This window comes from Taudactylus pleione, unplaced genomic scaffold (assembly GCF_031769625.1).
Source record: "Taudactylus pleione unplaced genomic scaffold, aTauple2 ptg000274l, whole genome shotgun sequence".
NCBI classification, from domain to species: domain Eukaryota; kingdom Metazoa; phylum Chordata; class Amphibia; order Anura; family Myobatrachidae; genus Taudactylus; species Taudactylus pleione.
Window position 1 is genome coordinate 3,313,647 of NW_028284676.1, and position 288,358 is coordinate 3,602,004.

The 288,358-nt window shown below is 45.7% G+C and overlaps 3 protein-coding genes across 4 annotated transcripts; all 3 read left to right on the forward strand.

Annotated features, from left to right (window-relative positions):
• The first annotated feature begins 13,601 nt into the window (after positions 1–13,601).
• On the forward strand, positions 13,602–24,583 carry NFKBIL1 (NFKB inhibitor like 1). 2 transcript variants are annotated; one of them, XM_088481558.1, is made up of 5 exons: positions 13,602–13,770; positions 15,629–15,904; positions 19,892–20,004; positions 21,512–21,638; positions 21,746–24,583. In XM_088481558.1, exons 2-5 carry the CDS (start codon positions 15,634–15,636, stop codon positions 22,378–22,380), a joined length of 1,146 nt encoding a protein of 381 aa, XP_088337684.1. In that variant the 5' UTR covers positions 13,602–13,770; positions 15,629–15,633; the 3' UTR covers positions 22,381–24,583. The 2 variants fall into 2 exon arrangements, with proteins under 2 accessions (XP_088337684.1, XP_088337685.1); XM_088481559.1 differs by having other exon boundaries at positions 15,634–15,904.
• Positions 24,584–66,164: 41,581 nt separating this feature from the next.
• Positions 66,165–187,120, forward strand: LOC148513691 (uncharacterized). Its single transcript, XM_088481560.1, has 21 exons — positions 66,165–66,275; positions 83,101–83,231; positions 112,412–112,500; positions 118,856–118,951; positions 120,148–120,252; positions 130,878–130,930; positions 132,631–132,770; positions 134,527–134,579; positions 139,766–139,855; positions 140,801–140,914; positions 148,359–148,414; positions 150,020–150,156; positions 154,266–154,339; positions 154,503–154,598; positions 156,206–156,304; positions 165,850–165,902; positions 168,232–168,356; positions 172,839–172,888; positions 172,972–173,076; positions 179,345–179,438; positions 187,041–187,120. Exons 1-20 carry the CDS (start codon positions 66,165–66,167, stop codon positions 179,434–179,436), a joined length of 1,869 nt encoding a protein of 622 aa, XP_088337686.1. The 3' UTR covers positions 179,437–179,438; positions 187,041–187,120.
• An 82,556-nt stretch (positions 187,121–269,676) lies between these two features.
• Positions 269,677–276,889, forward strand: LOC148513692 (lymphotoxin-alpha-like). The gene is made up of 4 exons (XM_088481561.1): positions 269,677–269,799; positions 271,818–271,857; positions 273,438–273,482; positions 276,456–276,889. The coding sequence occupies exons 1-4, from the start codon at positions 269,677–269,679 to the stop codon at positions 276,887–276,889; spliced, it is 642 nt and encodes a 213-aa protein (XP_088337687.1).
• The last annotated feature ends 11,469 nt before the right edge of the window (positions 276,890–288,358 follow it).

Sequence of the window (288,358 nt, forward strand, 5' to 3'; positions counted from 1 at the left end):
AATTATTTTTTTAAGACATCCCAGTTATCTCATGCTAATAATTAGGGTGGGGGCCCAACACAGAGGCAGGGGGGCGGTATTCTCACGCTGTTTGCAGGGGATTATCCCTGTCCCTCAGGCCTGGCCTCTCCACCTCTGTCGTCACTTAAGCCCTAGTAGGAATACTCAGCCATATGGCCAGAACTAGGGGTGAGCGAGCAGTGGCACAACCCAGGGCCGTCACTGCCCAACGGCACCTGCAATGGCACCCTTCAGCCAGAGAAGCTGGTGTAGAGATAAAGTAAGTGTTCTCTTCCTGGTGCCAGAGGCCCTGTCCCCTCAGCGTGACGTTGCAAGTTTGGAGGGGGGCAGGCGCATGGCAGAAATTCTCCCTCTTATGGCGATGTGCTCAGCCATGGCCTAAGCACTCTCATTGGGTCACAGAACTGCTACCAGCCTGAAAGCTAGCAGTCTCTCTATGACATGATGAGAGTGCTCCGGTATAAGTATCCAGAGCAGTCTGTGCCACCAGGGAATTGGCTCTGCTGAACACTGGACTACACTGGAGTGGGGCCTATTGTACACTACACCAGCAGGAAAGAGGCTCTACTGTATAATGAGCTACCACAGGATAAGCTTCTGTATGCTATAAGGGGCCACCAAACAATGGCCATTGTGCAGTATTGTATACTGAGTAGCCACGGAATGAGCTCTACAGTATATTGGACTCGATTCAGAGTTGTACGCTAATGTCGCCTCTACCCCGTCTTTGCATGCAAATGCTATGAGAAAATATGCAAATGTCGCAGACGCTGGGAGATGTATTGGGACGACCACCTGCGACTATGCAGATCCAAGCATCTGCGTAAAAAGCCGCAGCGAATCTATTCGGCTAATCTGCATGATTCTACCCTAGTGTCTAAAATTTAGGACGAGGCATCACTTCCGTGTCTTACCCCTTTACAACAAGAGGCGTTAGAAAGTAATATAACTGAAGAGGAAATTACTAATGCTATTGCCTCCATGCATCTTAACAAATCCTGATGGCTACTAAAATAGAATATTACAAAATTCTACAACATAATATGATACCTACACTTTGTTCTCTTTATGGTAAAATACAAACAGAAATGCCACACTACCCTAATTTCAATCAGGCACTCACCTCCGCAATCCCAAAACCAAATAAAGATCTGACTCTTCCCTCATCGTATCGCCCTATTACTCTGCTAAATGTTGATTTTAAAATATTGGCCAAAATATTAGCAGATCGCTCGCAGAAATTTTTTGCCTCCTTACTTATGAAACATCAACTAGGTTTCACTAAAGGCAGACACTCGGTAAAAGGCATCCGCACAGCCATTGCGGCTGTCATGGCGGCTAATCTTCATCCTGAATCCTCGACCATTCTCTTAAGCCTAGACGCTACCAAAGCATTTGACATGGTCTCCTGGTCTTATCTTTATGAAATACTAGATAGAAGAGGATTCGGATCGACTTTCCAATCCCTTATTACATTTTTTTATACCCTCCCAGCTACTTAGTTTTTGGTAAATGGGACAGTGGGAGAGAGACTTACACTGACCAGGGGAACAAGACAGGGTTGCCCGCTCTCCCCTTTGCTCTTTAATTTGATATTGGACCCCATGCTTAGAATTTTGCAAAATTGGACACGGTTTAAGGGGATTGGGATTGGAACAGAAACTGTAAAGATACTGGCCTTTGCAGACGATGTTCTTTTATTTATCTCGGACCCGAGGAGGACCCTTGGACCGCTGATGACTCGTTTCAAAGAAATAGAATCAGTATCAGGATTTGAAGTCAATTTTGAAAAATCAAAAGCTCTTTATTTAATAAAGGTTTTGCACGCCCAGCCTGGTTCAGGGAGATCCCCATTGAGTTGACGACTAAATCAATCACATACCTAGGGATACAAGTGCCCAAATATCTAAATAATCTATATACTCTCAATATAAAAAATATTTTGCACAGTATTAAAGTAGATACTGAGAGATGGCGACACCTTAGTCTTTCAAATCCAGGCCGAGCAAACTTGGTTAAAATGATTTTATTCCCAAGACTTCTCTACCCTCTCCAGTCACTTCCCATTTTACTGATTAAACATGACACAACGGAGATTGAGCGGATGATACGCACATTTATTTGTAATGGTAGGAGAGCGAGAATTGGACTTATAATACTCCAGCAGCACAGATCTAATGGTGGCATCAATTTATCCAACATTAGTGCCTACAGCCACGCTGCTCACCTACGGTACTTAAGGGATTGGACGCACACAAAAAACCAATATGCGAACACTAAGTTGGAAACAGCTTTCTTAGATAACATTGGGATCATTCCCTTTCTACATTTACATGATAATGAAATACCTGAATCAATTCGAGCTAATCCATTATGGAGGACCACTCGAATAACATGGCGATATATTACGCCACAAACACTCACTGAACCAATATACTGTATATCCTTACATCTCCCATTTATACACAATTCAAACTTTCATAGTGGAGCCACAAGACAACCTTTCACCTCATGGCACAGACGAGGAATTACTATGATCCGCCATTTTAAGGACAGTAACACAAAGAAACCGCTGACGTTTGTACAGGCGGTAGAAAAATATCCAATACTGGGCTCTTCACCTCTGGCTTATTTGCAGGCCCAACACTATGTGGCCAATCTTTCTAGAAAACTTTCGCCAGATGATTATAATAATAGACTGGACGATTTATTACAGGAGAGAATCCCACTTATAAAGCTATTTCAAATTACATTACTCATTCCTACACCCCCCCACTACAATACGATAAGCAGAAAACAGTTCTAGCACAATGGAGGGAATATTTTCCAGCTTTAGATACAAACAGATTGCTACGATCATTTGAATTATCTGTCAAATTGGTACCTGCGACTTCATATACGGAATTGTTTTTGAATATATTGCACAGGACATATCTGTCTCCCCATCGCAGATATGTAATGGGGTTGTTAGAGGACTCCTCATGTCTTAGATGTGGCGCACACAGGGAGGAATTAATGCACTGTCTTCGGGGTTGTCCAATAATAAGGAGATTCTGGGCCCTGATAGAGAATTATGTTAATAGACATTTGGTAAGTGGTTTACCTCTAACGCCCGAATGGGCAATATTCGGTATTACACCAATAGGTTCCAAAATAGCACAAGGGGTTCGAAAATTATTAATAATTGTATCGGCTGTGGCCAAAAAATGTATTTTACAAGTTTGGCTGCAGCCAACGGCTCCCACACTCGCTTTATTTTTGGGAAAACTTTTTCGCATCTTTCGAATGGAATGGTTGGAAGCATCACTGCAGAAAGAAAGATTTACAGACAAGTTCTTTGAGACTTGGGAAAGCTACATAGACACATTGGACCTCATTCAGAGTCAGTCGTAAGCGGCCGCTCGGTCGTACGCATCCGATTTTTCCAAACCACGCATGCGTACGGTTAGTTGTGCGCATGTGCGTACAAGACCTTGCGATCCAAAATGCTGTCGATCGTACGGCTGACGAGCAGGAAGTGGCTTCCGAGAGTTGATTGACATGAAAGGCCGTTTGTGGGTGTTGACGGGGGTGGTGGTCTGAAAACGCAGGCGTTCCTCACCGTTTTCAGGGTGTTTTAGGGGCGTACATAAATTACCTGCTACGACCGACATAGAAGGCCGGAAGTAGTAAAACGTCACTCTGTGAGCAGGTTAGAGGCCTGGCTGATGGTACAGCTTGAGGTTGGGTATGTGCTCTCTCAAGCCCCAGAGTACAATCGATACTATTGAATGTTACTGATGTTCGGAGTGATGTTTCTATTTTGAGCCACACAATGCAAGCAGCTAATAATCGTTTGTTGTAGCTAATAACATTGCTAATTGGCATGTAATTGATTCAGCTGCGTTTGCATTAGCGAATAATAAGAATAAATATATTTCAGGGGGATGGCTTATTCTATGCGGTTTTTTTGTTAATTTTTGGAGTAATTTGTACACAACACAAGCGGCCGCAACCATCAGAAGAAAATTAACATACAGCGACTGACAATGACTGACAACGATTGACTCGATCGCTAGCTGCTATCACTCGCTAGCTAGAGGAGGTGCATTGTTCACGTATGGGCGTCACTTTGGTTGCGACCGACCGGCCGTGCGATCGCTTCCTTTTTCAGTTTTGCGGTCGCTAGGCGTACGACCGAGCGGCCGCTTACGACCGACTCTGAATGAGGTCCTTTGTCTCAGACGCATCATGGCCGGTGGTTTAAATCCCGGCAGCCGTAGCCCGACAGAGGAGGAAATCCCGATCGTCCTAAAGGTAAGTATAAACTAGGGGTGTGCACCAGCCACTTATCGTGTTTTGTGTTTTGGTTTTGGATCTGGATTGGTTTTGCCAAAACCACCCTTCCGTGTTTTGGGTTCTGGGTTTTGTGTTTTGGATCTGGATTTTTTCTTAAAAAATAAAAAAAAATGCTAAAATCACATAAAATGGGCCTTTTTTTGTTCCTACGCTATTAATAACCCCAATAACATTAATTTCCGCTAATTTCCACTCTATTCTGAACACCTCACACCTCACAATATTGTTTTTAGGCCAAAAGGTTGCACCGAGGTAGCTGGATGACTATGCTAAGCGACACAAGTGGGCGGCACAAACACGTGGCCCATCTAGGAGTGGCACTGCAGTGGCAGACAGGAAGCCAATCAGCGTTATGGTGCCCATTTGCATGTAGCACGGACCCGGGAGATCCGTGCTACATGCATCTGTGTGATTGGCACAGAGCAATGACAGGTCCGTGAGACCCGTCTGTGCTGCTGTGGTAAAAAAAAAAAAAAAAAAACCTGTGTAAAAAAAGAAAAAAATGGCGTGCACCCCCCCAAAAAAGAGCAACCAGCCCCGGGCATTAGTAACCCAGTGCTGGGTGTGCTTAAATACAGGGGACAAACGACGTAGGGGTCCCCTGTACTTAAGCACAACCAGCACCGGGCTAGTCAGAACCAGCGCTGGTTGCCCAAATACAGGGGACAAACGACGTAGGGGTCCCCCGTATTCTGCGCAACCAGCTCTGGGCTCTGATCCGGTCCTGGTTCTGGAAATACAGGGGAAAAAAATTAGTAGGGTTCCCCTGTATGTTCCAGAACCAGCACTGGACTTTTTCTAGCGGGGGGGTTATGCCACAGCCAGGGGAGCCCTTTCACCGGGCCCCCCAGCCGCAGCATCAGCCCTGACCGCTAGTCAGCCCAGGCCGGGGATCCCTGGAGAGCTGGGGACCCCCCCAATAAAGGGGTCACCCTCTCCAGGGTACCCCAGGCCCAGGCTGATAGCCCGGGGCTATCCCCGGTGGCGGGTTGATTGTGTGGTGTGGTGTAAATAAAGAATATCAAACATTGTCTTTACAAGTAGAACTGCAAGTCCCAGCTAGCCTGCCCCGCATGCTGGTACTTGGAGAACCAGCATGCAGGGCATTAAGGGCCCACTAGTACCTGTAGTTCACCTGTAAAAAAATTTTTAAAAAATACACAGGACACACACACCGTGCCAGTATAAGTTTATTAAACATACATACACACACATGTACACATACTCACCTATGTAACCTGTAGCATCGGTCCACTTGTCCGGTAAAGTATCCCTAGGGGACCTGTGAAAAAAAACATACTCACCATCTCCTATGCGAGGTTCTGTCCTCTCCGTTCCAAAGTAGGCATCCCCGGACTTGGCAAAAAAAAAAAACGAAAACCCGATCCATGAACTTAGTACCGTTCTATAGAACGGTACTTCCCGAATGAGAGCTCTCTCATCCAATGAACGGCTCCCTCCATTGTAGTCAATGGTGGGAGCCGCAAGGTTATTAAAGTTTACCCTGCGGTTCCCACCATTGACTACAATGGAGGGAGCCGTTCATTGGCTGAGAGACGGGAGATGACCTCTCTCAGCCAATGAACGCTTAGCAGCAGGGTTTCCATGGTGATACCCCGCCGCTAAGCTCTCATTCGGGAAGTACCGTTCTATAGAACGGTACTAAGTTCGTGGATCGGGTTTTCGTTTTTTTTTTTTGCCAAGTCCGGGGATGCCTACTTTGGAACGAAGAGGACAGAACCTCGCATAGGAGATGGTGAGTATGTTTTTTTTCACAGGTCCCCTATGGATACTTTACCGGACAAGTGGACCGATGCTACAGGGTTACATAGGTGAGTATGTGTACATGTGTGTGTATGTATGTTTAATAAACTTATACTGTCACGGTGTGTGTGTCCTGTGTTTTTTTTAAACATTTTTTTACGGGTGAACTACAGGTACTAGTGGGCCCTTAATGTCCTGCATGCTGGTACTTCTGGTTCTCCAAGTACCAGCATGCGGGGCAGGCTTGCTGGGACTTGCAGTTCTACTTGTAAAGACAATGTTTGATATTCTTTATTTACACCACACCACACAATCAACCCGCCACCCACCACCACCAGGAGTGGCGGGGATAGCCCCGGGCTATCAGCCTGGGCCTGGGGTACCCTGGAGAGGGTGACCCCTTTATTGGGGGGGTCCCCAGCTCTCCAGGGATCCCCGGCCTGGGCTGACTAGCGGTCAGGGCTGATGCTGCGGCTGGGGAACCAGGACCGGATCAGAGCCCAGAGCTGGTTGCGCAGAATACGGGGGACCCCTACGTCGTTTGTCCCCTGTATTTTGGCAACCAGCGCTGGTTCTGACTAGCCCGGTGCTGGTTGTGCTTAAGTACAGGGGACCCCTACGTCGTTTGTCCCCTGTATTTAAGCACACCCAGCACTGGGTCACTAATGCCCGAGGCTGGTTGCTCTTTTTTGGGGAGGTGCACGCCATTTTTTTCTTTTTTTACACAGGTTTTTTTTTTTTTTTTACCACAGCAGCACAGACGGGTCTCACGGACCCGTCAGTGCTCTGTGTCAATGACACAGATGCAAGTAGCACGGATCTCCTGGTCCGTGCGTGCATCTGTGTCATTGAAATACACAGCAGCACAGACGGGTCTCACTGACCCATCTGTGCTCTGTGTCACTGTCAATCACACAGATGCATGTAGCACGGATCTCACGAGTCCGTGCTACATGCAAATGAGCACCATAATGCTGATTGGCTGAGAGCCATGACAGACGGCTCTGTCAGCCAATCAGCACTTTGCCCATTAAAGGCAAAAGCATTTTTTTAAAATGCCGCTCGAGGCAAAACCTCGAGATCCGACAGCAGATCTCGAGGTTTTGCCTCGGGAGAGGGATCTGGGGCAGACTCACCATCTCCTATGCGAGGTTCTGTCCTCTTCGTTCCAAAGTAGGCATCCCCGGACTTGGCAAAAAAAACAAACGAAAACCCGATCCACGAACTTAGTACCGTTCTATAGAACGGTACTTCCCGAATGAGAGCTTGGGCTCGGATCGCCCCGGATCCCCGAAGTTCGGGTGGGTTCGGTTCTCAGGGAACCGAACCCGCTCATCCCTACCCCTAGCTTTGTATATAGATATTAAGAAAAGTTCAATAGAGGACTTTTTTCTAATTTGACATTTTTATATTCAATTAGACGCAAAAAGCTGTTTTCCACAAAAAAGTATTGCGGATGACGTCATTTCGCCAGGCGGAAACTTATCTCCATATTAAATTCCAAATAGTTTTTACGTACGCGAAAACGCAATGCAATGTAATAGGCGAAAAAGATTCACCTATGAATAGGTGGTGAGAAAAAGTGCAGAATTGTGGTTTTGGTGTGCAAACTTTGGGAAACCACTCAGCACCCTTGGGACAGCCCCCCAAAGCATAAATAAAAAAAACTAAAAAAAATGAGGAACACCCCAAAAAATTACTTTGAAAATGGGGGCGAAAAAGTGCGAAGTGGGGGTACAAACTTTTAAACTAGTGAAATAGACTTTTTACGTTATTTAAAACTTCACTTTTGCTATTTTAAACCATGCTTGCACCCATTTTCATGTACCCCAAATTTACTGGGACTAGTTATTCTCTCCAAAAATAACTGCTTAATGCTATTCTTCACCACTTGTGCAAAGACGCTAATTAGAGGCAATTGATAGCACTTAAGTACCCCAAATAACTTCAGTAGGGCTATTCGGGGACATCTATATTGATCCCCAATGTTAGTGCATCTTTTGGGGGGGGTCAGGCTGATTTCCCCATTTTTGACAGCACGTTTCGCCTGTTTGAGTTTCGCCGGGTTGCGCTTTTGCCTCTTTCGCAATTGAGTAGGGCGAATAGCGGGGGCGCGTCCGACAACATTCCGCGGCCAAAACATGCGGTGTAGGCGAAACCTTTCCAACTTTTCGCGACTAATTGAAAGCGGCCCTTTTATGCATGTCTTGTGCGATTGGTTTCTCTTGTATCCTTAACTGTAATGTGTGTGGTAACAGCTGGGTGTAATGTGCGAGGTAACAGCTGGGTGTAATGTGTGTGGTAACAGCAGGAGTAATGTGTGTGATAACAGCAGGTGTAATGTGTGTGGTAACGCAGGTGTAATGTGTGTGGTAACAGCTGGTTGTAATGTGCGAGGTAACAGCTGGGTTTAATGTGTGTGGTAACAGCAGGAGTAATGTGTGTGGTAACAGTAGGGGTAATGTGTGTGGTAACAGTAGGGGTAATGTGTGTGGTAACAGCTGGTTGTAATGTGCGAGGTAACAGCTGGGTTTAATGTGTGTGGTAACAGCAGGAGTAATGTGTGTGGTAACAGTAGGGGTAATGTGTGTGGTAACAGTAGGGGTAATGTGTGTGGTAACAGCTGGGTGTAATGTGTGCGGAAACAGCAGGTGTAATGTGTGTTTTTAACAGCTGGGTGCAATGTGTGAGGTAACAGCAGGGTGTAATGTGTGTGGTAACAGCAGGTGTAATATGTGAGGTAACAGCAGGTGTAATGTGTGTTTTTAACAGCTGGGTGCAATGTGTGAGGTAACAGCTGGGTGCAATGTGTGAGGTAACAGCAGGTGTAATGTGTGAGGTAACAGCAGGTGTAATGTGTGAAGTAACAACTGGGTGTAATGTGCATGGTAACAGTAGGTGTAATATGTGAGGTAACAGCAGATGTAATGTGCGACGTAACAGCTGGGTGTAATGTGTGTGGTAACAGCAGGTGTAATGTGTGAGGTAACAGCAGGTGTAATGTGTGTTTTTAACAGCTGGGTGCAATGTGTGAGGTAACAGCTGGGTGCAATGTGTGAGGTAACAGCAGGTGTAATGTGTGTGGTAACAGCAGGTGTAATGTGTGAGGTAACAGCAGGTGTAATGTGTGAAGTAACAACTGGGTGTAATGTGCATGGTAACAGTAGGTGTAATATGTGAGGTAACAGCAGATGTAATGTGCGACGTAACAGCTGGGTGTAATGTGTGTGGTAACAGCAGGTGTAATGTGTGAGGTAACAGCAGGTGTAATGTGTGTGGTAACCATAGGTGTAAAGTGTGTGGTAACAGCAGGTGTAATGTATGTGGTAACATCTGGGTGTAATGTATGAGGTAACAGCAGGTGTAATGTGTGAAGTAACAACTGGGTGTAATGTGTGTGATAACAGCAGGTGTAATGTGTGAGGTAACAGCAGGTGTAATGTGTGTGGTAACAGCAGGTGTAATGTGTGTGGTAACAGCTGGGTGTAATGTGTGTGATAACAGCAGGTGTAATGTGTGAGAATAATGTGTAAAGCTGGCCACACACTAGACCAACTTTCATCCAACCATCCAACAAGTTGGCTGGTTGGAATGAAAATCTGGTAAGGTATGGGAGTAAATGATGATCAGCAATTTATTCTTAAATGCCAGAAAACAGATGAAAATGGCCGTCAGACAAGTTTGTTAAATGTTTGATCTAAACAGTTTGTTCAAACAACAGTTTTTGTCCATTTTCTGGCATTTGGGAGCAAATTGCTGATTGTCATTTGCTTTCATACCTTACCAGATTTTCATTCCAACCACTCAACTAGTTGGATGGTTGGACAGATAATCTTTAGATGTATGGCCAGCTTAAGGTAACAGCAGGTGTACTGTGTGAGGTAACAGTAGGTGTAATTTGCGAGGTAACAACAGGTGTACTGTGTGAGGTAACAGTAGGTGCAATGTGCGAGGTAACAACTGGGTGTAATGTGCATGGTACCAGCAGCAGACCCTCCAACATGACCCATTCCATTAGGTACAAAATGCTCTGCTCCTGGACCATATTCAATATGGGAGCGAAAAGTCCGTGCTGGACTTTTCGCTCCACATCGGAGGTTAGATTGGGGATAAAGTAGCGGGCGCGTGCCCGCTTATCCCCGTATTCAATTCAAAAGGAGCGAAAACGGGACCCGGGGAAATTGGATCTACGAAAAAAAATGGGAATTTTCGGGAAATGTGCCTGGGACCCCCCTAAAGATGTCCAGACATGGGGGATCATTATGGGTGCCCCCATTTTTGCCTGCTGAAGGAAGTGGAGGTTTGTAATAGCCGCGGCAGGTGCATATTGCGGCTATGAAGAAGTGGTGAAGAATAGCACTTACATTTTTTTGGGGGGAAAAATAACGTCCTATCAAATTTGGGTTACATGAAAATGGGAGTAAGTATTTTTTTAAATCCCTAAAGTTATTTTTAAAAATTCTGCAGCTATACCCGCATTCTTTTAAACACCTGCCGCATACTTGGGAACCCCCCCTGAATTAATTTTGTTATTTAAAAACGTGTTCCCCATTTTTTTTTTTTTACCTCAAAACAACATTTATTTTTTTGGGGTGTCCCTATTTTTTTTTTAAAACTCTTTTTGACAGTTCATTTTTAGGGGGTATTCCCAGTGGTGCAGGCTATTTTTTTTAAGCCTGTACCCCTAACCCCCAATTCTGCACTTTTTTTCGCCATGTAAAACATGGTGAAAACTTGTCCCCATTTTTTTTCAAAGACTTTTCGCACAGGCGAAGTCTTTGAAATTGAATACAGGGATAATTCAAACATGCGAAAATGACGAAAACTGACTTTTCGCAGCCAAATTGAATATGGCCCTTAATGTTATATGTTTTGTGTCTTACATTGTCTCCGACTGTTTGTTTCTTTTTATATATTTAATATATTAAGACCATATGAATGTTTTTAAGATAAGTGGTTTGTGATAATCCCTCCCTCTTAATCACACATGAATCTAGTTAAGATGAGGAAGGGTATATATATTTTTACCTGTGGGAGATATTATCATTACCTCTGAGGAAGTCATCCAAAGACAGAGAAACGCGTTAGCCTACTACAAGCGATGATTTTTATGGACATTGATCTGCCATTCACCATTTGCCGTTTGGATCTTGGAACGCTGTTGGAATTTATTAATCTGCAGACCGGATTGTTCCTGTGTCCATTATTGAAAAACATCACAAAGGGATTTTATCCACTGCAGTAAGGAACCACAATACGGATCGTTTAGTGCCCCACACCTGCTGGTTCATTACATCAATATTGGTTGCACAAATCCAGTACCACAAAGTAATTTAATCGCCAGTGTGGGACCTTTACTACAGCACTAAAGATACCTTATGGTTGTTACGGCATCATCCTATTGTAGGTAACTTCTCATCCCTTAAGGACACTTTTGGACACCGGTAATTATATTTGCAAACAGCATTGACTCTATTTGGCAATAATTAGATACACGTTTCTTTCAGCACAAGTCTGGTGAACTATTTTTTCCTCCATCAGGTTTTTTTCATGTGTACATTTTGTATATGTATGTATTTTAGCTACCATTGTTTTTCTATGTTTTATTGTGGCTCTATCGCTCTAGATTAAATAACAGTGTATATTAACATTTCATATGGTCTTTTGGTATTTATATTTTTCTATTTATACCGTTTAGTGCCATCCCTACTTTTTCTAGGTTTTGTATGGGTGCAGAGAGTGGTATACTATTGATTGATTGATTTTTTTTTTTCATTTTTTATTTTAGTCTAATTTTTATTCTTATTTTCATTTTTATAATTACTAATCATTTTCTATTCTTTATATTTCTTCGTATGGGGTGACATTTGACAGCGTCTTTTCTCTGTATATAATCACACTGCAGGAGCGCCCAGCGCTTCCTGAGCTGCCTCCAGCCTCTCTGATTTGATTAGATGCTGCGTGCATGCTATGCAGAGCACTAGTGAGTGACCTCCCAAACCTTTGCCCACCTTTGGTGGGGTATGCAGTCGGGAAGCTGGCGGACCTCCCGACAGCCGGCTTCCCGACTGCTTAATCCCTGCGAGGGTTAAATGACAGGCATCTAAATCTAGACGCTTGTCATTTTACCGGTGCCGGGAGACCAGTGCCCGGCAACCCGATCGAAGGTACGCCCGGCGCGGATAGCTGCGGGGGGGGTTAGGTTTAGGGTTCCCGGGGGGGACTTAGGGAGGCACCCCCCCGGGAGGTTAAGTTTAGGCTATGGGAAGGGGGGATTAGAGTTAGGCACCCCCCGGGGGGGACTTAGGGTTAGGCTAGGGGAAGGGAGGATTAGCGTTAGGCACCCCCCGGGGGGAGGTTAGGGTTAGGCACCCCCCCCCCGAGGGACTTAGGTTCAGGCGGCGGGGAAGAGGGGGTTAGGTTTAGGCACTTAGAGGGTGGATTAGGGTTAGGCACTGGGGGGGAGGTTAGGGTTAGGCACCCCTAAGGGAGGGTTAGGGGGTAGAATTAGGTTAGAGAATACTTACCTTGGACGATCAGGATATCCTCCTCTGCCGGGATTCCAACCGCCGGGCATGGGTCCGGCGGTAAATCATACTGATTCCTTGGTGGGACACTGCGGACTGCAAGTAGGATGGCGGAACAATGCCCGAAAAGTGGGACTGACCCACCGAAATCGGGAGGGTTAAGAGGTATGCAGGTGACTGCAATGGTTAGTAAAGTACATACCCTCCAACATGACCCCTTCCACCAGGTACAAAATGCTCTGCTCCTGGACTTTCCACCTAATTTATGATTACAGCCAGCTGTGCTTAAAGTTAAACAGAATTCTCATCAATTACCTAATTCAATATAGGTGGCTGCAATCATACATTTGGGGCCATATGCAATTAGAGGCAAAAAGCTGCGATCGGCGAAAAAGCCTTCACCGATGCAATGTTTTCGCCATGTTCCAAGGTATCGCCCTATTCAAATCCAGCACGTTTCCATATGTGCGAAAACTCCGTAGGCAAAAACAGGCGAAAAAGTTTATCCACCCAAAAGCAGGAGAAAAGATGTGCAAAATCCCTACTTTTGCCTAAAAATTTGGGGACTTGATACAGAACCCCATGGACCACCCCCCCCCCCAAAAAAAAGGATTGCAGGTGGCTGAAGCAGGTGTATTTTTAAAACTTTTGTATACTGCACTTTATAGACACAAAAATATACTAGTGCCCATTTAAAGGTACCCCCAATTTGACTACAATTAATTTTCACAAAATAAATGGCATTTTATCATTTATTCACACTTATGCAAGTATGCAAATAACATATCCAATGGCTGTAATACAGAGGTACCATGCAATGCACAGTGATGCTGATTACAGCCCTGCTGCATCTAAACTGCTGTCTGCTGCATATCACTATAGGAGGAGATGACATATTAGGCAGCCTGCAGTGCAAAACTGCTTCATTTACATCCGGCCGGGAAGATGCATGTCTCGTGTTTCTGGGGGGAGATTTATCGACAGAACAGGAAATGGGCAGCTGACTCCTCCCAGTACACCCGGAACTCTCGCACATCCGAATCAGCAGCAGCAGCAGTAGTAATCTGTGTGTATACTATGGCATCAGTGATATGCTGAACTCCACTACGCCTGAAGTCCGGTGAGTACACGGGGTGGGGGAGACACTAGTAGCCAGTTACCCACTTTGTCACTAATCAGAATAAATAGCTCAGTAAACATTACAGTCATCAATGTTGGTACATATGCTCCAGACCAAATGATCAGGACACCTACCAGAGCTTCCAGGGTTGCCGGTAGCAAGAACAGCAGCCAGGAGACGTTATCATACATTTAAGGCTTGAAACCTTTGACTATGTTACAGAGGGGGAGATGTAAGGAACGCCGAAGCGGCATCAGCGCACGTTATGTGCGCTGTTACCGCTTCTCCCCCATGCATGATTGGGGGACTGGGTGGTAATAGCGTCCCCTGTCATTATCAGCGCTGCTATCTACAAGATAGCAGTGCCGATAGGCAGGGCTATGTATGAACGGCCAGTTTGCCTGGAGCTGCCGCTATCGACAGTAACTGTCTGGCGATGCCCTATCACTACAGCGCTGTCCCTGCTGTGGGGGCTGCCGGCTCCAGGGCTGCACACGGGATCTCGGGAAGGCGCATGCTCAGTGGAGCGGGCCGGGACTGTGACACAGCGCATCAGCACTAGGCTGATGCGCTGTGCTCTCTAGCGGGTAACGCCAGTGGGGGGGAGCTATCGCTCCCCTGCTCTGGCCGATGAGATGTTCATACATCTCATCGTTAGTGCTTCCTGCTTTGTCTCGGTAAAGAGGCGAAGCAGGCTGCGATATAGCGGCACATAAAGTGCCGCTATAATACATCTGCCCCAGTGTCTTATCTTTTTCTGCTCATTTGTCTGAAAACTGTAATTATTTATATCCAGTATTTATGGAAATGATCACCATATACACTGAGTTGTAAATCTATTGCGGAGATGTATCAAGCCTTCTGAAGAGTGGATAAGTTGCCCATAGCAGTAAATCAGATACTACCTATCATTTTATAGAGAATATCGGACCTCATTCAGAGGCGGTCGCAAGAAGCGACCAGTCGTTCTGAATGAGGGCGGCCGCTTGTATTTTTTAGTGCGGCCTCCTGGTCGCTAGCTAAGCTGTGGGTTACCACCCACAGCTTTAGCGACCGACCAGGGTGATGGTCGCGATGGTTAAGACCATCGCGACCATCGGGGCTTGCGACGAGACCCTAAAGTTGGGTCTCTGATCGAGCAGGAAGCTCCCCACTGACATCACTGATGATGTCAGTGCGGCCGCCCACAAAACGGCAGGTGTTCCGTCAGGAACGCCTCCGTTTGTGTAGCCACCCACCTGCCCCGCCTGCAAAACGGGGCGAGCTGTCGATCAACATCGACAGCCGTCCCTTTTGAGTGAGCACCGGATCAAGAGAATTTCTCTCTCGCACTGGGGCTTGCACATGCGTAGTGCGGCAGTTGCGTGTGCGCAGGGCCTTAACATCGATCCAGTTGCGAGCGCTCAGTGCTTGCGACCGGGTCTGAATGAGGGCCATAGTTAGTTTGCTGACGGACGGGATGGCGGCCGTTGGAATCCCGACCTGGGACTAAACATAGACGTCCAAATTCCGACGCAAGTTTAGATACCGACGCAGTCCAGATAGCCGCTATCCCGAACATAAGCATAGCAGGGTGGCTTAGGTGTTAGCCACGGTGGGGGGGGGAGGCTTAGGTTTAGGAACCACAGGGAAGGGGGGGGGGTTAGGGTATGGACAGAGGGGTTCAGGCACCAAGGGTTAGGTTTAGGCACTAACGGGGAGGGTTAGGGTGTAAGAGGGGAGGGATAAGGTTAGAGGCAGAAGGGGGGAGGGTTAGGATACTTACAGTCACATTCAGCCTCCACTGTGTAAGTTTGGAAGACTTTGTTGATGAATCATTATAATGTATGGTATAATAATCTGTCTCTCTCCAATGTAGTGCAGATGTCTTTCCAGCGAGAGCTGCGCGCCCTGCGCTATGTCCAGCGTGGGGACGTACTCCGTCTGAAGTCTTACATCCGTCGCCACCGGCACCTGCAGCTGGATCAGCCGCTCCCAGACAGACAGAGCCTCCTGCACGCTGCCTGCTCGCTCTGCGATGACGCCTGCGTTCTTCTACTGCTCCGCAAAGGAGCTGACCCCATGAAGACCGATGCTGCTGGCAATAATGCTCTGCATATAGTAGCCAGGGAGGTGGAGAAAGGGGCATGGAGAGGTGAGCAGGGCATGTATATACAGTGAGCAGGGCATGTATATACAGTGAGCAGGGCATGTATATACAGTGAGCAGGGCATGTATATACAGTGAGCAGGGCATGTATATACAGTGAGCAGGGCATGTATATGCAGAGATCAGGCCATAGCATTATACTGTATGCTTCATATCACAATAGAACAGCCTGGAGTCGGGGTGAAATTTGATTAAATTATAATTTTTTTTTAAGTGGTAAAAGCTAAGAATTTGCTCTAAAATAATATCTTAACCTTAAATATTCATTAAATAATAACACAAACTAAGCATTTTAACAAGAAGACTGTCTTTGGAATATATGTAATAATCCCTTATGGGATATAATGACTGCTCCCCATTACTAAATTACAATATGCTTGTTACGTGCTGTTTTACTTTTTTTTTTTTTATCATGTGAGCCGTAGCCAAAAGTTCTGAGAATGACACAAGTATTGGTCTTCACAAAGTTTGCTGCTTCAGTGTTATTAGACCTTTTTGTCAGATGTTACTATGTATACTGAAGTAACACTACAAGCATTTCATAAGTGTCAAAGGCTTTTGGTCTCAGGATGCTTTACTGTTGGCATGACACAGGACTGATGGTAGCGCTCACTTTTCCTTCTCCGGACAAGCGTTTTTCCAAATGCCCCAAACAATCTGAAAGGGGATTTATCAGAGAAAATAACTTTACCCCAGTCCTCAGCAGTCCAATCCCTGTACCTATTGCAGAAAATCAGTCTGTCCCTGAAGTTTTTCCTGGAGAGAAGTGGCTTCTTTGCTGCCCTTCTTGACACCAGGTCATCCTCCAAAAGTCTTCGTCCTGTGTCATGTCAACAGTAAAGCATCCTGAAACCATTCATGTGTGGGGTTGCATCTCAGCCAAGGAGTGGGCTCAAGGCCTAATTCAGACCCGCTCACGAGCGCTGAGCGCTCGCAAGCGGGTCGATGTTGGCCAAGTGCGCACGGCGGAGGCGGCTCCGTCGTGCGCATGCGCGAGACCCGAATAACGACGGCCAAGCCGTCGTTATGGGTCTCGCACCAAAGGGGGCGTGCTGTCGATGGTGAGTGACAGCACGCCCCCTTTGGTGGGCGTGCTGGGGGCGTGTCTGTCCAGATGGAGGCGTTCCCATGGGAACGCCTACCATCTGGGCCGGCCCCACTGACATCACAAGTGATGTCAGTGGGAGTGCTTTTGGCTCTGATAGAGCCAAAAGCACTCCAGGGCTTACGGCAACGAGACCCTACCGCAAGGGTCTCGTCGCAAGCTGATGGTCTTGACCATCGCGACCATCATTTTGGCCGCTCACTATAGCTGTGGGTGGTCACCCACAGCTATGCGAGCGGCCAGGAGGCCGCTCTTAAATTCAGAGGGACGGCCCTGATTCAGAGCGAGCGCTCTGTCAGAGCGTCCGGCTCTGAATCGTGGCCTCAGTTACAATTTTGCCTAAGAACACAGCCATGAATAAAGAATGGTACCAAAACGTCCTCCAAGAGCAACTTCTCCCAACCATCCAAGAACTGTTTGGTGATGAACAATGCCTTTTCCAGCATGATGGTGCACCTTGCCATAAGGCAAAAGTGATAACTTAGTGGCTTGGGGAACAAAACATCAACATTTTTATCCATGGCCAGGAAACTCCCCAGACCTTAATCCCATTGAGAACTTGTGGTCAATGGGACCTTAATCCCATTGAGAACTTGTGGTCAATCCTCAAGAGGTGGGTGGACAAACAAAAACCCACAAATTCTGACAAACCCCAAGCATTGATTAGGCAAGAATGGGCGGCCATCAGTCAGCATATGGCCCAGAAGTTGATTGACAGCATGCCAGGGGGCGAATTGCAGAGGTCTTGAAAAAGATGGGTCAACACTGCAAATATTGACTCTTTGCATAAACTTAATGTAATTATCAATAAAAGCCTTTGACACTTATGAACTTATGAAATGCTTGTAATGTTACTTCAGTATACCATAGTAACATCTGACAAAAAGGTCTAATAACACTGAAGCAGCAAACTTTGTGAAAACCAATACCTGTGTCGTTCTCAAAACTTTTGGCCACGGCTATATTGTATCGCTCTGTTACATTGAATTAGTCTCACAATGTTGCACTAGATTTTGTTTATTTTCTCCCTGACATGTGGAATGCATCCTAAATTATTATTATTATTATTATTATTATCCTTTATTTATATGGCGCCACAAAGGTTCCGCAGCGCCTTACACAGTACATAAATGAGCACACAAGAAAAACAGTTAATAGTAATACAAAACAATGCAGGACAAGGACAAGGTTATAAACTCAGCTGCAAAACACAAGCAGCAGGACATGAGCAACCAGGTGGTAGGTGCCATTGTAGGGAGTTAGGAGTAAATTATACTATAAGTAGGGGGAGGAGAAGCACGTGAGGATGAGGGCCCTGCTCGTAAGAGCTTACATTCTAAAGGGGAAGGGCAGACAGACAGGGGCGACACAGAGGGGTAGATAGTGAAGAAGGAGCATGGAGCAGTGGGTTAGGATATGTGCTGCAGAATGTGTGTGTATAAGATGACCTGATGTTATGTAAAAATTAAGTCATTCATACATCTATCTCTATGATAGAAAATAGATTGTTTGTGTTATTTACATGAGAGATGTACAAAGTAAAGTAGAAGCACTTTAATTTGTGTGTTACATTTTAGCATCTATATACAGCCTGACAAGAAATGCAGCTATTATGGGACTGTCCCGCCATCCTAATACAGTAGTGACTACTTTAGTTCCAGCTGCTGGGTGCTATGCCATGCTCCTGTGAGTGGGTGCATCTCACATGCTAGACCCACTCACAAATGGGTGCAGCCATACATGATGTGGTCCCACAGGATGTTGCAGTACCCGGGCCCAGAATTTCTCTTGGCAGCCCTGGAGGTGACAGACAGAACGAGGAGGGAATGGGGCTTAGTAGTGGGGTAACAAGACCATGGAGGGAGGTGGTTGAGAGTGGAGGTATAGGAGAGGTGGGGGAAAGAAGCAGAGGGTTGGAAGCAGACTGATGAGAGAAAAAAAAGGAAGAACAGCAAGTGGAGGAAACAGGAGGGGGAAGAGAGGGATGGATAAAGTAGAGGATTATGTGGACATAGAATATGGGGGTTGTGTGAAGTAAGGGTGTTCATGCTGTGGACAAGGTAATAATTGAGATGTAAACTGGAGTGGAGGCTGTGAGATATAGAGTCAGTGTGGATTAAAGTTGTTAAATGTTCAAAAATACATGTAAAGAACAGTGCTGCTAATGTATGAGCGCAGCTCCAAAAGTGATATATAATGGAGAGGTATGTGAGTAGTGGGTGCAGGAATTAGTTTATAAACAAATTATTAAAGTGGATAGATGTGACACAATTGGAAAAGGCAATACAAAATGAATGAGGACAAAATTACAATGTACCCGAGCTGATCCAGTCTGAAGTGTTCTGATCAACAAAGATCAATCAACAAGAGCAGCACACAGACAGGGGAGCACTTGCAGTGTCCAAGCAGTGAGTGCAGTAAGTAGTTGCCTGGATATGCATACAGCAGAAGATGTTGATTGTGTTCATTCACATAAGTAAGTTGCTTCTTGTTGTTCAGAAAGTGTTCTGGTTTTGAGTTTCTTTTCCCTCAGTTTTCCTCCAGTTTAACTCCAGCGTAACTCCGACTAAATTAGAGAATATTCTGAATCCAATATATGAGATCCAAAGAAAGGTCCTGCTTTAAAGACCCTAAGATATACCTTCATAAGTAAGAGTTCAATATTAAGGGGGGCTCCGAGGATTTGGTGTTCATCTGGGAGCATAAAAGGACCTGGAAATGCACAGTAACTACTGTACTGTGTGACAGCACAAAGGGTGTTCAAAATTATGCCAGTATCAGGCTGCTTATAGGGCCAGGTGCCAGTCGTCTGTTTATGCCTAGTATCGTATTCAGCCTGTCTTTTTTTTTATTTATTTATTTTTTTAGTCTACACAGACTTGGTTGTCCCAATACTGAAGCGCTGCCCACAGTCTATGGATGCTCCGAATCATCAGGGAATAACGCCCCGCAACATCCTGAGACTGGCCGAAGACTACATGGTAACCTGTCTCTTCGTATAGTATGCGTTTATACCCGTGGTTTATCAGTAGAAATTATATCACCCTGCCGACTCCTGGTGTGTGCACATTACTATGGCAATATCTCTCTGTATAAACCTGGGAGAGGGTGCACATTTGCCGGGAACTTTTTGGAAACTAGCTTAAAACAAAATCTCTCCATGTGACCATGACATAGACTTGAGGTGGCGCTGTTTGCACAGCCCTAAATTTCATTGCGTTATTCGACTGAACGCTTATTTGAGGATGCAGCCTATTAGTCCCCTGGGAACCGGAGCCTCGCACATATTAGTCATGAACTGTCTCAGTGATGGTTCCAAGTGATCATCTAGTCTGCATTAGCGGGAATATTCCACCAGCTTATGCTACGGCTGTCTGCGCGGTATCTGAGTGGCAGCTGCAATGTGACACCTTTGCTGTCGGGGGTGCTTGTAAGACAGAAAAAGAGAATGGCTCCCTCTGGAGGCACCAGCCCTTCATGACTTTTTGCGCTGTTTTGGTTTTACCAGGGATAACTTATTCCATTTACTGCCTGGGGGAGACAGTTGTTGCGCTCGTCTGGTACTATTGTTGAGTAAATATCTTTCAGCTCATGGACATCATGCAGCGTGAATGCTTCTTTTGATAATAATATAAATAACCTAATTGCTCTGGATATGAATATTAAATGCATCTGTCAGAGGGGCACCGCAAAATCACCTAAAATCTGCATCGCAGTATTTCCTACTAATCGTAGCTCAGTGTTTCCTACTGATCGTAGCTCAGTGTTTCCTACTAATCGTAGCTCAGTGTTTCCTACTAATCGTAGCTCAGTGTTTCCTACTAATCGTAGCTCAGTGTTTCCTACTAATCGTAGCTCAGTGTTTCCTACTAATCGTAGCTCAGTGTTTCCTACTAATCGTAGCTCAGTGTTTCCTACTAATCGTAGCTCAGTGTTTCCTACTAATCGTAGCTCAGTGTTTCCTACTAAATGCTTTTTAGCTGCTTTGAAGTAAGGAATTCATTCTTTGAAATACAGTATACCAATTTTATCATTTCAATGAATATTATATCATTCCAATGTTTACAGGGACACATAATATATTCCGTGAATGTTTTGGGCCAATATAAAATGTTTTTTTTAAATGTTTTACATGTTTTGACTTCTTCATTATTCTTTTGTTAGTTTTTAGTTGGCACTTTAGTATACCATGTGTTAACATGTAGAACCATAAGCTGTGATGTCGTAGTAACATGGCTTAACCCTATGAACGCCACAGTCAGGGTGATATGTGATTTTACTAAATCCAGATTATCATGACTTCCCCTCTGAGAACACTTTCCCTGCATCTTTGAAGCTGTTGGACGTCCTTTACGCTCACTCCCTCGCTCTTTGCATGCGACTTCCCTTCTTAGGATATACACTGATAGATGGAAACCCTACGATAATAACAAATAATTACCACTAATGTTCTCCGCTTATTGCTGTTGTTTTCGGATTATTTTACAGGAAAGAAATTCTCAACATAACTCACCTCCTTCTAAGACTCAGACAGAAGCCGCCTCTACAGAATGGAGGGATAAACTTTTGGCGGAGAGCATGGATGAACACCAAGAAATGTATGGACAGTATGAAGGTAAGTGACATGTTACTGTGCTAGACCCACACAGTGTAGTATTGTACTGCAGATTGCCTCCATGCTTTCCGATATCTATAATAAACAGTTCTGTTTCTCACTTTCAGACGACTATTCAGATCCAGTCATTGAGACGGAGACCTTTGAGTCCTGGGCTGATCGGATCTACAGAGAGCACCAGGCTAGAAAGTGCCAGTCTGAGCGTCCTCGTGCCAAGACAAAAAGGGTCTTCACAGAGGAAACATCCCGAGCAGAAGACGAACAAAGGCATCTAGAAAGGCGACAGCGGATGGAGAAAGAACTGCGCCTGGCGCAGAATGAGCGATACCAGAAGAAATGCCAGGAGTTTTTTCAGGGAGCGGGTATGACCATGGACAATGGCATGAACCGTGGCAACAAGATAACACCGAAAGACGCTGCGCCAGAGAGTGAAGCTGGCGATACCAGTGCGGAAAGCAGGGACGTAGGGACGGGTGTGCGTTTATTGGGTTATAGTGACATCCCATGGCCTGTCCCGGGTGGCTCTGCTAAACAGATGGCACAGGCCATAGCAGCTGGTGCTGACTCATCAGATGTAACCTCATATAAACGCTACCTACGGGCACAGAGGGTGACGTGGCACCCGGACCGCTTCATGCAGAGATGTGGGACTCGTCTGCTTGCCAAGGACCGGGAACGCGTGCTGGGAACTGTTACAGCCCTGTCGCAGGAGCTAAACAAGCTGGCAGAGCTGGCACAGTAATATACAAGGAGCCGCCAATGGCCAAACCATAGTGTTCCTACCTCTGAGCATATTTTCATTTGTCTAGTCCAGGTTATTACTATTATAACTCCTTAGTCGCAGAGTAACAGTGCTTTATGAAGTAATAAAAAAGACTGAGTAATAAACTAAACAGATAAGTGCTATGTTCACAATGTAAAGGATTAGTATATATCAGTAGATACAATAGGTCTTAGTTGGCCACGGATTGCAGCTTGTATGGGCTTAGAAAGCTGCAGGTCACAGTCAAAGTGTGGTCGGGGTCCATCAGGACAGATGGCAATTTGTTTGGCAGTGACTGGCCGTGAGTATCTATGCGCTCATCACTCCTGCGTGCTAATGGTGCTATTTGGTATATGGCTTCTGTTTTGGTTACACACATACATACATGTGTACAGATGTGTCCTGTACATCTAGCCATAGTATGCCATCTGGCGCGAGTGTGCCACCACATCCTGTGCGACTCTGCTAGCGCCGTGCGTCTTTTTTGCCGTAAATGTGTCCTAGTTGCAATACGATGATGTACTAGGACGCTCCAGGAGACTGTGCTGCTTAATTTGATATGCGCACACTGGTATATCTGTGTGCGACTGAGTCTGTATACAGGTCTGCGTGTGCAAAGAACACTGCTATCCCCATCCACTCACAGCTGAGTCACATGACCGGCAACACACACGTGACCAGGAAGTAACAGAATCGGAGAAGGGAGAACGGAACAGGACAACGCTGACGGGCGCCCGCCTCCGCCATCGCCGAACGGAAGACAGGACACTCGAGCAGAAGGAGGAGGGATCCGGCCACACGGGAGGACAGTAAGACAGGTAAGTCTCTGACATAGGAGGGGGAAGCCGGATAAGGTCAGGAGTGATCGCGTCCGACGATTCCCCCCCCCTAGACAGGGGAGTGACAGGTAACAAGTTGAAGTGCAGGATACAGTCTTTAATTAGACGTATCACTCACTTCACTGTACCCTGCATGACCCAGGTCCGGAGATCCTGCACTGCCACCCAGGTGGTTCTCCTCTCTTCTGCAAGAAGAAAGCCCGGGCCACCATCAATTGAAACACACCATTTGGACAACTGTATCTGGACGCCGCTAGCCCTATACACATCCACCCCAAGGACTGCATCATCCCCCTATTTCCTACCAAGAGTTCACAGACAGTGTACTCTATCACAACCAATCATTATTTACAAATCAACCACACAGCAGTTCCTTTGCATTGCAGACCATTGTGACTGTATATGTATTATTCACATGTTATTTAACAATTAACTAACAAGATCTATTTTGATTAGGTCATATTGTCATTTCCACTTTGTATCACCAATTGCAGCATCAAGTCACGTGAGTTAGGCATTGGCCTGAACCCAGCAGTATATAAGAGTTCAAAAAGGGATAGCGCTGTTACTCAATTCTTTATATATTGTATACAGAGTACAATGGGACTTGGCGTGGAAAAAAAGCCACGAACGCTGCATCCTAGCACTTCATTATACAGAGTCAGTCGCACACAGATATACAAATGTGGCATTTCAACTTAAGCAGCGCAGTCTGCTGGTGCTTCCTACTGCATTGCGGCTAAGATGCGTTTTTGGCAAAAAAAAGACACTGGGCCCTGGCAGGGTAGCACGGAATCTGGTGCGCCGTGAGGGTCTGTTTGGCGTGACTACAGCAAAGATGTGTGAGGACACATCTGTATGACCAAAAGTAACAAAGATCTGGAGGGGAGGCAGAGCAGCGGGATCAGCCTGTATATACCCAGTTGCATCATCAATGTGGATCTTTTTTACACTTTTTGGATATTTTTTTTTAAATTTAATATACCCAGTGTGTATGAAGGGGATGCAGTCAGGAAGCCGACAGTCGAAATGCCGACCCCCGGCTTCCCGACTGTCAAATCCCAGCAGGGTACTAATGACAGGCGTCAAAATCCAGACGCCTGTCATTAGACCTATGCCGGGAGCATACCGAACAAAGTTAAGCCTGACACGGACAGGGTTAGGTTTTAGTGCTCCCGGGGGGACTTAGGGTTAGGCACCCCCCCCGGGAGAGTTAGGGTTAGGCTAGGGAAAGGGGGGGTTAGGGTTAGGCACCCTTGGGGGGAGGTTAGGTTTAGGTACCCTTCCTGGGAGACTTGGGTTTAGGCTGCAGGGACGGGGCTGGTTAGGCACTGTGGGGAGAGGTTAGGGTTAGGCACCCCTAAGGGAGGGTTGGGGGGAGGGGGTAGGATTGGGGTTACTTACCTTAATCCGCTGTTGGGATCTTCACCCCTGCTGGGCTTCCACTGTCGGGATTTGCTGTCGGTGGTATAACATACTGATTCCGTATGAAGAATGTGTGCTTTCTTCAGTTAATCAAACGTAGGGATATGTTATTTTGTAACCTGATTTGTTTATTTATTTTTTTTGTTCTAATATTAAAGTTATTAATATGTTCTACTGTTTTTGTCTATGTTGGATAACACTGGGGAAGATGTATGAGGCTCTGGAAAGTGATAAAGAGTAGAGTGATAAACGATCAACCAATCACCTCCTAACTGTCATGTTACAGGCTGTGTTTGAAAAATGACAGTTGGGAGCTGATTGGTTGGTAATTTTTAACACTCCACTTTATCACTTTCCAGAGTTTAGTACATCTTCCGCAGTGTGTAATCTGGATTCACTAAAGAAAGTGCGCCCCCTAGTGGATATTGGCAGTGCATCAGGCTCGATGCTTTCTTCATCAAAATCATTAGGATGGGAACATCTCTTTGTTGATATGAGAAAGAGATGGATAGAGGTCTTGCCATATAAACCTTGTAAAGGAAGACACGTGTCCCCTGGTCTCAGCACCGGAGAACTAAAAAGATATACAGTATAGGTAGAAGTATTTGTGATGTTTAGTATCTGAGCGCATAGAAATACTGACTCTCAATCTGTGGGGGTGATGCAGTTCTGGACGGTATTACATAGCACCTGTGCCATTCTGTATAAGCTAATATGGTAATGCAGCAGGAGGCGTCAATGCCTCCTGCATGCATTAATGACCCAAGCTGCGTCCACGGACGCAGCATTGGATCGTCTGCGTGATCCTTGGCCGGCTGACTGACCATGGGGTCACGCAGGCCGGCCATCGCAGATATCCAAAAAAGGCCTCTTCCCTTTCCCCCAATGGCAGCAACACGCCTCTGTTTTGGAAAACGGAGGCCGTCGTCGCCCCCAAATGGAAGCAGACTGTTAATCACTGACACTATGCAGCCGCTCTGCGTCCGATCACGCAGGACCCGTTCTGCACATTCCCAGAACGGGTCCTGCGCACGCGCTGATTCCTGACTATCGGACATCTGCGTTCAGCATTGCACTCACCCCCTATGCTCTAATGCTATTTGTGTGGTAGTGTTATGTGACTGGTTAGTTACAGTGGATGGTTTGTCTCCTTTTAGCCTTACTTGACCCTACCTAAATGGCTGCTATGTATGGGTTTAGCACATGTCCTACATCCAAGCATCCATTGTTCCAGAAGTTTCACTGATGGGATCTAATAAGGTAGAAGCAGCTGTAGGCAGGTTAGACTCTTGGCTCTACAATTAAAGTTGTAGCCTTGAATGTATACTAAAAAAAACAAAAATAGCGAGCACAGGGCTCGATTCAGACCCGCTCGCTAGATGCGTAAGCAAATCCGGCTAACTAACAGCAAGGCAGGCGATCGCACGGCGAGGCATTAGAACGCCCACTATGTCTTGGCGGGCGATCGCTCTGTGTATGCAGATGCCCACTCATGCACGTCATCTCCAGGATGTGTATGCAACCATCGTATACATCGAGTAACATCGGAAGCGAACGCAGCGCTTGTGGTCGACCATACCTACCGCAAGCACTGCGAGCACTTTAGTGTAAAATTCAGCCAGGTGACGTGTACTATGACGCTGCGTCTTAATTATGCACACCTCTGAAATGGCGTTAAGAGGCTCGGGCACGCCTGCGTTCGCATCTCCACTCCCCCGTTTTCATTGGCCAACCCCTGTCGCCAGCCACAAACGGCTTATCTTGTCACTCACTCAGCTGGGCAATCTATTTGCATCGAGCGAACGCTTTTCGATCGCTCGCACTGGTTCGCGCACTGCGATGCATGTGCTGATTGCAAAAAACGTCTGGCTGCGTGCGAACGCAGCCTAGCGAGCGGGTCTGAATCGGGCCCACAGCGATGTGCTGGTATCCACACACTCATGCTTATTATAGGAGGATTAATGGGGGCTCTCTCCAAAAATAAAATCTAAGTACATATTGTATTTGCACACAGCTGATTCATTCTTATTGGAATCCATCATTGCCGCTATTTCATTACGTACGGGCCACTGGTAGTACATCATTTAATTCTTTTTTTTTTTTTTTTATTTTTTTTATCGGGAGTACCCCCTTTTCTGATTTTTGTTTGTTTATGTAATAGACATATAAGATAACGCTTGCGTTGAGAAGATTTAATGTCACTATAGAGGGCAGATTGTCACCTTTTAAAATCCCACAATCTTAATGGGGGCTCTGGGAATAGTTATAAGCTGCTGCTGGTTACGGTGAAGCGGCTGCCGGAAAGGGACTGTATGTACGCAGAGCAGTGACGTATACGTGCTCCTTCTATGCATACTAGACGCTGATTGTTCCTCCAGTACCCAAGGATGTGTCCAAATGCCTTTATCACTGTTACACTGTTACAATAAATACCACGTCCAGTGTGGAGCTGCATCTGTTATCTCTGTAGCTTTCATCCATTACTCTCCGGGGTGCTGCAAATAATTGTCACACGTTCTTAGATTAGAATGTGACCCTACTTCATCTGGGATATTTTTTCTGCTTCGGTATGTAGCCGCTGACATGGGCCCAGTCTATCGAACTTTGTAACCATCCTAATTCCATTAGGTAGTAGAACCTAAGTTAATTGAGAAATTGAGTGGTAAATATGGGCAGATAAGTGGTGACTATGAGCATCTCCTATGTAAAACAACTCATGGTGATTCCTGCTCTTCATCAAATAAGATTATATGAATATATACCTTAAGGAGGGTGATGCAGGTTAATGGATATAATTAAGCATGGTAGGCTCTTTTTGATTGTGTTTAGTTTAAGCCGTTGACTGCTAAGGACCAGTGGGACTTGTTCTAGGTTCTGCAAAAGGGCTGAGAAACTTACCTAAAACTTCCCCCTATAATTGCTGCCGCTTGGACTTGGGAGAGGGCAGGAGTTGCTGATGTAATTGTGCCGGAACATGATGATGTCATTACGCCCGCATCCCTTTGAGTTATAACACTGCATATGTTTTTAAAAACACCGGAAACGATGGGGAAAGCATTAATTGCTCTTGATCGCCCCAAAACATGCACTTACACGTGGGTACCATTGTTTCAAAAAGGAGAGTTCCCTGAGCTGGGGATCACCCTAGTGCTGCAAAAATCATTATGAAGGCCAAGAATTTTCTCTATCCTGGCTTTAATAAACCATGGGGTACTCTTATTTGAAAGATTAATTTCCTCCAGCCTGGCAAACAATGTGCCACCTTAGTAGGTACTTTCTGGTGCTCACCAGATAAAAACACCTGATTCCACAGAAAGCGTTAAGAAATCCAGAAACAGGCAGACTCAAATGCCCAGATACCGGCATATTATTCATACACATTTTATGTGTTTCATTCATGCACATGGGGGAAAAAAGCGTTATTTTTAAGCACATATTTTATTATGAAAACCTGTGTGTGTAATCCAGATTTTTGCTGTTTTGGAAAGGCGGATTAATGCTGAGGCAAAAAGCACAAATTCACTTTTGCCGGTAATTAGGGAAAAATAAAAAACCCATTTGATTTTAATTCTCTTACAATTTCATTTTTTTGGCCAATTTCGGTAGACTGGTTGTGCCGTGATAGGAAAAAGCCACAGCATGTCAATCATTTGCGGAACAGGGGGCGTGGCTGGCCACAGTACCGGGCGTGATGCCCTCCCGTTACCCTGGAGGGACGAGGCCTGGGTCTGCGTTGGTGCATGCAGATTTCCTTGCCTCGCAGCTGCCAGGACCATGCCAGGCTGTGGTATGCTTCAGCTACCGCAGCCTGGCCAAAGCAACCTGGTCGTGATGGTGATCTCCGGCTGCGACTTCAGTTGCAGCGCTGGCATTGCAGATGCAGCAAGGAGGGATCTGTTTCCTACAGACACCTCCTGCTGTATTTGCATTTTAAATGGACGGTATTGCACAGCCGCCTGTCCATCTCTGAAATAGGCCCACAGAGCGGAATGGATGCTGTACAAATAGGTGAGAGCAACACTAGTTAAGTAGGGAGTGGTCACAATGGTTCTTATGCACTTGATGCATAGTTGTCCAAACAAGAGCTGTAATAAGTGTGTCCTTGCACATAGGACCTCATGCGCTCGCTCGTTAGGAGCAATTTTTGCACGTCTACGCATGCATCTAAGTCGCAGTGCGTTTGCGCAAACTAGCGTCTGCGATGTACAATTGAGCGCTCATAGTACACAGACAGGATGCTACTTTGAGTGACAGATTGCGCCGTTTGTGGGTGTTGTAACGGGAAGGTGCTTGTGAACGGGGGAATGGTTGTGCGAACGCAGGCATGTCAGAGCGGCGTTTAATGAGCGTGCATAATTAGCAAAGTAGCGTCATTGCACACGTGACTTGGTTGTTTTTTAGCCTGAACTGCTCGCAGTGCTTGGGGTAGGTTAGGTCAACCCCAAGCGCTGCAAGCAGCTCCGATGGCCCTCGATGTTCACGGTTGTTTCCCGGAGATGACGTGTGCTGCGAGTGACAGGTGGGAGGTTTTATAGTCCAGCATACGCTAACTGCCGTCGTTCACTAAGACATAGAGGGTGTCCTTACAGCGCAAAGAGCGAACACTTGATTTGCATACCCGGCCCCTTTTTCAAAGCGAGCAATCGCATATTGCGAGCGGCTCTGAATGAGGTCCATAGCCCGAAGGGAATCTATATAACATACCGTCGGACATAAGCCGAGTGGATATAATACCGACGGCAGAAGACTGAAGGTCCCGACAGGGTAAGTATTTTAACTATCCCTAACCCTCTCCCCCCCCCCAACCCTCCTTTAGGGGTGCCTAACCCCCCCACCCCAGTGCCTAACCCTATCCTCCCCTCAGCGGTGCCTAAACCTAGCCCTCCCCGCACCCTAACCCTCCCAGGGGGTTGCCTAACCCTAGCCTCCCCCCAGGGGTTCCTAACCGCCCCTTCCTCTAGCCTAACCCTCCTGGGGGGGTACCTAACCCTCCCCTGCACTGTCCGCTTGTGACGCCCGGCTTGCCTTCGTTTGGGATTTCGGCGGGTGGATATTAAGTGTTGGGGATTTCGATGCCTCTCATTAGTACCATGCCGGGATTTCACAGTCGGGAAGCCAGCGGTTGGCATTTCGACCGCCGGCTTCCTAACCGCATACCGCCCGAAGCTGCCAGTAGCATATGTGCCAGGGTTACATCTCGTGTAAATCATAAACTTTTTTTTTAACATTCTGATAGTGAATAACGCATTCACTACTAGGTTTGAGCAACTCTAAAATACAGCCGGTGTAATCTTCTTCCTCACATACAAGTGACCGTACAAAAGAATTCTAATTGTCCAGAAAATTATATAATCTAATAATCTAGGTGATCCGGCCAGTGCCAGACATATGTTTATCTCCATACGTGTGTGCCTCCGTCTGCAGACACAGCCTTATTGTAATGCTCCTTTCCTCCCCATTCCACCTCTCCAAATGCCAAGAGGCACAGGTGGCATACAGACGTAGGAATACGCCTAGGTTGTGGCATCGCAGTAACAATGTGCGCATTACACAGTAAGCAAACTGGTGAATAGCCAACTCCTCATAAGCCCCAATGTAACCGTATAAATGCTACATTATCTAAGCTAAGTATGAGTGTCCGTCTAGTAGGATCGTAGTAAATGGAAAATAAATAGCAAAAATAAATGGCCAAATAATACACTCTAAAATAAAAATTGTAATTAGTCCTCACTTTAATTTACTAAGTATCACTTCTTTATCAAAGCTCACATGTACCAAATACATTGACTACATTTCCTCAGGCCTGTATAATACGCCATAGTGTTACAAGCTGAGAAACCAGGCTCTAGAAATATTCTGACATACAATAAAAGACGATGCAATAATATACATCTGTGTTCTCCACAGTAATTTTTTCCAGCCAGGTGGTGTAGATTGGAAATCAGTAGGAAATACTGGCAGCTGTTCAAATCCCGACGCCGGCTGGTAAGTACCTTAACCCTCCCCTCTCTCCCCCCCCCCCCCAACCCTTCCTGAGTCCCTTAGGGTTGCCTAACCCTAAGTCCTCCCCCCCGGGGGTGCCTAAATCTAATCCCCCCCCCTTCCCGCACCCTAAACCTAACCCTCCCGGGGGGTGCCTAGCCCTAACCCCTCCCCCAAAACCTAATCCTAACCCCGCTACACTCCCCAAACCTAACCTCCCCCAAGGACACCCCGGACTTACCTCGTTCGGACTGTTGAGATTAAGATAGGCGTCGGTATTTCAACGCTTATCTTAAATCCCCTGACTGGCTTCTCCTGTCGGGATATAGACCGGCGGCATTTAGTCCGCCAGTCTATAAACTGCATCCCCCCCACTTGCTGGCTGGACACAGATATAATTTTATAGACTTGCGGATATATCCCACTTAACAGGTGAATAGCCAACTCCAGATAAGCCCCAATGTAACCGTATAAAAGTTACATTATCTAAGGGAGATGTGAGTGTCCATCTAGTAGGATCGTAGTAAATGGAAAATAAATAGCAAAAACAAATGACCAAATAATAAACTCTAAAATAAAATTGTAATTAGCTAAGTATCACTTGCAGATATATCCCACTTGCTGGCTGGATACAGATATAATTTTTATCCCACTTGTGTCCAGCAATGCACGCTGAGGCACCGTGCACATCGTCACTACCTTCTCCACAATGGGCCTGATTCAGAGATGTACGCTAATGCGACCGCAACTGTGTCTCCGTGCAATGCAGTTGCAAACATATGCTAATGTTAGCAAAGATCACCCGAGCATAAAGACACCCACTACTGGCTTCTCACCTGCATGCGACTACGCATACCTACTAAAACATCGGTACCATCGAAGTACATTGGCGGCCATTTTACCCTTGCGGCAGGTCTGACCACACGCAGGCCAGGGAGCTCTTCTGTCATGCAGAACTGCGTATGCCATTGTAGTGGCTAATTTATGCACGCCCACGTAACTGCGTTCAAATGGCCAGGCACGCCTGCGTTTCGCGTCTCCACCCCCAAATGGTCACAGTCAATCAATCTGCAATGGGGCTCCGTGGTCTTCGTGAACGCACAGCGGACGCACTGCTGCCTATGCGCACTGCGATGCAAGCGCAATGGCAAATAATCTCTCGATCTGCGTGCAAATTGCAGTTGCGTTTACAGCCAGGTGAAACATACATGACACAGGACTAGTAAAGTAGTGCAAGGTTATGCTATTTTGCCACTGCACATTCGAGAAAATCCCTGGAAACTCCTACGGCGTATGCGTTACGCAGAGTGTACGCACAAAGGCAATGTTGCGATTGAGACGCATGATCAGATGTCTGAGTAAAACCTCCACTACTGAATGGCAAGCAGGGTCTTTCTGGGCCCTTGGGACAATGCCCAAACCAGTCCTGTGACAAAGGCGGATTATTGTTACCTACTGATCTAGGCACCTGCAAATCACCATTGGTGACTCCTCGCGCTGCCTCCGCCTGACATGACGGTTCTTATCGCTGCCTGACTGCTCAGTCCCAGAGATCTCAGCCCAAGCTCCTGAGAGGGGAGACTTACAGCCAGTGGCGTAACTAGGGCAGGGCACGTGCCCTGGGCGCCGTGGGACCGGCGGCCATGGTACCGGCCCGCCTTAGTTAGCCAGTGTAGCGCCGACCGCAGTGAGTGCGGTCAGCACTACACATTTACACAGGACCGGCGCTAGGCTTCCAGCGACGATCCTGTGCTGCACAGCCGAGCCCCTTCCCTCCCCCTGAGCACTTGCCAAATAGCGCCAGGAGGAGGGTGGCTGTGCATAACACACACATCTCCGCCAATGCTGGCGGCGATGTGTGTGTTAACCAGCAGCCAATGAGAGTCAGACGACTCTCATTGGCTGCTGCTGCTGCACACATCTCCGCCAGCGCTGGCGGCGATATGTGTGTTAAACAGCAGCCAATGAGAGTCAGACAGACTCTCATTGACTGCTGCAGGCCCACTGCAAGAGCCGGCTCCCTTCCGGCTCCTGCAGTGGGTAATGGGAGAGACGTCTCGGGGGAAGATACTACTACTACTGGGGGCACAATTATTGAGGGGGGGGGATACTACTACTACGGGCACCATTATTGGGAGGGGAGATACTACTACTAGGGGCACTATTACTGGGGGGGTCCTCTACTGGGGTTGGGGCACTACTGGGGACTACAACTGGGGGGGTACTACTGGGGGCACTGCATCGGGAGGGGAAACCTCTACTGGGGACTACTACTGGGGACACTATATAAGGGGCTTTCTACTAGGGGACCCACTACTGGGGGCACTAAATAGGGAGGACCACTACAGGGGGCACTGTATAAGGACACTGCATAAGGGGGATCACTACTGAGGGCACTGCATAAGGGGGATCACTACTGGGGTCACTGCATGAGGCGGGGACTAATGCTGGGGGCACTATATAAGGGACTAGGGGCACTGCAATGGGGGGACCACTACTGGGGGCGCTAAATAGGGAGGACCACTACAGGGGGCACTGTATAAGGGGCACTGGATAGGGGGGATCACTGCTGGGGGCCTGCATAAGGGGGAGCACTACTGGGGTCACTGCATGGGGGGGACTACTGCTGAGGGCACTATATAAAGGGCACTGCATTGGGGGTACTACTACTGGGGGCACTGCATAGGGGGGACTACTACTGGGGGCACTGCATTGGGGAGACTGCTACAGGGGGCACTGTATAAGGTGGACACTACATGGGGCACTGCATAAGGGGGACCACTAGTGGGGGCACTGAATAAGGGGAACTAATGAGGGGCTGCATAAGGGGGACCACTACTGGGGGCACTGAATAAGGGGAACTAATGGGGGGCTGCATAAGGGGGACCACTACTGGGGGCACTGAATAAGGGGAACTACTGTGGGCCTGCATAAGGGGGACCACTACTGGGGGTACTGTATAAGGAGCACTACTGGGGTTAAGGTGCATATGGAAAGGAATGTTCAGTGACAATAAAGGGGTGTGTGTCACGTTGACACGCCCCATATTTAAGTGACCACGCCCATTTTGTTTGCCTCGCGCGCACATAGAGGGAGGGGGCTCCATTTTAAATTTGCCCTGGGCTCCAAATACCCTAGTTACGCCACTGCTTACAGCAGGAGGCATCTAAGCTTGGCTTTCTGGCAAGGTAATACCATATGATAAAAGGCTGGGTAAGATCATGAATGTTTTACTGAACAAAAGCATGTCCTATTTATTTCAGCAAAATTAATGTTATTTTGGGTGGGAGCTTTTAAAGCAAGAACTATAAAGTTTTCCAAGGGTATGCAATCGGGAAGCCGACTGCCTAAATACCGGCAGCCGGCTTCCCGACTATCATATCCCGGCAAGGGTGTAATGCCGGGCGTCTAGATGTAGACGCCCGGCATTTCCCCGACGCCGGGAGACCGGCGCCCGGCATCCCGATCGTAGAGATGCCGGGCGCCGCGAGCGGACAGCCGCGGGGGGGAGGGTTAGGTTTAGGGCTCCCGGGGGGGGACTTAGGGTTAGGCACCCCCCCGGGAGGGTTAGGGTTAGGCTAGGGGGAGGGAGGGTTAGGGTTAGGCACCCCCCCGAGGGACTTAGGTTTAGGCAGCGGGGAAGGGGGTGGTTAGGGTTAGGCACTTAGAGGGGGGATTAGGGTTAGGCACTTGGGGGGGAGGTAATGGTTAGGCACCCCTAAGGAGGGTTAGGGTTAGGGGGGTTAGGTTAGGTTAGTAGATACTCACCTATCCACGATCGGGATTTCTAGCGCTGTCGGGCTTCCGCTGCCGGGATCTCTGCTGATGTCGGGCTGCCGTGGCCGGCGGTATTTCATACCAATTCCTTTCCAAGTTCTCCTGCCTAATTTTATAGGTATTTTTTATTGACTTGGGAAGAGCTCAGCTTTACTGCGGCTCACAGCTGACAAGGATTGCTTCTGTCGCTGAACAATTGACCGTTTCCTGCTTCATATGAACTATGTAGGAGCCATTGATGTCAATGAGATTTTAGTCCTGCACCGACTGCATGACAACGTTAAGAGATATGGGGGTCTATTTACTAAGCTTTGTTAGGAGATAAAGTGAACGGAGATAAGGTAACAGCCAATCGGCTCCTAGCTGACATCTCACATGTGTTTGAAAAATGACAGGAGTTGATTGGCTGGTACCTTTACCTTCACTTTATCTCCTAACAAAGCTTGGTAAATAGACCCCCTGATTCTTAAGGGCAATCCTAGGTCACTTAACTGGCTAACAACCTACTGGGGTCTTGATTTTCAGCTCATCAAGGAGATCTTTCATTTTAAACCCAGGACGGATAGAACAACTTTCAGCCAATCAGATCATAACAACGGGATACATCCCGGCACATGGGATTCCGGCGGTCAGAATGCTAGCACCAAAATCTCAACACCTGTCAGAATCCTGATGCCGGCATTCCAATCGCCGGAATCCCGAAGGTAAGTAGCGGGGTAAGCGGCTCTAGGCACTAGGGTGGAGGTGCGAAATACGTCATCATGGCCCAACCTCCACTCTCCAATGCCATGAATAGCTGCACCCCCCCCCCCCCCCTAAGGGAGGTTGGCAGGATGTAGGAGTGTAGGCAATGTGATATTATGTAACATATAGTACTGGAATCCAATGGTGATGTCGGTGCTGGTCAATAGGCATTGCTAATGGGAATCAATAATTAATCCCAGATGAGGATGAACCACAGGCAGGAGAACCTTGCTGGGTGCAGGCTACAAATGTAAAATGATTATATGTTTTCCATGTCTAAAAGGGAGTCGATGCTTGTGCTTTGCCAACAAACAATGGCAGAGACGCCTGAGCCATTCCTACAGCACTAATAGGACACAAGTCAGAGAAACAATCAGTGTTCACAGCAGGGTCATGTCAGTGATAATGAATATGATAGGGAAACTTAGGCGTCGAGATTTCAACGCCTATCTTTAGTCCCATGTCGGGATATTGGCGGGCGGGATAGTGCCCGCCGCTATCCTAACTACATCCCATTGTAACCAATGAAAGATAAATGACTGTTATTTTAATGGTAATAAGGAAAGAGGTACCGATAGGTATTTAATTGATAAACCACACCTTGAATGTATCTATTTGTTTGTATTTTAAATACAGGCATATTGATAAATGCATTATTCTCAGTAATTATCACACAGATATGAGCATATCTCACTTCCTCTGTATGGTCAGTTATTCCCAAAACGTCAGCAGCAAATTCTAAGCAAACAAGACACAAAGCAAAGCATTGCACCCGTGACCTCCTTCTCTGCAAATATACAGTACAGTGCATTGGGGGAGGTGTATCAAATATTGCAGAGCGATACTAAGTACTAACCAATCAGCTCCTAACTTTCATTTACATACTGTGGGCCGTATTCAATTAGCAGCGAAAACACTATTTTTTTTCACCATTGGTGAAAACGCCCGTTTTGACGAAATTCTCGACAAAAACAGGTGTAGACGGCAAACAGGCGAAAATGGAGGTGTCATTCTTATTAATACAATAGGGGAGATTAATCAAACCTTGGAGAGAGAGAAAGTGGAAAGAGATAAAGTACCAACCAATCAGCTTCTAACTGTCAACTGTCCAAAGGGTTCTGAAAAAAATCCATACATTTGTAGCCAAAAATAGGGATTTTGCATTTTTTTTCTCCTGGTCTGGGATGAGGAAGACTTTTCTCCTGTTTTTTTTCTCAATTTTCACCTGTTTTTTGGCGAAAATTTTGCCCTTTTTTTGGTGACAAATGGCCATGCGAAAAAAACTGCCATTTTCGCCGCTAATTGAATATGGACCTGTGTTTGAAAAATGACAGAAGCTGAATGGTTGGTACTTTATCTCTCTCCACTTCATCTCTCTTCAGTGTTTGATTACTCTCCCCTATTGTATTAATAAGAATGGCATCTGCTCATTTTTGTTAATATTGTATTATGTATTAAATTGTATCATAAATGCAAAAATGAATCACAGACAATTGCAAAGTGCAACGGTGTAAGCTAGCGCTATATAAAAAAAATAGTAGTAATAATAATAATGTCTAAATTTGTAGCTCCTGCACAAGATATATGTAAGTACTAGAGATGAGCGGGTTCAGATCTCAGAGATCTGAACCTACCCGAATTTCGGGCTTCCGGGGCGATCCGAGCACAGCTCGGATCTCCCTGCCTGCCCGGATCCCTGACCCTTTTGTTTAATTGTATGGCAAGTGTGCCTTCCAAATGCAAGCTAAGATTAATGGCCTGATTCAGCACGGATCGCAAGATTGCAAACGCACGGACGGCTGCTGTGCGAGGATATGCAAATTAATTTGATCGCAATGCGAACGCAGCTACTTATACAGACGCCCAGCACTACATAAATCGGCCCACTTCCCTTAACTCACATCTGCAATACCTTGCAAGACAGCGAAAACATCGGTACAATCAAGTATCATCGGACCCATACGCACAGCTGTAGTTGATCTGACCTGACTCAGAAATTGCTAAACTTCCTGTGTGCATCTAGAGCTCCGGCTGCGTATGCCGTCGTTGCGGCTTGATTGTGCACGCCCCTGTAATGGCGTCCAAACGCACAAACGCGCCTGCTTTTCTCTGACCACCCCCGAACGGCACTTCCTATCAATCAGTTCACGATGGCACTGCATACTCACTGCGATTCCTTACCCGGTCGCAGTGACTAGTTCTCGCACGCGCAATGCGATGCATGCTATTAAACGCAACCATCGACTGGGTGTGTGCGTTTGCAAGCTGAATCAGGCCCTAAGTCCATTCTACATCTACAGTAAATCCTGCATGTATACTGGCACAAGTATATTTCCTGTGCCCACGGTCCCCCACCTCTTGCCCGTGCCCTTCCTTTCACCAACCACAGCCCATCTTACAGTCTCTGAAGACGTGGCGGTTGTGACCACAGTGCGCGAGAGCTAGAGAGAGGGGGCTTTCGGCTGCTTGTTCCTGGAAACAGGTTTGTGGTACTAAGCTGGTAAGTCTGTTGTTTTTTTTTGTTTCTTCTTTTAAAAACAACCTTATGTAAACCTTTCTTTTATAGTATATATACAGAATATGCTTCTGTGGGTGGCAGGATCACACTTATGCTGAGAGACATTTTATCTGACAGCCTGCAGATATCTGAGGCATACACTGTCAGATATCTCACAGTGTATGGACCCCGATATCTGAGCTCTGTCCCTGCGTTGGAGACATTTCCTTGTTCCTTCCCTGTGAAGGAACAGGGGAAATGTCTGTCAGTCGGCCGCGGCTGGGCATACACTGGCCGATGCTGCCGACAATTAACTTACAAAATATTGCATTGGACGGGCATCCTAGACGATACGGCAAACCCGACCAATCGATATTTTAGCATCGGTTGGCCGCACACACAGTATAATTATGGTGGTGATCCGTCGATATCGGGCAGATTGACCCGATACTTGTATAGTGTATGCCCAGCATTAAAGTAACCAAGACCATACACATACATGCCATAAAAAGAAGTTTGGAAACTCTGCAATATTGCTAAGCTACTGTAAGTAACGCTCTTCCAACAAATTGCTTTTTAAAAACTTGATCAAAGTATTAAAAACTCATATGCAACTGCAGTGCTGACCAATTGCACCAAAGTCTTCCCATCTGGCCAGTACCATACTGTCCCTCATAGAACAGGACAATACTCTGCTTCCTACCGCACAGGGTTGAGGCCTTTCTGCCCACAGACATAAGCAGGAACGTAAATAAAGTTCATCTGTACAGTTGCCCACACTAGACTCTTTAACAGGAACTACCAGGAGCAGCAGAGGCAGCAGTACAGTACGTCTACCCTCACAGTGTGAGGCGACTGAGGTGGTAGTAGAAAAAGACAGTGGGAGGAACCGCAGTACAGGACAGCAGACGGACAGGATCCTATCTTACATGGGTCTATTTAGTGATATAACTAATACATTCTACCACAGACAATATGAGGAAGGGAACGTGGCGAAAGCAGCCACCTATACATGTGCAAGGCGGTTCCTGACCTTCTGTGTCCCTGGTTGTGCTGCACAGATTGGCAGAGCACCAGTATTGGAGCCCAAAGGCTCAGGTGGTAAATTATTCCGGGTCAGTGATGTGCTTGCATTTGTTTTGTTTGAAAATATGTTTGAATATCTTTGCCCAAAAGACACCCTTTCATAAAAGAGACAGCAGACAGTCTCTATGCCCTGTAGCTACACAGGGTTGGAACTCAGTATGTCTGCTAATTTGCCCTACCCTCACATATGTATCCTGCTGCCCAGGTGTAGGCTGGGTGATACAGAATTTGCTGGCATCAGGCAGCATATACATTGCCTTCATCAGAGGTGCTTTCCCTTCTGCTCTGAGCTTCACTGTCACAGTCATCACTGCCATAACGAGCAGTACGTATCCCAATACCAGCTGGAATCTCTGCAGACACCACCAAACCTGTGCATGCTCCAATGGTGGAGAAGGGTGGAGGTCACACAACACAGCCCATTGTCTGTACCATGCACACAATGGAGATGAGAGCATTGCAGGTAACCGTCATCAAGATCTACTGTACATAGGGCCTTCTCTGGGCAATTTCAAATACCAGAGCCTGACGGCCATATTTATCAATGAGTTTTATCACTCACAACGAGTGATAAAACTCACTGGTTATGATAAATGGTGCTCCAGCCAATCAGCTCCCAACTGTCATTTTTCCAACAAATGACAGTTGGGAGCTGATTGGCTGGAGCACCATTATCATATGCAACGAGTTTTATCATTTGTTGTGAGTGATAAAACTGGTTGATAAATGAGGCTATGAATATCCATGCTCACCTGGGCCTTCTGGGAGAATCTTCTACCTAAAAGTTTTTAGAATGACTTGGCAGAACAAATGCAGTCACATAAACTAGACCCTGGACTAGGTTAAGCCAGGATCTGTATTTTTCTAATGAGCATTTCGGGGACCTGACCTCTTCAACAAACAGTCTTGGTGATGCAATAGCAGTGGAAATAGCAGAGCGCAGGGGATTCCTCCAATGGAGTGGCCTAAACTAGAGGAGCACCACTAATCAGGCTAGCAGAGGTACGAGTAAGATCTGCGGCCACTGACACATCAACTTCTATAACAGACAATGCCTGTATTGTAGTTTGAAGGAAATGATTAAATTTTATTTATGATGCCACTAGTGTCCGGGAGGACCGTACATAACGGTAACATAGACCAGTTTTCAAAATAGTGCAGACAGAAACATAACTTACATAAATACATAATGACTCAATTACAGTGCTTAAATTACATCATTAACCTGGGGGATATAGGAGGAAGAGGGCCCTGCTCAGTAGAGCTTACAATCTAGGAGATTGCAGTTCAGTTGTCATCACAAGCAAGAGCGGCAGTGATCTCTCCACATTGGTCCAGGCGCACACGGCACTCCCTGCTGAAACAGTCATATTATCTAGAGATACATCATTTATGTCACAGGAAAATGGAGGCAATGTAACCTATATTGAACTTTCCCAGTAGGTCCTCTCCTAATTAGATGGATTCCACAAACATAATTTCACTACACTAAATTGTCAACTGTCAGTAAAGGTCAGCAAAGGTCAGTAAAGGTAGGGACAGTCAGAAAATTCTGACACACATGAAAGTTATGACAAACTCTGCTAGTACTAAATATAACCTAGCATTCCATGTATCAATAGTTTGGGTCTGTTGAGGTCTGAATTAGGTACATATCACCAAATGTAAACCTTTTTCATCTATATACTGCTATATTATGCTACTAATATCCCTTTTTGATACATTTTTAGAGTTAATGAGTTAATACAAATGTTGATCATTTAAGTAAGGAATATCTTCATGGATCGATGACCCTACATCGCCCACTTCTTTCCCCAGGATCCAATCAAGTGCAAAACAAGTAGATTGTATTGGGCACTAGTATTTCAAAAGACTGATGCAGAGATACAAATAAAGTTAATATCGTACCATTAGAAGAATATTCATAATGTATACCAATTTATAGTGCTATGTCCTTCTTCTTGAGCCTAGTAGTAACCTTTTAACCCATATATCTTTGGGATTTCAAGAGGCTACACATTAAAAATAGATTCTTAATGCAAAGGAGCAATTTTTAAATACATTATAAAATATTCACATGAAAGGTTATATTTTATAGTGTGATTAAAAATTGCTAAATCTGAATGTGACCAAATCGAGAACAAATTCTAACAGGATTTCTTAATGACTATGGCGAGAAGGATGATCAGTACGGTGAGGGAGGTTAATCGTAGAATTTCCATGACGTACAAGAGAGGGTCTGTCCTGCAGTAACAATCTGTTGATGAGAAAAGAATAGATATTTTACTTTGGCAATGAGAAGACTTCAGTATTTATTCTTAGACTATACAGTGAGAGACAATAACAATTAACAAACATTATTAACTTCTACCTCAATAACTTAAAATATTAAAGCAGTTTTAAGAGTGTGTTGAGGTCCTTCTAATTACAGGTCATACGGATAAGTTACCCCCATTGTTCAAAAAGTTGCTGGCATAACTACACAGTGACTCATTGATAAACAAAGTTTCGGACAATGGTGTCTAAATGTTTCAGCTACTGTACCAATAGAAGGGAAATAATTTTTAATACACAAAGCACAAGGTTGTTTCATGGCGGTTGAACAATATTCCATAAATGAAAAAAGTACACTGCGATTATAGCATACTGTAACTATAACGTATTTATAGCATAATGTAAATATTCCATAAATGTAAAAAGTACACTGCGATTATAGCATGCTGTAATCATACCGTAATTATAGCATAATGTAAATATTCCATAAATGTAAAAAATACACTGCGATTATAGCATACTGTAATTATACTGTAATTATAGCATAATGTAAATATTCCATAAAAGTAAAAAGTACACTGCGATTATAGCGTACTGTAATTATACCGTAATGATAGCATAATGTAAATATGCCATAAATGTAAAAAGCACACTGCGATTATAGCTTACTGTAATTATACCGTAATTATAGCATAATGTAAATATGCCATAAATGTAAAAAGCACACTGCGATTATAGCGTACTGTAATTATACCGTAATTATAGCATAATGTAAATATTCCATAAATGTAAAAAGCACACTGCGATTATAGCATACTCTAATTATACCGTAATTATAGCATAATGTAAATATTCCATAAATGTAAAAAGCACACTGCGATTATAGCATACTCTAATTATACCGTAATTATAGCATAATGTAAATATTCCATAAATGTAAAAAGCACACTGCGATTATAGCATACTCTAATTATACCGTAATTATAGCATAATGTAAATATTCCATAAATGACAAAAGTACACTGCGATTATAGCATACTGTAATTATACCGTAATTATAGCATAATGTAAATATTCCATAAATGACAAAAGTACACTGCGATTGTAGCATACTGTAATTATACCGTAATTATAGCATAATGTAAATATTCCATAAATTTAAAAAGTACACTGCGATTATAGCATACCTGTAATTATAATGTAATTATAGCATAATGTAAATATTCCATTAATGTAAAAAGTACACTGTGATTATAGCATACTGTAATTATAGCATAATGTAAATATTCCATAAATGAAAAAAGTACCCTGCGATGATAGCATACTCTAATTATACCCTAATTATAGCATAATGTAAATATGCCATAAATGTAAAAAGCACACTGCGATTATAGCGTACTGTAATTATACCATAATTAGAGCATAATGTAAATATGCCATAAATGTAAAAAGCACACTGCTATTATAGCGTACTGTAATTATACCGTAATTATTGCATAATGTAAATATTCCATAAAAGTAAAAAGTACACTGCGATTATAGCGTACTGTAATTATACTGTAATTATAGCATAATGTAAATATTCCATAAATGTAAAAAGTACACTGCGATTAAAGCATACTGTAATTATACCGTAATTATAGCATAATGTATATATGCCATAAATGTAAAAAGTACACTGCGATTATAGCATACTGTAATTATACCATAATTATAGCATAATGTAAATATTCCATTAATTTAAAAAGTACACTGCGATTATAGCATACTGTAATTATACCGTAATTATAGCATAATGTAAATATTCCATAAATGACAAAAGTACACTGCGATTATATAATACTGTAATTATACCGTAATTATAGCATAATGTAAATATTCCATAAATGTAAAAAGTACACTGCGATTATAGCATACTGTAATTATACCGTAATTATAGCATAATGTAAATATTCCATAAATGTAAAAAGTACACTGCGATTATAGCATACTGTAATTATACTGTAATTATAGCATAATGTAAATATTCCATTAATGTAAAAAGTACACTGTGATTATAGCATACTGTAATTATAGCATAATGTAAATATTCCATAAATGAAAAAAGTACCCTGCGATGATAGCATACTCTAATTATACCCTAATTATAGCATAATGTAAATATGCCATAAATGTAAAAAGCACACTGCGATTATAGCGTACTGTAATTATACCGTAATTATTGCATAATGTAAATATTCCATAAAAGTAAAAAGTACACTGCGATTATAGCGTACTGTAATTATAATGTAATTATAGCATAATGTAAATATTCCATAAATGTAAAAAGTACACTGCGATTATAGCATACTGTAATTATACCGTAATTATAGCATAATGTAAATATGCCATAAATGTAAAAAGTACACTGCGATTATAGCATACTGTAATTATACCATAATTATAGCATAATGTAAATATTCCATTAATTTAAAAAGTACACTGCGATTATAGCGTACTGTAATTATACCATAATTATAGCATAATGTAAATATTCCATAAATGAAAAAAGTACACTGCGATTATAGCATACTGTAATTATACCGTGATTATAGCTTAATGTAAATATTCCATAAATGTAAAAAGTACACTGCGATTATAGCATACTGTAATTATACTGTAATTATAGCATAATATAAATATTCCATAAATGTAAAAAGTACACTGCGATTATAGCATACTGTAATTATACCGTAATTATAGCATAATGTAAATATTCCATAAATGTAAAAAGTACACTGCGATTATAACATACTGTAATTATACTGTAATTATAGCATAATATAAATATTCCATAAATGTAAAATGTACACTGCGATTATAGCATACTGTAATTATACCATAATTATAGCATAATTAAATATTCCATAAATGTAAAAAGTACACTGCGATTATAGCATACTGTAATTATACTGTAATTATAGCATAATGTAAATATTCCATAAATGTAAAATGTACACTGCGATTATAGCATACTGTAATTATACCATAATTATAGCATAATGCAAATATTCCATTAATGTAAAAAGTACACTGCGATTATAGCGTACTGTAATTATACTGTAATTATAGCATAATGCAAATATTCCATTAATGTAAAAAGTACACTGCGATTATAACATACTGTAATTATACTGTAATTATAGCATAATGTAAATATTCCATTAATGTAAAAAGTACACTGCGATTATAGCATACTGTAATTATACTGTAATTATAGCATAATATAAATATTCCATAAATGTAAAAAGTACACTGCGATTATAGCATACTGTAATTATACCGTAATTATAGCATAATGTAAATATTCCATAAATGTAAAAAGTACACTGCGATTATAACATACTGTAATTATACTGTAATTATAGCATAATGTAAATATTCCATTAATGTAAAAAGTACACTGCGATTATAGCGTACTGTAATTATACTGTAATTATAGCATAATGTAAATATTCCATAAATGTAAAATGTACACTGCGATTATAGCATACTGTAATTATACCATAATTATAGCATAATTAAATATTCCATAAATGTAAAAAGTACACTGCGATTATAGCATACTGTAATTATACTGTAATTATAGCATAATGTAAATATTCCATAAATGTAAAATGTACACTGCGATTATAGCATACTGTAATTATACCGTAATTATAGCATAATGTAAATATTCCATAAATGTAAAAAGTACACTGCGATTATAACATACTGTAATTATACTGTAATTATAGCATAATGTAAATATTCCATTAATGTAAAAAGTACACTGCGATTATAGCGTACTGTAATTATACTGTAATTATAGCATAATGTAAATATTCCATAAATGTAAAATGTACACTGCGATTATAGCATACTGTAATTATACCATAATTATAGCATAATTAAATATTCCATAAATGTAAAAAGTACACTGCGATTATAGCATACTGTAATTATACTGTAATTATAGCATAATGTAAATATTCCATAAATGTAAAATGTACACTGCGATTATAGCATACTGTAATTATACCATAATTATAGCATAATGCAAATATTCCATTAATGTAAAAAGTACACTGCGATTATAGCGTACTGTAATTATACTGTAATTATAGCATAATGCAAATATTCCATTAATGTAAAAAGTACACTGCGATTATAGTATACTGTATTTCTTCCACATTATACCATGTGAGTCATATAAGGAAGCATAGTAATGGGGAATTTGATAAATGAACCAACCATCGCGTTTCACTGGGAACCAAAATTTCACAGGTTGGTTCATTTGCTGCTTCTATTTCATCACAGCCTTTGGGGATCTATGTACTAATCCTTGGAGAAAGGAAAAGTGGATGGAGATAATTTTCCACCCATACAGTTCCTAACTGTCATTTTTCAAACACTGCTTTTAAAGAGACAGCTTGGAGCTGATTGGTTGGTACTTTATCTCCATCCACTTAATCTCTCTCCAAGGCTCAATACATCTGCCCCTGCCTGGGGGCCCTACCCCCTCCTCTAGGGGGTCAGGTTCCAGCCTGGGCATATGTTACATTATACTGCAGTCTCTTGCCCAATGAAACGTCATAAAATGTGTACGCCCCAGTCTGCCTAATAACAGTGAGGCTGTGGTGTATTAAAAAGGCCTTGGCTGAAAAGTTTTGCTAGCACAAGCTGCTCAGTGATTACTTCATACTGTGCCGGCCTACTGTACTGGAATACCTGAGAGGCTCACAATATTTCGGGGAGCTTTCCTGGACTCAAAAGAGAAGACCCCCCTTCCGTATTCCAGGGCTTGCTGACACAAGTCGTGGTGAATTACGGTGTTGTGGATCCGCCCACCATTGCTCAATGGCACAACCGTGGTACTGGGCAGCGGTGGCGTGGCTGCGACGACATGATTCATGGCACCACGCGCTCTACACATCCCATCCAAAATGTGGGTGATTAATGCTTGCTTGTCACTACTATACATAGGAGTACCCATGGTACATAGTAGGGGTGAGCGGGTTCGGATTTCTGAAATCCGAACCCCTCCGAGCCCCCCCGATCCGAGGCAGATCCGAGTCAGGCTCGACTTTTCCCGCCTGACTCGGATCTGAAATCGAGGCAAAACGTCATCATCCCGCCTTCCGAGTCTCGCGGGTTTTGGATCCTATATAAGGTACCTGCGTCGGCGCCATTTTCTCACTCGGCTGTGGACAGTGAAGAGGGAGGGTGGGAGTTAGGGCTGGCTGGGCTGTGTAGTGTAGTGTAGTGTAGTGTAGTGCAGAGTAGTGTTGTGCTGTGCTGTGCTGCGCTGTGCTGCTGTTGTCCACTACTTCAAAGTCCATAGGGGCTGGCTGTGTTGTGCTGTGCTGCTGTTGTTAATAGGGGCTGTGTCCACTACTTCAAAGTGCATAGGGGCTGGCTGGACTGTGTTGTGCAGTCAGTTCTCCATAAGGGCTGTGTCCACTCCAAAGTCCTGTGCAGTGTCCCAGTCCTAAAGGGGTGCTGTAGTGTTGTCCAGGGGGTGCTCTGTCCATCAGGGGTGCTCCCCCCAAGTGTTAAAAAAAAAATATTTTTTCTGTGTTTGTGAATTGTGTGCGCAGTAGCTGAACGTGCATCAACAAAGTAGTGCCAAGCGTGCGCCTGTGTCATAAGTAAAGGGCCGGATGGCTTGACCATTAAAGGGTGCTGTAACCCCCAAAGTACACTCCAGTCCAAACCAAAAAAAAAATATTTTCTGTGTTTGTGAATTGTGTGCGCAGTAGCCGCACGTGCATCAACAAAGTAGTGCCAAGCGTGCGCCTGTGTCATAAGTAAAGGGCCGGCTGGCTTGACCGTTAAAGGGTGCTGTAACCCCCAAAGTACACTCCAGTCCAAACCAAAAATAAAATATTTTCTGTGTTTGTGAATTGTGTGCGCAGTAGCCGCACGTGCATCAACAAAGTAGTGCCAAGCGTGCGCCTGTGTCATAAGTAAAGGGCCGGCTGGCTTGACCGTTAAAGGGTGCTGTAACCCCCAAAGTACACTCCAGTCCAAACCAAAAAAAAAATTATTTTCTGTGTTAGTGAATTGTGTGCGCAGTAGCCGCACGTGTATCAACAAAGTAGTGCCAAGCGTGCGCCTGTGTCATAAGTAAAGGGCCGGCTGGCTTGACCGTTAAAGGGTGCTGTAACCCCCAAAGTACACTCCAGTCCAAACCAAAAAAAAAATTATTTTCTGTGTTTGTGAATTGTGTGCGCAGTAGCCGCACGTGCATCAACAAAGTAGTGCCAAGCGTGCACCTGTGTCATAAGTAAAGGGCCGGCTGGCTTGACCGTTAAAGGGTGCTGTAACCCCCAAAGTACACTCCTGTCCAAACCAAAAAAAAAAATATTTTCTGTGTTTGTGAATTGTGTGCGCAGTAGCCACACGTGCATCAACAAAGTAGTGCCAAGCGTGCGCCTGTGTCATAAGTAAAGGGCCGGCTGGCTTGACCGTTAAAGGGTGCTGTAACCCCCAAAGTACACTCCAGTCCAAACCCAAAAAAAAATTATTTTCTGTGTTTGTGAATTGTGTGCGCAGTAGCCGCACGTGCATCAACAAAGTAGTGCCAAGCGTGCGCCTGTGTCATAAGTAAAGGGCCGGCTGGCTTGACCGTTAAAGGGTGCTGTAACCCCCAAAGTACACTCCAAACCAAAAAAAAAAATATTTTCTGTGTTTGTGACTTGTGTGCACTGTGGCTGCACGTGCATCAACAAAGGAGCAGCGCCAAGCGTGCGCCTGTGTCCCATAAGTAAAGAGCCGGCTGGCTCATTTCCTAAAGGGTGGTGTAACCCACAAAGTGCACTACTCTCCAGCAAAAATAAAAAAATATTTTCTGTGTTTGTGTGCGCTTTAGCCGCATGTATATATCAATATAACATAAATGGAGGACCAAACTTTCTCCGATAAAAAGAAAATAGGGAAAGATCAAGAACCACTTCCTCCTAGTGCTGTTGCTGCTGCTGGGAGATGTTCATCATCCCAGAGAGGAAGTAGGAACATCACTACTTTTACTAAACAATTGACCCTCCAACAGTCCCTAGCAATGAGGATGAAGTACGACAGCAGTCATCCTGAAGCAAAACGTATAACTGAGGCCTTGACTGCTATGTTGGTGTTAGAACTGCGTCCGGTATCCGCCATTAGTGCAGTGGGATTTAGACAATTGATGGAGGTAGTGTGTCCCCGGTTCCAAATTCCGTCTAGATTCCACCTGCATCCTCAAAGCAGCAGCGACAAGCGTGCATCTGTCTGTTAAAGGGTGGTGACACCCTCAAAGTGTGCTACACAAACAATAAAAATATTGTTCTTTTTTTTTCGGTCTTTGTGAAATGTGTGGGCTGTAGCCGCACCTGCATCCTTAAAGCAGCAGCGACAAGCGTGCGTCTGTCTGTTAAAGGGTGGTGACACCCTCAAAGTGTGCTACACAAACAATAAAAATATTGTTCTTTTTTTTTCTATCTTTGTGAATTGTGTGGGCTGTAGCCGCACTTGCATCCTCAAAGCAGCAGCGACAAGCGTGCGTCTGTCTGTTAAAGGGTGGTGACACCCTCAAAGTGTGCTACACAAACAATAAAAATATTGTTCTTTTTTTTCTGTCTTTGTGAATTGTGTGGGCTGTAGCCGCACTTGCATCCTCAAAGCAGCAGCGACAAGCATGCGTCTGTCTGTTAAAGGGTGGTGACACCCTCAAAGTGTGCTACACAAACAATAAAAATATTGTTCTTTTTTTTTCTGTCTTTGTGAATTGTGTGGGCTGTAGCCACACTTGCATCCTCAAAGCAGCAGCGACAAGCGTGCGTCTGTCTGTTAAAGGGATGTGTAACCCTCAAAGTGCTCCAAAAAATAAAAAACTATTTTTTTAATGTGTTTGTGACTTGTGTGCGATGTAGCCGCATGTGCATCAACATAGTAGCAGCGCCAAGCGTGCGCCTGTGTCATAAGTCAAGGGCTGGTTTGGACATCTGGTCCGGACTGAAGGACGTGCCAACAATTTCTGACAAGTCTACTGTCACTGCATATGATACTGTCCTCAAAGCAGCAGCGACAAGCGTGCGTCTGTCTGTTAAAGGGTGGTGACACCCTCAAAGTGTGCTACACAAACAATAAAAATATTGTTCTTTTTTTTCTGTCTTTGTGAATTGTGTGGGCTGTAGCCGAACTTGCATCCTCAAAGCAGCAGCGACAAGCGTGCGTCTGTCTGTTAAAGGGTGGTGTAACTCTCAAAGTGCTCCAAAAAATAAAAAACTATTTTTTTAATGTGTTTGTGACTTGTGTGCGATGTAGCCGCACTTGCATCCTCAAAGCAGCAGCGACAAGCGTGCGTCTGTCTGTTAAAGGGTGGTGACACCTTCAAAGTGTGCTACACAAACAATAAAAATATTCTTCTTCTTTTTTCTGTCTTTGTGAATTGTGTGGGCTGTAGCCGCACCTGCATCATTAAAGCAGCAGCGACAAGCGTGCGTCTGTCTGTTAAAGGGTGGTGACACCCTCAAAGTGTGCTACACAAACAATAAAAATATTCTTCTTCTTTTTTCTGTCTTTGTGAATTGTGTGGGCTGTAGCCGCACTTGCATCCTCAAAGCAGCAGCGACAAGCATGCGTCTGTCTGTTAAAGGGTGGTGTAACCCTCAAAGTGCGCTCCACAAACAATAAAAATATTCTTTTTTTTTTTCTGTCTTTGTGAATTGTGTGGGCTGTAGCCGCACTTGCATCCTCAAAGCAGCAGCGACAAGCGTGCGTCTGTCTGTTAAAGGATTACATCGGTGACAGCATCCAAGTAGGCATGTCAGACAGTCCGTACCTGTACTGGCAGGAAAAAGAAGCAATTTGGAGGTCCCTGTACAAACTGGCTCTATTTTACCTGAGTTGCCCCCCCTCCAGTGTGTACTCCGAAAGAGTGTTTAGTGCAGCCGGGAACCTTGTCAGCGAAAGGCGTAGGAGGTGGCTTCCACAAAATGTGGAGAAGATGATGTTCATAAAATGAATTATCAACTCTTCCAGGGAGACCAGCCTCCAGAATGTACAGAGGGACCTGTGGTTCCAGCGGGGACGAATTAATACTCTGTGAGGATGAGGATGTACACACTGAAGAGGGTGAGGAATCGGTGGATGAGGAGGATGAGGATGACATCTTGCCTCCGTAGAGCCAGTTTGTGCAGGGACACATTAATTGCCAGCTTGTTTTGTGGGGGCCCAAACGAACCAATCATTTCAGCCACAGTTGTGTGGCAGACCCTGGCGCTGAAATGATTGTTTTGTTAAAGTGTGCATGTCCTGTTTATACAACATAAGGGTGGATGGGAGGGCCCAAGGACAATTCCATCTTGCACCTCTTTATTTTCTTTGCATTATGTACAGTTTGGGGCCTAGTTTTTCAAACTGCCATCCTGTCTGCCACTGCAGTGTCACTCCTAGATGGGCCACGTGTTTGTGCCGCCCACTCGTGTCGCTTAGCATAGTCATCCAGCTACCTCGGTGCAACCTTTTGGACATAAAAACACTATTGTGAGGTGTGAGGTGTTCAGAATAGACTGAAAATGAGTGGAAATTAAGGTTATTGAGGTTAATAATAGCATAGGAGCAGAAAAACCTACAAATTCTGTGATTTTAGCTGTTTTTATGCTTTTTTTCAAAAAAATACAGATCCAAAACACAAAACCCAGAACCCAAAACACGGAAGGGTGGTTTTGGCAAAACCAATCCAGATCCAAAACACGAAGAAAGATCCAGATCCAAAACCAAAACACAAAACACGAAAAGTGGCCGGTGCACACCCCTAGTACATAGAGGAAGAGGGAAATTATTGAAATGTAAGGCTAAATTATGTCTTCCTGCTCGTATGTTTTCTCTTTCTGAAACAATTTTAACCTACCCTCTTATAGAAAAAAGTTAAATAAAAATTAGCAAGGAACCACATTGGTCACAATTGACTGTACCGTTGGGGAAACCGTTGTTGTTAAGCCTGGGACGACCTGTCATTGGTCTTTTTTTAATGCAAATAATGATAGTACTGGTTAAATACAAATTTAAATGCTACAAACAAAAATTATAGTTTTGTTCGGAAGATGCCCTGCGCATACGTCAAGCTCCATTACCGTAGTCACACGCTGCAAGTCTTTACTCACAGTGTGAGTGATAGACAGGGAGCATTTGGGGGAGGCAACAGGGAGTGTCAGATAAAAACACAGGAGTGTCTCGACCATTTCGGGGGCGTGTCACATCCTGCATCTACGATTGCAGGAAACATGGCTCTGGTGTCTCAGTTATGACTATAGATTTACCCAGGATGTCGGAAGTTTGCCTGATCTGCGTCCGATGTGTACGCACTTGCAGACAGCTGCAATGGCTCAGGTGATCATCTCAGTACAAGTCCCGCCCACTGTTGCATTAGCATAATTTCGCATTTCCACAGCTGTAAAAATCGCAACTGCGGCAGCAATAGCGAAACAACTCTGAATCAGTCACATAGCTGATGAAAACAAAGTTTATACAAAAAAAAAAGTGGTCCTTTTAACAGCAAAGGACCCAATTGCTGTATTGGACATGTTCTAAAGTCATAAATTTCACAACATGTTTACTTTATATACAATAGTACTATTTAGACTACTAAATTTACTGTATATGATATGACTAAAGAAGGCCGATCATTGGTATTGTTATATTATACAGATTTAGTAGTACCTTTCTTTGTCACCTCCAGTCTGGTTCCATTTCCAGCTATTCTCCCCTCTGCAGTCTCCGCATGACAACAGTATGTCCCAGAATTGTGCTCTGTCAGGTTAACGATTGTAATGATGCTTTAAGAAGACAGGTAGGTGACTCTGCCCCGGTAAGATCGGTGTTCACTGGGAGGTGTTGGGTCCTCGCAGCCCAAAGTCCAAGAGACAGAGAAAGATGACGTTGCAAAATTCAATGTGCAGTTGATGGTCACCGAGCACCCTGCCTTGGTTCTGATGAATGCCGGCTGCCGCACCATGTCCTGGGGATCACCGTCTGCTTTTAGAATTGAGAATGTCAGAAAATGAGACAAATAATTTCTATATCTACATGTAGTAAAATACAATTAAACAGTAATCATTCTTTTCATTCTTGTAATTAGACATGCTGAAAAAAACATGCAACTAGTAATACGAATTATATATTGGTTCTCATAGAGCTAAAGGGCACGAGGACTTTCGGATGTAATAGAAAGTATGCCCATTACCATTTGCTTGTTGAATGTTACTGGGTTTGGGCAACTCAGATCTTTAGTGACCTCCTATCCATATGACGTAGCACAAGTGAGTGGAAGCTTTTGAGGTTGCTCAGAAGATAACATTTAGGGGTTATTTTATGTCAATGTATTAAACAGATGCAAATATATTTGGAAAACCCAGAACAGTAACAACATCATCTACACCACCCTTATCATCAGCAAGAACAACAATGGTAGATGTATTCCTAATATATTAATTTCCCTTTTTTGGATAGGCCATCTGGTTGGTCAAGTCTTGCATCCTTCTCCCAAACGATGCTTTTCCATATGGTGGATCAGGACTGATGCTCCGAGTCTTGCTCCCTGGTGACTTTTTATGGACATTTTTATGGACATTTGACCATCATCATGATGTCCATGATCCTCAGCTTGCAATGATAACTGACCATTTTCCTAATGTGTGGCTCTTATTTCTTAACATAGAAACTTTCTTATGACTACATATGTAAGGTGGACGTTGGGACAAATTAACAGCCATGGCATTATGTGGTGTTATCGGTTTCACTTAGCCTATGATACAGTGCATGCCAAAATATTTTTCTAGGAGGATGTCATGGTGGAGTTGTGGTCAATGGGACAGGCAATTTCTTTTATGCTTTTTTCGGTGCCTGCTGAACAGCAGGGCCAACTAGCTGTGCACCACCACTTTGCACAACTTCAAAAGTACTTTAAAAATGTATGGTCTCATTTAATTTAACTCTGTGACATAATGGGGGAGATTCTATGAAGCATTCAAACCCCCTCCCCATCCCCCCTGTTAAACTGTTTTTGAATATTATAGGTATGACAATGAAAGCTTTCAATTATGTTGTGTAAAAGACAACAGCTGAGGTATCAGGAATATTTCACTAGGCTTCAAAGCTCCAAATTAATGTCAATTAAATTCTGCAGTGAATGGAAATTAAGAGATTTAGAGTCATATTAATAGCATTAGAAGTCTATTCTGGAAAGGTTTTTGTTTATTTATACAAATGTGTCCAAGAGGATTTTTAAGTAGAACTTTTATCCCTGTTATACTGTGGCTGGCTGCACCAGAGCTTTGCACTGTCGGATATTGCTTGTATGGTCTTTTGTTGACACTGATACAAATCGATAATGCAAAAAGTTGGAATTGCTATCTGAAATTTCAAATAGGCCATCCACTTATTTAATGTAAAATGTTACTTTAAAAAAAAAAAAAAAAATGCTTGTTTGACATTGGAGCCCTAAATCATTGTTTTGTACATTTTACAATTATTTATGTTTTAATTTTTATAATCTAGACATTTTGTAATGTTGTGACACTTTTCAGAATGCTTCAACCCAACTATAGCAGTAGTAATTAAATTATATCTTTCAGGGATAATTATGTTTGTTTTTTTCGGAATCATTGACCGCAATTATGAACTATACAATTATGAACTATTTATAAATGTGGGATTTTTTCAATTAATATGTAGGCTTAATTGATGATAAAATTATATTATTAGGATATCCCTCACTAAATTTTAATGTTTATAGATACTTTCAAATTAATTGTATCTTTTGGATACAATTAGGTTTTTCTTCTTATGTATTGAATAAACCACAGATCTTATTTTTATTAACCATGGTGGTTCCATTACAGTTTTATATAGTTTTATAATTATATATTTGTTATTTATGTAGTTACAGTATGTGTGGATGTGAATTAACTATCTAAATAAAATTAACCTAGAATGAATGGGAGCTATCCACTTACTGCCACCCTGTAAAGTACAAATTTATACATTTTACCCAGCTAAAAAGCCTCTTTAAACCAAAGTGCAAACATATACAATCTACATCCTTTGCAGTTCAGTACAATATATTGGCATCCAAAATAACATTTCAGACATCCTGTCAGCACCAGAGATGCACTGACAATGAAGACGGGTTGCATAATATAATAATATATTTTCTATGAAAAAATATACCGGTAGAACAACAAAAAAATGTACCAGTATTGATTTAATTTACTGACTGTCCCGTGGCCAGGTTAAGGTTTCCCTGGTCTATAGAGTACCTGCAAAGGTAGAGTCTGGTGATACAAGTTCCAGCATGAGTGCTAAAATATACCAACAATGATTATGGAACTTGCTGTTTCTGGAAGAAGGTGTCTACAGATGCAAAAATGCCTGTAAATTATATAACATACAGTAGAAACAATGAGTTCTGACATCATTGCATATAACTGGTGCATTCTGAAGTCATCACTGCTCATTAAGGAGTCATGTGCATTATAAAGATTAATACATGTCCTAAAGTAAATGATTACGGATATTAGAAGCCGTGTTTCTGTTTCCTGTACAAAATAATTTGCTGCGCCTTTATAGGCCCACAGAACTCTTTGGAAACTTCTAGTAACCCTATAAATGACAGTAGGGTGTACATTATACTATATATTTTCTCTCATAGGAGGAGATGCATCAATTATAGCAAATAAATTGGAGCATTTTCTTCTCAATTCGCCTGCATACCGGCACTTTACATCACTGATATGCAGGTTTATCTACTTGCCGGGAAAGCTTTCCACTAAAGAACTATCCTGGAGTTGTATAAACATCCGGGCACCGTACTCGCCACCTGAAATGCATATGTACGGTCATTGGCAAGCGCCTGTACAAGCCACAAGTAAAGGATCTTTCAGATCCCTATCGGGGGAATCTTGCAAAAAGTAGCCTATGGGCTCCTATAGGCAATGTGATCTATTGCTGTCGTTGGTTAGCGCATAGGCAACCGCAGGGGGGGGGTCCGTTTGTCTGGAAACCCCCCTCCCCAGCCCACACCATAACCACAATAGCAATAATAATATAATAGAATTTTACTAGTGCTGCATGGTCTTATCAGTATCACAAATTAAATAATCAGCACCACCAGTGGATCTTTTAACGCATGTCAGCAATTACAAATACATCTGTGTACCAACTAGGAGATCTGGAAAACATGCACTGTTAGTGGTGTACTGCTATATACCATCAATAGGGTTAATTATTAATACTATTTAATAATACACTATCCAGTGCATAAGGAGACCAATATGTACATATATGTCCAGGGCAGTTGCCATGTCTGCTGCTTCCCCAGACCCCAGGACTTGCTCAATGCTCTGGAATGGTCCCCACATCTGAAATAAAACATTCAGCTTAGGCAGGATGGCCTTACTGATGCATTTAGGCCCTCATTCAGAGCCGTACGCTCTGAGCAGATCGCACGCTCTGAATGAGGGCCGTCCTCCATAACTATGGAGCGTCCTCCTGGACGCTCGTATAGCTGTGGGTCACCACCCACAGCCTATACGAGCGTGCAGTTTGATGGCCGCGATGGTCTTGACCATCGCGACCATCGAAACTGCGAGCCGGAGCCTGCGGTTGAGGTTTTCAACTGCAAGACCCGGAGTGATTTTGGCTCTATCAGAGCCAAAATCACTCCCACTGACATCACTAGTGATGTCAGTGGGCCGGCTTCTGACGGTAGGCGTTCCCTTAGGAACGCCCCCATCAGGGAGGCACGCCCCCGGCACACCCACCAAAGGGGGTGTGCTGTCAATCAACATCGACAGCACGCCCCCTTTGATCAGACACAACGAGCGAAGGAAAGTCCTTCGCTCGTCGCGTCTGGCGCATGCGCACGACGGAGCTCCCTCCGTCGTGCGCATGCTCAGTGCAGAACATCGACCCACTTGCGAGCGGACAGCCGCTCGCGAGTGGGTCTGAATCAGGCCCTTAATGGCTTACTGCGATCACTGGTCCTGTGTATGCTGGAATTATGACATATAATACACTTTGTATGACGCATATTAAAGATGAATAAGTGCTAATTATGCCCGCTTCATGGGCTGGCCTCAATCTCTCTAAAATCAAGCATTTGTAAAAAACCCCTCTAGAAATTCTGCGTTTGCCAGTGTGCAAGCTCCGGGAAAGTTACACTTTGTATGCAGGCCCAATGCGACCCCAAATAATCTTATAGGTTTTACTGTGCCTTGAGACAACAGCAGATATCTCCAATATCCATTGCAGACCTTATTAACACTAAAGGTGCATACACACACAATTTTTTGAACGATTATCGTTTAACGATAATCGTTTGAAATAATCGTTCACTTTCTGAGTCAAACGATGAACGATTATCGTTCATGCGCGTTCACGTTTGTAGTTTGTAGTTCAGTCAGACTTGTCAACTCAACGATTTTCATTAAGGGAATATGCAAAAATCATTTGTAGTTCAAAAAAATAGTTCATTACACTTTAAAAAATCTGACAGATAATCTGACAGAAAATCGTTCATAAAATCGTTCATAAAATCGTTGGTAACAAAATCGTTGTGTGTGTATGCAGCTTAAAGCTGCATACACACGTAAAGATTTTCTGTCCAACCATCCAACTAGTTGGTTGAAATGAAAATCTGGTAACGTATGGGAGTAAATGATGATCAACAATTTGCTCCTAAATGCCAGAAAACAGATGAAAATGGTCGTTCAGACAAGTTTGTTAAATGTTTGATCTAAACAATTTGTTCAAACAACAGTTTTTGTCCATTTTCCGGCGTTTGGGAGCAAATTGCTGATTGTCATTTGCTTTCATACCTTACCAGATTTTCATTCCAACCAATCAACTAGTTGGATGGTTGGACAGAAAATCTTTACGTGTGTATGCAGCTTTACAGTTATCCATAGGAATTGAGGTAAACTACCAAAAACTGCAGTTTTCTGAGATTTACAGCGTTTTACATTTTGATACATCCCGTCCTTAATCACCAACAGATTATGAACATATCAGTTCCATTAAAAACACATTTTCAAAAATGTTAATTAGAAATGTTATAATTTATTTTGTTTTGGTGTGTGGTAATAAAATTAAATAATTATTTAATAATTTAATATCTCAATTTTAGACAAGATTTTTTTCTGTCTCACTCTGGGCCTGATTCAGACCCGCTCGCGAGCAGGTCGATGTTGGGCCAGTGCGTATGCGCATGACGGACCCGGCTCCGTCGTGCGCATGCGCGAGACCCGGATAGCGACGGGCACTCCGTCGCTATGGGTCTCGCTACAAAGGGGGCGTGCTGTCGATGGTGAGTGACAGCACACCCCCTTTGGTGGGCGTGTTGGGAGCGTGGCTGCCCAGACGGAGGCGTTCCCATGGGAACGCCTACCGTCTGGGGCCGGCCCCACTGACATCACAAGAGCCGAAAGCACTCCTGGGCTTGCGGCAGACAAAACCCTACCGCAAGGGTCTCGTCGCAAGCCCGATGGTCTTGACCATCGCGACCATCATCATGGACGCTCGCCTAAGCTGTGGGTGGTAACCCACAGCTATGAGAGCGGCCAAGAGGCCGCAACATTAAAAAAAAAAACGCCCTGATTCAGAGCGGGCGCTCGTTCAGAGCATCCGGCTCTGAATCAGGCCCTCTGTTTCTCCTACTCTCAGGCTCTTTCCTCCCTCACAATCTTTCTACATTCTAACAGATCAAACATTAGGGCTTTAAAAATATCAATACAAAGTTACAAAATAGAATGTATTGCAGACCACGCACTGAGAAAAGCCAAAGTGATATTTGTTGCAGGAATCGAGAGCATGTTTTACATGAAAGAGACAGAAACACCCGAAGAAAGTTTGTTCAATGTGGGAAATCAGAACAGAAATCTTATAACTAGCCGGTCAGATCTTACCATCACATGGCTGAAATACAAGGTGATGAATGATAATTAACAAAAGTGACATCTTCATTTTCTCCAGCTTTTGATTTTTTTTTTAAATGTAGAACAGAGGTCAGAGCTTTAACCTAGTTTCAGCAGTTTGATTTCCGGCCCTAATGTGTGACATTATGGAAAGTGTGAGAGTAACTGCTATATGATCTCCGCATCATAGTCACAGAGTATTAGGGGTAAATTCACTAAAGTGAGAGTTTTTAGAAGAGGAGATGTTGCCCATAGCAACCAATCATATATTAGCTATTATCCAGGCTAGCCTACCCTCCCGATTTGGCCGGGAGCCTACCGAATATTGGGTGCCGCTCCCGCCCCCCCCCCTGGAAAGGCAGGCAAGCCCCCCCGGCGGCCACTGTGCCATCCAGCCCCCCACCCCCCGCAGTAATGATAGAAACCCTGGCAAGAGGGGAGGGTGGTGACGTGATTCGCCATACTTGCCTACCCTCTCGATTTGGTCAGGAGCCTCACGAAAATCCATTGCCGCTCCCGACCTCATGGGAAGGCAGGCAATCCTCCCGGCTTCCGCCCACCCCTCCTACCACCCCACGCAATTACCTTTGAAATCCCACAGCAGGGGGGGGCCAGTGACGCAATTCTCGCTGAATCGCGTCATTTTGGCCCTGTCCCCTGCTTCACAATGCCTGTAATATCGGCAATGTGTAGCGGGGGCAGGGCCAACATGATGCAATCGTGTGGCCCCCCCCAGCCCGCCCACAAATACTCGTAGTCTGGCCGGCCCTGCCTCCTTGTGCTGGCCATGCCCCCTGTCATGCTGATCTGGCTGCTCCCTCCTGGAAGGAGCAGCCAGAAAGTCGGCAAGCCTGGATTCGCGCTGCATTGCGTCATTGTGGCCCCGCCCACTGCTTCACAATGCCGTTAATCTTGGCATTGTGAAGAGGGGACAGGGCCATGATGATGTGAACGCACGGTCACACCCCGGACCCTGCCCCAAAAACGTTATCATCGCCCGGCCACGCACACCGCTGTATGCGGACATTCAGCTCCCTCCCGGAAGGAGGGAGCTGAATGTCGGCAAGTATGCTCTTATCTTCTAGAATGTGCTAGTTTAACTCTCACTTTAGTAAACATGCCCCTTAGCATTCGTGCTAATAGGTTTATTTGTCTCTGTAAAGAGGAAATTTCATATTAACACATGATCACTGTCTATCTTGTTAGAGTCAGCTGGGCTATAACTTGTGAGCAAAACAAGTAACTTTGTACCTTGGCAAAACCATGCTGCACTGCAAGTGGGGAGGGGGAGGTGGAGGCAGGTGCGTGTGTCCAACCTCAAATCTAAACTGTAGTGGAAAAATAAAGCTGTCCAGTATTTAGTGGGCTACACTATTACCTCCATTCATAATAAGTTAATGAATGTAATTGCACCCCTTGCATTGCAACATGATTTGTTCCATGTACAAAGTTACTTACTTGTTTTTGCTAAGAGCCAGCCCTGGAGTCTTTTACCCACCAGCATGCTGGTCAGCTTATTCATTAAATAGAGGGCCTGATTCAGAGTTGGGAATAGAGCAAGTATCTGTGTAGATGTGTGGCAAGATTGGAGCGCTCGTAATTAAATATATAAATAAATAAAAATAAAATAAAATAAAGCTGATACACTTAAACAAAAAACAATAAAATATAAAAGATGTAATGGGTACAAAGTTAAAACTTAAAAGGCATATGTTTAAAGCTCTTTTAAGTACAAGTGAGGGAGCAGGGCGGCGGGGTTCCAGGTGAGGTATGGAGAGCCCTGCTGATTGCACGATGTTGAAGACTCGGGCAGTAACTATCTAGCTGTCCCTATCCCTAACTCAGTCTTCTGTCGATGCTTTGCTTTATGTTATTTTATTTTTATTTATATATTTAATTACAAGCGCTCCATTCTTGCCACATATCTACACATATTATTGGAGCTGCTACAACTTATCGTGGTACACATACCCTTTTTCTATATTCCCTTCAATGAAAAGCAGGATGTTACGGCTACAAAGGGAAAAAATGCACTTTGCCAACCATGGCCCTAATTCAGAGCCGTACGCTCTGAGCAGAGCGCACGCTCTGAATGAGGGCCGGCCTCCATGAAAATGGAGCGTCCTTCTGGACGCTCGTATAGCTGTGGGTCACCACCCACAGGCTATACGAGCGTGCATTTTGATGGCCGCGATGGTCGAGACCATTGCGACCATCGAAATTGCGAGTCGGAGCCTGCGGTTGAGGTTTTCAACCGCAAGCTCCGGAGTGATTTTGGCTCTATCAGAGCCAAAATCACTCCCACTGACATCACTAGTGATGTCAGTGGGAGGCTTTTGACATCGACAGCACGCCCCCTTTGATCGGACACAACGAGCGAAGGACTTTCCTTCGCTCGTCGCGTCTGGCGCATGCGCACGATGGAGCTCCCTCCGTCGTGCGCATGCTCAGTCCAGAACATCGACCCACTTGCAAGCGGACAGCCGCTCGCGAGTGGGTCTGAATCAGGCCCCATGTCTGTTATAACCATTTTATGTAGCAAAACAGGACTACTTTATAAACACCCTAGCGGCTGTTGACAGCTTCTGTTACAAGCGCATAATAATAACCATTAAAACTAGACTCTGGGCCTGGGCGCTCCGTCGCTACGGGTCTCGCACCAAAGCGGGGCAGCTGTCGATGGTGATTGACAGCTTGCCCCGTTTTGGGGCGGGCAGGGGGGGTGGCTGGGCAAACAGAGGCGTTCCTGCAGGAACGCCTGCTGTTTGTGGGCGGGCCTACTGACAACACTCGTGATGTCAGTAGGTGGACTTCCTGCTCTATTAGAGCAGGAAGTCCACTGGGGTCTTGACCATCACGACCATCACCTGGCCACTCGCATAAGCTGCCCTGATTCAGAGCGAGCGCTCTCAAAGAGCGTCCGGCTCTGAATCAGGCCCTCTATACACAGTATATATATATATATAAAAAGACACGATACATAACATAAGTGGTGTAAAATTGGTCTGCTTTATTATTTAAATAATATAGTATGGTGGCAAAAGAAAGACCGGCCAGCTATGCATTGGAACCAGTTGACTTAACACAAGTTCACTCTCGAACAACATCTGTATGGACCAGTTGCCCTAACAACATCGGCAGAGAAGTGAGAGGTCTCTGACTCCCATACTAATAACATACACAAAGCCCACCCGGCCTTATAGGTCTGCTGATCCCAGTAGGATGAAATCAGTCTACACAGTGTATTGAAAGGGAACGCACCAATCACAAAGCCAACAAATGTCATACAACAAAAAGGGGAAGGAGGGAAATTTAGGAAATAAAGAGGCAAGTAGGAAACTAAACAATCGCTATAAGCCAGAAGGCACCCTAAGCTCCACCGCCGCACAGCTATAGGCACACAACCTGTCCAGCTTTGGGGCATTTAGTGTCTGTCGCACTCACATCAGCTCTCCGTTAATTAACTGTCAGCTCTGTCCTATTGTTAGGACAATCCTACCAATTTTGCAGACTGGGGGGAGGTCATCTCTAATGCTGACCCATGGCACATCTGACACAAAAATGTCATTATAACATTGCAAAATTGCATTTATAAGATAAACTTGCTATATATATACATGTGTGTGCCGAGATTCTGTTCATTGTGTGTAAAACAGGCAAGTTGGACGTCCCTTGGCAGGAGGTATGGCATTGCTGTTACCGGTTATGCTCATGATATGTAAAAATAGGAATTGGTATGAAATACCGCCGGCCGCATGGCCGGCAGTTCGATTCCCGGCAGTGGCACCCCGACATCAGCAGAGTTCCGAGCAGTGGAAGCCCGACAGCGCTGGAAATCCCGATCGTCCCTAAGGTAAGCATCTACTAACCTAACCTAACCCCCCTAACCCTAACCCTCCTTAGGGGTGCCTAACCCTAACTTCCCCCCAAGTGCCTAACCCTAATCCCCCCTCTAAGTGCCTAACCCTAACCACCCCCTTCTCCGCTGCCTAAACCTAAGTCCCCCAGGGGGGTTAACCCTAACCCTCTCTCCCCCTAGCCTAACCCTAACCCTCCCGGGGGGGTGCCTAACCCTAACCCTCCCGGGGGGGTGCCTAACCCTAAGTCCCCCCCGGGAGCCCTAAACCTAACCCCCCCCCCGCGGCTGTCCGCTCGCGGAGCCCGGCATCCCTACGATCGGGATGCCGGGGACCGGTCTCCCGGCGTCGGGGAAATGCCGGGCGTCTACATCTAGATGCCCGGCATTTCACCCTTGCGGGATATGACAGTGGGGAAGTCGGCTGCCGGTATTTAGGCAGTTGGCTTCCCGATTGCATACCGTAAAAATAATGCCATAGCTAGGAACCACACAAATGAGTAGTTTTGTGTAAGTCCTGATATTATCCAGAACAAAAATGTCAATGTGTACCTGAGACCAAATATAATAGCATGTGGGTACATGCATGACTTCACCAATACAGTCACTAGATTAAAAGGGGTGTAGTAGGTATTACCACATGTCCGGCGGTTCAAATCCCGACAGCGGCAGCCCGGCAAGGGTGAAAATCCAGATCGTCCTAAGGTAAGTATCGATAACCTAATCCCCCCCCCTAACCCTCCCTTAGGGGTGCCTAACCCTAACCTCCCCCCCAAGTGCCTAACCCTAATCCCCCCTCTAAGTGCCTAAACCTAACCCCCCCTTCCCCGCCTCCTAAACATAAGTCCCCCGAGGGGGTGCCTAACCCTAACCTCCCCCCGGGAATGCCTAACCCTAACCCTCCCTTCCCCTAGCCAACCCTAACCTCCCAGGGGGGTACCTAACCCTAAATTCCCCCCGGGAGCCCTAAACCTAACCCTCCCCCCCCGCGGCTGTCCGCGCCCAGCACCCGGCATCACTTCGATCGGGATGCCGGGCGTCGGTCTTCCAGCGTCTGGTTAATGACAGGCGTCTAGATTTAGACGCCTGTCATTAGTACCACGCCGGGATTAGAACGTCTGGAAGCCGACGGTTGGGATTTAGACCATCGGCTTCCAAACTGCATCCCATTAAAAGCAGCATTTAGTTGCTACTTGCTACTTTAAATCATACATACCACTTTCCTTGAACATCCTGGAGTCTTACAAATTTTTAGGGGAGTCCCCTGGTCTCCCGGAATCAAGGCTGGATTAAGCCCTCAGGTGTCCACATGCATTTAAACCCCCCCTGTTTTAAATGCATCTAGACACCTGAGGGCTTAATCCGGACACCTTTGGGCTTACTCTTGTCAGCACTGCCCCCTGACTGTGCGTGGTCTGTGCTTCCTCCCCCCACACCTCCATGAGGCAGCAGCAGCAGCAACGCAGATCCTACCTGTTATACTACACTACCTGCACTCCTGCAGTGGGGGCAGACTACAGTGTCTCCTCTCAGACAGATTGGGGACCGTTTCAGCTTGTCTCCATCCCCCACAACCAGCAGCAGCTCTCCGGCACCCAGTATCATCGGCGTGGCACAACATTGGCTTACCACCCTGTCTGTCTCCCTTTTCCACGCCTCACGCCTCTTTTCTGTCTCCCACCACCTCCCTGCATAACCCTTCCCATAGGTTCTTATTCAGACCCTTCCACTGCTCTATTGGTCACTATCACCGTGCTGAGGGTCTGATTCAGCAAGGATCGCAAGTAAGAATTCGTTCGCAGTTGGCCAAGCATAGAGTAAAGGGAGGTGGGCTGGCTTCATGTAGTGCTGGGCGTCTGCATCTTGTGTTGTGATTGCCGTGCGTAAGCATTCATTAGCATATTCTCGCAGCGGCCAGGTACGTGCAATCTCTTACTTGCGAATCCTTGCTGAATCAGGCCCTGAATACTGATTGGTTCATAACAGAGCTGTGGAAAGTAGCTGATTGGGCAGAGCGACAGTGGCTGGAGACAAACAGAATTGTCACCTGACAGCAGTGCCTGAGCTGGGTCATAACAGCTCCAGCCAGGGGGACCCACTGACAGTGGGGGGTCCAGTGGAACTCGCACTATGTGTCCCCCTTAATCCGGCTCTGCCTGGAAGAGTAGGTGGTCCTCGCGCATCCTGCCCACTTCCTAGAGAAATTGACGAAGAGCATCATGCCGATATTGGCGGGTCTATTGGAAGGGGTTGGTGGACAATATGGCGTGATTCTATGAAAATCATGTCAGTTTGGCCTTGCCCCCTATTCATAGATCTGTGATTCGTGGCATTATGCTCCCTGCCCGTTCTGTCCATTTCACTGGTGAGTAGGCAGAATGGCCCACTTACTCTGCTGGGAAATCGGCCGCCCCTCCAATTAGTGGTCCAGGCTTCTTCCAGAGGGGACAAATAAAAAGTAGACAAGCATGCTTTAAATCTAGCCGCTATATTGGCAAAATCCTGCCAGTGCCCGAAAATTGCCGGCTGTTACATTTCAGCCCAGGACATAATTTATACAGGCGTTTTATAACTGACATATACAGTACTGTCATAGAGTAAGCCCTTATGTCCACTTCCTTTCATAAGGTAAAAACAGCCAGAATTAGGCAGGGTAAAACAGTAAAATGAAGGATGGAGTGGGGCCCAAAGTGAAATCAGGCAGCACTGTTTCATGTTGCCCGGGTGATGCCCATACTTTGGGTCTTGTGACACATTTTGCAGACTGCGATTATTTACTCTGTGACGCACATATGTTAAAAATATTTTACATATAAAACCAAAATTCTGAATGAATCACACTTGCCTGCTTTTGAGGAAGATTGTGAAAGCAACACCTATGAGCGCGGCGGTAAAGTGGGCGGGCACTACTACATCTGAGAGGCGTGTCATATAATTGCATTACATACAGAGGTGTCACCTACCTTGGTGACACCTGGTGTGGACGCTCAGTCCTCCTACCGCTCCAGGAAGGGGGCGTGGCTTTGCGGGAAGGGGCAATTCCTCGCCCACGAAGCCACACCCATTATGTGTGCCGATCTTTGGGGTGTTACCGCCTCCCGTTCTCGGCGCACAGTGGGCTTCCCCAGCGCTCCTGCAGCTGCTGGGGCACCCCACAGTCTCTCCCTGCCTCTCTCAGCGTCATGGTGACACCATCCGACGGGGTGACACCAAAATAGCAGAGTAGCAGAGCAGCTCTGCTATTTTGGTGTCACTCCTTTTCGGATGGTGTCACCCAGTGTGGCCCACCCCCCTTGTGATGCCACTGCTTACATACAAATGTAAATGAGCCCCAAAGCAATTAGTAAGATCTATTTGTTGATGAAAACACACTGATACTTTTCAGGACTTGCTCGTGTATTGTGTTTTACAATAGGTTCAATGCCAGTGGCCACAAGAAACCTTATATAAAAATACATGTAGCCATAGGGATCATTGTGCCTTATAACCAATGCAGGGAAATGACACTGATTGTACCATTTGTATGTATATATCTCTGATTTATTTTATTTTCTTTTTTTTGGGGGGGGGGGAGAGTTGCAATCAGGGAGAGCTGGCAAGTATGGAATAAATGTATGTATCTATGCTAGTAGCCAATGTGACTTATAGTGCGTACACACGGTACGATCGGCCAGCGATAACGATAACACTGAACGATCTCTCTGCACCTTCCCGGTGTGCTGGATGATCGATATCGATCATCCAGCACACCATCAACCCACCAACGACAGGCCAGCGACCCATGATCGCCTATGTAACCTGCTCTATATCGACCAGGTTGGCCTGCATGCACAGCCGATGGACGATACCGATATCGTCCATATGTGCCCGCGCATTGCTGGTCGTTTGAGGGTTAGAAGGCACCAAAAAATGAATGATCTGAACGATAACGATGTGAACGATATTGTAATCGTTCATATCGTACATTTTTATCGTACCAATGTGTACGGTCCATTGTTGTTAATTCATTTTGCAATTGAAATACAGTACAGTTCCCATATTAGAGACGAAACGTATTAGCCGACAGACGTGCAAAACGTTCTCCTTTGTGGAGAATCTGTGAACTGTAGGGGTTAAATATTCTGCTGTCCCCGATTGCAACATTAACCTTTAGTTTGGTTGTATTTGCTCTCTGTTGCCTTGTCCCCCTGGGACCTTTGCTCTGTGACTCCTGGAAGGGGCCCTGTGTCACTGTACATTCAGTGCTGACCATCGGATATTATCATAGACTGTTTCAGGTAGTCAGATCTCCATTGTCGCTGTCACATTAAGCCATGATGGGACTCCTCAGTCTCTGCCTGTCTCTGATCTGCCTCCTACATGTCACCTGGGAGAGTCCGGTGGACTCCTGTACAGAGAGAAGAACGCCAACTGATTTTACACAGGTAAGTGCTAAAGCTATAGAACATGTGTAATATAAAGGGGCAGAAAGTGTGAGGAGATAAAAGTGAGGAACCAGAAGCCTTTCTACACAACGAGCTGGATGCATAGTCATGGCTACGTCAGTGTGCGCAACATAAATTGTGTAGATTCACTCTGCGTATGCCCAAAAATGTACAAGCGCTCATATTTGTATATGCCCGTACAGGTGTTTGCGTTTCCGGCTACTTTCACCCGCTTGCGCTTGGATAAGTCGAACAGGTGGGACATGGGCAACCTACATAGGCAGGGACGTATTTAAAATGGGTGCAGGGTGTGCGGTAAGAAATCACCGGGAAAACGGCTGCTGCGCCATTTCTTGGTGACCTGCGCATACGCAGTAGACTCCGGGCACAGACTAGTGCCCCGGAGTCTAATGGTTTAGTCAGTTGGCTGGCGGCAGCTGGGAAGAGAGGAGGGGGCCCCAGACGGGGAAGGAACACGGGCCCCCTCCTCTCTTAATATGCCCCTGAATATAGGGGTTTATTTACTAAGCCTTGGCTTGAAAACGGAGATAACGCACAAGCCAATCAGCTCCTGTCACTTTTCAAACAGCCTGTGTCATGGTAGTTAGGAGCTGATTGGTTGGTACTTTATCTTCGTTCACTTTATCTCCATCCAAGGTTTAGTAAATAGACCCCACAATCTGTGGATGGTGAGGGTGTGTTCACAAATGAGTGTGAAAAGTAAGTATATAAAGCAGTGATTCCCAACCTCGGTCCTCAAGGTACACTAACAGTCCTGGTTTTAGTGATATCCAGGCTTGAGCGCAGATGTTAAAACAAAATAACTGAGGTACTAATTAAGTCACCTGTGCTCAAGTATGGCTATCCTTAAAACCTGGGGCCTGATTCAGAGCCGTTCGCTATTTGCGGTCGTTCGTTCAAAAACAAGGGGTGGCTATTCAAATGATCCGTTCGCAAATTGCAGTCTGTTCACACCTCTAAGTCTGAACGAGCGAGCAAAACATACGCTCGTTTATTTGTTAAAAACGCCCGCTGGCCGCTCGCACCATACGTCATGTCCGCTATTTATTAGATTAATCGAGTACATCGACCAGCGTATGAACTGCTCGCTATTCTTGTGGTTGGTTTTTGCTACCACAATCTTGCGAGCAGTTCTGGCTATAAAATAACCCAGTGACGTGGTCAATGACGCTGCTGTATTAATTATGCACACCCATAAAACGCCCGTTTTGACCTTTAAGCACGCCTGCGTTCTGATCTCCACTCCCCGTTTTCAAGCACCTTCCCCTGTTACCACCCACATACGCCTCATTCTGTCACTCAAAATAGCAGGCATTCGCTATATTGCGAGCACATGAATTTCGGCCGCACTGACTGGTTCGCGCATGCGTATAACGATCCGTACGCATGCGCAGATGTGCGAACATCGCTCGGAACGAGCGTACTGCCGCTAGCGAGTGGCTCTGAATGAGGGCCCTGGACTGTTAAGGGGCCTATCCAGTAGCAGATCTTTCTCTATGATGAAAGACAAAAGATTTATCCCTTGAAGATTCCTGGGGCTGCGATGACAGCTGTCATGTACATGAAAGATTTTGCAAACGACGAACGATATTGCACGACATCATTCAGGGAGTGGATTTTTTTTATATGTTTCTATTAATTTTCATTAAAAATATCGTTCGTCGTTTACCGCTTATAAACTGACAGATATTTCTAATATCTGTCAGCGATAAGCGATAATTGACCAACATGTTGGAGAGACGAAAGACACAATTTGTCGGCCGCGGGAGTGCGCATCTGTCATCGTTCAGAGCCTATCCATGACAGATAAATTAAACGACTGAACGATATATCGTTCATCGTTCAAATTTATCTGCTAATGGATAGGCCCCTTTAGTGTGCCTTGAGGACCGTGGTTGGGAACCCCTGATAAAAAGTATTGATATCTGTTATGGTTCTTATATTAAAAATCATTGCTGTTCATGGATACTGGGGGGGTCGGGGGGGTTATATTTTAAATAGATGTCTATGGTTTATTTTTCACAATTGAAAGATCTACTGTTTTATTTCATTTTTATTTGTTAGACTCATTGAGAGCTATGAATGAACTTCATTGATATAGTATATTGCAGTTTAAAAACTTTAAAACTGGTTATATCGTATTATTTCTTCCCTTCACTATGACATTTGCTTCAAGTTTACATTTTATATTTTGAAAGGTTTTTCTTGGACCTCGATGTTTAGTTGTTTTTTTTTATTTATGAGTTTGCTCAATATTTACATTGTGAGTTGTTTTGATTGTTAAAAATGTTACAGTCATTTCACCATTTCTATTACTGCCACAAAACCAGGGCCGGATCTATGGGGGCGACATGGGCGGCAGCCCCGTGGCTCCCACACACAGAGGGCCCCCCACACAGGGTCCGTGTGACCCTGCCGGGAACAGGTGCCCAGAGGCACCTGTTACCGCGTGGGGGCTCAGCAGCCGCGGTTGTGTTCTACTACATGCAGCAGCACAGTCAGTGCTGTTACATACAGCGCAGAGCGGCTCCCGACTGACTGAGGAGTCTATGTACTAAGGCTACGGGGTCTATTCATGAAGCAGTGAAAGAGTGTGCCAGTGGAGAATTGCCCATTGGCAACCAATCAGCTCCAACCTCAAAGCTGATTGGTTGCCATGGGCAACTTATCCACTGGCACACTCCTCCAGTCTTTTCACTGCTTTATGACTAGACCCCTTGGAGACAGATAAAGTGGTTGAAGATAAAGTACCAACTAATCAGCTCCTAACTGTCACTTTACAGTCTGTGGGGTCTATTTGCTAAGCAGTGATAAGAGACAGAGTGAAAAGTGATAAGAAAGTGATAAGGTGCCAGCCAATCAGCTCCCAACTGTCATTTTTCAAACACAGCCTATGAGATGACAGTTGGGAGCTGATTGGCTGGCACCTTATCACTTACTTATCACTTTTCACTCTGACACTTATCACTGCTTAGTAAATAGACCCCTGTGCTTGAAAAATGACAGTTAGGAGCTGATTAGTTTGCACTTTATTTTCAACCACTTTATCTCTCTCCAAGGCTTAGTACATAGACCGCAGAGTCTCCTCATCGGTGTCATGTGACACGTACTGTACATAGACCTGGTGTTTCTGATGTTTAGTGTATATAAGAGAACAGGTAAATAGGGAGGTTATCATAGCACGAGAAAAATGCATCTTACATTATTGCAATTGTAGGAAACTTGCTTGCAAAGGAGCGACTCTCACACCATCCGGTTACCACAGACGGCTTTAACTCCTCACAAATGTTATACATCACATTAGTACATCTGCGATGGCTCCCTGACACTAGCTGTGCTCCACCAGCTCTAACTGCATACTTAGCGACATTTATTATCTGCTCCACGGGTGATGCCCGGGGAGCAGACACAGTTGGCCACTTCACTTCATTTGTGCGGGGCCGGTTTACTATGTCATTAGGCCCTGCTCCAGTCACGCCAATCTGCCATGAATCACAGGAGTGCGAAGAGGGGACGGTTAAATTTAGCCCCGTCCCCTCCATACGGAGCCGGGATTCCAGGCAATTATCTCCTCATTCTGCCCACTTCCCTAGGAGGTACTCTATCTATGGGATCAACGGGCAGTTGTTATAGGCAGAAGACCTCCCTAGAGTGACTCTAGGGGACTTATGCAAATACAGGGGAGGTTCATCATACTGTGAAGGGCCATTAAGTTGATTTGAACAGCCACTATATTACATTACTCCACTGCAAAATGATGTGGATTTCATGGAAATTGGAACAAACACACAGGGCCTGATGCAGAGCCGGTCGCTCTGACAGAGCGCTCACTCTGAATCAAGGCCGGTCTTTTTTGTTTTTAGAACGGCCTCCTGGCCGCTCGCATAGCTGTGGGTGACCACCCACAGCTATAGCGAGCGGCCAGGAAGATGGTCGCGATGGTCAAGGCCATCGCGACCATCGGGCTTGCGACGAGACCCTTGTGGTAGGGTCTCGTTGCCGCAAGCCCCAGAGAGATTTCGGCTCTAACAGAGCCGAAATCTCTCCCACTAGGAACGCGTCCGTTTGGGCAGCCACTCCCCCGAGCCGCCCACCAAAGGGGGCGTGCTGTCACTCAGCATCGACAGCATGCCCCCTTTGTTGCGAGACCCAGAGCGACGGAGTACCTGTCGCTATCTGGGTCTCACGCATGCGCACGACGGAGCCGGCTCCATCGTGCACATGCGCACTGGCCCACCATCGACCCGGTTGCGAGCGCACAGCGCTTGCGACCGGGTCTGAATCAGGTCCACAGACACAACATTCTTAGTATATAAGTATATATATATGACATGCTACTAACATGATATTCATTGTGCCAAGAGCTCCTACATGCAATCCACTGTGCTAGTTACACTCCATATGGTATATTTTGTGCCAGGTGCCCCTCCACATGGGATGCAGTCAGGAAGCTGACGGTCGAAATGCCGACCGCCAGCTTCCTGACTGTCTAATCCTGGCAGGATTAATTTTACCTGCGCCCGGAGCCCGACGTAGGTAAGCCGGGCGCGGACAGCCGCGGGGGGGAGGGTTAGGTTAGGGCTCCCGGCGGGGGGCTATGGTAAGGGGGGGTTAGGGTTAGGCACCCCCGTGGGGGGGAATCGGTATCATTTACCGCCGGACGCATTTTGGAATCCCGACACCAGCATCCCGGCAGCAGTGTAAATCCCGATCGTCCCTAAGGTAAGTACAATTAGCCTAATTCTACCCCCTAACCCTTACCCTCCCTTAGGGGTGCCTAACCCTAATCCCCCCTCTAAGTGCCTAAACCTAAGTCCCCCGGGGGTAGGTTAGGGTCCCCCGGGGGTGTCTAACCCTAACCCCCCTTCCCCTAGCCTAACCCTACCCTCCCGGGGGGGTGCCTAACCCTAAGTCCCCCCCCGGGAGTCCTAAACCTAACCCTCCCCCCCCCCGCGGCTATCCGCGCTCGGCGCCGGGCGTCCCTTTGATCGGGATGCCGGGCGTCGGTCTCCCAGGGTATGTCTAAAGACAGGCGTCGGCATATCGACGCCTGTCTTTAGACCCTTGCCGGGATATGACAGTCGGGAAGCCGGCTGTCAGGATCAGGTCCGCCGGCTTCCCGACTACATACCCAGGGGGGCGGGGGGGTTAGGGTTAGGCACCCCCCCAGGAGACTTAGGTTTAGGCTACGGGGAAGGGGGGTTAGGTTTAGGCACTTATAGGGGGGTTAGGGTTAGGCACTTGGGGGGAAGGATGGGGGTTAGGATTAGGGGGGGTTAGGTTAGTAATAGTTAAAATACTTACCTGTCGAGAACTTCACTGCCGGTCTTCCGCCGTCGGGATTTGAACATGCATCCAGCGGTATTTCATACCGATCCCCTCCACATGGCCCCTACAATACTGATCCCCTCCACATGACAGTCTCTGTACCATAGGCCATATGGCAAAGTTCACCTTTATCTGACTCATCTGGGACACTAACTTGTGCTGCTGAGTGGTAAGTCTGGGCAGTGGGCACTGTGCTGACGTTCTCCTGTGTCCACAGTGCTCACACCTCTGTGAGGGTGGCTGTGGGTCCTTTTGACAATAGAGCTACTCATTCTCACTACCATTAAGAGGTAAGGAGATGATGATGTGTAGGCAATGGCTGTCAGTCACTGTCAAGTGAGCGCAGGCAGCAGGTAACTGGGAGCCTTACTCTAATAGTCTGTGACAAGGATCGTAGCCCGGAAGCACTTAGTCCAAAAATCGGAGCTTGTGCCCCAAAGCCCACGGCTTAGGACATCCCTAGCAATTAATTTTTTTTTAACATATAGTTAATTTAATGATGAATGGTATACTATCATTGTTTATTGTTGACTATAGGGGGTACATTTACTAAGATGAGCGCTCTAATAAAAAGTGATGTTGCCCATTGCAACCAATCAGATTCCAGGTATTATCTTCTAGAAGGTGCTAGATAAATGATAAGTAGAATCTGATTGGTTGCTATGGGCAACATCACTTCGAAAACAAAACTCCTATTCTTAGTAGATTTACCCCTAGCACTGTCTCTCTCTTACCTGTCCAGCAATAGTAAATTGTATTTGAGGATACATATTAATATATTCAGTTGTAAAATAAGAGGGGTATGCTCAATATAAATTGTTAAAGCAATATAAAGGCTTACACAGCTGCTTGTAAGGTGGAGTTTTATCTAGTCTATAAAAAGAAAAACACAAAAAGATCCCCCCCCTGCAGCGCATTTCAAAAAGATTGTAAAATAAGAGGGATAAAGAGGGTATGAGTGACTTTATTTTCAGGCACAAACTGGGGTTTAGAAGATTTGTCTCTGGAATTTTTTGGCCCTGGAATTTTTTGGCCCTTGACATGTGCACATTTTCACCAACCGGACACATTTACCATCAGTGCGCACCTGCACCTGCGCAAGTCTTGCTTGTGTGCAGCTCTGGGCTGTGTCAGGCTGTTTCTTAAAAAATAATCCCAGTGTTTCCTCTCTATAACATCGCCCTCGCTAATCGCTAGGTATATTCTCAGCACAGAAGAGCAGTAAAATGCACAAATTCTATTATGCACACTGTTTAAAATTCCAAAGAAATGACAGTATAACCATGTTCAGGGAACACATCACTTATACTAGTTGTATCTGACCAGCAGCAAAGCTTCCCTGGAGGTTGGGTACGGGATCCCGGTGGTCAGGATCCCAATGATCAGAATACAGAACCAATTAGGTAAATGTCCTAACTAGAGAGATGAGCGAGTCCGGTCCTCCGAGAACCGGACCCACCCACACATTGCAATTCCGAGTTGGAACTGAGTCTGACTCGGGTTCTCCCATCTAACTCGGAATCCAAAACGAGACAAACGTCATCATCCTGCTGTTGGATTCTTGCGGGTTTTGGATTCTATAAAGGTCCCGATGATTGGCGCCATTTTCACTCTGGTTGTGGAGAGTGTACAGAAGAGAAGGGCTCTGGGCCTGATTCAGACCTGCTCGCGAGCGCTGAGCGCTCGCAAGCGGGTCGATGGTGCCCTAGTGCGCATGTGCACGATGGAGGGAGCTCCGTCGTGCGCATGCGCGAGACCCGAATAACGACGGGGTAGCCGTCGTTATGGGTCTCGCACCAAAGGGGGCGTGCTGTCGATGTTGATTGACAGCACGCTCCCTTTGGTGAGCGTGCCGGGGGCGTGGCTACCAGACGGAGGCGTTCCCATGGGAACGCCTACCGTCTGGGTCCGGCCCCACTGACATCACTAGTGATGTCAGTGGGAGTGATTTTGGCTCTGATAGAGCCAAAATCACTCCAGGGCTTGCGGTCACCGAGACCCTACCGCAGGGTCTCGTCGCAAGCCCGATGGTCGCGATGGTCTTGACCATCACGACCATCTTTTTGGCCGCTCGCATATGCTGTGGGTGGTCACCCACAGCTATGCGAGCGGCCAGGAGGCCGCACCAAGTTTAGGTAGGAGGGCCCTGATTCAGAGCGAGCGCTCTGGTCAGAGCGTCCGGCTCTGAATCATGCCCTCTGTTCTTCTGTTTTGATTTAACTAGGGGTGAGCGGGTTCGGATTTCTGAAATCCGAACCCCCCCGAGCCCCCCCGATCCGAGGCCGATCCGAGTCAGGCTCGACTTTTCCCGCCTGACTCGGATCTGAAATCAAGGCAAAACGTCATCATCCCGCCTTCCGAGTCTCGCGGGTTTTGGATCCTATATAAGGTACCCGCGTCGGCGCCATTTTCTCACTTGGCTGTGGACAGTGAAGAGGGAGGGTGGGAGTTAGGGCTGGCTGGGCTGTGTAGTGTAGTGTAGTGTAGTGCAGAGTAGTGTTGTGCTGTGCTGTGCTGCGCTGTGCTGCTGTTGTCCACTACTTCAAAGTCCATAGGGGCTGGCTGTGTTGTGCTGTGCTGCTGTTGTTAATAGGGGCTGTGTCCACTACTTCAAAGTCCATAGGGGCTGGCTGGACTGTGTTGTGCAGTCAGTTCTCCATAGGGGCTGTGTCCACTCCAAAGTCCTGTGCAGTGTCCCAGTCCTAAAGGGGTGCTGTAGTGTTGTCCAGGGGGTGCTCTGTCCATCAGGGGTGCTCCCCCCAAGTGCTAAAAAAATAATATTTTTTGTGTGTTTGTGAATTGTGTGCGCAGTAGCCGCACGTGCATCAATAAAGTAGTGCCAAGCGTGCGCCTGTGTCATAAGTAAAGGGCCGGCTGGCTTGACCGTTAAAGGGTGCTGTAACCCCCAAAGTACACTCCAGTCCAAACCAAAAAAATATATATTTTCTGTGTTTGTGAATTGTGTGCGCAGTAGCCGCACGTGCATCAACAAAGTAGTGCCAAGCGTGCGCCTGTGTCATAAGTAAAGGGCCGGCTGGCTTGACCGTTAAAGGGTGCTGTAACCCCCAAAGTACACTCCAGTCCAAACCAAAAAAAAATTATTTTCTGTGTTTGTGAATTGTGTGCCCAGTAGCCGCACGTGCATCAACAAAGTAGTGCCAAGCGTGCGCCTGTGTCATAAGTAAAGGGCCGGCTGGCTTGACCGTTAAAGGGTGCTGTAACCCCCAAAGTACACTCCAGTCCAAACCAAAAAAAAAATTATTTTCTGTGTTTGTGAATTGTGTGCGCAGTAGCCGCACGTGCATCAACAAAGGAGCAGCGCCAAGCGTGCGCCTGTGTCCCATAAGTAAAGGGCCGGCTGGCTCATTTCTTAAAGGCTGGTGTAACCCACAAAGTGCACTACTCTCCAGCAAAAATAAACTAATATTTTCTGTGTTTAGCCGCACGTATATATCAAATCGATATAACATAAATGGAGGACCAAACTTTCTCCGATAAAAATAAAATAGAGAAAGATCAAGAACCACTTCCTCCTAGTGCTGAAGCTGCTGCCACTAGTCATGACATAGACGATAACATGCCATCAACGTCGTCTGCCAAGGCCGATGCCCATTGTCATAATAGAGGGCACATACAATCCCAAATGACAAAGTTCGGGAAAATGACCTTGAAAAAAACATTTAAATCAGCTGAAGAGAAACGTAAACTTGCCAATATGCCATTTACGACACGGAGTGGCAAGGAACGGCTAAGGTCGATCCCTAGTATGTTCATGACTAGTGGTTCAGCTTCACATGACGATGGAAGCCCTCCTCCCACTAAAAAAATCAAAAGAGTTAAGCTGGCAAAAGCACAGCGAAGAACTGTGCTTTCTAAGAAGATATCACAAATCCCCAAGGAGAGTCCAAGTGTGGTGGTGGTTGCGATGCCTGACCTTCCCAGCACTGGACGGGAAGAGGTGGCTCTTTCCACCATTTGCACGCCCCCTGCAAGTGCTGAAAGGAGCACCCACAGTCCACTTGCTGATATGCAAATTGAAGATGTCACTGTTGAAGTACAACAGGATGAGGATACTGGTGTAGCTGGCGCTGAGGAGGAAGTTGGCGAGGAGGATTCTGATGGTGATGTGGTTTGTTTAAATCAGGCTCCGGGGGAGACAGTTGTTGTCCGTGGGATGAAAAAGCCCATCACGGTCATGCCTGGGCAGAAGACCAAACATTCCACCTCTTTGGTCTGGCAATATTTCTATCCAAATCCGGACAACAACTGTCTTGCCATATGTACCTTATGTAAAGGTGGAATAAGTAGGGGTAGGGACGTTAACCACCTAGGAACATCCTCCCTTATACGGCACCTGCAGCGCGTTCATAATAAGTTACTGTCAAGTTCAGAAACTTTGGCTAAGACCGTAAGCAGTCCAGGGACACCTAAATCCCGTTGTCCTGTTGTATCCAAGCGCCTGCAAACCACACCGTCAACTCCCTCCTCGTCAATTTCCTCCTTAGTCAGGATCGGAAGTAGTCCTGCAGGCCATGTCACTGGCATGACTGACTCTCCTATCCCGGATTCCTCCGGAGGATCCTGCATTGCTACGCCTCCTGCTGCCGCTGCTGCTGTTGCTGCTGCTGGGAGTCATTCATCATCCCAGAGAGGAAGTAGGAACACCACTACTTTTACTAAACAATTGACCCTCCAACAGTCCTTAGCGAGGAGGATGAAGTACGACAGCAGTCATCCTGAAGCAAAACGTATAACTGAGGCCTTGACTGCTATGTTGGTGTTAGACGTGCGTCCGGTATCCGCCATTAGTGCAGTGGGATTTAGACAATTGCTGGAGGTAGTGTGTCCCCGGTTCCAAATCCCGTCTAGATTCCACTTCACTAGGCAGGCGATACCGAGACTGTACAGAGGCGTCAGAAAAAGTGTCCTCAGTGTCCTGAAAAATGCCGTTGTACCCAATGTCCACTTAACCACGGACATGTGGACAAGTGGAACAGGGCAGACTAAGGACTATATGACTGTGACAGCCCACTGGGTAGATGTATCACCTTACGCAGCAACAGCAGCAGCGTCACCAGTCGCAGCATCTCAGAAATGCCAGCTCGTTCCAAGGCAGGCTACGCTGTGTATCACCGGTTTCAGTAAGAGGCACACCGCCGACAACCTCTTAGAGAAACTGAGGGAAATCATCGCCCAGTGGCTTACCCCACTTAGACTCTCCTGGGGATTTGTGATATCTGACAACGCCACCAATATTGTGCGGGCATTACATCTGGGCAAATTCCAGCACGTCCCATGTTTTGCTCACACAATAAACTTGGTGGTGCAGAATTTTCTGAAAAGCGACAGGGGCGTGCAGGAGACGCTTTGGGTGGCCCGAAAAATTTCAGGCCACTTTCGCAATTCAGCGACTGCGTGCTGTGTGTACTCCGAAAGAGTGTTTAGTGCAGCCGGGAACCTTGTCAGCGAAAGGCGTAGGAGGTTGCTTCCACAGAATGTGGAGAAGATGATGTTCATCAAAATGAATTATCAGCTCTTCCAGGGAGACCAGCCTCCAGAACGTACAGAGGGACCTGTGGTGGTGGATTCAAGTGGGGACAAGTTAATACTTTGTGAGGATGAGGATGTACACACTGAAGAGGGTGAGGAATCGGTGGATGAGGAGGATGAGGATGACATCTTGCCTCCGTAGAGCCAGTTTGTGCAGGGACACATTAATTGCCAGCTTGTTTTGTGGGGGCCCAAACGAACCAATAATTTCAGCCACAGTTGTGTGGCAGACCCTGGCGCTGAAATGATTGGTTTGTTAAAGTGTGCATGTCCTGTTTATACAACATAAGGGTGGGTGGGAGGGCCCAAGGACAATTCCATCTTGCACCTCTTTTTTTTCTTTGCATTATGTACAGTTTGGGGCCTAGTTTTTCAAACTGCCATCCTGTCTGCCACTGCAGTATCACGCCTAGATGGGTCACGTGTTTGTGCCGCCCACTCGTGTCGCTTAGCATAGTCATCCAGCTACCTCGGTGCAACCTTTTGGACATAAAAACACTATTGTGAGGTGTGAGGTGTTCAGAATAGACTGGAAATGAGTGGAAATTAAGGTTATTGAGGTTAATAATAGCATAGGAGCAGAAAAACCTACAAATTCTGTGATTTTAGCTGTTTTTATGCTTTTTTTCAAAAAAATACAGATCCAAAACACAAAACCCAGAACCCAAAACACGGAAGGGTGGTTTAGGCAAAACCAATCCAGATCCAAAACACGAAGAAAGATCCAGATCCAAAACCAAAACTCAAAACACGAAAAGTGGCCGGTGCACACCCCTAGATTTAACAGTGCAGTGTTGTGGTTGTTCAAGGGTGCAGCGTTGTCGGGCTGGGGCTGCAGTACATAAAGTGTGGGGTGCTGCTGTGTCACTGTTGTCCTGTCAATCAAGGGGCTCTGTTCTTCTCTGTTGCTCAAGGTTGCAGTGTTATAGTTGTTCGAGGGAGCAGCGTTTTCAGGCTGGTCCTGCAGTAGATAAAGTGGGGAATGCTGCTGTGTCACTGTTGTGCTGTCAATCAAGGAGCTAGGGCTGCAGATCATAATGGGGTGCTGTGTCATCCAGGAGTGCTCTGTCAATCCAGGGGTTCTCTTCCCCAGTGTAAAAAAAATAAAAGTTAAAATGAATAATTATCATTCCACAAAAAAAAAAGATCTTTTTTTTTTCTTCTTTTTTTTTCTTCTGTTTTTTTAATGTGTGCTAGCTACGCTATTATTGTGACTCTGCAGGTGGTCCGTCCACTCCGCAGGGGTGCTTTGTTGTCCCTAAAGGGGTGATGTGTTGTTCATCAATGGGCTGCTGCCTCATCCAGGGGTGCTCTTCCCCAGTGTAAAAAAAATAAAAGTTAAATAGAATTAGCATTCCACAAAAAATAAAATAAAATATTTTTTTTCAGATTTTTTTTGTGTGTGCTAGCTATTCTATTATTGTTCAGTGACACTGCCGGCCAGACTGCAGTTTATCATCCACGTATTGTGACACTATAAGTTGTAGCGCAGTATTTTATTCTTATTCATAAAAAATCTTGTGACACTGTAAGTGGTAGCGCAGTGTTATTCTTTTCTTATTTATAAAAAAAATCTTGTGACACTAAGTGTTATCGCAGTGTTTTACTCATAAAAAATCTTATGACACTAAGTGTTATCGCAGTGTTTTACTCATAAAAAATCTTGTGACACTAAAGCTGGCCACACACTAGACCAACTTACATCCAACCAGCCAACTTGTTGATTGGCTGGAATGAAAATCTGGTAACGTATGGGAGTAAATGATGATCAGCAATCTGCTCCTAAATGCCAGAAAACAGATGAAAATGGTCGTTCAGACAAGTTTGTTAAATGTTTGATCTAAGCTATTTTTTCGAACAACAGTTTTTGTCCATTTTCCGGCGTTTGGGAGCAAATTGCTGATTGTCATTTGCTTTCATACCTTACCAGGTTTTCATTCCAACCAATCAACTAGTTGGCTGGTTGGACAGATAATCTTTAGATGTGTGGCCAGCTTAAGTGTTATCGCAGTGTTTTACTCATAAAAAATCTTGTGACACTAAGTGTTATCGCAGTGTTTTACTCATAAAAAATCTTATGACACTAAGTGTTATCGCAGTGTTTTACTCATAAAAAATCTTATGACACTAAGTGTTATCGCAGTGTTTTACTCATAAAAAATCTTGTGACACTAAAGCTGGCCACACACTAGACCAACTTACATCCAACCAGCCAACTTGTTGATTGGCTGGAATGAAAATCTGGTAACGTATGGGAGTAAATGATGATCAGCAATCTGCTCCTAAATGCCAGAAAACAGATGAAAATGGTTGTCAGACAAGTTTGTTAAATGTTTGATCTAAGCTATTTTTTCGAACAACAGTTTTTGTCCATTTTCCGGCGTTTGGGAGCAAATTGCTGATTGTCATTTGCTTTCATACCTTACCAGGTTTTCATTCCAACCAATCAACTAGTTGGCTGGTTGGACAGATAATCTTTAGATGTGTGGCCAGCTTAAGTGTTATCGCAGTGTTTTACTCATAAAAAATCTTGTGACACTAAGTGTTATCGCAGTGTTTTACTCATAAAAAATCTTGTGACACTAAGCAGTAGCGCGGAGTGTTATTCTTTTCTTATTCATAAAAAATATTGTGACACTAAGTGGTAGCACACTGTGGCCCTGATTCAGAACCGCTCGCTATTTGCGGTCGTTCGTTCTAAAACAAGGGGTGGCTATTCAAATGAACCGTTCGCTCTTTGCGGTCTGTTGCCGCCTCTAAGTCTGAACGAGCGAGCAAAACTTGCGGTTGTAATTTTGAAAAATACGCCCCCTGGCCGCTCGCACCATACATCATGTCCGCTATTTATTAGATTAATCGAGTACATCGAACAGCGTATAAACTGCTCGCTATTCTTGTGGCTGGTTTTTTCAACCGCTATTTTGCGAGCAGTTCTGAGTAAAAAAAAACCAAGTGACGTGGTCAATGACGCTGCTGTATTAATTATGCACTCCCTTAAAACGCCCGTTTTGACCTTTAAGCACGCCTGCGTTCGAATTCCACACCCCCGTTTTCAAGCACCTTCCCGTTACCACCCACATACGCCTCCTTCTGTCACTCAAAATAGCAGGCATTCGCTATATAGCGAACAAACGATTTTCGGCCGCACTGACTGGTTCGCGCATGCGTATTAAAATCCGTACGCATGCGCAGATGTGCAAACATCGGTCAGAACGAACGATCGGCCGCTTACGAGCGGCTTTGAATCAGGGCCTGTGTTATTCTTATTCATGAGAAATATTGTGACAATGTAAGTGGTAGCATAGTGTGTTATTCTTATTCATTAAAAATCTGACACTGTAAGGGGTAAATTTATTAAAGTGAGAGTTTTTAGAAGTGAGTTTTAAAAGTGATGTTGCCCATAGCAACCAAACAAATTCTACTTAACATTTAAGTAGAATTTGATTGGTTGCTATGGGCAACATCACTTTTAATACTCACTTCTAAAAACTATCACTTTAGTAAATTTCGCCCTTAGTGTTAGCGCAGTGTATTACTCATAAAAAAAAATTGTGACACTGTAAGTGGTAGCGCAGTGTGTTATTCTTATTCATAAAAAATATTGTGACACTAAGTGGTAGCACAGTGTGTTATTTTTTTCTTATTCATAAAAAATATTGTGACACTAAGTGGTAGCACAGTGTGTTATTTTTTTTATTATTCATAAAAAATATTGTGACACTGTAAGTATTAGCGCAGTGTTTTACTCATAAAAAATCTTGTGACACTGTAAGTCGTAACGCAGTGTTATTCTTTTCTTATTCATAAAAAATCTTGTGACACTGTATGTGGTAGCGCAGTGTGTTATTATTTTATTATTAATAAAAAATCTTATGACACAAAGTGGTAGCGCAGTGTTATTCTTCTCTTATTCATAAAAAATATTGTGGCACTGTAGGTCATTGATACCGTAGTGTAATATTTAAAATTGGTACAAATTGACGTGTGTGCTGTATCCCACTTCATTCATGTTTGTTGATATGGAGAATGATCAATTGAGAGGAGAGCAGGAACCACACACTAGGGCTGGAGCTTCTGCCAGTACCACCAGTCATGACAATACTAGTCCGTCTACGTCATCTACTAAAGCCGAGGCCCAAGGGCATATGGGGCTTAAGTCAGGGCATCTAAAATCAAATAACCAATCTTTTATATTGGTAAAGAAAAAAACATCAAAGGGAAAGATAGCTGCAGAAAGACATAAAATTGGCAATATGCCTTTCACCACACGAAGTGGGAAGGAAAGGCTGAGGCCTTTATTTATGACTGGTGGTTCTGCCTCTTATGTTGATGTAAGCCCTTCTCTCTGTAGATGTTTCAAAAAAATTAAAATCATTAAGGCACAGAACTGCATGCTCAGAAATGTCACAAATCCCGAAGGATAGTCTAATTGTGTCGGCGGGTGCAATGTGTGAGCCTGACCTTTCCAAAACTGTACTTGAAGAGGAGCCTCCTTCCATAACTTGTGCGTCCTCTGCAAATGTGGGGATGAGCAGTACAAGTCAACATGCTGACATAGAATTTGAGGATGCTTCTGTAGAAGTGCACCAGGATGAGGAATGAGGAGGATAATTGTGTAGCTGATGCTAATAAGGATTTTGATGATGAGGATGCTGAGGATGTTGTTGATGAGGATGTTGTTTGTGTAAATCAGGCACCAGTGGAAACAGTTGTTGCCCATGATAAGGAAAAGCCCATTGTCATACCTGGGCATAAAACAAAAAAATCCACTTCTTATGTGTGGATTCATTTCTTCCCAAATCCGGACAACAATTGTCAAGCCATCTGTACCCGTTGTCATGCCAGAGTAAGTAGAGGTAGGGACCCTCGCCATCCTGTTATATCATCTGCAGTGCATCCATCAAAATTGTTTGCAAAATTCAGAAACTTTGGCTAAAAAGTAACAACAAGCAGTCCAGCATCAGCTAGCTCCCTTCTCTCTGCTAGATCCAAGAACCTGGCATCTTCACCACCAACACCTTCATCAACAATATCTTCAATCATGATCGGAAAGTAGTTCTGCAATCAATTTATTGAAGGCTAACTCAGTCCTCCCTTATCCTGGATTCCTTACAAGAATCCTTGAGCTCTATGTCTGCTGCTGCTGCTGGGCGTGGATCTTCATCCCAGAAGGAGACCAGGAAGACTACTAGCAGTAGTTCTAAAAAACAATTGACTGTTAAAAAATCCTTTGCAAGAGGGAGCAAGTATGACAGCAGTCATCCAGATGCACAGCGGATCACTGACGCCATCACATCTATGGGCCGTATTCAATTAGCGGTGAAAACTGACTTTTTTGCCAAAAAACTGCAATATTTTTTGCCAAAAAACAGGCGAATACGCAATTGGCAAAAACAAAATGGAGATAAGTTTTCTCCATCCCAGACCAGGCGAGAAAAAATGCAAAATCAAATCCTTCCCGGAGCCTAACTTTCCCCCCTGCAGCCTCACCCTAACCCTCCTCCCCCGATGCAGCCTAACCCTAACCCTCCTCCTAGCCTACCTTTCCTGGAGCCTAACCTTTCCCCCTGCATCCTCTTCCTAACCCTCCTCCTCCGCCGCAGCCTAACCCTTCTCCTAACCTACCTTTCCCGTAGCCTAACCTTTCCCCCCTGCAGCCTCACCCTAACCCTCCTCCCCGGCCGCAGCATAACCCTCCCCTAGTACCTAAACCTAAACCTCCCCCTAACACTTATGGTCAGGATGCCGGCAGTCGGTATTCTGGGATTCCGGCACCAGTATTCTGAACGTCTGCATCCTGACCGCCGGGATGGCAACTGCATCCTCTCCCGGGAATTTAGCGTTGTCAGCAATGCATGATACTGGGATATGGTGGGAACAGATGTAAAGAAGTTATTGACTGTGTTTGTTTGACATCTCTCAATAGATAAATGGCCTATGGAACCTGAAAGCAGCAGCCACATCTGAAGTCCTACCAATTTTAAATGAAATGTCTTATTCTTTCATAAGAATATCAGCAACAGAGGAAGAGGCAAATATAACGGGTTTCTTCAATCCGTGAGTTTCTGATTTACAAACATTGATTTATTCATTATCTTAATAATTGTGTTATCCTATTCTTGCACCAAAAGTAACCTACTGATTACTGCACAGGGATGCAGTGATGAGACCAGCGGCCGCGATGCCACCGGTCTCAATCCCGGCAGTTGAAGCCCAGCACGGGACTTAAGATAGGTGTCGAAATACCGACGCCTACAGTATCTTAATCCCGACGCCGGAATGCCGAAGGAAGTCAGACCGAACGAGGCAAGTCCGGGGCGCTCTTAGCGTTAGCCGTGGGGGGGGGGAGGAGGTTAGTATTAGGAAGTGTAGCGGGGCTAGGGTTCGGTTTTGGGTTAGGCACCCCTAGGGTGGAGGGTTAGGTACCACTGGGGGGGTCAGGGTTAGGAACTAAGGTGGTAGGGTTAGGTGTAGGCATGAAAGGGGGGAGGGTTAGGTTTAGGCACGAAAGGGGGGGAGGGTTAGGTTTAGGAACTAACGGGGAGGGTTAGGGTGCGGGGTGGGGAGGGTTAGGCTACAAGAAGAGAGAGTTAGGGATGGAAGGGAGGAGGGTAAATATACCTATCTGACCCCTGTTGGGATTCCAACCGTCGGGATGCCGCTCTTGGTATTCTGACAGGAGGCGTCCCGACAACCGGCATTAGATACCCATTCCACTTCACACATCGAAGTTGAACCTGTGCACAATGCACCAGTGTAATGTTGTACATAAATTATTTGACGTTTTTGCTGTCAGGGGTCTATATTGCCACAGTAACACAGATCTGCAGCCTGAGTAGTGAATCAGGGGTTAAACTGCCACATTGCCGCCTGAGCACTGCAGCCACTGGACTAAAAGTCTATGTACTGAGCCTTGGGTGGAGTTAAAGTGAACGGAGATAAAGTTCTAACCAATCAGCTCCTAACTCATTTTTCAAACACAGCCTGTGACATGACAGTTAGGAGCTAATTGGTTGGGACTTTATCTCCGTTCACTTTATCTCCATCCAAGGCTCAGTACATAGACCCCTCAGTCCGGGCTGCGCACACTTCATGCTTTCCCCTAATGTGCTGTGTACTGGGAACCATTTCTCCTGATTTCCCAGCATGCAGCTACTCATGCTGGGGTCTCGGGGCTAAGCTCCCAGTCCCTAGCATTCTGAGGCTCACAGCCCTTCAGCCTGGGGCTAAACTCCCAGCTGCAGCACCTCCCCCTGTGTCTCTGCAGTCTCCGGACATTGTCCAGACTGAGATGCACCCGGTCCCCCTCTCCGCACTGGCAGAGCCGGCACTAGCCAAATTAGTGCCCTAGGCAAGATTTTGGGTGGTGCCTCTCCATGGGATCCTGAAAAAGCGTGTGTCCTCACAGACGGGGTGTGGCCCCTTTCCCCATTGCATTGCACGATTAGCACTCCTCAACCATCACAGATCATAACACAGCACCCTTCACAGTACCCTTCTCCCAGCACAGATCACAGCACAGTACCCCTCATCCAGCACCCCTGTCCCAGCACACCACAGAGCACAGCACCCATCACCCAGCACAGCACCCCTCACTCAGCACAGCACCCTTCTCCCAGCACAACACCCTTCACCCCTCTCCCAGTATAGCACCCAAGCTAACCACTAGCCGTCATCCAGGTGCCCCATCCCCTCAACCTGCCACAGGCTGTTCCGTCGCAGCCCGCTCACTGTTTGCTGCTGCCAGGCCCGATCGGAGTTGTCAGCTAAGCTCCAATCATGGACGCTGCACAGTGACAATAGCAGCAGCCAGAGTCTCTGCCCAGCCAGCAGCAGGTGCCCCGGCTGTGCCTGCCACAAACCTCTGCTGGCCCTAGGCGGCCTTGGGTGCCCCTAGGCATTCTAAATGCCCTAGGCATTTGCTTAGATTGTCTATGCCCAGGGCCGGCTCTGCGCACTGGGGTAGTGAGAGCCTGCACTCTTGAATCCCAGCATGTGGTTATTCATAGCTCTGCAGCCCGAGACAGTTGTCCCTACTGGAGCGGCTCACAGCCGCCTTGTAGTGCTGTTGTGCCAGGAGCTAAACTCACAGTCCCCCGTGGCCGACTACACAGCAGCATAGCATCGGGGGTTAATAGTATAATACGCTACAGTGTACACACTAAAGAAAATACATTGGTCCATGTCTCTGCACTTTGCGGACTTTCCTCAGTGCTGGGACTTTAACCATTACAGTGGACACATTACATACATTGATAAATACTAGAGATGAGAGGGTCCGGTTCTCCGAGAACCGGACACACCCTAACTTCGTGTTACGAGGCGAGATCCGAGTCCAGCTCGGGGTTTCCCACATGACTTGGATCTGAAACGAGGCAAAACGTCATCCTCCTGCTATCGGATTCTCGCGGGTTTTGGATTGTATAAAGGTCCCGTGATCGGCGCCATTTTCACTCCGGCTGTGGAGAGTGTACAGAGCAGACGTGCTCTGTGTTAGACGTACTCTGTTTTCCTAGGGTGCAGTTAGTGCTGTGTGTTGTTGTCAGTGACTTGTTACAATTTGTTCAAGGGTGCAGGGTTGTCAGGCTGGTGCTGCAGTACATAAAGTGAGGGATGCTGCTGTGTCACTCATTGTTGTCCTGTCAATCAAGGGGCAGGGGCAGGGCTGGATTATAGGCGGGGCGAACGGGGCAGTCATCCAGGGGCCCCCACACTTTGGGGGCCCCCACAGTGTCGCTAACATTAGCCGGAACCTGGCCACTCTAAAAATTCACTGGCTGGCTCCCGCGTCCCGCCTCCCGGCAGCATCACGCAGCACACAGGAGCCACAGTCAGTGCTGCAGCACCCTTGATGACCGTGGCTGACTGTAAAAGCCTCGCCCCCTTTGATGAACTAATGCCGCAATTCGCGGGTGGGAAGGGGGCGGGGCCTAATTCCACGAAGTGCCCACCCCTTTTAGAAAAGCTGGTAGTGTGGACTGCTGGTACTACAACAGGTAAGAGTTTGGTACTGAGAGAGCGTGCACACACTCCTTTACTCCCTCTCAATCTCTCTCTCTTCCTCACTACCTCCACTGCTCTCTCTGGGCCTGATTCAGAGCCGGACGCTATTTGCGGACGCTCGTTCAGAAAAAGGGGCTGGCTATTTAAATTGAGCACTCGCTCTTTGCGGTCTGTTGACGCCTCTATGTCTGAGCGAGCGAACGAAACATGCGCTCGCTATTTTGTAAAGACGCCCCCTGGCCGCTCGCATCATACGTCATCTCCGCTATTTATTAGATTAATCGAGTACATCGAAAGGCGTCTGAACTGCTCGCAGTGCTTGTGGTTGGATTTTCCTACCGCAATCATGCGAACAGTTCAGGCTAAGAAACAACCAAGTGACGTGGTCGATGACGCTGCTTTATTAATTATGCACACCCATAAAACTCCTGTTTTGACCGTTTGGCACGCCTGCGTTCGGATCTCCACTCCCCGTTTTCAAGCACCTTCCCCTGTTACCACCCACAAACGCCTCATCCTGTCACTCAAATTAGCAGGCACTCGCTATTTTGCGAACACACGTTTTCCGACCGCACTGATTGGTTGGCGCATGCGCATTACGACCCAAATGCATGCGCAGATGTGCGAACATCGCTCGGAGCGAACGAGTGGCTGCTTACGAGCGGCTCTGAATCAGGCCCACTGTCCCCTAATCCTGTCCACCTCCCTCTCTCTTCCTTTATCTCACTCTCTGTCTATCTCGATCTCTCTCTCTCCTATTCTCCCCCTTCGCCCTCCCTGTCCCTTCCTCCCTCTCTCCCCTCTTTCCCTCTCTATCCCTCTCTTAGGGGTCTATTCACGATGTTAATTATCAGGGTCCAGATGGACCCCGATAATTAGCATTCTAACTCTACGCGAGCGCCGGAGCAATTCATCATTGCTCCAATGCGGAGACAGCTGATCCAAAAATCAGCTGGCTCCCCAAAGTGTTTCACAAGTGCGCATGCATGACTTACGGGTCACGTATGCACACTAGAGCCCCAAAGTCCGGTGGAAGGAGACGGACAGGGGGCCTGATTCAGACCCGCTCACAAGTGCACAGTGCTCGCAAGCGGGTCGATGGTTCCTCACTGTGCATGCGCCGCCTCCGGCGTACGCATGTGCGAGACCCACCGAGCGACTGAACAGTTGCTGCGGGTATCGCTACAAGACGGGGCGGCTGTCAATGGTGAGTGACAGCTCACCCCGTTTTGTAGGCGGGGAGGGGGCGTAGCTGCACAAACGCAGGCGTTCCCTTAGGAATGCCTGGCATTTGTGGGTGGCCCTACTGACATCACTTGTGATGTCAGTAGTGAACTTCCTGCTCTATTAGAGCAGGGAGTCCACTTAGGCTTGCGAGAGCCGAGACCCTACCACGGTCTCCTCGCAAGCCCGATGGCAGCAATAATTGCGACGGGCTCCAGGCCGCTCGCAAAAGCTGTAGGTGGTTTCCCACAGCTTAGCCAGCGGCCTGAAGAAAAAAATAAATCCACCCTGATTCACAACCCGGGACTCCTCTCATAGGGAAGGAGCATGTTGTAAGCCCCAAGTGGGAACAATCACCATCTGAAAATATTGTATTTTCGGAGCTTGATGATTTCTGCCCCCATACTAGTGTATGGGGACAGCGGGCCATTCCGCGAGAGGAAGGTAAGCAGGAGATATCTGTGAAACTAGTGTATGGGGACAGCGGGCCATTCCGGGAGAGAAAGGTAAGCAGGAGATATCTGTGATACTAGTGTATGGGGACAGAGGGCCATTCCGGGAGAGAAAGGTAAGCAGGAGATATATGTGATACTAGTGTATGGGGACAGCGGGCCATTCCGCGAGAGGAAGGTAAGCAGGAGATATCTGTGATACTAGTGTATGGGGACAGCGGGCCATTCCGGGAGAGAAAGGTAAGCAGGAGATATCTGTGATACTAGTGTATGGGGACAGAGGGCCATTCCGGGAGAGAAAGGTAAGCAGGAGATATATGTGATACTAGTGTATGGGGACAGCGGGCCATTCCGCGAGAGGAAGGTAAGCAGGAGATATCTGTGATATCTCCTGTTTTACCTTCTTGATGAATGGCCCGGTAACTTAATTTCTACAATTCCAGGTGAAAATGTTAATTTTCCTCTGCTTTTGTTGAATAGACCCCTATATATCTCACTCCATCCCTCTCTCTCTCTACCTCCCTGTCCCTCCCTCTCTTTCTCTCTCCCTCCCTGTCTGTCTCTCTCTCCCTTCCCCTAATCCCCCTGGCAATTTTATTGATGGGGCCCCCACAACTCAGTTACCTCGGGGCCTCCACAAGTCTTAATCCAGCCCTGGGCAGGGGCTGCAGTACATAAAGGGCTGCTGCTGTGTTGTCCATAAAGGGGCTTGTGCTGCAGTACATAAAGGGCTGCTGCTGTGTTGTCCATAAAGGGGCTAGGGCTGCAGTTCATAAAGGGGTGCTGTGTCATCCAGGGGTGCTCTGTCAATCCAGGGGTGCTCTTCCCCTGTGTAAAAAAAAATAAAAGTTACAATTAAAACATGACATGCTGCTGTGTTTGGGAGGTGGAGTGGGGGCATTCCTGGGCAGCGTTCCTGGTAAAGGGGGTGTTTTGCTCCCATTTTCCTTGAGAGACGAGGTCAGGGTCTGCGTTTGTGGACACAGATTTACTGGCCTCTCAAGCTGCCAGGACCCGGCCATGCTGCGGTAAGCTTCAGCTACTGCAACCTGGCCAAATGGGCAACCTTTTGGTTGCCCAAGATCCCCGAGCGATCTTGTTCGCAGTGCTGGGATCGCAGATGCAGCAAGGAGGGGTCAGTTCCTACACACACCTCCTGCTGCATGTGCATTTTAGATGGACGGAACTGCACAGCCGCTTGTGTGTGTCTCTGTAATTCCATCCATTGCTGGTCCTATGTGTGGGTACAGAGGGCCCAATTCAGACCCGCTAGCTAGATGCGTTTGCACACACAGCCGTCAGCTGCCAAAGTATGCAAATCCCGCGATCGCACACCAAGGCATTAGCACGCCCACTATGTATTGGCGTGCAATCGCGGTGTGTATTTAGACGCCCACCAGCCTGTCTTAAGATGCCCACTTTCCCTTAGTGATACACATCATCTCCAGGAAGTGTATGCAACAATCGGTAACACAGAGTATAATCGGAACTGTACGCACCACTGGCTGACCATACCCTACCGCAAGCACTGCCAGTGCTTCAGTGTGTAATTCAGCCATGTGACGTGTACTATGACACTACGTCTTAATTATGCACAGGGGCGCCGAGAGGGGTGGGGCGGGTACAAATTACCCGAACCCAGGCTTCCCGAGGGGCCCGGTGGGGGCCCGGGTCCGGCGCCACCCCCCCCAGCTCCCTCACAGCAGCCCAGCACACAGCCTATGCCTGTGGAGAGGAGCGATCACACTGATCGCGCCCCCTCCCCCTGGCTTTGCACCGGGCTGAGGGGACTCAGAGCGCCTCCCCTCGCCAGCTCGCAGCTCTGCTTCGTGGCACAGCAAAACTTGTTGTTGTTTTTCAAGAAGGGGGCGTGGCTATGCCTCCCGCAATTAGGCCGCGCCCCCTTTACCTGGTCCCGCCGCGGCTCTTGGCGGGCCTGATTATGCACGCCTCTGAAATGGCGTTAAGACGCTCAGACACACCCGTTCGCATCACCACTCCCCCGTTTCCATCGACCAATCCCTGTCACCACCCACAAACGGCTCATCCTGTCACTCAGGCTAGCAAGGCATCTATGTAGAAGGGGTGACCACTTTGCGATCGCATGGACTGGTTTGCGCACACGCACTGCGTTGCTTATGCATGCGCACATTGCAAGCATCGGCAGGCTACGTGCGAACGCATCCTAGCGAACGGGTCTGAATCAGGCCCAGAGATCCATCTGTTTTTGCACCAGGGGTTGAGATGGTGCAAGTTTGCACTGATAATGAAGGCGGCTATTACAGTAAGCATGTGGATAGGGGCACATATACATATGGGGGAGTTTAGTCCAATGCACGCAATGCGGATGTAATGACGGCTGACTTAGGGCCTGATTCAGATATAGACGGATTTGCAGAGCTGCACAAAAGCGGCTGTACTATTCCGTCCATCTCTGATGCAAATGCAGAAGGAAGTGTCAGACACCTACTTGCTGCACTTGCGATCCCAGCACTGCAACCGACGTTGTAGGCTTGGATCACCATCGCAACCGATGGTCGCGATGGTTGCTCCTTCGGTCAGACTGTGGGAGTTGATGCTTCCCGCAGCCTGGCCATTGCCAACGCAGACCATGGCCTCATCCCTGACAGAAATTATAGGCAACCAAGCACGCCCTCGCTCCGGCCCCAACCACCACAGCATGTCAATCATAACCTGCTGGGCACACAGCCAGCCATAAATTAAAATTTTCTCATAAAATGAATACATTTTTCTACTTTTACAGTACATATTAAGAGAGATATTGGATTTGACAGTGTGAGATGTGTACACGCCCACATGGAACTGGCCACACCCCCACAGCACTGGTCACACCTCCTCCGCTACTCACTATAGGCTCTTGAACATTTTCAGCCTCAGGCACATGTAGCCCCTAATCTGGCCCTGTTTAGGTGCACAAAAAGATGGTGCTAAACGCTGGACAATAAACAAAGACAAGGGCCCTCATTCAGAGCCGTTCGCTATTTGCGGTCATTCGTTCAAAAACAAGGGGTGGCTATTCAAATGATCCGTTCGCAAATTGCAGTCTGTTCACACCTCTAAGTCTGAACGAGCGAGCAAAACATACGCTCGTTTATTTGTTAAAAACGCCCCCTGGCCGCTCGCACCATACGTCATGTCCGCTATTTATTAGATTAATCGAGTACATCGTACAGCGTATGAACTGCTCGCTATTCTTGTGGTTGGTGTTTGCTACCACAAATTTGCGAGCAGTTCTGGCTATAAAATAACCCAGTGACGTGGTCAATGACGCTGCTGTATTAATTATGCACACCCATAATACGCCCGTTTTGACCTTTAAGCACGCCTGCGTTCGGATCTCCACTCCCCATTTTCAAGCACCTTCCCCTGTTACCACCCACATACGCCTCATTCTGTCACTCAAAATAGCAGGCACTCGCTATATAGCGTACAAACGATTTTTGGCCGCACTGACTGGTTCGCGCATGCGTACTAAAAACCGTATGCATGCGCAGATGTGCAAACATCGCTCGGAACGAGCGTACTGCCGCTAACGAGCGGCTCTGAATGAGGGCCAAGGATCCTACAGACGCATAGTGACATAATAAAAATAAAGACTTGCAATTACGACTAATAATAAAAGACTACAATAATGTTAATAATATTATTATAATACTATAATTAATATATATTAAGTTAACACTACATGGGGACATCATGAGGGCCTTGGGGTTGTCAATTTGAAATGCTTTGTGGTAATCTTAGGTACGTACAGAGCCTTCTGAATGAGTTGAGTTTGCCTGCTGAAAAAGTTATAGGGGTCTATTTACTAAGCAGTGTTAGGAGACAGAGTGAAAAGTGATAAGAAAGTGATAAGGTGCCAGCCAATCAGCTCCCAACTGTCATCTCACAGGCTGTTTGAAAAATTACAGTTGGGAGCTGTTTGGCTGGCACCTTATCACTTTCTTATCACTTTTCACTCTGTCTCCTAACACTGCTTAGTAAATAGATCCCTTACTCTGTTATGTTTTATATGTGGTTACTTAATCAATACAGATAGACTTATTTGTATGCACAAAACTGTTAGGAAAGCTGAAAGTCTCACGTTTTGTTACAATGGCAAACTTGTTAAAGTTCTTCTCTTCTTTTGTGCTTATTACGTTTTTTATTCATCTGTCTTTTTTCAATTTGAATATGAAAAAGATCAAACTAGACAAAGAGTTTCAAAAAGTGATAAACAAGCATCAGAATTGTGCTGTATTTTATTTTGTTCTTTTTTTTTAGAATTCAGTTTTCGGCACCAGTAAAGTTTCTATAATACCGCTAGGTAGCGTAATAACCATAATACTAATGATACTTCCTTTGAACCTCTATACACCCCTGCATATACCTTCTGATTTCCTGCCTATAAACCTCTAAGGATGATGCTATTTTGCGTACGCAGTCATACAGTAAATAAAGACTCCAGACCTAGAACCTGTGGTTCCAAAGCACAAAGTATTATTCAAGTAAAAGTACAGTCAGTTACATGCTAGTTATAAGTACAATTTAGCGTAAAGGAATTATACAGACCCAAGTACAGTTATACATACGCAGCGCTTTCTGGACCAGATGTAGGCATCAGCAAGAAACCCCCATCAATCAGCATTCAGCACGAAGACTAGAAACCCAGGGTCAGAGCACACATATTTATACCCCCCAGAGATAGACAACACATTAGAGAAGTTTGTTGCTAATACCATTGGTCCTAAAGGAGAGGGCATATGTTACAAGGCATCTAACAGGTTGGTTCAAATAGACACAGTCCAGCCTCTAACAACTGGTGGTCTCTGGTTTCCCGCCTCATGCAAATCCTAACAGTTGGTCATATAATGTACATTTTGTTGCTTGAAGTCTTTGCGGTCAATAAGTTGAGAATGCATGTTGCGATCTCTACATCGATGTTACTGGAATACTGTTGAGAGAGTACGCATCAGTACAATACCAAACATGGCTTACTTATCACGTATAAAACCTTAGTTACAAAATAATCTTTATTTCACAGCAATTATAGTAAATGTGCATACTTGAATCTTATACCTTAAAGCTTATAGAACCTTGTATGTGAATATGTTGTGTGTGAATATGTGGGGTTTGATGTAAAGACGCTAGTTAACTTGGGGCAGATGCATGTGCATGAAGCTAATATTCGGCATTTTCATACAGGACCTTATGCATTCGCTAATATGCGACTAGTTAACAGCGCAATTGCGCATATTAATGTGTGTATGAGAAATGGTGTAAGATGCAATCGCATGATGCTAATAGTAATATCGCCACATGTAATAAAGTGTGAGTTTATCTAAAATGGCGCTTGGGCGGCCATTCGCAAAATGGTGTCTTGCAATCTCATTTCCAAGATGGCGTCTTGCAGCCAGTTGTAAGATGGCATCGCTGCGATCCAATATTAAACTGATCTTGTCTCAGCCAATTATCCAGCTTCGACAGTCCACTCTTTGATAGCGAACAACATGCTATCACAATCTGATTTTAAAATATAATTTAGGCTTACATTTATATACTATTTTAGTGCTATTATGGGATGGACAAGGTGGTGCTTAATCCATCAATAATGTGTTTCTGAGTGGGGACATAAAACTACTATTATATGCACACCGGGGATCTCGGAAGATCATGTGAAAGGTATGGGGATACACCAGTCCTATAAAGGCAGTCTTGAAGGGGAAATTTGAGACTTTAAATTATCTGAGGTGTTTTAAAAAATAACATTTCAATAAAACATTCTATGCAGGTCTAAATATAATACATTAAATGATGGTATTTCCTAGTTCAGGGTTGTAATGCAGTTCTGTATTTACCTTTGTATTCATACTGACCACCATCATAATTTCATTCTTTTGTTTTACTCTATTTTTACATTTTCCACACTTCAACACAATAGGAACACACCGGACACATATTCCAATTATTATGATGACAATCAGTATAAGGATTAAGAATTTGCCTATGCTGGCGATCACTTCCTGGACCCATTCCCCTAGACCTGAGAACCATTTCACTGGGATCAGCCACTGGGTTCTCCCCTACTTCAGCCACTGAAGCATTATGGTTCTTATGAAATTCCCATTTTAGCTGCAGAATTTCATCCATCTTTCGGTCTATCACCTCCTTGGGGTCGCTGGTATCATTGGTGACATAGGTGCAACATTTTACTCCAAATTGGGTGGCCAACATTACACAATACTTTCCAGTAACAGCAGTTAAATAATTCAACACTAGCCTGTGTTGCACCAGTTCTTTCTTGTACGCTTGCAATTCCCTACCTGTATACCTGAATGTGTCATCATACATCTCGGTGATATTATCTATTAATTTAGCAAGTTCCTGAATATATCTAAAGTTTAATGTACACCGAGCGATCCTGGTGGGATCCAATGCGACTAAAACTTGGAAGCCAGGTGTATCACTAATTAACTGAGTTGCTTTATGCACGTCACCAGGTATCATATTTCGTTTGCCTCTGTGTTCATATTGTGTGTGAAGATATGGTGATGGTGTGTTTTTATGTATACAAAGCATTTCAACATGTGTGAGGGTCATAACTTCTGGGACTACTCTTCCCAGGTAACACAAACCTTCGGAACTCAGGGAGAGCCACTTATATGCTGTTCTTCCACATATAAAATATACATTGAAAAAAAGGGGGAAAGAAGAAAGTACTCCTCTTTTGTGGGGCACACCTCTTATATTAATATTTAACTTTTATTGTATTTCATTTAAAAGTATATGATATAATCACAGTATTGTGAAAGCATACAAGTTCAGTAAACAAAATATCATTTGGCAGTGAGATATGATTTCTGTCCAAAAAAGGTGTTATAACAGTTAGTAAATCTAAACTTGATCTATTGAGTGAAATCTGTCAATTATTGATATACACGTCCTCAACTGTATAAGGGACATGAAAAGGCATATATCAAATAGGAAAAACAGTACTTAATTGAAAAAAGAAAAAACATGTTGGTAAGTGATTTATATATGCCAAAGAAAGGGGCATATATCGGCGAACATATAGGTGTAAATAGGAAAATATATAAGTGAAAAAAACACACAATTTAAAAATTAGCACCTTGAACCAGACCTGTTGTCCTAAATTCATTCATTGGGTGAGGCGTCCCTCGTTAGACTGGGAGATTGGTTTTTCAGGTAAGTATTGCTGTAATAATGTGTCTAATACAGAGTGAAAAGCAGTATCCGTGCATTTAGATACACTAGGATCTGCTTTCTCCAGTCTTATGAAAATATCAGACTGGAGATGAGAGTCCCTGTGTAATGGCACAGTTAAGAAACATAAGACTGCTTCTGCTGCTAGCTCTGGTTCACAGCTTTGCCCTGTTGCTAAGCATTGCAGGGTATTAGCATGGATCCTAAGCTAGTGAGAGAGCAGTGAAAATAAGAACAAAGTTCCTGATAGTTGTATGTTGTAAGTCCCAGTGGACACAGGTCTGGTGGTGCGGGGGTCCTCTGTGCGCACAGAGGTACCCGTGGAGCAGTGCCTGACGCGCGTTTCGCCGGGGGCTTTCTCACAGGAAGCTCACAATGCATTCATTATGGCTGGGTTTAATACTCATAACCAGCATTTCATTGGTCCTGTTGGTTTGATTGATTGGTAAACTCCCAATCCGTTTGTTGGTGGGAGGTTCTTCCATTAGTTTTTGATCGTCTGTTCTCTATGTCATATTCATCATGCGACTGACTAGGCCTGTGGCCTCATGGGAGATGTAGTTTTAATCTAACTCCATTGTCAGTCTAGTATATGCATTTATGTGTATAATCTATTGCTACATAAAGCATTTCTGTTTTTATCCTGTCTATTATTGTTCATGCTTGAGCTATCAGAGATTTATAGTGGTAATCTTAAAGACTATATATGTATATGGGTGTGTAGTCTATTTTCTATGTGGTCCCGGTCATGTGACTGTGTAGCTGCTTGGGAAATGTAGTTTTAGTATTAACAATACTCTTTCTATATATGTTGCACAAACCATACGTTCGTCTATTGCTACATAGGAAAGAGCCTAACTTTTTTAACCCTACATGATACTGGTCATCTGTTCACTTTCATGATCAAAAGAGTTCAATGACATGCAGCTGTCTGTCACATATGACAGGTAGTTCTGTCAGGCTGACTTAATGAAGGTATGTCTGTCACATATGACAAGTAGTTCTGTCAAGCTGACTTGGTGAAAGTATAGCACCGCAATTCGTAGCTGCATACGGAGCGTGATTGACATCAAATTACTCCCTAAGCTATGCCGATCATGTAGTATATGTTGACATTATCCCTCATAAAGATTATATGTAGCTCTCAGTCACATGACCGTTTTTTGCATAAGAAAACTTCAATCTCCATATATCCTATTCTATCTACCATATACACCATGTGACCCTTCATTGCCCCATGGGAAATGTAGTTTTTGGCAAACGTATTTTTGGCATGATATTTAATCATGATTTAGTATATTTGGTTTATCTTGTCCTGATTTCAATGACTGATATTTAAAAATGAATAATAAGTGAAGGTGGGAAGGAAATGAGAATCTACAGCATAGTTTGTTGTATTAACATCTTCCCCTTGTGAATCGGTGATGATGATTACATGAGTACAGAAAAATGGAGAACTGGAAAAGTATATACCCTATCATTACAATGTATATATGTGTACCTCTATGTGTCCACACATACAGACGTCCCTGTACACAGGTATGCATACCGGCACATATAGGACTCTGTCCAAGAGGCTATTCAATGTACAAATAATTAGTTAAGTGTTTTTAATGCTATACCCATTATGACTAAAGAATTACATATAAAAAAGGAAATATATATGACAGATAATGTGTATAGATATTTAGCAGGTGCCATGTGAGAAGTGATTTTCTTTGCAGATGATGAAATGAGTGATTAATCAATGGCTCTAACAGAATAAAGTGTAGATTTAATATATAGTGTATAATGTGTGATAAGGTGTGTAGTTTGACATAAAAAAATATAAGGTATAGATCAATATATTGTTATATTACTCGTGTTCAGTGATTGATGTTATAATCAAGTGTTATGGTTGATAATGGGTAAGTTGGATGTGCCTAAAAAGATTGTGTTAAAATAATTTGTTGGATGTGACAAAACATGAATCTAAAAAGTGAAGGTGTATAATGTGCAATAAAAGGACCTTCCTTTATTACCCTTATATACTTATAGTGGATAAAATTAGAAAAAGGTTATTATTGAAAAATATCAAAATATCTTACTAATAATTTATTTATGCTAATTACATGAATATGAGCAAACTATTATAGATCGCAAGAAACAAAAATTCACACGAGATAAAAGAGATTTTGCCAGTGGAAAGATCTTTAAATGGCATCGTAAAACGAATAAGGAACAGACTAAACCATACAACTACCAATACACCTCATCAGATGCGGAATCCTCCGGAACAGAGGACATAATAGAATCAACTTCCAGAGGAACAGGGTATCTATCCTCCTCTTTTTTAGGGAGTCCCCCAGGAGCAAGAGGGAGGTATCGAACGCCCAGAGGAAACACACGAGGAGGGGGAAGAAGAGAAAGAGAAGAGAGATCATGGGAGGCTCCACAACCACAACGTCAATCCCAACGGACCAGCAGGAGAAAATAAACATGACAAACAACCTGCAGATTATTAACCTCTCCAATATAGTACTCTCCAAGGATCATATCAATGTGTTAACAAAAGGGCTAACATTCTCTCCTACTAATACATTCAATCGCTTCAAGTGGGAAAAAGACCTTAATCTGTTTGGAAGAAAATTGCTCCTCACCAAATTCTTCTCCAATACATCAAAAGAAGCCAACTACAAACAACTAAATAATGACAATGCACAGGAGGTCACAAATAGTGTGGAATCCCCAAATTATCCCTCTGAACCACTGTTAATGGATAGATGGCTATCCAAAGACATCAACAAAAGGGAGGAGAATTTAGAATTAACTACAGCACTCACGATGGAAGAACAAGAAGCCCTGGAAATGTTAGAAGAACTTTGTGAGGATTCCCAAGAATATGATGACTCAATAAGAAAATCCAGACCTCTCTGCAAACGTAAGTTATCTTTTTATCCCCAAGAAAATATTTGCCCAGAGGTCAGAATATTTATGAACCTTGTGTCCAGAGACTTGGATGAATTGATCAGTAGAAACAAGGGAAAATACAGACAATCCAGTCACCAGAATCTAAGTAAGGAAGATCAAAAAGCTTTAAAAGAAATTCAAGAATGGCCAGATGTCATCATAAAGCCATCAGACAAGGGTGGAAATGTAGTCATTTGGCCTCTAGAATTATATCTAAAGGAGGCATACAGACAACTTGGGGATAAACATTGTTACCATCAGATCATTTTCAACCCAACAGACAACTTTATGATCTTATATAATAGGATCATTAATCAAGCAAAAGCAGAGGGTATTATCAACAAACATGAGTATGAATTTCTCCAAGTGTTACATCCCAAAATACCAACCTTTTATCTTGTACCTAAGGTACATAAAAATCAAATAGAACCTCCAGGAAGGCCAATAGTGTCGGGTATAGGGGGGCTTCTGGAACAAGCCAGTAAATTTGTAGACACACATTTAAGGCACCATGTGACCAACCTACCCTCCTATGTCCAAGACACATCAGATGTCCTGAGAAAAATCAATGATTTAAAACTTGACGATAATGCCATGCTAGCTAGTGTAGATGTAGAATCTCTCTACACCAGCATAAAACATGAACAAGGAATGGAAGCCATTAAATTCTATTTAGACATGGAGGGAAGGTCAGAATTCCAAGACTTTATCTTGGAACTTCTCAACTTTGTGCTCAATAAAAATTATTTTGTGTTTAATGACAAATTTTACCTCCAAGTTAGAGGAATGGCCATGGGAGCCGCTTGCGCTCCCACATATGCCAACCTCTTTTTGGGCTGGTGGGAGCGCACACATGTCTTCAATGATGAGAATGAAGAATATACCATGCTGGCCCCCCTGTGGATCCGCTATATTGATGACATTCTAATAATATGGAATGGAACCACAGGCAAATTTCAGGAATTTATGGAGAAACTTAACAACAATCATCTAAATCTTAAGTTCACCTATGAGATTGATGCCAAAACTATCACCTTCTTGGATCTAAGAATAAGTGTGGATGATCAGAGAAATATAACATCGGATCTCCACAGAAAACCTACAGCCACTAACAGTCTCCTTCATCAAGAAAGTCATCACTTTCCTCCAACTATCCAGAATATCCCTAAAGGGGAATTCCTTAGGTTACGAAGGAACTGTTCTGACAATGTCACATATAGAACTCAATGTGAAGATTTAACAATTCGGTTACAACAAAGAGGTTACAGCAAGAGGTGCATTAAGAAAGCCAGGCATACCGTATCAAGAATGAATAGGGATGGATTGATCTTTCCCCAAAATCAACAAAAGGAGGATAATAAACAGGAAAAGATACGGTTCATTGGGAACTTTTGTAATGAATGGAAAGAAATAAAATCCATACTCCAAGAACATTGGCACATCCTACTTTTGGACATAGATTTGCAAAACAACTAAATTCCAAAGTGGACATGAGCTGGAGAAGAGCCCGCAACTTGAAGGATATGATTGTACACAGCCATTACTCTACAAAAAACAGGAAGAATCCAACAATAAGTGGATCTTTTCCATGCAGCCATTGCAAAGCATGTGCCAACATGAAGAAATGCATGATGATAACAGATCGTTTTGGCAAAAAACATTCAATTCGACAATTTATTAATTGCAGCACAGTAGGAGTAGTATATTGTCTAGAATGCACATGCCTTAAAAGATATGTGGGCATTACCATATGCCCTATGAAACAACGCATTCTAGAACATATAGGAAACATCAAGCATGCAGCCGAAGATCTGCAAAAAATGAAAAAAATAACCACTGTGGCCAAACACTTTCATCAATATCACAATGGCTCATGGAAGGAACTTCGAGCCTTTGGCTTAGAAAAGGTCCAATTGAACATCAGAGGAGGAGATCTTATGAAAGAGCTCCTCAAAAAAGAATGCGAGTGGACCTTCAAATTGGGCAGCATGAGCCCATATGGTCTCAATGAGATCATAAATTATAGTCCCTTCCTGAACAGATAGACTCAATATGACTACAAAAGAAATAGTTATACCTACCTTAGCATAAATAAATTATTAGTAAGATATTTTGATATTTTTCAATAATAACCTTTTTCTAATTTTATCCACTATAAGTATATAAGGGTATTAAAGGAAGGTCCTTTTATTGCACATTATACACCTTCACTTTTTATATTCATGTTATGTCACATCCAACAAATTATTTTAACACAATCTTTTTAGGCACATCCAACTTACCCATTATCAACCATAACACTTGATTATAACATCAATCACTGAACACGAGTAATATAACAATATATTGATCTATACCTTATATTTTTTTATGTCAAACTACACACCTTATCACACATTATACACTATATATTAAATCTACACTTTATTCTGTTAGAGCCATTGATTAATCACTCATTTCATCATCTGCAAAGAAAATCACTTCTCACATGGCACCTGCTAAATATCTATACACATTATCTGTCATATATATTTCCTTTTTTATATGTAATTCTTTAGTCATAATGGGTATAGCATTAAAAACACTTAACTAATTATTTGTACATTGAATAGCCTCTTGGACAGAGTCCTATATGTGCCGGTATGCATACCTGTGTACAGGGACGTCTGTATGTGTGGACACATAGAGGTACACATATATACATTGTAATGATAGGGTATATACTTTTCCAGTTCTCCATTTTTCTGTACTCATGTAATCATCATCACCGATTCACAAGGGGAAGATGTTAATACAACAAACTATGCTGTAGATTCTCATTTCCTTCCCACCTTCACTTATTATTCATTTTTAAATATCAGTCATTGAAATCAGGACAAGATAAACCAAATATACTAAATCATGATTAAATATCATGCCAAAAATACGTTTGCCAAAAACTACATTTCCCATGGGGCCATGAAGGGTCACATGGTGTATATGGTAGATAGAATAGGATATATGGAGATTGAAGTTTTCTTATGCAAAAAACGGTCATGTGACTGAGAGCTACATATAATCTTTATGAGGGATAATGTCAACATATACTACATGATCGGCATAGCTTAGGGAGTAATTTGATGTCAATCACGCTCCGTATGCAGCTACGAATTGCGGTGCTATACTTTCACCAAGTCAGCTTGACAGAACTACTTGTCATATGTGACAGACATACCTTCATTAAGTCAGCCTGACAGAACTACCTGTCATATGTGACAGACAGCTGCATGTCATTGAACTCTTTTGATCATGAAAGTGAACAGATGACCAGTATCATGTAGGGTTAAAAAAGTTAGGCTCTTTCCTATGTAGCAATAGACGAACGTATGGTTTGTGCAACATAGATAGAAAGAGTATTGTTAATACTAAAACTACATTTCCCAAGCAGCTACACAGTCACATGACTGGGACCACATAGAAAATAGACTACACACCCATATACATATATAGTCTTTAAGATTACCACTATAAATCTCTGATAGCTCAAGCATGAACAATAATAGACAGGATAAAAACAGAAACGCTTTATGTGGCAATAGATTATACACATAAATGCGTATACTAGACTGACAATGGAGTTAGATTAAAACTACATCTCCCATGAGGCCACAGGCCTAGTCAGTCGCATGATGAATATGACATAGAGAACAGACGATCAAAAACTAATGGAAGAACCTCCCACCAACAAACGGATTGGGAGTTTACCAATCAATCAAACCAACAGGACCAATGAAATGCTGTTATGAGTATTAAACCCAGCCATAATGAATGCATTGTGAGCTTCCTGTGAGAAAGCCCCCGGCGAAACGCGCGTCAGGCACTGCTCCACGGGTACCTCTGTGCGCACAGAGGACCCCCGCACCACCAGACCTGTGTCCACTGGGACTTACAACATACAACTATCAGGAACTTTGTTCTTATTTTCACTGCTCTCTCACTAGCTTAGGATCCATGCTAATACCCTGCAATGCTTAGCAACAGGGCAAAGCTGTGAACCAGAGCTAGCAGCAGAAGCAGTCTTATGATTCTTAACTGTGCCATTACACAGGGACTCTCATCTCCAGTCTGGTATTTTCATAAGACTGGAGAAAGCAGATCCTAGTGTATCTAAATGCACGGATACTGCTTTTCACTCTGTATTAGACACATTATTACAGCAATACTTACCTGAAAAACCAATCTCCCAGTCTAACGAGGGACGCCTCACCCAATGAATGAATTTAGGACAACAGGTCTGGTTCAAGGTGCTAATTTTGAAATTGTGTGTTTTTTTCACTTATATATTTTCCTATTTACACCTATATGTTCGCCGATATATGCCCCTTTCTTTGGCATATATAAATCACTTACCAACATGTTTTTTCTTTTTTCAATTAAGTACTGTTTTTCCTATTTGATATATGCCTTTTCATGTCCCTTATACAGTTGAGGATGTGTATATCAATAATTGACAGATTTCACTCAATAGATCAAGTTTAGATTTACTAACTGTTATAACACCTTTTTTGGACAGAAATCATATCTCACTGTCAATTTACTATATCTCATTTCTCTGGTACATCACTGGAGGATATTTGTTCTAACGTCTAAATATAGTCAATTTGTCAATATTCAATATCTTTAATATATATATGAGTTATTAATTATTTTTCTAGCCATTATAATTTTTATTTAATTAATTCATTTTTGTCTTATGTTTTTTTGAGGTGTTTTGATTATATTCAATGTGAGATATCAATAATACCTACATTGAATACCAACACTATCTCACCAAATGATATTTTGTTTACTGAACTTGTATGCTTTCACAATACTGTGATTATATCATATACTTTTAAATGAAATACAATAAAAGTTAAATATTAATATAAGAGGTGTGCCCCACAAAAGAGGAGTACTTTCTTCTTTCCCCCTTTTTTTCTATGATTAACAGCTCCTAGGGAGCACCCTCTTTCAGTACATCGGCTATACATCAATTGCTTTTTTCTAATAATAATATACCATCTCTCTGTGCGGTGTCTTACCCCTTACCTATTTTTCCTTTTTTTTTCCCCATCTTCCCTGACTTCTCCCTTGTCCCTCAACCGAACATAACATAAAATATACATTATCAGGGAGAACATAAGGAATGGTATGCATCATTATCATTAAGCACATTTCCCTTGCAAACAATCCTATTTCTGGGTCTTCCATCTAGTACATGCAAGTCTCTGGCTGTATTATTTTAGCACAATAACCATCTGGCACCTTACCAATAATTTCTTTGGTGGAAATCAATGTATACCGGTACCTAAAATGTCTCCCACTAGATTTAATTGAGCATCAGATCATGGTTTATGGACTCATTATCAGCTCTTTGCGAGAAGGTCATCGTCTGATTATTCCCTGCCACTTCCCAACTCCCGGGTTTATTGGGGTTGGTTATGTTTAAACACAAAAGTGATCTATCTACTTGGAATTGATAGAGTTTGAAATGAGGTGGTTTGGATGAGTGGAATTTTCCATCCAATGTCTTCCCTTTCTGTAATTCTAAAATATCTGTGATATTCAGCGGAAGTGGCACCAACCCTACATTATGCTGTTCCTGTGGCACATGTGAACACACCCAGCAATCAGTTTGATTTAACACATTGCCTATCATGCTATGATAATCCTCTAAAGGATACCCACCCCAGTATGGGTTATATTTAGGCTGGCACCATTGGATACAATTCTCATCAACTAGGGACCCACAAAGCTCACAAATACAGGAATCTTCAGACGATAAACCTCCACACCATCACCGAGTATCCGGAATAACAGCTCTCTTAACAATAACAGTACTAAGATTGGTCAGACACTCCCCTAATTGGCATTGCACTCCTTCTGACTCCACTCCATCAGCACTGCCATCAACTCCACTCTCCACAATCGGTCCCCCTTCACAGAAACCGGACATTCCCGAACTGACCAGGATGGTGAACACTCTAAAAGAGAACATGAAATGAACACAGCAGGCCCGTCCATTGCCACAACAAGACCTGCAGATTTCTTTTAGTTCAGGCATCTCACTACGACCTTTTCAATCCTCCCGGAACAAGCTCACGAGCGACAGGTCCACGCTATCAGCCTTGTCTCCGACTCGTTTCTCCACCGGTTGGTTGACCTTTTTGCAGTGAGTGGAATGGACCCAGGTATCTCTCTCAGCCACCTTCAAAGATGTAGTACTTGTCAGCAGCACCTGGTACGGACCTTCCCACCGATCAGTCAAACAACCTGAACGCAAGAAATTTCTGATCATAACATATTCTCCTGGTTCAACATCATGACAGTTAGTTTCAGGCATATCATTGGACAACAATTTCAGTTTCTGCTGCTGTTGTTTTAACTGCTTACTCATTGATATAAGATACTTTACAGTTACCTAATTTTTACCTTTCAAGTCTTCCTGTGGACTTATAATCAAATGAGGTTGTCTTCTGAAACAGTATTTCAAATGGGGACAGATTTAGAGGGGGTCTAGGAGTGGTCCTTATGCTATGTAGGACCAAAGGTAACGCTTCTGGCCATCCTAGTCCAGTCTCTGCCGTGATTTTACTTAACTTATTTTTAATAGTCCCGTTTATCCTCTCTACCTTGGCACTGGCTTGCGGTCGGTAGGGGGTGTGAAGTCGACTATTAATACCCATCAGCTTACACATATTTTGAAAAACATCACCTGTGAAATGAGTACCGCTGTCACTCTCAATGATTTTAGGGATACTGTACCTGCATACAAATTCCTGAACTATTTTCTTGGCAGTAAACGCAGCAGTATTAGTGGCCGCTGGGTAGGCCTCAACCCAATTAGAAAATACGTCAGTGCACACTAATACATACTTAAGATTCCTGCAGGGTGGTAATTGGATGAAATCAATTTGTATCACCTGGAAAGGTCCATCAGTCAGTGGAATGTGGGACGGTTCAGTAGGGATCGCTTTCCCTATGTTCTTCCTCAAGCAGGTCAGACAGGACATTGCTATCGTTTCTGCTTGTGAAGAAAAACCTGGTGCGCACCAGTATGCTCTCACCAACTTGCACATACCTTGCTTTCCCGGATGAGTCAGACCGTGTGCTGCCTCAGCCAGGCTGGGGTAATATGCCTTGGGGGCTAGTGGCTTACCTTGTCCGTCCCTCCAGAGCCCGGAGGACTCTTGCCCACATCCCTTGGACTTCCATATGGACTTTTCCTGAATTGAACACAAATTTTGCATTTCAATTAATTTCAGCATATCAATTGTTTGGAAAGACATAATTTTTTCAGTTGGAGAAAACATTTTTAACTCTGCTGCCCATTTTGCAGCTTCATCGGCTCTGTTATTGCCCAGTGACACCGGATCATCCTCACATGTATGGGCTTTACACTTGATTACTGCCACCGCTTTGGGCAGTTGGATTGCTTCTAAAAGATGTTTTATGTGTCGGGAATGTGCAACTGGTGTGCCTGCTGCTGTCATAAAATTTCTCAGACGCCATAGAGCCCCGAAATTGTGCACCACCCCGAATGCGTACCTCGAGTCAGTGTAAATGTTGGCAGATTTGCCTGCTGCCAGTTCACACGCTCTAGTTAGTGCTACTAACTCTGCCACCTGGGCTGAGTGAGGAGGACCAAGAGGTTTATCTTCTATGATGTCTGTGTCATTTACAACAGCATAACCTGTACATAATTCACCTGTGTCTGTTTGTCTATGACAACTCCCATCTGTGTAAATAGTCACATCTACATTCTCTAAAGGTGTGTCGTGTATGTCAGGTCTAGCAGCAAAGGTCAGATTCAGATATTCCATACAATCGTGTGTATCATTATGTCCGCTGAACTCACCCACCGCCAGTAAATCGTCTCCTTCCACCCTTTGTACATCATGTTGTACATATGGTAAATACATTGCTGTATTCAGCGTGCTGCAATGTTTAACAGTGATGTTTGCAGGTGCGATTAGAGCTAGTTCCCATTTTGTAAACCTAGCTGAAGAGACGTGTCTGGTTTGAGCAGAATTCAGCAGAGCAGATACAGCGTTGGGAGTGTATACAATCATATCATGACCCAATACTACATCCTCACTTTTACTCACCAATAGAGTGGTAGCTGCTACACTTCTCAAACAGGTGGGGAGTGATCTCGCCACAGTGTCCAATTGGGCACAGTAGTATGCTACTGCCTACTGGCATCACCATGTTTTTGTGTAAGGACACCTGCAGCACAACCATCGGCTTCTGTACAATACAAATCAAAAGGTTTTTCATAATCAGGTATTCCCAATGCAGGTGCTTTTGTCAGACTATCCTTAAGATTAAGGAAAGCCTGCTCTGATTCCTCCGTGTGTATGACACGATCGGGCTTTGAGAAACAAATTAAGGCCTTCATTCAGAGGCGGCCATACGGTCTACGACCGCATGGCCGCCTCAATGTTTGTCAAGTGCGCATGTTCACGAGGGAGCCGGCTCCTTCGTGCGCATGCGTGAGACCCGCTACGACCGACAGCACCGGTCGTAGCGGGTCTCTTTCCAAAGGGGGCGAGCTGTTGATGTTGATTGACAGCTCGCCCTGTTTGGAAGGTGGGCCGGGGGGGTGGCAGCCAAAATGGAGGCGTTCCCATGGGAACGCCTACCTTTTGGGGGAGGCCCCACTGACATCACTAGTGATGTCAGTGGAGAGCTTCCGGCTCTGACAGAGCCAGGAGCTCTCCGGGGCTTACGACAAGTGAGACCCTACCCTAGGGTCTCGTCGTAAGAGACCATCGCGACCATCAGCCTAGTGGTCGTTAGAGCCTAATGACCGAAATAGAGGTGGGCGGTCAGGATGCAAGCGGCCGCCCAGTTTCTGAGCGACCGCTTGCATCCTCCGACCGCCTCTAAATGAGGCCCTAAGTCCTGTAAAGGCAAGGCCAAAATAGAAAAACCTGGGATCCACATTCTACAATATCCACACATTCCCAAGAAGGTACGAATTTGCTGTTGATTCTGTGGCAGTGTCATATTCTGTATGGCCTGGATTCTATCATTTGTGAGATGTCTTAACCCCTGGGTTAGGCAGTGTCCCAAATATTTTACTCTGGATTGGCATGGCTGTAGTTTGTCCTTAGCCACCTTGTGTCCTATATGCGAGAGATGAAGCAACAAAAGTTTAGTATCATTCAAACATGACATAAACGAATCAGAACACAGCAATAAATCATCCACATATTGAATTAGAACAGATCCATTGGCAGGTTGAAAAGATTGTAAACAGTCGTGCAATGCCTGGGAAAAGATACTGGGGCTGTCTATGAAACCTTGGGGCAACCGTGTCCATGTATATTGTTCACTTCTGTATGTAAATGCAAATAGGTACTGACAGTCAGGGTGGAGAGGCACAGAGAAGAAAGCAGAACAGAGGTCAATGACAGTGAAATGGGTTGCATTTGGTGGGATCTGCATCAGGATAACAGCTGGATTGGGCACTATGGGGAATTGGCTCTCTACGACCTTATTAACACCTCTAAGGTCTGGTACCAGCCTATAACCCCTCCCACCACTCTTTTTCAGTGGAAAGATGGGACTGTTGGCTACACTAGCTGTACGGACTAAAATTCCCTGTTGCAATAGTCGCTCAATTATTGGAAAAACCCCTAATTCTACCTCCTGTTTTAGTGGATACTGGGGAATTTTATAGCTTACCTACCGTGTTTTAAATTTACCGTTACGGGGCTTACGTTTGCCATTAATCCAGTGTCCTGTCCATCCTTAGTCCAAAGGGAATCTGGAATTTGGGACAACATTTGATCTACCTGGGATGGATTTTCATTTAAACTGGTAGAGTGATACATTATCCTTTGGGGAGTGTCCAACATATCCCGCACCTCGTGCGCAACTCTCTCAGGGATATCTAAAAATACACCTTCAGGGGTGCAATATATAACACATCCCATCTTACATAACAAGTCTCTGCCCAGCAGGTTAGTAGGAGCCACAGCAGCCAAAAGAAAAGAATGCTTGGTATGCAACGGCCCAATAGTAACCTCTGTGGACTTTGTTAAAGGATAATGTTCCACTTTACCTGTTACACCCATTGTTGGTACTGTCTCATTGGTCACCGGTAAATTAACGGGAGATTTTATCACTGACCTGGTCGCCCCTGTGTCTACAAGAAAAGGATATTCAGTACCAGCTACATCAACCATCATGACCGGTTCTTCCCTAGTACTTCCCGTTAACCTGACTATCTGTAGACTACAGGTATGACCTGATCCCTAGCGTTGGCTACCATTCTCCAATAAAGCATTAACGGCCACAATTGAAGCTGGTGCCTGCTGGACATTTGCTGTTCTCTGTGCATATCCCTTGTGGGGATATCCAGGTACTCTCTGGTTTGGGGGTCCTACCCTTTTTACTCTGCAGTTTTCAATTAAATGTCCTGGCTGGTTACAATTAAAACATGTTTGTGGATCGGATGAAGACACGGGTTGTTGTGAGGTTTGAGCAGGGGGAAAAGGTGGTGGATATGGGTAGGGATATGGAGGATAAGGGTATTGTGGGGGATATGAAGTTTGTGAGTAGTGTGAGACCTGTGGTTGTGTAGGGTTAGTAGAATAGAGCTTTGTTTGCTGTTGTGTGGGATTAGTGAGGACCTGTTCAGGTGTAGGTGTGTGTGTAGATGCAAGTGTGTCTGTTGGCTGTGATGTTACCGTCATTCCTTCCAGAGCTTGAATACTGACAGCCATTAGTTTTTCGCTCTGGGTCTTTCTCTTCTTTGAGATGTTCTTATCATGTTCTATGGCAGATTCTATGAGTGTATCTATTGTGACTCCAGCCAGGTTGTGAGGTCTGAACCCGAGTCTTTAATTTTTACTTAAGACCGTCCATGAGTACCGTGACTATCATTCCCCTGTGGTGAGTGCTATCTTTAATATCTTCTATCCCAGTGTACTGGGTCATAGCCTGCAGAGCCCGGTCGAAATACTCTTCTGCAGATTCACTCTCCTTTTGCTTTATGGTGAAAATTTTGTTCCAGTTAACTACTACCGGAAAATATATACCCAATTGAGTTACAATGCGGGAAATGTTACCTTAGCTTACTTGGTCTGTTAAGGGAACGTCACCATCCAAAACACAATCCGTGATAAATTTTGTCACGTCGGTATTGCGTGGTTAACAGGCCCTTAACACCACCCGCCAATCTTTATTAGTTGGCTCATGAGAACTACCCAAATTCCTCAAAAATCTTTGACATTTGGCTAATTCCTTTTTGGGATCAGGGGAAATCATTTATGATGGAATTTAGTTCTGCTCTTGTCCAAGGACAATGCATTACCACTTCCCTCGTGGGCACTACAACGTTCGCATCTGCATTTCCATTCGGAACAGTTATTGTCCGAATGGGATGCAGACTGGCAGCGCTGCTACTTTGACCGTATTACCTGGCTGGGGGTTTAATCTGTTGCTGCTATGTATGGTATTAACAACTTCCTCTACGGGTGCAGAGGGTGTTAGCACTTCCCTTGCTGTTACTGAAGGAGATGCGGCACCACTCGTGATAGTCGGGGCGTAGCATCTATCATTTGTACAGCATGGGAAATGGCAGACATTACAATAGGCTCATCATCCACATCATGAACATTTTCTTTATAGTTGCTTAAGAGAGGGTACAAATTGCTTGTTACATTTTATGGGTATTTTTGATAACTGTACTTGCACCTCCATCCACGTAAGGTGGGGGTGGTGCGCGTGAACTGCTGCCAATACCTTCCGCAACGCTACCTTGCTGCACGTGCACGCCATTTTGCGGCTCGCCCGCATTGCAATTCAGCGTCGCGGATGTATTCTCTGGCAATGCGCTCACAACGCTAGTTTGCGTCGCTTGCACATTTTTAAGCCACGCATCCCCTTCATGCTGCCACAACTTTAAACATTCATAATATTTGACCTTTTTCTCTCTGGAGCGCATCAGACTGATGTGATCCCGGACATTATCTAATACATCTTTATCAAAACTACCAATCCTGGGAAACGGTCTAACACTCTTCATCGTCATTTTAAACCATACATCGCAATACCTTATTGCATAAGTACCGTACTTAGTATGCATAATATGACGGGCCGATCCAAGCGGAGCTTCCATTAGCAGTACATCATTGTCTAACATCTCTATTGTTTGTGTGGCTCCCATTCTGAGACAACTCCTACGTTTTTCAATAAAGATTTAAACTGGTGAAAGACAATTAAGATACTTTCACTTACCTGTGAACGTCTTGGAAAAAAGGCGTATTCGCAAACCTTATGGAGGACCTCTAGACGCTTCCACTCACCTATGGACATAAAGGCCGCTTCCGCTCAGCAATCCCTTTTTGACTACTTTTCAACTGCTAGGGGGCACCAATGTACCCTTTGTGTTCCAGTTGATTTCGTCCACTCTCCCACCAGCTAACAATCACAATCTAGCCAAGATTATGCGGTTCAATTATAGTGTTCAAATAAGCCTAACAGATCACACACATTGATTACTGAACGCTATAATCACGCTGGGGGCCGAACCCTAACAAAAATAACAACCCATACACCTGCTTTGTGTAAAGTAAATGGTAAGCTGCTACCGAGTCACTAGGCCAACTCCTGCGCCTAGCACTTAAGGGTCCTATGATACCCTTAACATTTAGGTCCCGTGTTACACCCTAAACAAACACTCAGAGTTACACACTTTTTTCCTGCGCAGAAAAAATACACGTTAACCCAGATATTTAGCAACAATTGATAATGTAAACTCAATGGCTTTGTTTAAACACGTGGCAGCACAACCGGAAGTACGTATACGCTATTGTGCGACCAGTCGCATACACAATAATACGACTACCACAAAACCATATGACAACCTTTAGCTGCATACACAAAAGTGCGTCTTTACTGTGCGCAAAACTGCGACTCAGCCGCGTGTTCAATACTGCGGCACCCCTTTAAATATTAGGTTCTATCAACAAAGGAAAACAAACTTTTTCCTCTCTTGTCCCTGGATTCTAGTCAGTGTCCCTGGCTCACACGAAAACGGGTAGCGATCTCTCAGCATCGAGCGGTTGCAGGTAAACACTGCATGTGGCCACTCCACCCTTTGCTGAGATATCGATAACCGTATGTGCTGTGTGAGTGGGTAAGTGACTTCACTACGAGCCCCCAACTAACAATACTGCCTTCGAACCTCTATACACCCCTGCCTATACCTTCTGATATCCTGCCTATAAACCTCTAAGGATGACACTATTTTGCGTACGCAGTCATACAGTAAATAAAGACTCCAGACCTAGAACCTGTGGTTCCAAAGCACAAAGTATTATTCAAGTAAAAGTACAGTCAGTTACACGCTATGATCTTAAGTACAATTTAGCGCAATGGAATTATACAAGTACAAGTCATACATACGCAGCGCTTTCTGGACCAGATGTAGGCATCAGCAAGAAACCCCTCGTCAATCAGCATTCAGCACGAAGACTAGAAACCCAGGGTCAGAGCACACATATTTATACCCCCCAGAGATAGACAACACAATAGAGAAGTTTGTTGCTAATACCATTGGTCCTAAAGGAGAGGGCATATGTTACAAGGCATCTAACAGGTTGGTTCAAATAGACACAGTCCAGCCTCTAACAACTGGTGGTCTCTGGTTTCCCGCCTCATGCAAATCCTAACAGTTGGTCATATAATGTACATTTTGTTGCTTGAAGTCTCTGCGGTCCATAAGTTGAGAATGCATGCTGCGATCTCTACATCGATGTTACCGGAATACTGTTGAGAGAGTACGCATCAGTACAATACCAAACATGGCTTACTTATCATGTATAAAACCTTAGTTACGAAATAATCTTTATTTCATAGCAATTATAGTAAATGTGCATACTTGAATCTTATACCTTAAAGCTTATGGAACCTTGTATGTGAATATGTAGTGTGTGAGTATGTGGGGTTCATGTAAAGATGCTAGTTAACTTGGGGCAGATGCGTGTGCATGAAGCTAATATTCGGCGTTTTCATACAGGACCTTATGCATTCGCTAATATGCGACTAGTTAACAGCGCAATTGTGCGTATTAATGTGTGTATGAGAAATGGTGTAAGATGCAATCGCATGATGCTAATAGTAATATCGCCACATGTACTAAAGTGTGAGTTTATCTAAACTGGCACTTGGGCGGCCATTCGCAAAATGGCATCTTGCGATCTCATTTCCAAGATGGCGTCTTGCGGCCAGTCACAAGATGGCGTCGCTGCGATCCAATTTTAAACTGATCTTGTCTCAGCCAATTATCCAGCTTCGACAATACTGACTGCAGCACGCAGATTAATGACTTTGCCTTATGAATTGCAGCATGCTTGGAATCGATTCTGGACACCTTCCACTTGAGAGACGGCTTAGTGAGGAAGATACTCTGACCTACAACTTTACAGTAAAACAAGGTAAGACAGCGCCATTTGTGTGACACGTTACAATAATGCAACCTGCACATGTAGTAACAAAGCATTGAGCAGGTGTAGTGCAATTGCAGTGACCACTATTTCCATCAATATTACATTCATCAATCAATCAAATCAATCAAATCAAATCAATTTTATTGTCACATCCACATAAATGCGTCAGTGAAAATGATATGCAAGATACATAAAAATTACATAAAACAGTTTAAAATGTTTAAACTAACTATAGTAGCAGGGAAGAAACTATTCCGCATCGTACTAGTACGACACCTGAGACATCTAAAACGCTTTCCTGAAGGCAAAAGGGAGAACAGAGAATGGCAAGGATGGCTATGATCGGCAACCACCCTATTTGCTTTAGAAACACACCTTTTAATATAAATGTCTTCTAGCCTAGGTAAAGGCTGACCAAAAATTATTTCCATCAATATTACATTAATTTTAATTTATCTCTGCATTAAGAAGTTCAGGTGAAGCATCACGGGGAGGTGAGCTCTCCTTAACATCCGTAGTCCATACTAGGAGAACCCCACAGTGCTGTTGGTTGGGCGGAAGGGGTTTGATGACTACAAAGGCCCTATTTATCAAATCATCTTGAAAATAAGTTTTTCCTATCCGATTAATCAAAACAAACCACCCAGCTGGGCAATGCTCCCTGGTGTCACTGCTTGGCAATGGGGAGAGCACTCTGACAGTTTGCCAGGCCAGTAACTTGTGTACCAATGCACAAATGACTGGCTTGCTGGGTCTCACATGTGCGCTGCACCTGGAAGCCCAGATTCAGACGTCCACTTCAAGATTCCCCAAAAATATAACAACAGAGTTTGGTAAACAACAACAAAAAAATAGAAGGAAAATTAAAAAGTATATTGTAAACAAAACTGAAAAAAAATGTTTACTTTAATAACAAAACAATTGTTTTCCTAAGGACACTTCTGGTAGAGGGCAGCAGCCCTCCTCTGTCCCGGGATTTAGGGCTTTTTGTCATTTAAAAAATAGACCCGCAAAAATTAACTTTTTGGACATATGTACTGTACTAACAATTTTGGGTTTCCTGAAATTATACCTACTGTAGGTATATAGAATTTGCTCTAAGGTCTGAAAATAGGGAGTATTCTGTTCCCCTTCGATGCGTCAGTAAAGTTTTGTTTATAAAGTTATGTTGCTAGTGATTGACACTGATCCTACTACCGACAACAGCTGTACATCATTCATCACCAGTGATCTCTTCATATAGTTCCTCTAACAAACCTAACCTGGTCTTTGTCTGGAGTCAGATAACTGTAGGAAGAACTCTAGGGATAAAAGGGTTCGGTACGCAATCCCGGCGCAGATAATGCCAGCGTTCAGAATCCTGACAGCGAATACCGACAGTGTAAATCCCTATGCATGCAGGTAAGTATTCTAACCCTAACTGGCCCCTCCCGCTGCATAACCTTTCACTTTGGAAGCCGATCCCTAACCCCCCCCCCCCCGCAGCCAAACCCTTACTCTCCACTATCGCTGCCTAACCCTCTCCCTAACCCTATGCCTAAGCCTAGCGCTGACCTTAATACTCACCGTCGGGATCGCAGCCATTGGGATTCTGACTACTGTCGGGATCCCAGCACCAAGATTCTCTCCGCCAGCATTGTGTATGTCAATACATACACAATATGCAATATATAGCACCTATCCTTGTGTATCAACACCTATTTCCCTATAGATTGTAAGCTTGCGAGCAGGGCCCTCTTACCTTTATGTATGTCCTTTACGTACGTCTTTTATGTATGTATGTATGTATGTATGTATGTATGTCTGTCTTTTACAACCCAGTAAAATGTTAATGTTGATTCAAATGGTAAAGCGCAACGGAATTTGCTGCGCTATATAAGAAACTGTTAATAAATATATAAATTTGTCGTGATGCCAACTACATCCTGAATAAAATTAGATTGATGGGTTTATAGTCATCTATAGTGTTATTGTGCAGAGCCACTAAATAACTAGCTGTTGCAGCAGCCATCTAGATAGATCCAGTGGATTCCCTGTCTTAGTCATGGTTACACCAAAAAATTCTATAGCGTTTTTTATACCTAAAGAATACTTTGAATTTACGTTGCTTAAGGATTACTTACTAGTACCCTCTTGAAGGGGGATCCCCACATTTCTAGATAGGTATTTAAAAAAAAAAAAATACTGTTAAATCATTTACTTGATGTGATAATTACTGTACTGTATGTGTTTTGTACTTTTGTTAAGTTGTTACATTTGTTTCTAAAGGATAAAATGCAGAAAATTGGAGCTGTACAATTTGGTCGTGACCTGTGTTGGTGCTGTAGTGTAGGAAGCTGCTCGTAAGATTTGATTTGAATAAAAACATTTTAAGTCACATCACACCAGGTCTATAGATACTCAAACCGACCACAAATTGCTTCTCGGTTTATCGAGTTGGTTCAAAAATACCAATATTTGCCAGAATTATTGAAAATCAAGCTAAAGTCTAGCAAGTCAAACAAGTTTTGCCAAGATCAAGCCAGTTTACACATAGTTCAGTAGGTTTGTACTTGTTCCAGCTTCAGTTTATTAATTTGAAATGTTTTATTATTATTACTATTATTATTATTATTACTATTATTATTATCCTTATTTATATGGCGCCACAAGTGTTCCGCAGCGTCTTACAGAGTACATAAACTAATAAGTGACCAAGAAACAAGTAACTTACAGTACATTACAGTGCAGGACAAGGACATGGTTTATATACATTGCTGCAATAGCGATTAAAGCACTCACAATAAACAGCAGGACGTTAGCAGTCACGTGTTAGGTGCCCTTATGGGGAGTAAGGAGTAGAAGAAAATGTAAAGAGAAGCACATGAGGGAAGAGGTCCCTGCTCGTGAGAGCTTACACTATAAAGGGGTTTTAAAATGTGAACTGGAGACCTCGTGAAAGCTTGAATGTGAAAATCTTAATTGGAACTTCGAAACTCAGTAGTTTTCACCATTCAAATAAAAAAAAAGAAGAAAAAAAAGAAAATTAAAAACTATTTAAAAATATTATTTAAAAAAATATATTGTCTAAATAGTATTTTAAATTAATAATATAAATAAATACATAAATAAATAAACAAATGAAGGCATATTGTGAAAGGAAAACCTCCTGTGCAAACGACTAACCTGAATTGCAAATAATCGAATCCACATCTATTGTAGATTGTACAGCCAACATATTCTTGGCCATTAAACTGGTAAAATGCTATGAAATGTCAAACTGGTTTGAAATGTTGAAGGATCTCTAGCCAGGACAATATGCTAGAGTTCTGCATCTAGTTGTTTGGAAATACATATGATGGCACTACTCAATTGTTTGTTCTAGGAAAACAAAATAGATCAAATCACAGCCACCAGTAAACATAGCCTACAATTTAAATGCATTTAAATGTTGCCATTTAGATTCACAATTATGTTTTCTATTTGCAAAATATTCTAGCATCAGTTTCACACATACAAACAAATTATTCCCTAAGTGCACTGTTTACAGATATGCTGGGGATGATTCTTGGAGCAAAGCATAAAAAGCATTACAGTAACTGTGCACCTGGAACAAACCGTGCTTCAATACAAGGGGTACAAATGCACATATTTATTTTGCATACAAGGCAAACGCTGGCTGCTTTTGCATGTACTGTAACCCACAAATCATACTTGTCTTCTCTCCCGGAATACCCGGGAGGCTCCGGACCGCCTGGAAGAGAAGTCAAGTCTCCCAGAGTAAGCCACCATCCGCCCGCAGCCGCCTGGTTACTGAGTGAAGTGGGCGGTAAGATGACACGATTAACGCTGAATCGCGCCATCTTGGCCTCATCACCGCTCCACAATGCTGGTAATCATCACACCCATCGGCCCACCCGCTTTGCCACAGCACGCCTCCCCTCCCTCCCCACTGTGTCGACCTGGCTGCCCCCTCCCTGAGTAAGCCCATGAGTATGCCACAAATGGTGGACAGCTTTATTCTTAAACTGACCAACTAGACACTTACATCCATCACACTAGACCAACTTACATCCAACCAGCCAACTAGTTGATTGGTTGGAATGAATATCTGGTAAGGGATGAAAGCAAATGATGGTACACTCTGGGTACATGGGGCCTGATTCAGAGCCGCTCGTAAGCGGCCGCTCGCTCCGAGCGATGTTCGCACATCTGCACATGCGTATGAGTTGTAATACACATGCGCGAACCAGTCAGTGCGGCCGGAATTCGTGTGTCACAAAATAGCGAATGCCTGCTAATTTGAGTGACAGTGGCGTTTGTGGGTGGTAACAGCGGAAGGTGCTTGAAACCGGGGAGTGGAGATCCGAACGCAGGCGTGCCAAATGGTCAAAACGGGCGTGTTTTAAGGGTGTGCATAATTAACAAAGAAGCGTCATTGACCACGTCACTTGGTTGTCTTTTAGCCTGAACTGCTCGCATGATTGCGGTAGGAAAATGCTACCACAAGAATAGCGAGCAGTTCAGACGCCGTTCGATGTACTCGATTAATCTAATAAATAGCAGAGATGACGTATGGTGTGAGCGGCCGGGGGCGTTTTTTTCAAAATAGCGACCGCATGTTTTGTTCACTCGTTCAGACATAGAGGCGTCAACAGACCGCAAAGAGCAAGCGCTTAATTTAAATATCCGGCCCCTTTATCAGAACGACCGTCCGCAAATAGCGTCCGGCTCTGAATCAGACCCATAGTTACAGCCCAAAGTGGAGTGTATATGTTGTGGACAATGGAGGAGGTGCTGGAGCCCGGAGGCAGGCACTTCCATTGTCTCCCATAGTTCTGCCCCTGCCACAATCCAGCTCTAGGGTTTTAAACTACAGTCAAGTTCAACTGTCCTTTAAGCAATAATCTATATAATAATTTCAGAATGTCTGTCCCATCTCCTAAATGTGCATTCAGTGGTAGCCTGGGCGCATGGCCCAATGCTCTCACTGCAAGGAATATGACAAAGACCTAGGAGAGGAGGTTCTGCAGCTGGGAATGTAGTAACTATGTGAGCATGGGCTGGAGGGAAGATGTTCTGGATGGGGTGGGGAGGAGGTCAAAGTGGAAGGAGGGGGGCGAGACACAGGATGATCAGCTGCAGGTGCAGCAACAAAAAAATGGGGGCAGAGAGAAGGGGCATAAAGAGGTAACCCGGTATATGCTGGGTCCAATATGCTAGTATAAAATAAGTAGATCAATATCACAATGTAATAATAAGGTACAGTTATCTCCCAGGTAACACCTTCCTTTGTAGCCCCCAATTAAAAAACAATGTAAAACTGGTTTTGGCTGTTATGCTGGACCCAAAATAGCAGCTATCTAGTTTCCCTAGAACCAAGTAAAAATAATGTATGCCAATTTACTTTGCATGACTCTTATGATAACATTTTTTTTCCGATTATTTATTACGAGATTTTGGGGTTTGATATATATTCTCACCTGTACTGGCTAAGCGTCTTTGAACTTTATTGGGCTCAGCATGTTTAGAGGGAGTAGGTGAAGGATGAACCATTGGGGTCTACTCATATAGAACATGAAGTGGCTACTAAAAACATATCGCTATATATCGCGTCACATCAATGTGATATATAGTGAAGTTTAGTAGTCATTCATGTACACTTACCTGTTCGACATCTTCGGGCGCCGTCCATCCCCTCCGCGATCTCTGTAGTGCAGCGAGAAGACAGACCTGCTCCTCACTGCGCATGCCCCAGTGTCTGAGAGCAGTAGGTCACGTCAGACCTGCTGCTATGGACGCTGGGAAAATGGGGCGGAGCCAGTGCCAGGCAGACAGCAGGTAAGATTGGTACTTCTCTGCTCTGTCCACCTTGCGGTATAGATAACGCCATCCTCAGATACAGGATACCGCAGGAGAGGAACGGAAAGCTGAGCTTTCCATTCCTTCATGAATTGCGCTCACCATAAAATAGTATAGTGATGTGATGCAGGCATGGAGCAGGGGGTGCCACTGGAGAAGTAATACATTTCTCCACGGTAAACTAGCTCCATGAATAGCATGAACCAGAGCTGAGCCCTGATTTCAGCTAAACAGGGCTCTTCTCTGCTTCATGAATAGACCCCATTATGTCATGGGGTTGTGAACCACATTTTAGGCGCGCTAGGCGTTGTGATAAGTCCATGCAAAACACTTTTAAAATGGAATGTAGCAAATATAATATACAGGACGCTTGCGGTAGCAAGAGACAATCATGTCACTCTTCCACAAAAATACAATACAATAAACATACAATGTTACTCGTGGCTGCCAGATGCTGTAAACATACAGCTATTTACTAAAAACCTTATCTTCATATTTACAGTTGTTAAAGGTACTATGATGTATAATCAACCTCATCCTGACAGCTTATTCGTACAGCAAAGAATACAAGGAAGCATGATGGCATCTCTTTTATACAGTAAGTATGGTTATGGCAGACATCAAGAGCCTGATTCTGAGTCACGGGCACAATCAGAATCCTTTTTCAGTATCTGCCCATATTGTGAGATCACATCCCTCTGGTCGCCTAAGCAGCCATCATCATTAGTAACAGCACTAACTCCTACCCCATGCTGGGTGACTGAAAATGGTGTGCACTCTGCACATGCCCAACTCCGATGAGGTGAAGACTCTGACTACACGCCAGTGACACACCCTCGGGAAGCTTCTCCTCCCTACTGCCACCCAGCAATGCCAATGCAGCTGTAGGTGAGAAGCAACTGAGATGCGTCTGACTAGGGATTGAAGGTAGCTACTCGACTTTCCACATGTCATGTGTAGGGCATGCACAGTTTATGTGGCCGTATTCAGACTGGTGTGTAACTCAGAATCAGGCCCAAATAATGGGTTTTCCTACATTAAGTAGCACTTATGCACGCAGCTAGCAACATGTAATAACCCACAACAACCAATCAGACATTGCCTTCATTGTCTAACTTGCGTTAGGGACTATAGCTAATTGCTGAACAGTTGACATTTGTTAAGGCATAGCTGTCCTTTGTTAAATTATACCCTTAGCTTTGTAATCATAATGACATCACAGAGGGTCCACCCCGTCCCCAGCACTTAGGGTACAAGACAGAAACAGTCCAGGGTTAGTGATAGAGGTGAGATCTCAGAATGTCCTTCCGAACTTGGGGGTCTATTTACTAAGCAGTGTTAAGAGACAGAGTGAAAAGTGATAAGGTGCCAGCCAATCAGCTCCCGACTGCCATCTCACAGGCTGTGTTTAAAAAAATGACAGTTGGGAGCTGATTGGCTGGCACTTTATCACTTTTCACTCTGTCTCCTAACACTGCTTAGTAAATAGACCCTTTGAATAGATAAGTGATCTAAAAATCGCCAATTCACAAGTCATAGGCTAGAAAGTCATATTTTTTTCTTAGAAGATAGCAAAAAGTTATTAGGTATACTTTATCTTAATATCAGAATAGGACAGGATGATTCATATAAACCTATTATGCTCTTCGTTGAAAGTATTGAATTTGCCATTAAATAGCATCCTAATAACTAATACTGGAGGTCAGAGCTTATCATACAGTTTAGGAATTGGGTTTGCTGTTGGATGATTGTAGTCTAAATCTCATCTAACTTTTACCTTCCTTCTCTTCCTAGTCAGATCAACTTCAGTTCCAGAATCCGATTTACAGTATTTTAAACAATGGAATGAATGCAAAAACTTAACCCATTCCAAGGAGTTTCCCGTCCTCAATGATTTTGGTACAGAACTAATTTCTTTCCAGTTTTCAGGAAATGACAAAACCAGTGGTTGATTTGTACAAGGGTCAGATCAATCTGCCATGCAATAGTTAAATAAACTTGATTTAAAAAAAAATATATTAGAGCCTTGTCCGGTCTAGGGTATGAAGAAATGACTTAAATAACAGACAGAGAAAGTGCTCGGTGGAACCGCAAAATGCGTGGTTTTTTTGCACTTTCTCAGCCAACTTTTTATTAGTGCAGTGGGTGATGAAATCAACACCCCAGCTAGTATGTAACACTATAGCAATTGCCAAATAAAGTTTACCATTGAAAATATGCAGGATGACCTCTTTTTTTATATATATAGCTCACAGGTAGTGAGTAAGAAAGATAACCCTTTGTTATATAACAGATTGGCCTATAATCTTTTAGGACTTAAAAGCTCCAGGTCTGAGTCTAATTGGTACAATGTATAATGATAGTAGATATCATGGCCACTTACCATAGTGGCAAATATAACATGCAGTAGAGGACCTAATTTCCAGTGCTGAAGAAATATATATTTTTTCATGTATGCCCATTGTAACTTTTTGGGTAGTTCTATTTCTACTAGGCTGCACTTTAGACCACCCTAAATAATAATAAATAAAATGGTTAATAAGATATGCTGGTGATGTTATCAGAAAGTATATAATGTGTAAATACTGCTATACGGATGAAAAAATGACACTGAATAGATCAACAGTCAATAGGTCGAAACCAGATGGTCGACATGCAATAGGTCAACAGGAGCAAAAGGTCGGCTGAGAAAAGATTAAAAGTGTAAAAGGTCCACAGGGTTAAAAAGTCGACTTGTTCCAATGATCAACACATGAATGTTTGATGCAAAAATGGTTAAAGCATGTTTTTTCAACCGTTTTAAGCTTAGGGTTAGGGTAAGGGGTTAGGGTTAGGTACCTGGGGGGGATTAGGGTAGGCTGCCGGTGGATAGGTTTAGACACTAGGGAGAGGGTTAGGTTAGGCCCCAGAGAGAGGGTTAGGTCAGACACCAGGGGGAGGGTTAGGCACCAGGGGGAGGGTTAGGCACTTGTGGGAGGGTTAGGCACCAGGGGAAGGGTTCGGTTAGGCACCAGAGAGAGGGTTAGGTTAGGCACCAGGGGAGGGTTAGACACTTGTGGGAGGGTTAGGTTAGGCACCATGGGGAGGGATAGGTCAGGCACCAGGGGAAGGGTTCGGTTAGGCACCAGAGGGTAAGGTCAGGCAGCAGGGGGAGGGTTAGGTTAGGCACGAGGGGGAGGGTTATGGTTAGGCACTAGGGGGAGGTTTAGGTTAAGCACCAGGCGGATGGTTAGGGTTAGGCACCGGGTGGAGTGTTAGGCACTAGGGGGAAGGTTAGGGCTAGGATTAGGATAAAATATTTAAAAAAAGGGGGCTGACCATTTAAACCTGTTAATCTTTTCATCTGGTGTCGACCTATTCACTGTCAACCTTAGTTCTGTCGATATTTTATACCACACCCGTAAATACTCCCAGTACCACAAATGTGTTAAACACACTGCAGTGCCCCCAGTTCCCATTATGCCACAGTGCCACCCACAATGGTGATGTAGCTATGTGTGGGTGCTCCCCAGTGTGTGTTTGTGTGTGCCATTGTTTTGGTTGCCCTGTTATTAATCTGGTTCTGCCTAGAGATTCTTTTTAAATGTTACAATCTATACCTCCAGTGGGGGACATACAGGTGGAACTGTCTGCCTTAGTCCTCTGCTTAGGCTAAAATTGTAAATGGTCAGACAGGGAAGAGTTAATATTGGTACAGACTGAAGTATATTTAATCACATTCAGCAGATGCTCTGCAACTTTCCTATTACAAATCACATTACGGGATATTTTACTGGGTACAGTTAAAGATACCACACATGTTACATTTATAATCTAGAATGGGTATCACACTGTAGTCAGGAACCAGACAGGCACTATTGGGAGTCAATGGATGAGTGTAACCATACAGTTTTATTGGCCGCAGTTTTGATGAACAAGACAATGCAGATAACAGTGCACCACCGCTAAACATTGGATAGAGTATCCACTATGTAAAATCTCTGGCTAATATGGGAATTTTTGCAGACAATTAGTGCTACCTAAAGGTAACCAAAGTGATTGAGTGCAGCTGCCAATATAGAAGATGGTGCCAATCAGGGCTGCCACCAGAAATTATGCGGCCCAGGACTGACAAAATAGGCAGCCCCCCCCCCTCCTTCCATGTTCTGCAACTCTGGCCCTGCAGTGTCTCCCCTGCCAACACCCCTTCTGTCCCCTAGAGCCCAAATACATTTACCTTCTCCTGTGCCTTCTGGCTGCTCCTCATTGCGCTGTGGCGGCTCCTCTGTCAGTGGTGCGGCGCACATGATGTAATGACGTCACGCATGCCTTGCCTCAATAAAAAATAAATAACAACTTTATTGTACTGGGCAGACGTAATCCCCCACATTTCTCTCTCAGCATTCCCCCCATTTACCTCTCTCTCAGCAATCCCCCCACATTCCTCCCTGTCTCAGTGACACACCCATACATTCCCCCCTCTCTTTCTCAGCGATTCTCCCACATTCCCTTCTGTCTGTCAGTGCCACCCCCCACACACTCACACATGTCAGTAACATCCCCCACCTTCTGTCTGTCGGTGCCACCCCCCACACACTCACACATGTCAGTAACATCCCCCCCTTCTGTCTATCAGTGCCACCACCCACACACTCACACATGTCAGTAACATCCCCCCTTCTGTCTGTCAGTGCCACCCCCCACACACGTCAGTAACACCCCCTTCTGTCTGTCAGTGCCACCCCCCACACACTCACACATGTCAGTAACATCCCCCCCTTCTGTCTGTCAGTGCCACCCCCCACACACTCACACATGTCAGTAACACCCCCTTCTGTCTGTCAGTGCCACCCCCCACACACTCACACATGTCAGTAACACCCCCTTCTGTCTGTCAGTGCCACCCCCCACACACTCACACATGTCAGTAACACCCCCTTCTGTCTGTCAGTGCCACCCCCACACACTCACACATGTCAGTAACACCCCCTTCTGTCTGTCAGTGCCACCCCCCACACACTCACACATGTCAGTAACACCCCCTTCTGTCTGTCAGTGCCACCCCCCACACACTCACACATGTCAGTAACACCCCCCTTCTGTCTGTCAGTGCCACCCCCACACACTCACACATATGTCAGTAACACCCCCTTCTGTCTGTCAGTGCCACCCACCCACACTCACACATGTCAGTAACACCCCCCTTCTGTCTGTCAGTGCCACCCCACCACACTCACACATGTCAGTAACCCCCCCTTCTGTCTGTCAGTGGTGCCTCCTGCCCCCCACCCCATTTCCAAAAGTGCGCTGCTGTGGGGCACTCACTGCCGCCTGTTGCCGCCTGAGGAGGAGTCAGCGCTGCTGTAAACAGGAGTGTGCTGTTCAGCATATGCTGGGCTGATCTCTCTGCTCTGTGCTCTCTTCTCTTTGTCAGGTGGCTGGACCGGGGGGAGGGGCCAGCCGCCAGCCAACAGGAAGCAATGCAGCTACACAGTCACTTTCTGTGTGACGGCTGCCTGACGCTGCAGGGCGCATCCATTCCGCAGATATAATAATCCTCTATGCACTGGATACCTGCTGGCCAGGGCCAGTTCTCCCGTTACGCATGGCACGCAGCTGCGTAAGGCGCCACATAGTGAAGGGCGCCTCAGCTGCGTACCATGCGGGCCGTGGGCAGACTGTGTCTCTGTGACACAGCTGCACCGCGTGTGTAGCGCTGACCGGACAGAGTTCGGTCAGCGCTACACAGCACAAACACACAGCCGCCGGCGCCGGCAGCTGTGTGTTTGCTTTAGCAGCTGATGAGAGTTAGACAGACTCTCATTGGCTGCTGCTCCCACTGCCAGAGTCGGACATCCACCGGCTCCCGCAGTGGGTAATGGGAGTGACGTCATGACGTCACTCCCATGATGCAAAGCGGCGGACGGAGGAGCTGATATCGGCGGCGGGACCAGGAGCAGGAGTGGGTTTCAGGTAAGTGTTTTTTGTTTTTTAATACGTCTCTCCTGCTGCCGGGGGGATGTGGATGGGGGCACCACAAGGGGGGATTACTCCTGGGGGCACTACAAGGGGGGATTACTACTGGGGGCACTCCAAGGGGGGGAATACTACTGGGGGCACTATATAAAGGGCACTGCATAGGGGGTACCACTACTGGGGGCACTGCATAGGGGGGGAGTACTACTGGGGCACTATATCAGGGGAATACTACTGGGGGCACTGCACAGGGGGGACCACTACCGGTGGCACTGTAAAAGGGGCACTGCATAGGGGGCGTCAAAAAATATACTCGCTTACCAAAAAATTTGGGCTAGAGCCAGCCCTGCAGCTGGCCCATTATTTTCAAGGGGCCCCTGCTATAATACTGGTAGGTCCATCCCTGGACTGGCCCCCTTCCTGCCCGGGACTCCAGACCCAGCAGTCCCCCCCTGATGGCGGCCCTGGTGCCAATTCTTCAAAATAATGCAAAGAAAGAATGTCCGCGCGCTCTGAATCACACACAATCCCACAGTTATATATATATATATCATAGACAAAAAAAACCTTCCAAGTTCACATGTCCCATTAAGGCTTCTAATGGTGAATACACACGTAGCAATAAAAATGAACGATTTGAATGATAACAATATTGTTCATAGAGTTATCGGTCAAATCATTAATTTTTTGGTCCCTACCAACCCACCAACGACCAGCGAGGCGCGGGCATGTATGGATGATAGTGATATCATCCATAGGCTGTGCATGCAGGTCAACCTGCTTGATATCAAGCAGGTTACTCGCGGGTTTGCTATGGTTGTTGGTGGTGTGCTGGATGATCGATATCAATCATCCAGCACACCAGGGAGGGTGCAGGACGATCAGACACCGATACCGTTATCGCTATCTGATCGCTCCGTGTGTACACACCATAAGACATTACCTAAAATCTCACAAAACATATTGAATTTCTGCCTCTCAAACTTAAAAAGCAATGAAATTCTGATCATTAAGGCTGATGCCTTAATGGACATGTTCCTTGTGCAATACAGCTATGGTAGGCCATCACACCCTGTGGTTTACTGCAGATTCAGCACTGTCACAGAGTGAGATTGCTGTCACTCACAAAATGGTGGAACTGCTAATTCACAGAATTGTGTGCTCATTGGAATACACACATGCAGTCTATGCAACTACACACAGAATGATGTGCTCACAATGCGATTTCCCTTGAAACTCCCTGGTACTCCAGGACACGATATGGTGCTTAAATAGCAAAATTTTGACTTGGAAACTATCGTGCAAGATCTATGGATAGCTGACTACATACACTGATCAGTGAGATCCGTGATGCAGGCATCTGTGTAAAATAAATGATTCAGAGATACACGCACGGATCAGTGCGATCCGTGCGGCTTGCATCTGAAAAAAACAAATCAATAAGACAAAGATGCATGGATGGATCAGTGAGATCCGTCCATGCATCTGTGTTAACAAAATAAATAGAAGTGTATTAAAAAGCATGCCCCGCCCCCGAGGTACAACCAGCCCCGGGCTCTGGAGACCCAGTACTGGTTGTGCTAAATACAGGGGACAACCGACGCTGGGGTCCCCCTGTATGAGACACAACCAGCATCGGGCTTTCAGAACCAGTCCTGGTTGCCAAAATACAGGGGACAAACAACGTAGGGGTCTCCTGTATTAAGAGCAACCAGCACTGGGCTCTGAGCCAGTCCTGGTTCTAAAAATACTGGGGGAAAAATGTATTAACCATAACCAGCTCCAGACTTTTTCTAGTGGGGGGGATGTAATGCCACAGCCAAGGGAGCCAATTCACTGGGTCCCCCAGCCGAAGCATCACCCCTGACCGCTAGTCAACCCAGGCCAGGGATCCCTGGGGAGTTGGGGACCCCCCAATAAAGAGGTCCCCATCACCAGGACACCCCAGGCCTGGACTGATAGCACGGGGCCATCCCCGGCACCCCTGGCCAGAGGGTGCCGGGATGATAGTGTAGTGTGGTGCATATGAAAGTTAAAATACTGTCTTTTGCAGTAGGACTACAGGTCCCAGCAGGCCTCCCCTGCATGCTGGTACTTGTAGAACCACAAGTACCAGCAAGCGGGTGATTAAGGGCCTTCTGGTATCTATAGTACCCCCGTAAAAGAAATATTAAAATAAAACAAGGACACCGATTTTTTTAATTTTTAATTTTCCAGCACCTTCACCTGGGGGGCGGCAGCCTTTAAGCTCTTTTACATGGCTGCCGGCCGTCCCCCAGGACTTCCACGGCGTCTTCACCCAGGACTTCCCTGGCGTCTTCTTTCTTCGGCAGCTCTGCTCTGCTGCCTTCCGGCCAACAGACTGCTGTGCCGTGTCCTTGCACTGGCTTATATTAGCTAGCCGAGGTGCCATTTTTGAAATGGGCACAAGGTTCTCCTCTCTCAGCCAATGAGCGCTCCGCACTGGGATTTATATAGTTCCCGCTGCGAAGCCGTCATTTGGGTAGTACTTTTTTTTGCCAAGACCGGGGATGCCTACATGGAATGAAGAGGACTTAGGGCCTGATTCAGAGCCGCTCGTAAGCGGCAGTACGCTCGTTCCGAGCGATGTTCGCCCATCTGCGCATGCGTACGGTTTTTAATACGCCTGCGCGAACCAGTCAGTGCGGCCGAAAATCGTTTGTTCGCTATATAGCGAATGCCTGCTATTTTGAGTGACAGAATGAGGCGTATGTGGGTGGTAACAGGGGAAGGTGCTTGAAAACGGGGAGTGGAGATCAGAACGCAGGCGTGCTTAAAGGTCAAAACGGGCGTTTTATGGGTGTGCATAATTAAAACAGCAGCATCATTGACCACGTCACTTGGTTGTTTTATAGTCAGAACTGCTCGCAATATAGTGGTAGGAAAAACCAACCACAAGAATAGCGAGCAGTTCATACGCTGTTCATACGCTGTTCGATGTACTCGATTAATCTAATAAATAGCGGACATGACGTATGATGCGAGTGGCCAGGGGGCGTATTTTTCAAATAAACGTCCGCATGTTTTGTTCGCTCGTTCAGACATGGAGGCGTCAACAGACCGCAAGGAGCGAACGGTTCATTTGAATAGCCACCCCTGAACGAGCGAGCACTAATTGCGTCCGGCTCTGAATCAGGCCCTTAATCCCTGCATACGAGGAGGTGAGTATGGATTTTTTTATTACAGGTACCCTATGGATTATCTACTTGGACAAGTGGACGTGATTGGCTTCAGGGATACTAGGTGAGTATGTGAGATAGTGTGTGTGTGCATGTGTGTGTACATGTGTGTGTGTGCATGTGTGTGTACATGTATGTTTTAATAAAATTTTACTTTCAATGGTGTGTGTGTCTTGTGTTTAATATTTTTAATATTTCTTTTGCTGTGGAACTACAGGTACCAGCGGGCCCGTAATGCCCCACATGCTGGTACTTGGGGTTCTCCAAGTACCAGCATGCGGTGGAGGCTTGCTGGGAACTGTAGTTCCACAGCAAAAGACAATGTTTTTAACTCTTTACTTGCACCGCACTTTACATAACCAACCCTGCACCTACTGGTCAGGGGTGCTGGGGATAGCCCCGTCTATCAGCCTGCGGTGCCCTGGAGAGGGGGACCCCTTTATTGGGGGGGATCCCCAGCTCACCAGGGATCCCTGGCCTGGGCTGACTAATGGTCAGGGGTGATGCTTCGGTTGGGGGACCCGCTGCTAGGGCTCCCCTGGCTGTGGCATTACCCCCCCACACACTAGAAAGGGTCCGGTGCTGGGGGTACGCCATTTTTTTTTATTTTTTTTAAACACAACAGCACAGACAGATCTCACTGATACGTCTGTGCATCTATGTTTATTTTTATCACACACAGAAGCAGGCATCATGGATCTTCCAGATCCGTGCATGCTGCATCTGTCTGGCACCACCTGGCCACACCACCACCGGGTCCTGCAACCCTCACCACCGACCACACCTCCGCTGCTAATGTCCGCTACCCCCCTCCACCTCCCCGATCCGTGCTGCAGCTAACGGACACTTCTTTCACCCGGGTCCCACCGCCACTACCACCTGCTCTGGCCAGACATCTTCATGCACCCAAGTGAAGCCACAGTAAGTACACCTGCTGAAGGCACCTACTAAGGCTGTGCAACGAATTGAAGCTTCCTATCTCTATAATGGTGCAATTTTGGGGTAATAGTTTAAAAACTGTAACTTTCTCAATTACTTGAACCCCAAAAGACCCTACCCTAGAACAAGAGCTACCTAATAAAACAGTCCCCAAGTCTAAATTCGCCCCCTACCCTGAGTTCCTGAGTTATGCCTTCCCAAAAATCCCCCATAGATAATAGCAGAAAAGTGGTCCTAACTGAGAGTGTCAGAAAAAAGTGACAGTTGAAACTTTGGATTGTTCCCAAATCCTAATTTTTTTGCCATGAAATTTGGTATGCAGCACCGAGCGACAGTTCTACCTGTTCATGCCAAATTTCAGCTCAGTACTACCTATAGCTTTTGAGGTGTAGCCCCTTAAACACCATGAACCCCCACTCCATTTTTTTCGAACAACTTTAATATAAGGGCACGACTGTGATATCTCCTACTTACCTTTCTCTCCCGGAATGGCCCGCTGTCCCCATACACTAGTATCACAGATATCTCCTATTTACCTTTCTCACCCAGAATGGCCCGCTGTCCCCATACACTAGTATCACAGATATCTCCTACTTACCTTTCTATCCCGGAATGGCCCGCTGTCCCCATACACTAGTATCACAGATATCTCCTACTTACCTTTCTCTCCCGGAATGGCCCGCTGTCCCCATACACTAGTATCACAGATATCTCCTGCTTACCTTTCTCTCCCGGAATGGCCCGCTGTCCCCATACACTAGTATCACAGATATCTCCTGCTTACCTTTCTCTCCCGGAATGGCCCGCTGTCCCCATACACTAGTATCACAGATATCTCCTGCTTACCTTCCTCTCCCGGAATGGCCCGCTGTCCCCATACACTAGTATCACAGATATCTCTTACTTACCTTTCTCTCCCGGAATGGCCCGCTGTCCCCATACACTAGTATCACAGATATCTCCTGCTTACCTTTCTCTCCCGGAATGGCCCGCTGTCCCCATACACTAGTATCACAGATATCTCCTGCTTACCTTCTGTTTGCGGAATGGCCCGCTGTCCCCATACACTAGTATCACAGATATCTCCTGCTTACCTTTCTCTCCCGGAATGGCCCGCTGTCCCCATACACTAGTATCACAGATATCTCCTGCTTACCTTCTGTTTGCGGAATGGCCCGCTGTCCCCATACACTAGTATCACAGATATCTCCTGCTTACCTTTCTCTCCCGGAATGGCCCGCTGTCCCCATACACTAGTATCACAGATATCTCCTGCTTACCTTCTGTTTGCGGAATGGCCCGCTGTCCCCATACACTAGTATCACAGATATCTCCTGCTTACCTTTCTCTCCCGGAATGGCCCGCTGTCCCCATACACTAGTATCACAGATATCTCCTGCTTACCTTCTGTTTGCGGAATGGCCCGCTGTCCCCATACACTAGTATCACAGATATCTCCTGCTTACCTTTCTCTCCCGGAATGGCCCGCTGTCCCCATACACTAGTATCACAGATATCTCCTGCTTACCTTCTGTTTGCGGAATGGCCCGCTGTCCCCATACACTAGTATCACAGATATCTCCTGCTTACCTTTCTCTCCCGGAATGGCCCGCTGTCCCCATACACTAGTATCACAGATATCTCCTGCTTACCTTCTGTTTGCGGAATGGCCCGCTGTCCCCATACACTAGTATCACAGATATCTCCTGCTTACCTTCCTCTCCCGGAATGGCCCGCTGTCCCCATACACTAGTATCACAGATATCTCCTGCTTACCTTTCTCTCCCGGAATGGCCCGCTGTCCCCATACACTACTATAACAGATATCTCCTGCTTACCTTTCTCTCCCGGAATGGCCCGCTGTCCCCATACACTAGTATCACAGATATCTCCTGCTTACCTTTCTCTCCCGGAATGGCCCGCTGTCCCCATACACTAGTATCACAGATATCTCCTGCTTACCTTCCTCTCCCGGAATGGCCCGCTGTCCCCATACACTAGTATCACAGATATCTCCTGCTTACCTTTCTCTCCCAGAATGTATGGGGACAGAATTAATCAAGCTCCCAAAACACAATATTTTCGGAGCTTGAGTGCGGGAGCATTCGCCATCTTCAGATGGTGAGTGCTTCCACTCCAGGCTCGCAGCACACTCCTTCCCTATGTCCCTGTCCGGCTCTTTCCGCTGGACGCCAGGGCTCTTGTGCTCCATTCGGAGCAGTGAAATACTTCGGGGAGACAGCTGATTTTCGGGTCAGCTGTTTCCACAGCGGAGAAATTATTAATTGCTCCGGCGCTCAAATCAAGTTAGAATGTTAATTATCGGGGTGCGAACCAGATAATTAACATCATGAATAGGCCCCTAAGCCACAACCACTGCAGAGACTGTAAAGTATGTCACACTTAATACATGTTTTATCTTATATATAGCACAGAAATGTCTTGGACTCTTCGAAAAGCCTAAATATCTGGAGGAAATTCAGGTTTGTGTCTTTTTATGCCCTGTTTAGTGCCCCTGTGTATTATGTTTTATTACTTAGCTTCTTTATTCACAACAATGTAAAGGTCATTTAAGCACAATTGTAATATTATCAGCCTGTAGTTTAGGCATGGGCTAAGGGATGGTACCATAAATGTTATTTTGTCATGCAAAATATCACAATCTGAGACACTGACATTTAGAGCCGTAGCAGAGCAATAACCCGCCCTGTTCTGTCTATGTCACCATGAAGTCATACTGAGGGGGCGGGGCCAGCAAGGAGCTCTATGACCGCTCTCTGGGCTGCAGGGTGCCATACAAATTACCCTCCAAGCAAAATGCTGGTGCTACTGGGGAGCAGATCCTGCGCCCTGGACTTCAGCACCTCTCACCCATCCCTAGTTATGACCCTGCTGACGTTTTTGGCAAATATTCTGCAACTTCTACTTATTGGTGGCTACTAGCTTTGGACAGTTGCTACAATTTCCTAAGGAGCAGTATTCATAAATATTCACCGATATGTTTTATGTGCACTAATATGTGTGATTTGCCATGTGGAGGGCTGATAACATCAGTTTACAAACCAACGTCCCCTCACCCTCCCCTCCATATCATTGGAACAAGTCAAATAAATGTCATTATTGTATTTAAGAAATTAGCATTATGGGTCTCATTGATTCTGAGTTATTGTAGGAGCGAGGGCAAAAAGAGCAATTACCTTCATACTTTCGTAAAACCATGATGTACTGCAGGTGAGGAGGAAATAAGTACAGTGAATAGAGAGATATAGATATGGAAGGAGTGAGCCCTAACTCAAATCTAAATGGCACATGCAAAAGCAGCCAGTATTTACCCTGCATGCAATATATATATATATATATATATATATATATATACACACACACCCCTTGCATTGCAAAATGGTTTGCTCCTGGTGCGAAGTTGCTTGCTATCATATTTACCTATGCAATGCAGGTACTCAGAGGTGACTCATGGAGCACAGGAGCTCGTAAGCGGCCGCTCGTTCGGTCCGAGCGATGTTCGCACATCTGCGCATGCGTATGGGTTGTAATACGCATGCGCGAACCAGTCAGTGCGGTCAGAAATCGTGTGCTCGCAAAATAGCGAATGCCTGCTAATTTGAGTGGCAGGATGAGGCGTTTGTGGGTGGTAACAGGGGAAGGTGCTTGAAAACGGGGAGTGGAGATCAGAACGCAGGCGTGCCAAACGGTCAAAACGGGCGTTTTAAGGGTGTGCATAATTAACAAAGCAGCGTCATCGACCACGTCACTTGGTTGTCTTTTAGCCAGAACTGCTCACATGATTGCGGTAGGAAAATGCAACCACAAGAATAGCGAGCAGTTCATACGCCATTCGATGTACTCGATTAATCTAATAAATAGTGGAGATGACGTATGATGCGAGCGGCCAGGGGGCGTTCTTTTCCAAATAACGACCGCATGTTTTGTTCGCTCGTTCAGACATGGAGGCGTCAACAGACCGCAAAGAGCGAACGGTCAATTTAAATAGCCAGCCCCTTTTTCTGAACGAGCGAGCGCAAATAGCGTCCGGCTCTGAATCAGACCCACAGTACATAGACATTCCTACCGTTTTTAGTATGTAACTTTCCCCATCACTGCATGGATATAGATAGATGTAGATTGTGGAACCTCACATTTTTCTCTCTTCCCCTATCTGCTGTAGGATAATTTCATCTCTTTGCATCTTGTGGCAAAGTCTTCCAGTGCTGCCGACCTGCATTACAACCTTAGAATCCTGTATACAGCAAGGCTGGAGATCAGTAATGAACTAGGAAAATATACTATACGGGAAATAATCACGGCGTGAGTTCTTTATATCTGTCTAATCCTTCAGTGACCATATTGCATCCACTTGTGACAGTACCACAGTTATGGTCAGATTGCCACATCGGCCCATTAGATTCAACAGCCTTTGTCTCTGGACCTGGCTAGAGATGAGACATTCTTCAAATTTGAGGCTGAATCACCAGAACATTGTAACTCTCCAAGATATCTAGTTCCACCGCAAATATGAAATTGAGCATCTGCGGAGCTTAGAGTACCCTACTGTAGTATCAAGTGTCTATGTGTGTTCACATTTCATGGAACTTTGCTGAATGTTTTAGTTCAAAAATTTTCCTCATGTTATAATAATGCATCTTTTTGCAACCAATGTTCCACAAAGAATCCAATACCCAAAGCGTCCCCAAAGTATTACCCAATGTAATGGCCTTAGCTCTTCCCTAATTGTTTCTTCAATCTTTGCTGTAATCTAATGGGACATTTTTCTGGTTTTGTAAATTCCCATTGTAATCCAATGGAAGGATGTTTTTTAAGACCGACATAACTACTTGCTGCTAATGGTCACCACTGAATGACTTTGACCTGAATTTGCATTGGCTTTACTTAGTCGCTATCCAATCCCAAGTGGCCAGAATGTTAACAAGTCTCTGATTGTTTGAGCGGCTAATGGGACTCTCGATCACTCAAAGTTATAGTCATTCACATGTGGGGGATTGTAGTTAGCTGCTTTGTTGGAAGGTATGGGTGAATTTTCCCATTGGATTGCAAATAAGAAGACTTCCCCATTGGATTGCAAACAGAAGAAATTCCCATTGGAATACCAACCAAATCATTTTCTATTGAAATACAAACACAGAAGAATTTCCCATTGGATAATGGCAGATCAAAATTTTATTTTATAATAAATTAGTGAACTAAGGGTTACATTTTACAATATTTGTATGTGTTTTATCTTTTATGTACTTTTGATCTAATGGGCAAAGATTTTACAGACTCTGGTCCATTATACTGGGAACACTGAAATTTGCCTTTTCCACGGGTCCCAAGCTGTTTCCTTACCCTGGCCCTCATAGTCCAAGGCTTTGGATTCTGTGAGTTTTACAACACCTTCCACTTTCCTATAGAGGCAACATGGCTACCATGATGAGTCTGGCGTAATCCTTATGACCATGTTACAGTGAAACCAGTCCGGGCCATCTGGCACTGGGGTGGTTGAGAATTTCAGGTAGAGGGTGACTACGCGACCCAATTATTTACGTATTCCAATTTAAAGGCCAGATTATCAAATGATTCAAAGTCCTACCATGGTGAACACAGGGTTGTTTTTCTGGTGATAGAGCTTAGTTTTGCTTTGGTACAACCAGTAAAAAGCCATTATTACCACTGAACCCTCAACAGAATTAAACACAGTAAGCCCATAACAGCACAGGTACCCATCTGATTACAAAGATTAGGTAACTTTTTTATTGTGTAGGAATAAGATAACATGATATAATTTTTTTAGGTATGACAGCTTTAAAAAAATAATAATTTAATTTTCATAAAGCAATCTAACTCACAGCTCTTCACATGCGATCTCCATGAATGAATCTGTAATGTAGACACATTTGCTTATACTGGCCGAGACCTTATTATACCAGAACCTCACCATAGAACAGACTGAATTCATCCCATCATCCCATCTATTTAGAGACTATAAAATCAGTTGATTTGCGCAATATGTTATCGGAACTTTTGTTCATCTCTAATACTCTTCTCCTCCCTTGTTTCCTGTCAGGCCGATTGATACCACCCTGCTAGAGCTGCAGTATGTGAACAGAACCAGTCCAGGTACAGCAATATAACCTTTAGGGGTCTATTTACTAAGCAGTGTTAGGAGACAGAGTGAAAAGTGATAAGACAGTGATAAGGTGCCAGCCAATCAGCTCCCAACTGTCATTTTTCAAACACAGCCTGTGAGATGACAGTTGGGAGCTGATTGGCTGGCACCTTATCACTTTCTTATCACTTTTCACTCTGTCCCCTAACACTGCTTAGTAAATAGACCCCTTAGTGTAGTAAGGCATGGAAAGAATGCACCAGAGGAATTTTTAGCCTTTAAACACACAGTAGTTATGTAATTGAGGAAGGTGCCATTTTGCAGCCCATGTAAAAATTCCCTTAGAGGCCTGTTCCGAAGCACAAAGTGGATTTTCTGTTTTGTTTTACTTTCATTGTTGTTTGCACCTATAACTACCAAACACATTTCACCTATTTTAGAAGTGTCAATATGTCATTTGTAACACCCACAATGGTGTAAAATCTCTCACCCAGAGGTATATAGAGTCATATATAACGTAAATAGCCACCTTCAGAATGATTTTTGTTCATTTCTAGAGCTTCCAAGGAAATATCCCATATTTCCCATTTCACATATTTAAAATATTTAATTTGTTATGGCTGAAATTGGTGCAAAGCTGCTATCAGCCATATATAGTGACCTGCTACATACCAAGCTCTGTAGGGTGGAAGTGGCTTTCTCTCTGGGGTAAAACAATGGTGGATCCCTTTGACCAGAGGGCAGAGATAATATATTTGAAGCTCTCCCTTCATTTGCAATAGCAGAGAGTGATACAATAATTGGGGGCTGTTGGGATGACACAGACTACAGGGGACACTAGTGACTGAATGGAGCCTCTGTTTTAATTTCTCCTCGTTTGGTCTATAATTATGTGATATCATAAATGTCAAGGAAGACTGGATCCCATTTCCCTAGTGATGCCGAAACATCACAACAGTCTTTCACAAACGGGTCCTTTAATATTACATTTTGCTTCCACCTCAAGAAAAATTGAATTTGTACCTTGGTACACATTAAGCACCCACATTCTCCATCAATGTTGACATAGATGTTACGTCAATATTTAACAAATTGACGGACATAAAGGTCAACATGTTATTAATTATTATTATTATTATTATTATAATTAATAATAATAATAATAATATTATTAACAGTTTCTTATATAGCTCAACATATTCTGTTTCACTTTACAATTGGAAACAACAATTATAGAACAAGGCTGGATTATAACAGATAGACATAGAGGTATGAGGGCCCTGCTCGCAAGCTTACAGTGTATAGGGAAATAGGCATTGATACACAAGGACAGGTGCTGCAAATTGCATAATGGTTCAGCCAGATTGAGAGGTTCTAAATGATATAGTCACACAGGAATGTCGGCCAAGAGTCAGGAGGAAATGAAAGTGAAAAAAGAGAAAATATGTAAAGTTATGTGTGTGCTGTATAGTGGGATGTAATTGGGTAGGATAGCTTATGAAGGTTATGTGTCTCGGAATAGTGGGGATATAATTCGGTAGGATAGCTATGAAGGATATGTGTGTGCTGTATAGAGGGGATATAATTGGGTAGGATGGCTTATGGAGGTTAAGTGTGGGCTGTATAGTGGGGATGTAATTGGGTAGGATAGCTTACGGAGGTAATGTGTGTGCTGTATAGTGGGGATGTAATTGGGTAGGATAGCTTATGGAGGTTATGTGCGGGCTGTATAGTGGGATGTAATTGGGTAGGATGGCTTATGGAGGTTATGTGCGGGCTGTATAGTGGGGATGTAATTGGGTAGGATAGCTTATGGAGGTTATGTGTGGGCTGTATAGTTGGATGTAATTGGGTAGGATAGCTTATGAAGGTTATGTGTGTGCTGTATAGTGAGGATATAATTGGGTAGGATAGTTATGAAGGATACGTGTGGGCTGTATAGTGGAGATGTAATTGGTTAGGATAGGTTATGGAGGTTATGTGTGTGCTGTATAGCGGGGATGTAATTGGGTATGATAGCTTATGGAGGTTATGTGTGGGCTGTATAGTGGGGATGTAATTGGGTAGGATAGCTTATGGAGGTTATGTGTGGGCTGTATAGTGGGATGTAATTGGGTAGGATAGCTTATGAAGGTTATGTGTGTGCTGTATAGTGAGGATATAATTGGGTAGGATAGCTATGAAGGATATGTGTGGGCTGTACAGTTGGGATTTAATTGGTTAGGATAGGTTATGGAGGTTATGTGTGTGCTGTATAGTGGGGATGTAATTGGGTAGGATAGCTTATGGAGGTTATGTGTGGGCTGTATAGAGGGGATGTAATTAGGTAGGATAGCTTATGGAGGATATGTGTGGGCTGTATAGAGTGGATGTAATTGGGTAGGATAGTTTATGGAGGTTATGTGTGGGCTGTATAGTGGGGATGTAATTGGGTAGGATGGCTTATGGAGGTTATGTGCGGGCTGTATAGAGGGGATGTAATTGGGTAGGATAGCTTATGGAGGATATGTGTGGGCTGTATAGAGGGGATGTAATTGGGTAGGATAGCTTATGGAGGTTATGTGTGGACTGTATAGTGGGGATGTAATTGGGTAGGATAGCTTATGGAGGTTATGTGTGTGCTGTATAGAGGGGATGTAATTGGGTTGGATAGCTTATGGAGGTTATGTGTGGACTGTATAGAGGGGATGTAATTGGGTAGGATAGCTTATGGAGGTTATGTGTGGGCTTTATAGTGGGGATGTAATTGGGTAGGATAGCTTATGGAGGTTATGTGTGGGCTGTATAGTGGGGATGTAATTGGGTAGGATAGCTTATGGAGGATATGTGTGTGTGCTGTATAGTGGGGATGTAATTGGGTAGGATAGCTTATGGAGGTTATGTGTGGACTGTATAGAGGGGATGTAATTGGGTAGGATAGCTTATGGAGGATATGTGTGTGCTGTATAGTGGGGATGTAATTCGGTAGGATGGCTTATGGAGGTTATGTGTGGGCTGTATAGAGGGGATGTAATTAGGTAGGATAGCTTATGGAGGATATGTGTGTGCTGTATAGAGGGGATGTAATTGGGTAGGATAGCTTATGGAGGGTATGTGTGGGCTGTGTAGTGGGGATGTAATTGGGTAGGATAGCTTATGGAGGTTATGTGTGGGCTGTATAGTGGGATGTAATTGGGTAGGATAGCTTATGGAGGTTATGTGTGGACTGTATAGAGGGGATGTAATTGGGTAGGATAGCTTATGGAGGTTATGTGTGGGCTGTATAGTGGGATGTAATTGGGTAGGATGGCTTATGGAGGTTATGTGCAGGCTGTATAGTGGGGATGTAATTGGGTAGGATAGCTTATGGAGGTTATGTGTGTGCTGTATAGTGGGGATGTAATTGGATAGGATAGCTTATGGAGGTTATGTGTGGGCTGTATAGTGGCATGTAATTGGGTAGGATAGCTTATGAAGGTTATGTGTGGGCTGTATAGTGGGGATGTAATTGGGTCGGATAGCTTATGGAGGTTATGTGTGGGCTGTAAAGAAGGGATGTAATTGGGTAGGATAGCTTATGGAGGTTATGTGTGGGCTGTATAGTAGGGATGTAATTGGGTCGGATAGTTTATGGAGGTTATGTGCGGGCTGTATAGTGGGGATGTAATTGGGTAGGATGGCTTATGGAGGTTATATGTGAACTGTATAGAGGGGATGTAATTGGGTAGGTTAGTTTACGGAGGTTATGTGTGGGCTGTATAGAGGGAATGTAATTGGGTAGGATAGCTTATGGAGGTTATGTGTGGGCTGTATAGAGGGGATATAATTGGTTAGGATAGGTTACGGAGGTTATGTGTGGACTGTATAGAGGGGATGTAATTGGGTAGGATAGCTTATGGAGATTATGTGTGGGCTGTATAGAGGGGATGTAATTGGTTAGGATGGCTTATGGAGGATATGTGTGGGCTGTATAGAGGGGATGTAATTGGGTAGGATAGCTTATGGAGGATATGTGTGGGCTGTATAGTGGGGATGTAATTGGGTAGGATAGCTTATGGAGGTTATGTGTGGACTGTATAGAGGGGATGTAATTGGGTAGGATAGCTTATGGAGGTTATGTGTGGGCTGTATAGTGGGGATGTAATTGGGTAGGATAGCTTATGGAGGTTATGTATGGACTGTATAGAGGGGATGTAATTGGGTAGGATAGCTTATGGAGGTTATGTGTGTGCTGTATAGAGGGGATGTAATTGGGTAGGATAGCTTATGGAGGTTATGTGTGGGCCATATAGTAGGGATGTAATTGGGTAGGATAGTTTATGGAGGTTATGTGTGGGCTGTATAGAGGGGATGTAATTGGGTAGGATAGCTTATGGAGGTTATGTGTGGACTATATAGAGGGGATGTAATTGGGTAGGATATCTTATGGAGGTTATGTGTGGACTGTATAGAGGGGATGTAATTGGGTAAGATAGCTTTTGGAGGTTATGTGTGGACTGTATAGAGGGGATGTAATTGGGTAGGATAGCTTATGGAGGTTGTTTGTGGACTGTAAGAGGTGATGTATTTGGGTAGGATATCTCATGACGGTTATGTAGGCAGTTCTGGAATCTGATAAGCTGTCTGTAGAGGTGAGTTTCCAGGGAACGCTTGAAGTTTTGGAGACTAGAGGAAAGTCTTATCATGCGAGGACATTCCACAGAATGATTATATCAACATTGCTCACCACAACAGTCACAATGTTGACAGTACATTTTAGTGCTACATTTAGGGTTAGGAATAGGTTTAGGCTAAAAAATTAAAAAAAATGTCATGTCGACATTCACAATATTGACATAATGAAAATGTTGACATGCCCATGTCAAAATTTCTGTATATCAACATAACGCCCTTCGCAACATTCTGACTCATGACATTCAGAAAATGCCATCACTCTGGGGTAGATATTCTAAATGTCGACATATCATACCACAGCCTTCCATTCATGTATGCTCATCTTTATTTCACTCCAACATTCAGAACATTATCCAAGAATATTACCCCACCCTACCCCGAAAAATAAATAAATACATTGCAAAAAAAAGAAAAATGTACATATTTTGCATGTACAGTAAATTAAGCATCTGCCCTGGCTAAAGCTTTACTTTTTAAAGGAAGGGGATTTTTTTTTATTTTTATTTACCATTGTTAACTAACATTTTATTTATATTTTTAACAGGTCGGCTTAGGGTCTTAAAATTTAAGACAGAGGAGAATTTGTTTCTTCTGGGAATAGAAAATGAGTCAGGAAAAACATTATATCTGGCATGTGAGTACACATCTCCTTTTTAAGGGGAACGGAGGACAACATTTTAAAAAAAAATGTAAAACTTGTAAGAAGTTTATATATATATATGTTTAGTATCTTTTTTCACTGAACAATAAAACTATATGTATTGTACAGTAGTAATCCAAATATGTTGCGGATGTGGGTGACCCTATAAAATCATATTCCATTACTGGTAAAATTCAAATTATTGTCTTATGGGTAGGAATTTGTGTGTGAAGATCTCGGTGTCTGCTGGGGGACAAAAGTTTACATCTTTTGGTGGAAGGAGTAGGGTGGATCAGGGGCATTATATGCTTAATGCGGGATAGCTGATTGTGCCTATGATTTTGGCAAACACATGCAAAAGCTACATTTCGCACTAAAATGTGACAACTCAGTTAGTGTCGGCACTGGGGGCACTGCATAAGGGGCACTACTAATGGGGGCACTACATAAGTGCCACCACTACTGGGCGCACCAAAACATCTTACGAACACTTGGAAAATTAGTATACACAGAACCCTTCGGAAACACTCACTGTTTCAAAAAGAGACAACACTACAAGCAACATGGATATTTCATCAGCGTCTTATTGTATGAGAGCGTGAGAAAGCCATTCTAATTGGTCAGGAGAGTCTAAATATACTTCTCTCTTTACTGATAGGCGTATCTGCACATTTAAATTATTATTTTTTTTAATCCAAAACTGGCAATAAAGATTATGGCAGCCCTTACCAGCTTTTATGGGCTGCAGCCGATGCAGTCCCTAGAAGCCGGCCTGTTTGCTAATTTGTGCGCATAAGCGGTACTGCAGTCCTGCGCATGCACACAATTACAGACCCCCCCACTAGACAGGTAAGGAACCGCCGCTGAGTGGGAGTATATTTAATTCTGGAATAGTATTAACGAAATATGGTATTATAATACTTCCATTCTGTCTTGCAGCTAAAAGACCAACAGTAAGTCAGGATGCAATTGAAAAATTTAAGAAACAGGCCCTGTGTTTTGAAACAAAATATAATTACTTCATACCTGGTAGCATGGAGAAAGATAATGCAGGTGAGTGACTCTGCATTGTTCATCAGGGGCAATTTGGGGAATAAAAATATTGTATAGAAAATAAAAAAAATAAAAATAAATAGCTTCTGAAAATACAGTATATTGTCAGAAATTCCCAACATTCATATAAATTGCACTGATATGTGTTTTTTTTATTACTTACCTTATGATTGTGTTGCTAATAAGCCCACCCCCTTTTTACGCCATTTCCATCTTTTTTTTTCTAATTGATGGTATTTCCCTGAATATAATCCATTTAATTAAAATTCCACTTCAATAGGCTGCCAATAAAAAACTTATATTTGTCATGGAAAAAATAATAATTTGTAAAGTGCTACGTATTATACTGGCACTGTATAAATAATAAAAAATAATAATAATGTCAATATTCTTCAATATTTGTGAATGGGCTAAGTGTAAGATTCAGCACAGCAATTACTGACTTCCTCACATCTCATCTTGCAAAAAATATACTGTACTGCACCTGTTTTGTAAACCCTGAAGCATACTGTAGTTCAATAGCCAGAGTAAATCATAGAAACGCTTGTTTACTAATTATAAAATAAGGGGCATCATATACACACCAGCAAATCTATTACAAAAACCATATCAACTGGGCACTCGCCAGCAACCACACATCAAATATGGGACTACAAAATCATCTCACGGGCAAGAATAACGAGTTAGTTACAGGACCACAGTTTTTGTATTTTTTATTATAAATGTCCAGCACAATTTTTAGCTGCTACTGTACCTTTCTTATAACTAGAGATGCTCAAAATTGTTTCCCAGTAATTCTCAAACTGGTTTGTTCAGTTAATTCTAGAATTTGAACATTGGTGATAAATTCGGGAATTATAGACAGAGTAGAAAATCAAGCAAAATTTCAGCAAGATAAACAAGTTTTACAATGTGTGCGCCAGTTCGTACTTTAAATGGCTCCATTGTACAGTATTTTTAATGTTTTACTATACGAACAGAGAATTCAAGCTCAAACATAAAATAAATTTGCCCTTCAAATTAAAATAAAACAAAAAACAATCTGTGCACCTGAACTTCAATCTCAAACTCTGAGTGTGTGCTTTGTATTTAAACTAACCTTATTTAAAATGTATTTAATATAGGGGTGTGCACCGGCCACTTTTCGTGTTTTGGTTTTGGATCTGGATCTTTCTTCGTGTTTTGGATCTGGATTGGTTTTGCCAAAACCACCCTTCCGTGTTTTGGGTTCTGGGTTTTGTGTTTTGGATCTGTATTTTTTTTTAAAAAAGCATAAAAACAACTAAAATCACAGAATGTGTGGGTTTTTCTGCTCCTATGCTATTATTAACCTCAATAACCTTAATTTCCACTCATTTCCAGTCTATTCTGAACACCTCACACCTCACAATAGTGTTTTTATGTCCAAAAGGTTGCACCGAGGTAGCTGGATGACTATGCTAAGCGACACGAGTGGGTGGCACAAACACGTGGTCCATCTAGGAGTGACACTGCAGTGGCAGACAGGATGGCAGTTTGAAAAACTAGGCCCCAAACTGTACATAATGCAAAGAAAAAAAAGAGGTGCAAGATGGAATTGTCCTTGGGCCCTCCCACCCACCCTTATGTTGTATAAACAGGACATGCACACTTTAACAAACCAATCATTTCAGTGCCAGGGTCTGCCACACAACTGTGGCTGAAATAATTGGTTCGTTTGGGCCCCAACAAAACAAGCTGGCAATTAATGTGTCCCTGCACAAACTGGCTCTACGGAGGCAAGATGTCATCCTCATCCTCCTCATCCACCGATTCCTCACCCTCTTCAGTGTGTACATCCTCATCCTCACAGAGTATTAATTTGTCCCCGCTGGAATCCACAACCACAGGTCCCTCTGTACGTTCTGGAGGCTGGTCTCCCTGGAAGAGTTGATAATTCATTTTATGAACATCATCTTCTCCACATTTTGTGGAAGCAACCTCCTACACCTTTCGCTGACAAGGTTCCTGGCTGCACTAAACACTCTTTCGGAGTACACACTGGAGGGGGGGCAACTCAGGTAAAATAGAGCCAATTTGTACAGGGACCTCCAAATTGCTTCTTTTTCCTGCCAGTACAGGTACGGACTGTCTGACATGCCTACTTGGATGCTGTCACCGATGTAATCCTTTAACAGACAGACGCACGCTTGTCGCTGCTGCTTTGAGGATGCAAGTGCGGCTACAGCCCACACAATTCACAAAGACAGAAAAAAAAAGAAGAATATTTTTATTGTTTGTGGAGCGCACTTTGAGGGTGTCAACACCCTTTAACAGACAGACGCACGCTTGTCGCTGCTGCTTTGAGGATGCAAGTGCGGCTACAGCCCACACAATTCACAAAGACAGAAAAATGAAGAAGAATATTTTTATTGTTTGTGTAGCACACTTTGAGGGTGTCACCACCCTTTAACAGACAGATGCACGCTTGTCGCTGCTGCTTTGAGGATGCAAGTGCAGCTACAGCCCACACAATTCACAAAGACAGAAAAAAAAAGAAGAATATTTTTATTGTTTGTGTAGCACACTTTGAGGGTGTCACCACCCTTTAACAGACAGACGCACGCTTGTCGCTGCTGCTTTGAGGATGCAAGTGCGGCTACAGCCCACACAATTCACAAAGACAGAAAAAAGAAGAAGAATATTTTTATTGTTTGTGTAGCACACTTTGAGGGTGTCACCACCCTTTAACAGACAGACGCACGCTTGTCGCTGCTGCTTTGAGGATGCAAGTGTGGCTACATCGCACACAAGTCACAAACACATGAAAAAAATAGTTTTTTATTTTTTGGAGCACTTTGAGAGTTACACCACCCTTTAACAGACAGACGCACGCTTGTCGCTGCTGCTTTGAGGATGCAAGTGCGGCTACAGCCCACACAATTCACAAAGACAGAAAAAAAAAGAACAATATTTTTATTGTTTGTGTAGCACACTTTGAGGGTGTCCCCACCCTTTAACAGACAGACGCACGCTTGTCGCTGCTGCTTTAAGGATGCAGGTGCGGCTACAGCCCACACATTTCACAAAGACAGAAAAAAAAAAGAACAATATTTTTATTGTTTGTGTAGCACACTTTGAGGGTGTCACCACCCTTTAACAGACAGACGCACGCTTGTCGCTGCTGCTTTCAGGATGCAAGTGCGGCTACAGCCCACACAATTCACAAACACAGAAAAAAAAAGAACAATATTTTTATTGTTTGTGTAGCACACTTTGAGGGTGTCACCACCCTTTAACAGACAGACGCACGCTTGTCGCTGCTGCTTTAAGGATGCAGGTGCGGCTACAGCCCACACATTTCACAAAGACAGAAAAAAAAGAACAATATTTTTATTGTTTGTGTAGCACACTTTGAGGGTGTCACCACCCTTTAACAGACAGACGCACGCTTGTCGCTGCTGCTTTAAGGATGTAGGTGCGGCTACAGCCCACACATTTCACAAAGACAGAAAAAAAAAAGAACAATATTTTTATTGTTTGTGTAGCACACTTTGAGGGTGTCACCACCCTTTAACAGACAGACGCACGCTTGTTGCTGCTGCTTTAAGGATGCAGGTGCGGCTACAGCCCACACATTTCACAAAGACAGAAAATAAAAGAACAATATTTTTATTGTTTGTGTAGCACACTTTGAGGGTGTCACCACCCTTTAACAGACAGACGCACGCTTGTCGCTGCTGCTTTGAGGATGCAAGTGCAGCTACAGCCCACACAATTCACAAAGACAGAAAAAAAAAGAAGAATATTTTTATTGTTTGTGTAGCACACTTTGAGGGTGTCACCACCCTTTAACAGACAGACGCATGCTTGTCGCTGCTGCTTTGAGGATGCCGGTGGAATCTAGACGGGATTTGGAACCGGGGACACACTACCTCCATCAATTGTCTAAATCCCACTGCACTAATGGCGGATACCGGACGCACGTCTAACACCAACATAGCAGTCAAGGCCTCAGTTATACGTTTTGCTTCAGGATGACTGCTGTCGTACTTCATCCTCATCGCTAGGGACTGTTGGAGGGTCAATTGTTTAGTAAAAGTAGTGATGTTCCTACTTCCTCTCTGGGATGATGAACAACTCCCAGCAGCAGCAACAGCACTAGGAGGAAGTGGTTCTTGATCTTTCCCTATTTTATTTTTATCGGAGAAAGTTTGGTCCTCCATTTATGTTATATTGATATATACGTGCGGCTAAAGCGCACACAAACACAGAAAATATTTTTTATTTTTGCTGGAGAGTAGTGCACTTTGTGGGTTACACCACCCTTTAAGAAATGAGCCAGCTGGCTCTTTACTTATGGGACACAGGCGCATGCTTGGCGCTGCTCCTTTGTTGATGCACGTGCAGCCACAGTGCACACAATTCACAAACACAGAAAATATATATTTTTTTGGTTTGGACTGGAGTGTACTTTGGGGGTTACAGCACCCTTTAACGGTCAAGCCAGCCGGCCCTTTACTTATGACACAGACGCACGCTTGGCACTACTTTGTTGATGCACGTGCGGCTACTGCTAATTGTTGATGCACGTGCGGCTAATTTTTTTAGCACTTGGGGGAAGCACCCCTGATGGACAGAGCACCCCCTGGACAACACTACAGCACCCCTTTAGGACTGGGACACTGCACAGGACTTTGGAGTGGACACAGCCCCTATGGAGAACTGACTGGACAACACAGTCCAGCCAGCCCCTATGGACTTTGAAGTAGTGGACACAGCCCCTATTAACAACAGCAGCACAGCACAACACAGCCAGCCCCTATGGACTTTGAAGTAGTGGACAACAGCAGCACAGGGGAGCACAGCACAACACTACTCTGCACTACACTACACTACCTGTGTTTGTGAGGTCACAGTTATTCTAAATAGGTTGTACACAAAAAGCATATTCTAAACATATTAACAAAGCCAATTGTAACAAGCATCTTCACACTCAATAGCCCCCTTTGGCTTTAGTGACTGGAATGTCAGGAGTTGGTCTCTGGACGGGAATAACCTGCAAGTAAGGTTACCATTTATCACATGCCACTGCAGGTTTGTTTTAATCTGGGATTGTGATGCAATCTGCCCTATCATATGGCGTTGTTCTATTGGATGTTGCACAATCCTTTACACAACCTTTTGTTCTAACTAGTTTCAACATCTTGCCATCATGTTTACTCTTCTTATCTCACTGTACTAAAAATCCTTCCTCTGTATGTCAGCAGATCCCAAGGTACAGGGTGGTGTACGGCCATTGTACAGTATTGTCGTTGTTGGCTTTTGAGAAATGTAACAGAGATAGAATCGCAGTGTGATTGTGCGACTTTGGCCTCTGAGTTGAAAGTTCTCGCTAAAGGGGTTTATGTCCTGTTACGTATTTAGCAAACTAAATCCATGCTTTCTATAGATAGCACTAGTGGCACGGTCCCCATGGCCTGAGTGCTGAGTCCCCAACAGTTGGAAGCGCAATGAGCATGTGCAGGTGGCGGTCGTGCATGCACGTTGCTTGTTAACCGCTGGAAGCGGTAGACTGATAGCAACACGGCAGAGGACTCTGACCGCGGAACCTTGCGGGTGGGATTAGCAATGATAAATACCAGCGGCTTATTTGTTAGTATCACTGTGATACTAAACGAAATTTGCTGCCAGCGCGAAATACTGGTAATAAATGGAGCCCCAATGTAGAATTGTTTACTTTCAGCTACTATGTTGTTGACCAGCAAATAAACGTCTTGATTTTTTAACATATTCTGCTGTAGTTGATGCCTCTGAATTTGTCTCCGTATCATCCGGGAGATTATATGGGGGCATTACATGCTTATTATCTTCAGTCTTGTTCTTCAATCTTGTAGCAACACCCATGTCAGCTTGTTCAAGGGAACACAAGGGCTCATTGTAACATGTCTGTGTTCCCCCTCATTACCCTCCTCATGGCACTAGACAGGCAAAAATCCGCATAGAGAAGCTGCATCTCAGCCAGGGGTTAAATTGGACTGGAACAGGGCAGAACAGTGTTCCGTCAGTTCAACCCACTTTACCCGGCCTGTTGCTTAGCCAGCCCTGTGCTACCGGGGGCGGGGGGGTAAGGCTGGAGAGGCACCGCCTCTGCTGCCTACCGGGCACCCGCTGAGTTCACTCCTGAGTTCCGGCTTCCGCAGTGGTTGAAGGGAAAGACGTCATGACGTCTCTTTTATAGTTCTGAGGAGCCGTCGTCGGATGGCAGCGGATGCAGGAGCGGGGCATAAGGTAAGTATTGTGTTTCTTTTTGTGTAAGGGGCACTAGTACTGGGGGCATTACTACTGGGGGCACTACTAATGGGGTCATTACTAATGGGGCACTACTAATGGGGCACTACTAATGGGGACATTACTTCTGGGGGCACTTGTAATGGGGGCACTACTACTGGGGGCACTACTACTGGGGACATTACTACTGGGGGCACTACTACTGGGACCACTACTAATGGGAGAATTGCATAGGGACTCTGCATAAGGGGCACCACTCCTGGGGGCACTGCATAAGGGGCACCACTACTGGGGGCACTGCATAAGGGGCACTCCCACTGGGGGCACTGAATAAGGGGCACTACCACTGGGGGCTCTGCCTAAGGGGCACTACATAAGTGCCACCACTACAGGGGACCCTGCATAATGGGCACCACTACTGGGGGCACTGCATAAGGGGCACCACTACAGTGAGCATTGCATAAGGGGCACTACTGCTGTGAGCATTATGTGTAAGGGGAACTACTGCTGTAGGCATTGTATAAGGGGCACTACTACTGTGGGCATTGTATAAGGGGCACTACTACTGTGGGCATTGTATAAGGGGCACTACTACTGTGGGCAGTATGTGTATTATGGGCACTACTACAGTGGGCATTGAGTATAAGGGAAACTAATATAGACATTGTGTAAAAGGGGCACTACTGTGTGTCATAACATGAATAAGGGTCACTACTATGTGGTGTAATGTAAATCAGGGGCACTATGTATGGTGTAATGCATATAAGACTGTGCTACTGTGTGGCATAATTTGAATTGGGGATACAATTATGTGATCACACCCCTTTCTTTTGAGACCACGACGATTTTTTGCAACGTGCACATACGGCACATGCTGTCACTTTATTGAAAAAAGGGAGGGAGGGTGGAAATTAATATATTTATAGTCTTCAGGGGGTGCTGAGGACGGGAGGGGGGGGGTGAGTTCCACCACGTCTCTAGGACCACTCTAAGCACTGATCTCAGCTGACATTGATTAATGACATATTGCCCAATGATGTGTCTTGATAGCCATGTATGGAGTCTGCATTTGTGACCATTTAGCTGTCGAACTTATTCCGTGCAAAACAAAGTCTTTTTATGGCAAAGCTACAACCTATGATGAAATGAGATGCACCAGGCATGTGCTATTAACTCTTGCATTCCTGTATTGCAGCAGCTGATGCTTGTACTGATAAGCTGGAGCAGTGGGTCCCCATTAATTTCAGAAAAGTAAGTACGATGCTGTAGCACTACCATTGTGTCTTTGCTATGCTATGCAAAAGCCGCAGGAGGCGTCTTAGGTAATAAGAGATCTCTGCTGGCTTCTATAAAATGATGCTGCGTCCAGAGTCGCAGCCATCGCATCAACTGCGTGACCATCGGCCATCTGAGTAACCCTATTCGGTCTTTGAATCCGCGTTTCAAACTCACAGCAGGCCCGAGCCGGGACTTGGTTCTACTTAGAACTCCAAAAGTGATCCGAGCTGAGACTAGATTCGACTCGGAACCCCAAATTTCGGATGCGTTTGGTTTTCAGCAACACTGAACCCTTTATTAGGGCGCCCAGTAAATATCTCCAATATTTGCTGCAGTCCCGCTTCACAGCAGTCCCCTTTGCTTTGTAGGGGGCAGCGCGGTGGCCGCATGTATCTACACGTTACGGAGCTTGCGCCCAATAGCTAACGCCATTAGATGTGTTAGTCACTGTAGACTATTGTCTATAATACCACAAAGTGGCCCAGAGAGTCTGCAACTTGGTGCTAATACCACTACGAAGCCTTTCCTCGTGTGCACCAATGTGTAAGGCTTGAGAACACCCATTTTAAGTGTCTTTAGACGCTCAAATATTTCTTCATGCGCCTTTAATTGCAGCCATTAGTCGCACCATGGAAACTTGCTCCAGCCCCTTGCTAGGAGCAGATTGTCTCTGAGTGTATGGCCTCCAATGTGAGCGATGAAGCGTTTGAGTTTGCAGCCACATCAGTGACACTCCTTCCACAATCCCTTAACATTTCCAATACACTTCTGCGACCAAGCTTCTCAATCCCTCCACTACGTGCGTCATCGGTAGTGCGTCCAACTAAGAATCAAGCCCTATGTATTTAACACGGCTTCTCCCAGTCTGGAAATATAACAGTTTATTTACTTTGAAAAAAAAGAGATGGGGCCAAATGTAATAGGGTGAGAGTTTGGAAAAATGTGAGAGTTTAGCAGCAAATTGTCACATTGGTCGAGTTTCATCTTCAAAATGGGAAAACATCTGGATGAGAGTTTAAATCGTGAGAGTTTTTGAGTCTAAAAATATGTGTGTTTGCTCTGTTCTCGGACTCTATTACCAGTTTAAACTCTCCCTATTACATTTGGCCCTTAAACTCTTTTAAAGCTATAATAATAAATGCAAGTGTCAACATATCTGTAATTTCCCCTGACAAAAGTCTTACTTAAGCTGCATACATACGTAAAGATTTTCTGTCCAACCATCCAACTAGTTGATTGGTTGGAATGAAAATCTGGTAACATATGGGAGTAACTGATGATCAGCAATTTGCTCCTAAATGCCAGAAAACAGATGAAAATGGCCATCAGACAAGTTTGTTAAATGTTTGATCTAAACAATTTGTTCAAACAACAATTTTTGTCCATTTTCCGGCGTTTGGGAGCAAATTGCTGATTGTCATTTGCTTTCATACCTTACCAGATTTTCATTCCAACCAATCAACTATTTGGATGGTTGGACAGAAATTGTTTACGTGTGTATGCAGCTTTAGAAGATGTAGCTATTTCTGACGCAATCTGTTCTTAGAGAGGTCTTTAATTGTCGGCTGTCTATTTCAGTCCGTAGGAAAATGGGTCCTGACCGTTTCCGCCCACCAAAGTGCAGAAGCCGCTCTAAGTGACATTTTACCGTCCCATGGTATAACAGAAATTGATATTGTTGATGATAAACTGCAGGTGTCACACACATCAATACAGTGAGTATAACTCTTTCTCAGTCCTTAATGTGGTTGTTTAGTTTCAGATAACCATACTCCAGCAGTGGAAGCACTGTGCTCCTACCCTTGCGACTGGAGTATTGGAGCTCTCCTTCTGCTGCACTGCTTCGAGGAGCACTAAGCAATGAGAAGGTGTTATTATAAGAAATGGGTTATTCCTGATAGATATTAGCAACATTTTCAAAACTATTCTTTGACCGGGGAATTTCCAACTATAGTCTCAATCTTGTACGTAACTACCTAGGTAGCATCGGTGGAAGCTTCTACTGGGAAACCTGGAAGCGGATGGGACTAGGTTGTGGGTTGTTGCCATACGTGCTACTAAGACCCTTCTCCCCCCCTGCCATCTCCCCTGAGTGTTTCACTCAGACTAGACTAGTGCAGTATCAATTAGAGATGAGCGGTTTGGTTTCCTTGGAAATCTAACACACCGGAACTGATGGGATCCGAGTGATTCTGAGTCCCGGCTCGGGTCTTCCCGCCAAGTTCGAATACCAAAACGAGGCAAAGCGTCATATTCCCGGCGTCTGATCTTGCGTGTTTTGGTTTGCTTATAAAGGTCCCTCCCTTGTGATCGGGCACCGTTTTACACAGGAAAGTGGAGGGAGAGGATTTGGTACTTTGAGCTGGAGCAATGTGTTGATAAACAAAACACCATTAGCATGCCATCAGGAAGCCATTAGGGTGTCATTAGGACTAGGCATCCTCATTGTAAGGGTGTTTATTTAATTTGTCACACACACTGACTGTACACTTACACACTGCAGTGCCAACAAACAGGTTACTGTCTGTGTGTAGTTTTGTTGATTGTTTTTTTTCTCATGAAAGTGAACCTGCACCTTTTATTTCTCTAGCAAATCTGTCACTGCAGAATATTATTATAAATACTGTATGTATATATATATATATATATATATATATATATATATATATATATTAGACTTCCCGCTTCTGGGGTCTGTCTGTTCATTCAGGCTAATCTCTTGAACCACGGGATGGATTTTGATGGGGTTATCCCTTTTGTATACAGCATTGGTCAAAGAAGGTTTAGGTGTATGAATCATTCATCTGTAACAAAAGAGAGCCGGGCAGTGACGATTTTAGTGAAAAAAAATGTAAACTAAAGCTGGCCATACACCAGACCAACTGTCCTCCAACCATCCAACTAGTTGGTTGGTTGGAATGAACATCCGGTAATGTATGGGAGCAAATAACAATCAGCAATTGCTCAAAAACACCAGAAAACACAAAAAAGGTCATTCAGGCAAGCTGGATAAATCTGTTTTATTTAACCAACTTGTCTGAACAACAGCTTTTGTTCATTTTCCGGTGTTTGGGAGCAAATGGCTGATTGTCATTTGCTCCCACGCATTACCGGATTTTCATTCCAACCAACCAACTAGTTGGTGTATGGCCAGCTTTACACGAAGCTGAAGCACAGTAGCTGCTCATGGTGCTGAAACAGCAAAGTGAGAGCCAATCAGACCTAGCCATGTGCTCTGTTGCTTAGCAGCAGCCTAGAGAGGGGAGGGAGCCAGGGAGTGAGCAGGATCACATCAGAGGCAGAGAGTGAGAACTAGCCTCCGAGTGAATCCGAGCACCGGCTTGGGTGTTCCCATCTTGGTCGGATTCCAAATCGAGGCAAAAAGTTAGCATCCTGGTGTCGGATTCTCGTGGATTTTGGATTCTATGTAAGTTTCTCCCGCGGCGATTCGAGTACCATTTCACACTGACTCCAGTCTGTGCTGTGCTAACGTGTCCAGTAGCTGCTGTGCTGCTGTGGCCATTATTTCCACCTCCAGTGGCTGCTGCTGTGCTGTGTCCACTCCAGTCCCCATTTCCAGTGGCTGCTGCTGTGTCCATCCACTCCCTGTGTCCAGTGACTGCTGTGCTGTGTTCATCCTCACCACCTCCAGTGGCTGCTGCTGTGCTGTGTCCTTCCACTCCCTGTGTCAGTGACTGCTGTGCTGTGTTCATCCTCTCCACCTACAGTGGCTGCTGCTGTGCTGTGTCCTTCCACTCCCTGTGTCCATCCACTCTCTGTGTCCAGTGGCTGCTGTGCTGTGTTCATCCTCTCCACCTACAGTGGCTGCTGCTGTGCTGTGTCCTTCCACTCCCTGTGTCCATCCACTCTCTGTGTCCAGTGGCTGCTTTGCTGTGTCCATTCTCTCCACCTCCCTGTGTCGGTCTCTTGGCTCTCTATGCCCACTCTTATACAGGATGCTCTATGTATGCTATCTCCTTAACAGCTTTCGTGCATCTACACTAGTGATGGCCATCGACCATTGATAGTTAACAACCATCAATGGTTACCTGCCGATGGTTTGGTCATCAATGGCAGGGATCCAATGGTACTCCGCCATTGATGGCAGACTAGGACCAATGGTTTTTTCTTCTTCCCAATGGCACAGTGCTTGGTCACATCCCCTACTGGCCCGCTAAGGCCCACCCCAATGCTGATTGGCTTGCTGTCCACCGTGCCCCCAAGCAGCATTACCCATTGAGAGGTATAAACCATCCATGGTTCACTGTTGATGGTTTTGTGCCGTAGATGGTAAACGCTGATGTAACCATCGATGGTGACCATTGATGAACAGCCCACCAATGGACATCCCTAGTCTGCGCTTTGCAGTGCACTCCCCCAGGCTCCCAATTCCTGAGCTCTCTTAGCCACACCCCCTTTTTCCCAGCAGGGTTCTGGTACATGTGGTTTCCTATCCTGGACTGGTAAATCACAAAGGTCACTGCCTCCACAACTGAAATAAAGGCTGTTAGTAGCTCCTAAATGCTGAAATCCCATAGCACCTTCAGTTTGCATGACATGTTGCAGTGGCTTTGTTTTTCTTTACACAGACAGAACAAAAAAATATATGTGTCTGTCTAATCCCATGCATGGTGACATAGACAGATGGGGTGTAGGAGAGTGTCACTCTATCTTGCAGGGTGACATAGACAGAAGGGAGATATAGGTGTCTGTATAATCCCATGCAGGGTGATATAGACAGATGGGGTGATGGGGTGTAGGAGTCTGTCAATCTATCCTGCGGGGTGGCACAGTGACACAATCAGAAAGGATCTGTATGTCTCTCCCTAGTCTTCAATGGTAACTCAGCCAGAAAGGTTATAGTAAATCTGACCAACGCCAGTAGCATGACATAGCCAGAAGGCTTATAGTAAATTTGACCTGCACCAGTAGGGAGACACAGCCAGAAGCGTTATAGTAAATCTAACTGGCACCAGTAGGGTTATAGTAAATCTGACCTGCACCAGTAAGGTTACACAGACAAGTGGGTTATAGTAAGTCTGATCCACAACAGTAGGGTGACATAGACAGAAGAGTTATATTAAGTCTGACCTACGCCAGTAGGTAACACAGACAGAAGAGTTATAGCAAGTTTGACCCACACCAATAGGCAGACACAGCCAGAAGGGTTATATCATACTTGCCGACATTCAGCTCCCTCCTTCCGGGAGGGGCCTGAATGTCAGCTTACAGCGGGGGGCGTGGCTGCATGATAATGCTGTTGCGGGGAGGTGGCCAGTGCGGGCCGGGGGCGTGGCCGCGAGATCGCGTCATTGCGGCTCTGCCCCCTCTTCACAATGCCGGAGTAAACCGCGTTGTAAAGCGGGGGGCGGTGCCACGATGACGCGATTCAGTGCGAATTGCGTCACCGGGCCCCCCCGCTGCGGGGGTTTTGCTATTAACTCTGCAGGGGGTAGGGAGGGATAGCGGCTTGCGGGAGGCTTGCCTGCCTTCTCGGGGGACCGGGAGCAGCACCCGATAATCGAGAGGCTCCCGGCCAAATCCGGAGGGTAGGTAAGTAGTACGTCTGATCCACACCAGTAGGGTGACATGGCCAGATGGGTTATAGTAAGTCTAACCAGTAGTTGACACAACCAGAAGGGTTATAGTAACACAAAACAGTAGGGTGACACAGACAGATAAGAGATCACTAATAGCCTAACCCTAAAGGGCAAACTGGTTGGGCCATGTGGTTCTTATCTGTCTCCAAATTCTATGAGAAACAATTCTACAAACAATAACCAACAATTACTCACAAGTGTAACCTGCTTATATTTGCTTTCAGTGAAGGCGCAGTCAGCACCCTGGAGAAGGATAATATAGCGGTGGAAGAAAATACCGGACACATTATATACAAAGGTAACTCTGGGGGTTTTGGTGTTTCATTTTTAATCAGCTTCCATAGAATGTGATAGTTCAGTGAACAGATGACACAGGGGATGAAATGAGGGACCTTTAGCTGTGACGCTTGATGCTGTGTTCAACCCCACACTGACGTGAACAACGTTCTGTCTCTCCACAGATACTCCATCCGGCACTAGAACCGCCATCCACAGAGTGAGCGAAAACTGCATCATGTTCTCCCCTGAGCTCTCAGTAGGCATCCTCTACCTTAACTGTATGTAACCAGCCTCTTCTCCCTCTATGCATGTTACGTAACATTCACACTGATTATATATATAATGTTGTGAGTTAGTGAATTAGTCGTTTTAAATATTGTATTAAATAGTTTCTGTTTTAACCTTCTTATCATGAAACATAGAGAGAGGGAGAAAGAGGGGGGAGAGACGGTGAGAGAGAGAGAGAGAAAGAGAGAAAGCATGAGAGAGAGACAGACAGAATGAGAGAGTGAGAGAGAGTATAAGAGAAAAAGTGAGAGAGACCGAATGAGAGAGAGTGACAGTTAGGGCTCTATTTATTAACATTATATTTACTAAAATAAAGTGAAAAAGGGGCTTAGTGACGGCCGGTCGACTTGTCACGGTATATTTTTCCGAAAATACCGTGACTAGTGTGCGGAGGGGATTCGCAGGGACAGAGCTTTCTCGCAAGCTCTGTCCCTGCAGGGGATTTGTAGTAAATCCCTGTGATATTGTCTGAATTCACAATGTGAGTTCAGTCAGTAATATCACACTACAATCTGCATTACAAATGCGGATTGTAGTAAATTGCACCTTAGGGTCTCCTCGCAATGCCGATGATCGCGATAATCGCGACCATTGCCAGGCCACTCACACAAGCTGTGGGTGGTCACCCACAGCTGTGCGAGCGGCCTGGAGGCCAGATTTAAAAAAAATAGGGACGCCCTGATTCAGAGCAAGCGCTCTGAATCAGGCCCACAGTACATACAGTAGAGAGAGAGAATGTGAGAGGTAACGGCACTATGGTAATGATGCAATACACAAGTACTTCATTTAGCCACAGCTACCTTTTCGGGCCGGCAGGACCCTTTATTAAGGAAAGAAAACAAAATGTGCAGAGCATAGATCAGCTATTTATTGTAGATTGATACAAACATCAACTTGATAGTGTTATGTGCAAATCATCAACAGTGAGGGTGATGCAATTTTTGTTGGGGCTAACTGTATGCCGTTATATATATTGGGTGCATTCAGCCCAGGTGACTGAGATATATATAAAGTAAACACGAAAAAAGATATGGAATCAGTAGCTATCAGGGAGTACTGGTCCTTGTAGTGCCATATTGGAGGACTTTATGGTACCTCCTTGTAAGTTAAATGACTGTATGAACTAATAAAGGGGCTCTCATGGTTTAGTTTATACCGCCCTTAGCAGAGGCACCTTGACATGGCTGGAGGCTTATCATATACTTACAAGTGTGTCTGGCCTTATTGCTAAACCCCACCTCTACAAGCACTTGTGTGAGCCAATAATTGATAGAGCAACTTGCATTTTACATATCACTGAAATATTAATATGTAAATGGGAAAATCAGGAGCAGAGCAGTGTGCACTGTCTGGAGAGGCTCATTTGGACGATCTGTATGACAAGCATTTGGGGAGAATTTGTATATAAAAAATGTGTTGCAATCAGAATTAAATGCCTGATACTTGCATTGTTGTTTGTGCAGGTCAGCGTAACGTGTGCATCAGACGACGGGCTGAAAACGAATGAGGGGAAAAACTATTTCTTACAATGACATTTGTTGCTCTGATTTAGTATCTCCAATTTCTAAAAAATGTTCCTTATAATCTTTCGCTATAGGTCGCTCGAACCGGGTTATTTCTGTAGAGGAAATTAGGAAATTTGTACACTATGCAAACTGTCGAAAATTTAGCAACATTGTGATCCGGAAACATACGTGTAAGTATAAAGATAAAGACCTGGCTATGAAACATAGAAACATAGAATTTAATAGCAGCAAAGAACCATTTGGCCCATCTAGCCAGCCTCTTTGGGTTGTGTAGAGCCAATATTGTGTGTTTGGGGTCAGTGCATGGTAAGCAGGGAAAGCTGATCTAGACAAAAGTGTAATATCAGGACTAGGAGCAAAGGACAGGACACGGATATAGTGACAGAGCATATAAGAGGGGAATGTAGTTATTAGACCGCCGGACAAATGCTGACGTTCAAACCCGATATGGGACTTAAGATAGGTGTTGAAATACCGACATATCTTAATCCCGACGCCGGAATCCTGACAGACGCCATCCCAAATAAGGTAAGTCCGGGGCGTTTTAGGAGTAAGCTGTAGGGGGGGAGGGTTAGGTATAGGCACCCCCAGGGGGGGGGGAGAGTTAGTGTTAGGCACCCCCCGGGAGGGATAGAGTTAGGCTAGGGAAAGGGAGGTTAGGGATGGGCTCTACTTGGGGGAGGTTAGGGTTAGATGTAGGGTGCAGGAAGGGGGGGTTAGGTTTAAGCACCCCCGGGGGGACTTAGGGTTAGGCACCACTCTGGGAGTTTTAGGGTTAGGCACCACCAAGAGAGGGTGAGGTTTGGGGGAGGAGGAAGGGTTAGGATACTTACCAGTCTGCATCAGGATCTCCAGGTATTTCAATCCCATTCCAAAAGAAGTACTGCTAAGTATGAGAGGCACTGTTAAGTATGAGAGGCACTGTTAAGTATGAGAGGCACTGTTAAGTATGAGAGGCACTGCTAAGTAGGAGAGGCACTGCTAAGTAGGAGAGGTACTGCTAAGTATGAGAGGCACTGCTAAGTATGAGAGGTACTGCTAAGTGTAACAGGCACTGCTAAGTATGAGAGGCACTGCTAAGTATGAGAGGTACTGCTAAGTATGAGAGGCACTGCTAAGTATGAGAGGTACTGCTAAGTGTAACAGGCACTGCTAAGTATGAGAGGCACTGCTAAGTATGAGAGGTACTGCTAAGTATGAGAGGCACTGCTAAGTATGAGAGGTACTGCTAAGTGTAACAGGCACTGCTAAGTATGAGAGGCACTGCTAAGTATGAGAGGCACTGCTAAGTATAAGAGGCACTGCTAAGTATAAGAGGTACTGCTAAGTATGAGAGGTACTGCTAAGTATGAGAGGTACTGCCTTGTATGAGAGGTACTGCCTTGTATAAGAGGTACTGCTAAGTATAAGAGGTACTGCTAAGTATAAGAGGCACTGCTAAGTATGAGAGGCACTGCTAAGTATAAGAGGCACTGCTAAGTGTACCAGGCACTGCTAAGTATGAGAGGTACTGCTAAGTATAAGAGGCACTGCTAAGTATGAGAGGTACTGCTAAGTGTAACAGGCACTGCTAAGTATGAGAGGCACTGCTAAGTATGAGAGGTACTGCTAAGTATGAGAGGCACTGCTAAGTATGAGAGGTACTGCTAAGTGTAACAGGCACTGCTAAGTATGAGAGGCACTGCTAAGTATGAGAGGCACTGCTAAGTATAAGAGGCACTGCTAAGTATAAGAGGCACTGCTAAGTATGAGAGGTACTGCTAAGTATGAGAGGTACTGCTAAGTATGAGAGGTACTGCTAAGTATGAGAGGTACTGCCTTGTATAAGAGGTACTGCTAAGTATAAGAGGTACTGCTAAGTATAAGAGACACTGCTAAGTATGAGAGGCACTGCTAAGTATAAGAGGCACTGCTAAGTGTACCAGGCACTGCTAAGTATGAGAGGTACTGCTAAGTATAAGAGGTACTGCCTTGTATAAGAGGTACTGCCTTGTATAAGAGGTACTGCTAAGTATAAGAGGCACTGCTAAGTATAAGAGGCACTGCTAAGTATGAGAGGCACTGCTAAGTATAAGAGGCAAAGCTAAGTATAAGAGGCACAGCTAAGTATACAGTGCATCCGGAAAGTATTCACAGCGCTTCACTTTTTCCACATTTTGATATGTTACAGCTTTATTCCAAAATGGAATAAATTCATTTTTGGCCTCAAAATTATACACGCAATACCCCATAATGACAACGTGTAAAAAGTTTTTTTTGACATTTTTGCTAATTTTATTTAAAAAAAAATAAAATAAGAGGCACTGCTAAGTATAAGAGGCACTGCTAAGTATAAGAGGTACTGCCTTGTATAAGAGGTACTGCCTTGTATAAGAGGTACTGATAAGTATAAGCGGTACTGCCTTGTATAAGAGGTAGTGCTAAGTATAAGAGGCACTGCTAAGTATAAGAGGCACTGCTAAGTATAAGAGGTACTGCCTTGTATAAGAGGTACTGCCTTGTATAAGAGGTACTGATAAGTATAAGAGGTACTGCCTTGTATAAGAGGCACTGCTAAGTATAAGAGGCACTGCTAAGTATAAGAGGCACTGCTAAGTATAAGAGGCACTGCTAAGTATAAGAGGCACTGCCTTGTATAAGAGGTACTGATAAGTATAAGAGGTACTGATAAGTATAAGAGGTACTGCCTTGTATAAGAGGTACTGCTAAGTATAAGAGGTACTGCTAAGTGCAGGACTGAGGTGCAGTGACAGCTGTAGACATCACGTGACAGGTGACACATTTTTGAAGTGACTCTAAACCTTTTGTTTATTGATACATACCTGCATAAGGAATTCATTTTGAGGCATTTTTGTTAGGTGAGAATATGGGCATTTGGGTTTTGGGTATTGTGACATACTATAAAGCATGTATGAGAGATCGCATTATGAACATCATTCTGGTGCCTATTATGCCACACAGAGACCTATCTGGTGACCAGCGTGTAACACAGCCTCTTACTGATGAGTAGGACATAATGCAGAGACCCAGCCTGGTGCCCATTATACCACACAGAGACCTATCTGGTGACCAGCATGTAACACAGCCTCTTACTGATGAGTAGGACATAATGCAGAGACCCAGCCTGGTGCCCATTATACCACACAGAGACCTATCTGGTGACCAGCATGTAACACAGCCTCTTACTGATGAATAGGACATAATGCAGAGACCCAGCCTGGTGCCCATTATACCACACAGAGACCTATCTGGTGACCAGCATGTAACACAGCCTCTTACTGATGAGTAGGACATAATGCAGAGACCCAGCCTGGTGCCCATTATACCACACAGAGACCTATCTGGTGACCAGCGTGTAACACAGCCTCTTACTGATGAGTAGGACATAATGCAGAGACCCAGCCTGGTGCCCATTATACCACACAGAGACCTATCTGGTGACCAGCGTGTAACACAGCCTCTTACTGATGAATAGGACATAATGCAGAGACCCAGCCTGGTGCCCATTATACCACACAGAGACCTATCTGGTGACCAGCATGTAACACAGCCTCTTACTGATGAATAGGACATAATGCAGAGACCCAGCCTGGTGCCCATTATACCACACAGAGACCTATCTGGTGACCAGCATGTAACACAGCCTCTTACTGATGAGTAGGACATAATGCAGAGACCCAGCCTGGTGCCCATTATACCACACAGAGACCTATCTGGTGACCAGCATGTAACACAGCCTCTTACTGATGAGTAGGACATAATGCAGAGACCCAGCCTGGTGCCCATTATACCACACATAGACCTATCTGGTGACCAGCGTGTAACACAGCCTCTTACTGATGAGTAGGACATAATGCAGAGACCCAGCCTGGTGCCCATTATACCACACAGAGACCTATCTGGTGACCAGCATGTAACACAGCCTCTTACTGATGAGTAGGACATAATGCAGAGACCCAGCCTGGTGCCCATTATACCACACAGAGACCTATCTGGTGACCAGCGTGTAACACAGCCTCTTACTGATGAGTAGGACATAATGCAGAGACCCAGCCTGGTGCCCATTATACCACACAGAGACCTATCTGGTGACCAGCGTGTAACACAGACTCTTACTGATGAGTAGGACATAATGCAGAGACCCAGCCTGGTGCCCATTATACCACACAGAGACCTATCTGGTGACCAGCGTGTAACACAGCCTCTTACTGATGAGTAGGACATAATGCAGAGACCCAGCCTGGTGCCCATTATACCACACAGAGACCTATCTGGTGACCAGCGTGTAACACAGCCTCTTACTGATGAGTAGGACATAATGCAGAGACCCAGCCTGGTGCCCATTATACCACACAGAGACCTATCTGGTGACCAGCGTGTAACACAGCCTCTTACTGATGAGTAGGACATAATGCAGAGACCCAGCCTGGTGCCCATTATACCACACAGAGACCTATCTGGTGACCAGCGTGTAACACAGCCTCTTACTGATGAATAGGACATAATGCAGAGACCCAGCCTGGTGCCCATTATACCACACAGAGACCTATCTGGTGACCAACGTGTATCACAGCCTCTTACTGATAAATAGGACATAATGCAGAGACCCAGCCTGGTGCCCATTATACCACACAGAGACCTATCTGGTGACCAGCGTGTAACACAGCCTCTTACTGATGAATAGGACATAATGCAGAGACCCAGCCTGGTGCCCATTATACCACACAGAGACCTATCTGGTGACCAGCATGTAACACAGCCTCTTACTGATGAGTAGGACATAATGCAGAGACCCAGCCTGGTGCCCATTATACCACACAGAGACCTATCTGGTGACCAGCATGTAACACAGCCTCTTACTGATGAATAGGACATAATGCAGAGACCCAGCCTGGTGCCCATTATACCACACAGAGACCTATCTGGTGACCAGCATGTAACACAGCCTCTTACTGATGAATAGGACATAATGCAGAGACCCAGCCTGGTGCCCATTATACCACACAGAGACCTATCTGGTGACCAGCGTGTAACACAGCCTCTTACTGATGAGTAGGACATAATGCAGAGACCCAGCCTGGTGCCCATTATACCACACAGAGACCTATCTGGTGACCAGCGTGTAACACAGCCTCTTACTGATGAATAGGACATAATGCAGAGACCCAGCCTGGTGCCCATTATACCACACAGAGACCTATCTGGTGACCAGCGTGTAACACAGCCTCTTACTGATGAATAGGACATAATGCAGAGACCCAGCCTGGTGCCCATTATACCACACAGAGACCTATCTGGTGACCAGCGTGTAACACAGCCACTTACTGATGAGTAGGACATAATGCAGAGACCCAGCCTGGTGCCCATTATACCACACAGAGACCTATCTGGTGACCAGCGTGTAACACAGCCTCTTACTGATGAGTAGGACATAATGCAGAGACCCAGCCTGGTGCCCATTATACCACACAGAGACCTATCTGGTGACCAGCATGTAACACAGACTCTTACTGATGAATAGGACATAATGCAGAGACCCAGCCTGGTGCCCATTATACCACACAGAGACCTATCTGGTGACCAGCATGTAACACAGCCTCTTACTGATGAGTAGGACATAATGCAGAGACCCAGCCTGGTGCCCATTATACCACACAGAGACCTATCTGGTGACCAGCATGTAACACAGCCTCTTACTGATGAGTAGGACATAATGCAGAGACCCAGCCTGGTGCCCATTATACCACACATAGACCTATCTGGTGACCAGCGTGTAACACAGCCTCTTACTGATGAGTAGGACATAATGCAGAGACCCAGCCTGGTGCCCATTATACCACACAGAGACCTATCTGGTGACCAGCATGTAACACAGCCTTTTACTGATGAGTAGGACATAATGCAGAGACCCAGCCTGGTGCCCATTATACCACACAGAGACCTATCTGGTGACCAGCATGTAACACAGCCTCTTAGGACATAATGCAGAGACCCAGCCTGGTGCCCATTATACCACACAGAGACCTATCTGGTGACCAGCATGTAACACAGCCTCTTACTGATGAGTAGGACATAATGCAGAGACCCAGCCTGGTGCCCATTATACCACACAGAGACCTATCTGGTGACCAGCATGTAACACAGCCTCTTACTGATGAGTAGGACATAATGCAGAGACCCAGCCTGGTGCCCATTATACCACACAGAGACCTATCTGGTGACCAGCGTGTAACACAGCCTCTTACTGATGAGTAGGACATAATGCAGAGACCCAGCCTGGTGCCCATTATACCACACAGAGACCTATCTGGTGACCAGCGTGTAACACAGCCTCTTACTGATGAGTAGGACATAATGCAGAGACCCAGCCTGGTGCCCATTATACCACACAGAGACCTATCTGGTGACCAGCGTGTAACACAGCCTCTTACTGATGAATAGGACATAATGCAGAGACCCAGCCTGGTGCCCATTATACCACACAGAGACCTATCTGGTGACCAGCGTGTAACACAGCCTCTTACTGATGAATAGGACATAATGCAGAGACCCAGCCTGGTGCCCATTATACCACACAGAGATCTATCTGGTGACCAGCGTGTATCACAGCCTCTTACTGATAAATAGGACATAATGCAGAGACCCAGCCTGGTGCCCATTATACCACACAGAGACCTATCTGGTGACCAGCGTGTAACACAGCCTCTTACTGATGAACAGGACGTAATGCAGGGAATCGGTATGATTGCGTCCAGCGGTTGGAATCCCGACGCCAGCATCCCGGCAGCAGTGGAAATCCCGATCGTCCCTAAGGTAAGTACAACCAGTGGCGTAACTAGGGTATTTGGAGCCCAGGGCAAATTTGAAAAGGGAGCCCCCCCCTATATGTGGCGCACGCGGCAAAAAAATGGGCATGGTCACTTAAAAATGGGGCGTGTCAACATGACACACCCCTTTATTTTCACACTGAACATTCCTATCCATATGCACCTTAACCCCAGTAGTGCCCCTTATACAGTACCCCCAGTATGCAGTTGTGGTCCCTCTTATGCAGGCCCATAGTAGTGCCCCTTATACAGTATCCCCAGTAGTGGTCCCCCTTATACAGCCCCTAATTAGTTCCCCTTATTCAGTGCCCACAGTAGTGGTCCCCCCAAATGCAGTGCCCCATGTAGTATTCCCCCTTATACAGTGCCCCCAGTATCTGTCCCCACAATGCAGTGCGCCCAGTAGTGGTATCCCCATATACAGTTCCCTTTATATAGTGCCCCCAGTAGTAGTCCCCCCCCTATGCAGTGCCCTTTATATAGTGCCCCCAGCAGTAGTCCCCCCCAATGCAGTTTTCCCAGTAGTGGTCCCCCTTATGCAGGCACCCAGTAGTGATCCCCCCTATCTAGTGCCCCCTGTAGTGGTCCCCCCAGTGCAGTGCCCCTAGCAGTAAGCCCCTTATATAGTGCCCCCAGCAGTAGTCCCCCCCATGCAGTGCCCCCAGTAGTGGTCCCCCTGATGCAGGCCCCCAGTAGTGATCCCCCCTATCCAGTGCCCCCTGTAGTGGTCCTTCCTGTTATTGCCCCCAGTAGTGGTCCCCCCAGTGCAGTGCCCCTAGTAGTAGGCCCCTTTTATAATGCCCCCTGTAGTAGTTCCCCCCCCAAGTAGTAGTCCCCAGTAGAGTTTCCCCCTCCCTATTAAGTGCCCCCAGTAGTAGACCCCCCCCCCCATTAGAGGTCCTCCCAGTAATGGTGCCCCCAGTAGTAGTAGTGGTAGTAGCCACCCCTCCCCTCCCCCGTTGTGCCCCCACCCCCAGTAGAGGTCCCCCCAGTAGTAGCCACCACCCTCCCCCGTTGTGCCCCCAGTAGTGCTGACAGGTTTAAAAAAAATATATATAAAAATATACTTACCTGAAACCACGCTGCTGCTCCGGACCGCGACACCACTCCGGCCGCCGCCGCCCGCCAGTCCTCCCGGGCTGGCTCGCTCAGCATTATGGGAGAGACGTCATGATGTCATGACGTCTGTCCCATTACCCACTGCAGGAGCCGGACGGAAGTCCGGCTCTTGCAGTGGGTGCTGCAGCAGTCAATGAGAGTTTATCTGACTCTCATTGGCTGCTGTTTAACGCACGCATCGCCGCCAGCGCTGGCAGCGATGCGTGTGTTATGCACAGCCTGAGCCCGCCTCCTGGCGCTATTGGGCAAGCGCTCAGGAGGAAGGAACAGGCTCAGCTGTGCAGCACAGGACCGGCGCTGGAAGCCTAGCGCCGGTCCTGTGTAAATGTGTAGCGCTGACCGCACTCACTGCGGTCGGCGCTACACTGGCTAACTAGGGCGGGCCAGTACCGTGGCAGGCGGCGCCCCCCTCTCTGCCGGTCCCACGGTGTCCAGGGCACGCACCCTGCCCTAGTTACGCCACTGAGTACAAGTAACCTAATTCTACCCCCTAACCCTCCCTTAGGGGTACCTAACCTAACCTCCCCCCCAGTACCTAATCCTAATCCCCCCTCTAAGTGCCTAAACCTAACCCCCCCTTCCCCGCTGCCTAAACCTAAGTCCCCCGGGGGGGTGCCTAACCCAAACCCCTCCTTCCCCTAGCCTAACCCTAACCATACCGGGGGGGTGCCTAACCCTAAATCCCCCCCGGGAGCCCTAAACCTAACCCTCCCCTCCCCATGGCTATCCGCGCTCGGCGCCTGGCATCCCTTCGATCGGGATGCCGGGCATCGGTCTCCTGGCATATATCTAATGACAGGCGTCGGCATATCGACGCCTGTCTTTAGACCCTTGCCGGGATATGACAGTCGGGAAGCCGGTTGTCGGGATTAGGTCCTCCGACTTCCCGACTGCATACCTAATGCAGAGACCAGGTCTGGTACCCATTGTACCACACAGAGACCTATCTGGTGACCAGCGTGTAACAGTCTCTTTCTGATGACCAGTGTACTACTCAGCACCCTATCCTCATAAACAGTAGATTATACAGAGCAGGCAGTGACCGGTCAGCATGGAAACTGGTCACTGGAGCCTAGCCTTGTGCATGAGGACTAATATCTATTAAAGAAAAAAATAAACATAATTGTAAATTGGAGTAAAACTGACTTTAAAAAGAGTTACCTTAGTTTTTCTTCCAAAATGTAAATCACTTTACCATAAGCTTTAAGTCATAATTAAGCCATTTAAAGCCAGTCTATGCCTTAAATTGGAAAATACAATGACGCACAAAATGATCCTGCATAATTAGTGTGGCACATACAACAAAAGCAAAGACAAGGAATAAATTGTGCGTAGGATTACATCGTTTTAATCAATTTTTATGTATATAAATTATTTTAATGGTATTTCTGTTAGACATCCATTGCAGTTATTTTACTTCAGCCCACAAATTAAGAAAGCCAACATCCTTTATGTGAAATATGGAGTATTAGGTACATTATTGCAAATTGGTGGAAAATTAGCACTGCAGCCTCCGCTCAGAATAGAGGCTGTGTTACTGTGGTTTACCAGGAGGGGCGCTGTGGCAGACTAATGAGACACTTCAGCTCCCAGTGCATTTAGAAAGGGTTTCACTCCCAAATGTGTGAGTTGGACATAAGAATGAAATGAATGGCAAGATGGTGAATCTAATGTAGTGTAATATGAGGACCTTGATTAGGTCCAATGCAGACAGGGTTACAATGTGCTATGGTGCATCGGTAATAAATAATGTTTGTTTTCTTTTTTAGCATTGGTGTGCTCAGACTTGCCTGTTGAAGTTAAGAATCTAGACGTGAAGAAGGTAACATGTTTTTCATTGATGTTTTAGCATAAGTTTTACAGTGTACACAAACTTTGTCTAAGGCACAAATTATTAACAATATTGTATAAAATTACCTGCAGGCTGTATGTATAAGGTGTATATAACACATAAATGTATTCTGTGTGTATACTTGGGTCCCATTCCCAAGATATTTTATTATGAAATGCAAATATTCCAAAATACGGAATATTCCGTTATCCAAAATACCCCTGGTCCCAAGCATTTTGGATATGGGAGTCTCAACCTATATATATATATATGTGTGTGTGTATGTATATATATATATATATATATATATATATATAATTTTTATTTTTTTTCTATAGCTCCACCCACAGTTCCTGAACCTATTTTTCCAGAAAAATAACCCAGGTTCACTGTGTCTAAAAGTTTGTTCTAAATCAAAAGGCAGACATCGGCGGCATTTAGCTGTCTACAGAACAATTATTTATCACCCGTTGAGTTTCAGCTTCGATTGAAAATCAAGGTCGATGTCAGTCGTTTTTGCAGCTGTGAAGTCTGTCGGTTTTAAACTATCAGTTCAAAACTGCCGGCAAACAGAAGTTAAAAAGTGATGGCAAACCCGCCCAAACAGGAGCACTGCACGGATCACTATGCTCTGTGCAGGCTTTGTTAGGTTAAAAAGTTAACAAAATGTTCCTCCAAGTCAGTAACCAGCAAAGGGCCTCTCAGCCTAGGCAGGTATTAGAAAATAGGGGGAAAAAATGGTGTGAGATAGGCTGCCTGGGACTTGTAGTCCACCTGTAACTAACAATATTATTAACTATTTTATTACTATTAACCTCACATCCACCACCACCAGGGATGCTGGGAATTGCCCAGGGCTGGTAGTTCCTCAGGAGGGGACCCGATTTCATTTTTGGGGTCCCCACTTTCCAAGGAATTCCAGCCCTGGGCTGACCAGTTTGGGGCTGGTTAATGTGAAGGTATACAATCGGGAAACCAGCTGCCTTAATACCGGCAGCCGGTTTCCGATTGTCATATCCCGGCGAAGGTGAAATGCCGGGCGTCTATATCTAGACGCCTGTCATTTCCCCGACGCCGGGAGACAGGTGCCCAGCATCCCGATCAAAGGGATGCCGGGCGCCGCGAGCGGACAGCCGCGGGGGGGGGGGTTAGATTTAGGGCACCTGGGGGGTACTTAGGGTTTGGCACCCCCCCTGGGAGGGTTAGGCTAGGGGGAGGGAGGGTTAGGGTTAGGCACCCCCAGGGGGACTTAGGGTTAGGCACCCCCCTGGCAGCGGGGAAGGGGGGGTTAGGGTTAGGCACTTAGAGGGGGGATTAGGGTTAGGCACTTGGGGGGGAGGTTAGGCACCCCTAAGGAGGGTTAGGGTTAGGGGGGTTGGCTAGGTTAGTAAGTACTTACCTTAGGGACAATCGGGATTTCCAGCGCTGTTGGGCTTCCGCTGCCGGGCTCTGCTCTTTTGTCGGGCTGCCGCTGCCGGGAATCGAACTGCCGGCCATGCGGCAGCCGGGATTCCATACCAATTCCAATGTGAAGGCAGGGGGACCCCACACTGTGTGTCTCCCTGCTTTGGCGTTATCCCCCAGGCTTGTTCAACCTGGTGCTGGTTATTGGAAAATAGGGGGAACCTCGCACTGTTTTTCCCCAAACCAAAAACCTAACACCAATCTTTAGTTAATATACTCCTAAACCCCTGGGAAGAGGATGTAGTCAGGAAGCCGATGGTCTAAATACCGACCACCGGCTTCCAGACTGTCAAATCCCGGCAAGGTACTAATGACAGGCGTCGAAATCCCGACGCCTGTCATTAGACCTACGTCGGGAGCTCGACGCCCGGCATACCGAACAAAGGTAAGCGCAGACAGCCGTGGGTGGGGGGGGAGGGTTAGGTGTTAGGGCTCCTGGGGGGACTCAGGGTTAGGCACCCCCCGGGAGGGTTAGGTTTAGGCTAGGGGAAGGGGGGGTTAGAGTCAGGCACCCCCGGGGGGAGGTTAGGGTTAGGCACCCCCCCGGGAGACATAGGGTTAGGCTGCGGGAAAGGGGGGGTTAGGTTTAGGCACTTAGAGGGGGGTTAGGGTTAGACACTTGGGGGGGTGGTTAGGAACCCCTAAGGGAGGGTTAGGGGGGAAAATAGGGTTAGAATACTTACTTAATTAGCGATTGGGATCTTCGCCTCTGCCGGGCTTCCGATGTCGGGATTTGAACCGCCAGCCATGCGCCCGGTGGTAATACATTCTACACCCCTGGGAAAGCCTACCAAACGGCTCTATCCTACTTCTTACATGGACAGAATGATGACTGCGGATTTCTCTCACCACTCAGATCACTGGCACATGGAAGCTGGCGGCCATCGCATCAAATATAGCACAAAGTGATGTGTTCCTACCACCTGAAATACAATTCAATGTGAACAACGAGGATGAAGTAACAATCACAGACGGCAAATGGTAATTATCCTTCTTTACACTTGTGTAATTACACTGCCCTCTGGGGGGAGATGTACCAAGCCTTGGAGAGGGATAAAGTGTAGAAGTTACCCAAAGCTACCAATCAGCTCCTGTTATTTATGTAGCACAGTGTATGACATGACAGCTAGCCGCTGACATCCCCCCCCTCTCCTTCCTCTATCACAAAAGCTCCTGCCACAAGTACATTGGATCGGGCAAGCAATGATATTGTGGTCATAATAATTGCGCACACACCATACTCTGAGGAACAGCAGTAAAGGTTTTTTTTAGCGCCATCTTGGGGTATGGGTGGTCATACAACAGGGGGCTCATTCAGCTTCACTGCTGGCTGCAGGCACAGCGCACTTCTCCTCTGGGCACAGGACTTAGAGTAGGTGGTAAAGAGAAGAAAGCGAAGCTAGGCTGCCAGGTTCCTTAGCAGCTGTTACTCATGAAGTTACATTTTAATTCCAGGGCAGAATCTATATGAACTACACTATGTATACAAAAGTGATTGGACACTGATAGCAAATAGATCAACTAAATTTTATTGCACAAGTTCCTGGACAACAGCAGGTGGCATGTTTTCCCATTGCGCCTTAAGGGCCTGCTTCAGACCCGGATGCTATTTGCGGACGGTCATTCTGAAAAAGGGTCCGGATATTTAAATTGAGCGCTCGCTCTTTGCGGTCTGTGGACACCTCTATGTCTGAGCGAGCGTCCGAAAAATGCGCTCGCTATTTTCTAAAGACGCCCCTTTGCCGTTCGCATCATACGTCATCTCTGCTATTTATTGGATTAATCGGGAACATCGAAAGGCATCTGAACTGCTCACTATTCTTGTGGTAGGGTTTACTTCCCGCAATCACTGCGAGCAGTTCAGGCTAAAAGACAACCAAGTGATGTGGTCGATGACGCTCCTTTACTAATTATGCACACCCATTAAACGCCCTTTTGACCGTTTGGCACGCCTGCATTCGGATCTCCACTCCCCCGTTTTCAAGCACCTTCCCCTGTTACCATCCACAAATGCCTCACTCTGTCACTCAAATTAGCAGCTCCTCACTGTATTACGAGCGCATGATTTCCGACCGCAATGACTGGTTGGCGCATGCGCATTATGACCCTTACGCATGCGCAGTTGTGCGAACATCGCTCGGAGCGAACGAGCGGCCGCTTACGAGCGGCTCTGAATCAGGCCCTAAGTACAGTGACCAACTGTGACAATGAAGAAGGTTGAGCCGGCCTGGGTTGCACCCGCCGCTCCAATTCATCCCAGAGGTTCTCAGTGGGGTTAAGATCTGGGCTCTGAGCTGGCCAGTCCATCCGGGTTACTGAATTCTCTGTATACCAATCCAGCGTCGCCCTGGAAACATGACAGGTGACATTGTCGTCCTGATATATAAACATTCATTGTCTTCTTAGAACTGCAAGTGCATGGGCCTCCCTACCAAGTGTTCTTATCAAAACCACCACATTAGTGGCCATTGGGAACTTGTGTGCAATAGTATGCATGGGACCATTTTGTTTGCGCGGGGGGTGTCCAATCACTTTTGTCTACATAGTGTAATAAGACTGGACAGGATGTACAGATGTGACCTCATACATCATTGCTGCACCACACCAAGCAGACCCTCTTGGCGATCCAGGTTCTGTGCGACTCTGTTACAACAGGCGTCTTTTTTGCGTCCTTTTGGTCAAAAATGCTTCTTAGTCACAATGCGGTGTGACTAGGATGCACCAAGAGACTGCGCTGATTAATTTGATGTGTGACACTTGTATATCTGAGTGCAACTGAGTCTCTGAATCTGTATAAGTGCTACAATGTAGCAGCCGCAGCTTTTTTTCATTCCAAGTTCGTTGTGCTTCATATACAGACTCAGTTGCGCACAGATATACACATATCCCATTAATGTGCACAGTCTGCTGGTGCGTCCTAAACCGCATTGTGACCGCATTGTGACAGAGCAGCGTGGGACTTGGCAGCTCACTGACACCAAGCATCTTGCGCTGTGTATTGAGGTTACATGTATAAGGCATACTTGCCGACTATCTGGCTGCCCCTTCTGGGAGGGAGCAGCCAGATCGGCATTACTGGGGGGCGTGGCCAGCAAACGGGGGGCGGGCCGACCAGATGACACGTTTTGTGGACAGAGCGGGGGCGGAGCCACGCGAGCGCGTCATTTTGGCCCCGCCCCCGCTACACACTGCCGATATTACAGGCAGTGTGATGCAGGGGGCGGTGCCAAAATGACGCGAATCGCGTCACCGCCCCCCTTCACTGCCGGGGGTTTTACAAACAATTGGGGTGGGCCAGGAGGGGTCGGCGGCAGCCGGGAGACTTGCCTGCCTTCCCGGGAGGTCGGGAGCGGCACCCGATTTTCGGGAGGCTCCTGACCAAATCGGGAGGGTAGGTAAGTATGGTATAAGGACATATTTGTATAGGGTGCCCAGTATGGAACTGGTCACAAAGATTGTCAGACAGAGAATGACCCTACCCACTAGTGGAGAACTGGGCTTCTGGCCATAACCTGCTCTTGGCACTATAGCAGCCCCATTCCCCCACCTGACATGCCTTCTGGTACACAAAGACTCCCAGGATGTTGAAGACATTAAATAAATATAATGCAGCTTCCATGTGACCAGATTACAATTATGTAAATAGCCCTCACATGACACGCATACAGGAATATACAGTAAATCTCAAATTTGACCAGCATACATAATCCATTCTGTTGACCAGAATACAAAATAAAGCCCGATCTGTTTTCCTTACCAGACCCTAACAGTATATAATACAAAGCCTCTCCTGATATGCTAATCTAGGGACAAAATAGGAAAAGTTGACTCCAGTCCATGACAAATATACAAGAATGAATAGAATCTGGTGTTAAACGTGCAATCCATGCCCAGTATTGTGACAAATGCACATTGCTCGCCCCATGGGATCTACTGTCATGTATACAATGTTGAGCCCAGTTAGGTGCAATAGTTTGTACTTAAAAGTTTTTTTTTTTCTTCCTCCGGCTGGGTTCAGATGCTGCTAACAGCCGGTGACTTTGTTTGTTGCTGCCCTGTTTTCCATTCATTGATATACAGGAAGCTCAATGATATTTGCCACTCAAAGAACAGGCTGATAGTGGTGTATTTCTTACCCTACACTGAGGACCTGATTCAGACCCGGTCACTAAGTTGCGCTCGCTCGCTCTGGGCGATTTTCACCCGTCTGCGCATGCGTAAAATTCGAAGCCAGTGTTTGCGATCTGTTTTTGGTTGCTCGCAAGCCACTATCAGGTCGCTAGTTTGAGTGACAGTGTCATTTGTGGGTGGTAACAGGGGAAGGTGCTTGTATGTGGGAGAGTGGTGTTGCGGACGCAGGCGTGTCAGGCCACAAAAACGCAGTTTAAAGGGCGTGCATAATTATCAAAGTTGACTTGGTTGATATCTAATTACAGTACGTTGTAGTAATGGGATACGTTCAGTATCCAGACAAAAGGGATGCCAGCAGTCACAATTCAGGAATCCTGACACTTGTCAGAATCCTGGTGCCGGCTTCCCGAAGGTAAGTAGCGGGGTTAGGGGGAGGGTTTGGTTTAGGCACTAAGGGGGGAGGGTTAGGTTTAGGGTGTGGGGAGGTTAGGTTTAGGCACTAGGGGGGAGGTTAGGTTAAGGGTGTGGGTAGCTTAGGTTTAGTCACTAGGGGGGAGGTTAGGTTTAGGGTGTGGTAGGTTAGGTTTAGTCACTAGGGGGGAGGTTAGGTTTAGGGTGTGGGTAGGTTAGGTTTAGACACTAAGGGGGAGGTTAGGTTTAGGGTGTGGGTAGGTTAGGTTTAGACACTAAGGGGGAGGTTAGGTTTAGGGTGTGGGTAGGTTAGGTTTAGACACTAAGGGGGAGGTTAGGTTTAGGGTGTGGGTAGGTTAGGTTTAGACACTAAGGGGGAGGTTAGGATTAGGGTGTGGGTAGGTTAGGTTTAGACACTAAGGGGGAGGTTAGGTTTAGGGTGTCGGTAGGTTAGGTTTAGACACTAAGGGGGAGGTTAGGTTTAGGGTGTGGGTAGGTTAGGTTTAGGCACTAAGGGGGAGGTTAGGTTTAGGGTGTGGGTAGGTTAGGTTTAGGCACTAGGGGGGAGGTTAGGTTTAGGGTGTGGTTAGGTTAGGTTTAGGCACTAGGGGGGAGGTTAGGTTTAGGCACTAGGGGGGATGTTAGGTTTAGGGTGTGGGTAGGTTAGGTTTAGGCACTAGGGGGGAGGGTTAGGTTTAGGCACCGGGGAGGGTTAGGGTAGAGAGAGGAGGAGGGTTAGGATTCCGACCAAAAGATGTCGGTATCCTAGCCCTGTCAGGATGCCGGCGTTGTGATTTTGACAACCGGGATCCCGAGCGCCTAATCCCGTACCCATCCCGTAGTAACTACCCATAACAATAAATGGTTCATGTTATTTTGTTCTCGTTTGTGAAATATATAATGCTGATAATGTCATTGCAGGAGCAGTAAGGTCGGGAAAGTAGGAGATAGACGACTACACTTTGCAAAAGGTGGGAACCACTTTCCACAGACCATTCCCTACTTGTACCTGACGGCCCACCTCCCTCTAATGCACATTTCTGTGTCTTTACAGCTGGTGACAGTGTGATGGAGATGAGATTTCATGAACCTCTGGGAGATTCTCTGCTCACCTGGGTTGGCAACACCACCGAGCACAAGATCTTCCTGGTCCTGTTTTGTGAGTGTCCGTGTTTTACTTTTAGAGTATTATAATGAATTAGACACAAAAGGAAGGGAGTGGGGGGAGGGTATTGTGTCAGTAACATTAAAGGTGAGCAGTACATTCTGTTACCAGTAGTACAGTAGGGATGCGGTCATAATCACAGCAACAGGGATTCCGGTGTTCAGAATGCGGACGCCGGAATCCCAACACTTGTCAGAATACTGGCGCCGGTATTCTGACTGCTGAGATCCCAAAGGTAAGTACTGGGGTCAGGGGGAGGGTTAGGCACTAGGGGGGAGGTAAGGTCTAGGCGCTAGGGTTAGGGAGAAGGGGAGGGTTAGGGTACCGAACAACAGGTGTCAGTATCCTAATCCTGTTGGGAAGCCAGCTTCAGGATTTTGACTGCTGGGATCCAGAGCTCCGGCATCCTGTATCCAACCCGCCCAGTATGTATGGCCACAATACAGCTCACAGCACCCCTCCCACCACACCTCACCTCACAGCACCCCTCCCACCATACCTCACCTCACAGCACCCCTCCCACCACACCTCACAGCACCCCTCCCACCATACCTCACCTCACAGCACCCCTCCCACCACACCTCACAGCACACAGCACTCCTCCCACCACACCTCACCTCACAACACCCCTCCCACCACACCTCACAGCACACAGCACCCCTCCCACCACACCTCACATCACACAGCACCCCTCCCACCACACCTCACCTCACAGCACACAGCACCCCTCCCACCACACCTCACCTCACACAGCACCCCTCCCACCACAACACAGCTCACAGCACACAGCTCACACAGCACCCTCCCACCTCACCTCACATCACACAGAACCCCTCCCACCACAACACAGCTCACAGCACACAGCACCCCTCCCACCACACCTCACCTCATAGCACCCATCCCACCACACCTCACCTCACAGCACACAGCACCCCATCCCACCACACCTCACCTCACAGCACAAAGCACCCCTCCCACCACACCTCACCTCACAGCACACAGCACCCCTCCCACCACACCTCACCTAACAGCACACAGCACCCCTCCCACCACAACACAGCTCACATCACACAGCACCCCTCCCACCACACCTCACAGCACACAGCACCCCTCCCACCACACCTCACAGCACCCCTCCCACCACACCTCACCTCACAGCACAAAGCACCCCTCCCACCACACCTCACCTCACAGCACACAGCACCCCTCCCACCACACCTCACCTAACAGCACACAGCACCCCTCCCACCACAACACAGCTCACATCACACAGCACCCCTCCCACCTCACCTCACATCACACAGCACCCCTCCCACCACAACACAGCTCACAGCACCCCTCCCACCACACCTCACCTCACAGTACACAGCACCCCTCCCACCACAACACAGCACCCATCCCACCTCACCTCACAGCACCCCTCCCACCACACCTCACCTCACACAGCACCCCTCACCTCACAGCACACAGCACCACCACACCTCACCTCACAGCACACAGCACCCCTCCCACCACACCTCACCTCACAGCACACAGCACCCCTCCCACCACACCTCACCTCACACAGCACCCCTCCCACCACACCTCACCTCACAGCACACAGCACCCCTCCCACCACACCTCACCTCACACAGCACCCCTCCCACCACACCTCACCTCACAGCACACAGCACCCCTCCCACCACACCTCACCTCACAGCACACAGCACCCCTCCCACCACACCTCACCTCACAGTGCTGTACTTACTCCTCAGGGGCATTTTACATTTATAACTGGCCATGAGCCAATGACAGTTTGCGGACCAGCTGCCAATTAAGGGCGGCCAAACAATTGATGTTTGAACTGGAAACATCAATTGGTTGATAAGCATTGCTGGTTGAGAGACAACCCCAGTCTGTTGCCCACGTGACGGAGATTACATGTACTGATCACAGTAAACGTTTTTTCCAACAATTTTTCCCTGCGTGTTTACTGCTTGAACAAAGAAACATATCCCTAAGTTACGGAAGGTTGATGGTGATCATTTTTTTTTATCTCACTAACTATGTGACTATAGTAACACTGAATTCCTATTTGCGTTTTAGTTGTGCTGAATTATAGTAATTAGTAGAGATGTGGGATGACCCCTGTGTTTTGTTTTTGGATTCGGATTCATCTTCGTATTTTGATTTGGGTTTTACAAAACCACCCTCAAGTGTTTTGGTTTTGGATCTGTTTTGTTTTTAAAAAAAAAAAAATGGATACATTTAAAAAAAAAAAAAAAAACAGCTAAAACCATGTAATTTTTTCAGTCCAAAACCCAAAATTCTGATTTTTAAATCCATATTTCGAACAGCAGGAAGTTCAGAACTGCGACTCAGATCTGACTGGATTCACGCAAATTTGGGTGGATTCGGATTTCTGGAAAACCGCGCCGCACATCTCTAGTACTTAAGCTGTTATGTTGTTCAACTTCAAAATGACGCATCGGGGGCCTGATTGTGAGTCGAGTGCACCCGCGGCAGCCTGCTTACTACCTTATGCTGCGAATTCCTCCCGTCTTTGCTGATTATCCTTCTATCCTTCATGCGCGCCATCCGCTGTTTTTCCAGACTTGCCCCAAACAGGAGGTCCGTTTCCATGTGCACACTCCAAGCAAGGTCGGAAGCCGGCTTACATGCCCACGAGACGGATCTGTTCCATGTCCACACTGTGGGATTGAATCAGCAAGGATCGCAAGTGCAAAAACCCACGCACCCGGTCAATTGTTGCATTCTGTGCATGCATATGCGACACAATGTGCGTGTGAGAAACAGCCACTGCGACTATACAGACCCATCGCAGAGTGGTCGGTGAAACCCAGGCGTGCCAGTATGTTTCAATTAGGGATGTGCAGGCACAGGTAGGTTAGAATTTTCCCGCCAAGTTCGGATTTTTCCCGCCAAAAATCGGGTCTCAGAAAGAGGCAAAACGTCATCTTTCATGGACAAACATCGGCCCTCATTCAGAGCCACTCGCTATTTGCGTTCTAAAATAAGGGGTGGCTATTCAAATGAACCGTTCGCTGTTTGCGGTCTGTTCACGCCTCTATGTCTGAACGAGCGAGCAAAACTTGCGTTCGTTTTTTGGAAAAATACAACCCCTGGCCGCTCGCATCCTACATCATGTCCGCTATTTATTAGATTAATCGAGTACATCGACAAGGGTATGAACTGCTCGCTATTCTTGTGGTTGGTGTTTGCTACCACAATTTTGCGAGCAGTTCTGACTCTAAAATAACCCAGTGACGTGGTCAATGACGCTGCTGTTTTAAATATGCACACCCATAAAACGCCCGTTTTGACCTTTAAGCACGCCTGCGTTCTGATTTCCACTCCCCATTTTCAAGCTCCTTCCCCTGTTACCACCCACATACGCCTCTTTCTGTCACTCAAAATAGCAGGCATTCGCTATTTTGCGAGCACATGAATTTCGGCCGCACTGACTGGTTAGCGCATGCGTATAACGATCCGTACGTATGCGCAGTTGGGCTAACATCGCTCGGAACGAACGAGCGGCCGCTTACGAGCGGCTCTGAATCAGGCCCATCATCTTCCATGGACTTTTGTCCAGGAAATGTGATGTTTGTCCATGAAAGAAGACGTTTTGCCTCTTTCTGAGACCCGATTTTTGGTGGGAAAAATCCGAACTTGGCGGAAAAATTCGAACCTATCCGAGCCTGCACATCCCTAGTTTCAATACAGTTACAGGGGTGTGCATGATTAAGGCACTGCTACGGCATATGCAGCCTGAGCTCTAGATACCGACAGGAAGATTAGCAGTTTGTGAGTGAGGTTTGATCTGCCTTGTGTGTGAGGCTACGATGGTACTGATGTTTTTGCAGATTTGCAAGATATTACGGATATGAGTAAAGCATACATGCCTACTCTCCTGGGAGTCGCGGGAGGCTCCCGATTTTTCGGGTAACCCCCCGCACCCCCGGAATAGTAGGCAGATCTCTCGCATCCCGCCCACTTCCTAGTGAAGTGGGCAGGATGGGGAGATACGCGAGGGGTTTCCTGTAAAGGGACGGGGCCAAATGTCAGCAATAGACTGGCCCCGCCCCCCGATGCAGAGAGAAGATGGTTCTGCCCGGCTGAATCAGGCCCTGTGACCGCCCAGCTGCCGCACAGAAACACTCATTTCACGCAAAGAGAGATCCAGCAATGGACAAATCCAATCCATCTGCAATCTCTGTCCCAGTGTGGATGCATGGGAAGGGGGTTTTGCTTTCTGCAGCGTGTGCACTGTTTGCGGATGGCCGTGAGATCTGCCTGCATTGGGACCTAGAATCAGGCCCTGGATGTCTATATTTGTTTTAATTTGAAATGAATGCAGACATAGAGCCTGCTTCTGTTTGGGAATCTGCTCAGGCGCCAGACCCATTCTGGGCATGTGCAAAACGGGTCTGCGAGTCCGCTTGCAAACTGGCAGCTGACTTTCAGTGATTGACAGTCATCTGCCGTTTGGGGGAGGGGGCGGCGACAGCCTCCATTACCTGAAACGGAGGCGTGCCGCTGCTGCCGTTGGGTGGGAGGGAAGAGGCCAGGATCTCCGTCGGGTGACAGAGATTTCCTGGCCTCTTCCTCTAAACTGCGGCAGCTGGCTGCGGGACCCTATGTGTCACCACAGCCGGCCGATGGTATGCAGAGTTTCCGTTGCTGCGTTGGACATTGCAGCTCAGATAAGTAATGAGGCGTGATGCCTCCTGCTGCATTACCATATCTGCAAGGATCACAATTGCAAAGCTGCCTGCGTGCATACATCATATATCTATAGCCTGCGTGCATACATCATATATCTATAGCCTGTTTGCATACATAGCGTTCCCGCTAGGCTGTTTTAGCGGGGCGTGGCGCCCTGCCTTCCTTCTGGAGGGCAAAAAGCGCCCTGCCCTCACAGCCTGCGGGTGCGGTCTTCACCCGCGGGACGCAGCGTCCCGCGGGTGGAGAAATGTGCGGTGACCCAGTCACCGCCGGAGAATAGACGCCGGGCGCATGTGCCCGGCGTCTATTCTCCCTGTCTGCAGCGCTTGGGGGCTGCCCGGCGTGTCCGTAAGTGCCGGGCACGCCCCCAAGTATGACGAAAAGGGGACGCGTCTTATAGACATGCCCCCTTTTCATAACCATGCCCCCTTTTTGGACGCGCGCACAAGGTTGCCTTCTCTAGCTCCGGCGCCCTGCCTGCCGCCAGAGCTAGAGTGAACACTACATACATCATATATCTATAGCCTGTTTGCATACATCATATATCTATAGCCTGTGTGCATACATCATATATCTATAGCCTGTGTGCATACATCATATATCTATAGCCTGAGTGCATACATCATATATCTATAGCCTGTGTGCATACATCATATATCTATAGCCTGTTTGCATACATCATATATCTATAGCCTGTGTGCATACATCATATATCTATAGCCTGCGTGCATACATCATATATCTATAGCCTGCGTGCATACATCATATATCTATAGCCTGCGTGCATACATCATATATCTATAGTCTGCGTGCATACATCACATATCTATAGTCTGAGTGCATACATCATATATCTATAGCCTGTGTGCATACATCATATATCTATAGCCTGTGTGCATACATCATATATCTATAGCCTGTGTGCATACATCATATATCTATAGCCTGCGTGCATACATCATATATCTATAGCCTGCGTGCATACATCATATATCTATAGTCTGCGTGCATACATCACATATCTATAGTCTGAGTGCATACATCATATATCTATAGCCTGTGTGCATACATCATATATCTATAGCCTGCTTGCATACATCATATATCTATAGCCTGCGTGCATACATCATATATCTATAGCCTGTGTGCATACATCATATATCTATAGCCTGCGTGCATAGATCATATATCTATAGCCTGTGTGCATACATCATATATCTATAGCCTGTGTGCATACATCATATATCTATAGCCTGCGTGCATACATCATATATCTATAGCCTGTGTGCATACATCATATATCTATAGCCTGCGTGCATACATCATATATCTATAGCCTGTGTGCATACATCATATATCTATAGCCTGTGTGCAGCTTTACAATTACATTCTTACAGAATCAGGCCCATAGTCTTTTATTTTAATGCAGAATAATAAGCATGCTTAGCACCTCTTTACTTATCATTACATTATGCAATTGTTCAATTGGACTTCTTTGTATTGCTCACCGATGGATAACCAAACACATCTGTTACAGCTAAATCTGGCCGTGCAACACCTGAGGACATCACAAAGTTTAAGCACTTGGCATCCTGTCTGTCTATCCACGTGGCATTTGCAAATGAATAAAGGTAAGATACGTAGGTGAAGGACACGAAAAGCACACAACAATTTATATGTGGTAAATAAACCTCAGTTATATGCAGAAAACAAGAGATATGGTAAGAACTTACCTTTGTTATCTCTGTTTCTACGAAGTCCATAGGGTCCACAGGGTTGACCTTGGGGTTATAGCTGGAACAGGATCCATGGGCACCACACAGTTAAGCTTTTAGCTCCCAGGATGCACTTGGGTCCTCCTCTATACCCCGCCCCCGAGCCACAGGCACCCCAGTTGGTAAGCAGCCTAGGCCGGAGGAGAATATGGAACAGAGAGAAGGAAGACTGGAACACACAAGAAACCATACTCACAGCAATAGGAGACGGAAAACCGGTGACCAGCCACACAGCCCATTTGAAGCCAGGTGCGTCAGGGCGGGCGCCCTGTGGACCCTATGGACTTCGTAGAAACAGAGATAACAAAGGTAAGTTCTTACCATATCTCTTGTTTTCTACTTCAGGGTCCATAGGGGGTCCACAGGGTTGACCTTGGGGATGTCCCAAAGCAGTACAACTAAGGGCGGGGACGCTCCTGTGCTGAAAGGAGTACCCGGCGCCCAAAGGATGCATCCTGAGAGGCAAAGGTGTCAAACGCATAGAACCTCAAAAACGTCTGAATTGAAGACCAAGTGGCCGCCCTACACAGCTGAACAGCAGAAGCGCCACGTCTAGCAGCCCAAGAGGGACCCACAGAACGAGTGGAATGAGCCTTAACAGAGGCTGGCACAGGTAAGCCCTCCTGTGCATAAGCCTCACAAATAACGGAACGAAGCCAACGGGCTAACGTTTGTTTGTTGGCAGGCCAACCCCTCTTGTGAAAACCAAAGAGGATAAACAAGGAATCAGACTTCCTAACCGAAGCCGTCCGGTCTACATAAATTCTAAGCGCCCGGACCACATCTAAGGAAGTCTCACCAGCTGAAAGATCAGGGGACTGAAAAGCTGGCACAACAAGTTCCTGATTAATATGGAACTTCGAGACCACTTTGGGCAAAAACTCAGGACGAGTGCGGAGCACCGCTCTGTCCTGGTGAAAAATTAGGAAAGGAGGGCGACAGGAAAGCGCCCCCAATTCAGACACCCTCCTGGCCGAAGCAATTGCCAGGAGAAAAACCGTCTTAAATGTCAGCCACTTGAGCTCCACCGCCTCAAGAGGCTCAAACGGAGGACCCTGCAGGACCCGTAGCACCACCGCCAAGTCCCAAGGAGCCACCGGAGGCACAAAGGGAGGCTGGATCCTGATAACACCTTGGAAAAAGGTGTGAACGTCTGGTAGTATTGCAATCCGCCGTTGAAACCACACGGACAAGGCGGACACATGAACCTTCAGAGATGCAAGGCGTAAGCCGAGATCCAATCCTGACTGAAGAAATTCCAAGATCCTAGAAACTCGGAACACCTGAGGATCATAAAGTCTGGACTCACACCACTGAAAGTAAGTGTGCCACACTCTGTGATAAATCCGTGCTGAAGCAGGCTTGCGTGCCCTGAGCATCGTACCAATAACCGAACTGGAGAAGCCCCGAGACCTCAAGACGGCTGTCTCAAGAGCCACGCCGTCAAAGACAGCCGACCCAGATCCGGGTAAAGGCAGGGCCCCTGAGACAACAGGTCCCGACGTTGAGGAAGAAGGTACGGAACGTCGATGGAGAGGCTCCTCAGATCGGAGTACCAAGGACGTCTGGGCCAGGCCGGAGCTACCAGCACGAGCATGCCGCCGTCCTGCTTGAATTTCCGCAGAACCCGAGGAAGCAGGGATATCGGAGGAAACAGATACGCCAGGTGAAACGTCCATGTCAGCGACAGCGCGTCCACCAGACTTGCACCTGCGTCTCTTGTCCTTGACCCGTAAACGGGCAACTTGTGATTGTGACGGGAGGCCATCAAGTCCAGCTCCGGCAGTCCCCACCTGTCCACGAGTAGCTGAAACACCTCTGGGTGAAGCGACCATTCCCCGGGATGCACGTCGTGACGGCTGAGGAAGTCCGCCTCCCAATTGAGGACTCCGGGGATGAAGACCGCCGAGATCACTGGAATGTGACCCTCCGCCCAAGACAGGATACGAGACACCTCCGACATCGCTGCCTGACTGCGAGTTCCGCCTTGGTGATTGATATACGCCACCGTGGTGGCGTTGTCGGACTGCACCTGTACCGCCCTTCCGTGAAGAGCGGGGCCGGACGACTGCAGGGCCTTGTATACTGCCCGCAGTTCCAGGATGTTGATGGGGAGAAGTGCTTCTTCCGCTGACCAACGACCCTGAAGCGACAAAGAGCCGGTCACTGCCCCCCAACCCCGGAGACTGGCATCCGTCGTGAGCAGGACCCAGTCCGGGACCCAAAATGGGCGCCCCTCGACCAGATGAGCTGTCTGAAGCCACCAAGCCAAAGATAGCCGAACGTCCGGAGACAACACCAGCACCTGAGAGCGGATCCGGTGAGGTAACCCGTTCCATTCTGATAGAATCAGCCCCTGCAGGGGCCGGGAATGGAACTGGGCAAATTCCACCATGTCGAATGTCGACACCATGGACCCCAGAACTCTCATAGCCGAATGGACCGACAGGCGGCAACGGCTCAGGCAACTGCGTATCCGCAGCTGTAGTGAGGCGACCTTCTCCGGAGTCAGGAAGATCCTTTGCTGATGCGAATCCAGCAGGGCTCCCAAATGAACCATCCGCTGTGATGGAATCAGGGAGGACTTTTTCCAATTTATCAACCACCCATGTGCTTGCAGGCAAGCGATCGTCAGGTGGAGATGTTGAAGCAGTACCTCCGGGGAGCTCGCCAGCAACAGGAGGTCGTCCAGGTACGGCAGCAGCCGTACATTCTGGTTCCGAAGATGTGCGGCCATGACCGCCATAATCTTCGTGAACACCCTCGGTGCCGTGGAGAGACCAAAGGGTAGCGCCCGGAACTGATAGTGGTGTTGAAGGATAGCGAACCTCAGATACCGCTGGTGTGAAGATGCTATCGGAACATGGAGGTAGGCGTCCTGGATGTCCAGGGACACCATGTAATCCCCCGGTTCCATCGCCAGAATGATGGAACGTAACGTTTCCATCCTGAACTTGGGAACTCTGAGGAATTTGTTCAGAGACTTCAAGTTGAGGATAGGGCGATGAGAACCATTGGGTTTCTGCACCAGAAACAGAGACGAATAATACCCCGTCCCTCGTTGTGATAGAGGAACGGGAACAATGACCCCTGCTTTCAGCAAGGACTCTATAGCCTCCTGAACCTGTAACGCCTTGGTCTTGTCCTGAGAAGGACTTGTGCAGAAAAACTGGTGGGGTGGTCTGTGCCGAAAAGACAGGGCGTACCCCTGGGAGACCACTTCTCGAACCCAGGCATCCGTGGTGGTATTGTGCCAGCACTGGGCAAATAGAAGAAGTCGGCCTCCCACTCTGAGGTCCCCCAGAGGGAGGCCCGTCCCATCAGGCCGCAGGTTTATCTTCCTGCTTGGAAGAAGGGCGCCGAGCACTCCAGGCTTGCTTCTTGGGTTTAGAGGCCGTCTTACTCGCAGACTGTCTCGGGAAGGACTGACCTTTCGCCTTACCCTGAACCCGAAAGGAACGAAAAGCCGAACTCCGAACCTTAGCAGGCAGTGCCGCCGAAGGGAGGAAGGCCGACTTGGATTTAGCCAGGGTGTCCACTATTTTGTCCAAGTCCGGACCAAATAGTAATTCCCCATTGAAAGGTAAGGCCTCCAGACCTTTCTTTGAATCAGAGTCCGCTCTCCAGGACCGCAACCATAAGGATCGGCGGGCAGACACCGCTGCAGCCGATACCCGCGAGGTCAGCAGACTAGCATCTAAAGAAGCTTCTCCAATGTAAGAAGCGGCGTCCCTCATTTGTCCCAACAACGCCCGCTGGACATCCGGAGCGTCGTCCGGGAAGGTATCTTCCAATGCATTGGCCCACCCCTCAATGGCCTTGGCCACCCAGGAAATGGCCATGGACGGTCGGGCCACCGCCCCGGAGAGGGAGTAAATAGACTTTAAGCAAGTCTCAACTTTCCTGTCCGTGGGATCCTTCAGCGAGGATATCGACGGTAATGGTAAGGTGGCGCCCCGAGTTAAACGGGTGACATGGGAATCCACCGCCGGTGGAGTTTCCCATTTTTTACAATGTGCCTCAGGGAAGGGGTAATTAGAAGCCAACCGCTTCTGAGGAAGGAATCTCTTACTGGGCGCCTGCCAAGCTACCGCCATATGATCCGTCAACTGATCAGACAGGGGAAACACCGCAGAAGCCACCTTAGTTTTTTTGAAACTAGGAAACTTCGACCTAGGAACCGGTGCCTCATCCTCTATAAGAAGAATAGCTCGCACCGCCCTAACTAGTGCTCGCACATTAATGGACGACTTGGTATCCATTTCCTGGACCGAGGCGTCCGAGTCAGTGTCATCAGGGACCTCCCCATCATCTGAGGAACCCTCTGAGTCCGATACCTGAGCAGCCCGTGCCATGAGTGGGCGTTTAGAAATCCTAGAAGGCATGTCAGTCTGCAACATTGACTGAAAAGCCGAGGAAGCGGCCGCCAAATTTTGCACGGAGTTGGAGAGCACATCCACCCATGGTGGAGGCGTCGCCATAGGGGCCTGAAAAGGTACCACAGGCTGCTGCGGCACAGGGGAAGCCTGTATATACATAGGCAACCCCCCAAAGGGACCAACTGATTGAGACCCAGGAGGACTCCGCAATAACTGCGGGACACCCGGGGAATGGGGGATGGTCGGCTGGGGCACCGCCCTAGTAGGGAGAGCAGTCGGGACCGACAGACGGTCCGCAATAGACACCAGCACTTGAGAAAACATCGCCCACGGTGGTTCCTGCGCCAGAGAAGGTCTGGATGGGCCAGGAGCCACCTGGCATCGACTACACAGGCCATCCTGTGACAAATCCTCCCTATCTACTCCTGCAGAACAGCGTCCGCAGGAGGCCAACACCGGAGCCACTGAGCGCTCAACCTCCTCGTCTGACATGACAGAATATATTATATATCTGGCACCAGGGTAGAAGTAAAACGCACTCACCGGTGTGCTGAACAACAGCCCACAATATGGCACTGAGTAGCACACAACTGTATGTGACGGACCTCACAAATACGTGATCTATATAAGTGAGGTCAGTAGAAACGCCCCTCCCCCACACACCTGCAGGGCTTGTAGGAGAAGTAAAGGGATAGGTATAAGCTGACAGTAAGCGGAAAATAAGCACAGACAGGCAGCACTAGCAAAAAGTCACATACCATGCAGGAAGATATACTCACTGCACCTTTACACTACAATCAACCTGCCCAGATTCAGTGTCTGGGAGGGCTATAGTGCTGTGTACGCTGTCCTTAATCAGGGGAGAGGTACACAGGGGGACCGGTCCGCGTGCTCCCTGAGATCTGCGCTGCCACTGGGAAAATGGCCGCTGGAGACCTCAGAGGAGGAGTGGCCGAGGAATCTGCAGCTCAGCGACGCCAGACTGCGTGCTGAAAGGCGCGCTGAGCTGAGGGGAGGAGCCGCTGACAGGGAAGGCTTCCTCCCCTGGCTGGCCATTAACCCCAGGGATGCTGGCTTCCCGCTTGCCGGTTATCCCTGGTGGTCTAGTGGTCCCACGGGTTATGGGGGGGGCCCGCCGCCACTGCCAGCAGCCTCCGGTCTGTCCCCCGGACCGGATGCTAAAGGACTGCATTTAAGGCATTCCGCGCGCCGCCGCTAGCCAGCGACGCGCGGCTTACCTGAATCCCCGGCGACTCCGGCAGCAGTCCTGGGAGGTAGACAGAGTCCGGCTAGTACGGACTCTGCCCTCCCGCCGCGATCCCCAGATCAGTACTGGCGTCGCGGCGCCAGTCGGGGATCAGAGCGGCAGCGTGGGCGTCTGTACAGACAGCCCTTCGCTGCCGTCTGTAGTAAAAATAGATTAAAAATAAATAAAATTTAACTTAAAATAAAAGCTTTTGGGGGCTGCTCCTGCAGCCCCCCTGCGCGGTGACCGACTCCGGCCGGGCACCAGCTTACACTGGGGTGCCTGTGGCTCGGGGGCGGGGTATAGAGGAGGACCCAAGTGCATCCTGGGAGCTAAAAGCTTAACTGTGTGGTGCCCATGGATCCTGTTCCAGCTATAACCCCAAGGTCAACCCTGTGGACCCCCTATGGACCCTGAAGTAGAAACAAGAAATGTCGTCTTCAGTACATTCAGTTTTGTTGGCTAGGAAAAACCAATGACCCTTTTTGCATGTGTAATATATTGTAGTCCTCATTACAGTGACGCACCTATAATGTACTGTGAGATTTGTCTCAATATCCCTGATGTTATTATTATACTGTACTGTAGTTCCTGTTTTTATGGCCCAAAAAGAATGATTTCCTAATGGAGCTTCCTTTATCAGTAAGAACTTGCAGGCCAGCTGAGTGATGCTCATCGCCTCGGTGTTACTGGCTGGCAGGGGTAATGGACTCTTACTTGCACACCAGGCCAGTGCAAGGAACGGCTGCACATGCATCTGCCGGGTCTCTGGCCAAAGGACCACCTCCTTTCCCTTAGCTTCATATTACTTCCCGATCTGTACAAAACTCCATGCATTACATACTTACTTTGTTTTAGCACGTGATTAACTATTTTGTGACTGCAGGCGGTTTGGTAACACCCTCTGTTTTTTTATAATAAATGTTTTGTTGATTCATTTCTCAGTTAGTTCCAACCTTATCTGTGTTATCTTTGTATGCTATTATTATCGCGGCACCTATGTTCTCTCCTGTAGCCATTTTTTAGGTAGACTGCAGATCTCACTCAGGGGTCTAGTGATCATCACTTAATTTCTACAAAAGCAGGTGAAAAAGAAAATTAGCATTTTCACCTACAATACTTTTGTAGAAATTAAGGATCGGGGCTATTCATTATGAAGGTAACGCAGGAGTTATCGCTGATATCTCCTGCTTACCTTTCAGCCTCGATCTATCCCGCTGTCCCCATACACTAGTATAGGGACCTAAATTCATCAATCTCCGAAAATACAATATTTCAGATGGAGTTTGCTCCTGCAGCCACGTTCCTTCCATATGGGAAGGAGCCCGAGTTGCGAAGAGGGATACTTTTGGATCCCACTGCCCCATTCCGGCTCCTTCCGCCAGATGCCGGGGCTTTGTGCGATTGCGTGAAGCCCAGTTCACGCAGGCGCACTAGCACTGCCACTCAGGCTCGGCAGTGCTAACTTTCACTGCTACTTCTGTAGCAGTGAAGGGGATTACGGAGACAGCTGATTTTTGGATCAGCTGTCTCCGCATCGGAGCAATGTTGAATTGTTCCAGTGAATTTTAATCCACCGCTGCTACTTGCAGCAAGTTGGAAACATAATTATTGGTGGCTGCCCAGCCCCGATAATTAACTTGATGAATGGTCCTCTTGGTGTTAGCTGGAGACGGTTGCAAACACCAATCCATCAACCTGCAGTGCACGGTTTCTCTTCTGCATTACGCCCTTAGCGCTTAGATCCACCATGTCAGCAGCAAAGTGTCTCTGCAAAGTGTCACATATTCCAATACTGGCTACAATATAATCATCACTCATTTGTTGTTTCAGATTCTAGAGAAAACACTTTTCAGCACTGCGGGAGGTTTTCTGGGGCTCTCGCCAAGTCACATGATGTGCGCCAATCCATGATGACCCCACTAGCAGCAGCGTAATAAGAAATATATGGCTGGACGGAAAGTCTGCTGGTGTAAAGACACATGACAGAAATTAGAGGAATAAATAAAACATAGTTGGGAATATAAATTAATTGCTGTTATAGAAATGTGCTAACGAGAAATTAAAATATTTAAAATTGCATTGTAAGTTATTACAGGGAACATTTAATAATTTACTTGTGATAGTAGAGTATGATTGGCGTCTCGCTGTGTTACATTACGCCATGCACTGGCGTCACTAGGGCTGGTGTCACCCAGCATACTCTCTGTGCACGCTGAAGGGACGGGCACGTGAAAGAGGGCATGGCCTCACCACCTGGTGTATGACATTTTGTGGGTGTGACTGTATATTGAGCCCCTGTTCTCATCATGCTGGGGGCAGCCCCAGCCTTTTCTGGCACAATGCATGCACCATCCATCATCATTGCTTGGTGACAGCTGCAACTCTGCTACTGTATTTGGTGTTTGCCCCCTCGGATGGTGCCTCCTGATGCTGTCCACATCCCCAAAGTGACACCCCTGGCACTTCTTCTCAGGTCATTCTTTCCTTTATCCTACTGTATATTTTTTTTTCTAACTTCAAGAATAGTGCGGAAGCTTACGGATGCTGCGCTGATCATTCCAGCAGTTGCACAATGTATGCATACAAATACACAAGGGGTGGCAACTCCCTCCATCATCTTTTCAATATGCCCACACTAATGTACATAACTGGGGCTGCGCAGAGTCCAAGACGCATCCCACCTACTCACCTGTGTGATGATTGGGGCAGGGTCATTGCAGCACCTCCTACTGAGGACCCAAGGCTAGCAATTATATAACAAGAGCCCTCATAATACTGGGCCTGATTCAGACCGGCTCGCGAGCGGTGAGCGCTCACAAGCGGGTCGATGTTGCCCAAGTGCGCATGCGCACGACAGAGTCGGCTCCGTCGTGCGCATGCGCGAGACCCGAATAACGACGGCCAAGCCGTCGTTATGGGTCTCGCACCAAAGGGGGCGCGCTGTTGATGGTGATTGACAGCACGCCCCCTTTGGTGGGCGTGCCGGGGGTGTGGCTGCCCAGACGGAGGCATTCCCATGGGAACGCCTACCGTCTGGGGCCGGCCCCACTGACATCACTAGTGATGTCAGTGGGAGTGCTTTTGGCTCTGATAGAGCCAAAAGCACTCCTGGGCTTGCAGCAGCGAGACCCTATCGCAAGGGTCTCGTCGCAAGCCCGATGGTCGCAATGGTCTTGACCATCGCGACCATCATTTTGGCCGCTCGCTATAGCTGTGGGTGGTCACCCACAGCTATGCGAGCGGCCAGAAGGCCGCTCCAAAAAGGAGGAGGGACGGCCTGATTCACAGCGAGCGCTCTGTCAGAGCGTCCGGCTCTGAATCAGGGCCACTGTTTCTTCATTTCAGTGAGCTACGAGTGCTTTGTTCTTTTTCTATAATGGAACCACAACAAAAAACGGGAGCTGATAATCGGGAGGCTCCATCGTGATAATCGGGAGGCTCCATCGTGCGCGTGCGCACTGTCCCACCATTGACCCGGTTGCGAGTGCACAGCGCTTGCGACCAGGTCTGAATCAGGCCGAGAATGCCTCCCGTAAACGGAAGAGATTCCAGGGCCTTCTTGGACCCTGCATCTGCTTTCCAGTCCCTTAATCATAGGGCTCTGCGAGCCACAACTGAGGCAGCTGAAGCCTTAGAGGACAGAATACTGGCGTACAATGCTGCCTCTCCTAGATAGGAGGCAGTCTCCTTAATATAGGAGATAATTGTCAGCTGTTCTCTGGAATCCTCTGGAAGAGTATATTCCAGTGCCTTTATCCATTCCTCAATGGCCTTAGATACCCAGGCCATAGCCATGGCCGGCTGGGTAACAGCTCCTGACAGAGAAAAGACCACCTTGAGACAGGCTTCAAATCTCCTATCTGTGGAATCCCTAAGGGAGGATGCAGATGGTATGGGCAATGTGGCACTCCTGACCAGATGTGCCACATGCGCGTCTACCGTTGGCGGAACTTACCACTTAGCACACTCGTCTGATGGGAGGGGGTATAAGGCTCTAACCTTCTTTGTAACATGGAATCGTCTGTCTGGAGAACTCCATGCTTCCCCCATAAGTTCAGAGAGGTGCTCAGATTTGGAAAATTCAGCTTTCATAGCTTTCTGGCGTTTAAACACTGGAGCCTTTCTTAGTTCTGGCTCCTCATTATCTATGTTTAGCACAGCTTTGACCGCCCTAATCAAGGAGGGGCCATCCACTGTTGAAAAATGGTCCTCCTCTCCTGAGAGAGACTCTTGAGAGGAGTCCTGTATATCCTCACACTCATCAGAAGGTGCACCAGAGTTTACAGGCTGGAAAGAGTGACAGGAAGAAGCCGAACGCCTTCTGGTTTTAGGATATACCGGCATAGCTGCTTGTAGCACTGGCTGAAATGTAGCAGGGGACGAAATTCATACTCTGACCTGAGTGGGCATAAACGTCCATCCAGGAGGGATGCATAAACATAGTAGGCTGTAGCTGCTGAGGGTACCCCATAGTAAGGGCCCGCCTAGGAGCAGATAACCCGTCTACAACCTGTGCCATGAACTGGGAAAAGGAAGCCCAAGGGGGTTCCTGCCCAGGAGCTGGTATATTTGACTGATGTGGTGACTCCATATAACAGTGACCACATAATCCATTCTGCATGAAATCCTGAGGGGATAACCCCGCTTTACAGGCCATGCATGACACCAGCGCAGGGGCTCCAGCCACCTGCTTTTCAGTTTCTTTAGACATAACAATATACCTAATGTTATTTAAAGTAATACACAATGTGACAATGTTTCACACCCCACAATAACACACACACTTCTAGCAGAGGGCTTATGAGGAGAAACAGCAGTGATAGCTATAACTGACAGTCATTCAGGAATAAAAAGGCAGTATAACACATAGCAGATTTCACAAGTCACATGCAATGCAATAATATGTAAAATATGTAATAAGCTCTTAGTCAACTATGAACAGCACACAAGGCTAAGTAGGATATGGAGCTCTGTATAACCTGGCCACTTAAGGAGAGGTATACATGGAGACTGACCAAACCTCCTGAAATTGCAGCCACCAAGAGCACCTGAGAATGGTCTCTGGCCGTCTCATATACAGGGAGGCTGGGAGGGGCAACCCAGACGTGGGAAACCTCACCTCTGGGTACGGGGGAGGGGCCGCCAGGGAGAGCGTACCTCCCCTCTGCTGTATGGATCCACCGGGCACACTGACATATCATGGCCACCGCCATTATCACCCCCGGCTGTCAGGATCCCTCATGTCCCGGTGGTCTAGTGGGAGAGGCAGGTCACCTGGCTCCTTACTTCAGCATCCACCGGCAACTCTGCACTGCCGGAGGCACGGACTGCCACGTGGTTACCCGCCGTTAGCGGCCCCAGGGAGCCATCTTACCTGCATCCCCAATGTTTCCAGCTGCAGTCCTGAGCTCAGCATACATGCTACTGACACCCGCCGAAATCACCAGTTCCCTCACTGGTGTTGCAGCGCCGGCGGGGGTAGACGGAGCAGCAGCATGGGCGTCCATACGGACACCTAGTGCTGTTTACTCATACAATAAAAAAACTTGTTTGGGACTGCTGAAGCAGTCCCTCTGTTCAGTAAGGTGCACTCCTGTGAACCAAACGGAAAATCTAAATGCCTGTAGCCAGGGGCGGGGTATATATGGAGGAGGACCCAGTGCATCCTGGGAGCTGAAAGCTTGTAACTGTTTGGTGCCTGGATCACTCCAACCACATACCCCAAGGTAACTTCTGTGGACCATATGGACCCCAAAGAAGAAAAAATATATAGCAGAGCTCGCTTCACAAATACAGTAGTATAGGATTTCATTTTGTCATAATTAAACACAGAAACCAAGTGTATATTGTGGCAAACAAGATAATAATTGAATTTCACAAACATCTTGCTAAGCCAGCTTGCTGTAGTTTATTTAGCATTGTCAGGATAGTATAGACAGCATCAGCATTGGTTCCAGCATCACACCAGCAAAAGTATCTACGCGGTCCTGTGACTGAGTCACTAGTCAACTAACTTGGCGTCGGTCGCCTTGCCTCAAACACAAGACCAGCTTCCTATACTTTCTCCCCAAGCACTAACTAGCCTCTTATACTTCCTCCCCAAGCACTAACTAGCTTCCTGTACTTCCTCCCCAAGCACTAACTAGTTTCCTATACTTCCTCCCCAAGTACTAACTAGCTTCTTGTACTTCCTCCTCAAGCACTAACTAGCTTCCTATACTTCCTCCCCAAGCACTAACTAGCTTCTTGTACTTCCTCCCCAAGGACTAACTAGCTTCCTATACTTCCTCCCCAAGCACTAACTAGCTTCCTATACTTCCTCCCCAAGCACTAACTAGCTTCTTACACATGCTCCCCAAGCACTAACTAGCTTCTTGTACTTCCTCCCCAAGCACTAATTAGCTTCCTATACTTCCTCCCCAAGCACTAACTAGCTTCCTATACTTCCTCCCCAAGCACTAACTAGCTTTTTATACTTCCTGCCCAAGCACTAGCTTCTTATACTTCCTCACCAAGCACTATCTAGCTTCCTATACTTCCTCCCCAAGCACTAACTAGCTTCCTATACTTCTTCCCCAAGCATGAACTAGCTTCTTATACATGCTCCCCAAGCACTAACTAGCTTCCTATACTTCCTCCCCAAGTACTAACTAGCTTCCTATACTTCCTCCCCAAGCACGAACTAGCTTCTTATACATGCTCCCCAAGCACTAACTAGCTTCTTATACTTCCTCCCCAAGCACTAATTAGCTTCCTATACTTCCTCCCCAAGCACTAACTAGCTTCCTATACTTCCTCCCCAAGCACTAACTAGCTTTTTATACTTCCTGCCCAAGCACTAGCTTCTTATACTTCCTCACCAAGCACTATCTAGCTTCCTATACTTCCTCCCCAAGCACTAACTAGCTTCCTATACTTCCTCCCCAAGCACTAACTAGGTTCCTATACTTCCTCCCCAAGCACTAACTAGCTTCCTATACTTCCTCCCCAAGCTCTAACTAGCTTACTATACTTCGTCCTAAAGCACTAACTAGCTTCCTATACTTCCTCCCAAAGCACTAACTAGCTTCCTATACTTCCTCCCCAAGCACTAATTAGCTACCTATACTTCCTCCCCAAGCACTAACTAGCTTCCTATACTTCCTCCCCAAGCACTAACTAGCTTCCTATGCTTCCTCCCCAAGCACTAACTAGCTTCCTATGCTTCCTCCCCAAGCACTAACTAGCTTCCTATGCTTCCTCCCCAAGCACTAACTAGCTTCCTATACTTTCTCCCCAAGCACTAACAGCCATGTGATCCACCTGTGAAGCTGTGTTCTGAGTGCAGGGATATGTAAGGAATTAACCCTGTCTTTAGCATGAGTCTGCAGACTCCCACAGAATACATTAGTCTCTTTCATAAAGACTGGGACAAACTGCCCTTTTGCCAACCTAGGCAAAGCGGACATTGACGGAAGTGCATATTTGCTGCAGTGAGTAACTGCCTTTTTACATATGTTTCCCAGGCTATATTCCACCTGCCTAGCTATGGGTATACGATAGGGGGGTTATTGCTTAACTATTACCCCGTGCTCTTTGCGAATAGTACGCCCAAGAACAGGAGAAAAGATGTCCCTGTTCTGAGTCAGCATTTTTAACGGAATGGGATTGAAATGCAAATCCCGACAGAGTGTGGCTGGCCGATAGGATGAAAATCCAGACAGAGGCAGGTAAGGTTGCTAACCTCCCCCCCCCCCCCCAAACCTAACCCTCCCTTAGTGGTGCCTAACCCTAACCTCACCCCCCTAGTGCCTAACCCTGACCTCCCCCCCTGGTGCCTAATCCTAACCCCCCCCTTGTGCCTAACCCTGACCTCCCCCCCTAGTGCCTAACCCTAACCTCCCCCCCTAGTGCCTAACCCTAACCCTCCCCCCTAGGTGTGCCTAACCCTAACAATCCTGGACGGGCTATGAGCTTTGGCTCTACTGTCCCTCTGCTTCCAAATAGTGTCTCTGATAGACTGACATCACATCAGCGTTGTGCATTCATGGCTGCTCAGAGCCGCTGCAACTTCGCCAGCAGGGGTGAAGCTGGGAGGAGGAGCTGGCTGGCAGGCTAGTGGGGCTTGTGCTGTGGTTGCTAAACATGGAGGGGTGCCAGTTCCTGCCCTGCCATCACTGGGTGAGAGAGCCCAGCTGACACTACGGTTGCTGCTAGATCCTATGTGGAGAAAGGACCTCTGTGACGTATCAACCACGTGACCCTTGTAGGAGAGCTGGACCACTCCTGTGTTATCATCCACGTGGGCATAGAGGGGGAATAAATATTTGTACCTGTGCTGGAAGCCTGGCGAGCGTAGCGAGCCCGCGAGGGGACACTTTTGGCCCCCCGTTCTCATCCTTGCCCATCCCCCTTTCAATGCGGGTCACGTGGGTGTGACGTCACAGGCCCCTTGCAGACCTCTATTCTAGACCTAACCCTGACACTACACTGATCTACAGGTGACTGAAACACTTTTTACAGCTTCCCCCAGCATGTGACCGGCTTGCAATTAAGTTACAATGGTCAATCCACAAGGTCAGTCTGACTTACATATAATTAAAAAAAAAAAAACCTTTGAAAGAGAAGTTTGTTATACAACATATCCCAATTTGTCTTCTATGTAATGGCTTTAACTATAACATCACAACTCCTTATGATTTTATATCATTACACAATAACACAGTACACCAATTCCTATGGCTGTACTGTAGATGATGTTATATGGACACAGGCCCTCATTCAGAGGCGCTCGCTGTTTGCGAGCGTTCGCTCTGAATCATGGCACTTTTTTTTTTCTGGCCTACAGGCCGCTCACATAGCTGTGGGTGACCACCCACAGCTTCTGCGAGCAGCCTGGCGATGGTCGCGATTATCGCGACCATCAGCATTGCGAGGAGACCCTAAATTAGGGTCTCAGCACTCGCAATGCCGAGTGGACTTCCTGCTCTGATGTCAGTAGGGCCGCCCACAAACGGCAGGCGTTCCTTCAGGAACGCCTCCGTTTGTGCAGCCATCCCCCCCTACCCGCCTACAAAACGGGGCAAGCTGTCGATCAACATCGACAGCCGCCCCGTTTTGTTGCGAGCCCCTGAGCAAGTGAAGTTCTCAATCGCTACGGGGCTTGTGCACTGGTCCACCATCGACCTGCTGGCGAGTACTATGTGCTCGCTCACGAGTCTGAATCAGGCCCACAATGTTATCTTTCAACCCTGGATATACAGTACATGTGTTTATTTTTTTCTGCCTGCAATTGCTAAATAGTTTACAATCAGTTTGTTTTATTGTAGCAATACATGTGTTTATGCTAATACAATAAACTGTAGATAGTAACCCATGGACTCTCCTTCAGATATATAATTATTATAATATCCATCCTGGGTGAGCCAGTGAGACTATGCTGGAGGGTGGCAGCCCCCAGCACACATGCGTAGTACTCCCAACATCGGCCAACTGCCTGCATATCGGCATTGCGTGCTGTTAGTGTGCACCTGTGAATCCGGCCCAAGGTGTGTGATGCTGTAAGGGGCTTGTAGAGCATTCTGATGGCATATAGAGCAGACGGCATAAAATGGGCATATGGAGGTGTCAGATGGCATTTAAAGGGCATATGTGGGATATCTGAAGGCATGTAAAGAGCATCTGGGGCCTCTGATGGCATATAAAGGGCATGTGGGGGAGTCTGATATAAAGAGCAAAACACAAATGTATCTTTACGCGCATAAATGTGAGTTTTATTCGGGGTATCAGGTCCAGCACATGGCGAGGAGAGGTTTAGGGAAACAGGTGTCTGACTTATGGTTAAGGGGGTGGTAAATCTACAAATCTGATGCCATAAATACATTATTCTGTGTTTATTAGAGGAGTAAGAAAACGGGCATAAAATGGGACAATAAAAAATTAATTGTAGCCCTACTATGGTTATGGCCTGGGCCGCCATCAGGGGGGGACTGCCGGGCCTGTAGTCCCGAGCCCGGACACTCTGGGGACCCGCCCACTCCTCCTAACGCCTGTCTACTCCTTCCCCCCTGCTAAACTTATGATCACTGACAATCTCAGCCGGGGGTCCGCGGCCGCCAGCGCCCACTCCTACATCCTCTCACTATCTCTCTGACTGCCCGACGCTGCTGCCGTGTACATGGCTGGTTGTGGGAGGCAGGCAGAGTGGATGCTCCCAGCCTGCTCTGTGCTGCTAGCCTATAGCACAATCCAGCAGCCGGGAGCATCCTCTCTGCCTGCCTCCCACAAGCAGCCACAAACACGACAGCAGCGGCGGCCAGTTGAAGAGGTAGGGAGGGGATATGAGAGTGGGCGCAGGTGGCCGCGCACTGGTAGAAGCGGACAACCGGTCGAGCCTGTCAGTGAATGTAAATTAGGGGAAAAGCAGTGAGGCCCCTCGTTGTGAGGAGGGAGGGAGATTACTGGGGTGGGGGGTGTTAGCTGTGAGTTGAGGCACTGTATAATGGGGGCTGGGGGGGCCCATACCTATTTGGTCTGTCCCGGGCCCCCCCGATTTCTGAAGGCGGCCCTGGTTATGGCCACGCCTCCTTTACATCGACAATGGACACACCCCCTATCTAAAAATTTGAGAATCAAAAGGTGGTCACCCTGTCACTAAGTGACTATAACCACCATTCACAAAACTGCACAAAACATTAAGGAGATGACATCAGATAAATATATATGCTCAATTGGGTTCAAGTCCGGGGAATTAGGGGGCCACAAGAAGTACTTGGAAGTCTTGGTCGTGCTCGTCCAACCACTGTCGGCCATTTCTAGCCTTGTGACATGTCGTATTGTCTTGCTGGAAGATCCCATCCGCCTCAGGGAAGACAATTAGCATGTACGGGTGAATGTGCTCTGCAAGTATGGATTCATAACCCAATCTGTTGAGGGTGCCTTCCACATGGGTGAGTGGGCCCAGAGAATGCCATGAAAACATTCCCCAGACCATAACGCTGCCACCACCAGCTTGTGTTCTTCCAGCAATGGTTGCAGGGTGTTTGTTCTCCGATGTTTCTCGTCTGACATGCAAACGTCCATCCGTTCGATGAAGCAGAAAACGTGACTCATCAGAGAAGGCAACCCTTCGCCAATCAGCAGAGGTCCAATTCCAGTACAGGCATGAAAATTGGAGCCTATTCCGCCGATGCACCTTCGTTATCATAGGTGCAGGGACCATCCGGTTACTTCGGAGCCCCATACACAGCAGGGTTCGGCGAGATGTCATTCTAGAAACACGTCTGGTGGCCCCCCAGGTTCATTTAGACGGTGAGCTTTAGCGTGTCGGTCAGCCCTCACGCACCTTTGTAGCCGACGTTCACCTCCCACATTAATGACACGTGGTGCTCCGCAGTTTCCACATGGGTTATTCGTAATGGTGCCATTTGTCCGGTTACAATACACCTTCACCACAGCAGCACGTGAACTGTTCACAAACTGCGCTGTTTAAGAAACACTGCCGCCCCCTCGACACGAAAGCCAATAATCATCCCTTTTTGCAACTCGGATAAATCGCCTGTTTTACCCATGACAGCAATGATTGCTATGTGTGCAGATGGCCTATCGCACACCTTATATACCCACCAAGCCAGCGCACGGCACGTGACGTACTCCATGGGCTACGCACTGCCGATGTCAAATGTAGGAGGCGATCATAATAATATGAACATAAATAATAAACATACTATACAGTGCCGGGGGTAAATTTACTAAGATGGGAGTTCTATTAAGAAGTGATGTTGCCCATAGCAACCAATCAGATTCCAGGTATTATCTTCTAGAATGTGCTAGAGAAATGAGAAGTAGAATCTGATTGGTTGCTATGGGCAACATCACTTCTTAAATAGAACTCCCATCATAGTAAATTTACCCCCTGGAGCCATCTGCTGGAGGTTTCCCCTCTCCTGACAGCTCCTCTAAAGTAGAACTTTGCCAAATCATATCATCCACAGTTGTTCTTTGTAGTACAGGTAAGAGCAGGAAAGCTTTCCTGGTATCTTCTTCCAATACACTTAGGGTGTGATTCAGAGATGTACACAAATGCTGTTACGACTGTGTCTTTGTAAACGGCGGCCATGTGCGAGAATATGCAAATGTCACAGCCACCAGGATCTGTATTGAGACGGCGACCGGCGGATTCACAAGTTCGCAACTAAGATGCCAGAGCTATTCCGAATGCAAACAGGATTGCAGTCACAAGCTGCCCCGAAACGGTCGCAGCATGTCTGCGTCTGAGTCGCCACCACTCCGTTGCCGCCCACAAATGGTCCCTGCCCGTCATTCACTTTGTGAATAAATCCTCACTGTGACCGCCATTGCAAGACCATCGCGGCAAATACGCAGTGCGGCTCAGCTGCATGCACAGTAGACAAAACATCGGCCAGCGCGCGAATATGGGAATAGCGTCCATCTCTGAATCAAGGCCATTAGTTCCTGTCAGTGGGCCTCCCTGTATAATAGGCGGCAGCTGCGACATTTGCAGAACTTCCCAGATCCGCCGCAAACGAAGACACAGTTGAGCTGCGACAGGTTTTTTCATCCACCTCTGAATCAGGCCCACAATGTATGGCGGGTCTGTCTCAGCGGTGGTGCACTAATGCCAAGGGAATCTCCATGCAATGGAGGAGCTGGCGTCTGTCTTACCCACGTCCCTATGCCACCATAGGACGGGATGCATACTGTATGTGCAAAGGGTGTGTCGGGCAGAACTGTCAGCTGACACTTTCTCAACCAATAGGAAATCTGGTCATTTCATCAGAGGTATTGACAAATTAGATGGTCACTTGAGGCTATGACTGGGGATGTGATGTCAAACTGCACCAATGATATTCCAACTGCAGTTATGGTGGATTTCCCCAGGAGTGAAGTTGTGTCTTAGTTCTCCTCCATAGGACCAGTGGTGTAACTAGGACAGGGTGAGCGGGGCACGTGCCCTGGGCTCCGTGGGACGGCGCCGCCGGCCACGGTACCGGCCCGCCCTAGTTAGCCAGTGTAGTGCCGGCCCCAGTGTGTGCAGTCAGCACTACACATTTACACAGGACCGGCGCTAGGCTTCCAGCGCCGGTTCTGTGCTGCACAGTTGAGCCCCTTCCCTCCCCCTAAGCGCTTGCCCAATAACGCCAGGAGGAGGGTGGCAGGCGGGCGGGCGGGCTCAGGCTGTGCTGACACACACATCGCCGCCAGCGCTGGCGGCGATGTGTGTGTTAACCAGCAGCCCTTCCCTCCCCCTGAGCGCTTGCCCAATAGCACCAGGAGGAGAGTGGCAGGCGGGTGGGCTCAGGCTGCGCTGAAACACACATCACTGCCAGCTAGGGGCACTGCATAGGGGGGACTGTATAAAGGGCACTGCATTAAGGTGCAAATGGAAAATTTTTCCCAGTGACAAGAAAGGGGTGTGTCATGTTGACACGCCCCATTTTTCAGTGGCCACGCCCCTTGTGACCACGCCCATTTTGCCATAGCGGGGGGGGGCGCTCCATTTTCAAATTTGCCCTGGGTTCCAAATACCCTAGTTACGCCACTGTATTGGACACTCATCTTTCACATCCGTTAGTAAAAAGAGACTTGATAAAGACTGCGCAGAGGTGAAACGCGTTGGTACGGTGTGGCTTGTAAGCAGGTCCTCCCATCCAGTGGCCGACCTTGGCCTCGCCTGCCCAGGAACCATCTGCGACGTGTGTACTTGCCCAGGTACGCTGGCTTTCCATCTAGGCTCTGGTACAGAGATATCTTGAACTTGTTATTCCTTTCTGGCAGCTTTTCTGATGCTTGTCTTTAATAAATGGTGTGTGAAATTTCAATACACGATTGGCGGCATTATCTCTGGTTTGTATCAAGGAATATCTTTTGCTGAGTACTGGGATGCAGCAAATTAAACAAGTAAATAATCTTGATATGCTGCTTATAATACATGCCATGTAACATTATACCTGGAGGGGATATTTCCCTAGACACAACTATTGGTGGGGATTTATTCCATGTACGTAGTTTGTTCACCTATTGCCTGTACATATATCAGCTGATGATCTTTTGCTATTTGGGAATCACTTTTCAGTTCCCTAAGCACTGAGTGATAGATAAGAGTGAGGTAACACACTATGGCGCCCCTTTTTTTCTCTCCTGTGTATGCCAACTGATGTGAGAGAATAGTGTCCTATGGAGGATCACTAACACAGTTCTGAGGAAATCCACAGACATTGTGGTTGGAATATCACTGGCGCAGTTTGACTGAAGTAATTTCTCCTATTTAGTTCACTGTGGAATTGGGTGGTTCCCATTGTTGGTTCAGTCTGTGCAGTCTTTGTTTAGAAGCCCCTTGGAGTGTGCGATTTGTTTATATGGATGTTGGCAGCTGGGCATGTTTTCATGTTTGACCAATAGCGGCCAGAGAAACTGTGCCAGGACAGGTCATTTATCATGGAACAGTGCCAGCAATGCAATCTTACCCTAAAATGGATATTCAACATTTTATTTCTAACTTCACACTTTACAGAATACCTCCCGTCTTTCCAGTATCATGTCACTCCATATCTCCAGCCTCATGCCTCCCCGTGTCTTTCCAGCATCATGCCTCCCAATGTCTCTCCTGTCTCTAGCCACCATATGCCTCATGCCACCCTGCATCTCTCCAGCCTCATGTCACCCCATGTCTTTCAAGCATCATGCCTCCCAGTGTCTATCCTGTCTCTAGCCACCCTGCATCTCTCCAGCCTCATGTCACCCCATGTCTTTCCAGCATCATGCCTCCCAGTGTCACTCCTGTCTCTAGCCACCCTGCATCTCTCCAGCCTCATGCCTCCCCGTGTCTTTCCAGCATCATGCCTCCCAGTGTCTCTCCGGTCTCTAGCCACCATATGCCTCATGCCACCCTGCATCTCTCCAGCCTCATGTCACCCCATGTCTTTCCAGCATCATGCCTCCCAGTGTCTCTCCGGTCTCTAGCCACCCTGCATCTCTCCAGCCTCATGTCACCCCATGTCTTTCCAGCATCATGCCTCCCAGTGTCTCTCCTGTCTCTAGCCACCATATACCTCATGCCACCCTGCATCTCTCCAGCCTCATGTCACCCCATGTCTTTCCAGCATCATGCCTCCCAGTGTCTCTCCGGTCTCTAGCCACCATATGCCTCATGCCACCCTGCATCTCTCCAGCCTCATGTCACCCCGTGTCTTTCCAGCATCATGCCACTCGTGTTCCTCCAGCTTCATATCCACCCTGTGCCTCTGAAGCTTTTTGCAACCCTTGCGTCTTTCATCTCATCCCTCTCCTCATCTCCCACTCTCCTCACCTTGCTCCCATTGAATGAAGGAGGGGATTAGTGGGAGGGGCACTGATGGCTGTTGGGGGTCTGAGGGACAATAGGGGGTACCAAATCCATGCACTAACAATTTCTGCCCCCCCACGCCACACTCCATCTGTCTTTCTCACCTCTGTCCCTCCTTTCTCCCTCTCCCTGTCTCTCTTTCATCTTTGCCCCCTTCTCTTTCATCTCTGCCCCCTCACCTCTCTTTCATATGTCGAACATATCTCCCCACTTCTCTCAGCTTTGTCCCCCTTCTTCTATTGGAGGGAGGGGATGGTTGGGAGTGCTGCAGGTGGGGTAAAGTGGGTGGCATCAGGTACTGCTGACAGTGCTGGCTGGGGGAGAAGTGAGGCTGTGGCAACCAATGAGAACTGTGAGAGGAGGGAGGAGGTGGGGCCTCCATGCAGCTCTCTAATGCTCAGGTCCTAGACACCAGTGAAGTGCGGTGAGGTAAATGGCTGGGGAGACGCTGGCTAGTATCAGAGCCAGATTTACAGATACATATATGAACCCGAGGGTCCATGTGGGCATTATACAAAGGTGTAGCAATATATAGTGCTGGAAATTTGGTGAGTTTTGATCAGGGATGTGCGGAAAAGGTTGACAGGGGAGGCAGTGCCTCACCTGCCATACACTTTTTACTCCAGAGTTTTGATTATTAAAATGATTAGAATAATACTAATAAGATATTTATAATATTTTCTTTACAATTTTCTTTTACTTTTTATAGTCAAAATTTTGGAGTATACCTAAGTATGACACAAAAGGCTCTGCTAACCTGCCTCACCTGACCGCACATCGCTGCTAGCATTATATAATAGATAAAGAGTTTGAATAATGTATTTAAATTAATTCTTCTACGTGGTGCAGTTGGGTTAATACTATAAACACAAACTGTGGAACAAGGTGAATATTTTAGAAAAGTTTTGAAAAGTCTGCTAATTTATACTAAACATCATCCAAAAACAGCTGAGCCTAAATCTTTGATGTTATGTCAGATTTCAAAAAAGGCCACAAGATGTCACTAGAGAAACATAATTCAGGTTCTCTTCTTTGTTACAGAGTTGAGGCAAGTGAGGTACAGTAGATGGTGCAACATAATTTTATTTATGTTATTTCAGAATCATAGGAAGAAACTGAAGGGCATAATAAATGGAACATATCAATATGGACCCCACACAATAAAATAACAAATGCCATAATGAATAAGGACTGAGCTCTTCAGAACAGGGGATTAATAATATCGATCTTAACTACAACCCTGAATTTAAAAAGGTCTTACATGTACATAAAGATGAATATGGGGAGTGATCTAGCATCGGATGGAATTCATCCTTGCAAATATATACAAATATATGATACCCCCTGCTGCATTTGTGATCCCAGCACTGCGATAAAGGTCGCAGGCTGGGATCACCATCGCGACAATCGGTGGTCGATGGTTGCGATGGCGGACGTATCTGGGCCCACGGCCAGCTGAGTAAGCCTCAGCTTACTCAGGCTGGCTGGCTTGTGAGGCCAGGAAACTGTCGACGCAGTCTCTGGCCTTGCCACTCCCGGAAAACGGGACAGACACCAGCCCCATAGTTTCCAGTAGATATGTACCACATAATTCCTTTATCATACAACAGTTGGTTGATCCCTCCCTGCCGCCTGTGGTGTAATTTCCATCTCTCATACCAATTAGCCTAAACATTTCTGTAGCGTACACTATAAAACACAGGCAAAGTCACTTTTACCATTATTGGAGTCCTTTTAACTTGCTGCCTACATTACGTTGCCTCATTATACTGTCGATACACCCCTGCCCTTCTTAGAACTAGGGGTGTCGGTTGTCAGGAGGGGGGGGTGCAGTGGCAGATCCAGGACAGGGGAGATCATGGCGATTACCCCCCCATAGGACTCTCCTGCCCACCACCACTGGCAGCAGATCCCTGGGCACTCCCCTGCACAGCATGTACTGTAGTAGCGTGTGTTGGGCTGGGGTGGGAGGCTGCCAGTAGCCTCTTTTCTCTCCCTGGGGGTGATATACTAAGAACTGGAGAGATAAAGTGGAGAGAGATAAAGTACCAACCAATCAGCTCCTAAGTGTCAGTTTACAGGCTGTGTTTGAAAAATGACAGTCAAGAGCTGATTAGTTGGTACTTTATCTCTCTTTCCACTTCATCTCTCTCCAAGGCTTGATACATCTCCCCCTCTGTCTGATATGCTGCTGCGCTGCTATACAGCGGAAGTGTTACAGGGGAGGGGGATCGCCTGGACCTGTCGCTGTGATAAGTGTTGATAGAGTCATCGAATGCCATTGGGTTCTATCCCGTGTCTGCTTAAATATAGTTCATTTAATGATAATGGGCCTGATTAATTACCGATCGCAACTGTGATTATGCACGCAATCGGCCGATTGTTGCGTTTTGCGCATGCGTCGCAGTGCACGTGCGCGAACACTCCACTGTGATCGGGACTGCAGTCTCAGTGACTACACAGACCCATCGCAGAGTGATTGACAGGAAGTACAGTTTGGGGGTCTTGACGGTGGGTGGTCGGCGAAACACAGGCGTTCTAGCGCGTTTGAACACCGTTGCAGGGGCGTGTATATATTAGCCACTGTGATGCCATACACAGCTTGGGCTCTCACTGCGTGCGATGAGGTTAGCAGTTTCTGAGTAAGGTCAGAGCTTGTGCAAGTGTGAGTGAGGCTGCGATGGTGCTCGATCTTACCGATGATTTCGCAGTATTGCTAAGAGTTATGGATGTGTGTAAGGTAAACTGGGCGTCCTTATGTTAGGCTGCGTTTGGTATTGTGATCGCAGACATTAGCATATCTTCGTAGTGAGACTGCGTGCGTAATCGCTATTGCAGTCGCATAAGCGATCCTTACTAAATTAGACCCAATGTCATAATTTTATGAACCCATTTAATGAATATAAAAACTACACTTGGGCGCAATGTAACCATTATGTAGTAGCTAAAAGGCATTTTCTGATATATCATTCTGTAATACATTTTTAGTTCTTATGCTTTTTTAATAGGTTCAGGAGGAACATCCCATTCAGATTTCTTGAATACAATTTTCACTTAAGCTTGTTAAAAATTATTTTCCGCTACCAGCGCTATAGTGATATTCTGATGCTGACACCATACGCATTTGCGCAAATCAGTAGGACCTGTCCTTAAAATGATGAGTCGCTTCATAGTAATTTCCCAGCATCAGAGTAGGATTAGACATGTCAATAGAGGACCTTGTGGAAACTTAAATAAATAAAAGTACAAATAATCATTTAATTGATCATTTAATCAATCGATTGATGAAGATTACAGCAGAGGTCCCATATAATTGTAACCTGCTAATTTGTGCAAATAGCGAGTGTGCCATGAGAGGGATTTCACCAACATACTGGTGAGAAACGGGACAATATAAATCTACTTAATTTCTGTGGAAGACTATTAAGAACTATTGACAGACCAATAAAGGTTTATTCTTCAATGATAGCCTGAATGATCACTGTACAGATGTGTCTTCACTCACCCATCCCTTCTGCGCTACATGGCGTGAAACGCATGGTGCGAAACGCATGGTGCAACACTCTGCCACAAGTAGCACTTCCCGGACTATCATACCCAGAGCCGTAAGAAGACTTTTTGGTGCCCTGTGCCAAAAAGAGCATTGGCGCCCCCCTAAATTTTCAAAGGGACATAATACACCCAAAAAAGGGCCATGGCCTCATGGGGAAGGGCCAGGGAAGAGATAGGGGAGGCCAGGAGATGCTGGGGATGAAATAAGAGGAAGCTACAAGTGAGAATGATAATAAACAGAAATTTGACAGGCCCAAACAGTGCCCCCTGACCTGTGGTGCCCTGTGCCATGGCACCGGCCGCACTACCATAGCTACGGCCCTGATCATACCTATAACTTACTTTAGTGTCTGTGTGTCATACTGTACAGTAGCTGTATCCAAAGTCGCTTATACAATAATGTACTTGGCCCTTAGGATTAATGTCTGCAATACAGGTGGTATAAATCACAGATTAAGAACAACGCCGCGTGGTGGTATGCAGTGGCGGACTGGGCAGGGGGGCAGGGTGCCATGTGCCCCCCGGGCCGCAGCGTCATGCGGGCCGTGGGCAGTCTGTGTCACTGTGACACAGACTGCACCACGTGTGTAGCGCTGACTGGACGGAGTTCGGTCAGCGCTACACAAGTGACAAACACACAGCCGCCGGCTCCGGCAGCTGTGTGTTTGTTTTAATCAGCAGCCAATGAGAGTCTGACAGACTCTCATTAGCTGCTGCTGCGCCCACTGCAGGAGCCACTCCATCTTCCGGCTCCCGCAGTGGGCAATGGGAGAGGCGTCATGACGTCATATGACGTCTCTCCCATAATGCAAAGCAGCCCGGCCCGGGAGGACGGATGGAGGAGCGGATGTCAACGGCGGGAGCGGGGATTCAGGTAAGTGGGTTTTTTTTTAACGTGTTTCTACTGGGGGAGGGGCGTGCACTACAAGGGGGAGACCACTACTGGGGGCACCACTAGGAGGGAACCACTACTGGAGGCACTGCAAGGGGGGGACTACTACTAATGGGGGCAATATAAGGGGGGGGCTACTACTACTGGTGGCACTACAAAGGGGGAACCACTACTGGACTGGGGGAACTACAAGAGGTAGGGACTACTACTGGGGGCACTACAAGAGGGAGACCACTACTGGGGGTACTACAAGGGGGAGATCACTACTGGGGGCACTACAGGGGGGGGCACTACAAGGGGGGACCACTACTGGGGATTATAACTGGGGGACTACTACTGGGGGCACTACAAGGGGGGGACTACTATTACAAAGGGGGACTACTACTACTACTAGGGGCACTACAAGGGGAGGGGACAACTACTAGGGACACTGCATAAGGGGGGGGGGACTACTACTAGGGGCACTACATAGGGGGAGGGGACTACCACTGGGGGCACTTCATCGAGGGACCACTGCTGGGGGCTCTATAAAAAGGCCAATACTGGGGGTACTGCATAGGGGGGAGACTACAACTAGGGGCACTGCATAAGGGTTACCACTATTGGGGGCACTGCATGGGGTGTGGACTGCTACTGGGGGCAATATATAAGGAGCACTGCATAGGGGGTACCACTAATGGGGGCACTATATAAGGGGCACTGCATAGGGGGATCACTACTGGGGGCACTACTGGAAGGGGGGCACTGCATATGGGCGCCACAACGGGGCTGTTCCTAATCTTTATTTTTACTTTACATTAATCCCATATGGACCCGCCTCCTCCCTGGAACACTTGAGGGGGGGGGGCACCGTAGCACGCATGTTCTTCGGGCACCCTGGTTACACGCTACCCCTCTGCCAGGGCCGCCTGCATGCATTTGCCCCCAGGCTAAAAGTTGCCAGCCAGCCCCTGGCGGTATGCATGGTGCAGCTCACCCAAATCAGTCCTCGTCCTTTTGCCTTTTTACCAATGTTAGCCTCAGTAGCACCCACTGCTGCATACAATGCCAGCTCCACGCCCAGGGCACTGTACTTTTGTGACTTTAGTGATGCCAATAAGACTTACATATGGTACAAAACTTTGTGGCGCAACTCATGGCGCAGCTTAGTCGCTCAATCTGTGACGCACCAAATGGGGCTATTTAGCGCAGTTTGAGGATACTGTAGGTATATGTGGACACATTCGTAGTGGGGGTGAAAGCCTGATAAATAATTTATGACCTGTTTTCCTTACGGTCTTGCAGAAGTGCAAGGTGGCGAGGGCAAAAAGGAAAAAATATTTTTGAGTGGAGCTACCCTTAACTACATCACTCTTCCGTAAAAGTCGTGGTTAGAGAAGAAGGGTAGCCTAAATGAGAAATAAATACATCTTCTGTTGTAACCAAACCAAACATTCTATACTGTTTGTTGGAAACCGTTATTCATCTAAATGTTACCGTGTATGTAAAACTGCCACCACAAGTTACATGTGTCCTGTCTATGATGGTTGAAAAGGAAATTCTATTTAAAACATTAGTATGGAATAGAATTGAGAGTAAAGGGCGACTGACAATTGTCAGAACCTCAGTGGATTGGGTGGGGGGGGGTGTACTAAGATCTGGAAAGTGATAAATTGGAGAATTGGAGAGTGATAAACTACCAACCAACCAGCTCCTAACTGTCATGTTACAGGCTGTCTTTGAAAAATGACAGTTAGGAGCTGACTGGTTGGTAATTTATCACTCTCCAATTTATCACTTTCCAGAGCTTAGTACATCTGTCCCTAGGACTGCCCCCTAAAGGTAAACTCCAGTGTCCGCCCTCATTTAAATATCTTGCACCAGAACACAATGGGCTAAATATAATAGGTAGCAGGTTTTTAGAAAGAGCCAGGATTTCATTGCTTTAGCAGTCAGACTGAAAGCTGCAATGTGTACTAAACCAAAGCCAACCTGCTTTTGCCTTAATAAATGCTCCAGCTTGAACTCCGACTGCTAAATTGCCAAAATCTCTGCACTTTCAAAAACCCGCTACCTAATACATAATTTGGCCCATTACCTTGTTGTCGCCCTCCCCCTACCGGTTTTGGTGATCCTTAAACGCCTGTGCAAGACCCACGTTTCACCCTCAGTGCGCGAGAAACCTTGGTGGCTGAGGCACCACTGCCTGTGATGGCCATGTTAGAGAGGAGTGGGCTCCAGCACGCTCTCCTGCTCTATCTTGAAGCTAGTTAGCCACCTTCACTAAGATGGCCGCCGGACCGGTTACTGCTCATGTGCGGCCCCCGCCCCCCTGTTCCATCTTGACAAGTCTGTGATGTACTGTACGGATGTGCAGCACATGTTCCTCCTGGGTGTGAGTACATATATACATTACTGCTATTACGACTGCTGTCTCCATATACATAAACCGCTTACTATGTGCTACTGCTGATGACCGCTGCTATATCTGTTGCTGCTGTTATCCTAATAAACCTGCAATGCCTGGTTAAGGACAAAGGGCTCTATTTATTAACATTATTTTTACTAAAATAAAGTGAAAAAGGGTGTTTTCACACCCTTTTCACATTATTTTAGTTTCACCTGTAGTTATTACAGGGCAATTGGAGTAGAATTAGTAAAATTCTACTCCAACCCCCAGTATCACTTATTTTTAGTAAAGCAGATCGCATTTCCCATAATTGTAATGGGAAATGTGATCTCACGACAGTTACTAACAATAAATTGTAAAAAAATACCGGGGGAAGCCCTGTGATAATAACGCCACCTGGAGGTGGCGTTATCCAGGGTCTCCCCCGGTTACCGGGCTCCCACTCTGCTCTAACGGGGAGAGCAGAGGCGGGAGCCGGTACCAGTAATCAGCTATGTGGTCTAAGCAGACTGCAAGCTGATTACTGTAAAAAAAAGAAAAAAAAAATTAAACATTTTTTTTTTTCCTTACCTGAATCCAGGGACCGGTGATCGGGCCTCCGGTGATGGCTCCTCTCCGGTCAGCTGGTCTCCCATAGTACACTGGGGCCCGGTCATCAGGTGATCGGGCCCCAGTGCAGTATGGGAGATCACTTGATCGGGAAGCCCGGAGAAGATCACCGGAGGCCAGGAGGTGCAGGTAAGTGTAATGAAGGGAGGGGGGGTCGCGGGGGTCTGCGATCGCGGGGGGCGGGGCTTAGCACCGGGGGCGGGGCTTAGCATAAGTGGGGGGGTAGTAGCGGTGGTCGGTCGGCGCATGCGCAGGCTCTTAGTCGCGGTATTTTTTCCGAAAATACCGTGACTAAAGTGCGGATGCGATCCACAGGGACAGAGCTTTATCGCAAGCTCTGTCTCTGCAAGGGATTTATAGTAAATCCCTGTGATATTGCCTGAATTCGCAATGCGAATTCACTCGGTAATATCACACTACAATCCGCATTCAATATGCGGATTGTAGTAAATAGAGCCCAAACTGTCTGGCCTAAACTTCATCTGACAATTCCACTGGTGCCTATTGTTCTACACCAATACGACATATCAACAGACCATTCATCCTCCCAATGAAGGTCACCATCACAGGACAAGACGCTCCAAATACTTCCTTCTACTGTTTCCTCCCTTAGTGACATTTGCCGGATGCACCCACCGACAACCTCAGGAGAAAGTTCCTACAAGGAATCCCCTCCTACTAGGCCTATTAAAGTGCATAAGTACAGTAGCTTCTTTTTCTTTCTTATTACATTCTCTTCCTTCCATCTAGAGCAGTGGTGGGCAATAAGCGTCCCTCCAAGTGTTGCTGAACTACACATCCCAGTATGCCTTGCAACAGTTATAGCATGGCCAAATAGCAAAACTGTGGCAGGGCATGCTAGGATGTGTAGTTCTACAACAGCTGGGGGGCCGCTAATTGCCCATCCCTAATCTAGAGCCTCCTCCCCTCCCGACCTCTCTATCACTGTCAACGACAACACTATCTCCTCTGTCCCCCAACTCTGCTGCCTGGGAGTCATTCTTGACTTTTCCCTCTCCTTCACCTCTCTTGCCCTATCCTGTCGTTTCCAACTCCACAACTGCTTGCATCAGGCCCTTCCTCTCCCAGGATGCCACCAAAGCCATTGTCCACTCACTGATCATCTCTCCCCTTGACTACTTCAACCTTCTCCTCACTCTACTCTCCTGCTCCCATCTTGCTCCTCTCCAATCTATACTCCACATCTGCCTCCCCTCTCTGCCAATCCGTTCACTGGCTCTCCTTCCCCTACAGAGTCCTCTTCAAACTCCTAACTATCATGTACAAGGCCCTCATCTCTATACAGTCTCCCACCTGCCCTCTCCGGTCAGCCAATGACCACCGCCTTTCTTCCCCTCCAGTTACACAACTTACTCCAGAATGAAAGATTTCTCTTGTGCTGCCCCCACCATCGGAACAATGTCCCTCGTTCCATCAGACTATCCCCCAGTCTGCATTGCTTCAAGTGGGCGCTGAATATCCACCTGTTCATAACTGCATATACGTCTACCACTTAGCCATGTTACCATGTAGTCTACCTCACCCTCTTGCACGCTCCAATTCTCTCACCCCTGCTACTGCCCTTAGCTCCCCTTACACTGGCTCACTCCTTATGTCTTCCTTTTGTCTCCCCCTTCTCTTTATACTGTAAGCTCCATGATAAGCAGGGCCCTCCTCCCTCCTGTTCTCCCCACCTCCGGAGCGGCCACTGATAATAATATAGGATTGTATATAAACATATTTGCAACCTTACAGGGGGTATGTAAACTTCTGCACCTGATGCAGATGTAATCCCTCTGGGTCTCTCCTCTGTGTGTGGGCTTCATCTCTGACCTCACCAAACTACAGATATGTCCACTTGCATCTTTGCCGCTTATGGAATGAGTCGCGCGCCCGCGGACGGGAACACGCGCTGCACTCGCACCCGCGATAAATAGGATTGCATGGTGCGAATGCAGCACACGGCATGGCATACCGCAGCGCGGACAGCCGCTGCAAATTACATTGCGCGATGCGTGTGCACGTTTGCAGTGCGAGCGGCAATGATGGAAGAGGACACATTTATACATTTATTCCAATTTTCTTTGTGCATTTTGGACTAGGAATCACTACTTTTTGTTGTACTTTTTTAAATGAAAAAGGAAGTTTTTCCTCTCCTGACGAGACTTTCCTCCCCGTGAATCATGAAATCGTACAGTACGTATTGAGAAGGGCAAAGGAAGTGGTTTTACTAAGAAGATTAAAATCAGCATTTCCCCTCCTATTGCAGCATCATAAGTGTACAGTGTATGACGGTCTACTGCATTCGGTTACTGCAATGCTCATTATACACTGTATGTACAGATGTATGGAGCTCAGGGCATATAGCTTGAATTCTGTCCAATATTAATCAGCTTTTAATGACTAACTCAGACCTTCTCCTTTATAGAATAGCGACAGCATAGCGTTTTTGTTGCGATGAATCTAGAGGGAGTAAAATTTTAAAATAATTTTTTAACCATTTGAGTGTTTTTCACAATTTTGAAAATCCTGCAAATAGAGTGGGACAGCCGTAAAATTTGACCCAACTACGATCTTACAAAACAATAACATATTAATCAACAGGAAGTATTTATCAACAGTAATCACAAGGTGATTTATATGGTGAGCCCTATTTACCTCGATGATACCTTTTCTGTTAATGCCTTTTCAATATACTGTGAATAAAGTAGAGATGTGCACAGACCCCCAGTAGCGCACGCAGAGGGGGTTTCTGAGTACCCAGAAAACCCCCTTGACAGACTCAAGAGCAGGCAACATGTTCTTAATCCCCGCCCACTTCGCGGCAGAATCCAAACTATATACACTGAGCTCCATACATCTGTAAAATGCTGCGATTTGCATTTCAATTTGGAGGAGACTGAGCCAATATGATGTGATTCTATTAGAATTGCGTCATTTGGCTCCGCCCCCTCCTGATTGACCCGTGAATCGCGGCATTATGCCGCTAGGGGAGGGGCCTAATGACATGGTGCAAGGTAAGTGCATGTAATGTATGTGTAACATGTCTTTGTATATATGTCATGCTTGCCGACATTCTGGCAGCCCCATCTGGGAAGGGGCAGCCAGGACGGCCAAGCAGGGGGGCGTGGTGCTACATAAGGGGGCGTGGCTAGGCATATTGCACAATAAGGGCAGGGGCATGGCCACTACACATTGCTGAGATCATCAGCATTGAGAAGCAGGGGGCAGGGTCATGATGAATCGTGTCACCGCCCCACCCTCGCCACCCCCGTCCCACGCTGTGGGGGTTTGTCAGGAAAACGCAGGGGGGGTGTCAGCTGAATCGGGAGAGTAGGTAACTATGATATATGTATGTGAGTGTGTGTAAGGTATGTGTGACATATGTATGTCTGTGTATAAATATGTGCGTATATCTATATTGGTGCGTGTGCGTGTGTGTGTGTGCGTGTGCGTGTGTGGAAACCTCTCTGTAAAACTCCTGATTCCGAACTGGAACTCAATTCAACTCGGAACCGCTAAGTACAGGTGTGCTCATATTTAAGGATAACAGAACTGCACATCTCTAGAATAAGGCATTTTTGATGCTTAATAATCTTTTAAATTAAAAAAAAATCCTTTCTAATATAAATGTAATCTCATTTTAGACATTTTGAGGCATATTTATTCATTATCGAGCCCAAGAATAGTTGTCATTTCTTTTCTCCGGCGATAAGAAATGATAAATCGCCTGGAAGTAATAAAAGACATCCGCAGGGACAGGGGCTCCAAAAGTAGCCGCAGCCCGTGCTACTGCGATCCCTTCATTTCTCCTTTGGAAGTTGTGAGCCTTACTCCACACATGTGATCTGCTGACCATACTGTACATGCGTGATCTGCTGACCATACTGTACATGTGTGATCTGCTGACCATACTGTACATGAGTGGTCTGCTGACCATACTGTACATGTGTGATCTGCTGACCATACTGCACATGCGTGATCTGCTGACCATACTGTACATGCGTGATCTGCTGACCATACTGTACATGTGTGGTCTGCTGACCATACTGTACATGCGTGGTCTGCTGACCATACTGTACATGCGTGATCTGCTGACCATACTGTACATGCGTGATCTGCTGACCATACTGTACATGCGTGGTCTGCTGACCATACTGTACATGTGTGATCTGCTGACCATACTGCACATGTGTGATCTGCTGACCATACTGTACATGTGTGATCTGCTGACCATACTGTACATGTGTGATCTGCTGACCATACTGCAACATACTGTACACACGTGGTCTGCTGACCATACTGTACATGTGTGATCTGCTGACCAAACTGCACATGCATGATCTGCTGACCATACTGTACATGCGTGATCTGCTGACCATACTGTACATGCGTGGTCTGCTGACCATACTGTACATGTGTGATCTGCTGACCATACTGTACATGCATGATCTGCTGACCATACTGTACATGTGTGATCTGCTGACCATACTGCACATGCGTGATCTGCTGACCATACTGTACATGCGTGGTCTGCTGACCATACTGTACATGTGTGATCTGCTGACCATACTGTACATGCATGATCTGCTGACCATACTGTACATGTGTGATCTGCTGACCATACTGCACATGCGTGATCTGCTGACCCTACTGTACATGCGTGGTCTGCTGACCATACTGTACATGTGTGATCTGCTGACCATACTGTACATGCGTGGTCTGCTGACCATACTGTACATGTGTGATCTGCTGACCATACTGTACATGTGTGATCTGCTGACCATACTGCAACATACTGTACATACGTGGTCTGCTGACCATACTGTACATGTGTGATCTGCTGACCAAACTGCACATGCATGATCTGCTGACCATACTGTACATGTGTGATCTGCTGACCATACTGTACATGAGTGGTCTGCTGACCATACTGTACATGTGTGATCTGCTGACCATACTGCACATGCGTGATCTGCTGACCATACTGTACATGCGTGATCTGCTGACCATACTGTACATGCGTGGTCTGCTGACCATACTGTACATACGTGGTCTGCTGACCATACTGTACATGTGTGATCTGCTGACCAAACTGCACATGCATGATCTGTTGACCATACTGTACATGCGTGATCTGCTGACCATACTGTACATGCGTGGTCTGCTGACCATACTGTACATGTGTGATCTGCTGACCATACTGTACATGCATGATCTGCTGACCATACTGTACATGCGTGATCTGCTGACCATACTGCACATGCGTGATCTGCTGACCATACTGTACATGCGTGGTCTGCTGACCATACTGTACATGTGTGATCTACTTACCATACTGTACATGCATGATCTGCTGACCATACTGTACATGTGTGATCTGCTGACCATACTGCACATGCGTGATCTGCTGACCCTACTGTACATGCGTGGTCTGCTGACCCTACTGTACATGTGTGATCTGCTGACCATACTGTACATGCGTGGTCTGCTGACCATACTGTACATGTGTGATCTGCTGACCATACTGTACATGCGTGGTCTGCTGACCATACTGTACTTGTGTGATCTGCTGACCATACTGTACATGCGTAATCTGCTGACCCTACTGTACATGCGTGATCTGCTGACCATACTGTACATGCGTGATCTGCTGACCATACTGTACATGTGTGAGTGGAAAGTGCCGGGGAGGGATCCCTCTACTGAAGTGTAGCCCATCGGCCATAACAGTTAATACCATCTGCAGATGGAGTTAGCTGCAGGTCCTACAGGGATTGCTTTTGCGAGTGAAAATTAGAGATTGGAGATACAGGTATCTACTGCAGTTCTCGTACTTAGGGCCTGATTCAGACTTGGGAGATATCTCTCTCAACTGATCATCTTGGTGAAACCATGCTGCACTGCAGGTGGGGGCAGATTTAAAATGTGCAGAGAGATTTAGATTTGGGAGTAGTGTTTCCAAACTGACATCTAAATTGTAGAGTAATAATAAAGCTGTGCAGTATTTGTGGGCTACATGCAAAAGCAGCCAGTATTTACCCCACATGTAAAAAAAAATTATGGTATTTACACTCCTTGCATTGCAATATGGTTTGTTCAGGTTCACAGTTGAGAGAGATATCTCACTCTGGGGTCTATTTACTAAGCAGTGTTAGGAGACAGAGTGAAAAGTAATAAGAAAGTGATAAGGTGCCAGCCAATCAGCTCCCAACTGTCATTTTTCAATTACAGCCTGTCAGATGACAGTTGGGAGCTGATTGGCTGGCACCTTATCACTTTTCACTCTGTCTCCTAACACTGCTTAGTAAATAGACCCGTTAATTCCCAACTCTGAATCAGGCCCTTAATTGTTAGGGATGCTTAATATATGTGGGTACCCAAAAAATATTGGCCCTCATTCAGAGCCATTCGCTATTTGCGTTCGTTCGTTCAAAAACAAGGGGTGGCTACTCAAATGAACCGTTCGCTGTTTGCGGTCTGTTCACGCCTCTAGGTCTGAACGAGCGAACAAAACTTGCGTTCGTTTTTTGGAAAAATACGCCCACTGGCCGCTCGCATCCTACGTCATGACCGCTATTTATTAGATTAATCGAGTACATCGACCAGGGTATGAACTGCTCGCTATTCTTGTGGTTGGTTTTTGCTACCACAATTTTGCGAGCAGTTCTGGCTATAAAAAAACCAAGTGACGTGGTCATTGACGCTGCTATATTAATTATGCACACCCATAAAACGCCCGTTTTGACCTTTAAGCACGCCTGCGTTCGGATCTCCACTCCCCGTTTTCAAGCACCTTTCCCTGTTTCCACCCACATACGCCTCATTCTGTCACTCAAAATAGCAGGCACTCGCTATATTGCGTACAAATGATTTTCGGCCGCACTGACTGGTTCGCGCATGCGTACTAAAAACCGTACGCATGCGCAGATGTGCGAACATCGCTCGGAACGAGCGTACTGCCGATAGCGAGTGGCTCTGAATGAGGGCCATTATTTGCTAAAGAGGCCCCTGTTGCAGCAATACTGTTTTGTTAAATTGCAGAGGAAAATTACTGTTTAACTGACTGTTTATCACTGTGATACACTACATTGAGAAAACATCAGACTCAATGCAAACAGATGGGATACGTTCGGCACCCCGGAGGTTGGGATGCCGACGCTTACACTACCAGCGCCAGAATCCCGGCACCAGCATCCCAACCACTGGGATACTGAAGGTAAGTAGAGGGGTTGGAGGGAGGGTCAGGGTTAGGCACTAGGGAAGGGTTAGGCACTAATGGGGGAGAGTTAGGTTTAGGGTGCAGGGAGGGGGAGGTTAGGTTTAGGCACTAGTGGGGGAGGTTCGGGTCAGGCACCAGGGAGGGAGGGTTAGGGTATGGTGGGAGGGAGGGTTAGGGTATGGAGAGGAGGAGGGTTAGGGTATGGAGAGGAGGGTTAAGGTGGGTACACACCAGGTGATTCACACCATGAGCAATATCGTCTAGCGTGTCCCCGGCAGGGGTGTGCTCAATGTCGTTAACTACATAACAAATGTGCTTCATACAATGATGGCAATGTAGGAACTGCTTTCTCAGTACAATGGGCAGAAAAGGGAAGGAATGGTTATCTGGGAATTAATGAGGGACAGCCCCTACAGTAGAGGTACATTTAGGAACATTACATTGGCGTAATAAGCATGTCTGATGCATTTATATAACTATAAATAAGATTAGATGTTTTTACAGTGCATCATGTTATATTGCCAGCATACAAACATACCAAGGAGCAATCTGAGATCGCACACAGGTTTTCTGCATTACTGGAAAATGCCAAGAAAGTTGCCCTTACACAAGCTGAGTGGCTGAATATATATGTCCATATTTCTCATACATGGGTGTGACCAAACGGGGCAGATCCGGTCTTTCAGCCCTCGGGCAAAACATCCAGATCCCATGGTGCAGAATTGGTGATGTCAGACAATGATGAAACACGCGGCCAAACATCTTTCACCATCCAATCGCAATCTCTCCCAGTCCTCATGGACACGTGAACGTTCCCAGTGAGGTGTCCAGTTGGGCCAGGGCTCATCTTGTAGCCACATTTTGCAATCGGTTGGGTGTAAACCACCCGGACTGTCCATCAGAATCACAAAACATAACCAAACAAAACTGGAGTAACCTCAACATATCGCTCTACTGTTAAAATGTGGGAATCCTGGTGGTGGCCGTCCAGGAAGGGGGTGCGGGGGGTTGATGTGGGTTCATGTCATCTTGTACCCACTCCCGCTATACAATCCCAAAATTCTATGTTATTGTACAGTGGGGAGGAGGGGTGCACAATGATGCCCCAATAAATGGGATCCAGGTGGTGGTATCTACTCTTCCGACATGCGGGGTAGATGTCACTGAAATATGGGAGTCTCTCAGACATTCCAGGAGAGCAAGTATGGACCTCACTGTTAGAGGAGCAACCCCTCTGTGTCAGTACAGAATGCTATGAGCTTGCTGTAATTTACCTTTACTCTCTCTGGGGATATATTAGTTTGGGGAGTGAATCATGCTGAAAAAAAAGCGCATGAAGCACGCTAGAGAATTTTTGGAGCCCTGACATAAAACCACAAGAAGACAGGCAATCATTAATAGGACTTTCACCGGCATTTGATAGCAGTTTCTATTTTTGAGTCAATACTTCTCGGTTTCAGTTTCTGTCACTTTCATTTAAACCGCTCTGTCTCAGCTTCTCGTACTTTCCTCGTTCTTCCTTTACACCTCTGGCTTGTTCCTTCCATCCCACCCAAATGCTTTGCACATTTTTCTCCACAGAGAACTTTCCTGCTCCATTCCCTTCTTTTTCCTTTAAGTTTAAAATATTCTCTCCCTCCCCCTTTATTTCTCTCATTTCACACCTCCAACGAGACATAGGTGGTATATTTACTAAAGTGCGGGTTTTTAGAAGTGGGGATGTTGCCCATAGCAACCAGATTATACTTATCATTTATCTAGCACCTTCGAGAAGATAATAGCTAGAATCTGATTGGTTGCTATGGGCAACATGTCCACTTCAAAAAACCCACAATTTAGTAAATATACCCCAAATTGTCAAAGACCGGGATGTACTAAAGGAAAAATTTGGTAAAAACACAGTTTTCAGGGATTTTACCGCATTTTCATATGTACTAAGCTCCGGCCGCCCGATTTATGATGCGGAGGGTGACGCAAGGTTTTGCTGGCGTTACCCTATTTTTGGGGCGTGGGTCCCCTGGATTGCTTTGGTTGGGCTGCTTCAGGGCATTGCATTATATACACACTTGTCCTATCTTGCACTTCTAGCACTTCCATTGTTTGTTTAATATATATGTATTATTTTCACATCTTTATTTTTCACTTTACTATATGCAACAGCAGCTGCTCTTATCTATCCTACACCTTTTTACACTTCACCTTTCCTTATTGGAGTGATGCCCTGGGGTGACTCACCTGGGCTGGTTTGGGGGTGTCCTGCGCTCTGGATTTCAACCCCAGTAGGTTATGGACCTACCCTCAGAGGTTACCTGGGCGCGGTCGGTAGGCCCATAACCATGGCAATGATTATGCCAAAACCTCTTTTATTATTTGCAAAATTCTATTGCAAAATGTATTATTATATATAATGAGTAATGCTGGAGTTGTGCATCTGTAATTGTTTTTTGTGTGTTTGCAACAATAGTCTCCACAGGTAAAACCTCCCATTATATATATTTTCAGGGTGTGCAGTCTAGGGTCCCCTTTTCACATTTACCCTATAGAAGCCTATGGGCTTCCTATCGCATCCAGCTCCCCGCTGACTCGCACCTCCCACCTCAGCCTCCTGCATGCTGCCCCATGCTCCTCCTGGGTCCCCCGCCTCCTTCTCCACCTATTCTTCCAGGTGCAGGGAGGAGAAGGAGGAGCCCGGGACTTTCTGCAGAGGTCACCAGCAGGAAGCTCCCGGGGGTAGGAGGGGGAGGAGACACGCAGAGACCCCCTCTCCCGGCAGCGGTAGCTTCGCAAAGGGCAGCTCTTATAACAAGAACTGTCCTTTGCGATACTAATCGCATATGTTAGTACATATGCGATTAGTATTTTTGTGGTGACTGGCAGGATGTACACAGCAAGGTTAGTACATCCCGGCCAAAAAGAGACACATTTATCAAAATCTTCACCTACGACCAGGTTTATAGCTGTTTATCATTTTCACAATGCTCTGTTGTCAATTATTCAGATATTTCACCCATATTTTATCTATTAATTAAGCATCAATGGGTCAGATTTCTAAACCGGAGGCGTTGTCATAGCAACCAATTACATTCGAGATATCATTTTCTAGTATCTGGATAAAACAATAGATATAATCTGATTGGTTGTTATAGTCAATGCTTTGGCTTTTCTTTTTTTAGATGTTTTAGTAAATCTATTTCAATGTGTGAATGTTCAATTCAGATGACTCTCCTTGAAGTCAATAGGAAATACTTAGGAAAACCACTATCATTTATCATGCTATCACTGGGCTTCCTGGTTCAGGTCCTCCGCGGCTAAGGCATATGTGTGGCCGTCGCCCGGCGCATACGTCATCAGGGGCTGACGGAGAGGGACACAACAGCGTGTGCTGGGCTGCTGTAATGTAAGAGGGGCCCCCGCCGGGCCCCTCCAGCAAGCCCGGGCCCGGGTAGTTAGTACCCGCTCCCCCCTCTCTCGGCGCCCCTGGTAACAGTTTAAACTGTCCCATGCTGGGCTACATATACCATAGGCAGATAGTCCCTGCCCGATGACAGAATCCAGATCTATGGATAGTCATAATGTGAATGTTTGTTCTCCTTTGCTAAATAGTCTCAGTCCTGTACAGGGGCGTAACTAGACCTAGAGGGGCCCCATAGCAACATTTTCCTGGACCGCCCTAGGTCAATATCCCCCCTTCCGCACCCCTAACCAAACTCACCCCTCCCCCTCTGCGACCTACCTCTGCTCCGTGGTCGCGTCCTACTTCAGCAGTGTGCTGCGCAGGGCAGGCAGATCTTCTCTCCCGGTCAGCTACATCTCTCCTCGCTGACTGATGCTGGGAGGAGCCATGCTGAGCCTGCTGGGACATTGCCAGATAATGGCCACGCCTCCGCCCAGTATTAGTCAATAAGGAGAGACAGAGGCGGAGCCAACCAGGAGGGCAGATGTGCTTGCTCTGCGCAGCCCAGCACACAGCTACTGAATGAGGATGCGACCACGGCTGGCCTGGCACTGTAGGTGCAGGGGGTGGGCCGGGCCTCTGAGTCGGCCGGGCCCCCTAGCAGCCGTACCCACTGCACCTATGGTAGTTACACCAGTGGTCCTTTATCAATCCCTGTTGGGAATTTGGACATGGGGTCCGGTGTCCTGCACTCCTTGTATGTAGTCTGTCTTACCCCACTCTGATCACAGCTAGTTGTGGTGCATTATGGTGCAAAATGCGGTCAAAAAGCCATTTTCGAAGATTTGATAGCACTTACCACATTCATGTTCCCGATAGGCAACGCCATCTATAGATGATGTTGCCTAATAGAAGCCTATGGGCTTCTTATAAGAGTTTTCCCAGAGACGGATCCAACAGGATGGCCACGCATTTGCAGAAGGACTCCCGGTCATAAACCCGGTGTCATGTTCCACTCCTCTGGATCAGTTTACCTTGCTCATGTGGCATCCTGGTGTGTCCTATGGTCCTCTGTGCATGCCATGTCTGCTGGATATCCCTGTGCATGTCATTCCCTGCATTGCCTCTGGTTCCAGTTAGACTGTGTGACTAGGCCCAACAGTATGGGTGCAGCCATATTGACTCTTGTGACGTCATGTGATCTTTCTTACACCTATCTGGCTCATGCAATTTTCCTCATGATCTCTCCAGCCAATCTGCTCCCAGGACAGCCTATTTAAACCTTCCAGTTCATCTGCACAGTGCCAGATCATATTCCTGATGCCCTGGTTCCTGTGAGCCTTGTGATTTTATTCCAAGGGGTACATTTACTAAGATAGGAGTTCTATTTAAGAAGTGATGTTTCCCATAGCAACCACTCTTCCTAGTTATGTCTGTGTTCCTAGCTAGGATTACATTCCGCAGATCTGCTCTTGTGTCTGCATTATATACATTATACTAATGTATGGCATACTTGCCTACATCCTGGCTGCATCCTCCGGGAGGAAGCAGCCAGGTCGGTGTAGCAGGGGGGCGGGGCCTGTATAGAGGGGCGTGGCCGGACATTTTACCAGTGTTTAGGGGCGGGGCCACGCAATCTCGTCATTTAGGCTCCGCTCCTGCTACACAATGCCGATATTTCCGGCATTGTTATGCGGGGGGCAGGGTTATGATGACGCGATTCAGCGCGAATCGCATCATCAGCCCCTCCGCAGCGGGGGTTTAGCACTACATTGCGGGGGGGGACTGGAAATGTCAGGCGGCCTGCCGACTTTTCCGGGGGGCTGGGAGCGGCACCCGATTTTCGGGAGGCTCCCGGCCAAATCGGGAGAGTAGGCATGTATGATGTATGGGGAGTGTGGTAATTAACGCAGGGGGACTTAGCAAGGAGATATCAGTGATATCTCCTGTGCTAAGTGGCTTCATGAATACTAAAATAACGTTATTTAAGGAAAATGTCCTTAAAAACGTTAATTTAGTGTTGATGAATAGGCCCCCCAGTCTGGTTAAACCTGCTTCCAGCATTAACCTATTTTACAGAACTACAGCTTCCAGCAATACTTTTTCTTATCCTTCCAGCTCCATCTTCATGTATCTGACACTGCTTCAATGTAATAATAAGAATTAATATCTGACCCTGGTGCTCACCATGTGGTCTGTGTTTGGGCAATTACTTGGTTGCAGCTGCCAGAAAGAATACTGTGTACTGTTTTCAAAAACAGCATGCATTCAGTAATAGGCTATGCAGTCCTCTAATTATTACCCACAGACTGATATTCAATTCAGTATTTATAACCAGGGGCGGAATGGGCCGCCGGGAAAGCGGGATAGTTCCTGCTGAGCCGGCCCCATTAACCCCTTTGCTGGGCTGGCCAAGACTGCCGGCCAGGCTGGGCAGACACTGCCTGCCGGCAGCCGCGCTTCTGGTATTTGCGTTCTGCTATTGAACGCAAACCGGAAGCTCCCGGCTCCACCGTCAGTCTGCAGTGTCCCGCCCCTCAGCCTCCGCTGTCAGCTCCCCTCTCTGTGCCATGGTCGAAGCCTGGTAGGGCCACTCCTTCTCCTGGGACTGCGGGAGATGACGTGGACCATGTGGGGACGGGTGTGCAGTGCAGCTGAGCCTGGGACGGTGTAGGAGCCGCAGGATCGGGACAAGGTGGCAGGGGCTTTCTCAACATACTTACTCTGGCTGTCAGCGCTGAAAGAGGGGCGGCTGACGGGGACCCATGAGCTGAGGTGTCAGTGGAGTGTGGAGGTACTTCCTGTTCAGCTTCTTCCACTCCTATCCTGCCCCCTTATTCCCAACACTACTGCTTCCCTGCTCCACACTACTACTCCCATCCTGCCCCTGCCACTACTACTCCAATTCAGCCCCTTGCTCTGAATTATTACTACTACTCCCTGCCTGTCCCACATTACTACTACTCCAAGCCTGCCTCTGCTCTGCCATTACTACTACTCCCATCATGGCCCCTGATCCGCACTACTACAACTCCAATCCTGCCCCCTGATCTGTGCTACTACTACTTCCATCCAACCCCATGCTTCCCACTACTACTCCCATCCTGCCCCCACTTCCGACTACTACTCCATCCTGCCCCCACTTCTGACTACTACTCCCATCCTGCCCCCTGATCCGCACTACTACAACTCCAATCCTGACACCTGATCTGCACTATTACAACTCCCTTTTTGCCCCCTGATCTGTGCTACTACTACTTCCATCCAACCCCCTGCTTCCCACTACTACTACTCCCATCCTGCCCCCACTTCTGACTACTACTCCCATCCTGCCCCTGCAGGGATGTATACTATGTTGCGGAGGTCAATGTGGTGTTATTGTTTTTCCACCAGGGGCCAATGTTTTTTTTTTCCTGTGGGGGCCATTGTGTTTTATTGATTTCTGTAGGAGCCAATGGGCTTTATTCTTTTAAACGCAAAGTGAATATCGCCGGGAATGAGCTCCCGGAGCTATTCAATTCATCGCGCTGCTAAGCCTGACTATGGATTTCTTCTCTCATCTCTCATGGGATGCGAGCAGAAATCCAACAAAAGTCCAAGCGCAATGCTGTTTTCTGCCCTTAGCGCGGCGGAAACAGCTTCGCGCTGGGAAGCTTAGTCGGAGAATGCCCGTTCTCGCAACTAAACACCCTGTTTAAGGCGCGAGGGTCGGGAGAACGGGCATTCCCCAACCTGACAGCGTGCAGAATTGAATAGCTCCGGGAGCTCATTGCCGGCGCTATTCACTTCACATTTAATTGAATCGAGCCCATTGTGTTTATTTTTCTGTGCGGGCCAATGTATTTTTGGGGGGGGGCCAGTGTGTGTTTTATTTTTTCCTTGTGGAGGCGAATGTGGTTTGTTTTTTTTTCCTGTCGGGTATTAATGTATGTATTTTTTTTTCCTGTAGGGATCAATGTGTTTTGTTTTATGTAGGGGCCAATGTGTTTGTCTGTTTTTTTTGTGGGGGCCAGTGTGTGTTTTATTTTATTTTTTATTGAGGCTGTGTTTTTATTTTTTTCCTGTAGGAGCCAGTGTGTTTTATTGTGTCCTGTGGGGGCAAATTTTTTTATTTTTATTCCCTGTCGGGGTTCAATGTGTTTGTTTTTTTCCTGTGAGGACCAATGTGTTTTTATTTTTTTTGTTATGCATTGTTTTTCATCTGTGCAAGTGTATTAGAAATGTGTTGGATGTTCAGGGTTGGCTATAGAGATGCTGAATTTCCCACATTAGAGGCCATACTCTATAGTTCCAATGGTGCGACCGATAGTGACGTCTAAAGACGCACAAAGCATGATTGCAGCGTCTTTAGACACTAACAGTGGAGGTCTCAGCCCTTGCATATTCGGACGCAGGGCTGTACACCAGGCAAGGGCATTGTAGGTAGACAGGGGCATTTTTAAGAGAGGAGGGGGCCCGTGTGCAGCCTCCGTTTGGGCCCCCTCCTCTCTGACGTCGGCACTGAGCGCTGTAGATTTTGGCTTCATGCCAGAATCTACAGCGCATGCGCGTGTCTCCGGGAAAATGGCACCCGCGCCTACTTTCCCGGGGACATCTTTTCTGCACATAAGCAAATCACTGGGAAATGGCCACCACCAATTTCCCAGTAAGTGTTTGCTGCTCTACAACGCCGGTCCGGTGCTGCGGAGCAGCACTTCGGGAATTAGCGGAGAGGTAAGTATAATTACCTATGGGTGCAGGGTGTGTATTGTGGGCCCCCCTGGACCCGGGGGCCCGTGTGCCCCGCCCACCTTGCACCTATTATAGATTCGCTCTTGATTGTAGGCTCATTAGCCTAAAGTCACAGACAGCAGCAGAAGACGCAAAGATGGCTGCAACTGTGTGAAACTCAGAATCAGGCCCTATGAGAAGGGATCCCGATCTCATTGACAGACCTCACCTCCTCAACAGACTCCGCCCCCATTAGGGCTGCTGCCATAAATTTCCCGGGCTGGTTTTCTTTCCCAATCCGCCCCTGTTTATTTCCACAGTCTTATTAAAATAACCAACCAATCAACTAGTTGGATGGTTGGACAGAAAATCTTTAGGTGTGTACCCAGCTTTAGAAGCAGATTGGCTGCTAATTGGCTAATATGCATCCACGGCCATCAGCGCTTGTGTCACTGGGGACGCTCTCAGGTAAAAATTGCGTTATAGTAGCGCATCGGATACTATAGGCTAGTGCCATCTTCATTAGTGACCGGGGCCAAGCTCCGGAATGGAATGCGAAATCAATCTGACTACATAGTAACTCCCATAGCCACTCCCATAGAAACCTACTTTAGCTTTAAAGCAGATATCTGCTGTGGTTCCTCTGTGTTAAATGCCAGGGATGCTTAATACTTGCGGTATCCCCCCCCCCCCCCACCTGGGGCTATATCGCAAATATTGTTTAGTAAAAATTACTTTTAAAATTGTAATTCTACGTCAGCAGGGGCATTTCTAGAGAGGAGGGGGCCCGTGTGCAGTCTCGGACACGGACCCCCTCCTTTCCATCCAACGGCCGGCTGCGCACTGAGAGGTGCACGGCCAAACCAGCACTTATAGACTCTGGGCACTAGAGTGTGCCCCGGATCTATAGCGCATGCACAGGTCACCGGGAAAATGGCCACGGCGGCCATTTTCCCTGTACAGCGCATGCACAAACGACTGGAAAATGGCAGCGGCGGCCATTTTCCAACCGTTTTTACAGGGGCAGATGCCGGAGCTGACGTGGGACTCCGGAGAGGAAAGTTTTATGGGTGTGCGGTGCGGGCCCCCCCTGTGCCCCCACACCTTGCACCCATTATAAATACGCCCCTGCACGTCCTCATTTTTTTATTTCCTACTCTCATTCTATGCATCATACATCAGTGAAATGCTTAAACCACATCTAAAGGACTTTGCATAGTCTAGATGACAACAGCCAGCAGACCATTAGGCATTTATAAGCAAGTCAAATTATAAAAAAAAACATATATAAGTCAATTATATTTCCATGCCTCATTGGCCCTTAAAATTGCTGCTGAGGCCAATGCAGGTCACGTTACTTATCACATTTGCTGTAATTGGCAAATTAATCTGGTTTATAAATAGGAGTTACATAAAATCATGCATACTCATATCTCAGTTCAGCTATTGCACATCTAACTGCTAGTTTCAGTACGACTCGTGTACGCACGGTAATAGTTACAACCATAAATCTTTAAACGGGCTCAGAATAATTTGGTATATACTGTATTACTGATTTAATGGTGGACAATTTTCATATTGACACATTGGGCTTTTTAAAAATGATAATACAAGTCCCTGGAGAATTCTGCTAGGAAGAGACGGAGGTCACCCGGGGAGCAGAAGCGACAGACGAGGTTATTTTTGAGTAACTAGACTCTTTTGAGTTGTACTGCAATGAGGACAGCAAAATTATAAAGAATTTTACAGACGTCTCCGGCAACTTGGTATGTCAACACTGATATGTAAGATGCTTAGGGGCCTATTCATTAACTGGGGTTCACGCAGGGATCTCCATAGGGAAGAAGCAGGGTGCGAGAAAAACGCCAGCTGAAGATGGCGAATGCTTCCGCAGTCAAGCCCTAAAAATTTTGTATTTTCGGAGCTTGATGAATTTAGGTCCCCATACTAGTGTATGGTGACAGGGGGCCAGGTAAGGGCTGATAGGTATCAATGATCAGTGATATCACCTGGGTAACCTTTATAATGAATGGCCCTGACACTTAATTTGTACAAAAGTAGGTGAAAATGTTAATTTTCAACTGTTTTCATATGAATAAAGGGATGATGAATAGACCCCTTAGGGATTTGAGAGCCGAGTATTTCCACTATAAGTGCAGGAAATAATTAAATATTTTATGCCCAAAAATAGTATTGTAATGATACCGAAATGTTGGTAACCATGGTAATTATTTGCTTACTAAACCGGAGTGCTGTCTCCCAACACATTATTTGGACATGTTCCAGATTAGGAAGGCACCAGGGACAATTGTTTCTGCAATACATAATTGTCAGAGCCCCCCTGATGTCTATATATATATATATATATATATATTGAATCAATAAATAATCGGCACTCACTAGGTAGAAGACAAAAAATGAAGGGTTTAATTACCACTCATACGTAGAAATAAAGTGCAAATAGTCTACATTTCGATTCCATTTAGGGACCTTCTTCAGGACATAGCAGCAGTTTTGAACAGATAGACAGCCAAGTGTAGTGTCATTCTACACTTGGCTGTCTACACGTTTTAAACCCTGCAAGCTACCCGGGTTGGATTGCCAGGTCACTCAACCCAGGAGTCCAACCCTTGCCCCTTTTACCCCAAGCAGCAACCTGGGTTAACCCGGCAATATTCTGGGTTTTAGCTGCAGTGTAAAAGGGGTAAAATAAAGCTCTGGTTCCTCCGTTCTAATGTTATACTGGAAATCCCAACAGTGAATTTCACTCCTTACATCCCTCTAGGGTTTCACTGACCTTCTTCCTCTAGCTGCATACCCGCATTATGTTCCCTTCCTTCCTTGCTTCCCCTCCTTTTTCCCATCACTCTTTTTTACTCCTTTTCCCCCACTCTATATTTCTGTCTCTGTCTCTCTCAAATGTTCGATACTGTATACACATGTTAATGGCTGATTCCACCACATATAGATGTCTTCATGCTTTGGTAAATGGAATCACCATTCCTTTGTTTTATTTGCAATACTGTTGTATATTGTAAAAACCTCTTTTTAAAATAAAGAATTTCTAAAAAAAATATTATAAAACAGCTAAAATCATGTAGTTTGGGCCTGTTTTTTCCTACAGTATTATTAACATCAATAACATTAATTTTCAGTCAATTTTGACCACCTCACAGCTCACAATATTGTTTTCATGAATATAAGCCAAAGGCTGCAGTGAACTACTGTGCCTGATTGACTAAGTGACAGGGCAGCGGCACAAACACCTGGCAGTTTAAAAGAATAAAGCAAATCTAGGAAACATATGGCAGACAGGATGGCAGTTTAATAAATTATATGACCCTATACAATGTTTTATTAATCAAGAACTAATAGCCTAAAATTAAAAGCTTTGCAAACATATAATGCCTTACCAAAACTCCTCTCCAACCAGTAAATCAGAAATCACAGGCCTCAGGCCAATACAGGCGATTCAACACAGCAGAGTAACGAATGAGTACAAGAAATTGATAATTAATGAATAATTGTCAATTAAACTAGGCAACAGAGCAGCGGCCCAACACAAGAATAGAGCACATCTATGAAACATAGTAGCTCAGCACTGGCAGACAGGATGGCAGTTTAATAAATTATATGGCCCTGTAGAATGTTTCATTAATCAAGAACTAATAGCCTAAAATGAAAAGCCTTGCAAAAAAAATATAATATCTTACCAACACACTTCTCCAACCAGCAAATCAGAAATCACAGGCCTCAGGCCAATACAGGTGATTCGAAACAGCAGAGTAAAAAACTAGTACAAGAAATTGATATTTAATTAATATTTATCAATTAAACTAAGCAACAGAGAAGCAGCCCAAACACATGGCAGTTTAAAAGAAAAGAGCACATCTATGTAACATAGTAGCACAGCAGTGGCAGATAGGATGGCAGTTTAATAAACTATACAACACTGCAGAATGTTTTTATGAAAGATCTAATAGCCTAAAATAAAAGCTCTGAGCTATTCCTCACATCCCTGATGGCAGTGGATGCGGGGTTAATGGTAAAATAATAGATAAAGAGAATAGTGTTCGTTGAAGGCGGACTACAAGTACCAGCAAGGCAGCCCCGGCATTCCAGCACTTGTGGAATAACAAGTGACAGCATGCCAGGACATTAAGGGCCTGCTGGCACCTGTAGTCCGCCTGTAAAGAAATTCTTAAAATAAACACAGTACTCGCACACCAACAGTTTTATAAAAAATAAATAAATAAAACAATTTCATACTCACCAACCCCTTGGATGACCTCCTTCGTTCCATGTAGGAATCCATAGGTCTTGGTAAAATAAAAAATAAAAAAACAAACACGCCCACCAGACACACACTGTACACTTCGGATAGTGACTTGTGGTCACCGTCATTGACATGAATGGGGAAGCACTGATTGGCTGACAGTGGTGCTCTCAGCATTTCCCGATTCATTTCAGTGGCAGTGACCTGTCATTTCGGTTCAGGCACTGTACAGAGTGTACAGTGTGTGTCAGGGGAGTCTGGTGCTTGTTTTTTATTTTACCAAGACCATTGGATGCCTACATGGACTGTAGAGAAGGCCACCCAAGGATTTGGAAAGTATGAAATTGGCGGGGGTTGTTTTCATTATTTTAAATAAAGGATTACAACCCTTGGTGTGTGTAAACTGTGGTTATTTAATATTTTCTTTACAGGCAGACTACAGGTGCCAGTGGGACCTTAATGCCTGGGCATGCTGGCACTTGTTGTTCCACAAGTGCCAGCATGCTGGGGCTGGATTGTTGGTACTTGTAGTCTACCTGTAACAAACAATATTATTATCTATTATTTAACCATTAACCCCACATCCACTGCCACCAGGGTTGCAGAGAATAGCTTTCAGCCCAGGGCTGGAATTCCTCAGAAGTGGGGATAATATGGGGTCTCCCTCCCAATAATTCCCAGAGTCTCTCTTTTATCTAACAAGTCATCACGTAAACAAAACAGGACCACTGGTATTGGGAATATCATGGATCCTATCACAGATATGGGTGACTCATTAGAGAGATCACTTTCTTTCATCACTCAATTTAACTCAGCTGCTAGTGAAATAAAGAAAATTGTTACGAAGAACATGTCAATATTACAGCATGATAGATATCTGGGTCCATTTTTTCCTCATCATAACCGAGTTATATTTAGAAAAGCTAAAACTTTGAAACAGAAATTGGCTCCAAGTTTTTTTCCCATCCACACAAATATAGATCCTATCCCTAGAACAATTGATTGGTTACCACCTAAACCGAAAGGTTTTTTTTAGGTGTGGACGTTCCAGTTGTTTAACATGTGCACAATAGTAGCACATCTATCACATCATTTAGTACAAATGAGAAATTTGATATCACCGGTTTTCTCAATTGTAGATCACAATTTGTCATTTATGTGATTCAATGTCATTGTGGGATCCAATATGTTGGAAGGACCATTCGCAGCTTCCATTTGAGATTCTTAGAACATAGACGTAATATCATCAAAGGTTATAAACAACATAGTCTGTCTCAACATATTCATCATTGTCAGAATAATAAAATGGATAATGTTTTTGCTATAGTTATAGAGAAGATTAATTGTACGTCGAGAGGGGGGGACAGATACAGTCTTTTGTGTAAACGTGAAGCCTATTGGATCTTCAAACTAGACACTTTATCTCCCAAAGGTCTAAATGACACGGTTGAACTCAACCATTGTTAATGTTTGCGATAGTGCCCACTTATTTCAGACCACAGGTCCCTGTGGGTGAGATTCTGGGGCACTCCGCCACATTGGATGTGTGAGATTGTAGGGGCACTTTTGAAGCACCAGGTGGGTGATATTCTGGGATTTATTGCAGTACCAGATCTCCAGAGATAGCTCTTATCTAGACCACCATTTAGTGTGGTGCACCACTGGCCCATCTATTATCTTTGAGTCTAAATATATCTCACTGTCTAGATGGGTCACTGTTGCACCCCACTTTTTCATCTTCACTGTTCACTCACACCTATGACAATTTGTCACTTATACTCCATATTTTACTATATTGCCATATGTTTCTACAGAACATCTTCCATTCTGTTCCTTTTTTAATTTGTTTGGGTCCATTATGATTGGGTGATTCAATATATCAGATTAGATGTCCATCTATTTCATCATTTTCATCATTATTTTTCATTATTTTTTATTAATATTATTTTTATAGTATTTTTTATTATCATATTCACTATCATATTTTATACACTTTAATCTGGTGTAGAACCCGATTATTCATTTATTTGAGCTCCTTACATTTATCTTTACACTTACTATTTGTTGAATTAATTCTTTGGGGTCATCTTCATACTATTGTCCAATAATAATAATAATTTATTTTGATAGGGCCATATTCTTGACCTCTATCACAAATTTCATTTTATTTTATTATTATTGGGACATATATATTTATGTTTAATTTATACTCTTATATTTGTTATATTAGAAGCTAGTCATATTTATATATTTATTTATCCAATATATTGTATCTATTAATTATATGCATTTTTAAGTATATTCGTATTGTCCACATTACCACTTATTTATTTATCATCTCGTTATTATATATATTTAGTCTTTTTTTATATGGGTATAGGATTATTTCTTGTATCCTATGTATTTATTTATATGTCAATCTTTAATGTATATTTCATGTGATTTAGATATTGATTCAATTGTAGTAACAATTTACTGATTAGTATGTTAATGTTTAAACCTAAATATGTTTGGGAGAATTCTGGACCTCATTCAGAGTCGATCGCTTGCTGCAAGCGATCGCTCTGAATGAGGGCGGACACTTACTTTTTTAAGTGCCACCTTCTGGTCGATCGCTAAGCTGTGGGTTACCACCCACAGCTCTAGCAACTGACCAGGGTGATGGTCGCGATGGTCATCACCATCACGACCATCGGGGCTTACGACCAGACCCTAAGGTTGGGTCTGGGCTCTCGTAAGCCCCAGGGAACTTCCTACTCTGTTTGAGTAGGAAGTTCCCCACTGACATCATCAATGATGTCAGTGGGGCCGCCCCCAAACGGCAAGCGTTCCGACTGGAACGGGTCTCGCACATTCGCACGACGGAGCCGGCTCCATCGTGCGCATGCTCTGTGGGGACCATCGACCTGGTTGCGAGCGCATCGGCACTTGCGACCGGGTCTGAATGAGACCCTCTATGTATAATGTATACTTTGTAGATTTACCTATTTCTTAACCACTTATAGGTTAAGACAACATGCATCTATTATACCATTATGCAGTCATGAAGGTGTCTATAAAGGAAAACATATGCTGACAATTTAACCAATTGTATTAATCAAGTTAACACCTGTAATTAGTCTCATGAATTACCAGCACTATATTTGACAGGTCTGGCAATAGTGAGACACATTGCCTCTGGAGGAAACGGCCAGTGCTTTAGGCCGAGAAACGTGTTTGGACTCTACCAGACCATTTCACAGACGGATCCATATCCACCTCTATCCCACACACCGCAGCATCCCCTGCCACCTTGGGCAGTGCTGAATTCAGACGAGTGTCGGGAGACCGCCAGACACGGCCGGGCTTTCTCCACACCACGGTCACTCCTGCCGCCAGCAGCAGGTGCCCCACTGCAGGACTTGCACCTTGGAGACTGCTACACTCTGCCGAGCATCTGCACGGACGGTGCACGTGCTGCAGGAGACCGCTCCACCCTGCCAGGCACCCACACAGACGGTGCACACACTGCGGGAGACGCGTTCCACCGGGCGGCTTGCTGGATTTACGGAGCAGCCTCCCGTGTTATCACTTCATTGTTCATACACAGCAATTTATTTGACACCTGTGGGATATCGGATCCTCACCACCATTACGATTAGCTCCTATTGGGAAAGACCATCTCATACAAGCTGCCAGCATTTGTTCTGATCATCATATACATCTTGAGAGAATTGTCATTGTCACAAGCTGCCAAAGAGGTATACCCTTTTTTCCACATACTTACCATCATCATTTTTTCCCGGCCGGGACGAACTGTGATTACAGAGCAGATGCTCACATCAGGACGGTAACCATTTACCAACATTTTGTTTTATTATTCATTTATGAGTATCATTTTTTTAAATTCATTGATATATTGTTCTTTTATCAGTTCCATTGTACTATTACTATGTTTATTATTCTTCAGACCATTTTTTATTAAATTATATGTTTATTTCTACTTAATCATATTCAATTTGACTCTATTTATAATAGGTCCATTAGTGCATTACATACTAGCGCTCCCTGTCTTTTCCTTGTCTTTTCGCCCTCCCAAGGAACTGCCAGGTGTGTACACACGGTACAACATAAAATGCACGCTATGAACGATAACGATATTGGTCATATCGTTATCATTCATATCATGCATTTTTCATTGCCTCCAACCCACCATCGACCTGCGATGCGTGGGCAGGCATGGATGATAACGATATTGTCCATCGCCCGTGCGTGCAGGCCAACCTGGTCGATATCGACAAGATTACTATAGAGACCCACGATCAACGATCGTTGGCGGGTTGGTGGTGTGCTGGATGATTGATATCGATCATCCAGCACACCCAGTAGTTCAGCAATATCGTTGACAGTCGTCCCGTGTGTATGCACCATAAGCCTGCAGAGATTATAATGATCTGTGCAGTGCTTTCAGCCCACCCACAAAGGAGCTGCTTCGAGGAGGAATAGGAGCCAGGACGTAGACAGGGAGGGAATGACGTTTTGCCTCGATTTGCGATCTGACTCTCGATAAGAGCTGTGCTTTGCGGGGTGAGGATTTCCGGGTTTATGACGCGGGAGCCTCTCTGCACGTGCACGGGCCGTGGGGGATTCTGGAAGGGACCCTATTGGATCCCTCTCTGGGAAGTCTCCCGAAAGAAGCCCATGAGCTTCTAACAGGCAACACCATCTATAGATGACGTTGACGTTGCCTATCTGGTCCAAGCTCCGGAAAGCTCTTTAGATGCATTTTTCGGAGGTTTGACCGCATTTTCAGAATTGATGCATCCCGCCCTATGTCCCCTTATTGTTGTAGGTTGTATAACAACAAAAAAAGAGTGCGCAAATTTCACCTAAAAAAGACTAAAGAGAGAACTGACACATTTTATAAGAAAACGTATTATTTACATTTATGTAATCCCCCTTTTTTTTTATGCACAAACATTTCATGACAATATGCTCTGAAATTGTAATTTTTTTTCTTTTTTTTTATTAGTGAAAGTCCCTAATTTGTCTGAGTCATTGTTTCTCCTCTCTCTGTTTTACGAGAGTCTCCCCTGGTTTTATCTAAATGATATATGAAATAATGATATTAGCAGAAATTCCCCTGTTGGTTTGTGCTCTGAGTCCTGCAATCCTTTGATGTTATCTGTTTCCTTTGGCAGAGGATGCATCTTGTGGTTACGATTATCAGAAACCTCTTTCTCCGCTCTACTCTTACTGCGTTCAGATCAGTTGTCTCTAACAGGCATCTGTAGTGGTAGATGTTATAGGAAGATGCACAGATACCAGTAGCTGCTAATGCATTTTCCTCTCTCTTCTCATTATCTCATCATCATTCACTTTCATTACCACCAGACTCTTGGTAGCATTCTTGCGGCTAAAAGCAGTAAAGCCTAAAGACAATATGTGACTTATGGGGCCCATAGATCTGTGAATAATTGGGGCAATTCCCCATTCTACAGATGACTGGATTGGGGGATCGTGAAAACCCAACATGTTGGACAATCTGAAATTGCCGATTCCGACCCAAACAACTGATCGGAATCATCAAGTTGTGGATTTTCACGATCCCCCGACAAATCGCCCATCATCGGAGCCCGTGAATCGGATCAACATCGGAGCATTAGGGAATTGTCCAGAAGATGTATGGCCAGCATTACACAGGGACTAATACGGGCCATACATTGAAGAAGGAGATTCCCCATTCTGCCGATGCCGATCCAATCCGCCAATCAGTGTTCCAATCCACAAAGTTCTATGTTTGACAATTTCTCATTGTATCGGCAAAATGCTACATATTAACAAACTCAGCTATTCAGATAATTTTGGGGTCAGAATCAGCAAATCAAGATTGTCCAACATGTTGGTTTTTGCCGATAACCTGGACCAGTCATCTTCAGAATGGGGAATTACTGCCATTGATCGCAGATGTATGTGCCCCATAAGATGTCTATCTATAACTGAACGCCTTGTTTCATCTGTTATCAGGTAACTGATATGTTTTTGGAGCAATCTGTCAAAATCCTCTTGCCGGGACATTGGCTCCAATAATAGCCCTTATTGGCGAAGAGTAAATTGTCACTTTACTGCTGGATTCAGACCCAGCTTACCTACAGTACCATCGGCCCATACATCTGCACAGTATAGGCAGCCAGCTAGGTTTCCGAAGATCCCTCTCTAGCAAAAATTTACCCTACAGGCTTCAATGCCTAGCACCATCAGATGGCATTAGCAGCTGGGGACAAGTTACGAAAAGCTAAGCTTTTTCAAGCTTGATACAGTAAATAGGACTACATCACCGTTCCCATAGAGGTATAAGGGCTATGGTGGCATTCTGCAGGTTCTTAATTCATTTACAAAGAAAATGGATCTCAGACTGCACACTCTGGACATATATATATATATATATAAAATTAGAGGTGCTACCTGTGGAGACCATTGATATATACACAAAGAAGAAATACAAGTGCACAACTCCAAATTAACTGATTATATATAAATAAATACTTTTTGCAGTAAATACAATAGCGGTTTTTGGCATAATCTTGGCCAAGGTTATGGGCCTGCCCACCATATCCTGGTAACCTCTTGTCGGGCAGGTCCCTAACATACTAGGGCTCAAATCCAGAGTGCAGGACACCCCCAAACTAGCCCAGCTAAACCACCCCAAGGCACCACTCTAATATCTTATTAGAGCGGTGCCTTGGGGTGGTTTAGCTGGGCTATTGTACAGTCAGGTGCATAAATATTGGGACATTGACAGAATTTTCATATTTTGGCTTCTATTCACCACCACAATGGCTTTGAAATGAAACAAACAAGATGTGCTTTAACTACAGACTTTCAGATTTAATTTGAGGGTAATTACATCTAAATCAGGTGAACGGTGTAGAAATTACAACGGTTTCTATATGTGCCTCCCACTTTTTAAGGGTTACAGCATGGAGTCTGGCAATGTAATATGCACACCAGTCAGAGGCACAATAATAGGTAAGTCCTGCTAATATTTAGACTGTGTAGTGCAGCTTTGGTTCATTTTTGGGGTGTGGGTCCCCCTAGATTGCTTTGCTGATCTGCTTCAGGGCACCGCAGTATAACACATTTTCCTTTAACACATTTTACTACCTCACTGTCTGATTCTTTTATATATATGTATTTCACTTTTTAATTTTTATGCTTTATATGCGGCCAGCGGCTGCTCTTAACACTTCACTTTTCTTATTAGAGCGGTGCTTGGGGTAGTTTAGCTGGGCTAGTTTGGGGGTGTCCTGCACTCTGGATTTGAGCCCTAGTATGTTAGGGAACTGCCCGACAAGAGGTTACCCGGATGTGGTGGACAGGCCCATAGCCTTGGCCAAGATTATGCCAAAAACCTCTATTGTATTTACTGCAAAATGTTTTTATTTATTTATATATAATCAGTTAGTTTGGAGTTGTGCACTTGTATTTCTTCTTTGTGTAGGTTCTTAATTAATGCTGAATATATCTGTCATATCGCCTGCATTACAGCTCTAATACATTCCTATAGATCTAATAACCATGTGACACAGCAGTAAATATATAGATATACTGTCAATCCAGCAATTGTCAGGGAAAAGTACATTTGAGCTTGGTATCACATGAATTCCACGAGCATAAAACAAAACAGAATATGTTGGTGCTATCGAAGTAATTGTTAATAATAATATGTGTTGTTGCTGATCAATGTTTAATGGCTTAATTCACACGTACTGTAACACAGGATTATTTAAGAAGAACAGGACACGAGTGGTGCAACCAGGGTTGGACTGGCCCACAGGGAAACAGGGGAAATCCTCGGTGGGCTACTCCTCCTCCTAATGGCAGATTTCAAATATTGCTCTTAAATTATATATTAGTACTCTATTACAAGATCAGTTACCTGGTAGAGAAAGAACATGGATGAACAGGGGATGCGGTCAATATCCCGACCAAAGGGATTCCGGGGGTCAGAATGCTGGCGCCAGAATCCCGACACCTGTCAGAATCCCGGTGCTGGCATCCTGACCGCCGGAATCCCGAAGGTAAGTAGCGGGGTTAGGGGGAGGGTTAGGGCTTTGGGTTAGGGTTAGGCACTAAGGGGGAGGTTTAGGTTTAGGGTGTGGCGAGCAGGAGGGTAGGTTTAGGCACTAGGAGGGAGGTTAGGTTTAGGCATCGGGGGAGGGAGAGTTAGGGGTAGTGAGAAAGAGAGAGGGAGGGTTAGGATACTGACAGGTGTCGATATCCTAACCCTGTCGGTATGCTGGCATCGGGATTCTGACCGCGGGGATCCTGAGTGCCGGCATCCAGTACCCATCCCGATGAACAGAACACTATAGTATCTGTCTTGTCTGCAGGTTATGTCCTCTATAATGATAACCCAAGCCTCTGTGGTGGCTGGCCACACCCCTCTGGATGCTGGCCACACCCTTTAAGCATGGGCCCCTACCACTTCCATCCCCAGTTGGCACTTCATGTCCCAGTCCTGCACAAAGTGCAACAGATCTGTATAAACACAACTGCACAATACTTATGATTCTATGCATCATAGTTACATGGATACAATGAGCAACTGCAGGAGAAATCTGTGCAACCAATATGTGCAGTCATTGTGCTTATAAAAGGAAGACTGAAAAATGTTGCCACAAAACACAATCTGCTACCACTGAAGGCTCACTACTCACTACTCTCACTTTTTTTGTTAATTTCAATTTAATAACGAATGCAAGTTTTTTTATTACACACGCAATTGTAATAGTAGGATTTGGCCACTTGCAGATCGTGAATATAAATAAAAATTAGAGATGTTCGCCGACTCCTGTGTTTTGGGTTTGGTTGTGGTTCTAATTCGGTTGGTTTCAGTTTTGCCAAAACCGCCCTCACATATTTTGGTTTTGGATCTGTATTTGTTTTTTCAAAAATTGATAAAAACAACTACAATGACATAATTTGGGCCTGTTTTTGTTCCTACAGTATTATTCATCTCAATAACATTAATTTCCAGTCATTTCCAGTCAATTATGACCACCTCACAGCTCACACTATTGTTTTCGTCCAGTTTAGGCTAAAAGGTTGCACTGAGCTAGCTGGTTGACTAAGCTAAGCAACAGCAGTGGGTGGCACAAACTTGTGGAAGTTCAACTTCCAACAGGGACAGGGAGTGGATGGACACAACACAGCTACTTGTGGATAGACATAGCACAGCCACTTGTGGATGGACACAACACAGCTACTTGTGGATAGACATAGCACAGCCACTTGTGGATGGACACAACACAGCCACTTGTGGATGAACACAACACAGCCACTTGTGGATAGACACAACACAGTCACTTGTGGATGGACACAACACAGCCACTTGTGGATGGACACAACACAGTCACTTGTGGATGGACACAACACAGCCACTTGTGGATGAACACAACACAGCCACTTGTGGATGGACACAGCACAGCCACTTGTGGATGGACACAGCACAGCCACTTGTGGATGGACACAGCACAGCCACTTGTGGATGGACACAGCACAGCCACTTGTGGATGAACACAACACAGCCACTTGTGGATAGACACAACACAGTCACTTGTGGATGGACACAGCACAGCCACTTGTGGATGGACACAGCACAGCCACTTGTGGATAGACACAGCACAGCCACTTGTGGATGAACACAACATAGCCACTTGTGGATGAACACAACACAGCCACTTGTGGATGAACACAACACAGCCACTTGTGGATGGACACAACACAGCCACTTGTGGATGGACACAGCACAGCCACTTGTGGATGAACACAGCACAGCCACTTGTGGATGAACACAACACAGCCACTTGTGGATGGACACAACACAGCCACTTGTGGATGGACACAGCACAGCCACTTGTGGATAGACACAGCACATCCACTTGTGGATGGACGAAGCACAGCACACAGCATCATGACTGGAGTCAAATGGCGCACGAATCACTGCGGGAGGGCCTTATATAGAATCCAAAACCCAAGAGAATCCGATGACGGGATGATGACGTTTTGCCTCGATTTGGAATCTGAGCCTGGTGGGAAAACCCGAACCAGGGCTCAGATTTACTAGAAAATCGGAAATTCGGGGGGGCGCGGATTTCCTAAAGTCCGAACCGCACATCTCTAAAAAAAATATGACCATTGTTTTAAATATGCCCATTAGCTCTCTTCACACATACTCCACTTGCATTTATAATAATCTGCAACTATGATAAAAGCTGCATGTATGAAAGGGCTCATTGCCACATTTAGCTCTGTGCACGCAATGCGGTAGCAATTATGACTGACTTGCATCAAGCTCTGCATCGCCCCCTAGTGAACAGCGAGGCTAAGAATTGTGGGGAGTCTCCAGTCTCGCAGATACCTGAATTATTATTTTTTATATATATATAAGAAATTGTTTTTTCCTTAAGCTGGCCACACACTAGACCAACTTACATCCAACCATCCAACTAGTTGATTGGTTGGAATGAAAATCTGGTAAGGGATGAAAGCAAATGACAATCAGCAATTTGCTCCCAAACGCCGGAAAATGGACAAAAACTGTTGTTTGAACAAATTGTTTAGATCAAACATTTAACAAACTTGTCTGACCGACCATTTTCATCTGTTTTCTGGCATTTAGGAGCAAATTGCTGATCATCAGTTACTCCCATACGTTACCAGATTTTCATTCCAACCAATCAACTAGTTGGCTGGTTGGACAGATAATCTTTAGATGTGTGGCCAGCTTTACAGCTATTAGATTGTCTACCCAGCCCCTCCCCCTTCAATGTTAATTTTCTGTTAATGTTTCTGCAACTCTCAGCTGCACACCCTAATTGGTCCAGGCAGGCTACAGACATCTTGTGATGTCATAAGGGCCAGTCTCTGTTTATCGCTAGGGTTATTCACATATCATGGCCACAATAATGAAGACAGATATTTATTGATCAATTATTAGTTGTGGGGTTTTTATTACACATACTGTAATCATCTGTAACGTGCCTAAACTATTTTTCCATCCTACATTTTGTGCACCACTTGTTTTTTTGTGGCACAGTCATATATGCCGTACGACCTACTGATGTGTGGTACAGAAAGGGGTTAGAAAAATATATCCACACAGCAATAAGTTACCAGTGACCCAAATAATACATGTACCCAATGCAACCAACATTGTGCACACTCAGCGATGCACGTCATTCTACTATCGGTGACCTACTATAATTTACTCCACCGGATTCTGAAAAATGACCCAAGCCGTCATCATTAATATTGGCATTTGCAACCCTACCCCCCCATGCTGGGGCGCAATGATCTATCTGTAGCAGGATACCCACCTGCGTCTGCATGCCTCTGACAATCACGGAGGTCTGGCAGCACGCCTATGATACTATGATACTGCCACGAGATGCATCTGCTCCGTGCATCTGATCCCCTCGGTTGCTGCCCAGAAACGCCCATTTTACGAAAAGCTGCGACTCGTATAGAGCTACTTGCCGCTGTAGACACGTGCGCAGACCCCGTTTGGAGGTTTTGACGTACCGTATGCACACACTGCGGGAAATCATGAGATGCCTCCAATTTTGCGTTATCTATACAGTATAATTGACAAGTGCATAACAGAGCTACTAATTCAGGGCAGTAATGCAATACAAGGAAATGTCTTTAGCCGCAGAGTATATATTCTTATCACAGTTCCTGGAATCAAGAGTCTGCTAATTATACACATCTACCTACAAAAGTTTTCATAGTGAAGGTGAAAAAGTGAACTACAGTAAGAAGAGAGAAGGCTGGGCGCTTCAATATTAATCTGGTGCTGGGTATTAAACCGAAGCTCAACAACCAGGGGTGGCAATCCCCTATAAGAACAAGAAGAAGGAAAACTGCTAGCATAAGGTGTTACAAATGACCCTTCTAGCAGTCTAGCTGTGACTGTGTACTGGACTTGCATCATGGCCCCCTAGTGTGGGAGCAGTGACGGTTCTAGGTGCAGGCTAACAGGGCCGTCGCCTGGAGCGCCTACACCTAGAGGGCGCCACTGAGTCCCCCCCCTGAAAAAAAACCTAAAAGGAAGAAAAAAAGAAAAGAAAAATACGCCGGTCGACCCCCCCCCCCCCCCCGCGCGCGCGCTAGCCGCCGCAGGGAGGCTGAATTTGCCGGACGCCCGCTGATATTTGTTATCAGCAAACACCCGGCTCCCTCACTGCAGCGGCAGCCGAAAGCCGGAGCTCACTCCTGAGCTCCGGCTTCCGGCAGAGAGAGAGTACTATGGGAGGGACGTCATGATGTCATGACGTCTCTCCCATTAATCCGAGGAGCCGCGGTCGGACCGTACGGCAGCGGAAGCAGGAGCGGGGCTATAGGTAAGTATTGTGTTTTGTTTTTTTTCAGTCGGAAGCACCAGCACTGGGGGCACGATTATAGGGGCATTACTACTGGGGGGCATTACTACTGGGGGGCATTACTACTGGGGGACAACTATAGGGGGCATTACTACTAGTGGGCACAACTACAGGGGGCATTATTTGTGGGGGCATTACTAATGGGGGCAGTACTACTGGGGAGCATTACTAATGGGGGCACTACAATAGGGGGGATTACTACTGGGGAGCATTACTAATGGGGGTTCTACTAATGGGGGCGCTACTATAGGGGGCATTACTAATGGGGGCAGTACTAATGGGGGTACTACAATAGGGGGGATTACTACTGGGGAGCATTACTAATGGGGGCTTTACTAATGGGGGCACTACTATAGGGGGCATTACTAATGGGGGATTACTACTGGGGAGCATTATTAATGGGGGGCATTACTACTGGGGGAACTACTATAAGGGACATTACTACTATGGGCACTACTAATGGGGGCATTATTACTGGGGAGCATTACTAATTGGGGGCATTACTACTGGGGGAACTACTATAAGGGACATTGCTACTGTGGGCATTACTACTGTGGGCACTACTAATGGGGGCATTATTACTGGGGAGCATTACTACTGTGGGCATTACTACTGTGGGCACTACTAATGGGGGCATTACTACTGGGGAGCATTACTAATGGGGGCACTACTTTAGGGGGCATTACTAATTGGGGGATTACTACTGTGGAGCTTTACTACTGGGGGAACTACTATAGGGGGCATTACTACTGGGGGCATTACCACTGGGGGTACTACTAAAGTGGGCCTTGTGTATAAGGGACACTAATTTTGGCATTATGTGTGTCATAACATAAGGGACTACTGTGTGGTGTAATTTGAATTGGGGATAATGTATTATAAAGGTAATTACTGTGTGTGGCATAATGTGTTATTACTGCGTGGTGTGGTATAATGTGTAATAAAGGGCATTACTGCGTGTGGCACAGTGTGTTATAAAGGGCATTACTGCATGTGGCATAATGTGTTATAAAGGGCATTACTGCGTGTGGCATAATGTGTGATAACTGCGTATGGCATAATGTGTTATAAAGGCCATTACTGCGTGTGGCATAATGTGTTATAAAGGCCATTACTGCGTGTGGCATAATGTGTTATAAAGGGCATTACTGCGTGTGGCATAGTGTGTTATAAAGGGCATTACTGCGTGTGGCATAATGTGTTATAAAGGCCATTACTGCGTGTGGCATAGTGTGTTATAAAGGCCATTACTGTGTGTGGCATAATGTTATCTTATCTAAAAAAATTCTTTCTTTCTTTTCTTTTTTTTTGGGGGGGGATGGTGGGGGGCGCAACTGGAAACTTTCGCCCTGAGCTCCACAATGTCTAGAACCGGCCCTGTAAGGGAGCAAACATTACATTCAGGAAGCTTTGTCTTCAAAGGCCAGGTGTCACTTGACCACTTTTGTCCTGATTATCTTATACAATCTAGCTTTGCCATACTGTACCCATTCCTAGCAAACAGCCATTCCTGAAACATAGAATTATAATAACACACACTTTATCCAGAGCACACAAAAATACGTAAAGTCATTACATGGGGCTTTGATGAATCACCGTAACCCATGGCGATGGTCACAGCCGTTTCTTATTTACTGCGGCGCAGTGACTCTTCATTTCATGTGCATCGGTATACAGCAGAATCTGTCACCATTACACAGACATTACTTATCTAACAGCTGTTCACCTTTTACTGCGGAGCAGCAATTTTTCACCTCACGTGTAAAGCCAACGACATCACGGATCCCATCGTGTGAAAACGTAGGAGAGGGCTCACCACTTATAGGACCTCATTCAGAGTCGGTCGTTGCGGCCGCACGGTCCTAAGGTAAAAGGGGCCAGATATGCAAATGAAGCGGTCGCAAGTTGCGTCGTTAACATGGGATCGTTAGCTGGACGAGCAAGGGGAGGATTAATAATACGCCCCCTTCTCGTTCCCATTACACTTCATCTCCGGGCATATAAGGATTAATCGAGACCATCTGGAACCATCGGAGCTGGTCGTAGACCTTAAGGTTCACCATACCCTCTCTTAAGCACTACGATCAAGTCAGTGTAAAAACCTCCCATGTCACGTGTGCCATGACACTACTTAGTTAATTATGCACTCCCATAAAACGCTGCATAGTCAGGCACGCCTGCGTTCGGATCTCCACTCCCCCGTTCACAAGCACCTTCCCCTGTTACCACCCACAAACGCCTCATCCTGTCACTCAAACTAACGACCTGGCCAAGTTGAAGGAGAGAGCAATTTCTGATTGTAATAGCTAGTTTGCGCACGCGCATTGCGAATTTTACGCATGTGCAGTTTAGCGAACATCGGTGGCGTACGACCGTGTGGCCGCAACGACCGACTCTGAATGAGGTCCACAGCAGTGGCGTAACTAGGGCAGGGCGAGCTGGGTGCTTGCCCTGGGCGCCGTGGGACCAGCGGCGCGGGGGGGGCGCCGCCGGCCACGGTCCGGCCCGCCCTAGTTAGCCAGTGTAGCGCCGACTGCAGTGAGTGCGGTCAGCGCTACACATTTACACAGGACCGGCCGGCGCTAGGCTTCCAGCGCCGGTCCTGTGCTGCACACCTGAGCCCCTTCCCTACCCCCGAGCGCTTGCCCAATAGCGCCAGGAGGCGGGCTCAGGCTGTGCATAACACACGCATCGCCGCCAGCGCTGGCGGCGATGCGTGTGTTAAACAGCAGCCAATGAGAGTCAGATAGACTCTCATTGACTGCTGCAGCACCCACTGCAAGAGCCGGACTTCCGTCCGGCTCCTGCAGTGGGTAATGGGACAGACGTCATGATGTCTGTCCCACTATGCTGAGCGCGCCAGCCCGGGAGGACTGGCGGGTGGCAGCGGGAGCGGCGGCGCGGACTGGAGGAGCAGCAGCAGCAGTGTGGATTCAGGTAAGTTTTTATATATTTTTAAAAACCTGTCAGCACTACTGGGGGCACAACGGGGGTGGCAACCACTGGGGGGACCTCTACTGGGGTGGGGGCATAACGGGGGGGGTGGCTACTACTGGGGGCACCATTATTAGGAGGACCTCTACTGGGGGGGCTATTACTGGGGGCACCATTATTGGGAGGACCTCTACTGGGGGGGCTATTACTGGGGGCACCATTATTGGGGGGACCTCTACTGGGGGGGGGCTATTACTGGGGGCACCGTTATTGGGAGGACCTCTACTGGGGGGGGCTATTACTGGGGGCACCATTATTAGAAGGACCTCTACTGGGGGGGGCTATTACTGGGGGCACCATTATTGGGAGGACCTCTACTGGGGGGGCTATTACTGGGGGCACCATTATTAGGAGGACCTCTACTGGGGGGGGCTATTACTGGGGGCACCATTATTGGGAGGACCTCTACTGGGGGGGGCTATTACTGGGGGCACCATTATTAGGAGGACCTCTACTGGGGGGGGCACTATTATTGGGAGGACCTCTACTGGGGGGGGCTATTACAGGGGGCACTTAATCGGGAGGGGGAACCTCAACTGGGGACCACTACTTGGGGGGGAACTACTACTGGGGGCAGTATAAAAGGGGCCTACTACTAGGGGCACTGCACTGGGGGACCACAACTGGGGGCAATAACAGGAAGGACCACTACAGGGACCACTGGATAGGGGGGGTCACTACTGGGAGCCTGCATCAGGGGGACCACCACTGGGGGCACTGCATACTACTACTGGGGGCACTGTATAAGGGGCTTACTGCTAGGCGCACTGCAGGGACCACTACAGGGGGCACTAGATAGGGGGGATCACTACTGGGTGCCTGCATAAGGGGGACCACTACTGGGAAACCTGCATGGGGGGGGGACTACTGCTGGGGGCACTATATAAAGGGCACTGCATAGGGGGGGGGACTACTACTGGGGGCACTATATAAAGGGCACTGCATAAGGGGATACCACTACTGGGTGCACTGCATTGTGGGGACTGCTACTGGGGGCACTGCATAAGGGGGAACACTACATAGGGCACTGCATTTGGGGGGACCACTACTGGGCGCACTGAGTAAGGGGAACTAATTGGGGGCTGTATAAGGGGGACCACTACTGGGGATACTGTATAAGGGGCACTACTATGGGCCTGCATAAGAGGGACCACAACTGCATACTGGGGGTACTGTATAAGGGGTACTACTGGGGTTAAGGTGCATATGGATAGGAATGTTCAGCGTGAAAATAAAGGGGTGTTTCATGTTGACACACCCCATTTTTAAGTGACCACGCCCATTTTTTTTTTCGCGCACATATCGGACTGTGGGGGGGGCTCCCTTTTCAAATTTGCCCTGGGCTCCACATACCCTAGTTACGCCACTGGTCCATAGTGCTGGTTCAGCACGATTACTGCAGGTTTATCCATTCCTTCATGAGAGTATATCCAGGCACGGACACACTGGGGGAACACAGGTACACATCCTCTAACGTGGTTTGTAAATCAAGTTACCTTTTAATTGCTCTCTTATTGCAGGATCTCCATCATGCATATTGAATCTATTTATCCATCATGGTAAGAATGTATGCTAACTAGGTTACATTCAAACAATTTATATTTGTCAATGCACTGTTGGATTATGACTCTAATTGGATTTTTACTTGGTGATTTGTCCACGAGGAATTTTTTTTTTTGCTGTTGCTATGGAGTAATACTTCTAATCAATTGGACAATTTTTAATTTTTTTTTCATTTTAAATGTGGCCACATTTTTTCTTACTCATCCCCTCCACACAGTGTTTTTAGCCACTCGTTTACCCCTAGGTCTCTCAGTTTAGGTTGTTTATCATTTCTTATCTTATGGAGCATACACACGGTCAGATTTTTCTTCAGATCTGAACAATAACGATTTAAAAAATCGTTCAATCGTTCATATCTGAAGGAAAATCTCACATATCTGACATATCTGACATCTGATGTGTTTACAGCCAGACTTGGACGATTCCATTCATTTTAATGCAGTCAAAAATCGTTCAATCGTTCAAATCTTTGGTAAAATCGTTCAAATCGTTCATCTGACAGATCTGAAAAATCTGACAAATCTGACTGTGTGTATGCACCATTACACCTAAGGGTCTGTTTATCATTTTGTGTTTACATTTTAAATATCGTATTTTAGATAATAAATTATTATTGGTATTACAGCGCTCCCAGTTCCAGTTTTCTTTGTTCAAGGTGAAAGAGTGTTTATTAGGTACAAATAGAGCAATCACATAACATTGTCAATCAGGGGTGTAACTAGACCTTGGGGAGCCCTATAGCAAAATTTTCATGGGCCCCCTTAGGAAAGACATATACTGTAGCACTGGGGGTGTAACCTCCCAACATGGCCACTGGCCAAATCGGGTCCGTAAATGTGCACGCCGTCAAATGAGGATGTAGCCACGTAACTGTAGGGGAGTGGCTGAGTCAAGTTGGGCCTCTCCCTCCAAACCCCTCATCTAAATACACAGCAGCATTGCTACTGTGAGTGGGATAAGTCCCTAACTGTTAAAATGAGACAGATAAGTGAAATATGAAAGGTTCTTTGATTTATTAAACAATGAAACAGCTGTACATATTCAGTATGTTTGCATGTATTTGTTTGACTTTTGAGGGAGGTCGAGCACAGCACTGAAGGGAAGATGATTTTTATCCTAAAACTCGTTGTGTATGATAATTGTGCTCCAGCCAATCAGCTCCCAACTGTCATCTGTTTGAAAAATGACAGTTGGGAGCTGATTGGCTGGAGCACAATTATCATACACAGCGAGTTTTATCACTCATTAGGAGTGATAAAACTTGTAGATAAATGAGGCCCAAAGTACCAACCAATCAGCTCCTAAGTGTCATTTTACAGGCTGTGTTTGGTACTTCTCTCTTTTTTATCTCTCCAAGCATTGATAAATCTCCCCCAAACCTATCTGCACTTTCTATCTCTCCAAGCTTTGTTAAATCTCCCCCAAATCTATCTGCACTTTATCTCTCTCAAAGCCTTGATACATCTCCCCCTGAATCTCCTTAATCTCTTCCAAAGACTTATGGCTTTTGTAGTAACCGCATTTCCCTGAAATAGAGAAGTAATGTAAAGTGTAGAGCTCTGGCACTAACTTCTCTATAGATCCGACCATAAGATCGTAGGGAGCTGTGGGTAATGTTACTCATCACAATGAGATATTACAGATGTTTTTAACTTGTAAAAATAATAACAATTGTCTTATCCGAATGTGTAATTTATAGTGGGAAAGTGCTACAATCTCTACACCTTCTGTATGCGAGTTGTGTGTACATTGTAAAAACATGTCTGAACAATATATAGCGTGTGTACGGCACATGTTAAATGTTTTGGTTTTGGTGATTGATGTTGTATCAATGGTACTCTTACATTGAGAAGTCCTTTCAACACCTTTCTGAGCCAAGGAGAACACTTCACGGTTAGTCAGTGACCGGGTAGTCTAAAGTAGAAGACTTAATAACGCCTTACCAAGGGTCAGCGGTAATGCAGTGCAAATGTCCCGGCATCTCCTTTACTTGATAATTGTGACCAGGGCCGGATTAAGGCTTGTGGAGGCCCCGGGGCAACTGAGTTGTGGGGGCCCCATCAATAACACGCAGCGACTACTATTCCCCTTAAGCCGAGTACACGATGATGACCGATCGGGCGGATTGGACAACATATCGTCCACATCGGCAAGTGTGTACCCACCATGTCACTGACGTCGCCCGTCGGACCTGCAAGCAGGTCCAAAGAGCAATATCATCAGCGGGGCCATGCTGCTGAATGCAGCATGCACCTGCTGTTACATCGTCGCTCCCGACAAGGGCAAGTGTGTATGCACTGGCCAATGCCAGGACCCACTGCATGAGACATTGTGCTGGGTACACATCATTTAATGTGTACCCAACCTTGCCTTCTCTGGACTCTCCACTGACTGGCAAAGTCGCAGCATACTACATCATGTCCATGATACTGCTGGGAACCGACTCCCGGCAGCATAGCGGCCATGATCTAATATACTGCCAGGGAAAAATGCAGGAGTTTGAGTGGGGAATATAAATATATAGATAGGCTATATATATAGAGAGATAATTTTAGATAGGATAGATAGATAGATAGATAGATAGATAGATAGATAGATAGATAGATAGATAGATAGATAGATAGATAGGAGATATATTTATAGCTAGAGAAAGATATAGACAGATATATATACATAAATTAAATCATACTTGCCAACTCTCCCTCCTTGTCAGGGAGACTCCCTGAAATAGCAGCAATCTCCCTGTCTCCCTGAAGAGTCTACCAATCTCCCTCATTTCACCTTACCCCCATTATGACACTGTTATATAAAAGAAAAAACAGAGATATATACATTCACATGGGATCATTAGTATAATTTCCCTGCACTGGTTATAAGGCACAATGGCCCTCATTCAGAGCCGCTCGTTAGCGGCAGTACGCTCGTTCCGAGCGATGTTTGCACATCTGCGCATGCGTACGCTTTTTAGTACGCATGCGCGAACCAGTCAGTGCGGCCGAAAATCCTTTGTACGCTATATAGCGAGTGCCTGCTATTTTGAGTGACAGAATGAGGCGTATGTGGGTGGTAACAGGGGAAGGTGCTTGAAAATGGGGAGTGGAGATCCGAACGCAGGCGTGCTTAAAGGTCAAAGCGGGCGTTTTATGGGTGTGTATATTTAAAACAGCAGCGTCATTGACCACGTCACTGGGTTATTTTATAGCCAGAACTGCTCGCAAATTTGTGGTAGCAAACACCAACCACAAGAAAAGCGAGCAGTTCATACGCTGGTCGATGTACTCGATTAATCTAATAAATAGCGGACATGACGTAGGATGCGTGCGGCCAGGGGGCGTTTTTAACAAATAAACGAGCGTATGTTTTGCTCGTTCGTTCAGACTTAGAGGTGTGAACAGACTGCAATGTGCGTACGGATCATTTGAATAGCCACCCCTTGTTTTTAAACGAACGACCGCAAATAGCGTCCGGCTCTGAATGAGGGCCAATGATCCCTATGGTTACATGTATTTTCTGAGAAGTATCAGTGTATTTTCATCAACAAGTAGATCTTACTAACTGCTTTGGGGCTCATTTACATGTGGATGTAAATCAATTTTATGACACGCCTCTCAGATGTAGCAGTACACGCCCACTTTACCGCCGCGCTCATAGGTGCTGCTTTCACACTTTCCCTGCAATGCTTTTTCAAAAGTAGGCAAGTATGGGTTAAATTAGTGGGTGCAGACTTCATTGTGGGGAAATGGATCCTGCCTTCCACATGTGAAAAACTGTCAGCCATCCCTTCTGAGGTGTGGCAAGGACAAGCTTTCTATTTAGTAAGAGAAATTATAGCTATATTATAATATATACATAATTATATATATAATATATATATATATATACATACACACAGTATAGACAGAGAGAGGGGTGGCAGAGAGGAAGGACAGAGAGGAAGAGAGACAGAGAGAGGGAAAAGAGACAGAGGGGGAAGAGTGACAGGGAATAGAGAGAGAGGGATGGAGGAGAGAGACAGAGAGGGGAGTAAGGGAATGGAGGGAGAGGAAGGAATGGACAGAGGGGGAGAGCGAGAGAGAGAAGCAGGAGAGAGGGGGTACACATACCTATTGCAGCTGCAGGAGCCATCAGCTTTCTTATGGGGGCGGGCACTTCACTACATTAGGCCCCGCCCCCTACACATGCCCCTGCGAATCGCAGGGATCTGTCAACAAGGGGCCTGGGCTTCTAGAGGCAGTCACTAGAGGTCCATCAAGCAGTGTCCTGACGCTGACTGTCAGTGTGCTGTTTGTTCGTGTGATTCTGCCGGGAGCCGGCCAGGGTGAGTGGCCAGCTTCCGGTCAATATCTGCGGCAGTGTGGGGGCCCCTGGACGACCGCCCCGTCTTCCCCTCCTATAATCCGGCCCTGATTGTGACGTAACCTGGTAGATATCACAAGTGTCAACTATAGTCTGATCTGCAGAAGCAACCAAGAAATCTCAGCATTTCCCATTAATAAAGACAATCATTATTGTCTCTCAATAAAAAGAATGCTTGCTCCAAATGAGTACAGATAGGGCCTGATTCAGAGTTGGGAATAGAGAGAGAGATAGCACTTAACTGGGAACCTGGACAAACCATATTGCAATGCAAGGGGTGTAAGTAAATTTTTTCTTTTTTTTGCTTGTGTGCGAATTAACTGTTCGATCCAATGATGAGGAAGCAAAGTCCAAAATCCTAGCAGTGTGGATAGTTACTCCTTTTCTCTCTAACGGGGGAGTCTTTTAGGTATTGCGCTGTAGTTGATAGAGAGCGTCAGAATGGTAGGTGCTGTATGGAAGCGGTGCTCTTGCTCTTTCCTGAAAGTAGAGAACCAAGTGATGGTAAGTAGGTAAGTGTCCATAGTAAAATGAAGTGTTAGTCCAACACGTTTCAGCCGCTGAAGTGGCCTTCTTCAGGGGTGTTGTCAATAACACATATATTGAAACACTTGTAGCACATTCCCAATCTAAGTTTTGCTATTATCTGGAATGACCAGGACACCCTCCAGCTCAGGCAGTTCCCGACACCAGTTAATAGTACGTTCTAAATTACACGTGAAGTTCATACTGTGCAATCGCCGGCATACACCTATCTAATCCAATTGTACCTAAAAACTTAAGGAGGGTCATTATTACTTTTTGTATAATGTATAGTATAAGGAACTGACAACAACCACATAGCAGAATGAACTACAGTTGTGCCAGTTTTATTCAGAAAATGGGTGTAGCTATTGCGGGTGCAAGGGGAGCCATTGCTATGGGGCCCATGGGCTTATGGGGTCTCAGACACTTATATAGATGTCTCCTAAGAACCCAAAATAGTCTGCTAATAAATTTTGTCCAGTCCGTTGCCCAGGGCTGAAAAGGGGATCTCTTCCTCTTATTAAAGCCTCTCCACACTCGTATGCTCCCTCTCCCACAATCCTGTTTCACGCTCACAGACACAGCTGAGCTAATTAATAAGACCAGCACTGTCGTAGAGTAAGCGTCTACTTGTTCGCAGCCTTTGTGATGCTGGGGAATTGACCTCCGAGATTAGGACTTTTCTATTGTGCCTATATTAAGTAGATCTCTTTTCAAAATGGAATGTCCTGCATTAGTATCCCCCTCAGGTAGGTTCCTGCCCCTTGTGTGGCATATGTGAACTGGAGGCACTGTGTGGCACAATGTGAACTGGAGGTACTGTGTGGCATAATGTGTACTGGTAGCACTGCAATGTGGCATATTGTGAACTGGAAGCACTGGGTGCCACAATGTGTACTGGCAGCACTACAATGTGGCATATTGTGAACTGGGGGCACTGTGTGGCATACTGTGTACTGGCAGCATTACAATGTGGCATATTGTGCACTGAAGGCACTGTGTGGCATACTGTGTGCTGGCAGCACTACAATGTGGCATATTGTGAACTGGAAGCACTGGGTGCCACAATGTGTACTGGCAGCACTACAATGTGGCACATTGTGAACTGAAGGCACTGTGTGGCATACTGTGTGCTGGCAGCACTACAATGTGGCATATTGTGAACTGGAAGCACTGGGTGCCACAATGTGTACTGGCAGCACTACAATGTGGCATATTGTGAACTGGAGGCACTGTGTGGCATACTGTGTACTGGCAACACTACAATGTGGCATATTGTGAACTGGAGGCACTGTGTGGCATAATGTGTGCTGGCAACACTACAAAGTGGCATAATGTGAAATGGGGGCACCATGTGGCTTAATGTGTACTGGCAACACTACAAAGTGGCATAATGTGAACTGGGGGCACTGTGTGGTATAATGTGAACTATGGCACTTCTATGGGATATAAAATGAACTAGGGCACTATTACTGTATGGTACATTAAATGAAGTAGGACAATATTATGGGGTGTAAAACAAAGAACCACTGGGGAGAGAGGTGTCTTTCTAGACGTATTGGAGAGGAGCCCCTTTAAAATGTTGCAATGGGCCCCCAAAGCTCTGGCTATGCCCCTGATTCAGCTAAATGCGAATTGACAAATTTAAGGGTTTTCCACCCATATGCAGAGCTGAGGTTGCATCCCGTTTGGCAAGAGTAGCAATTGTGTATGCATCCGATTTATGCCAGAGACACACCACAGACACTTGCGCCAATGTTGTAAATAATAATTTTTCTTGTGCAACAAGTGTATTCAATATTAGACATCAATTAAACTACGAAAACATTTAGTACAGCAGAATCAATCCCAACTCATGTATGCTATAAGGGGAAAATAATGCTTTAATGCACTCACAAAACCATAATCTGTGCCCGAGCAATAAAGGGAACACCAACCAGTGTCAGGGGAGTGTTCGCAAACAGACAATCACAAGCAGTTCTTTAGTGTCTGCTACCATCATTATCCAATATTTGCACCAACCCTTGACCACTGGTGAACCTACATGAGGATGTTTTCCCCACTCATGTTCCACCTCTCTGATCCTCAGAGGGTCCTCCTGCTAGATATGTGCGAGCCACATACATTTATGTTCTGGGTAAAGGCACACAAGACACTCCAATGCCAACTGGCACACTTTAGTACATAATGCCGGAATGGGAATGAAATACCGTCTACCAATTCAAATCCCGACTGCACAAGCCCAACAGGAGGAGACAGGAGGATATCCCAAATGGGGCTGGTAAGTATTCTAACCCTCCCCTCTCCCCCCCTCCTAACCCTACCCTCCCCCCAGTGGCGCCTAACCCTAACCCCCCCTTCCCATAGCCTAACCCTCCCCGAGGGTGCCTAACACTAAGTCCCCCCAGAGGTGCCTAAACCTAGCCCTTCCTCTGCGTGGCTAACAGTTAAGATGTGCTGGACTTAACTTGATTGGTCCGGCATCTGTCTGTCTTCCAGCGTCAGGCTTAAGATAGGCGTCGGTATTTCGATGCCTATCTGAAATCCTGTATCGGGCTTTAGGTGTCAGTATTTACACCGATGCATTCAGTCCGCCGGTCTAATAACTGTCTCCCCATAATGCCCCATAGCGCACAACGGGATTGAAAGCTCTATTACAGCAAAACTTTGCAGCAGCATTGCTCACACCTGACCTGGCGGCAGTATTGGAGCAGTGTATACCCAGATTACTATAGACTTTTTACATGTGCCCACAATATGTTTGTAATGCATGTATTTACTATTTTCATTCAATACATTCATGCCTGAAGGGGCATTCCCTACACATCTGGCATTTATATAATTAGGACAGGTCAAACCCAGCAATTTCCTGTAATCTTCACTCAATGGTCAGTATGTGCACAGCCCTGCTTTCCACCCACTCGTTACTCTCTTATTTGTCAGTCTGTGGTTCCAGGTACGTGCAGCGGAATTTCGCTATCTGCCATTTTCAGAGAATCGCTGTGGTTTATTAAGCATAACACTAAATGAGGCAGAGGAAGAGTGAAAGTTTGAGAGAGAATATTGAGGTCACACAAGAGAATTAAAAGAGATTTTCTGTGCATCATTGTCATCATCAGTGTTTACTTGTATTCCTCAGCCCATCAGCAAATCTTGAGAAGCACATAAACAAATGAGAATACACACAAAACTGCAAAGAATGTGAGTGCAAATAGAAATGCAAGTCGCAGGCCTACAACTGGGCGAGAACAAGCAGTGGCGTCACTAGTGATGATGTCACCCTGTGCAAATCTGGTCCGCGCGTGCCTGAAAAGGAGACGGGCCGCATTTTCATCACTCTGGGGGCGCGCTCAGCACTCCGCAAGATGTTAGACTGCCCCTAGAGACACTCCTCACACTGTATTGATGCCGTAGGACTACGTATGCGGACGGCATCTATTTAGTGTATTTACCTGATGCTCTGCTTGTGGTGTCACCCCCTTGGATTTTGTCACCCGGTGCGGTCCGCACCCCCCTAGTGATGCCACTGAGTACAAGCTAAATGGAAGTCAATACAACCACAATAACAGTTACATACGAGGAAGACAAAGAAGGTTCAGACAAGAGACACAGAGTAGAGAAGGAACTTACACTCTATGCGCATGCCAATGATAGCCCTCTCCAAAGCCAGGCATTTCAAGTCATTTATGTTAAATGTATTTACTTTTCATTCAATTTATTTAATCTACCTGCTTTATTAACCAACCAATAATAGAAGTGGGTACCGGGAAAGTAATATGCATAATGATTTAGGCTAATTTAGGGTACTGCCAATAAGGGAATAATATAGTGCGCCAACATTTCTTGGGGCACATAAAACACTGAGTGGGTGGAATGTCCGTCATTTAGTATGTTATTTTTCCCTGTAGAACCAGCACTGAACACTGGCTGTGCATCACCTAATATTAAGGAAGCCAGGGGGGAAGGTTTAATTATTTTCATTCATGTAAGCGTGCCCAGCTTACAGCAGCTGGCGTAATAGTACAGTGCCACACGCCCAGGCCATCACTGACATGCGGAAGCAGTCTGCAATCTACACTAAGGGGTCAGTTCAATAGGTCTGAGACTACAAAAGTCTCGCAGCTATTCTAATGGTTGCAGAATTTGCAGCGTACAAGCACGAAATGCGAGATTTAATTAGAAGTGATGATTTGCGGGTTTTGGACAAGGAACGCTCTGCCCGGCATCCATCCGTGTTAGTTAGAGCCGCCGCGGCTCTGGCTAGTGAGTGAATCTCTCGACACATTGACTCAAATCATTTAGATGATCTAATGATTGGAGTCACTCAAAGTTTGTTGTGTGGAGACGCCCATCTCTCTAGCCTCTCAGTCAGAGTCAGTCTCCCCCAGATCAGGATCACACAAGATGATATCACTCAGTGTGATTGGCCGGCGGTGTTCCGGGTGACACCCCTCTGGGAGGGAACAGTGAATGATTCTGCTCAGGGCTGCTGCTGTGACACTCGAGACAGACTCATTGCCAGTGTAGACGATTCATCTGCACTTAGTCTGTCTCCAGGGTCACAGCAGCAGCCCTGAGCAGAATCAGTGCAGTGACACTTGAGGGGGCATTGAGTCTGTCTCCAGTGTGATAGCAGCAGTGCCGGGGGGGAGGAGCAGTCAGCGACGCACTTAGAGTCGGCGGTGCCCCTGTGTGTTCAGTCTAAGGGCCTCATTTACTAACGAGTTTTTATCACTAAAATGAATGATAAATGTCACTGTGTATGATAAATGGTGCTCCAGCCAATCACCTCCCAACTGTCATCTGTTAGAAAAATGACAGGTGATTGGCTGGAGCACCATTTATCATACACAGTGACATTTATCACTCGTTTTGGTGATAAAACAAGTTAGCAAATGGGGGCCAATGCGCCGTGTCCCGAGACACTCCATTGAGCTGAGTCATGTGGCTTGACTCAGTTCAATGAATCACTCTGCCCATGACTAGACAGGAGGCCTGTCCTCTAATGCGCGCTACCACTCATGTGCGGCTCCTCCGCGCTTCTTTCTCCTTCAGAGTTCTGCATGACAGGACGGTCCCCTGAGACTCTCTTCTGTTAATGCTATACAAAGGCCCCCACAGGTCTCCTGGTTATCCTGTACCACCACCCCTAACACTGGGGAGTGCACCACTATATACCACCAGGATGTATACTCAGCTATTACCCGGTGCACTACAACACCCAGCATACCCAATCGGTCTAGGCTGCATCTAATACTACTAATAATCAAGTTATATTGTACCTGCTTTATCCCGGTTGTCGGTGGTCCTCTTTTTTACTCCACTGTAAAAGAGAGGAGCCATGCACCCCGGTGTCGGCCACTGCGGTTGTTAAACAAAGAATTATTTGAATGAACTAAATTATTAGCTTTGTAATTTGAAAATGCCCAGCTCTGGCCAGCGGGAGATCACCGTACCTGACTTGGCAGCCTGCTCCTAACCGCCCTAGCCCCCTCTGTAATGTATGTATCTGTAATGTATGACTGTCAGCGGAAGCTTCAGAGAAGAGCAACGTTAATTCAGACCTTACTGACAGTCTAATAAACCCAATACCTAACGTTTATGATGTAACTAAAGGACGTCAAGTAAACTCTGACAAAGCAAGATGTCTTGTAAAGCTTTTAGAAAAGGAGTTTAATTTTTCTCTTTAATAAAATAAATAAGAATATTAGTGTTGAAGAATAGAAGCCTCTTGACAGGGGCTAGTTTCATATGGTGAGAATAAATTGCATCAATCTTTTTTTTCTGTAGAGAAAACCAAACTACCACAGTACCGATCGCAAGATAGATCTAATCTTGTAAAGTACCCTACACTATACATTTTATATATAATATATACATTAAATGTATTGCGTAGGATACTTTACAGGATTAGGCCTATTATATTTCTAATACTAATAATCTCCAGGGTTAATTTATAAAGACCAAGATTTACACTGAAAACTAGAGATGATTGGCTCTGTTTTGCTGGAGACCGAACACACCCAAACTTTGGGGTTCCAAGTCAAACCGACTCCCGGCTTGGACTACTTTTGGGATTCAGAATAGAGCCGAGTCCTGGCTCTAATCACTTTTGGGGTTCTAAGTAGAACAGAGTACTGGCTCTAAGCACTTTTGGGGTTCTAAGTAGAACAGAGTACTGGCTCTAATCACTTTTGGGGCTCTAAGTAGAACAGAGTACTGGCTCTAATCACTTTTGGGGTTCTAAGTAGGGGTGAGCGGGTTCGGATTTCTGAAATCCGAACCCCCCCGAGCCCCCCCAATCCGTGGCCGATCCGAGTCAGGCTCGACTTTTCCCGCCTGACTCGGATCTGAAATCGAGGCAAAACGTCATCATCCCGCCTTCCGGGTCTCGCGGGTTTTGGATCCTATATAAGGTTACCCGCGTCGGAGCCATTTTCTCACTCGGCTGTGGACAGTGAAGAGGGAGGGTGGGAGTTAGGGCTGGCTGGGCTGTGTAGTGTAGTGCAGTGTAGTGTTGTGCTGTGCTGCGCTGTGCTGCTGTTGTCCATAGGGGCTGTGTCCACTCCTTTAAAGTCAATAGGGGCTGGCTGGACTGTGTTGTGCAGTCAGTTGTCCATAGGGGCTGTGTCCACTCCAAAGTCCTGTGCAGTGTCCCAGTCCTAAAGAGGTGCTGTAGTGTTGTCCAGGGGGTGCTCTGTCCATCAGGGGTGCTCCCCCCAAGTGCAAAAAAATAAATATTTTTTCTCTGTTTGTGAATTGTGTGCACTGTGGCTGCACGTGCATCAACAAAGGAGCAGCGCCAAGCGTGCGCCTGTGTCCCATAAGTAAAAGGCCGGCTGGCTTGTCCGTTAAAGGGTGCTGTAACCCCCAAAGGGCACTCCAAACAAAATAAAAAAATATATATTTTTTTGTTTGTGAATTGTGTGCGCAGTAGCCGCATGTGCATCAACAAAGTAGTGCCAAGCGTGTGCCTGTGTCCCATAAATAAAGGGCCGGCTGGATTGACCGCTAAAGGGTGCTGTAACCCCCAAAGGGCACTCCAAGCAAAATAAAAAAATGTTTTCTGTGTTTGTGAATTGTGTGCACTGTGGCTGCACGTGCATCAACGAAGGAGCAGCGCCAAGCGTGCGCCTGTGTCCCATAAGTAAAAGGCCGGCTGGCTTGTCCGTTAAAGGGTGCTGTAACCCCCAAAGGGCACTCCAAACAAAATAAAAATATATATTTTTTTGTGTTTGTGAATTGTGTGCGCAGTAGCCGCACGTGCATCAACAAAGTAGTGCCAAGCGTGTGCCTGTGTCCCATAAATAAAGGGCCGGCTGGATTGACCGCTAAAGGGTGCTGTAACCCCCAAAGGGCACTCCAAACAAAATAAAAAAAATGTTTCTGTGTTTGTGAATTGTGTGCACTGTGGCTGCACGTGCATCAACAAAGGAGCAGCGCCAAGCGTGCGCCTGTGTCCCATAAGTAAAAGGCCGGCTGGCTTGTCCGTTAAAGGGTGCTGTAACCCCCAAAGGGCACTCCAAACAAAATAAAAATATATATTTTTTTGTGTTTGTGAATTGTGTGCGCAGTAGCCGCACGTGCATCAACAAAGTAGTGCCAAGCGTGTGCCTGTGTCCCATAAATAAAGGGCCGGCTGGATTGACCGCTAAAGGGTGCTGTAACCCCCAAAGGGCACTCCAAACAAAATAAAAAAAATGTTTCTGTGTTTGTGAATTGTGTGCACTGTGGCTGCACGTGCATCAACAAAGGAGCAGCGCCAAGCGTGCGCCTGTGTCCCATAAGTAAAAGGCCGGCTGGCTTGTCCGTTAAAGGGTGCTGTAACCCCCAAAGGGCACTCCAAACAAAATAAAAATATATATTTTTTTGTGTTTGTGAATTGTGTGCGCAGTAGCCGCACGTGCATCAACAAAGTAGTGCCAAGCGTGTGCCTGTGTCCCATAAATAAAGGGCCGGCTGGATTGACCGCTAAAGGGTGCTGTAACCCCCAAAGGGCACTCCAAACAAAATAAAAAAATGTTTTTTGTGTTTGTGAATTGTGTGCACTGTGGCTGCACGTGCATCAATGAAGGAGCAGCGCCAAGCGTGCGCCTGTGTCCCATAAGTAAAAGGCCGGCTGGCTTGTCCGTTAAAGGGTGCTGTAACCCCCAAAGGGCACTCCAAACAAAATAAAAATATATATTTTTTTGTGTTTGTGAATTGTGTGCGCAGTAGCCGCACGTGCATCAACAAAGTAGTGCCAAGCGTGCGCCTGTGTCCCATAAATAAAGGGCCGGCTGGATTGACTGCTAAAGGGTGCTGTAACCCCCAAAGGGCACTCCAAACAAAATAAAAAAATATTTTCTGTGTTTGTGAATTGTGTGGGCTGTAGCTGCACGTGCATCAACAAAGGAGCAGCGCCAAGCGTGCGCCTGTGTCCCATAAGTAAAGGGCCGGCTGGCTCATTTCTTAAAGGGTGGTGTAACCCACAAAGTGCACTAGTCTCCAACAAAAATAAAAAATTATTTTCTGTGTTTGTGTGCGCCTTAGCCGCACGTATATATCAATATAACATAAATGGAGGACCAAACTTTCTCCGATAAAAATAAAATAGGGAAAGATCAAGAACCACTTCCTCCTAGTGCTGAAGCTGCTGCCACTTGTCATGACATAGACGATAACATGCCATCAACGTCGTCTGCCAAGGCCGATGCCCAATGTCATAGTAGAGGGCACATACAATCCCAAATGACCAAGTTCAGGAAAATGACCTTGAAAAAAACATTTAAATCATCTGAAGAGAAACGTAAACTTGCCAATATGCCATTTACGACACGGAGTGGCAAGGAACGGCTAAGGTCTTTCCCTATGTTCATGACTAGTGGTTCAGCTTCACATGACGATGGAAGCCCTCCTCCCGCTAAAAAAATCAAACGAGTTAAGCTGGCAAAAGCACAGCGAAGAACTGTGCATTCTAAGAAGATATTACAAATCCCCAAGGAGAGTCCAAGTGTGGTGGCGGTTGCGATGCCTGACCTTCCCAGCACTGGACGGGAAGAGGTGGCTCTCTCCACCATTTGCACGCCCCCTGCAAGTGCTGAAAGGAGCACCCACAGTCCACTTGCTGATATGCAAATTGAAGATGTCACTGTTGAAGTACAACAGGATGAGGATACTAGTGTAGCTGGCACTGAGGAGGAAGTTGGCGAGGAGGATTCTGATTGTGATGTGGTTTGTTTAAATCAGGCTCCGGGGGAGACAGTTGTTGTCCGTGGGATGAAAAAGCCCATCACGATCATGCCTGGGCAGAAGACCAAACACTCCACCTCTTTGGTCTGGCAATATTTCTATCCAAATCCGGACAACAACTGTCTTGCCATATGTACCATATGTAAAGGTGAAATAAGTAGGGGTAGGGACGTTAACCACCTAGGAACATCCTCCCTTATACGGCACCTGCAGCGCGTTCATAAAAAGTTACTGTCAAGTTCAGAAACTTTGGCTAAGACCGTAAGCAGTCCAGGGACACCTAAATCCCTTTTTCCTGTTTTATCCAAGGAATCGGTGGATGAGGAGGATGAGGACGACATCTTGCCTCCGTAGAGCCAGTTTGTGCAGGGACACATTAATTGCCAGCTTGTTTTGTGGGGGCCCAAACGAACCAATCATTTCAGCCACAGTCATGTGGCAGACCCTGGCGCTGAAATGATTGGTTTGTTAAAGTGTGCATGTCCTATTTATACAACATAAGGGTAGGTGGGAGGGCCCGAGGACAATTCCATCTTGCACCTCTTTTTTTTCTTTGCAGTATGTACAGTTTGGGGCCTAGTTTTTCAAACTTCCATCCTGTCTGCCACTGCAGTGTCACTCCTAGATGGGCCACGTGTTTGTGCCGCCCACTCGTGTCGCTTAGCATAGTCGTCCAGCTACCTCGGTGCAACCTTTTGGCCATAAAAACAATATTGTGAGGTGTGAGGTGTTCAGAATAGACTGGAAATGAGTGGAAATGAAGGTTATTGAGGTTAATAATAGCATAGGAGCAGAAAAACCCACACATTCTGTGATTTAAGCTGTTTTTATGCTTTTTTTAAAAAAAAATACAGATCCAAAACACAAAACCCAGAACCCAAAACACGGAAGGGTGGTTTTGGCAAAACCAATCCAGATCCAAAACACGAAGAAAGATCCAGATCCAAAACCAAAACACGAAAAGTGGCCGGTGCACACCCCTAGTTCTAAGTAGAACAGAGTACTGGCTCTAATCACTTTTGGGGTTCTAAGTAGAACAGAGTACTGGCTCTAATCACTTTTGGGGCTCTAAGTAGAACAGGGTACTGGCTCTAATCACTTTTGGGGTTCTAAGTAGAACAGAGTACTGACTCGACTCTTCCCATAAGTTTGGAACTCGGATCTAAAAACTGGATCTTGTGTTTTTAATTGCAAGTAAATTGGTCCAAATAACATAATTTTAGCTGTTTTTATCAATTTTAAAGAGATCCAAGACTGAAACTGAACTAAAACACTTGCGGGTGGTTTTGTAAAAAACCATTGCATTTGAGGTTGGTTTGCCAAAACCAAAATCAAAACAGTGGGAAACGCACACATCTTTACAGAAAACATCATTACTGAGCAAACATACCCTACTATATTATTTTATAATATTACTATATTATAGTATGGTATGCAGTAACTATGGGGTCTATATACTAAGTCTTAGTTGGAGATAAAGTGAACAGAGATAAAGTACAAACCAACCAGCTCCAACCTGTCATTTTTCAAGCACAACCTGTGACATGGCAGTTAGGAGCTGATTTACTGGTACTTTATCTCCGTTCACTTTATGTCCATCCAAGGCTTAGTAAATAGACCCCTTTATCATCAGCTCTTTCCCATCATTCATTTAAATTTTCCCCATTTTTTGCTAAATACTTTTTGTCTGACTGTTCTATTCCTATCACATTGGGCTCTATTTATTAACATTATTTTTACTAAAATAAAGTGAAAAAGGGTGTTTTCACACCCTTTTCACATTATTTTAGTTTCACCTACAGTTACTATAGGGCAATTGGAGTATAATTTGTAAAATTCTACTCCAACCCCTAAGGGCTCTATTTACTACAATCCGCATTGGTAATGCAGATTGTAGTGTGATATTACTGACTGAATTCACATTGCGAATTCAGGCAATATCACAGGGATTTACTACAAATTCCTTGCAGGGACAGAGCTTGCGAGAAAGCCCTGCCCCAGCGAATCCCCTCCTCACACTAGTCACAGTATTTTTGCAAAAAATACCATGACAAAGTGCCCGCGCATGCGCCGACCGTCCGCCGCTGTTACCCCCCCAGCGTAAAGCCCCGCCTCCCGCGATCGTGGACCCCCCCGCGACCCCCCCTCCCTTAATTACACTTACCTGCATGATTCAGGCCTCAGGTGATGTCTTCCATGTCCTCCGGTCAGCTGATATCCCATACTGCACTGGGACCCGATCACCTGATGACCGGGCCGCAGTGCAGCATGGGAGACCAGCTGACCGGAGGGGAGACATTTCCGGAGCCCCGACCACCAGTCCATGGAGTCAGGTAAGTTAATTTTTTTTTTCTTTTTTTTTTTGCAGTGATCAGCTTGCGGTCTTTTTAGATCACACAGCTGATCACTGGAGCCGACTCTGCTCTGCCTTTTAGAGCAGGTCAGGTGTCCAGTAACCGGGGAAGACCCTGGATAATGCCACCTCCAGGGGGGTCACGGGGGCTCCACGATCGCGGGGGGCGGGGCTTAATGACGGGGACGAGGCTTAGCGCCGGGGGGGTAGCAGCGACGTTCGGTCGGCGCATGCGCGGGGCACTAGTCGCTGTATTTTTTTGCAAAAATACTGTAACTAGTGTGCGGAGGGGATTCGCAGGGACAGAACTTTCTCGCAAGCTCTGTCCCTGCAAGGGATTTGTAGTAAATCCCTGTGATATTGCCTGAATTCGCAATGCGAATTCAGTCGGTAATATCAAACTACAATCTGCATTACCAATGCGGATTGTAGTAAATAGAGCCCTTAATCTTTGACAGGAAAGTGACAATTTATTTTAAATATTTCAATATACTTTTTACATTTTCTGGGCCTGATTCTGAAATTCCGGCAAACTGGCTGCAGTTGGGGGCAGCCCCAGAAGCCCGATCTGTACTACCTTATGCTAAAGTGGGAATCCATAGAGCTGATGCGACTGTTCATCCATCTAATAGCGGAAAATGGCGTCACCAATCGATTTTACATATATAATAGTGTATTCGATTATAAATTATAAAATGTGTCTCATGTAAACTGTAAAGTTTAATGTTAAAAGGAACAACAGTTTGATGTAATTCTTAAACTTTTTTTTACTTCAAATTATATTGTTTTTTTTACCCACAAAATGATGTAAATGTAAATACACCTAGGCTGTGCGTATGATATTGTAAAAAAAAGGTATAATTTATATTTTGCTAGTTGTGACATAAGTACAAAAAAATATTACTAAGGACGGCCAGTATTCTGAACGTCGGCATCTTTACCGTCAGGATCCCGTACCAAACCCAAGTGGAATGGCCAACAGTGTGGCAACCACAGTTCAATGGCGAGCAAAAGTCAGCTCATGCCCTATGGTCCTTAAAATCCATCCCCCTCCTTCCTCTTCCTATTGGTATTGCACAAGGCTCTGTACTTGGCTCCATTCTCTTTTCTCTCTACACTTTTTCCATTTGGTGATCTCGTCAGCTCATTTGGTCATCATGACCATCTGTATGCTGATGACACACAAATTCTCTTCCCCCGACCTTTCCTCCTCCACCCTCTCTCATATCCCCAACTGTCTGTCTTCCATCTCTTTATAACCTACTGTATAAAGAGTTTTATAACAACAATAGGTGAACCCATCCAGGGCTGGAACAGGGCTCTATGCCACCTTGTGCCAACCCCACCCCTAACCCGTGATGTCATGATGTCACAGCTAGGGGATGAGGTCGTCGGCTCTAGGAAGAAAGTCCTCCACAGGCTGCCCGCCAGGAGTGTCTCTTGGATGCCCTGGGTGGATCTGCAGCTTCGCTAATGACTCAAGTGTTCCAGGCACCATGCAAGCGGCATGCAGGTGACGGTGCTGTCCCCGGCCTGTGCGCCCTGTGCATTGGCACCACTCGTGCACCCCTAGTTACAGCCCTGAACCCATCAGAACCCAGTGTTGATGCCCATTTGAGAGTTTTAATAGCTTCCACGATCACTTGATGTTTGATTTCTTTATTTAAGTGAGTGCTTTGCGAGGCTGACAGCTTAGGGAGGTGGCACGTGCGATAGAAAGAGTTTTGTTTTTTTTCTCCTTATTTTTAAATAATGGCAATAGAATTATACATTGACCCCCCCATGTGTGGGTGCACTGTACAAACAGCCTGTAATAAAAACTGGAACGTTCCAAAAATTTCCTGGGGCAAATCTGTAAAACTTGGGACTGTCCCTGGAGAGTAGAACCTTTTTGTCTGATTTTAGACTCCCAGCAACAGAATAAGTGAGTAATATACTGTAAGATATACAATCAAAGGCTCACATTATACACCCACAGGGTTCTACATCTCATATTGCAGCTATGTTAGGGGGATAGATATCTTAGCACAGCCTCCAATCAAGTGTAATGGAAGTAGTTTATACATTGATTGGGACTTTATTCTTTATTTGATAATTTTTTTAAAGTTGTATATACCACCTCATGGATACTGTGACTTTTGGATGTAGGAGTCTATTTATGTAGCCAAAATCACGCGGAAACAATCCAGGCGTGTTTTATTAGTATAGTTGATGTTCAACAAAGGCTGAAAGCAAAATATAACAGAGATATATCCTGTGTTCAGCTTAGTAACGCAGAAATCACAGTCCCCACTGTTCTCAATACTGCAGTGCTTGACCCCAATAGCTAATGCCTACAGTCTACACTTCTCATAGATATTGATCTTCGGATGCCTCACTGCCGACATATACCGTGTGCATGTGCGGCATGATGGGAACGCCTGCACGAAATGTTAACTGCGCCAGAACCCGATAATAAAGTTACATAGGGGAAGGGGTCCTAGATTGCACACCCTAAGCACAATAATAAAGTTATAGTGAAAGATCTTCTCGGAACCTCTGTCCCAGCAGGAGTTGGCCCCAGATATTTGGAAACTGGTCCAAGCTGATAGGAAGCACTTTGACTTTCCTGATTTAAACTTTTTTTTAATGAATTTAAAATGAAAGCACTTCCGAGACCCAGTAAACCAATTTGAGAAACAATATAAGCCTATTTTATGTTTTTTGTCATTACATAATGATTTAAATTAGTGATATATGACAAACAGGTTTATTTTGGCATTCTAACAGGAGTTGCCACAATTGCAGGAAATATATATATACAGTACAGTATATATATATATATATATATATACATCACAAAGTTGCTGCCTTTAACTTGCGCTATAATGATATTAACCACAAGACACTCAAAATTCCTACAAGCTGCTCCTCTCTTCAAGAACCCTTGTTAGAAGGATTAACATAAAACACATCAAAAAATACAATAGAGGGCGCTATTAGTAATTAAGACCTCCTTTTATGTTCTTATATAATATAACATTTTTATCAGAGCAAACAGAAATGTTCTTAATCAGTGATACAAAGGTATCCCACAGGACTCGATTGGCTCTTTAGACTCTGGGTTCCGTATGAATTCTTTCAATTAAAGTAGGCTCTCCGGATCTGAAAATGTTCTCCGTTGATATTGTTGGAGACCTGTACCCTTAATGGTACAGACCAATAAGATATTCCTTTCCTCAGAATAGTTCTCCTTTAGGGTTTCGGCTGTAAACAGACCCTCGCACCAAAAGACACCCAAAAAATAAATCAATATACCAATATTGATATTTGTATATTTATCAGAACTTAAAACATTCTTAAAATATTTTTTAAAAACATTTTTCAGGTATATACCATAATATTAATTGTAGTGATTGTACAAAAAAATCTTCGTTTGTGGGTATAATATAAATGTTTTCCCACCTTACACTTTTGCAATTCACATCAGTGGGACCCAACAAACGTGCCAAATTTTAAAGGTCTCCAACAATATTAAGGGAGAACATTTTCATATCTGGAAAGCCTACTTTAATTGCAAGAACTCATACGGAACCCAGAGTCTAAAGAGCCAATCGAGTCCTGTGGAATACCTATGTATCACTGATCAAGAACATTTCTCTTAGCTCTGATAAAAATTGAATATTATATAAGAACATAAAAGGAGGTCTTAATTACTAATAGCGTCCTCTCTTGTATATATATATATATATATATATATATATATATATATTTCTGCAATTTGATGTATACATTTTGATGTATACATTTTCACACTCCCAGGTCACTTGTACCCAAAACCACTCCTGTTACTATAGGTAGATATAATAGATAGATACAGTGGTGTCACAAGGGGGGTGCAGAGGGTACGGGCCACACCTGGGTGTCACCCACCAAGGGGTGACACCAAAGTGCCGATTCCTCCTCAGTATCTGTTGCATTACGTTCAGCACTCAGCTCCTGACACAGTGAGGGAGTCGGCACTGCACACAGAGTGGTCCCTGGGGCAGTCCACACCTCCGGGACCCCCCAGAGTGATTAGAATAGGGTTCAGGTCACAAGGCCATGCCCCCTACCCAAGATGCCACGCCCCTTCCCATTGGCCCCCCCGATCACTCGCAAGGGCACACCCCTTTTAACGGCATGCGGCTTCATCGCGCACACTACAGCCCTCCCCATACCAGGTGTCACCGTGAGGAGGGACGCCACTGGATGGATAAGATAGATATGAGATAGGTAGATAGATAGATAGATAGATAGATAGATATGAGATAGGTAGATAGATAGATAGATATGAGATAGGTAGATAGATAGATAAGAGATAGATAGATAGATAGATAGATAGATAGATAGATAGATAGATATGAGATAGATAGATAAATAGATTGATAGATATGAGATAGATAGATAGATAGATAGATAGATAGATATGAGATAGGTAGATAGATATGAGATTGATAGATAAATAGATAGATATGAGATAGGTAGATAGATAGATAGATAGATAGATAGATAGATATGAGAGAGATAGATAGATAGATAGATAGATATGAGATAGGTAGATAGATAGATAGATATGAGATAGATAGATAAATAGATTGATAGATATGAGATAGATAGATAGATATGAGATAGGTAGATAGATAGATAGATAGATATGAGAAAGATCGATAGATAGATAGATAGATAGATAGATATGAGAAAGGTAGATAGATAGATAAATAGATATGAGATAGATAGATAGATATGAGATAGGTAGATAGATAGATATGAGATAGGTAGATAGATAGATATGAGATAGATAGATAAATAGATTGATAGATATGAGATAGATAGACAGATAGATAGATATGAGACAGGTAGATAGATAGATAGATAGATAGATAAATAGATAGATAGATAGATAGATAGATATGAGATAGGTAGATAGATACATAGATAGATATGAGATAAATAGATAGATAGATAGATAGATATGAGATAGGTAGATAGATAGATATGAGATAGGTAGATAGATAGATAGATAGATAGATATGATATAGATAGATAGATTGATAGATATGAGATAGGTAGATAGATAGATGACAGATATGAGATAGATAGATAGATAGATAGATAGATATGAGATAGATAGATAAATAGATTGATAGATATGAGATAGATAGATAGATAGATATGAGATAGATAGATTGATAGATAGATATGAGATAGGTAGCTAGATAGATGATAGATATGAGATAGATAGATAGATAGATATGAGATAGATAGATATATAGATAGATATGAGATAGGTAGATAGATAGATAGATAGATAGATATGAGATAGATAGATAGATAGATAGATAGGTAGGTAGATAGATAGATATGAGATAGATAGATATGAGATAGATAGATAGATAGATAGATATGAGATAGGTAGATAGATGAAAGATATGAGATAGACAGATATGAGATAGATAGATAGATAGATAGATAGATAGATAGATAGATATGAGATAGATAGATATGAGATAGATAGATAGATAGATATGAGATAGGTAGATAGATAGATGATAGATATGAGATAGATAGATAGATAGATAGATAGATAGATAGATAGATATGATAGATAGATAAATAGATTGATAGATATGAGATAGATAGATGATAGATATGAGATAAATAGATGATATATATGAGATAGATAGATAGATATGAGATAGATTGATAGATATATATGAGATAGGTAGCTAGATAGATGATAGATATGAGATAGATAGATAGATATGAGATAGGTAGATAGATGGATAGATAGATAGATAGATAGATATGAGATAGATAGGTAGGTAGATAGATATGAGATAGATAGATAGATAGATAGATATGAGATAGGTAGATAGATGATAGATATGAGATAGACAGATATGAGATAGATAGATAGATAGATAGATAGATAGATAGATAGATATGGGATAGATAGATATGAGATAGATAGATAGATATGAGATAGGTAAATAGATAGATGATAGATATGAGATAGATAGATGATAGATATGAGATAGATAGATAGATAGATAGATCGATCGATAGATAGATATGAGATAGATAGATAGATATGAGATAGGTAGATAGATAAATAGATAGATATGAGATAGATAGATAGATAGATAGATATGAGATAGATAAATAGATTGATAGATATGAGATAGATAGATAAATAGATAGATAGATATGAGATAGGTAGATAGATAGATAGATAGATATGAGACAGGTAGATAGATAGATAGATAGATAGATATGAGATAGATAGATAGATATGAGATAGATAGATAGATAGATAGATATGAGATAGATAGATAGATAGATATATAGATAGATATGAGATAGATAGATAGATAGATAGATATGGGATAGATAGATATGAGATAGATAGATAGATAGATAGATATGAGATAGGTAAATAGATAGATGATAGATATGAGATAGATAGATGATAGATATGAGATAGATAGATAGATAGATCGATCGATAGATAGATAGATATGAGATAGATAGATAGATAGATAGATATGAGATAGGTAGATAGATAAATAAATAGATAGATATGAGATAGATAGATAGATAGATAGATAGATAGATAGATATGAGATAGATAAATAGATTGATAGATATGAGATAGATAGATAAATAGATAGATAGATATGAGATAGGTAGATAGATAGATAGATAGATATGAGACAGGTAGATAGATAGATAGATAGATAGATATGAGATAGATAGATATGAGATAGATAGATAGATATGAGATAGATAGATAGATAGATAGATATATAGATAGATATGAGATAGATAGATAGATAGATAGATAGATATGAGATAGATAGATATGAGATAAATAGATGATAGATAGATAGATAGATAGATAGATAGAGAGTCAAAAGTTTGACAACACCCCCATTTTTAAAATTTTTCAGGGAACAAGTAATGGGTAAAGACCTTACAATTTAAACCATGAAGCATCACCAGTGGATTATAAAAAAACTGGAAGAAGGTCTTATAGACCAAAGAATCAAGAATGTAAATCTTTGGTTCATTATGCATGGTTTTTGTACGCGTTTCATTATGCCAAAGGATGGTTCCTTAGTGTGTGGGGTTTATTTACTAGCTGCCATTTCTCGGGGTATTTAAGCCCAAAATGTAAAAAGTCAATGCTTTTAATAGCACAATGCTCCTTGTTTTGGTTTTAAAACTATTTCCTTTTTAAATTTCAGGCTTTAGTACATCAGGAAATGACAGCTTGTAAAATAAACCCCTATGACACCAAGGGGTATATTTACTAAAGGTCAATTTTAATCGAAAATCGATCAAAATCAATCAACATTGATAGAAGGTGCTAGATAAATGATAAGTAGAATCTGACTGGTTGCTATGGGCAACATCTCCACTTGTAAAAACCTGCATTTTAGTAAATATACCCCCTCAGAATTAACCCCATTGTATTAATGTTCCATTAATTTTAGACTTACAGAGTTAAAATAAACAGCACAGAAGACAAGAGTGTGAACATGAAGGTACCAGCATGCTTGTGTCAGAGGGCACCATAATGTGAAAAGTGCTTATTTAGTCTTTGCAACACTTTATGCTGGACCACTAAACACACTGTATATAGCCATGCACCTGTAAGGCCACAATCCTGAAACTTGCTACAGGAGTGACTGTGTGACAAGGGGAATCGGTATGAAATACCGCCGTCCCTCTGGCCGGCAGTTCGAATCCCGGGCGCGGCATGCCGACAGAAGCAGAGATCCCGGCAGCGGAAGCCCGACAGTGCTGGAAATCCAGATCGTCCGCAGGTAAGTAAAAACTAACCTAACCCCCTAACCCTAACCCTCCTTAGGGGTGCCTAACCCTAACCTTCCCCGCAAGTGCCTAAACCTAATCCCCCCTGTAAGTGCCTAACCCTAGCCCCCCTTCCCCGCTGCCTAAACCTAAGTCCCCCGGGGGGTGCCTAACCCTAAGTCCCCCCCGGGGGTGCCTAACCCTCCCTCCCCCTAGCACAACCCTAACCCTCCCGGGGGGGTGCCTAACCCTAAGTCCCCCCCGGGTGCCCTAAACCTAACCCTCCCCCCCCCCGCGGCTGTCCACTCGCGGCGCCCGGCATCCCTTCGATCAGGATGCCGGGCGCCTGTCTCCCGGCGTCGGGAAAATGACAGGCGTCTAGATATAAACGCCTGTCATTTAACCCTCGCCGGGATAAAGCAGTCGGGAAGCCGGCCATCGGGATTAAGACAGCCGGTTTCCTGATTGCATCCCGTGACAAGGACATGTGGCGATATTTCCATAGTTCCGTATCGGCGCTGCCTTTGTGGCATTTAAATCAAAATTATCCATATTTATCTATTTTATGTGCGGAACAGAAAAAACTATTTTCTCTGATTGTGGAGTTTTCTCTGCATGCTCTGAGTCCCTGGTACTGTCAGTTTCCTGTTGCTACGTCTTTTTTGGCTGTGGGTTTCCCCTACCTTCCCTCCCACCTTTTCATCTGTGCTGTCTATAATACGGGTCACTTGCACACTTCAGCCATTCCTGTCTCTCAGCTCCTGCAGTCTGTATCATCACTGCCATCTCAGACATCATGACTGTGACATTACCCAGAAGCACTTGGGGCTTGCAGAGCCTGACCACACGAAGATACCGGTCAGCAATCCTATTGACCCTTTCTTGTATTGCATCGCTTGTGGCAGGATCCCCAATAAAGGTAAGATCTCTCGCCATACATTACATCCCAAACATACGGCTTACACTTGTGAAGTTAAATAGTTTGCTTCTAGTCTTTATGCTGCCTGAGGCACCTAGTGGAAGGGTGTCCATCTCATCCGCTGGACGCACTACTATAAATATCTGTAGATATGTGTTTTTCACAATTCAAAATACAAATTATATTTTTTAAGAAACTTTGGGGTCTATGGACTAAGCCTTGGAGAGAGATAAAGTGGACGGAGATAAAGTACCAACCAATCAGCTCCTAACTGTCATTTTTTAAACTCATGGGTCTATGTACAGTACTAAGCCTTGGAGAGAGATAAAATGGAGAGAGATAAAGTCCCAACCAACCATCTCCTATCTGTCACTTTACAGGCTGTGTTTGAAAAATGACAGGAGCTGATTGGTTGGGACTTATCTCCGTCCATTTTATCTCTTTCCAAGGCTTAGTACTGTACATAGACCCATTTAACTCTATCGACCAGGTATCATTAATACAGTATCTATGACTAAATCAATCATTGGTTTCCTAAACTTGCGGTATATAATATTATATAATAAATTATAATATATATAGTAACTTATAGTTATTTATATCTAAAGATACATTTTAAAAATGGAGTATATACAAGGAATCTACGAGATAGGCGACTGTAGACATATTCTCTATGTGTTATGTAACTATGGGCCTGAGTCAGACACGCTCGCAAGTGCATAGCGCTCGCAAGCGGGTCGATGGCCTGGCAGTGTGCACGAGCGAGCCCCGCAGCGAGCGAGAAATCACTCGCTCCGGGGCTCGCAACAAAATGGGGCAGCTGTCGATGTTGATCGACAACTCGCCCGGTTTTGTAGGTGGGGAGGGGGGGTGGCTGACCAAACTGAGGCGTTCTTGAAGGATCGCCTGCCGTTTGTGGGCGGCCATACTGACATCACTCGTGATGACAGCAGTGAGCTTCCTGCTCTATTAGAGCAGGAAGCTCACTGGGGCTTGCGGGAACGAGACCCTACCACAAGGGTCTCGTCGCAAGCCCGATGGTCGTGATGGTCGCGACCATCGGGACCATCACCTGGCCGCTCGGAAAAGCTGTGGGTGGTCACCCACAGCTTAGCGAGCGGCCAGGAAATAGAAAAAAAGCCGCCGCCCTGATTCAGAGTGAGTGCTCGCTTTTTGCGAGCGCCTCTGAATCAGGCCCTATGCTCATAGCCATATAGACTAGAATTTTATTTTTCTGCTAAATGTTATTTTGTGCAGGCAAAAATGCCTAATTAATGTACCCCCTATTAAAAAATACAGCCAAAATGGCTCAGGGCTCTGCCTTCTGTTACAAAAATAGGAGTATACTGAAGTTGTGCCTAACCTATCTACTTGTGCATCGATGGGGGTGTTTCTGCTGTGAAGTGAGATGAGCACATCTGGCGGAAGGATGTACAGGGGAGCCACGAAATATAATGTACTTTAAATATAAATGAAAAAATATTAAAAATCCTTTAGTGCTCCCGGCCGCCCTCCTAATAAATGGTATGACAGTGAGTGACTGGGGAAAGCTCAGAGGTAAATGGGTTAGATACATAGAGAGGAGGTAGCCATTGCTTCATTCACTGACCAGTCTTCTGGCACTGTTTATATTATTTTTTTCTTTCTCCCACGAATGGGCTATCTCCGGCTGTGAATGGACCAGCGATAGCCCTGTGAGGGGAAAAACTCAGATGTGATGTACAGTATCACGTTTATAGAGGTTTCAGACCTGACTCTCACTTCCCCTTTACCTTCCTTTTATATTACCATAGAACTTGGCAGTCAGCCACCGTGAGTCTTCAGTTTTCAGATTGCATAATGAGCTTGTAAAAAGAGCCTCAGCCATTTGCCTCACTACAGAACAAGACAACACAAGACCCCCAGTTTGGAAGTTGCCAATTTAGCCTGACGGAAGGGAAAAATATTTTCCTGGCCTTTTATAGTGTCACCATTGCTTAAATGTATTTTAAAACACAAAATTTCCTTTGTCTACACAGAAAGAAGCAGGAAAATCTCCAGTACACTCCATGAATCAAGGTATGAGTAAAGTCTGACTGCACTTGTCCATTGACCATACATCCATGTCACATTCTGTGCCCAACTACGCTCTGTGTACCCTGGTTTATTTTTGTACTGTAGCGGAAAACCATGACATCTCTGTGTAATATACTTGGTGGGATACTGTTGGGGTCACACGTAATACATGTAACACTGTGCATCTTTTGCGCTGTACACATACAATACATATATGTAATGTTATTTTTTAGCTGGGAGAAAAAGGAATAGTACATCCATCTCTGTGGGCACCTGTCCACTTTGTTATTCCTCTTTCTGCCATCCTTTCTATCTCCAGGCCTATCTTCCCTCTCCAATGCTCCCCCCCCCCAATTTAATCATACTCTCTGAGGGCCACCTTCTCCTTCCCTGTGCCCTTTCTGCTCCTTGCTTTCTTCTCTCTGCTTCCCTTTTCCTCCCTCCACCAATACTATGTATCTCACAATTCACCAACAGCATCTGCCTTCATCCACCAACAACATATTTCTTCCAATCCACAAACATCATCTCCTTTTCTTCACCCCTCCACTAACATAATCTCTCTCCAAATACACAAACACTATCTACCTCTCTCCACCCACTACACCATCTATCTCTCCACCAACACCATCTCTCTCTCTCCACCAACATCATCTCTCTCCCTCCAGCAACATCATCTCTCTCCCTCCACCAACACCATATCTCTCCCTCCACCAACATCATCTCTCTCCCTCCACCACACCATCTCTCTCCCTCCACCAGCACCATCCCTCTCCTTCCACCAACACCATCCCTCTCTCCACCAACACCATCTCTTTCTCCTCCAACACTATCTCTCAACCCCCCCACAAAGACACCATCTCTTTCCCTCCACCAACACCATCTCTCTCCCTCCACCAACACCATCCCTCTCTCCACCAACACCATCTCTTTCTCCTCCAACACTATCTCTCCCCCCAACAACACCATCTCTTTCTCCTCCAACACTATCTCTCTCCCCCCACCAACACCATCTCTCTCTCCACCAACACTATCTCCCTCCCTCCACCACCTCATCTCTCTCCCTCCACCACACCATCTCTCTCCCTCCACCAACACTATCCCTCTCTCCACCAACACTATCTCTTTCTCCTCTAACACTATCTCTCTCCCCCCCACCAACACCATCTTTTTCTCCTCCAACACTATCTCTCTCCCCCACCAACACTATCTCTCTCTCCATCAACACTATCTCACCTCCCCCACCAACACCATTTCTCTCTCTACCAACAACATCTTTCTCCCTCCACCAACACCATTTCTCTCTCTACCAACACTATCTCTCTCCCTCCACCAACACTATCTCTCTACCTCCACCAACAACATCTCTCAAAATATGATCGTGATTGTCAAATCGGTAAAATGTATCATGTAAAATTTCAGCGATCCTGCGACGGATCGCTGAACATGGATGGTCCTTGGTTGGCATTTTTGGCCGGCGGATCGGCATTTCCCATCTGATTGCAGGATTGTGAGATCCTTGATCAGATGTATGGGGGCCTTACATTCAACCACTCATCTAATTTATCTCTTATGTTTTACAGCAGAGAGATTCCAAGACACGGACAGGCCTGCTGCTCATTTTGAAGGTACAATATCATATATTACAACATTCAGATAAAATAAACAATTCAGTCTTCCCCTGACGTTCCACTTAATGTTGGAGAGGGGTCAAACCTTCTAAAGAGGACAGGTGTAGCCAATCATATTCAATAATAGCTACAGTAGAAGCTGATTGGATGATATGGGAAACTCCTTCAATTGTTCTCTTTAGAAGGTTTGATTAATCTCCCTACTTAGGGGTCTATTCATTATCACTTAGTTTCTACAAAAGCAGGTGAAAACAAACATTTTCAACTACTTTTGTAGAAATTAACATTTGGGGCCTTTCATCACAAAGGTAATGCAGGAGATATTACAGATGCTTTCCTTTCTTTATCGATGTGGCCCAGGGGCATTTCTAGAGAGGAGGAGGCCCGTGTGCAGTCTCTGACACGTGCCCCCTCCTCTCTGCCCAGTAGCCAGCAGCGCACTGAGCTGTGCACGGCCAGCGCTGGAGTTATAGACTCTGGGCACTAGAGTGCGCCCAGAGTCTATAGACTATGCGCAGGTCACTGGGAAAATGGCTGCCGCGGCCATTTTCCCTGTAATGCGCATGCGCAAACGATGGGAAAATGGCCACCGCAGCCATTTTCCAGTCGTTTTTTCAGAGCCGGGCCTCCGTGCCGACGTGGGACTCCGGAGAGGTAAGTAACCTTATGGATGCAGGGTGTCCAGTGCAGGGCCCCCTGGACCCTGGGGTCTGTGTGCCCCGCACACCTTGCACTCATTATACATACGCCCCTGATGTGGCCCGCTGTCCCCATACACAAGTAAGAATTCATTAAGCTCCAAAAAGACATTATTTTCGGAGCTTGACTGCGGGAGCATTCACCATCTCCAGGTGGCATATGCTTCCGCACACCCGCTCCTTCCCTATGGTAAGGAATCACAAGTTGCAAAGAGGAATCCTTTCAGATTCCTCTGCACCTGTCCGGCTCCATCCGGCGGACACCGGGGCTTTGTGCGCCTGCATGAACTCTAGAAATATGCAGTGAAAACATTTGGGGAGAGAGCTGATGTGAATTCAGCTGATGAATTGCTCCAACACTCACCGCGAGTAGGAATGTTAATTATCGCGGTCTGCCCAAACCCCGATAACTAACATAATGAATAGACCCCCTATATATCTCTAAAAAAAAGTTAGATTGAGTGGCATGCAACAACTATTTCCTCCTTACTTCATAACTTCCCATATAAATACAACATAGGGCCTGATTCAGAGGCGGGCGCAGGTTTTTTTAGTTGCGGCCTCTTGGCCGCCCGCATAGCTGTGGGTTCCCACCCACAGCTATTGCGAGCGGCCATGATGATAGAGCCGGAAATAGAGCCGGAAGCTCTCTCACTGACATCACTGGTGATGTCAGTGGGGCCGCCCACAAACGGCAGGCGTTCGCATGGGAACGCCTCCATTTGTGAAGCCACCCCCCCGCCACGACTACAAAACGGGGTGAGCTGTTGATCAACATCGACAGCCGCCCCTTTTGTAGTGAGTCCCGGAGCGAGCACTTTTTGCACTAGCTCCGGGGCTCTTGCGTGCGCACTGGGCCTCCATCGACCCGCTTGCGAGCGCAATGCGCTTGCGAGCGGGTCTGAATCAGGCCTACAGTCCTAATGGGATTTGATTTAACAAAAAAAAAAAGTTATATATCAAAGCTAAACATTCCAGTTATTCTTGCAGTATACTAGTCAGTCTCCACTACCTGGTTTTGCTGTAAATATCCACTATGTTTGATTTATCTGAAATATGAGTTATATCAGCAGGATTGGATTAAGGGCCTGATTCAGAGGCTCACGCTATTAGCGTGCGCTCGCTCTGAATCAGGACGGCCCTATTTTTTTAATACTGGCCTCTAGGCCAGTATTAACCCACAGCTTTTGCATGCGGCCTGGCGATGGTCGCGATTCTCGCGACCATCTGCATTGCGAGGAGACCCTTGTGATAGGGTCTCAGCACTCGCAATGCCAAGTGGACTTCCAGCTCATGTCAGTAGGGCCGCCCACAAACAGCAGGCGTTCCTTCGGGAACTCCTCTGTTTGTTCAGCCACCCCCCTCCCCGTCTACAAAACGGGGCGAGCTGTCGATCAACAACGACAGCCGGACCGTTTTGCTGTGAGCTCCAGAAGGTCTCACTCGCTATGGGGCTTGCGCACACCACGCATACACACTGAGCCACCATCAACCCGCTTGCGAGCGCAATGCGCTTGCGAGCGGGTCTGAATCAGGCCCTAAGTGCCACATGTGCCAGGAACTGAAGACAACCATGGGAATAGGGTGGGTACACACTTGACCGATATAAGGACGATTTCCAGTATTGGAACGGCAAATTGTCTACATCGTCTAGTGCGTACGCACAATTGTGCAATCCCGCGGACGACGTACCAGATTGTTTGATTGACCGTGCTGCACGGTCAATCAAACGATGTTGTGTGTGCGGCAGTGCATCTTTTTAATAAAGGATGTAACGAGGTATTATTCCATCGTTCATTAAATTGTCTAGTGTTTCCCGGCAATCTGTGATGGTCCAGGGCGAAGGGAAATTGCCCAGACCATCTGGACGGTCATCCTGATGTGTACACATCTTTACTGTACGAAATGGAAGGGGTGTGGCCAGTGCTATGTGGGTGTGGTCAGTGCCATGAGGGCATGTACCCCTCCTACACTATCAGCCCCAATGTCTTCCTAACTATGTAAAAGTAGAAAAATGCCATCATTATGTGAGAAAAATAGAAAAAAACAAATGATTAGCTATAATCTATGGCCAACCTTGTGGCCAGAGGGCCTGGGGCTGTAGCCCCATCCGCCCCATTGTTAATCTGGCCCTATATATCAGGATTATTGATAAGCTTCCTCATACACAGGCTTTAAAATGTGTTAATGTCAAAATGTAGCTTCGTTTACTCTGTCTAACCTGTCACTGCCCCTATTTCACACTCAAATAAATAAAAAACATTTCTTTCAGCCGATCCGTCCGCCGATAGATCACTAGATTGGAGGACTAACGGAGACAACTCTTTCAGCCAAGGGAGTCTGACACTACAGCACAATAAGCTGCACATCCAGCGTACGGGCCTGTACTTCATATACACTCAGGTCACCTTTGGAGCAGACCATTGCCCACCAGAAGGAGAAAATCTTCTTTCCCATACTCTGATCCTGAAATCGGCAGAACATGGAGAGTTAATGCAGCTGCTTGATGCGCAGAAAACAGCTTGTGGGGAACAGCCAAGAGCAACGTCTGCAAACAGCCGACAAAAGGTTAAATGGAGAAAAACTATTTTCCAAGGAGGCGCATTTAGGCTTAATAAAGAAGATGTCCTATACACTGTTACGAGGGGAACAAACTATCTGAAGAAGGATATTGGGGCTAACTATTTTGGGTTATATGCCTTATAACCCCGTAGTCTCTCCTTGTTCCAGTCTCCGTATCATAGTTAACATAAACACAAACTGGGATGGCCAGATCCATTTAAAGCTCATGTTGAACATTTACATGACCCATTCATATTAGTTCAAATGCAGGCTGCACAGGTGTATTTTAGCATCAGTAAAACTGCGGCTCGCTAACAATTGTGGAGCTACAGATCCCAGCATGCCCCGGCCGCCTTGCTTTAAAATAACAACCGCAGAAGCGCAGCCTACACCTGAACTAAATAAAAAGCACGCAGCTATGCAGGAACTGGGCTGGAGTTGCTGAACTGGTAACCATATGCCATACTTTCCATCCGTCCCGATTCTGGCGGGGCAATTCAGGGTTCAGGACGGCGGTGACACAGTCCCGCAGTCAGGACCTCCGTCCCGATTTTCATGCAATTGGAATGTATTTCCGTAAAAACACCGTAAGAGTTCTGTTTTTATGTGCACAACACCAGACGGGGGTGTGGTCATCCCCACAGTCGGCATAGTTACACCCCCGTGTGCCGTTACCACACCTCCCGACACATCAGCGGATGTTGGGATGTATGACAATCTGCCTACAGTTGTACTCAGTGAAGTGATATTTAAAGATAAGCTATGCAATTAAGGTATTCTTTAGGTCCCCTGCACCCCCACTGTGCATCGTGTATTGGCCTCAGACCCCCAGTATACTCCCCTTATCTATCAATCTTGCCTGCTTTGCTGCGATTGGTAAACAATGTATTTTCTGTTTTTTACATGTTAAGTGTAATTGTAAAGAAAATACAGAATACAGACATTATGATGGGGTGGGAGTACAGTACATAACTTGTAGGCCAGTCAGTGCAAGTGACATTCTCTTCCCTGAGTCCAGTGTAGGCGAGTCTTAGGTAAGGACAGTGCAATTGGAGCCAGTTCTGTGGGTTCCTCCCCACAATATATTTAATTCCGCAGCCAATACCCCTGGGGATGGTCCTTGGCTGGAATTTTTTGGAGTACCTTGCTTCTTGGACGTGAATCCCTTAAAGTTAGAGACGCCAGTATAGAGGAGCCTTGACGATGGCCTGGTGCTTATTCATATATTTGCAAATGTATGTAACTATTACCTCTGAATTTCTATTATGTAGGATTCAAGTATTTTTGTCGATATTGCTGCAGTGAGCTGGAGGGAATCTTTTTTTCTGTAATACCCCTAACTATGTATGGAGTTTCTCAGTTATATAGGCAATGGGAAACGCAAGCCCCCCAGTCTTTTAATTAAGTTGCCTGACATGTACAGCACTAGTGGTTGTGCCAAAACTTCCGATGAGCATTTCCTAGCGGACTACTGGGACATTCTCCTTTACCCTGAATTGGTCTCTGTTAAAGGACGTACAGTATAGACCATGAACAACCCCCATCGCACCCAAAATATCCTTATAGAGGACAGGGGAGGATAATCTTTCCCAATGCATGCACAGATCAGACAACGCTTAGCGACTATAGTTACAGTACTTATAGAGGCCTATTTACTAATAATCGTATTTGCAATGCGATCTGGGTGCGATATTAGTGCCCATGATCGCACTGCAGGATGTGATCATAGCACCAAAATATACTAAAGGGAAACCCGCAGAGACAGGGGCTCCATCCATGTGATGTGCTGGGAGTGAAGTGACCGCATCAGCGGGGTCTCTTCACTCCTGTGACGGGACACCTGCGCATGAGCGGACTACAGACCACATATGAGCGGCAGCCATTGCTGGGCGAGGGATCCTATGGAACCCTCTCCTGGATAGTTATGCGATATATAGCCCATAGGATACAGTGGCTTACGTCATCGTCATCTTATCGCATTCCACCATCTGGTCGCATTCCGGAACTTGGCGAATCTGACAGCATGACGTCCCCTATAGAAACCTACGAGGGTTGTGGCTGCTGTCAGAAATGGTGGGGCCACAGCAGATATCTGATATATCGCCTGCGATCCAGATATCGGAAAAATCTGCTGCGGTCCCTCCATAATACATCTGGGAATACTTAATATTTGTGGGTATCCCCCCAATATTGGTGTTTTCAGGGAATACACCACAAATATTACATGATAAATAGTATTTCCACCTTCTCCCGTGTATGTCACACATAACTGACCCTCCTTCGATTATTACAATGTATACCGGAAATCCTCGTCCAAGCTGACAATGTGATATGTAACTCTGAAGTTTTGAAATATCTATGTTTCCCTTCACAAAGCTGTCTAAACTGTATCTTATACCTAACGCCTATATCACCCATCCTGAACAGGCAAAGCAACCAGGGCTTGTATATCTATTAGTATTGGGTGCAGGGCCGGATTAAGGTTTGAGGGGGCCCTGGGGCAACAATTTTGTGGGGGCCCCTGTCAATATAATTGTATATATTTATATATGCACGTACACCACACACATACTTATACACACATATATATATATATAAACACATATACAGTACTTACACACACATACATAGTCACACAGAAAAACACATATATACACCACACATGCACGTGTCACACATACTGTACATTACACACAAACATACATACATACACATACACACACAAGTCACACACACACACTTACCTTGCACCATCTGCACTGCATGTTGTGGATGGGGAGGGGACCTAGCTGGAAGGCACCATGTTATTAAGCTCCGCCCCCCTCGTGGGTTTTTTCCCGCGATTCGCGGGTCAATCGGAAAAGGGCGGAGCCAAATGACACAATTGTAATGGAAATGCTTCATACTGGCTCCCCCTCCACCTGATTGACCCGCGAATCGCGGCATTTTGCAGCGAGGTGGGTGGGGCTAAATAACGGTGGCTGCTCTTGTGCAGCTGCTGCTGCTGCTGTGTGGGGGCCCCTGTCGCCCCCCTTATAATCCGGCCCTGATTGGGTGCACCCCTGAGCACGACTCAGTAAATATACAGTCGAGCAAAATCCAATTTGTGTGGGTACACTTTGACACTAGAACCAATGAGCACTCTCTCTCTCTCTCCCTGTATATATTATACATGTTATACATTAATGATAGCCAAATTGAGATTCAACTTATATTTTTATATATTATTTATAAATGGACAAGAGTGACCATACAGTTTTAATAAACTAATGTAAATAAAATCTACCTATGGAAAATATATTTATTTAGCTTGTACAAAAATCTCTTGTGTACACACTATGCCATGGACGGGATGCACTAAACCCGGCGGGATATGTTTCTTACATTTCTCTTCGATGCTGTTTACTTTGGAAATGTCGACCTTTATTTATATAAATATTTAAAGTATAAATTATCTTCTTGTAATGTAATGTTATCTCTGTCGCTATAGAAACAAGCAGAATCCAAAATAAAGTATGTACTGTATAGTGTTTTTATCGTTTTCTTTTCATGGGAATTGTTCTCAGGATCCGCCTTAGATAAGATTTTAGTGATCTGGTTGGATGTGAGAAATGATAAATAAATTGCAATGTGTGACCTCTTCTTATAACATACTATTATACTGTTTTCATTGAACTCAAAATAAATAAGATGGGACACGTTATTTCTAACCTATTTAAATGTATAAATTCTGGGTATTCAATAAATAGACAGTGAGGTAGGAAGGCCCTGCCTGCAAGCTTACAATTTATGCAATACGTTCATGCTTATAAGTGGTTCTGTGCTGCAGGATTAATTCATCGTTTCATCCACTTTGGGACAAATTAATGGTACAGCACTGAGCAACCAGTAGCGTCACAAGGGAGGTGCAGGGCGCACCCGGGTGTCACCTGCCCAGGGGTGACACCAAAGTGCCGACTACTCCTCAGTGACAGGAGTCGGGTGGTGCACTGTAGCATTACGTGAAGCACTCGGCTCCTGGCACAGTGAGGGAGCCGACACTTCACACAGACTGGTCCCCGGCAGCAGTCCACATCTCTGTACCCCCATTGTGACTAAAATGGGGGTTCGGGCCACGAGGCTACGCCCCCTACAATGAGGCCTCCTATTTACCGGCGCGCACTACTACCTCCTGTCATAGGTCCGCACTGGGTGTCACCAGGGTGAGTGATGCCACCGAGCAATACCACAAAGATAAATGAGGACTAGTGGCGTAACTAGGGCAGGGCGAGCGGGGCACATGCCCTGGGTGCCATGGCAAGCCCTGCAGAGGGGGGCGCTGCCGGCCAGGGCATCGTACCCGCACCACTATTGTGTCCTGAGTGCTTTTTAACGAGCAGGCAAGTGTGCCTGCTAACCTGCTACTGGCTTGGCTGCCTGTAGGGGGAGCTGCAGTGGAGGCTCACAGTCCCTCCTAGACAGCCTTCCTACCAGCTATATCCTTCTCCTGACCTGCTGGAGTCCTGGACTAGAGCTGCCGTCTGAGGAGTGATTCTTCCCTCCCCGGCGCTCTCCATCGCCGCTGCCCGCTCACCCCAGGTAAGTTCTTGGGGGGTGGTTAATGGCTAAACTGCTGCTGGGGGGGATGTATTGGATGGCTAAGCTGCCTCGGGGTGGGGGGGTGTATTCAATGGCTAAACTGCCGCGAGGGGGGGATTGGATGGCTAAGCTGCCGCAGGAGGGGAGGGGGATGTTCATTTTTAGTGTGGAGGGCTGCTGGCTGCATTTGTGTGTGTGTAAGTGTGCATCCCTTTATAGGCTGTGTGTGTGTGTAAGTGTGTGTTTATATAGGCTTTCATTGTGTGTGTATATGTGTCATGGTGTATGTGTGTAAATGTGTCAGTGTGTGTGTGTGTATATATATGTCAGTGTTTGTGTGTATGTATATGTGTCAGTGTGTGTGTATATTTGTCAGTGTATATATATATATATGTGTCTGTGTGTGTCAGTGTGTATGTATGTATATTATCAGTGTGTGTGCATATGTGTCATGGTGTGTGTGTGTGTGTGTGTGTGTGTGTGTGTATATGTGTCATGGGGTATGTGTGTGTATATGTGTCAGTGTTTGTATATGTGTCAGTGTGTATCTATGGTAGTGCGTGTGTATGTCTGTGTATCTGTGTCAGTGTGTGTGAATATGTCTGTGTATCTGTGTCAGTGTGTGTGAATATGTCTGTGTGTATCTGTGTCAGTGTGTGTGAATATGTCTGTGTGTATCTGTGTCAGTGTGTGTCTGTGTGTTGAGAAACAATGCGGGGGGGCAGTGCTGGTGTGCTGAGATTTGATGCAGGGGGGCAGTGATGGTGTGCTGAGAGATGACGCGGGTAGAGGGAGGCGATGGTGTGGCTAAGAAAAGATGACACAGAGGGAGATGATGGTTTGGCTAAGAGATGATGCAGTGAGATGATAGTGTGGCTGAGAGACGCAGGGGGAAGGAAGTTACACAGGGGGAGCGAGTCTGGTTGAGTTGAACCGCTGTTTTATGATGATGACTTTTTTTTGATATTCCCACACAAACAGGCATCTTCCGGACGATGTGACCTACATGAATATTGAATACCGACTGAAGATGCTGTCGTCCCAGGGAGGATGTATTTTTTCAGAGGTTCCACATTGTGAGAAACCACCGTATAGGTAAGGTGCATATGGAATAGAAAGGAATGTTCCCAGACTGACAAGAAATTGATGGCGTGTCAGGTTGGCCCACCCCATTTTCAGTAGCCACGCCCCTTTCATTGTTTGACCACTCCGGGTAGCCAACCCTTCAATCCACCAGGGAATTTCCCGGGACTTAAGTCCCAGGAAATTACCCTGCTTATGTCTGAATGGTGCTACCCGGGAATTTACTACTCCCGGGCTGCACCAAGCAGCTTTTATATTGATTTGGCAGCACAGAGCGTCCTATAGGACGCCCAGCGCTGCTGCTTTGAGTTGGCAACGCAGACGTTCAGCGCTGCTACTTTGAGTCGGAAGCGCAGAGCGTCCTATAGGACGCTCAGCGCTGCTGCTCACCACCCACAGCGATGGACGCCGGGGACGCCCGCCGACGGGTCTCTGCCACAGCGGGCCATCCGCATTCCCGCTGGACCACCAGGGCACATTTAACTAATTTAATAATAATAAAATAAAATGCCTGTAGTGATTGGTCGGCTGCCTGCTGCATGATGATGACATCATCAGCGGCAGCCGGAGAGGGGATAGGCTAGGAAGGGCAGAGAAGAGGCAGGTAATATTAAACACTAAAAAACCCTGCTTATGTCTGAAAGGGGTCTACCTGGCAATTTCCCGTGTAGACGCTGTAGTGTGAAAGGGGGGTCTCGACCAAATACCTAGGAATTTGCACAGGAGAAATTCCCGGGTCTGAGCAGGAAATTTCCCGGGTCGTATGTTTGAAAGGGGTATTAGTAGTTGAGTAGTGTAGTCACAAAAATCTAAAATAAAAGAACAGTCTGGAAAGTTAATTGAAGCCAGCACGGCGTACAGAATAGAAATAAACTATGTAAATGGATAAATGAAACATGAACGTGACACAGAAATAAACATAACCTACCTGTGTCACTAGAGGGAGCCCTGTACAACAATGTTTAAATGATCTCCATTATTTCTGTTAGTGTACAGGACAAAACACGAAGGTACATGGTCTGTCTGACAAAGGTAAAATAAGCCTATGTAATTAATCACATCCAGCCTTCAGACAGCCAAGATAGTGATGTCATCAACGGATGGATGCTTAAAACAAATACAACATACTGTAAACATGGATACGGTCATCTGGGACCACTATGCCCACCATGGCCTAACTAAAGCCTACAATAGGTTGCCTAATGCATGATCAGGCTGTACTTTTTATTAAAGTGCTACAATACTGTGGGTTATACATTACAGAATATTATTTTATTTATTTTATTAACAGTTTCTTATATAGCGCAGCATATTCCGTTGCGCTTTACAATTAGAAACATTGATAGAACAAAACAGGGTAATAACAGACAGACATAGAGGTAAGAGGGCCCTGCTTGCAAGCTTACTATCTATATTTCTTACTGGAAAAAGAACAGTAGTTACAGAAAAGATTTAAAAAAAATGTTAAATCACTTTTATGCTGATCATTACTTCTGTTTCCTCTGAGTTAAAGACACTATAACATACCTCCAAAAAACACAAAGAAAAAGGTAAGTAGTTTTGAGGGTGCACTGACGACCACAGTACTATAATTTAAGTTATAAACTTTATTGGCAAGTATTAAATGTATTAATCTTATCAATTGAAATAGGTGAAAAACAGAACGTGAAGAAGGAATGAAAAATAGTAAAGAGTATTAAAATATATGTTCAACAAAATAACTGTTTTGCACTTAATTACACTTACGTGCATGATCCGGGCTCCGGTGATGTCCTCCATGACTCCGGTCAGCTGACATCTCATACTGCACTGGGACCCGGTCACCTGATGACCGGGCCCCAGTGCAGTATGGGAAACCAGTTTACCAGAGGGAGGACATAACAGGAGCCCCGAACTCCAGTCCAGGTCTGAGGTAAGTTAATATTTTTTTTTACTATTTTTCTTTTTACTATTTTTGCAGTGTATCAGCGTGCGGTCTGTTTAAACCACACAGCTGATCACTGGGGCCGGCTCCGGGCTCTGCTCTGCACGTTAGAGTGGAGCAGGAGTCCGGTAACCGGGGGAGACCCTGGATAACGCCACCTCCAGATGACGTTATTATCACAGGGCTTTCCACGGTATTTTTTTCACAATTTATTTTTAGTAACTTGCACACAGATCACATTTCCCATTACAATGATGGGAAACGCTATCTGATTACTAAAAATAAGTGATACTTAGGGGTTGGAGTAGAATTTTACGAATTCTACTCCAATTGTCCTGTAGTAACTTTAGGTGATACTAAAATAATGTGAAAAGGGTGTGTTTAGTAAAAATAATGATAATAAATAGAGCCCACAGGGAGAGATAGGTGTTGTGTAGTCTTTTCCCCTTATCAAAGTAACCAGTCAATGCTGCCAAAGATACTATGGGTCTATTTACTAAGCAGCGTTAGGAGACAGAGTGAAAAGTGATAAGGTACCAGCCAATCAGCTCCCAACTGTCATTTTTCAAACACAGCCTGTGAGATGACAGTTGGGAGCTGATTGGCTGGTACCTTATCACTTTTCACTCTGTCTCCTAACACTGCTTAGTAAATAGACCCCTATATTTCACATAATTATTACACCTTCCCAAATCATCAGTAATGGTCCTGCTATAATTCTATATATAGCCTAATACAGTATTATATTCCAACTGATAACAGTTGTACTTAATGTGTCACTTTTATCTCCTGATTAAATGTATCCAATCATTTCCCTGTGGTTACTGCATAAATGGGCACTATGGTTAGTAATTACGTCATTTGTATAATATACTACATTAATTACACAGATTTTTTACTGTGCTACTCAAATGTATTTATATCCTACGAATGATGATTCACATTATATCCCGCACAGGTACAACTCAGTATGGATTCAATTCTATTTTTAAAATCTATTCACAGTAATCACCAATAAGTTTATGGCAGGTTAGGGCTGCGTCTGCGGTATCAATTTGCTGCTGCCAGGGGCGTAGCGAGGGCGGATCCGGTGGACCTCATGCTCCTCATTCCGTTAGGAATGGCGCCATCGGGACTGTCCAATTTAACTACACTGTGTCACACAAGTCGCGCAGCTCCCGCTGCAGTGATCCCGGCGGGTGTTTCATGTCAGACAGACTCTGATGACGCCCGCTGGCATCACTGCGGCGCGTGCTGCACGACTTTTTAATGATTTGCATCTTCCCTGGTAACTCTAGTAAATTTACTGCAGGCAACACCAGGGCCGTAGCTAGGGTAGTGCGGCCGATGCCATGGCACAGGGCAGGGGGCGCTGTTTGGGCCTGTCACATTTCTGTTTATTATCATTCTCACTTGTAGCTTCCTCTTATTTCATCCCCAGCATCTCCTGACCACCCCTATCTCTTCCCTGGCCCTTCTCCATGAGGCCATAGCCCTTTTTTGGGTGTATTACGTCCCTTTGAAAAATGAGGGGGCGCCAATGCTCTTTCTGGCACAGGGCAGGAAAAAGTCTAGCTACGGGTCTGGGCAGCACTACAGCCACCTCGCTGCTGCGGAGCTAATGGTCTCGTGAGATGATGACATCATCATCACACAAGTCTTAAGTTCGCTCCAGGACTGGGAGGTGCAGAGTCACAGTGAGTCTACTGTGGCCCCTCTGCCCACCCTTCTACTTACTTACCTGATTCCCCAGCACATGGCTACGGAGCCGCCCACCCGCGTCCTGCTGCAGCCACACAACGAGGCTGATAGAAGCAGAGCAGCAGGAGGGATCCGCCCTCATTGCTGCACTAGGGACGCGGTTGACATCCCTGTGAGCAAAGTGCAGGTCTGAGGTAGTGCCCCTCACCCTGCTCCCAGATACCTCGCATCACTCCCATTTTTCCAGGCAGCAAACAAAAGAGACCCTTCAGCATGATACATACAGACGAGGTCAGTAATACAGTCTGTCCTAGCCCTTACTGTGGGGAATGGTGTATGTGACACCTCCTCACCCCCTTGCCCCTAAACAGAACCCCCACACACCCTCCCTATCACTATACACCATTCCACTCACCTACCTCTACCCTGCTTCCATACACCCAGCCTTTGGGCACTAGCTCCCCACCCTGCCTGTAGACTCTCCCTTTTCTGTCTCCCTGCTTTCAGAACACCCCCTCCTCCACCCTCCTGTCGCAAGTACCACAGACAGTACATCTCTCCCTGCTACCTGACTTAATCGCTCCCTATTACCAGACACCCCCTTTCTTGCTGCTACCCATACTGCAACCTCCATGCTTCCAGACTCCCCCCCCCATACTGCCATACTACTCCCCCTTACTGCCAGTCCCCCCTCATACTTACAGAATCTTCCTCGTACTGCCAGACTCCCCCCCCATACTGCCACACTACTCCCCCTTACTGCCAGTCCCCCCTCATACTTACAGAATCTTCCACGTACTGCCAGACTCCCCCCCCCATACTGCCACACTACTCCCCCTTACTGCCAGTCCCCCCTTATACTTACAGAATCTTCCTCGTACTGCCAGACACGCCCCCCCATACTGCCACACTACTCCCCCTTACTGCCAGTCCCCCCTCATACTTACAGAATCTTCCACGTACTGCCAGACTCCCCCCCCCATACTGCCACACTACTCCCCCTTACTGCCAGTCCCCCCTTATACTTACAGAATCTTCCTCGTACTGCCAGACACGCCCCCCCATACTGCCACACTACTCCCCCTTACTGCCAGTCCCCCCATACTTACAGAATCTTCCTCGTACTGCCAGACTGCCCCCCATACTGCCACACTACTCTCCCTTACTGCCAGTCCCCCCTCATACTTACAGAATCTTCTTCCTCGTACTGCCAGACTTCTCCCCCCACCACCCTCACACACACATACTCTGTAGGTTAGGTGGTAATATCCGACCTATAAAGAGCAGGGAAGTTTCTGCATTATTGTTTGGAGTAAAAGCATTAGTAAATAGGGCAGTATTCAATTTGAAGCGAAAATCATTTTCGCCTGTTTGCATTATCCCCGCATTCAATGTCAAAGACTTTTCGCCGGTGCGAAAGTCTTTGTTAAAAAATGGGGATAACTTTTCGCCATGTTTTTTTACATGGCAAAAAAAAGTGCAGAATTGGGGTTTAGGGGTGCAGGCTTAAAAAAAATAGCCTGCACCCCTGGGAGTGTCCCCTAAAAATAATCCGTGTCAAAAATAGTTTAAAAAAAAAATCGGGATGCCCCAAAAAATTAACTTGAATTTTGGGGTTAAAAAAAAAAAATATGGGGGGCACAATCCAAAAGTAGCTAAATAGATTCCAGAGGGGTCCCCATGTATGTGGCGGGCGTTTTCTTCATTGCGGGTAGTAGCGACAGATGCATTTTTGAAGAATTTTCAAAATGCACTTTAGGGACTTAAAAATATGCTTGCACCCATTTTCATGTACCCCAAATTTGATGGGCACAGTTATTTTTTGCCCCCAAAAAACCTAAGTGCTATTCTTCATCACTTCTTCACAGGCGGAAAACAACACCTGCCGTGGCTATTTAAAAACACTAATTACCTTCTGCAGGCAAAAACAGGGGTACCCATAGTGATCCCCCATGTCAGGACATCTTTAGGGGGGTCCTAGGATGAATTCCCGAAAAATCACTATTTTTTTCGATACTTACCTCTCTGCCGGGTCCCGTTTTCACTACTTTCTAATTGAATGTGGGGATAAAGTGGACGCGCGCCCGATATTTTATCCCCGGAAAACCTGCAATGTGGAGCGAAAAGTCCAGCACAGACTTTTCATTCCCAAATTGAATATGGCCCATAGTCTCCTAAACTTTTATTTTACAGCATATGGACCTAGGGGGGCCCATGAAAATTTTGCTATGGGTCCCCCCTAGGTCTAGTTACGCCCCTGGTCTGTGTAGACCAGTGTTGGCTAACCTTGACACTCCAGCTGTTGTGGAACTATATATCCCAGCATG

Coding starts and splice junctions, on each gene's coding strand:
- LOC148513691 (XM_088481560.1), top strand. CDS start 66,165: ATGATGGGACTCCTCAGTCTCTGCCTGTCTCTGATCTGCCTCCTACAT. Junction 132,771..134,526: donor ATACGGGAAATAATCACGGC/GTGAGTTCTTTA, acceptor GTTTCCTGTCAG/GCCGATTGATACCACCCTGC. Junction 172,889..172,971: donor ACGACTACACTTTGCAAAAG/GTGGGAACCACT, acceptor GTGTCTTTACAG/CTGGTGACAGTGTGATGGAG.
- NFKBIL1 (XM_088481558.1), top strand. CDS start 15,634: ATGTCTTTCCAGCGAGAGCTGCGCGCCCTGCGCTATGTCCAGCGTGGG. Junction 20,005..21,511: donor GACTGGCCGAAGACTACATG/GTAACCTGTCTC, acceptor ATTATTTTACAG/GAAAGAAATTCTCAACATAA. Junction 21,639..21,745: donor AATGTATGGACAGTATGAAG/GTAAGTGACATG, acceptor TCTCACTTTCAG/ACGACTATTCAGATCCAGTC.
- LOC148513692 (XM_088481561.1), top strand. CDS start 269,677: ATGACTGTGACATTACCCAGAAGCACTTGGGGCTTGCAGAGCCTGACC. Junction 269,800..271,817: donor TGGCAGGATCCCCAATAAAG/GTAAGATCTCTC, acceptor TTGTCTACACAG/AAAGAAGCAGGAAAATCTCC. Junction 273,483..276,455: donor GCCTGCTGCTCATTTTGAAG/GTACAATATCAT, acceptor CATTTCTTTCAG/CCGATCCGTCCGCCGATAGA.